This window comes from Marmota monax, unplaced genomic scaffold (genome assembly GCF_021218885.2).
Source record: "Marmota monax isolate L192 unplaced genomic scaffold, Marmota_monax_Labrador192_F-V1.1 WCK01_AAM20220418_F8-fsc00161, whole genome shotgun sequence".
NCBI classification, from domain to species: Eukaryota; Metazoa; Chordata; class Mammalia; order Rodentia; family Sciuridae; genus Marmota; species Marmota monax.
The window spans coordinates 3263720-3552077 of NW_026693511.1; positions in this window are offsets into that span (position 1 = coordinate 3263720).

Below are 288358 nucleotides of genomic sequence, written 5' to 3' on the forward strand. Positions count from 1 at the left end.
CAGACATTCCAGACTCCTTGGATCAATGGTTCTCTCAAAAGTTTACGGATAGTGTTAGGGTTAGGTTTAGGGTTAGGGCCAGGGTTACAGCTAGTGTTAGGGTTAGAGTTAGGTTTGGGTCATTTTCTTGGATAATGGGCAGGATTCAACTTTTACCTATTCTAACCATGCCCACCAACTTTGGGCCTTCTAGTTGCCAGTGTTCACTGTTAGGAACAGTTTGTATTTTTAGGTATCACTACACTTTTACAATTATGGGTGAATGGAAATCCAGCTGGAAATCAGTGTTTATGCTACTTGCATAAAAATTCACATAGTCAATCAGTTCTCCATGAGCATTAACTCTTTTGTTTCTTGTAAAAGAGGCCCAAAGCTGAAGCACAAAAAAAAAACAATTTATCCAAGAGCACTCTATAAGATAACAGGGAAATACTCAGTTACTAAAGTTTCTCCTCCAATTGTTTGGTCAGATTTCTTTGATAAGGCACAGGAATTCATCTGTTTGCTAGCCCACAAAGCTTCCCATATTTGGGGCTCAACATATCAATGGGTCCCTATAAAATTTAGGGTTAGAATCAGGGTTTGTGTTAGTTTTAGAGCTAAGGTTACAAACTCGTGTTATGGTTAAAGTTAGTTATTGCATAGTTTCTTTGATACTAGGCAGAATTCATCTTTTACATATACTAAGTATGCTTGCTAATTTTGGCTATCTACGTGCTAGTATTTGCTGTCAGTAACAGTTTTTATTTTCAGGTGTCCCTACATTTTGACATGTATGGGTGAATAGAAATCGACCTGAAAATCATAAAGGGTTTGTGCTTGCTGCTTGAAACTTCACACACACACAATTATTTCTCTGTGAGAATTGTCTGGTTGTTTCTTGTAGAAGAGGCTAAAAGGTGAAACACACATAAACAAATTTATACAAGAGCACACTTAAGAAAACAGAAAAATACCCAGTTAGGGAAATTCCTCCCCCAATTGTTTGATCAGATTTCTTAGACAAAGTGCAGGAATTCATCTGTTTAATAGCCCACTAGTCTCTCAAAGTTTTGGATCCAAGGATCCATGGTTCCCTAAACAGGTTAGGGAGAGGGTCAGGGTTTGTGTTAGATTTAGAAATATGGTTACAAACTTGTGTTATGGTTAGAGATAGTTTTTGTCTGGTTTCTTTGATATTGGGTAGGATTCATCTTTTTCCTATCCTAAGTATGCTTGCCAAGTTTGGACCATCTAGGTGCAAGCGTTTGCTGTGAGGAAACCTGAATTTTCAGGTATCACTGCATTTTGACTTATATGGGTGAATGGAAATGCAGTTGGAAATCAAACAGGATTTGTGCTAGTGACCTGAATCTTCACACACTCAATTATTTCTCCATTGGTTTGGTATTAAAAGGCACTCAAAGCTGAATTACACAAAAACAAGTTTATCCCAGAGCACTCTATAAGAAAACAGGGAATTAACAAGTTACTGAATTCCTCCCCCAATTTTTTGGTCAGATTTCCTTGATGAATCTATTTGCTTGCCCACTAAGCTCCCCATACTTGGGATCCAATTATCAATGGGTCTCTCTAAAAGTTATGGTTAGTGTCAGGGTTTGTGTTAGTTTTAGGGCTAAGGTTACAAACTTGTGTGATGGTTAGAGTTAGTTATTTTCTAGTTTCTTTGATACTGTGCAGAATTAATCTTTTTTATTTGTTGTTCAAAATATTAGAAATCTCTTGACATATCATGTTTCATACATTTGATTCAAGTGGGTTATGAACTCCCATTTTTACCCCATATACATATTGCAGACTCACATCGGTTACACATCCACGTTTTTACATATTGCCATACTAGTGTCTGTATTCTGCTACCTTTCCTATCCTCTTCTATCCCGCCTCCCCTCCCTTCCCGTCTTCTCTCTCTACCCCATCTACTGTAATTCATTTCATCCCTTGTTTTTTTTCCCTTTCCCCTCACATCCTCTTATATGTAATTTTGTATAACAATGAGGGTCTCCTTCCATTTCCATGCAATTTACCTTCTCTCTCCCTTTCCCTCCCACCTCTCATCCCTGTTTAATGTTAATCTTCTTCTCATGCTCTTCCTCCCTGCTCTGTTCTTAGTTGTTCTCATTATATCAAAGAGGACATTTGGCATTTGTTTTTAGGGATTGGCTAGCTTCACTCAGCATAATCTGCTCCAATGCCATCCATTTCCCTGCAAATTCCATGATTTTGTCATTTTTTAGTGCAGAGTAATACTCCATTGTGTATAAATGCCACATTTTTTTATCCATTCATTTATTGAAGGGCATCTAGGTTGGGTCCACAATCTAGCTATTGTGAATTGTGCTTATATGAACATCGATGTAGCATTATCCCTATAGTACACTCTTTTAAGGTCTTCAGGGAATAGTCTGAGAAGGGCAATAGCTGGGTCAAATGGTGGTTCCATTCCCCGCTTTCCCAGGAATCTCCATACTGCTTTCCAAATTGGCCACACCAATTTGCAGTCCCATCAGCAATGTACAAGTGTACCCTTTCCCCCATATCCTCGCCAGCAGTTGTTGTTTGACTTCATAATGATTGCCAATCTTACTGGAGTGAGATGGTATCTTAGGGTGGTTTTGATTTGCATTTCTCTGACAGCTAGAGATGGTGAGCATTTTTTCATGTACTTGTTGATTGACTGTATGTCCTCCTATGAGAAGTGTCTGCTCAGGTCCTTGGCCCATTTGTTGAATGGGTTATTTGTTTTCTTATTGTTTAATTTTTTGAGTTCTTTGTATACTCTGGATATTAGGGCTCTATCTGAAGTGTGAGGAGTAAAAATTTGTTCTCAGAATGTAGGCTCCCTATTTACCTCTCTTATTGTTTCTCTTGCAGAGAAAAAAAAACTTTTTAGTTTGATTAAGTCCCATTTGTTGATTCTTGTTTTTAACTCTTGTGCTATAGGTGTCCTATTAAAGAATTTGGAGTCTGACCCCACAATATGTAGATCGGAGCCAACTTTTTCTTCTATCAGATGGCGTGTCTCTGATTTGATATCAAGCTCCTTGATCCATTTTGAGTTAACTTTTGTGCATGGTGAGAGAAAGGTGTTCAGTTTCATTTTGTTGCATATGGATTTCCAGTTTTCCCAGCACCATCTGTTGAAGATGCTATCCTTCCTCCATTGCATACTTTTAGCCCCTTTATTGAATATAAGATAGTTGTAATTTTGTGGATTGGTCTCTGTGTCCTCTATTCTGTACCATTGGTTCACCCACCTGATTTGGTACCAGTACCATGCTGTTTTTGTTACTATTGTTCTGTAGTACAGTTTGAAATCTGGTATCGCTATACCTCCTGATTCACACTTCCTGCTTAGAATTGCTTTGCTATTCTGGGTCTTTTATTTTTCCATATGAATGTCATGATTGCTTTATATATTTCTACAAGAAATGCCATTGGGATTTTGATTGGCATAGCATTAAACCTATAGAGAACTTTTGGTAATATCGCTATTTTGATGATGTTAGTTCTGCCTATCCATGAACAGGGTGTATTTTTCCATCTTCTAAGATCTTCTTCTATTTCTCTCTTTAGGGTTCTGTTGTTTTCATTGAATAAAATTTTCACCTCTTTTGTTAGGTTGATTCCCAAGTATTTTATTTTTTTGAGGATATTGTGAATGGGGTGGTTGTCCTCATTTCCATTTCAGAAGATTTGTTGCTGATATATAAGAATGCCTTTGATTTATGCATGTTGTTTTATATCCTGCCACTTTGCTAAATTCATTTATTAGCTCTAGTAGTTTCTTTGTAGACCCTTTTGGGTCTGCTAGGTATAGGATCATGTCATCCACAAATAGTGACAATTTAAGTTCTACTTTTCCTATTTTTATGCCTTTAATTTCTTTCATCTGTCTAATTGCTCTGGCCAGTATTTCGAGAACTATATTGAATAGAAGTGGTGAGAGAGGGCATCCCTGTCTTGTTCCAGATTTTAGAGGGAATGCCTTCAGTTTTTCTCCATTTAGAATGATGCTAGCCTGAGGCTTAGCATAGATAGCTTTTACAATGTTGAGGTAAGTTCCTGTTATTCCTAGTTTTTCTAATATTTTGAACATAATGGGATGCTGTACTTTGTTGAATGCTTTTTCTGCATCTATCGAGATGATCATGTGGTTCTTTAAGTCTATTGATGTGGTGAATAACATTTATTGATTTCCGTATATTGAACCATCCTTGCATCCCAGGGATGAATCCCACTTGATCATGGTGTACAATTTTTTTGATATGCTTTTGTATCCAATTCACCAGAATTTTATTGAGGATTTTTGCATCTAGGTTCATTAGAGATATTGATCTTTAGTTTTCTTTCTTTGAAGTGTCTTTGTCTGGTTTCAGGATCAGGGTGATGTTGGCCTCATAGAATGAATTTGGAAGAGCTCCTTCTTTTTCAATTTCCTGAAATAACTTAAAAAGTATTGGTATTAACTCTTCTTTAAAGTTTTTGTAAAACTCCACTGTATACCCATCTGGCTTTTCTTGGTTGGAAGTCTTTTGGTGGCTTCTTCTATTTCCTCCTTTGTTATTGGTCTGTCTAAATTGTGTGTATCTTCTTGATTCAATCTGGGCAAATCATATGACTTAAGAAATTTATCGATATCTTCACTATCTTCTATTTTATTGGAATATAGGGTTTCAAAATAATTTCTAATTATCTTCTGTATTTCTGTAGTGTCTGTTGTGATATTGCCTTTTTCATCCCGTATGTTAGTAATTTGAGTTCTCTCTCTTCATCTCTTCACTAGCATGGCTAAGGGTCTGTCAATGTTATTTATTTTTTCAAAGAACCAACTTTTAGTTTTGTCAATTTTTTCCATGGTTTCTTTAGTTTCAATTTCATTGATTTCCACTCTGATTTTAATTATTTCCTGCCTTCTGTTACCTTTGCTGTTGTTTTGTTCTTCCTTTTCTAGGGTTTTGAGATGAAATGTGAGCTCATTTGGTTTTTTTTTTCTTTTTTTGAGGAATGAACTCCAGGCAATGAATTTCCCTCTTAAAACTGCTTTCATTGTGTCCCATAGATTTCGATATGTTGTGTCTGTATTTTCATTTATCTCTAAGAATTTTTTGGTTTCCTCCTTTATGTCTTCTGTAACCCATTGATCATTCAGTAACATATTGTTCATTTTCCAGGTGATACAGGATTTTTCCTTCCTTCTTTTATCTTTGATTTCCAGTTTCATTCCATTATGATCAGATAAGATGTATGGTATTATCTCCACACCTTTATATTTACTAAGAGTTGCCCTATGGCATAATATATGGTCTATCTTTGAGAAGGATCCATGTGCTGCTGAGAAGAACTTACACACACTTGATGATGGTTGATATATTCTATATATGTCAGTTAAGTCTAGGTTATTGATTGTGTTATTGAGTTCTATAGTTTCTTTATTCAGCTTTTGTTTGGAGGATCTGTCCAATGGTGAGAGCGGTGTGTTGAAGTCACCCATAATTATTGTGTTTTGGTCTATTTGATTCTTGAACTTGAGGAGAGTTTGTTCTATGAATGTTGCAGCACCATTATTTGGTGCATACATATTGATAATTGTTATGTCTTGTTGGTAAGTGGTTCCTTTTAACAGTATCTAGTGTCCTTCTTTATCCCTTTTGATTAACTTAGGTTTGAAGTTGATTTTATTTGACATGAGTATGGCCACTCCTGCTTGCTTCCGAGGACCATATGAGTGGTATGATTTTTCCCAACCTTTCACCTTCAGCCTGTGTATGTCTTTTCCTGTCAGATAAGTCTCCTGAAGGCAGCATATTGTTGGGTCTGTTTTTTTAATCCAAGTTACTAGCCTATGTTGTTTGATTGGTGAGTTTAAGCCATTAACATTTAGGGTTACTATTGATATATTGTTTGTACTTCCAGTCATGTTTATTTATTTACTTATTTTAATTTGGCTTGCTTTTCCTCTTTGGTTATTTCCCCCACCCCCTTTACTGAGTTATCTCCCACTGTTAGTTTTGGGTGCTGTTTTTCATTTCTTCTTCTTGTAATGTTTTGGTCAAAATGCTTTGCAGTGCTGGCTTTCTGGCTGCAAATTCTTTTAGCTTTTGTTTATCGTGAAATATTTTAATTTCATTGTCAAACCTGAAGCTTAATCTTGCTGGATACAATATTCTTGGTTGGAATCCATTATTTTTCCGCATTTGAAATACGTTGTTCCAGGATATTCTAGCTTTCAACGTCTGTGATGAAAAATCTGCTGTTAATCCAACTGGATTACCCCTGAATGTAATCTGCCTCCTTTCTCTTGTAGCTTTTAGTATTCTCTCCTTGTTCTGTATGTTGGATAGCTTCATAATAATGTGTTTTTGAGTTGGTCTATTACGGTTTTGTATGTTTGGGGTCCTGCAGGCTTCCAGAATTTGGCAGTCCATTCCATCTTTCATTTCTGGAATGTTTTCTAAGATTATTTCATTCAATAGGTTGCTCATTCCTTTGGTTTGGACCTCTATACATTCTTCTATCCCAATGACTCTTAAGTTTGTTTTTTTCATGACATCCCATATGTTTTGTATGTTTTGCTTGTGGTTTCTTACCAGCCTTTCTGCGTTGACTATAGTCTATTCGAGTTGATAAACTTTGTCTTCATTATCTGATGTTCTGACTTCTATTTGATCTAGTCTATTTGTAATATTCTCATTTGAGTTTTTGATTTGGTTTATGGTTTCCTGCATTTCTAGGATTACTGTTTGATTTTTTTTAAATCTCTATCTCCTGGTAGAGTTCATTTTTTGCTATTTGAATCTGCTTATTTAATTCATTTTCAAAGTATTCTTTCATCATTTGGACTTGCTGTCTAACGACTTTAAGATTCCATTCCATCTGAGTCAGGTATGCCTTGAGTTCTTTCTCTGTCCATTTTTCTGATGCCTCTGGGTTCTCCTATAAATTTAAGTTATCCTGCATTGTTTGTAATCCCTTTTCCCTTGTTTTTTCGTGGTGCTCAGGTTACTTTCCAACTCTGTTTGACTGCTGTGTTTCTGTTTTCTCCTTTATATTTGTTTTTGTTTTGTATAGCTCCAAGATCTCTCCTTTGTGTTGGCATACAATGTTTAGAGATGTTGGATTTAATTGTGATTTAAGGTAAATTTATTAGTTTCATTAAAGGCCTACAGATTTTGATGGAATATAGAGAATTGAGGTTTGAACTTAGGATTTTATGTTAAGGTCAGGTGATTTGATGGTAAGGAGGTTAGTATATGTTAGCTTATTTGGGGGGTTGCTCAAATGCAGGCAGATATTAACAAGAGAATAGACAGGAGTACTTGGGGGTAGTTAAGGGCTTAGGCGGACTATAGACCATCTTGTAATATTCATGTATTTGAATTTAGTAAATTACTCATAATCAGAGTGGTCATGCTTGGGAGGAAAGATAGGGCAAAGGTAAGGAAGTAAACCAAGAAAGAGAAAGGGAGAGAAGAAAAAATGAGAAAAAAATAGAAAAGAAAAAGAAGAAATGATAAAAACAATAAAATAAAGTAAATAAAAATTACAATAAAAAAAAAAGCACTGTTAGGCTTCTATTTTCTTCGCTTCCAGTAGGTGGAGCTGTGCCTTCCAGACCAAGATTTTGCCCTCAGGCTGTAGGAAACAATCCTAATGAGGCTGCTCATTCCTCCCACACCGGGTGTCTCTCCAATCCTGTTCACTTAGGTTTATTCCTGTCCTCTAGTCTCCTCGCTTCTTCCACCAGACTGGCCTTCCCCGGTGTGATACCTCTCCACAGTTCAAGCTACACTCTGGACCTGCAGTTTCCTGGATGTGAAGCACGGCTATTGGGGACAAGCCCCCTACTCTTTTGATTCCCCCCAATAGCCACTCCTCTGGGAGCGGGCGAGACAGGTTTTGTTTTCACCGCTGGTGGGAGTGGGGAGTTGGAGGTCAGGTGCCTTTACCTTTCCCCATGCCTCTATTCACGCTCACTGATAATCACACCCCCGGAAAGCCGGGGAGAGATTTTATGTGATTTCCCCATTGTATGGGAGAAGGGCTAAATGTCACACACCTGTTCTATCACTGAACTTGCTGCAGTGGGGTCGGATCTGTTGGAAACTGGTGATGTTGACGTCAGCTCTCCAAGATGGTGGTCGCTGGCTTCCTCGGTGTGGTGTTTGGTGTAGAGGGCAGATCTGGACTGTTTCTCTCCCCCATCTCAAACCCAGAACTCAGCCCGGAGCACTGTGAGGGCACAGTTGGCAGGACCCCTCAGAATCTGTAGCACCGTTTCTCTGCATTGCTGGCACGTCAGGGCACAGGCTCTGGCTGCGGGGCGGGCCGCTGATCAATCAGCCTGAATCTCCAGGTGCATGGTTCACTCACGATTGAGCCACAGTAACTGATCATTGGGTGTTAAAATCCTTCCTCTAGCTTTCAGTACACCCCAATTTTGCTGGAAATTCCTAACAAGATAGCTTCTGGCTGTTCTAAACTCACTAATCACCTGCACAGTGACACAGTACATGGGGGTGACACACTCTATTCGCTGCCATCTTCCTCCTGTCTCCAGAATTAATCTTTTACAGATCCTAAGTTGGCGTGCCAAGTTTGGGCCATCTAGTTGCAAGTGTTCGCTGTCAGGAACAGTGTGGATTTTCAGGTTTCACTGCATTTGACCTATATGGATGAAAGGAATTTGAGCTAGAAAAAGAACTGGGTTTGTGCTTGATGCTTGAAACTTCACACTCACAATCAAGTCTCAGAATACATTTTCGTCTTTATTTCTTGTTGAAGTAGCCCTAACCTGATGCATGCAAAAACAACTTAATCTGAGATCACTCTATGAAAAAACAGGAAAATACCTATTTACTGATATACCTAACCAAATTATTTAGTCAGATGTCTTCAATACAACACAGGATTCATCTGTTTGCTGGCCCCACTATTCTCCACACTTTTGGGACTCCAAGGATTAACGATTCCCTAACCAGTTTAGGGATAGTTTTAGGGTTAGGGTTAGGTTTAGGGTTAGGGTTAGAGCTAGTGTTAGAGTTAGTTTTGGGCCAATTTCTTTGATACTGAGCAGGATTTAAATATTTCCTAGCCTAACCATGCTCGCCAAGTTTGGGTTTTTTAGGTGCAACTGTTCAATGTAAGGAACAGTTTGTATTTTCAGGTATCACTGCATTTTGACCTATATGGATGAATGGAAATCCAGCTAGAAATCAAACCGGGTTTGGGATACCTGCTTGAAACTTCACACACTAAATCAGTTCTCCATTATTATTGTCTGTTATGTTTCTTCTAGAACAGGCCCAAAGCTGAAGCACAAAAAAACAAGTTTATCCAAGAGCACTCTATAAGAAAACAGGGAAATAACCAGGTACTGAAATTCCTCCCCCAATTTTTTGTCATATTTCTTTGATATGGTGCAGGAATTCATCTGTTTGCTAGCCCACTTGGCTTCCCAAATTTGGGACTACAAGTATCAATGGTTCTCTAAACAGGTAAGGGTAAGTGTCAGGGTTTGTGTTATTTTTAGGGTTAGGGTGAATATCTTGTGTTATATTTTTTGTTAATTTTGGTCTAGTTTCTTTGATACTGGGCAGAATTCATCTTTTAACTCTCTTAACTCTGGTCACCATGATTGGGAAATCTAATTGCAAGTGTTTGCTGTCAGGCAAGTTTGCATTTTCAGGTTTCACTACATTATGACCTATACAGGTTATTGGAAATCCAGCTGGAAATCAAACAGGGTTTGTGCTTGTTGTGTGAAACTACACACACTCAATCAGGTCTCAGAATGCATTGTCTTGATTCTTTTTTTTTTGAAGTAGCAAAGAGCTGAAGCATTTAAAAATAACTTAACATGAGAACACTCTATGAAAAAAGAAGAAAATACCAATTTATGGAAATACCTAACCAAATTATTTAGACATAGGTCTTTGATACTGCACAGGATTCATCTCTTTGCTGGCCCCACTCTGTTCCTCACTTTTTGGACTCCTATGATAAATGGTTCTCTAAACAGTTTAGGGAGAGGGTTAGTGTTAGGGTTAGGGTAAGGGCTAGGGTTAGAGCTAGTGTTGGGGTTGAGTTAGTTTTGGGCTAATTTCTTTGATACTGGGCAGGTTTCATCTCTTTCCTAGCCTAACTATGCTCGCCAAGTTTGGGCCTTCTATTTGCAATTGTTGGCTGTCAGTAACAGTTTCTATTTTCAGGTATCACTGCATTTTGACCTATATGGTGAGTGGAAATTTAGCAGGAATGCAAACAGTGTTTGTGCTAGGTGCTTGAAAATTTACACAATCAATCAGTTCTCCATTAGCATTGTCTGGTTTCTTTCTTGTAGAAGAAACCTAAAGATGAAGAACACAAAACAAAGTTTATCCAAGAGCACACAATAGAAAAACAGGGAAATACTAAGTTACTTAAATTCCTCCCCCAACTTTTTAGTCAGATTTCATCGATAAGTGCAGGAATTCATGTGTTTGCTAGCCCTCTATGTTCCTCAAGTTTGGGACTCCAAGGATCAATGGTTGTCTAAATAAGTTATGGTAAGTGTCAGGGTGTGTTAGTTTTAGAGCTAGGGTTATATGCTTGTGTTATGGTTAGAGTTAGTATTTTTCTAGTTTCTTTGATACTGTCCAGGATTCATCTTTTACCTACTCTAACTATGCTCACCATGTTTGGATCTTCTAGGTGCAACTGTTTGCTGTCAGGAACAGTTTATATTTTCAGGTATCACTGCATTTTGACCTATATGGGTGAATGGAAATCCAGCTGGAAAACAAACAGGGTTTGTGGTAGCTGCTTTAAAATTCACAAACTCAATCTGTTCTCCATAGGCATTGTCTGGTTTGTTTCTTGTAGAAAAGACTCAAAGCAGCAGCACACAGAAACTAGTTTATCCAAGAGCACTCTATAAGGAAACAGAGAAATACCCAGTTACTGATATTCCTCTCCCAATTATTTGGTCAGATTTTTTTTTGATAGGTGCAGGAATTCATCTATTTGCTATCCCACTATTCTCCCCAATTTGGGATTCCAAGCATCAATGGTTCTCTAAACAGGTTAGGGTTATTGTCAGTGTTTTTGTTAGTTTTAGGGCTAGGGTGACAACTTCTGTATGGTTAGAGTTAGTTTTATTCTAGTTTCTTTAATATTGTACAGGATTCATCTTTTACCTATCCTAAGTATGCTTGCCAAGTTTGGGCCTTCTCAGTGTAACTGTTCCATGTCAGGAAGAGTTTGTATTTTCAGGTTTTACTGCATTATGACCTATTAGATAAATGGAAATCAAGCTGGAAATCGAACAGGGTTTGTCCTTTCTGGTTGATACTTCACACACTCAATCAGGTTTCAGAATGTATTGTCTTCTTTCTTTCTCTTTGAACTAGCTGTAAAATGAAGTATGCAAAAAAATTAATATGAGAAAACTCTATGAATAAACAGGAAAATACATATTTACTGAAATACCTAACCAAATTGTTTAGTCAGATGTCTTTGATATTGTACAGGATTCATCTATTTGCTGGCCCCACTCTGCTTCACACTTTCGTAACTTGTATGATCAATGGTTCTCTAAACAGTTTAGGAAGAGGGTTAGGGTTAGGCTTAGGGTTTGGGATAAGGTGAGAGCTAGTGTTAGGGTTTGGGACTAATTTCTTTGATACTGGTCAGGTTTCATCTATTCCATAGCCTAACTATACTCACCACGTTTGATCCTTCTAGGTGCAACTGTTTGCTGTCAGGGACAATTTGTATTCTCAGGTATCACTGTATTTGACCTATATGGGTGAATGGAAATCCACCTGGAAATCAAACAGGATTTGTGCTAGCTGCTTGAAACTTCCAAACTCAATCAGTTCTCCATGAGAATTTTCTGGTTTCTTTCTTATAGAAGGGGACCAAACCTGAAGCACACAAAAACAAGTATATCCAAGAACACTCTATAGGGAAACAGGGAAATACAGAGTTACTGAAAATCATCCCTTAATTTTTTGTCATATTTCTTTGATAAGGTGCAGGAATTCCTCTGTTTTCTAGCCCACTATGCTCCCCAAGTTTGGGACTCCAAGTATCAATTGTTCTCTTAAAAAGTTAGTGTTAGTGTCAGGATTTGTGTTAGTTTTAGGCCTAGAGTTACCAGATTGAGTTATGGTTGGAATTAGTTTTTGTCTAGTTTCTTTGATCCTGTGCAAAATTTATGTTTAACTATTATAACTATGATCGCCAATTTGGGCTATGTAGGTGCAAGTGTTCACTGTCAGGAATAGTTTGTATCTTCAGGTTTCACTGCATTTTGATATATGGGTGAACAGAAATTGAGCTGGAAATCAAACAGGGTTTGTGCTTCCTGCTTGGAAATTCACACACTCAATCAGGTCTCATAATGCATTGTTTTTTTCTTTCTTGTTGAAGTAGGCCTATGCTAAAGCATGCAAAAACATTTTCTCATGGACACTATAAAAACACAGAAAAATACCCATTTACTGAAATACCTAAGCAAATTATTTAGTCAGATATCTTTGGATTTATCTGTTTGTTAGCCACACTATGCCTCACACTTTTGGGACTCTTGGATCAATGCTTCTCTAAACAGTTTAGAGATAGGGTTAGGGTTAGGGTTAGGGCTAGTGTTAGATTTAGTGTTAGGGTAAAAGTTTGTTTTGAGCCAATTTTTTTGATACTGGGCAGGTTTTATCTTTTCCCTAGCCCAATTATGCTCACCAAATTTGGGCCTTCTAGGTGCAATTGTTTGCTGTCAGGAACAGTTTGTATTTTCAGTTATCACTGCTTATTGACCTATATGTGTGAATGGAAATTCAGCTGGATATCAAACAGGCTTTGTGCATGCTGTTCACTCAATCTGTTCTCCATAAGCATTGTCTGTTTTTTTTCTTATACAAGATGCTCAAAGTTGAAGCACACAAAAAGAAGTTTATTCAAGAGCACTCTATAAGAAAACAGAGAAATTTCCAGTTACTGAAATTCCTCCCCCAAGTTTTTGGTCAGATTTCTTTGATAAGGCACAGAAATTCATCTGTTTTCTAGCTTATTAGATCCCCCAACTTTGGGTTCCAAGTATCAATTGTTCTTTAAACAGATTAGGGTTACTGTAATGGTTAGTGTGAGTTTTAGGGCTTAGGATAAAATCTTTTTTTTTTTTTTTAATTTTTTATTGTTGGCTGTTCAAAACATTACATAGTTCTTGATATATCATATTTCACAATTTGATTCAAGTGGGTTATGAGCTCCCATTTTTACCCCATATACAGATTGCAGAATCACATCAGTAGGATAAAATCTTATATTATGGTTAGAAATATTTTTGTCTAATTTCTTTAATAATGGGCAGGATTATACTTTTACCTTGCCTAACTCTGCATGTCAACTGTTTGAGCTTTATACATCCAACTGTTTGCTTTCAGAAACAGTTTGTATTTTAAAGTTTCACTGCATTATGACCGATATGGTTGAATGGAAATCGAGCTATAAATCAAAAAGGGTTTGTGCTTGCTGCTTGAAACTTCACATACTCAATCAGGTATCAGAATGCATTGTCTTGCTTCTTTCTTGTTGAAGTACCCCTAAGCTGAAGCATGCAAAAACAACTTAATCTGAGAACACTCTATGAAAAACCAGAAAATACACACTTATTGAAATACCTAACAAAATTATTTAGACAGATGTTTTGATACCACACAGGATTCATCTGTGTGCTGGCCAAACTCTGCTTCACACTTTTGGGCTTCCTAGGATCAATGGTTCTCTAAAGAGTTTAGGAATAGTGTATAGGGTTAGGGTTATGGTTAGGTCTAGGGTGAGAGCTAGTGTTAGGTTTAGAGTTAGTTTTGGGCTAATTACTTTGATACTGGGCAAGATTCAAATTATACCTAGCCTAACTATTCTCAACAATTTTGAGCCATCTAGATTCAACTGTTTGATGTAAGGAACAGTTTGTATTTTTAGATATCACTGCATTTTGACCTATAAGGTTTAATGGAAATCCAGCTGGAAATCAAACAGTGTTTGTGCTAGCTGCTTGAAACTTCACACACTCAATCAGTTCCATACAACTCTTTGATGTCTGGAACGGTTTGTATTTTCAGATATCACTGCATTTTGACCTATATGTTTGAATGGAAATCCATCTGGAAATCAAACACGGTTTTTGCTAGATGCTTGAAACTTCACACACTCAATCAGTTCTCTGTAAGCATTGTCTGGTTTGTTTCTTGTAGAAGAGGCTCAAAGCTCAAGCGCAAAATAAAGTTAATCTTCGAGCACTCTATGAGAAAATAGGTAAATACGTATTTACTGAAATTCCTCCCCCAATTGCCTGGTCAGATTTTTTTGATAAAGTGCAGGAATTTATCCGTTTACTAGCCCACTAGTCTCCCCAATTTTGTGACTCCAAATATCAATGGTTCTCTAAACAGGTAATATTAGTGTCAGGGTTTTGGTTAGTTTTAGGACTAGGGTGACAACTTATGTTATGGTTAGAATTAGTTTATGTCTAGTTTCTTTGATACTGGCAGGATTCATCTTTTACATATTCTAAACATGCTTGCCTAGTTGGGCCTTCTAGGTGCAATTTTTCCCTTTCAGGGACAGTTTGTATTTTCAGATTTCACTGCCTTATGACCTATATGGGTGATGGAAATCAAGCTGGAAATCTATCAGTTTTTATGCTTTATGCTTCAAACTTCACATGCTCAATCAGGTCTCAGAATGCATTGTCTTGATTCTTTCTTGTTGAAATAGCAAAGAGCTGAATCATGCTAAAATAACTTATTCTGAGACACTCTATCAAAAAAGAGGAAAATACACATTAACTAAAATACCTAACCAAATTATTTAGTCAGACATCTTTGATACTGCACAGGATTCATTGTTCGCTGGCCCCACTCTGCTCATCACTTTTGGGACTTTTAGGATCAATGTTACCCTGAACAGTTTAGGAATAAGCTTATGGTTAAGGTTAGGTTTAGTGCTAGGGGTAGAGCTAGCACCAATTTCTTTAATACTGGGTAGGATTCAACTTGTCCCTAGCCTAACTAAGCTCGCCAAGTTTAGGCCTTCTAGGTGCACCTGTTCTCTGTTAGGAACAGTTAGTATTTTCAGGTATCACTGCATTTTGACCTATATGGCTGAATGGAAATCCATCTGGAAATCAAACTTGTTTGTGCTACGTGCTTAAAATTTCACACACTCATTCAGTCCTCTGTGAGCATTGTCTGGTTTAATTCTTCTAGAAGAGGCCCAAAGCTGAAGCACACAAAAACAAGTATATCCAAGATCACTCTATAAGATAACAGGGAAATACCTAGTTACTGAAATTCATCTCCCAATTGTTTGGTCACATTTCTTTTAAAAGGTACTGAAATTAATCTGATGGTATCCTATCAGTTCCCCAAGTTTGGGACTCCAAGTATCAATGATTCTTTAAACAGTTAGGGTTAGTGTCAGGGTTTGTGTTAGATTTAGGGCTAAGATGAGAAGCTTCTGTTATGGTTAAAGTTAGTTTTTGTCTAGATTCTTTGATCCCTAGCAGGATTCATCTTTTTCTTATCCTAACTATGCTCACCAAGTTCAGGCTCTCTAAATGAAAGTGCTCTTTGTTAGGAATAGTTTGTATTTTCAGGTTTCACTGCATTTTGACCTATACAGGTGACGGAAATTGAGCTAGAAATCAAACAGGTGTTTTTGGTGGCTGCTTGTAACTTCACACACTCAATCAGGTCTCAGAATGCATTGCCTTATTTCTTACTTGTTGCAGTAGCACTAAGCTGATGCATGCAAAAATAACTTAGTCTGAGAACACTCTATGAAAACACAGGAAAATACCCATTTACTGAAATATCTAACCAAATTATTTAGTCAGATGTCTTTGATACTGCTTAGAATACATCTGTTTGCTTGCCCCACTCTGCTCTACACTTTTGTGAGTCCTAGGATCAATGATTCTCTAAATACTTTAGGGAAAGTGTTAGGGTTAGGGTTAGGATTAGGGCTAGGGTTATAGCTAGTGTTAAGGTTAGAGTTAGTTTTGGGCCAATTGCTTTGATACTAGGCAGGATTCAACTTGTATCTAGCCTAACTATGTTTGCCAAGTTTGGCCTCCTAGGTGCAACTGTTCGCTGTCAGGAATAGTTTGTATTTTCAGGTATCACTGCTTTTTGACCTATATGGGTGAATGGAAATCCAGCTGAAAATCAAACAGGGTTTGTGCTAGCTGCTTGAAACATCACACAAGCAATCAGTTCTCCTTGACCATTGTCTGATTTGTTTCTTGTAGAAGAGGAACAAATCTGAAGCACACAAAAACAAGTTTATCCAAGAGCACTCTATTTGAAAACAGGAAAATACCCAGTTTCTGAAATTTCTCACCCAATTGTTTGGACAGAATTTTTTGATAAGGCACAAGAATTCATCTGTTTGCTAATCCACTAGTCTCCCCAAGTTTGGGATCCCAAGAATCAATGGTTTTCTAAACAGGTTAGGGTTAGTGTCAGGGTGTGTGTTTTTCTGAGGGCTAGCTTGTGATATGGTTAGAGTCAGTTTGTGTCTAGTTTCTTTAATACTGGGCAGGATCCAACTTTTACATATCTTAAGTATGTTGCCAAGTTTGAGTTATCTAGGTGCAAGTGTTTCCTGTTAGGAACAGTGTGTATTTTCAGGTATCACTGCATTTTGACCTATATGGGTGAATGGAAATCCATCTGGAAATCCAACAGTGTTTGTGCTAGCTGCATGAAACTTCACACAATGAATCAGTTCTCTGTGAGCATTGTCTGGTTTGTTTCATGTAGAAGAAGCCCAAAGATGAAGCACACAAAAACAAGTTTATCAAAGAGCACTCTATAAGAATACAGAGAAATACCCAGTTACTGAAATTACTCCCCCATCTGTTTGGTCAGATTCCTTTGATAAGGCTCAGGAATTCATCTCTTTGCTAGCCCATTAGTTTCCAAATTTTGGGACTCCAAGAATCAATGGTTCTCTAAACAGGTTAGGATTACTGTCAGGGTTTGTGTTAGTTTTAGGGCTAAGATTAAACTTGTGTTATGGTTAGGGTAATTTTGGGACAGTTTATGTGATACTGGGCAGGATTAAATTTTTATCTATCATAACTATGCTCACCAAGTTTGGGCCTTCTAGGTGCAATGGTTCCATGTCAGGACAAGTTTGTATTTTCAGGTCACTGCATTTTGACCTATACGGGTGAATGGAAATCGAGCTGGAAATCGAAAAGTGTTTGGGCTTGCTGCTTGAAATTTTACACACTCAATCAGGTCTCAGAATGCATTGTCTTCTTTCATGTTTAAGTAGCTCTAAGCTGAAGTATACAAAAACAACTTAATCCAAGGACACTGTATAAAAAAGAGGAAAATACCCATTTGCTGAAATACCTAATGAAATTATTTAGTCAGATATCTTTGATATTTTACAGGATTCATCTTTTGCTGGCTCTACTCTCCTGCACATTTTTGGAACTTTTTGTATTAACAGTTATCTAAATAGTTTAGGGATAGTGTTAGGGTTAGGGCTAGGGTTAGATTTAGTGTTAGGGTTACATTTAGTTTTGGGCTAATTTCTTTGTTACTGAGCATGTTTCATCTCTACCCTAGTGTATAGATGCTAGCCATGTTTGGGCCTTCAGGTGCAACTGATCACTGTCAGGAACAGTGTGTATTTTCTGGTATCACTGCATTTTAATGCACATAGGGATTGGAAATCCAGCTGTAAATCAATCATGGTTTTTGGTAGCTGCTTTAAATTTCACACACTCAATCAGTTCTCTGTGAGCAATGTCTCTAAAATTTTGTAGAAGAGGCCCAAAGCTGAAACACACACAAAAACCAAGTTTATCCATGAGCACTCTATAAGAAAACAGGGAGATACCAAGTTACTGAAATTCCTCCACCTATTGTTTGGTCACATTTCTCTGATAAGTTGCAGGAATTCATCTTTTTGCTTGCTCACTAGTCTCTGCAAATTAGGGACTCCAAGGACCAATGGTTCTCTAAGCAGGTTAGGTTAGTTTCAGGGTTTGCATCATTTTAGGGCTAAGATTAAAAGCGTGTGTTATGGTTAGAGTTAGTTTTGCACCAATTTCTTTGATCTTGGCAGGATTCAACTTATACTTAGCCTAACTATGCTTGCCATGTTTGGGCCTTCTAGGTGCAACTGTTCGCTGTCAGGAACAGTTTGTATTTTCAGGTATCACTGCATTTTGTCCTACATAGATGAATGGAAATCCAGCTGGAAATCAAACAGGGTTTGTGCTAGCTGCTTGAAACTTAACACACTCAATCAGTTCTCCATGAGCATTGTCTGGTTTGTTTCTTGTAGAAGTGGCCCAAAGATGAAGCACAAAAAAAAGAAGTTTAATGAAGAACACTCTGTAAGAAAACAGGGAAATTCCCAGTTTCTGAAATTCCTCCCCCAATTGTTTGGTCACCTTTCTTTGATTAGGCACAGGAATTCATCTGTTTGCTAGCCCATAGGTTCTCCAAGTTTGGGACTTCAAGTATCAATGGTTCTCTAAAGAGGTTAAGGTTAGTGTCAGTGTTTGTATTATTTTTAGTCCTAAGGTTACAAGATTGTGTTATGAGAGTTAGTTTATGTCTAGTTTCTTTGATTCTGGGCAGGATTCATCTTTTACCTATCCTTACTATGCTTGACAAGTTTGGGCAAACTAGTTACAAATGTTCACTCTCAGGAAGAGTTTGTATTTTCAGGTTTCACTGCATTTTTACCTATATGTGTGATGGAAATTGAGCTAGAAATCGAAGAGAGTTTGTGCTTGCTGTTTGAAAATTCACACACTCAATAATGTCGCAGAATTCATTGTTTTGATTCTTTCTTGTTGAAGTAACAATGACCTGAAGCATGAAAAAAAAAAACAAAGAAGAAAATACACATTGACTGAAATACCTATCCAAATTATTTAGTCAGATGTTTTTGATATTGCCCAGGTTTCACCTGTTTGCTAGCCCCACTCTGCTCCAAACTTTTGGGATTCCTATTATCAATGGTTCTCTAAAGAGTTTAGGTATACAGTTAGGGTTAGGGTTAGTATTAGGGCAATGGTTAGAGCTAGTGTTAGTGTTAGAGTTAGTTTTGGGCCAATTTCTTTATTACAGGGCAGGATTCAACTTTTACCTAGCCTAACTGTGCTTGCCAAGTTTGGGCCTTCTAGATGCAACTGTTTGCTATCTGGCACAGTTTGTATATTCAGGTATCACTGCATTTTTAACTATATGGTTGACTGGACATACAGCTAGAACCAAATCATTACTCTGTAAGCATTGTATTAATTGTTTCTTGTAGAAGAGGCCCAAAGCTGAAGCACAAAAAACAATTTATCCAATGGCACTCAATAAGAAAGCAGGGAAATACAAATTTACTGAAATTCCTCCCTGAATTATTTGGTCAGATTTCTTTGATTATTTGTGGGAATTCATGTGTTTGCTAGTCCACTCATCTCCCCAAGTTTGAGACTTCAAGGATCAATGGTTCTTTAAACAGGTGAGGGATAATCTCAGGGTTTGTGTTAGTTTTAGGACTAGGTGACAAGCTTGTGTTATAGTTACAATTAGTTTTTGTCCAGTTTCCTTGATATTGGGCAGGATTCATCTTTTACCTATCCTAACTATTCTTGCCATCTAGGTGCAAGTGTTCGCTGTCAGGAACAAATTGTATTTTCACTGAATATATAGGTTTCATGGAATTTTGACCTATATGGGTGAATAAAAGTAGAGCTGAAAATTGAACAGGGTGTGTGCTTGATGCTTGAAAATTCACACAATCAGGTCTCAGAATGCATTTTCTTGTTTCTTTCTTGTTGAAGTAGTTCTAAGCTGAAGCACTCAAAAACAACTTAATCCAAGAACACTGTATGAAATATCATGATAATATCCATTTACTGAAATACCTAACCAAATTATTTAGTCAGATTCCTTTGGTATTGCACAGGGTTCATTTGTGTGCAGGCCCCAGTAAACTCCATACTTTTGGGATTCCTTGGATCAATGGTTCTCTAAAATGTTTAGGGTTGATTTAGGATTAGGGTTAGGCTTAGTGTTAGGGGTAGATCTAGTGTTAGGATTTGAGTCTGTTTTGGGTCAATTTCTTTGATAATGGGCAGGATTCAACTTGTACCTATCCTAACTATGCTCACCAAGTTTGGGCCTTCCAGGTGCAAATGTTCCCTCTTAGGATCAGTTTGTATTTTCCAGTATCACTGCATTTTGTCCTATATGGGTGAATGGAAATCCAGCTGGAAATCACACTGGGTTTGTGCTAGCTGCTTGAAACTTCACACACTCAATCAGTTCTCCATGAACATCATCTGGTTTCTTTCTTATAGAAGAGGCCCAAAGCTGAATCACACAAAAACAAGTTTGTCCAAGAGCACTCTATAGGAAAACAAGGAAATACCCTGCTACTGAAATTCCTCCCACAATTATTTACTCAGGTTTTTTTGATAAGGTGATAAGGTGCAGGAATTCATCTGTTTGCTAGCCCACTATTTTCCCCAAGTTTGGGACTCCAAGGATCAATGGTTTTCTAAGCAGTTTAGGGTGAGTGTCAGAGTTTGTGTTAGTTTTAGGGCTAGAGTGACATTCTTGTTTTATAGTGAGAGTTAGTTTTTGTCTAGTTTCTAGGATAATGGGCCGGATTCATCTTTTACCTATTCTAACGATGCTTGCCAAGTTTGGGCCATCAAGGTGCAAGTGTTCACTTTCAGGAACAGTTTGTATTTTCAGGTTTCACTTCCTTTTGACCAATATGGGTGATGGAAATTGAAAAGTGTTTGTGCTTGCTGCTTGAAGCTTCACACACTCAATCAGGTATCAGAATGTATTGTCTTCTTTCTGTCTTGTTGAAATGTCCCTAAGCTAAAGCATGCAAAAACAACTTAATCTGAGTACACTCTATGAAAAATCAGGAAAATGTCCATTTACTGATATACATAGCCAAATTGTTTAGACAGATATCTTTGGTATTGCACAGGGTTCATTTGTTAGCTGGCCCCACTATGCTCCTTACTTTTGGGACTCCTTAGATGAATGGTTGTCTAAACAGTTTTGGGATAGTGTTAGGGATAGGTTAGGTTTAGTGCTAGGGTTAGAACTAGTGTTTGTGTTAGAATTCGTTTTTGGTTAATTTCTTTGATACTGAATAGGTTTCACCTTTTCCCTAGCCTAACTTTGCTCACCACGTTTGGGCATTCTAGGTGCAAATGTTTGCTGTGAGGAACAGTTTGTATTTTCAGTTATCACTGCATTTTGACCTATATGTGCTCATGGAAATCCAGCTGGAAATCCAACAGACTTTGTGGCAAGTGCATGAAATTCACACAATCAGTTTTCCATGAGCATTGTCTGGTTTATTTCTTCTAGATGAGGCTCAAAGCTGAAGCACACAAAAACAAATTTATACAAGAGGCCTCTATAAGAAAACAGGAAAATAAAAAATTCACTGAAATTTCTCCCCCAATTCTGTGGACAGATTTCTTTAATAAGGCACAAGAAGTCATCTGCTTGCTAGCTCACTAGTCTCCCCAGATTTGGGACTCCATGGATCAATGGTTCTGTAAACAGGTTCAGGTTAGTGTCAGGTTTAGTGTTAGTTTTAGGGCTAGATTAAAACCTGTGTTATGTTTAGAGTTAGTTTTTGTCTAGTTTCTTTGATATTGGGAAGGATTCAACTTTTCCCTATCCTAAATATGCTTGCCATGTTTGGGCCAGCTAGGTGCAAGTGTTCGCTATCAGGAACAGTTTGAACTTTCAGGTTTCACTGCCTTTTGACCTATATGGTTAAATGGAAATTGAGCTGGAAATAAAACAGTGTTTGTGCTTGCTTCTTGAAACTTCACACACTCAATCAAGTCTCAGAATGCATTGTCTTATTTCTTTGTTGTTGTACTAGCTTTAAGATGAAGCATGCAAAATAACTTAATCTGAGAACACTCTATGAAAAAACAGAAAAATACCCATTTACTGAAATACCTAACCAAATTATTTAGTCAGATCTCTTAGATACTGCCCAGGATTCATCTATTTGCTGGTCCCACTATGCTCCACGCTTCTGGGACTCCTAGAATTAATGGTTCTCTAAACAGTTTAGACATAAGTTTAGGGTTAGGATTAGGGTTAGGTTTAAGGCTAGCATTAGATTTAGAGTTAGTGTTAGAGTTAGTTTTGGGCTAAATTCTTTGATACTGGGAAGAATTCATTTATTTCCTAGAATAACTATGCATGCCACATTTTGGTCTTCTGTGGGCAACTGATCCCTGTCAGGAACAGTTTGTATTTTCAGGTTTCACTGCATTTTTATCTATTTGGGTGATGGAAATCGATCTGGAAATTGAACAGGATTTGTGCTTGCTGCTTGAAACTTTGCACAGTCAATCAGGTCTCAGAATGCATTGTCTTGTTTCTTTCTTTTTGAAGTAGCTTTAAGCTGATGCATGCAAAAACAACTTAATCCAAGAACAACATGAAAAAAACAGAAAAATACACATTTACTAAAATACCTAACCAAATTATTTAGTCAGATGTCTTTGATACTGCACAGGATTCATCTGTTTGCTGGTATCACTCAGCTTCAAACTTTTGAAACTCCTAGGATCAATGGTTTTCTAAACAATTTAGGGATAGTGTTAGGGTTAGGGTTAGGATTAGATTTAGGGCTAGGGTTAGAGCTAGTGTTAGGGTTAGAGTTAGTTTTGGGCCAATTTCTTTGATACTGTGCAGGATTCAAATTTCATGTAGCCTAACTATGCTCTCTAAGCTTGGGATTCTTGGTGCAACTGTTTTCTCTCAGGAACAGTTTGTATTTTCAGCTATCACTGCATTTTGACCTATATGGCTGAATGGAAATCCAGGTGGAAATCAAACACGGTTTATATTAGCTGCTTGAAACTTCACACATTCAATCAGTGCTCTGTGAGCATTGTCTGGTATGTTTCTTGTAGAAGAGACCCAAAGCTGAAGCACACACATAAGTGAATCCAAGAGCATTCTATAAGAAAACAAAGAAATAACCAGTTACTAAAATTGCTCACCAAAATGTTTGGTTAGATTTTTTTTTGATAAGGTGCAGGAATTCATTCATTTGATGGACCACTAGTGTCCCCACGTTTGGGACTCTAAGGATCAATGGTTCTCTAAACAGGTTATGGTAGTGTCAGTGTTTGTGTGAGGTTTAGGGCTAGGGTGACAAGCTTGTGTTATGGTTAGAGTTAGTTTGTGACTAGTTTCTTTGATACTGGGATGGATTCATTTTTTACCTATGCTAACTATGCTCCCTAAGTTTAGGACATTTATGGGCAAGTGTTCACTCTCAGAATCAGTTTGTAATTTCTGGTTTCACTGCACTATGTCATAAATTGCTGAATGGAAATCAAGCTGCAAATCGAACAGTTTTGTGCTTGGTGCTTGAAATTGCACACATTCAATTAGGTCTCAGAATGCATTGTCTTATTCCTTCCTTGCTGAAGTAGCCCTAAGCTGAAGTATGCAAAAACAACTTAGTCCAAGAACACTCTATGAAAAATCAGGAAAATAAATTTTACTGAGATACCTAACCAAAATATTTAGCCAGATTTCTATGGTGTTGCACAGGATTTATCTGTTTGCTGACCTCACAATGGTCCACACATTTGAATTCCTTGGATCAATGGTTCTCTAAACAGTTTAGAGATAGGCTTAGTGTTAGTGTTAGGGTTAGTGGTAGGGTTAGAGCTAGTGTTAGGGTTACAGTTACTTTTGGGCCAATTTTTTTTTTATTCTGGGCAGAATTCAGCTTGTACCTAGCCTAACTATGTTTGCCATGTTTGGGCCTTCTAGGTGCAACTCTTCCTTGTTAGGGTCAGTTTGTTACTTTCAGGTATCACTGCATTTTGACCTAAAGGGGTGAATGGAAATCCAGCTGGAAATAAAACACGGTTTGTGCTAGCTGTTTATAATTTCACACACTCAAACAGTTCTCCATAAGCATTGTCTGGCTTTTTTAAGAAGAAGCCCAAAGCTGAAGCACACAAAAACAAGTTTATTCAAGAGCACTGTATATGAAAACAGGGAAATGCCAGTTAATGAAATTCCTGCCACAATTGATTGGTCATATATCTTTGATAAATTGCAGGAATTCTTCTGTTTGCTAGCCCACTAGGCTTTCCAGTATTGGAACTCCAATTATCAATAGTTTTCTAAAGAGTTTAGAGTTAGTGTCAGGGTTTTTGTTAGTTTTACGGCTATAATTACAAGGTTGCGTTATGGTTAGAGTTTGTTTTTGTCTAATTTCTTTGATGCTGGGAAGGATTCATTTTTTACCTATTATAACTGTGATTGCCAAGTTTGGACCATCTAGGTGCAAGTGTTCGCTGTCATGAACAGTTTGGATTTTTAGGTTTCACTGCATTTTAACTTACATGTGTGAATGGAAATCCAGCTGGAAATCAAACAGAGTTTGGACTAAGTGCTTGAAACTTGACACACTCAATCAATTTTCCATGAGCATTATCTGGTTTGTTTCTTGTAGAGGAGGCTCTAAGTTGAAGCTCACAAAAACAAGTTTATTCAAAGGACTCTATAAGAAAACAGGAAAATACCCAGTTACTGAAAATTCTCCCCCAATTATTTGGTCAGATTTGTTTAATAAGGCATAGGAAGTCATCTGTTTTCTAGCTCACTAGGCTCCCCAGATTTGGGACTCCATGTATCAATGGTTCTCTAAAGAGGTTTGGGTTATTGTCAGGGTTTGTGTTAGTTTTAGGGCTAGCATTTCAAACTTGTGTTATGGTTAGAGTTAGTTTTTGTCTAGTTTGTTTGATACTTTAAAGGATTAATCTTATCCCTATTCTAACTATGCTTGCCAAGTGTGGGCCACCTAGGTGCAAATGTTCCCTGTCAGGAACAGATTGTACTTTCAGGTTTCACTGCCTTTTGACCTACAGGTTAATTGAAATTGAGCTGGAATTCGAAAATGGTTTGTGCTTGCTGCTGGAAACTTTACACATTCAGTCAGGACTCAGAGTTCATTGTCTTGTTTCTTTGTTGTTGAAATACCTTTAAAATGAAGCATGCAAATGCAACTTAATCTGAGAACACTCCATTAAAAACCAGAAAAATATACCCATTTAGTGAAATACCTAACTAAATTATTTAGTCAGATGTCTTTGATACTGCATAGGATTCATCTATTTGCTGGCCCCACTATGCTTCACACTTTTGGGACTCCTAGGATCTACGGTTCTCTAAATAGTTTAAAGGTATTGTTAGGGTTAGGGTTAGGGTTAGGTTTAAGTCTAGGGTTAGATTTAGTGTTAGTGTTAGAGTTACTTTTGGGCTAATTTCTTTGATATTGAGAAGAATTTATCTTTTCCCTATACTAACTATGCTTGCCACATTTTGGCCTTCTACATGCAACTGTTCCTTGTCAGGAACAGTTTGTATTTTCAGGTTTCACTGCATTTTGACCTATATGGGTGATATAAATAGAGCTGGAAATCAAACAGGGTTTGTGGTTGCTGCTTGAAAGTTCACACACTCAATCAGGTCTCAGAATGAATTGTCTTGTTTCTTTCTTGTTGAAGTAGCTTTAAGCTGAAACATACAAAAACAACTTAATCTGAGAACACTCTGGAAAAAAAACCAGGAGAATACCCATTTACTGAAATAACTAACCTAATTATTTAGACAGATATCTTTGATATTGCACAAAATTCATGTTTGCTGGCCCCACTCTTCTCCAAATTTTGAGACTCCTAGGATCAACGGTTTTCTAAACAATTTAGGGATAGTTTTAGGGTTAGGATTAGGATTAGTTTTAGAGCTAGTGTCAGAGTTTGAGTTAGATTTGGGCCAATTTCTTTGATACTGGGCAGGATTCAAATTTAACCTAATCTATCTATGCTCCCCAAGCTTGGGCCTTCTATGTGCAATTGTTTGCTCTCAGGAACAGTTTGTATTTTCAGGTATCAGGGCATTTTGACCTATATGGGTGAGTGGAAATCCACTTGGAAATCAAACACAGTTTGTGCTAGCTGCTTGAATCTTCACACACTCAATAACTGCTTTGTGATCATTGTCTGATTTGTTTCTTGTAGAATAGGCCCAAAGCTGAAGAACAATAAATAAATTCAAGAGCATTCTATAAGAAAACAAGGAAATAATCAGTTACTAAAATTCCTCACTGAATTTTTTGTTCAGATTTCTTTCATAAATTGAAGAAATTCATCTGTTGGCTTGCCCTCTAGGCTTCCAAGTTTGGGACTCCAAGAATCAGTGATTCTCTAAACAAGTTATGGTTATTGTCAGTGTTTGTGTTAGTTTTAGGGCTAGGATAACAAGCTTGTCTAGTGATTAGAGTTAGTTGTGTCTAGTTTCTTTGATACTGGACAGGATTCATCTTTAACCTAACCTAACTATGCTTCCTAAGTTGGGGACATTTAGGTGTAAGTGTTTGCACTCAGGATTCATTTGCATTTGGCCTATGGGTGAATGGAAATCAAGCTGGAAATCGAACAGGATTTGTGCTGGCTGCTTGAAACTCACACACTCAATGAGGTCTCAGAATGCATTGTCTTATTCCATTCGTGTTTAAGTAGCCCTTGGCTGAAGTATGCAAAAACAACTTAGTCTGGGAATACTCTATGAAAAATCAGGAAAATACAATTTTACTGAAATATCTAACCAAAATGTTTAGCCAGTATTGCACAGGATTCATTGGTTTGCTGGACAAACTATGGTCCACACTTTTGGGAATCCTTAGGTCAATGGTTCTCTGCACAGTCTACAGATAGGGTTAGGCTTAGGGTTAGGGTTAGGGCTAGGACAAAAGCTAGTGTTAGGGTTAGAGTTAGTTTTCAGCCATTTTTTTGATACTGAGTAGGATTCAACTTGTAAGTAGCCTAACTATGTTTGCCATGTTTGGGCCTTCTAGGTGCAACCCTTCCCTGTTAGGGTCAGTTTGTATTTTTAGGTATCACTGTATTTTGACCTATAGGGATGAATGGAAATACAGCTGGAAATCAAACACGGTTTGTGCTAGTTGCTTAAAATTTCACACACTCAATCAGTTCTCCAAAAGTATTGTCTGGTTTATTTCTTTTTGAAGAAGCCTAAAGATGAAGCACACAAAAAACAAGTTTATTCAAGAGCACTGTATAAGAATACAGGGAAATACCCAGTTAATGAAATTTCTCCCACAATTGTTTGGTGATATTTCTTTGATAAATTGCAGGAATTCATCTGTTTGCTAGCCCACTAGGCTTCCCAATATCGGCACTCCAACTATCCATATTTCTCTAAAGAGTTTAGAGTTAGTGTCATGGTTTTTGTTAGTTTAAGTGCTAGAGTTACAAGCTTGTGTTATGGTTAGAGTTTGTTTTTGTCTAATTTCTTTGATACTTGAAAGGATTCAAATTTTATCTATTGTAACTATTATCACCAAGTTTGGACCGTCTAGGTGCAAGAGTTCACTGTCAGGAACAGTTTGTATTTTGAGATTTCACTGCATTTTGACGTCTATGTGCTAATGGAAATCCAGTTGGAAATCCAACAGACTTTGTGGTAAGTGCATGAAATTCACACACTCCATCAATTTTCCATGAGCATTGTCTGGTTTGTTTCTTGTAGACAAGGCCCAAAGCTGTAGCACACAAAAACAAGTTTATCCAAGGGGACTCTATAAGAAAACAGGGAAATACCCAGTTACTGAAATTTATCTCTCAATTATTTGGGCAGATTTCTTTAATAAGGCACAGGAAGTCATCTGTTTGCTTGTTCACTAGGCTCTCCAGGGTTGGGACTTCATGTATAAATGGTTCTCTAAACAGATTAGGGTTATTGTCATTGTTTGTTGTTAGTTTTAGGGCTAGCGTTACAACCTTGTGTTATGGTTAGAGTTGGGTTTTGTCTAGTTTCTTTGATACTGGGCAGGATTCTTCTTTTCCCTTTCCTAACTATGCTTGCCACGTTTGGGGTATCTAGGTGCAAGTGTTTGCTCTCAGGAACAGTTTGTATTTTATGGTTTCACTGCACTATAACCTATATGGATGAATGGAAATCGAGTTGGAAATCAAACAGGTTTGAGCTTGCTGCTTAAAACTTCACACACTCAATCAGATCTCAGAATGTATTGTCTTGTTCTTTTCTTGTTGAATTAGCTTTAAGATGAAGCAGGCAAAAACATCTTAATCCAAGAACACTCTATGAAAAATCAGAAAAATAACCATTTACTGAAATACCTAATCAAATTATTTAGTCAGGTGTCTTTGATACTGCACAGGATTCATCTATTTTTTGGCCCCACTATGCTCCACACTTCTGGGATTCCTGGGTGTGGTGAGCCGCTTCTGCCGTTTCTGCAGACTATGGTCACCATTACAAGATGGCGCTGGCTCCGCTGTGGTCTGTGACAAACAACTCCTTATTTGGGAGAGTTGGCGCGTGGTTTTTCACCACCCTATGAGAAAGCTCCACGTGGCAGCTTCGCATTGGGGCTTGAGATGCTTTATTAAGGCTGGGAGGGGCATCCGAGAGAGAGAAGAAGAAATATCAAGGGCCTGAATAAACTGCTGAAAGAAGATTCCTGAGTTGCGTCTTCCTTGTGGGCAAGGGGTCACGACAAGTGGTGCCGAAACCCGGGAACCAGAACTTTCAGCAGTCAGGGGTGGTGCACCGGTTAGTCCCAGGTAAGTGGGATCCGTGACCAAAGCGGGGTTAGTCCCAATAAGTGGGATCCACGATCAAAGCGGGGTTAGTCCCAGGTAAGTGGGATCCGTGACCAAAGCGGGGCAGCTCCTCTGTAAAGAAAGAGAGAGCATTACATTTTATTGCAGCTGCACTGTGTACTTTCGCTTCTACTTTCGCTTTTGTTTTCTGTGTTTCTTTTGTTGTGTCATTTCACTTTTGTTTTTTTGTGCTTCTCTTGTTGTTGTGACGACAGGGACGCTCCCCTGTAAAAGGAAGAGAGCGGGGAATTCATAGAACGGAACGCTCCCCTGTAAAAGGAAGAGAGCGGGGACTTTTGTACTTTCACTTTCTTTATAGCTCTAAAAACATTATGGGCGTTGCTTCTTCAAGCCCAATTTTGTTGGCCCCAGATGGGTTGTTACATTCAAAAGGACTTAAGATAAAGCAGAGTACTTTGCAGATGTTTTTAAGAGAAGCTGATATAGCGGCTCCTTGGTTTGCTTTTTCAGGGAGTCTTACGGTTCCCAGCTGGGACAAATTAGGGAAAGATCTAGATTTCGCTCATGAGCAAGGTACCTTGCAGGGTGGCATTATACCACTTTGGAAGTTAGTTAGAGGATGTATAACAGATGGTAAATGCCAGGAAGCTGTGAGTGAGGGTCAAGCTATTCTCGAGCAACTGCATGAGGAAAAATCTGAAGGATCATGTAGTGAAGTGGCAGAGAGTATTAAAAGTAACAGTAGTGAGAAGGCAAAAGAGCCTGAAGATAAAAATAGGAGAAGGCTCTACCCAGACTTGACCGAATTAAAAATGCCTGAGAACACAAGCGACTCAGAGAGTTCTGAGGACCTTGATATATTGTTACAACAACTACATAAGATAAAAATGAAAAAGAAGAAAAAGGAGACACAGGGCACGCAGGCCTACTGTAAGAAGTGGAAGGGAGTTAACATCGGTCAACAAAACTCTGAGGAGGAGGAGGTAGAATATCTAGAAGAAGATATGGTGCCGATTGCCCCACCTCCATATGTGGGGGGGAGCCAAGGTTCCGGGAGATCTTTTCATGCACAAGTTTGGAGGACAGTTAATACAGATATGGGACTTGCATACCCTGTATTTCAGGACAATAACAGGGGAAGATATCATGAGCCTTTAGACTTTAAGATAATTAAAACCTTGGCAGAATCTGTCTGCACTTATGGCATAGATGCCGCTTTCACTCTCACTCAGGTGGAGGGACTTACTAGATTTTGCATGACTCCCTCAGATTGGGCTAGTCTAGTCTGCGCTTGTGTTTCCCCAGGGAAATATTAGGAGTCCAAAGTTGGCTGTTTAATGTTTCTGGCAGTACCCAAGACTCGGAGCGAGGTAGGAGGCTTAAAATTTCTGCAAATAATTCACAATTATCTAATGCTACATTACCCTCCGCAGCAGTCTGTCTCCAATCTCCATTCCTGTTTCTTTTGGCTAATGATACATCACAGGGGATGCTTAACTGTTCTAATATTACCTGTTATTTGTCTGAGTGTTGGAATGGCTCCTGGACTACTGCAGTGATTATGAAAATTCCAACCTTTGTCCCGATCCCGGTTACTGCGGATCCAGAGTCATTTCCTATTGTTGAACTGATTAGAGCCCATAGAGATTTTAGAATTATGGCAGCTATAGTGACAGCTGTGGCAGTGTCTGCTGCTGTAGCAGTTACAGCTGGAGTAGCCATGGCCAGCCAGGTACAAACTGCTGCCACTATTAATCAGGTTATTCAACAAACATCCACCATACTTGAATCTCAAAGTCGAATTAATCAACACATTTTATCTGGGATTCTGGCTGCTAATCAAAGGATAGATCTGCTTCAAGCTCAAGTTGAGGAATTGTCTGTTCTAGTACATTTGGGTTGTGTTGACCAACGTGCACATTTATGCATAACCTCTGTCAGATTTAATGATTCCAGGAATGCCTCCCGCATCATTGGCGAATATTTGGCCAGAAATTGGTCCATGGCAGTGGAAGACATGATCCAGTCTCAACTAACCCAGATAGCTGTCTTGAACAGTACTCGTGTCGATCCTGTGACTTTGGGTCAATTCACCGATTGGATATCTTCTGCTTTTTCCTTCTTCAAAGAGTGGGTGGGGGTAAGCATTTTTGGTGCAATGTGTTGCTTCGGTATGTTCCTCTGTTTGTGGTTTCTCTGTCGCCTTAAGGCCCGCAGTGCTCACGATAAGGCTATGATCAAACAAGCTCTTGCAGCTTTAGAAAATGGCAACTCACCTCAAGTCTGGCTTGCGCATCTTAAACAGTAAACCTTTGACATGGTCGTTACACCCCAAGTTATTATAACATTGCACTGGGATCGACATGACTTTTCTTGTTATTCTCTTAGTGTTGGAAAGCCCTTGCACTCTGCCGGTCTTACTGCCATTGCACGCAGACGGGTTTCCACACTAGTGCTTTTCTATCGCCTTAAAGTCCGTGCCTTTCTTTCAGGGTGCTGTCAACTTGTTTGTCATTATAAACAGCCACAGTTCAGCCTCAGCTATCCCCCTTCGTCCACCATCGTCACGATACAGGATGCGAGGCAAGGCACTGCACTTGAGTGATCCTTGACGTGGACCTCAAGGAGAGCATGTCCTATTGCATGCGGGTTAGACATGTCCACGCCCCGCCCCACGAAAAAAGGCATCGGCTGATATGGGACCAGGTCTAGGGAAGGGCCCTCCTTAGGACTGAGCTATACTATGCAGCCACTTCTGCACAGTGGGATAGGACCTCTACTCTCGCCTGTATTGTTTTAAGAAAACAGAAAGGGGGAACTGTGGTGAGCCGCTTCTGCTGTTTCTGCAGACTATGGTCGCCATTACAAGATGACGCTGGCTCCGCTGTGGTCTGTGACAAACAACTCCTTATTTGGGAGAGTTGGCGCGTGGTTTTTCACCACCCTATGAGAAAGCTCCACGTGGCAGTTTCGCATTGGGGCTTGAGATGCTTTATTAAGGCTGGGAGGGGCATCTGAGAGAGAGAAAAAGAAATATCAAGGGCCTGAATAAACTGCTGAAAGAAGATTCCTGAGTTGCGTCTTCCTTGCGGGCAAGGGGTCGCGACACTGGGATTAATGGTTCTCTAAACAGTTTAGCGATAGTGTTAGCATGAGTGCTATGGTTAGATCTATGGTTTGGGTTAGATTTAGTTATGGGCTTATTTATTTGATACTGGGCATGATTTACCTTTTATTTATCATAAATATGATTGCAATGTTTGGTCCCTTTAGGTGCAAGTTATCACTGTGAGGAACAGTTTGTGTTTTTGTTTTCACTGCATTTTGACCTATATGGGTGAATGGAATATTGAGCTGGAAATCAAACAGGCTTTGTGCTTGCAGCTTGAATCTTCACACACTCAATCAGGTCTTAATGTGCATTGTCTTGATTATTTCTTGTTGAAGTATCCCTAAGCTGAAGCATGCGAAATCAACTTTTCTGAGAACACTCTATAAAAAAACTGAAAAATACACATTTAATGAAATACTTAACCAAAATTTTTAGTCAGAGGTCTTTGATACAGCAAAGGATTCATCTGTTTGCTGCCCTCACTATGCTCCACACGTTTGGGACTACTATGAACAATGGTTCTCTAAACACTTTAGTGATAGGATTAGGGTTAGGGTTAGGTTTAGGGCAAGGGTTAGATCTAGTGTTCTGGTTAGAGTTAGTTTTGGCTGCTTTCTTTGATACTGGGCAGGATTCATCTTTTACCTCTCCTAACTATGCTCACTGAGTTTGGTATTTCTAGGTGCAACTGTTCGCTCTCATGAACAGTTTGTATTTTCAGGTATCACTGCATTTTGACCTATATTTGTAAATGGAAATCCAGCTGAAAATCAAACAGTGTTTGTGCTCGCTGCTTAAACATTCACACACTCAATCAGTTCTTCATGTGCATTGTGTGGTTTGTTTCCTGTAGAAGGTGCCCAAAGATGAAGCACCCAAGAACAAGTTAATCCAAGAGCACTCTATACGAAAACATAAAAATACACATTTACTGTAATTCTGCCCCTAATTCTTTGGTAAGATTTCTTTGATAATGCACAGGAATTTCGTTGTGTAACCCAATAGGCTCCACAAGTATGGAACTCCAAGTATCAATGGTTCTCTAAACAGGTTAGTGTTAGTGTCAGGGTGTGGGTTACGTTTAGTGGTAGGATGACAGCTTGTGTTATGGTTACAGTTAGTTGCTCTCTAGTTTCTTTGATACTGGGCAGCATTCATCTTTTTCCTATTCTAACTGTGCTTGCCTGTTTGGTCCTTCTAAGTCCAAGTGTTTGCTGTCAGAAATAGTTTGTATTTCCATGATTCACTACATTTTGACCTCTATGAGGGAATGGGAATTGAGCTGGAAATCACACAGAGTTTGTGCTTGCTGCTTGAAACTTCTCACACTCAATCAGGTCTCAGTATGCATTGTCTTGTTTCTTTCTTGTTGAAGAAGCCCTAAGCTGAAGCATGCAAAAACGACTTGATTTGGAGTACTCTATGAAAAAAAATGAGAAAATACGTATTCACTGAAGTGTATATTCAAATTATTTAGTCAGATGTCTTTGATACTGCACAGGATACATTTGTTTGCTGGCCCCAATATACTCCACACTTTTGGGACTCCTAGGATCAAAGGTTCTCTAAACAGTTTAGGGATACAGTTAGGATTATGGTTATGGTTAGGGGTGATGGTTAAAGCTAGTGTTAGGTTTAGAGTTAGATTTGGGCTAATTTCTTTGATACTGAGCAGGATTCATCTTTTACATACCCTACTATGCTCATCAAGTTTGGGCTTCTAGGTGCCATTGTTCACTGTCAGGAACAGTTTGTATTTTCAGGTATCAATGCATTTTGACCTATATGAGTGAATGGAAATCCAGCTGGATATCAAGCAGAGTTTTTGTTAGCTGCTTGAAAATTCACACACTAAATCAGTTCTCCATGAGCATTTTCTGGTTTGTTTGTTGTAGAAGAAGCCCAGTGCTGAAGCACACAAAAACAAGTTTATCTAAGAGCACTGTATATGAATACATGGAAATACCCAGTTACTGTAATTCCTCCCTAATTCTTTGGTCATATTTCTTTGATAATGCACAGGAATACTTCTGTTTGCTAGCCCACTAGGTTCCTCATATTTGTGACTACCAGGATCAATGGATCTGTAAAGAAGTTAGGGTTATTGTCAGGCTGTGTGTTAGTTTTAGGGCTAAGATGACAGCTTGTGTTATGGTTAGAGTTAGTTTTTGTCTAGTTTCCTTGATACTGGGCAGAATTCATCTTTTTACTGTCCTAAATTTGCTCACCAAGTTTGGGCCTTCTAGGTGCAAGCATTCGCTGTCAGGAACATTTTGTATTTTCAGTTTTCACTGCATTTTGACCTATACAGGTGAAGGGAAATTGAGCTGGAAATCAAACAGAGTTTGTGGGTGGTGCTTGAAACTTCACACAATCAGTCAGGTCTCAGTATACATTGTCTTTTTTCTTTCTTATTGAAATAACCCTAAGATGAAGCCTGCAAAAAGAAGTTTGTCTGAGAGCACGGTATGAAACAACAGGAAAATTTCCATTTACTGGAATACCTACCAAACATATTTAGTCAGATGTCTTTGATACTGCACAGGATTCATCTTGTTGTTGGCTCCCCTATGCTCCACACCTTTTGGACTCCTAGGATCAATGGATCTCTAATCAGTTTACAGATAGGATTAGGATTAGTGTTAGGGTTAGGGCTAGGGTTTGAGATAGTGTTAATGTTATAGTAAGTTTTGGGCTAATTTCTTTGTTACTGGGCAGGAATCATCTTTTTTTCTAGCCTAACTATGCTCACCAAGTTTGGTACTTCTAGGTGCAACTGTTCACTGTCAGGAACAGTTTGTATTTTCAGGTATCACAGAATTTTGACCTATATGGGTGAATGGAAATTGAGATGGAAATCAAACAGTGTTAGTGCTTGCATCTCACACACTGAATCAAGTCTCTGTATGCATCGTCTTTTTTCTTTATTGGTGAAGTTGCCCTAAGCTTAAGCATAGAAAAACAACTTAATCTGAGAACACTCTATGAAAAAACAGAAAAAAATACCAATTTACTGAATACCTAACCAAATTATTTAGTCAGATATCTGTGATACATCACTGGATTCATCTGTTTGCTTGCTCCACTATACTCCACACTTTTGGGACTCCTTGGATCATCGGTTCTCTTAACAGTTTAGGGATAGTAATAGGGTTAGGTATATGGTTAGGGCTAGGGTTAGAGCTAGGGTTAGGGTTAGAGTTAGTTTTAGCCTTTTTTTGATACTGGGCAGGATTCAAAATTTCCCTAGCTTAACTACGATCACTAAGTTTGAACTTTCCAGGTGCTACTGTTTGCTGTCAGGAACAGTTTATATTTTCAGGTTTCACTGCATTTTGACCTATATGGGTGAATGGAAATCCAGCTGGAAATCAAGCACTGTTTCTGCTAGCTGCTTGAAATTTCACACACTCAATCAATACTCCATGAGCACTGTCTGGTTTGTTTCTTTTAGAAGAATACCAAAGATGAAACCTACAAAAACAAGTTTATCCAAGAGCACAGTATAAGAAAACTGGGAAATTCACAGTTACTGTAATTTCTCCCCTAATTCTTTGGTCAGATTTCTCTGATTATGCACAGTAATTCACCCATTTGCTAGCCCACTAGTGTCCCCATGTTTGGGACTTCAAGGATCAATGGTCCTCTAAAGAGGTAAGGGTTATTGTCAGGGTGTGTGTTAGTTTTAGGGCTAAAGTGACCACTTGTGTTGTACTTAGAGTTAGTTTTTATCTAGTTTCCTTGATACAGGCAGGATTCATGTTTTACCTCACCTATCTATGCTCTCCAAGAGGGGGCCTACTAGGTGCAAGTGTTTGCTGTCAGGAACAGTTTATATTTTCAGGTTTCACACGTTTTGAGAAATACAGGTGAAGGGAAATCGAGCTGGAAATAGAACAGTGTTTGTGCTTGCTGCTTGAAACTTCACAAACTCAGTCTCAGTATATATTGTCTTGTTTTTTTCTTGTTGAAATAGCCCCAAACTAAAGCATTCAAAAACAACTTTTTCCAAGAATACTCTATTTAAAAAACAGAAAATATCTATTTACTAAAATACCTCACCAAATTTTTTAGTCAGATGTCTTTGATACTACACAAAATTCATCTGTTTGCTGGTCCCACTAGGCTCCAGACGTTTGGGACTCCTAGGATTAATGGTTCTCTAAACAGTTTAGGGATAGTGTTAGAGTTAGTGCTAGGGTTAGGCTTATGGCTAGGGTAAGATATAGTGTTAGGGTTACAGTTAGTTTTGGGCTAATTTCTTTGATACTTGGCAGGATTCATCTTTTATCTAGCCTAACTATGCTCTCCAAGTTTGGTGCTTCTATGTGCAACTGTTCGCTGTCAAGAACAGTTTGTATTTTCAGGTATGCCCCCCAAGTTGGGACTCCAAGCGTCAACCATTCTGTAAGCAGGTTAGTGATAGTGTCAGGGTGTGTGTTATTTTTAGGGTTAGGGTGACAGTCTGTGTATGGTTAGAGTTAGTTTCTCTCTAGTTTCTTTTATATTGGGCATCATTCATCTTTTACCTATTCTAACTGTGCTTACCATGTTTGGTCCTTCTAAGTGCAAGTGTTTGCTGTCAGGAATAGTTTTTATTTTCAGTTTTCACTGCATGTTGACCACAATGTGTGAAAGGAAATCGAGCTGGAAATCAAACAGAGTTTTTGTTTGCTGCTTGAAACTTCTCACACTCTATCAGGTCTCAGTATGCATTGTCTTGTTTCTTCTTGTTGAAATAGCCCTAAGCTGAAGCATGCAAAAACAACTTAATCAGAGAGTACTCTATGAAAAAACAAGAAAATACACATTCACTAAAACACCTTAACAAATTATTTAGTCAAATGTTGTTGATACTGCACAGGATTTCTCTGTTTGCTGGCCCCACTATGTTCCATACTTTTGGGATTCCTAGGATCAAAGGTTCTCTAAACAGTTTAGCGATACTGTTAGAGTTAGTATTAGGGTTATGATGACTGTTAGAGCTAGTGTTAGGTTTAGAGTGAGTTTGGGGCTAATTTCTTTGATTCTGGGCAGGATTTATCTTTTACCTATGCTCGTCAAGTTTGGGCCTTCTATGTACAATTGTTCACTGTCAGGAACAGTTTGTATTTTCAGGTATCAATGCATTTTGACCTATATGAGTGAATGTAAATCCAGCTGGAAATCAAACAGAGTTTGTGTCAGCTGATATAAAGTTCACACCCTGAATCAGTTCTCCATGAGCATTTTCTTGTTTTTTTTTTTTTTGTTGTAGAAGAAGCCCAAAACTGAAGCGCACACAAAAAAGTTTATCCAAGAGCACTCTATCAGAAAACATGGAAATGCCCAGTTACTGTAGTTCCTCCCCTAATCCTTTGGTCAGATTTCTTTGATAATGCAAAGGAATTCATCAGTTTTCTAGCCCACTAGGCTCTCCAAGTTTGGGAATCCAAGGATCAAAGGTTTTCTAAACAGGTTAGTGTTAGTGTCTTGGTGTGTGTTAGTTTTATGGCTAGTATGACACCTTGTGTTATGGTTAAAGTTAGTTTTTGTCTACTTTTTTGATACTTGGCAGGATTCATATTTTACCTATTTTAATTATGATCCCCACATTTGGGCCTTCTAGGTGCAAGTGTTCGATGTCAGGAACAGTTTGTATTTATAATTTTCACCACATTTTGACCTATAAAGGTGAAAAGAAATTAAGCTGGAAATCAAACAGAAATTGTGTTTGCTGTTTGAAACTTCACACATTCAATCATGTCTCAGCATACATTGTCTTGTGACTTTCTTGTTGAAATAACCCTAAGCTGAAGCATGCAAAAACATCTTTGTCTGAGAGCACTGTTTAAAAAATACAAGGAAATATCCATTTACTGGAATACCTAACCAAATTATTTAGTCAGATATCTTTGATACTGCATAGGTTTCACCTCTTTGCTTGCCCCACTAAGCTCCACACTTTTGGGACTCCAATGATCAATAGTTTCCTGTCGCGACCCCTTGCCTGCAAGGAAGACGCAACTCGGGAATCTTCTTTCAACAGTTTATTCAGGCCCTGGATATTTCTTCTTCTCCCTCTCGGATGCCCCTCCCAGCCTTAATAAAGCATCCCGAGCCCCAATGCAAAGCTGCCGCGTGGAGCTTTCTCACAGGGTGGTGAAAAATCATGTGTCAACTTTCCCAGATAAGGAGTTGTTTGTCACAGACCACAGCGGAGCCAGCGTCATCTTGTAATGGCGACCATAGTCTGCAGAAACAGCAGAAGCGGCTCACCACAGTTCCCCCTTTTCTGTTTTCTTAAAATAATACAGGTGAGAGTAGAGGTCCTATCCCACTGTGCAGAAGTGGCTGCATAGTATGACTCAGTCCTAAGGAGGCGCCTTCCCCAGATCTGAGGCCATATCAGCCGACGCCTTTTTTCGTGGGGCGGGGCGTGGACGCGTCTAACCCGCATGCAATAGGACATGCTCTCCTTGAGGTCCACGTCAAGGATCACTCAAGTGCAGTGCCTTGCCTTGCATCCTGCGTCGTGATGATGGTGGACGAAGGGGGATAGCTGAGGCTGAACTGTGGCTGTTTATAATGACAAACAATTTGACAGCACCCTGAAAGACAGGCACGAACTTCAAGACGATAGAAAAGCACTAGTGTGGAAACCCATCTGTGTGCAATGGCAGTAAGACCGGCAGAGTGCAAGGGCTTTCCAACACTAAGAGAATAACAAGGAAAGTCATGTCGATCCCAGTGCAATGTTATAATAACTTGGGGTGTAACGACCATGACAAAGGTTTACTGCTTAAGATGCGCAAGCCAGACTTGAGGCGAGTTGCCATTTTCTAAAGCTGCAAGAGCTTGTATGATCATAGCCTTTTCTTGTGCATGGCGAGTTTTAAGGTGACAGAGAAGCCACAAACAGAGTACAACACTGAAGCAACACATTGCACCAAAAATGCCTACTCCCACCCATTCTTTGAAGAAGGAAAAAGCAGAAGATAGCCAACTGGTGAATTGACCCAAAGTCACTGGTTCGACACGGGTGCTATTCAGAACAGCAATCTGAGTTAGTTGAGACTGGATCAAGTTTTCTGCTGCCATGGACCAGGTTCCGGATGGATACTCCCCGATGATGTGGGAGGCATTTCTGGAATCATAAAATCTGACAGAGGTTATACATAAATGTGCACTTTGATCAATACAACCCAAATGTTCTAGGTCAGACAATTCCTCAACTTGAGCTTGAAGCAGATCTATCCTTTGATTAGCAGCCAAAATCCCAGATAGAATGTGTTGATTAATTCTACTTTGAGATTTAAGTATGGTGGATGTTTGTTGAATAACCTGATTAATAGTGGCAGCAGTTTGTACCTGGCTGGCCATGGCTACTCCAGCTATAACTGCTGCAGCAGCAGATATCGCCACAGCTGTCACCATAGCTGCCATAATTCCAAAATCTCTACGGGCTCCAATCAGTTCAACAATAGGAAATGACTCTGGATCTGCAGTAACCGGGATCGGGACAAAAGTTGGAATTTTCATAACCATTGCCATAGGCCAGGATCCATTCCAACACTCAGACAAATAACAGGTAATATTAGAGCAATTAAGCATCCCCTGTGATGTATCATTAGCCAAAAGAAACAGGAACGGAGATTGGAGACAGACTGCTGCGGAGGGTAATGTAGCATTAAACAATTGTGAATTGTGTGAAGTAATTTTAAGCCTCCTACCTCTCTCCGAGTCTTGGGTACTGCCAGAAACATTAAACAGCCAACTTTGGACTCCTAATATTTCCCTGGGGAAACACAAGCGCGGACTAGACTAGCCCAATCCGAGGGAGTCATGCAAAATCTGGTAAGTCCCTCCACCTGAGTGAGAGTGAAAGCGGCATTTATGCCATAAGTGCGGACAGATTCTGCCAAGGTTTTAATTATCTTAAAGTCTAAAGGCTCATGATATCTTCCCCTGTTATTGTCCTGAAATACAGGGTATGCAAGTCCCATATCTGTATTAACTGTCCTCCAAACTTGTGCATGAAAAGATCTCCCGGAACCTTGGCTCCCCCCACATACGGAGGTGGGGCAATCGGCACCATATCTTCTTCTAGATATTCTACCTCCTCCTCCTCAGAGTTTTGTTGACCAATGTTAACTCCCTTCCCCTTCTTACAGTAGGCCTGCGTGCCCTGTGTCTCCTTTTTCTTCTTTTTCATTTTTATCTTATGTAGTTGTTGTAACAATATATCAAGGTCCTCAGAACTCTCTGAGTCGCTTGTGTTCTCAGGCATTTTTAATTCGGTCAAGTCTGGGTAGAGCCTTCTCCTATTTTTATCTTCAGGCTCTTTTGCCTTCTCACTACTGTTACTTTTAATACTCTCTGCCACTTCACTACATGATCCTTCAGATTTTTCCTCATGCAGTTGCTCGAGAATAGCTTGACCCTCACTCACAGCTTCCTGGCATTTACCATCTGTTATACATCCTCTAACTAACTTCCAAAGTGGTATAACGCCACCCTCTAAGGTGCCTTGCTCACGAGCGAAATCTAGATCTTTCCCTAATTTGTCCCAGCTGGGAACCGTAAGACTCCCTGAAAAAGCAAACCAAGGAGCCGCTATATCAGCTTCTCTTAAAAACATCTGCAAAGTACTCTGCTTTATCTTAAGTCCTTTTGAATGTAACAACCCATCTAGGGCCAACAAAATTGGGCTTGAAGAAGCAACGCCCATAATGTTTTTAGACCTATAAAGAAAGTGAAAGTACAAAAGTCCCCGCTCTCTTCCTTTTACAGGGGAGCGTTCCGTTCTATTAATTCCCCGCTCTCTTCCTTTTACAGGGGAGCGTCCCTGTCATCACAACAACAAAAGAAGCACAAAAAACAAAAACAAAATGACACAACAAAAGAAACACAGAAAACAAAAGCGAAAGTACACAGTGCAGCTGCAATAAAATGTAATGCTCTCTCTTTCTTTACAGAGGAGCTGCCCCGCTTTGGTCGCGGATCCCACTTACCTGGGACTAACCCCGCTTTGATCGCGGATCCCACTTACCTGGGCCTAACCGGTGCACCACCCCTGACTGCTGAAAGTTCTGGTTCCCGGGTCTCGGCACCACTTGTCGCGACCCCTTGCCCGCAAGGAAGACGCAACTCGGGAATCTTCTTTCAACAGTTTATTCAGGCCCTGGATATTTCTTCTTCTCCCTCTCGGATGCCCCTCCCAGCCTTAATAAAGCATCCCAAGCCCCAATGCAAAGCTGCCGCGTGGAGCTTTCTCACAGGGTGGTGAAAAATCATGTGCCAACTTTCCCAGATAAGGAGTTGTTTGTCACAGACCACAGCGGAGCCAGCGTCATCTTGTAATGGCGACCATAGTCTGCAGAAACGGCAGAAGCGGCTCACCACAGTTTCCTATTCAGTATAGGCATATGATTAGGGTTAGGATTAGGGTTGGGGCTAGGGTTAGAGATAGTGTTAGGGTTAGAATTACTTTTGTGCCAATTTCTTTGATACTGGGAAGGATTCATCTTTTACCTCACCTAACTATGCTTGCCAAGTTTGGTCCTTCTAGGTGCAACAGTTCACTGTCAGGAACAGTTTTTTTTTTTTTTATTTTCAGGTATAACTACATTTTGACCTATAAGGGTGAATGGAAAGCCAGATGGAATCAAACAGGGTTTGTTCTAGCCACTTGAAACTTCACACACTCAATCAGTTCTCAGTGAGCATCATCTGAGTTGTTTCTTGTAGAAGAAGCCCAAAGCTGAAGCACACAAAAACAAGTTTATCCAAGAGCACTCTGCAAGAAAACAGGGACACACCCAGTTACTATAAATCCTCCACTAATTCTTTGGTCAGATTTCTTTGAAAATAAAAAGGAATTCATCTTTTTGGTAGCCTGCTAGGCTCACAATGTTTGAGATTCAAAAAATAATATTTCGCTAAAGAGGTTAGTGTTAGTGTTAGGGTTTGTGTTAGTTTTAGGGATAGGGTGACATCTTGTGTTATGGTTAGAGTTAGTTTTTGTCTAGTTTCTTTGATCCTGGGAAGAATCTATCATATTTCTAGCATAATTATGCTCACCAAGTTTGGGCCTTCTATGTTCAAGTGTTCTTTCTCATGAACAGTTTGTATTTTATGGTTGCACTGCATTTTGACATATATGGGTGAATGAAAATAAAGCCAAAATTGAAAAAAGTTTGGGCTTTCTGCTTGAAACTTCACACACTCAATCATGTTGCAGTATGCATTTTCTTTTTTCTTTCTTTGTGAAGTAGTCCTAATCTGAAGCATGCAAAAACAACTTAATTTGAGAGGAATTTAAGAAAAAAAAAACACAAAAAACAGGAAAATACCAATTTACCGGAATACATATCCAAATTTTTTTAGTCAGATATCTTTGACACAGTACTGGATTAATCTATTTGCTGGCCCCACTATGCTCTACACTTGTGGAACTCCTAGGATCAATGGTTCTCTAAACAGCTTAGGGATATGGTTAGAGTTAGGTTTAGGGTTAGAGCTAAGGTTAGATCAAATATAAGGGTTAGAGTTATTTTGGGGCTAATTTCTTTGATACTGGGCAGGATTCATCTTTTCGTTAGCCTAATTCTGCCCATCAAATTGGGCCGTCTAGGTGCAACTGTTTGCTGGCAGTAACAGTTTGTATTTTCAGGTTCAACTGCAATTGACATATATGGGTGAATAGAAATCCAGATGGATATCAAACAGTGTTTCTTCTAGCTTCTTGAAACTTCACACTCTCTATCAGTTATGCATGACCATTGTCTAGTTCATTTCTTGTAGAAAGGCCCAAAGGTGAAGCACACAAAAACAAGTTTATCCAAGAGCACTCTAGAAGTAAACAGGGAAATACCCAGTTACTGAAATTCCCCTCCCCAATTTTTGGTCATATATCTTTGATAAGATGCAGGAATTAATCTGTTTACTAGCCCACTAGGCTCCCCAAATTTGGGATTCCAAGGGTCAATCGTCGCTAAACAGTTTTGGTTGAGTGTCAGGGTTTGTGTTAGTTTTAGGGCTAGGATGACAGTTGTGTTATGGTTAGAGTTACTTTTTGTCTAGTTTCTTTGATACAAGGCTTGATTCATCTTTTACCTATTCTAAATATACTCGCCAAGTATGGGCCTTCTAGGTGCAAGTGTTCACTGTCAGGAACAGTTTGTATTTTCAGGATTCACTGCATTTTGACCTATATGGGTGAATGGAAATCGAGCTGGAATTCATACAGGGCTGGTGCTTGCTGATTGAAACTTCATAAACTCAATCAGGTCTCATAATGCATTGTCTTGTTTCTTTCTTGTTGAAGTAGCCCTAAGATGAAACATGTAAAAACAACTTAATCAGAGAGCACTCTATGAAAAAAAAAGGAAAATACACATTTACTGAAATACCTAACCAAATTATTTAGTTAAATGTCTTTGATACTACACAAGATTTTTCTGTTTTCTGGCCCCACTCTTCTCCACACTTTTGGGACTCCTATGATCAACAGTTCTCTCAACAGTTTAGTGATAGTGTTTAGGTTAGTGTTAGGGTTGGGCTAGGGTTAGAGAGAGTGTTAGGTTTATTGTTAGTTGCTGCCAATTTCTTTGAAACTGGGCAGGATTCAACTTTTACCTAGCCTAACTATGCTCACCAAATTGGGGCCTTCTAGGTGCAACAGTTCACTGTCAGGAACAGTTTGTATTTTTAGGTTTTACTGCATTTTGACCTATAGGGGTGAATGGAAATCCAGCTGGAAATCAAATATGGCTTGTGCTAGCTACTTGAAACTTCACACACTCATTCAGTTCTAAGTCCACATTGTCTGCTTTGTTTCTTGTTGAAGAGGCCCAAAGCTGGAGCACACAAAAACAAGTTTATCCAAGAGCATTCTATAGGAAAACAGGGAAATAACCCATTACTGAAATTTCTCCCCCAATTGTTTCATCAGACTTCTTTGATAAAATCAGGAATTCATCTCTTTGGGAGCCCACTAGTCTCCACAATTTGGGACTCTAAGGATCAATGGTTTTTTAAACAGGTTAGATTTAGTGTCAGGATTTTTGTTAGTTTTTTAGGGCTAGGGTGAAAAGCTTGTGTTATGGTTAAAGTTAGTTTTTGTCTAGTTTCCTTGATACTGGGCAGTAATCATTTTTCCTTATGCCAACTATGTTTGCCAAATTTGGGCCACCTAGGTGCAAGTATTCACTGTCAGGAACTGTTTGTATTTTCAGGTTTCAGTGTATTTTGACCTATATGGGTGAGTGGAAATCCAGCTGGAAATTGAACAGAGTTTGTGCTTGCTGCTTGAAAGCTCACACACTCAATCAGGTGCATTGTTTTGTTTCTTTCTTTTTGAAGTAACCCTAAGCTGAGTATACAAATCAGCTTAATCTGAGAGCATTCTATGAAATAACTGGAAAATTCCCATTTAGTGAAATAGTTAAACAAATTATTTAGTCACATGTCTTTGATACTGCACAGGATTCAACTGTTTGATGGCCCCAATCTGTTCCACACTTTTTGGATTCCTGGAATCAATGGTTCTCTAAACAGTTTATCTATAGGTTTAGGGATGTGTTAATGTTAAGCCGAGGGTTAGAGGTAGTGTTACAGTTAGAGTTAGTTTGGGCCAATTTCTTGTGTGCTTGGCAGGATTCAACTTTTCCCTTGCCTAAATATGCTCACAAAGTTTGGGCCTTCTAGGTACAAGTGCTTGCTGTCAGGAACAGTGTGTATTTTCAGGTATCACTGCATTTTGACCTATATGGAGATCCAGCTGGACATCAAACAGGGTTTGTGCTACCTGTTTAAAACTTCACACACTCAATTAGTTCTCCAAGAGCATTTTATGGTTTGTTTCTTGTAAAAGAGGCTCAAAGCTGAAGCACACAAAAACAAGTTTATCTAAGAGCACTGTATAAGAAAACAGGGAAACAACAAGTTACTGAAATTCCTTCACCAATTGTTTGGTCAGATTTCTTTGAGAATGCACAGGAATTCATTGGTTTGCTAGCCCACTAAATTCTCCATGTTTGGGACACCAAGGATCAATGGTCTTTAGACAGGTGAGGGTTATAGTCACCTGTGTTAGTTTTAGGGCTAGGGTTAAAAACTTGGGTTATGGTTAGTTTTTTCTAGTTTCTTTGATATTGGGCAGGATTACATTTTTACTTATGCTAACTATGCTTGCCAAGTATGGGCCATCTAGGTGCAAGTGTTCACTGTCAGGAACAGTTTGTATTTTTAGGTTTCACTGCATTTTGACCTATATTAGTGGAAGGAAATCGAGCTATAAATCGAACAGGTTTGTGCTTGCTCCTTAAAACTTCATACACTCAATCAGGTCTCAGAATGCATTTTCTTTTTTCTTTCTTCTTGAGATGTCCTAAGCTGAAGCATGCAAAAACAACTTAGTCCAAGACCACTGAATGAAAAACAGGAAAATACCAATTTACTGAAATATTTAACCAAATTATTTAGTCAGATGTCTTTGATACTGCACAGGATTCATCCATCTGCTGGCCCCAGTCTGCTTGACACTTTGCGGACTCCTAGGATCAACGTTTCTCTAGAGAGTTTAGGGACAGCGGTAGGGTTAGTGTTGGTGTTAGGGTTAGGGTTAGAGCTAGTATTAGGGTTAGAGTTAGTTTTGGGACAATTTCTTTGATAGTGGGCAGGATTCAACTTTTACCTTGCCTAACTATGCTCACCATGTTTGGGCCATTTAGGTGCAAGTGGTCGCTGTCAGGAACTGTTAGTATTTTCAGGTTTCACTGCATTTTGATCTATACGGGTGAATGGAAATTGAGCTGGAATTCGAACAGGGTTTGTGCTTGCTGCTTGAAACTTTACACATACAATCATGTCTCAGGATGCATTTTCTTGTTTCTTTCTTGTTGAAATAACCTTAAGTTGAAGTAAGAAAAAAAGAACTTAATCTGAGAGCAGTCTATGATAAAACCAGAAAAAAACCCATTTACTGAAATACCTAACCAAATTAATTAGTCCAATGTCTTTTCTATTCCATAGCATTCATCTGCTGGATAGCTCCACTCTATTCCACACTTTTCTGACTCCTAGGATAAATGGTTCTCTAAACAGTTTAGGGATAGGGTTAGGGTTTGTATTAGGGTTACATCTAGTGTTATGGTTAGAGTTAGTTTTGGGCCAATTTCTTTGATACTGCGCAGGATTCAACCTTTACCTAGCCTAAGAATGCTCACCAAGTTTGGGCCTTCTAGGTGCAACTGTTCAATTTCAGGAACAGATTGTATTTTCAGGTATCAATGCATATTGACCTATATGAGTTAATGGAAATCCAGCTGGAAACCAAAGAGGGTTTGTGCTATCTGCTTGAAACTTCAATTATTTCTCCATGAGCATTGTCTGCTTTGTTTCTTTTCAAAGAGGCCCAAAGCTGAAGCAAGCATAAACAAGATTATCCAAGAGCACTCTATAAGAAAACAAGGAAATACCCAGTTAATGAAATTCCTCCCCCAATTGTTTGGTCAGATCTGTTTGATAAGGTGCAATAATTCATCTGTTTGCTAGCCCACTATGATCCCCATATTTGGGGGTTTCAGTATCAAAGGGTCTCTAAACAAGTTAGGGTTAGTGTCAGGGTTTGTGTTACTTTTAGGGTTAAGGTTAAAAACTTGAATTATAGTTAGATTTAGTTTTTGTCTAGTTTCTTTGATACTAGGCAGAATTCATCTTTTACCTAATCTAAGTATGCTTGCCAAGTTTGGGCCACCTATATGCAAGTATTTGCTCTCAGGAACAGTTTGTATTTTCAGGTTTCCTTGCATTTTGACCTATACAGGTGAATGGAAATTGAGCTGGATTTCGAACAGGGTTTGTGCTTGCTACTTAAACTTCAAACACTCAATCAGATCTCAGAATGTGTTTTTTTTTGTTATTGTTGTTTCTTTAATGTTGAAGTAGCCCTAAGCTGAAGCATGCAAAAACCACTTAATCTGAGAGTACTCTATGAAAAAACAGGAAAATACCCATCTAAATTCAAGTGGTCTCTGTCAGTAACAGTTTGTATTTTCAGGTTTCACTGCATTTTGACCTATATGGGTGAATGGAAATTGAGCTGGAAATCGAACATGGTTTGTGCTTGCTGCTTGAAACTTCACACACTCAATCAGGTCTCAGAATGCATTTTCATTTTTCTTTCTTCTTGAAGAGGTCCTATGCTGAAGCATGCAAAAACAAGTTATTCCGAGGGTACTTTATGAAAAACAGGAAAATACAAATTTACTGAAATATTTAACCAAATTATTTAGTCAGATGTCTTTGATACTGCACAGACAGGATACATCCATTTGCTGACCCCACTCTGCTCCACATTTTTCAAATTCCTAGGTTCAACATTTATTTACACTGTTTAGGGATAGAGGTAGGGTTATTGTTGGTGTTATGGTTATGGTTAGGGTTAGAGATAGTGTTAGGGTTAGAGTTAGTTTGGGGGCAATGTTTTTGATACTGGGCAGGATTCAACTTTTACCTTGCCTAACTATGCTCGCCAAGTTTGGGCCATTTAGGTGCAAGTGTTCGCTGTCAGGAACTATTTGTAGTTTCAGGATTCACTGCATTTTGACCTATACGGGTGAATGGAAATTGAGCTGGAATTCAAACAGGGTTTGTGCTTGCTACTTAAATTTCAAACACTCAATCAGATCTCAGAATGCATTTTTTTCTTTATTGTTGAAGTAGCCCTAAGCTGAAGCATGCAAAAACAAGTTAATCTGAGAGCATTCTATGAAAAAACATGGAAATACCCATTTACTGATATATCTAACCAAATTATTTAGTCAGATGTCTTTGATACTGCACAGGATATATCTGGCTTCTGGCCCCAGTCTGCTCCCCACTTTTTGGACTCCTATGATCAATGGTTCTCTCAACAGTTTAGAGATAGTGTTAGGGTTAGGGTTAGGGCTAGGGTTAGAACTAGTGTTAGGTTTATCATTAGTTTTGGGCCAATTTCTTTGAAACTTGGCAGGATTCAACTTTTACCTAGCCTATGCTTGTCAATTTGAGGGCTAATAGGTGCAAGTGTTTACTAACAGAAACAGTTTGTATTTTCATTTATGTCTGCATTTTTACCTATGTGGGTGAATGGAAATCTAGTAGAAATAAAATAGTGAGTGTGCTAGCTGCTTGAAACTTCACACACTCAATTAGTTCTTTGTGCACATTGTCTGGTTTGTTTCTTGTAAAACAGGCCTAATGTTGAAGCACACAAAAACAAGTTTATCCAAGAGCATTCTATAAGAAAATACGGAAATACCCAGTTACTGAAATTCCTCCCCCAATTGTTTGGTCAGATTTTTTTGATAATATGCAGGAATTAATCTTTTTAATAATCCACTCATCTCCCCAATTTGGGACTCCAAAGATCAATGGTTCTCTAAACAGGCTAAGGTTAGTGTCATGATTTTTTTTAGGTTTTAGGGCTACGGTGACAGGCTTGTGTTTTGGTTATGGTTAGTTTTTGTCTAGTTTCTTTGATACTGGGCAGAATTTATATTCTACCTATCCTAACTATGTTTGGAAGGTTTGGACTACATTGTTGCAAGTGTTCCATGTTATGAACAGTTTGTATTTTCAGGTTTAACTGCATTTTGACCTATATAGGTGAGAGGAAATTGAGCTGGAATTCAAACAGGGTTTGACCTTGCTGCTTGAAACTTCACACACTCAATCAGGTCTCAGAATGCATTTTCTTGTTTCTTTCTTGTTGAAGTAGCACTAAGCTGAAGCATGCAAAAACAACTCAATCTGAGAGTACTGTATGAAAAAAGAGGAAAATACCCTTTTATTGAAATACCTAACCAATTTATTTAGTCAGAGGTCTTCCATGTAGAACAGGACTCATCTGTTTGCTGGCCCCACTCTGCTCCAATCTTTTGGGGCTCCTTAATATCAACAGTTCTCTGAACACTTTAGGGATAGTGTTTGAGTTAGGATTAGGGTTATGGCTAGGGTTAGAGCTAGTGTTAGGGTTAGAGTTAGTTTTGGGACATTTTCTTTGATAATGGGCAGGAATAAAGTTTTTCCACGTGTATTTATACTCTCCAAGTTTGGGCCTTCTAGGTACAACTGTTCAATGTCAGGAACAGTTTGTATTTTCAGGTATCACTGCATTTTGACCTATATGGGTGAATGGAAATCCAGCTGGAAATCAAACAGGGTTTGTGCTAGCTGCTTAACACTTCACAAACTCAATCAGTTCTCCCTGATAATTGTCTTGTTTCTTTTTTGTAAAAGAGGCCCAAAGCTGAAGCACACAAATACAAGTTTATCCAAGAGCACTCTATAAGAAAACATGGAAATACACAGTTATGAAATTCATCCCCCAATTGTTTGGTCAGATTTCTTTGATAAAGTGCAGGAATTCATTCGTTTGATGGACCACTAGTCTTCCCAAGTTTGAGACTCCAAGGATCAATGGTTCTCTAAACAGGATAGGTGAGTGTCAGAGTTCGTGTTAGATTTAGAGCTAGGGTTATAAGCTTGTGTTATGATTAGAGTTAGTTTTTGTCTAGTTTCTTTGATACTGGTAGGATTCACCTTTTTCCTATCCTAAGGATGCTCACCATGTTTGTGCCATCTATGTGCATATGTCAGGAACAGTTTGTGTTTTCAGGTTTCACTGCCTTTTGACTTATATGGGTGAACAGAAGTCGAGCTGGAATTCAACCAAGGATTGAGCTTGCTGCTTGAAACTTCACACACTCAATCAGGTCACAGAGTGCAATGTCTTGTTTCTTTCTTATTGAAGTAGCCTTAATCTGAATAAAGCAAGAACCACCTAAGCTGAAAGTACTCTATGAAAAAAACTGGAAAATACTAATTTACTGAAATAGCTAAACTAGTTATTTAATCTGATGTCTTTGACACTGCATAGGATTAATTTGTTTGCTGGCACCACTCTGCACCACACTTTTCAGATTCCTTGGATAAATAGTTCTCTCAACAGTTTCAGGATAGTGTTTAGGTAGTGTTATGGTTAGAGTTATTTTTGGGCCAATTTCTTTGATTCTGGGAAGGATTCAATTTTTCACTAGCCTAACAATGCTTGCCAAGTTTGCGCCTTCTAGTTGCAAGTGTTCACTGTTAGGAACAGTTTGAATTTTCAGGAATTACTGCATTTTGACCTATATAGGTGAATGAAAATCCAGCTGGAAATTAAACAGGGTTTGCACTAGCTGCTTGAAATGTCACACACTAAATCAATTCTTCTTGAGCATTGTCTAGTATGTTTATTGTAGACGAGTCCCAAAGCTGAAGCACACAAAAACAAGTTTATTCAAGAGCACTGCATAAGAAAACAGGAAAATTCCCAGTTACTGATATTCCTCCCCCAATTGTAGCCCTAAGATGAAGCATGCAAAAACAACTTAATCTGAGAGCACTCTATGAAAAATAAACATTTTCTAAAATACCTAACCATTATTTAGTCAGATGTCTTTGATACTGCACAGGATTTATATGTTTGCTAGCCCGACTATGCCCCACACTTTCAGACTCCTAATTTTAATGGTTCTCTAAACAGTTTATGGATAGTTTTAGTGTTAGTGTTAGGGTTAGGGCTTGGGTTCAAGCTAGTGATAGGATTAGAGTAAGTTTGGGCCAATTTCTTTGATACTGGGCAGGATTCAACTTTTACCTTTCCTAACAATGCTACCCAAATTTAGTCCTTCAATTTGCAACTGTTCAATATCAGCAACAGTTTGTGTTTTCAGGTATCACTGCATGTTTACTTATATGAGTAAATGAAAATCCAGCTGGAAATCAAACAGGGTTTGTGCTAGCTGCTTGAAACTTCACATACTCAATAAGTTCCCTGTGTACATTGTCTGTTTTTTTTTCTTGTAGAAGAGGCCCAAAGTTGAAGCACACAAAAACAAGTTTATCCAAGAGCACTCTATAAGAAAACAGGGAAATACCCAGTTACTGAAATTCCTCCCCCAATTGTTTTGTCAGATTTCTTTGAAAAGATGCATGAATTCATCTGTTTGGTAACCCACTATTCTCCCCAATTTGGGACTCTGAGGAGCAATGGTTCTTTATACAGGCTAGGGTTAGTGTCAGAGTTTTTTTAGTTTTAGGGCAAGGGTTAAATGCTTTTGTTATGGTTAGAGTTAGTTTTTGTCTAGTTTCTTTGATACTGGGTAGGATTCATCTTTTACCTATCCTAACTATGCTCACAAAATTTGGGCCATCTAGTTTCAATTGTTTGCTGTCAGGAACAGTTTGTATTTTCAGGTTTCACTGCATTTTGACCTATATGGGTGAATGGAAATCAAGCTGGAAAACGAACAGTGTTTGTAATTTCTGCTTGAAACTTTACACACTCAGTTGGGTTTCAGAATACATTTTCTTGTTTCTTTCTTGTAAAGTAGCCATAAGCTTAATCATGCAAAAACAAATTAATCTGAGAGGACTGTATGAAGAAATAAAACAGGAAAATTCCCATGTACTGAAATACCTATCCAAATTATTTAGTCAGGTGTCTCCGATACAACACAGGATTCATCTGTTTGGTGGCCCCACTCTGCTCCACACTTTTCAGACTCTTAGGATCAATGGTTCTCTAAACATTTTAGGGATAGGTTCAGGGATAGCGTTAAGGTTAGGGCTTGGCTTAGAGTTAGTGTTAGGTTTAGAGTTAATTTTGGGCCAATATCTTTGACTGGGCAGGATTCAACTTTTACCTAGCCTAACTATGATCACCAAGTTTTGGCCTTCTAGGTGCAGCTGTTTAATGTCATGTATAGTTTGTATTTTCAGTTATCACTGCATTTTGACCTATATTGGTGAATGAAAATCCAGCAGGAAATCAAACAATGTTTGTGCTAACTGCTTGAAATTTGACACAATCAATCAGTTCTCCATAAGCATTGTCTGGTTTGTTTCTTTTTGAAGAAGCCCAAAGTTGAAGTTCACAAAAACAAGTTTTTTGAGGAGCACTCTATAAGAAAACAGGGAAATACCAAGTTACTGAAATTTCTGCCCCAATTCTTTGGTCATATTTCTTTGAGAAGGGGCAGGAATTTATCTGTTTGCTTGCCCATAGGTTTTCCAAATTTAGGACTCCAAATATCAATGTTTCTCTAAACAGGTTAGGTTTAGTGTCAGGGTTTGTGTTAGTTTTAGGGCTATGGTGAAAGCTTGTGTTATGTTTGAGTTAGTTTTTGTCTAGTTTGGGCCTTCTAGGTGCAACTGTTCCCCATCAGGAACAGTTTGTATTTTCAGGTATCACTGCATTTTGACCTATATGGGTGACTGGAAATTCATCTGGAAATCAAACACAGTTATTGCTAGATGCCTGAAACTTCACACACTCAATCAGTTCTACATAAGCATTGTCTGGTTTGTTTTTTTATAGAAAAGGCCCACACAAAAAGTTTATCCAAGAGTACTCTATAATAAAACAGGTAAATACCCAATTACTGAAATTCCTCCCCCAATTTTTTGGTCATATTTATTTAATAAGTTGCAGGAATTCATCTGTTTGCTAGCCCACTAGGTTCCCCAAGTTTGGGACTCCAAGTATCAATGGTTCTCTAAATGGGTTAGGGTTAGTGTCGTAGTCTGTGTTAGTTTTAGGGCTAAGGTTACAAGCTGGTGCTATGGTTAGACTTAGTTGCTGTCTAGTTTCTTTGTTACTGAGCAGGATTCATCTTTTACCTATCATAACTATGCTCACCAAGTTTGGGACATATATGTACAATTGTTCGCTGTCAGGAACAGTTTGTAATTTCAGGTTTCAGTGCATTTTGACCTATAAGAGTGATGGAAATTGAGCTGGAAATATAATAGGGCTTGTGCTTGCTGCTTGAAACTTCACACACTCAATTAGGTTTCAGAATGCATTTTGTTGATTTTTTTCTTGTTGAAGTAGGAAATAACTGAAGCTTACAAAAATAACAGTCCAGGAACACTCTATGAAAAAAGAGGAAAATATCCATTTACTGAAATACCTAACTAAATTATTTAGTCATAAATCTTTGATACTGCACAGGATTCATCTGTTTGCTTGCCCCACTCATATCCACACTTTTTGGATTCCTAGGATCAATTGTTCTCTAAACAGTTTAGGGATAGTTTTAGGGTTAGTTCTTGGGTTTGAGTTAGTGTAGGGATTAGAGTTAGTTTTGAGACAATTTCCTTGATACTGGACAGGATTCAATTTTTTCCTAGCCTAACTATGCTCACCAAGTTTGGCCATTCTTGGTGTAACTGTTTCCTGTCAGGAACAGTTTGTATTTTCTGGTATCACTGAATTTTGACCTATATGGGTGAAAATGGAAATCTAGCTGGAAATCAAGCAGGTTTTGTCCCAGCTGATTGAAATTTCACACACTCAATCAGTTCTCTATAAGCATTGTCTGGTTTGTTTCTTGTAGAAGATGTTGGAAGCTAAAGCACACAAAAACAAGTTTATCCAAGAGATCTCTGTAAGAAAACAGAGAAATACCCAGTTACTGAAATTCTTCCCCTAATTTTTTGTTCAGATTTCTTTGATAGTTGCAGGAATCTGTTTGATAGTGCAATAGTCTTATGAAATTGGAACTCCAAGGATCAATGGTTCTCTTAGCAGTTTAGGGTTAGTGTCAGTGTTTGTGTTAATTTCAGGTCTAAGGTGATGCACTTGTGTTATGGTTTGAGTTAGTTTTTTGTCTAGTTTCTTTGATCCTGGGTAGGATTCATCGTTTACCTATCCTAACTCTGCTTGCCAAGTTTTGGCCATCTAGGTGCAAGTGTTTGCTATCAGGAACAGTTTGTATTTTTAGGTTTCACTGCATTATGACCTATATGGGTGAATGGAAATTGAGCTGAATAACAAACAAGGTTGGTGCTTGCTTTTTAAAACTTCACACAATCAATCAGTTCTTCATAAGGATTATGTGGTTTGTTTCCTGTGGAAGAGGCCCAAAGCTAAAACACACAAAAACTACTTTATACAAGAGCACTCTTTGAGAAGATAGATAAATACCCAGTTACTGAAATTCCTTCCCCAGTTGTTTGGTCAGATTTCTTTGAAAGGCATAGGAATTCATCTGTTTGCTAGCCCACTACATTTTCCAAGTTTGCATCTCCAAGGATCAATGGTTCTCTAAACAGGTTAGGGCTAGATTCAGTGTTGGTGTTAGTTCTAGGACTAGGGTGAAAATCTAGTGTTATGGTTAAAGTTTGTGTTTGTCTAATTTCTTTGATACTGGGCAGCATTCATCTTTTACTTATTCTAACTGCTCGCCAAATTTGGGCCATGTAGATGCAATTGTTCACTGTCAGAAACAGTTTTTATTTTAAGGTTTCACTGCATTTTGACCTAGTTGGGTGAATGGAATTTGAGCTGGAAATCGAAAAGTGTTTGTTCTTGCTGCTTGAAAATACAAACATTCTATCAGGTCTCAGAATGCATTGACTTGTTCCTTTCTTGTTGAAATAACCCTAAGCTGAAGCATCCAAAAAGAAGTTTTTTTCTGAGAGCACTCTATGAAAAAACAGGAAATTACCCATTTACTGAAATACCTAACCAAATTATTTAGTCAGATGTCTTTGTTACAGCACAGGATTCATCTGTTTGCTGCCCCTACTCTGATCCACACTTTGGGGACTCCTACATCAACAGTTCTCTATACAGTTTAGGGATAGTTTAGAATTATGGTTAGGATTAAAGCTAGGATTAGAGCTACTGTTAGGGTTAGGGTTAGGTTTCAGCTAATTTCTTTGATACTGGCAGGTTTCATCTTTTTCCAATTCTAAGTATGCTTGCCAAGTTTGGGCCATCTAAGTGCAACTGTTTGTTTTCAGGAACAGTTTGCATTTTCAGTTATCACTGCATTTTCACATGTATGGCTGAATGGATATCCAGCTGAAAATCAAGCAGTGTTTGTGCTAGTGGCTTGAAACTTCACCAACTCAATCAGTTCTCCATCAGCATTGTCTGGTTTGATTCTCATAGAGGAAGCCCAAAGTTGAAGCACACAAAAACAAGTTTATCCAAGAGCACCCTATAAGAAATCAGGGAAATGCCCATTCACTAAAATTCTTCCCCCAATTGTTTGGTCAGATTTTTTTGAAAGGTGCAGGAATTCATCTGATTGCTAGCCCTCTAGGTTCCCCAAGTTTGGGACTCCAAGGATCAATGTTTACCTAAACAGGTTTGGGTTAGTGTCAGGGTTTGTGTTAGTTCTAGCACTAGAGTGAGAATCTTGTGTTATGGTTAGAGCTAGTTTTTGTCTAGTTTCTTTAATACTGGGCAGAATTCATCTTTTACCTATCCTAAGTATGCTCGCTAATTTGGGCCATCTAGGTGCAATTGTTTGCTGTCAGGAACAGTTTGTATTTTCAGGTATAACTGTATTTTGACCTCTATGGGTGAATGGAAATCCAGCTTGAAATCAAACAGTGTTTGTGCTAGCTGCAAGAAACTTCATACAGTCCATCTGTGTGCAGTGAGCATTGTCTTGTTTGTTTCTTGTAGAATAGGCCCAAAGCTGAAGCACAAAATAACAAATTTAACCAAGAGCACTCTGTAAGAATACAGGGAAATACCCTGTTACTGAAATTTCTCCCCCAATTTTTAGGTCATATTTCTTTGATAATTTGCAGGAATTCATTTTTTGCTAGCCCACTAGTCTACCCATGTTTGGGACTCCAAGGATCAATAGTTTTCTAAACAGGTTAGGGTTAGTGTCAGGGTTTGTGTTTGTTTTCGGGCTAGGGTGACAATCATGTGTTATGGTTAGAGTTAATTTTTTGTCTAGTTTCTTTGATACTGGGCAGGATTCATATTTTACCTATCATAACTATTCTCACCAAGTTTGGGCCATCTAGGTGCAAGTGTTTGCTGTCAGGAACAGTTTGTATTTTCAGGTACCTCTGTATTTTGACCTATAAGAATGCATGAAAATCCAGCTAGAAAATAAATAAGGTTTGTGCTAGATTCTTGAGATATTACACACTCAATCATTTCTCCTTTAGAATTGTCTGGTTTTTTTCTTGCAGAAGAATCCCTAAGCTGACGCACAAAAACATGCTTATTCAAGAGCATTGTATAAGGAAATAGAGGAATAACCAGTTACTGAAATTTCTCCCCGAAATATTTGTTCTGATTTCTTTGATAAGTTGACTGAATTCATCTGTTTTCTAGCCCAATGTTTACTCAAGTGTGGGACTCCAATTATCAATTGTTCTCTAAACAGGTTAGGGTTAGTGTCAAGGTTTGTGTTAGTTTTAGGGCTAGGGTTACAATATTCTATTATGGTTAGAGTTAGTTTTTGTCTAGTTTCTTTGATACCTGGCAGGATTCATCTTTTTCCTACCCTAACTATGCTCACCAAATTTGGGAAATCTAGGTGCAAGTATTCCCTGTCAGGAAAAGTTTTTATTTTCACATTTCACTGCCTTTTGACATATAGTGGTGATGAAAATCGAGCTGGAAATCAAACATGTTTGTGCTTACTGCTTGAAACTTCACACAATCAATGAGGTTTCAGAATGCATCATCTTGTTTCTTCCTTGTTGAAGTAGCCCTAAGCTGAAGAATACAAAACAACTTAATCAGGTCTCAGAATTCATTGTCTTGATTCTTTCATGTTGAAGTAGCCCTAAGCTGAAGTAAGCAAAAACATTTTAATCTGAGAACACTCTATGAAAAAAACAAAACAAAAACAAAACAAACAAAAAAAAAACAGGAAAATACACATTTACTGAAATACCTAACCAAATATTTTAGTCAGATCCCTTTGATACTGCACAGAATTCATCTGCTTGCTGGCCCCACTCTGCTCCACACTTTTGAAAGTCCAAGAATCAATGGTTCTCTAAACAGTTGAGGGATAGGTTTAGGGTTAGGTTTATGGTTAGGCCTAGTATTAGAGCTCGTGTTATGATTAGAGTCAGTTTAGGGCCAATTTCATTGATACTTGGCAGCATTCAAATTTACCTAGCCTAAATATGTTCGACAAGTTTGGGCCTTCTAGGAGCAACTGTTCGCTGTAAGGAACAGTTTGTGATTTCAGGTATCAATGCATTTTTTTCCAATATGGGTGGATGGAAATCCTGCTGGAAATCAAAGAGGGTTTGTGTTAGTTGTTTGAAACTTCACACAGTCAATCAGTTCTCTGTGATCATTGTCTGGTTTGTTCCTTGTAGAAGAGCCCAAAGCTGAAGCATAGAAAAAAAAGTTTATCCAAGAGCACTCTATAAGAAAACAGGGAAATATACAATTACTGAAATTCCTCCACCAATTGTTTGGTAAGATTTCTTTGATAAGGCACAGGAATTAATCATTTTGCTAGCAGACAGATTCCCCAAGTTTAAGACTCCAAGTATCAATGGTTCTCTAAACAGGTTCGGGTTAGTGTCAGGGTTTGTTTTAGGTTTAAGGCTTAGATTACAAGCTTGTGTTATGGTTAGAGTCAGTTTTTCTCTAGTTTTTTCATACCTGGAAGGATTCATCTTTTACCTCTCCTTAATATGCTCACCAATTTTCGGCCATCTAGGTGCAAGTGTTTACTGTCAGGAACAGTTTGTATTTTCAGGTTTCACTGCATTTTGACCTATACAGGTGATGGAAATCAGCGGGAAATCAAACAGGATTGTGCTAGCTCTTTGAAAACTCACACACTTCTTTGTGAGCATTGTCTGGTTTGTTTCTTGTAAAGAGGCCCAGAGCTGAAGCACACAAAAACAAGTTTATCCAAGAGCACTCTGTAAGTAAACAGGGAAATACCATGTTACTGAAATTCCTCTCTCAATTGTATGGTCAGATTCCTTTGATAAAGTGCAAGTATTCATCTGTTTGCTAGCTCAATAGGCTTCTCAATTTTGGGACTCCAAGTATCAATGGTTGTCTAAACAGGTTATCGTTGATTTCTGGGTTTGTGTTAGATTTAGGGCTAAGGTTACATGCTCATGTTATGGTTAGAGATTGTTTTTTTGTCTAATTTCTTTGATACTGGGCAGAATTCATCTTTTCCCTGTCCTAACAATGCTTTCCAGTTTGGGTCATCTAGGTACAAGTGTTTTCTATCAGAAACAGTATGTATTTTAATTTTTCACAGCATATTGAACTATATGGGTGATGGAAATCGAGCTGGAAATCAAAAAGGGATTGTGTGTGCTTCTTGAAACTTCTCACACTCAAACACGTCTCAGAATACATTTCCGTGATTTTTTTCTTGTTGAAATAGCCATGAGCTGGAGCATGCAAAAACATCTTAATCTGAGAACACCTTATGAAAAAAAATACCCATTTACTGAAATTCCTTATCAAATTATTTAGTCAGATGTGTTTGATACTGCACAGGCTTAATCTGTTTGCTGGCCTCACACTGCTCCACACTTTTGGGAGTCCTAGGATCAACAGTTCTCTAAACAGTTTAGGGATAGGGTTAGGGTCAGGGTTAGGGTTAGGGTGAGGGCTAGGGTTAGAGCTCGTGTTAGGTTTAGAGTTAGTTTTGGGCCAATTTCTTTGATACTGGGCAGGATTCAAATTTTTCCTAGCCTAACTATGTTCACCAAGTTTGGGCCTTCTAGGTACAAATGTTCACTGTCAGGAACAGTTTGTATTTTCAGGTATCACTGCATTTTGACCTATATGGGTGAATGAATATCCAGCTGGAAATAAAACAGGATTTGTGCTATCTGCTTGAAATATCACACACTCAATCAGTGCTACATACACATTTCCTGTTTTGTTTCTTGTAGAAGAGGCCCAAAGCTGAAGCACACAGTAAGAAGTGTATCCAAGAGCACTCTATAAGTAAACAGAAAATACCCAGTTTCTTAAATTCCCCCCACACCCAATTATTTCTTCAAATTTCTATGATATTTCCAAAATGGGACTCCAACGATCAATGGTTCTTTGAACAGGTTATGGTTAGTGTCAGGATGTGTGTAGTTTTAGTGATAAGGGGAAAAACTTATGTTATGTATAGAGTTAGTTTCTGTCTAGTTTCCTTGATACTGGGCAGCATTCATCTTTTACCTATCTAACTATGCTCCCAAGTTTGGGCCATCTATGTGCAAGTGTTCGCTGTCAGGAACAGATTGTATTTTAAGGTTTCACTGCATTATTACCTATAAGGATGAATGGAAATCTAGCTGGAACACAAAAATTATTTGTGCTTGCTGCTTGAAAATTCACACACTCAATCAGGTCTCAGAATGCATTGTCTTATTTGTTTCTTGTAGAAGATGCCCAAAGCTGAAGTGCAGTAAAACAAGTTTATCCAAGAGCACTCTATAAGAAAATAGAGAAATACCAAGTTACTTAAATTCCTTCCCCAATTGTTTGGTGAAATTTCTTTGATAGGCACAGGAATTCATTTGTTTGCTAGCCTACTAGTATCACAAATTTGGGACTCCCAGGATCAATGGTTCTCTGAACATGCTAGGGTTAGTTTCAGGGTTTGTGTTAGTTTTAGGGCTAGAGTGACAAGCTTGTGTTATGGTTAATTAGTTTTTGTTTACTTTCCTTGATACTGTGCAGCATGCATCTCTTACCTATCCTAGATATGCTCACCACGTTTGAGCCATCTAGAGTAAGTATTCACTGTCAGGAATAGTTTATATTTTCAGGCTTCACTGCATTATAACCTATACAGGTGAATGGAAATTAAGCTCGAAATTGAAGAGGGTTTGTGCTTGGTGCTTTAAACTTCACACACTCAATCAGGATGCAGAATGCATTGTCTTATTTCTTTCTTGTTGAAATAGCCTTAACCTAAAGCATGCAAAAACAACTTAATCCAACAACAATCTATGAAAAAATAGGAAAATACCTATTTAATGTAATACATAACCAAATTATCTTGTCAGATGTCTTTGATACTGCACAGAATTCATCTGTTTGCTGGCCCCACTATTCTCCACACCATTGGGACTCGAAGATAAATGGTTCTTTAAGCAGTTTAGGGATAGGTTGTTGGTTAGAGTTAAGATTAGGGCTGGGGTTAGAACTAGTGTTAGGGTTAGAGTTAGTTTTGGGCCAATTTCTTTGATACTGGGCAGTATTCAACTTGTATGTAGCCTAACTGTGCTCACCATGTTTGGGCCTTTTAGGTGCAACTCCTCAGTGTCAGAGACAGTTTGTGTTTTCAGGTATCACTATATTTTGACTTATATGGGTGGATGGAAATCTTGCTGGAAATCAAAGAGGGTTTGTGCTAGCTTTTGGAAACTTCACACAGTCAATCAGTTCTCTGTCACCATTATTTGTTTTGTGTCTTGTAGAAGAGCCCCAAAGCAAAAGCACACAAAAACAATTTATCCAAGAGAACTCTATAAGAAAACATAGAAATACCCAGTTACTGAAAATCCTTCCTCAATATTCTGGTCGGATTTCTTTCATAAGGTGCAGGAATTCATCTGATTTCTAGCTAACTAGGCTCCCCAATTCTGGACTCCAAGTATCAATTATTCTCTAAACAGTTGAGGGTTATTGTCAGGATTTCTATTAGTTTTATGGCTAAGGTTAAAATCTTGTGTTATGGTTAGAGTTAGTTTTTGTCTAGTTTCTTTTATTATGGGCAGGATTTATAATTTACCTATCCTACTTATGTTTGCCATGATTGGGCCATTTAGGAGCAAGTGTTCGCTGCCAGAAACAGTTTAAATTTTCAGGTTTCACTGCATTTAGACCTATAAGGGTGATGGAATTCGAGATGGAAATCAAACAGACTTTGTGCTTGCTGCTTGAAACTTCATACACTCAATCAGGTCTCAGAATGCATTGTCGTGATCCTGTCTTGTTGAAGTAGCAAAGAGATGAAGCATGCCAAAACAACTTTATCTGAGAACATTCTATGTAAAAAACAGGAAAATACCCATTTACTGAAATACGTAACCAAATTATTTAGTCACATATCTTTCATACTTCAGAGAATTTATCTGTTTGCTGGCCACACTATGCTCCACACTTTTGGGACTCCTCAAATCAATGATTCTCTAAAGAGTTTAGGGATATAGTTAGTGTTAGGGTTAGGATTAGGGCTAGGGCTAGATTTAGTGTTAGGGATAGAGTTAGCTTTGGGCTAATTTCTTTCATACTGGGCAGGTTTCATTTTTTAACTATCCCAACTGTGCTTGCCAAGTTTGGGCCTTCTAGGTGCAACAGTTTGCTGTCAGGAACAGTTTGTGTCTCAGGTATCACTGCATTTTGACCTATATGGGTGAAAGAAAATCCAGCTGGAAATCAAACAGGGTTTGAGCTAGCTGCTTAAAAGTTCACATGTCAATCTGTTCTCCATTAGCATTCTCTGGCTTGTTTCTTATAGAAGAGGCCAAAAGCTGAAGCACACAAAAACAATTTATCCAAGAGAACTCTACAAGAAAACAGGGAAATATGCAGTTACTGAAATTCCTCCCCCAATTGTTCTGTCAGGTTTCTTTGATAAGCCACAGGAATTTTTCTCTTTTGTGGCCCACTAGGTTCCCCATGTGTGGAACTCCAAACATAAACGGCTCTCTAAACAGGTTACGGTTAGTGCTAGGGTTTGTGTTAAATTTTAGGGCTAAGATTACAATCTTCTGTTATGATTAGAGTTAATTGTTGTTTAGTTTCTTTGATACTGGGAGGCATTCATCTTTTACCTATCCTAACTATGCTCGGCAAGTTTGGGCCATCTAAGGGCAAGTGCTTGATGTCAGGAACAGTTTTTATATTCAGGTTTCACTGCATTTTGATCTATACGGGTGATGGAAATCAAGCTGGAAATTGAACAGGGTTTGTGCTTGATGCCTGAAACTTCACACACTCAATCAGTTTTCAGAATGCAGTATATTGATTCTTTCTTGTTTAAATAGCAAAGACCTGAATCATGCAAAAATAACTTAATCTGAACACTCTATGAGAAACCAGGAAAATACCAATTTTCTGAAATACCTAATTAAATTATTCCATCAGATATCTTTGATACTGCACAGGATTCATCTGTTTGCTGGCCCCATTAAGCATCCTACTTTTGGGACTCCTAGGATCAACTGTTCTCTAAACAGTTTAGGGATAGTATTAGGGTTAGGGTTAGGGTTAGTGCTAGGGTTAGATTTAATGTTAGAGTTTAAGTTAGTTATGGTACAATTTCTTTGATACTTGATAGGATTCATCTTGTTCCTAGCCTATGTATTCACCAAGTTTGGACTTCTAGGTGCAAGTATTCCCTGTCAGAAACAGTTTGTATTTTCAGGTTTCACTGCATTTTGACCTATATGGGTGAAAGAAATCCAGCTGGAAATCCAAAAGGGTTTGTGCTAGCTGTTCAAAATATCATACACTTACTCAATTCTCCATATGCATTGTCTGTTTTTTTGTTTTTTCTTGTAGAAGAGGCTCAAAGCTGAAGCACAAAAAATAAGTTTATCCAAGACCACTCTAAAAAAATAGGGACATACCCAGTGACTGAAATTCCACCCCTAATTGTTTGCTCAGATTTCTTTGATAAGGCACAGGAAATCATTTGTTTGATATCCCACTAATCTCCACAAGATTGGGACTCCAAGGATCAATGGTTCTCTAAACTGGTTAGAGTTAGTGTCAGGGTGTGTGCAGTTTTAGTATTAGGGTGTCAAACTTGTGTTATGTTTAGAGTTAGTTTCTGTCTAGTTTCCTTGATACTGGAGATCATTCATCTTTTACCTATTCTAACTATGCTCACCAAGTTTGGGACATCTATGTGCAATTGTTCACTGTCAGGAACAGTTTGTATTTTCAGCTTTCAATGCATTATGTCCTATAAGGATGAAAGGAAATCGAGCTTGAACACGAACACAATTTGTGCTTGCTGCTTGAAACGTCACACACTCAATCAGGTCTCAGAATGCATTGTTTTGTTTGTTTCTCGCAGAAGAGGCCCAAAGTTGAAGTACAGAAAAACAAGTTTATGCAAGAGCACTGTATAAGAAAACAGAGAAATACTCAGTTACTTGAAATTCTGCCCCCAATTAATTGGTGAGATTTCTTCCATAGGCACAGGAATTCATTTGATTGCTAGATACTAGTCTCCCTAATTTAGGTCTCCCATGTTCAATTGTTCTCTGAAGATGTTATGATCAGTTTCAGGGTTTGTGTTAGATTTAGGGCTAGAGTGACAAGCTTGTGTTATGGTTAGTTAGTTTTTGTTTACTTTCTTTGATACTGTGCAGCATGCATCTCTTACTTATCTTAAATATGCTTGCCAAGTTTGAGCCATCTAGGGCAAGTATTCACTGTCAGGAATAGTTTATATTTTCAGGTTTCACTGCATTATGACCTATACAGGTGAATGGAAATCAAGCTCGAAATGGAAGAGGGTTTGTGCTTGGTGCCTTAAACTTCACACACTCAATCAGTATTCAGAATGCATTGTCTTGTTTCTTTCTTGTTGAAATAGCCCTAACCTGAAGCATGCAAAAACAATGTAATCCAAGAACACTCTATGAAAAAGCAGGAAAATACCCATTTACTGTAATACCTAACCAAATTATCTAGTCAGGTGTCTTTGATACTGCACAGGATTCATCTGTTTGCTGGCTACAGTATGCTCCACACTTTTAGGACTTTTAGGATCAACACTTCTCTAAAGAGTTTAGGGATAGTGTTTGTGTTAGAGTTATGTTTTGGGCTAGGGATAGAGCTAGTGTTAGGGTTAGAGCTAGCTTGGGGCAATTTCTTTGATATTGGGCAGTATTCAACTTTTACCTAGCATAACTGGGCTCTCCATGTTTGTGCCTTCTAGGTGCAACTGTTCACTGACAGGAACAGTTTGTATATTTCAGGTATCACTGCCTTTTGACCTAAATGGGTGAAAGGAAATCCTGTTTGCTTTCAATCAGTATTAAGAATGCATTGGAAAGCAAACAGGGTTTGTGCTAGCTGCTTAAAAATGCACATCTCAGGGGCTCTGGATGTGGCTCAATTTGCCAAGGAAATCAATAAGGAAACAGGGAGATACCCAGTTACTGAAATTCCTCCCCCAATTGTTTGGTCAGATTTCTTTGATAAGGTGCAAAATTTTTCTCTTTCATAGCCCACTAGATTCCTCATGTTTGGGACTCCAAATATAAATAGTTCTCTAAACATATTAGGGTTCGTGTCAGGGTTTGTGTTAGATTTAGGGCTAAGGTTAAAAGCTTGTGTTATGATTAGAGTTAGTTTGTGTCTAGTTTCTTTGGTAATGTGAAAGATTGGTATTTTACCTATCCTAACTTTGCTTGCCAAGTTTGGGCCATCTCAGTGCAAGTGATCGCTGTCAGGAACAGTTTGTATTTTCAGGATTCACTATATTATGACCTATATGGTGAATGGAAATGGAGATGGAAATCGAACAGGGTTTGTGCTTGCTGCATGAAACTGCACATACTCAATCAGGTCTCAGAAGGCATTGCCTGTTTCTTTCTTGTTGAAGAAGCAAATAGCTGAAGCATGCAGTAACAAGTTAATCTGAGGTCACTCTATGAAAAAAGAGAAAAATAACTATGTATAGAAATATGTAACCAAATTATTTAGTCAGATGTCTTTGGTACTGCACAGGATTCATCTGTTTGCTGGCCCCACTATGCTCCTCACTTTTGAAACTCCTGGGATCAATGCTTCTCTAAAGAGTTTTTGGATAGATTTAGGGTTACGGTTAGGGTTAGGGCTATTGTTAGAACAAGTGTTAGGATAAGAGTTAGTTTTCGGCCAATATCTTTGATACTTGTCAGAATTCAATTTTTTCCTAGCCTAACTACACTTCCCAAGTTTGGACCTTCTAGGTGTAACTGTTCCCTGCATTTTGACCTATATGAGTGAATGGAAATCCACCTGGAAATCAAACACGGTTTGTGCTAGCTGCTTAAAATTCACATCTCAGTCTATAAACAATTAGCGTAGTCTGGTTTGTTTCTTGTAGAAGAGGCCCAAAGCTGAAGCATACAAAAAAAGTTTATACAAAAGAAGTCTATAAGGAAACAGGAAAATACCAAGTTACTGAAATTCCTCCCCCAATTATTTGATAAGATTTCTTTGAAAAGGCACAGGAATTATTCAGTTTTGTAACCCACTAGGTTCCTTAAGTTTGGGATTCCAAGTATCAATGATTCTCTAAACAGGTTAGTGTTTATTTCAGGGTTTGTGTAAGTTTTAAGATTACAAGATTGTGTTATGATTAGAGATGGGTTTGTCTCCTTTCTTTGATACTTGACAAGATTCAACTTTTCCCTGTTCTAACTATGCTCACCAATTTTGGCCATGTATGTTCAATTTTTCACTGTCAGGAACAGTTTGAATTTTCAGTTTCACTCACTGCATTTGGACCTATACCGGTGATGGAATTTGAGCTGGAAATCGAACTGGGTTTGTGCTTGCTGATTGAAACTTCAAACACTCAATCAGAATGCATTGTCTTGATTCTTTCTATTGAAGACACAAAGAGCTGAAGGATGCAAAAATAACTTAATCCGAACACTCTATTAAAATATGGAAAATACATATTCTTTGAATTCCCTAACCAAATTATTTAGTCAGATTTCTTTGATATATCCCAGGAATCATATGTTTTCTGGCCAGACTATGCTACACACTTTTGAGACTCCTGGGATCAAAGGTTTTCTAAACAATTAGGGATAGTTTTAAGGTTAGGGTTAGAGGTAGAGCTAGAGTTAGGGTAAGAGTTAGTTTTGGGCCAATTTATTTGATATTTGGCAGAATTTAATTTGTTCCCTAGCCTAACTATACTTCCCAAGTTTGGGCCTTCTAGGTGCAACTGTTCCCTGTCAGGAACAGTTTCTATTTTCAGGTATCACTGCATTTTGACCTATATGAGTGAATGGAAATCCAGATGTAAATCTAAGAGTGTTTGTGCTAGCTACTTCAAACTTCGAATCTCAATCTATTATCCTTTATCATTGTCTGGTTTGTTTCTTGTAGAAGACGCCCAAATCTGAAGCACACAAAAATAAGTTTATCCAAGAGAAGTCTATAAGGAAACAGGAAAATACCCAGTTACTGAAATTCCTCCCCCAATTGTTTGGTCAGATTTCTTTGATAAGGCACAGGAATTATTCAGATTTTTATCCCACTAGGTTCCTATGTTTGGGACTCCAAGAATCAATGGTTTTCTAAACAAGTTAGGGTTCTTGTCAAGGTTTGTGTAAGTTTTAGGGCTAAGGATACAAGCTTGTGTTATGGTTAGAGATAGGTTGTGTCTTGTTTCTTTGATACTTGGCAGGATTCATTTCTTACCTATTCTAACTATGGTCACCAATTGGGGCCATCTGTGTGCAATTGTTCACTGTCAGGAACAGTTTGCTTTTTCTGGTTTCACTGCATTTTGACATATAATGGTTATGGAATTCGAGCTGAAAATCAAACAAGGTTTGTGCTTGCTGACTAAAACTTCACACACTCAATCAGGTCTCAGAATGCATTGTCTTGATTCTTTCTATTGAAGACACAAAGAGCTGAAGCACACAAAATAAATTAATCTGAACACTCTATAAAAAAATGGAAAATACACATTTACAGAATTTACTAACAAAATTATTTACTCAGATGTCTTTGATACTGCTCAGGGTTAATATATTTGCTGGACTCACTATGCTCCACACTTTTGGGACTCCTGGGATTAATGGTTTTATAAACAGTTTAGGGATAGTTTTAGGGTTAGGGGTAGGGATAGGGGTAGAGGTAGAGGTAGTGTTAGGGTTAGAGTTAGTTTTTGGCCAATTTGTTTGATACTTGGCAGAATTCAATTTGTTCCTAGCCTAACTATACTTTCCAAGTTTGGGCCTACTAGGTACCACTGATCCCTATCAGGAACATTTTGTATTTTCAGGTATCACTGAATTTTTGACCTATATGGTTGAATGGACATCCAGCTGGAAATCAAACACAGTTGTGTTAGCTGCTTAAAATTTCACATCTCAATCTATTATCCATTAGCATTCTGGTTTGTTTCTTGTAGAAGAGGCCTAAAGCTGAAGCATACAAAAACAAGTTTATCCAAGAAAAGTCTATCAGGAAACAGGAAAATACCAAGTTACTAAAATTCCTTCCCTCATTGTTTGGTCATATTTCATTGATAAGCCACAGGAATTATTCAGTTTTGTAGCCCACTAGGTTCCTTAAGTTTGGGGCTCCAAGTATCAGTGGTTCTCTAAAGAGGTTAGGGTTAGTGTCAGGGTTTGTGTAAGTTTTAGGGCTAAGGTTACAAGCTTGTGTTATGTTAGAGATAAGTTTTGTGTAGTTTCTTTGATACTTGGCAGGATTCATCTTTTACCTATTCTGACAATGCTTGCCAATTTGGGCCATCTATGTGCAATTGTTCGCTGTCAGGAACAGTTTGAATTTTCAGGTTTCACTGCATTTGGACCTATACCGGTGATGGAATTTTAGCTGGAAATCAAACTGGGTTTGTACTTGCTGATTGAAACTTCAAACACTCAATCAGAACTAATTGTTTTGATTCTTTCTATTGAAGACACAAAGAGAAGAATCATGCAAAAATAACTTAATCCAAATACTTTATGAAAAATGCAAAATACATATTTATTTAATTCCCTAACCAAATAATTTAATCAAATGTCTTTGATACTTCTCAGGATTCATATGTTTGCTGGCCAGACTATGCTCCCCACTTTTGGGACTCCTGGGATCAATGGTTCTCTAAACAATTTAAGGATAGTTTTAGGGTCAGGGTTTGGTTTAGAGCTAGGGGTAGAGCTAATGTTAGGGTTAGAGATAGTTTTGGGCCAATTTCTTTGATATTTGGCAGAATTCAATTTGTTCATAGCCTAACTATACTTCCCAAGTTTGGGCCTTCTAGGTCAAAGTGATCCCTGTAAGGAACAGTTGTTTTTTTCAGGTATCACTGCATTTTGACCTATATGAGTGAATGAAAATCCAGATGGAAATCAAACACGGTTTGTGCTAGCTGCTTCAAACTTCACATCTCAATCTATTATCCATTAGCATTGTCTGGTTTGTTTCTTGTAGAAGACGCCCAAATCTGGAGCAAACAAAAACAAGTTTATCCAAGAGAAGTCTATAAGGAAACAGGAAAATACTCAGTTACTGAAATTCTTCCCCCAATTGTTTGGTCATATTTCTTTGATAAGGTACAGGAATTATTCAGTTTTGTATCCCACTAGGTTCCTAAAATTTGGGATTCCAAGAATCAATGGTTCTCTATACAAGTTAGGGTTAGTGTCAGGGTTTGTGTAAGTGTTTGGGCTAAGGTTACATGCTTGTTTTATGGTTATTGATAGGTTTTGTGTGTTTTTTTTTGATACTTGGCAGGATTCATCTTTTACCTCTTCTAACTATGCTCACCAATTTTGGCCATCTATGTGCAATTGTTCTTTGTCAGGAACTGTTTGATTTTCAGGATTCACTGTATTATGACCTATATAGATGAATGGGAATTGAGTTGGAAATCAAACAGGGTTTGTGCTTGCTGCTTGAAACTGCACACACAAAATAAGGTCTCAGAAGGCATTGTCCTGTTTCTTTCTTGTTGGAGAAGCAAAGAGCTGAAGCATGCAAAATCAACTTAATCTGAGAAAACTCTATGAAAAAAGAGAGAAAAACCCATTTACAGAAATACCTAACCAAATTATTTAGTCAGATGTCTTTGATACTGCACAGGATTCATGTGTTTGCTGGCCCCCCAAAATGATCCTCACTTTTGGAATTTCTGGGATCAATGGTTTTCTAAACAGGTTAGGGATAGGTTCTGGGTTAGGGTTAGGGTTAGTGCTAGGGTTAGAGATAGGGTTATGGTTAGAGTTAGTTTGGGGCCAGAATTCAATTTGTTTCTAGCCAAAGTATACTTCCCAAGTTTGGGTCTTCTAGATGCAACTGTTCTGTGTCAGGAAGAGTTTGTATTTTCAGGTATCACTGCATTTTGACCTATAAGAGTGAATGTAAATCCCAAAGGAAATCAAACAGGATTTGTGCTAGCTGCTTCAAACTTCACATCTCAATCTATTATCCATTAGCATTTTCTGGTTTGTTTCTTGTAGAAGAGGCCCAAAGCTGAAGCATAAAAAAAAGTTTATCCAAGAGCACTCTATAAGAGAACAGGGAAATACCCAGGTACTGAAATTACTCCCCCAGTTTTTTGGTCAGATTTCTTTAGTAAGGTGCAAGAATTCGTCTGTTACCTCCCTAGGCTCCCCATGCTTGAGACTCCAAGTATCAATGGTTCTCTAAACAGGTTACAGTTAGTGTCAGGGTTTGTGTTAGATTTAGGGCTAAGGTTACAAGCGTGTAACCTTAGAGTTAATTGTCATCAAGTTTCTTTGATACTGAGCAGGATTCATGTTTTACCTCTCCTAACCATGCTCGCCAAGTTTGGGCCATCTGGGTGCAAGTGTTCGCTCTCAGGAATAGCTTGTGTATTCAGATTTCACTGCATTTTAATCTATAAGTGTGATGGAAATGAAGCTGGAATTTGAACAGAGTGTGTTATTGCTGCTTGAAACTTCACACACTCAATCAGGTTTCAGAATGCATTGTCTTGATTCTTTCTTGTTGAAGTAGCAAAGACCTGAAGCAGGCAAAAATAACTTAATCCTAACACTTTATGAAAAAAGAGGAAAACACCCATTTACTGAAATACCTAACCTAATTATTCAGTCAGATTTTTTGATACTTCACAAGATTCATCTCTTTGCTGTCCCACTCTAATCCACAAATTTGGGACTCCTAGGATCAATTGCTCTCTAAACAGTTTAAGGATAACTTTAGGTTTAGCAATTGTATTAGAACTAGGGTTAGATCTAGTGTTAAATTTAGAGTTAGTTTGGGGGCAATTTCTTTGATAAGGGGCAGGATTTAACTTTTACCTAGCCTAACAATGCTTCACAAGTTTGTGATTTCTAGGTGCAAATGTTCACTGTAAGGAACAGTTTGTATTTTCAGGTGTCACTGTATTTTGACCTGTGTGAATGAATGTTCATCAGCTGGAAATCAAACAGGGTTTATGCTAGGTGCTTCTAATTTCACACTCAGTCTGTTCTAGTGAGCATTGTCTGATTTGTTTCTTGTAGAAGGGGCCCAAAGCTGAAGCACACAAAACAAGTTTATCTAAGAGGACTCTATAAGAAAAAAGGGTAATACACAGTTACTAAAATTCCTCCCCCAATATCTTTGCCAGATTTCTTTGATAAGGTACAGGAATTCATCTTTTTGCTAGCTCACTTGGCTCACAAGTTTGGTACTCCAAGTATCAATTGTTCTCTAAACAGGTTAGGGTTAGTCTCAGGGTTTATGTTAGATTTCAGGCTAAGGTAACCACTTTTGTTATGGTTAGAGTTAGTTTTTGTCTAGTTTCTTTGATACTGGGCAGGATTCAATTTTACCTACCCTTACCATGCTCACCAAATTTGGGCCATCTAGGTCCAAGTGTTCACTGTCAGGAACAGTTTGTTTTTTCAGGTTTCATTACATTTAGTCCTAGGTGGGTTATGGATATTGAGCTGGAAATTTAACAAGGTTTGTGCTTGCTACTTGAAACTTCACACACTCAATCAAGTCTCAGAATGCATTGTCTTGATTCTTTTTTGTTGAAGTAGCAAAGATGTCAAGCATGAAAACAAAACTTAATCCAAGTACACTCTATGAAAAAAAGAGGAAAATACCCATTTACTGAAATACCTCACCAAATTATTTAGTCAGAAGCTTTTGATACTGGACAGGATTCATCTGTTTGCTGGTTCCATTCTGCTCCGCACTTTTGGGACTCCTATGATGAATGGTTTTTAAAACATTTTAGGGATAGCATTAGGGTGAGGGTTTGGGTTAAGGCTAGGGTTAGATCTAGTGTTAGGTTAAGAGTTTGTTTGGGGCCAATTTCTTTGATAATGGGCAGGATTTAACTACTACCTAGCCTAATAATGCTCCACAAGTTTGGGATTTTTAAGGGCAACTGTTCGCTGTTGGGCACAGTTTGTATTTTCAGGTATCAATGCCTTTTGACCTATATGGGTGAGTGGAAATGCAGCTGGAAATCAAATACGGTTTGTGCTAGCTGCTTCAAACTTCACATCTCAATCTATTATCCATTAGCATTGTCTTGTTTGTTTCTTGTAGAAGAGGTCCAAAGCTGAAGCACACACTAAAAAAGGTTATCCAAGAGAAGTCTATAAGTAAACAGTAAAATAACTAGTTACTGAAATTCCTCCCCCCATTGGTTGGTCATATTTCTTTGATAAGGCACAGGGATTATTCAGTTTTCTAGCCCACTAGGTTCCTTAAGTTTGGGACTCCAAGTATCAGTGGTTCTGTAAACAGGTTAGGGTTAGTGTCAGGGTTTGTGTCAGTTTTAGGCTAAGGTTCCATCTTGTGTTATGGTTAGAGATAGGTTTTGTCTATTTTCTTTGATACTTGGCAGGATTCAACTTTTTACCTCTTCTAACTATGCTCACCAATTTTGGCCATCTATGTGCAATTGTTTGCTGTCAGGAACAGTTTGAATTTTCAGGTTTCACTGCATTTGGACCCATACAAGTGATGGATTTCGAGCTGGAAATTGAACTCGGTTTGTGCTTGCTGATTGAAACTTCACAAACTGAATCAGGTCTCAGAATGCATTGTCTTGATTCTTTTTATTGAAGACAGAAAGAGCTGAAGCATGCAAAAATAACTTAATCTGACCACTCTACGAAAAAATGGAAAATATACATTTACTGATTTTCCAAACCAAATTATTGAGTCAGATGTCTTTGATACTGCACAGGATTCATATGTTTGCTGGCCAGACTATGTTCCACACTTATGGGAACAATGGTTTTTCTAAACAGCTTAAGGATATTTTTAGGGTTAGTGTTAGTGTTAGGGCTAGGGTTAGAGCTCGTGTTATGGTTAGAGTTACTTTTGGGCCAATTAGTTTGATTCTTGGCAGAATTTAATTTGTTCCTAGCCTAACTATACTCCCCAAGTTTGTGCCTGCTATGTGTAACTGTTCCCTGTCAGGAACAGTTTGTATTTTCAGGTATCACTGCATTTGGACATATATGAGTGCATGGAAATGAAGCTGGAAATTAAACAGGGTTTGTGCTAGCTGCTTAAAACTTCACATATCAATCTATTATCTAGTATCATTGTCTGGTTTGTTTCTGGTAGAAGAGGATCAAAGCTGAAGCACACAAAAACAAGTTTATCCAAGATCACTCTATAAGAAAAAAGGGAAATACCCTGTTATCAAAATTACTCCCACTATTTCTTTGGTCATATTTCTTTGATAAGGTGTAGGAATTCATCTGTTTGCTAACTCACTAGGCTCCCCATGCTTGAGGCTCCAAGTATCAATAATTCTCTAAACAGGTTACAGTTAGTGTCAGGGTTTGTGTTAGTTGTAGGGCTAAGGTTACAAAGTTCTGTTTTGATTAGAGATAGACTTTGTGTAGTGTCATTGATACTGGGCAGAATTCATCTATTACCTGTTCTATTTATGCTCACCAAGTTTGGGCCATCTAGGTGCAATTTTTCGCTGTCAGGAATACTTTGTATATTCAGGTTTTACTGCATTTTGATCTATTAACGTGATGTAAATCGAGCTGGAATTTGAACAGAGTTTGTGCTTGCTGCTTGAAACCTCACAACTCAATCAAGTTTCAGAATGCATTGTTTTGATTCTTTCTTGTTGAAGTAGCAAAGATCTGAAGCACGCAAAAATAACTTAATCTGAACACTCTATGAAAAAAGAGGAAAATACCCATTTATTTCAGTAATACCTACCCAAATTATTTAGTCAGATTTTTTGATACTGCACAGGATTCATGTGATTGCTCACCTCACTCTGCTCCACTCTTTTGGGACTCCTAGGAACAATGGTTCTCTAAACAGCTTAGGGATAGTGTTAGGTTTAGTGATTGTGGTAGGGCTAGAGTTAGATCTACTGTTAGGTTTAGAGTTAGTTTTGGGCCAGTTTCTTTGATAATGTGCTGGATTCAACTTTTACCTAGCCTAACAATGCTCTACAAGTTTGTGATTTTTAATTGCAACTGTTCGCTGTCAGGAACAGTTTGTATTTTCAGATATCACTGCATTTTGACATATATGGTTGAATGGACATCTAGCTGAAAATAAATCACTGTTTGTGCTAGATGCTTGAAATTTCACACACTCAATCAGTGCTCCATGAGAATTCTCTGGTTTCTTTCTTATAGAAGAGGCCCAATGCTGAAGCACACAAAAACAAGTTTATCCAAGAGAACTCTATAAGAAAATAAGTTGTATTTCTTTATAAGAAATACACAGTTACTAAAATTCTTCCCCCAATTTTTTGGTCAGATTTCTTTGATAGGGCATCAGAATTCATCTGTTTGCTAGCTCACTTGGATCCCCATGTTTGGGACTCAAAGTATCAATGGTTCTCTAAACAGGCTAGTGTTAGTGTCAGGATTTGTGTTTGTTTTAGAGTGAATGTAAACTCTTTTGTTACAGTTTGAGTTATTTTTTTATCTAGTTTCTTTGATACTGGACAGGATTCATCTTTTACCTAGCCTTACCATGATCACCACACTTGGGCCTTGTAGATGCAAGTGTTCACTGTCCGTTGTATTTTCAGGTTTTATTGCATTTTGTCCTCTAGGGGAGATGGATATTGAGCTGTAAATTAAACAGAGTTTGTACTTGTTACTTAAAACTTCTTCACAAACTCAACCAGGTCGCAGAATGCATTATCTTGATTATTTCTTGTTGATGTAGTAAAGAGCTCAAGTATACACAAATAACTTAATCCGAGAACCCTCTATGAAAAAAGAGGAAAATAGCAATTTACTGAAATACCTAACCAAATTATTTAGTCAGAAGTCTTTGAAACTGGACAGGATTCATCTGTTTGCTGGTTCCATTCTGCTCCACACTTTTGGGACTCCTATGATCAATGGTTTTTTAAACATTTTAGGGATAGCATTAGGGTTAGGGTTTGGGTTAAGGCTAGGATTAGATCTCATGTAAGGTTTAGAGTTAGTTTGGGGCCAATTTCTTTCATAAGGGGCAGAATTTAACTTTTACCTAAACTAACAATGCTCCACAAGCTTGGGATTTCTAGGTACAACTGTCCCTCTGTCAGTAACAGTTTGTATTTTCAGGTATTACTGCATTTTGACCTATATGGGTGAATGGAAATGCAGCTGGAAATCAAACACTATTTGTGCTAGCTGCTTGAATCTTCACACACTCAATCAATGCTCCATGAGCACTGTCTACACTACTCTTGTAGAAGAGGCCCAAAGCTTAAACACACATAAACAAGTGTATCCAAGAGCAATGTATAATAAAACTGGAAAATACCCAGTTACTGAAATTCCTCCCCCAATTGTTTGGTCAGATATCTTTGATAAGGCACAGGAATTCATCTGTTTGCAAGGCACTAGTCTCCACAAATTTGGGACTCCAAGGATAAATGTTTCTCTAAACAGTTTAGGGTTAGTGTCAGGGTTTGTGTTAGTTTTAGGGCTAGGGTGACACACTTGTGTTATGGTAAGAGTTAGTTTTGTCTAGTTTCTTTGATACTGGGCAGGACTCATCATTTAGCTATCCTAACTATGCTTGCCAAATTTTTCCATCAGTGTTCAAGTTTTCGCTGTCAAGAACAGTTTGTATTTTCAGGATTCACTGTATTATGACCTACAAGGGTGAATGGAGATCAAGACGAAAATCTAACAGGTTTTGGGCTTGCTGCTTGAAACTGACTGAATACTCAGTCAGGTCTCAGAAGGCATTGTCTTGTTTCTTTCTTGTTGGAGAAGCAAAGAGCTGAAGCATTAAAAAAAACTTAATTTGAGAACACTCTAAAAAAACAGGAAAATACCCACTTACAGAAATATCTAACCAAATTATTTAGTCAGATGTCTTTGGTACTGCACAGGATTCATCTGTTTGCTGGCCCCACTATGCTCCTTACTTTTGGAACTCCTGGGATCAATGGTTCTCAAAAGAGTTTAGGGATATTTTTAGGGTTAGGTTTAGGGTTAGTGCTAGTGTTAGAGCTAGTGTTAGGGTAAGACTTACTTTTGGGCCAATTTCTTGATATTTCACAGAATTCAATTTGTTCCTAGACTAACTATACTTCCCAAGTTTGGGCCTTCTAGGTCAAACTGTTCCCTGTCAGGAATAGTTTGTATTTTCAGGCAACAGTGCATTTCGACCTATATGAGTGAATGAAAATCCAGATGGAAATCAAACACGGTTTGTGCTAGCTGCTTAAAACTTCACATCTCAATCTATTATCCATTAGCATTGCCTGGTTTGTTTCTTGTAGAAGAGGCCCAAAGCTGAAGCACACAAAAACAAGTTTATCCAAGAGAAGTATTAAGAAAACAGAGAAATACCCAATATTTCCTCCCCCAATTGTTTGGTCAGATTTCTTGGATAAGGTACAGGAATTATTCAGAATTGTAGCCCACGAGGTTCCTTACATTTGGGACTCCAAGTATCAATGGTTCTCTAAAGAGGTTAGGGTTAGTGTTATGGTTTCTGTAAGTTTTAGGGCTAAGGTTACAAGCTTGTGTTATGTTACAGATAAGTTTTGTCTAGTTTCTTTGATACTTGGCAGAATTCATCTTTTACCTATTCTGACTATGCTCGCTAATTTAGTCCATCTATGTGCAATTGTTCGCTGTCAGGAACAGTTTGAATTTTCAGGTTTCACTGCATTTTGACCTATACTGGTGATAGAAATCGAGCTGGAAGTCAAACAGGTTTTGTGATTGCTGCTTGAAACTTCACACACTCAATCACGTCTCATTATGCATTGTCTTCATTCTTTCTATTGAAGACACAAAGAGCTGAAGCATGCAAAAATAACTTAATCTGAACACTCTATGAAAAAAATGGAAAATACGTATTTACTGAACTCCCTAACCAAATTTCTTTACTCAGATGTCTTTGATACTGCACAGAATTCATATGTTTGCTGGCCCCACTATGCTCCACACTTTTGGGACTCCTGGGATCAATGGTTTTCTAAACAGTTTAGGGATAGTTTTAGGATTAAGGTTAGTGTTTATCCAAAAAAGTCTATAAGGAAACAGGAAAATACCCAGATACTGAAATTCTTTCCCCAATTGTTTTGTCAGATTTCTTTGATAAGGCAATGGAATTATTCAGTTTTGTAACCCACTAGGTTCCTTAAGTTTTGGGACTGCATGTATCAATGTTTCTCTAAATTTTTCAGGGATAGGTTTGGGGTTAGTGTTAGGGTTATTGCTAGGGGTAGAGCTAGTGTTAGGGTTAGAGTTACTTTTGGGCCAATTTCTTTGATACTTGGCAGAATTCAATTTTTTCCTAGCCTAACTATACTTCCCAAGCTTCGGCCTGCTAGGTGCAATTGTTCCCCTCTCAGGGACAGTTTGTATTTTCAGGTATCACTGCATTTTCACCTATATATTATCCATTAGCATCATCTAGTTTGTTTCTTGTAGAAGAGGCCTAAAGCTGAAGCACACAAAAACAAGTTTATCCAAGATCACTATATAAGAAAACAAGGAAATTCCCAGTTACTGAACTTTCTCCTCCAACTTTTTGTCAGATATCTTTGATAAATCACAGGAATTCATCTGTTTACCAGCTCACTAGTCTTCCCATATTTGAGACTACAAGTATGAATGGTTCTCTAAACAAGTTACCGTTAGTGTCAGGGTTTGTGTTAGTTTTAGGGCTAAGGTTACAAGCTTGTGTTATGGTTAGTCATAGGTTTTGTATAGTTTCTTTGATACTTGGCAGAATTCATCTTTTACCTATCCTCACCATGCTCACCAAGTTTTGGGATCTAGGTTCAAGTGTTTGCTGTCAGGAATAGTTTGTATATTCAGGTTTCCCTTATTTTGATCTATAAGTGTGATCGAAATCAAGCTGGAATTCAAAGAGAGTTTGTGCTTGTTGCTTGAAACTTAACACACTTAATCAGGTTCAGAATCCATTGTCTTGATTCTTTCTTTTTGAAGTAGCAAAGACTTGAAGCATGCAAAAATAACTTAATCCAACCACTCTATGAAAAAAGAGGAAAATATCCATATACTGAAATACCTAACCAGATTATTAAGTCAGATTTTGGTGAAACTGCGCAGGATTCATCTCTTTACTGGCCTCATTCTGACCCACACTTTTGGGACTCCTAGGATCAGTGGTTCTCTAAACAGTTTAGGGATAGCATTAGGTTTAGCGATTGTGTTAGTGCTAGGGTTAGATCTAGTGTTAGGGTTAGAGTTAGTTTTGGGCCAATTTCTAAAATAATGGGCCAGATTCAACTGTTACCTACCCTAACAATGTTCCACAAGTTTGTGATTTCTAGGTGCAACTTTTCTCTCTCAGAGACAGTTTTTTTTCCCAAGTATCATGGCATTTTGACCAGTGTGAGTGAATGTAAATCCATCTGGAAATCTAACAGGTTTGTGCTAGCTGCTTGAAATTTCACACACTCCATCAGTATACCATGAGCCTTCTCTGGTTGGTTTCTTGTAGAAGAGGCCCAAAGTTGAAGCACACAAAAACAAGTGTATCCAAGAGCACTGTATAAGAAAACCAGAAAATACCCAGTTACTGAAATTCCTCCTCCAATTGTTTGGTCAGAATTCTTTGATAAGGTGCAGGAATTCATCTGCTTGCTAGCTCACTAGGCTCCTCATGTTTGAGACTCCAAGTATCAAAGGTTCTCTAAAAAGGTTACAGTTAGTGTCAGGGTTTGTGTAAGTTTTAGGGCTAAGATTACAAACTTGTGTTATGGTTAGAGATAGGTTTTGTCTAGTTTCTTTGGTACTGGACAGAATTCATCTTTTACCTATCCTAACCATGCTCAAAAGTTTGGGCCATCTAGGTGCAAGTTTTCTCTCTCAGGAATAGATTGTATATTCATGATTCACTGCATTTTTATATATAAGTGTGATGGAAATCAAGCTGGAATTTGAATAGTGTTTGTTCTTCCTGCTTGAAACTTTATACACTCAATAGGGTTTCAGAATGCACTGTCTTCATTCTTTTTTGTTGAAGCAGCAAGTACTTGAAGCATGCAAAAATAATTTAATCCAAACACTCTATGAAAAAAGAGGAAAATACCCATTTGCTGAAATACATAACAAAATTATTTACTAAGAAATTTTTGACACTGAACAGGATTCATCTCTTTATTAGTTACATTCTTCTCCACACTTTTGGGACTCCTAGGATCAATGGTTTTCTAAATATTTTAGAGATATCATAAGGTTAGGGTTTGGCTTAAGTCTAGAGTTAAATCTAGGGTAAGAGTTACTGTTAGTTTGGAGCCAATCTCTTTGGTAATGGCAGAATTTAAATTTTGCATTGCCTAACAATGGTACACAAGTTTGGGATTTCTAGGTGCAACTGTTTGCTGTCAGGCACAGTTTGTATTTTCAGGTATCACTATATTTTGACATATATGGGTGGATGAGAATGCACCTGGAAATCAAACAGGGTTTATGCTAGCTGCTTGAATCTTCACACACTCAATCAGTACTCCATGAGCATTGTCTTGTTTATTTCTTGTAGAAGAGGCCCAAAGCTGTAGCACACAAAAACAAGTGTACCAAAGTGCAGTGTATAAGACAACTGGAAAATACACAGTTACTGAAATTTCTCCTCCAATTGTTTTGTCAGATTTCTTTGAGAAGGCACAGGAATTCATGTGTTTGCTAGGCCTAGTCTCCCCACATTTGTGACTCCAAGAATAAATGGTTTTCTAAACAGGTTAGGGTTAGAGTCAGGGTTTGTGTTAGTTTTAGTTCTAGGGTGACAAGCTTGTGTTATGGTTGGAGTTGTTTGTGTCTAATTTTTTGATACTGGGCAGGATTGCTCTTTTACATATCCTAACTATGCTTGCAAAGTTTGGGCCATCTACGCATAAGTGTTTGCTGCCAGGAACAGTTTGTATTTTCAGGTATCATAGTATTTTGACCTATATAGGTGAATGGAAATCCAGCTGGAAATCAAACATGGTTTGTGATAGATGCTTGAAACGTCACACACTCAATCAGTTCTCCATGCACATTGTCTGGTTTGTTTCTTGTTGAAGATGTCCAAAGCTGAAGCACACAAAAACAAGTTTATACATGAGCAGTTTATAAGAAACAGGTAAATAACCAGTTACTGAAATTTATCCCTCAATTATTTGGTCAGATTTCTTTGATAATTCACAGGAATTTTTCTGTATTGTAGTCCACTAGCTTCCCCAAGTTTGGGACTCCAAGAATCAATGGTTCTCTAAACAGGTTAGGGTTACTGTCAGGGTTTGTGTTAGTTTTAGGGCTAAGGTTACAATCTTGTGTTATGGTTAGAGTTACTTGTTTTCTAGATTTTTTGATACTTGGCAGAATTCATATTTTCCATATCTTAACTATGCTCTCCATGTTTGGGCAATCTAGGTTCATGTGTTCCATGTCAGGAACATTTGGAATTTTCAGGTTTCACTGCATTTTGACCTATATGGGTTATGGAAATCGAGCTGGAAATCAAACATGTTTGTGCTTGCTACTTGAAAATTCACACACCTAATCAGATCTCAGAATGCATTATCTTGTTTCTTTCTTGTTGAAGTAGCCCTAATCTGAAGCATGCAAGAACAACTTAATCTGAGAACTCTCTATGAAAACAGAGGAAAATATCCAATTACTGAAATACCTAACCAAATTATTTAGTCAGTTGTCTTTGATAGTTAGGGCTAGGGTTAGATTTAGTGTTAGGGTTAGAGTTAGCTTTGGACTAATTTCTTAGACCTGGGCAGATTTCATCTTTTCCCTAGCTCAACTATGATTGCCAAGATTGGGCCTTCTAGATTCAACAGTTCTGCATTTTTACCTATATGGGTGAATGGAAATCCAGCTGGAAATCAAACAGGGTTTGGGATAGCTCCTTTAAACTTCACATCTCAATCTATTATCCATTAGCATTGTCTGTTTTGTTTCTTGTAGAAGAGGCCCAAACTGAAACACACAAAAACAAGTGTATCCAAAATCACTTTAAAAGAAAACCATAAAATACCAGATATTGAAATTCCTCCCCGAATATATTGGTCAGAATTTTTTAATAAGGTGCAGGAATTCATCTGTTTGGTAGCTCACTAGGCTCCCCATGTTTGAGACTCTAAGTATCAATGATTCTCTAAACAGGTTACAGTTAGTGTCAGGGTGTTTGTGTTAGTTTTAGCGCTAAGGTTACAAACTTGTGTTATGATTAGAGATAGTTTTTGTCTAGTTTCTTTGATACTAGGCAGAATTCATGTTTTACCTATCCTAACCATGCTTGCCAAATTTGGGCCATCTAGGTGCAAGTGTTCACTGTCAGGAATAGTTTGTATTTACAGATTTTACTTCATTTTGATCTATAAAGGTGATGGATATTGAGCTGAAATTTGAACAGAGTTTGTGCTTGCTGCTCAAAACTTCACACACGTCTCAGAATGCATTGTCTTGTTTCTTTCTTGTTGAAATAGCCCTAGGCTCAAGCATGAAAAAAACAACTTAACCCGGAACACTCTATGAAAATACCTGGAAAATAAATATTTACTAAAATACCTAACCAAATTATTTAGTCAGATGTTTTTATACTGCACAGTATTTATCTGTGTGCTGGCCCCACTCTGCTAAACACTTTTGGGAGTCCAAGTATCAATGGTTCCCTAAACAGTTTAGGGATAGTTTTAGGGTTAGAGTTAGGATTAGATCTAGGGTTGGATTTAGTATTAGGGTTAGAAGCAGTTTGGGGCTAATATTATTGATTCTGGGCACGTTTCATCTTTTCCCTACAGTAACTATGATTGCCAAGTTTGGGCCTTGTAGGTGCAACTTTTTGCTGTCAGAAACAGTTTGTATTTTCAGGTATCATTGCATTTTGACCAATATGTCAGAAAGGAAATCCAGCTTGAAATCAAACAGGGTTTGTGCTATCTGCTTGACATTTCACACACTCAATTTGTTCTCCATAAGCATTGTCTGGTATATTTCTAATAGAAGAGGCCCAAAGTTAAAGCACACGAAAACAAGTTTATCCAAGAGCACTCTATAAAAAAACAAAAAACAAAAAAACACAGGGAAATGCCATGTTATTAAATTCCTCCCCCAATTTTTTGGTCAGATATTTTTGATAAGGTGCAAGAATTCATCTGATTGATCACCCACTAGATTCCCCAAGTTTGGAACTCCAAGTATCAATGATTCTCTAAACAGGTTAAGGTTAGTGTCAGGGTTTGTGTTAGTTTTAGGGCTAAGGTTAAAAGTTTGTGTTATTGTTAGAGTTAGTTTTTGTATTGTTTCTTTGATAATGGGCAGGATTCATCTATTACCTTTTCTAACTATGCTCACCAAGTTTGAGCCATCTATATGCAAATGTTTGCTTTCAGGAACAGTTTGTATTTTCAGGTTTCACTGCATTTTGACCTATACAACTGATGGAAATCGAGCTGGGAATCGAACAGGGTTTGTTTTTGCTGCTTGAAACTTCATACACTCAATCACTTCTCAGAATGCATTGTCTTGATTCTTTCTCCTTAAAGTGGGAAAGAGCTGAAGCATGGAAAAATAACTTAATACCAGAATACTCAATAAAAAATACCAATTTACTGAAATACCTAACCAAATTATTTAGTCAGATGTCTATGATAATTCATTGGATTTATGTGTTTGCTGTCCCCAATCTGCTCTAAAATTTTGGGACTCCTAGGATCAATGGTTCTCTAAACATTTTAGGAATATGGTTAGGTATGGTTAGGGTTAGTGCTAGGGTTATAGTTAGTTTTGGGCCAATTTCTTTGAAAATTGGCAGGTTTCTTCTTTTACTTAGGCTTACTATGCTCGCCACATTTGTTCCTTCTATGTGCAACTGTTCACTGTGAGGAACATTTTGTATTTTCAGGTATTACTGCATTTTGACCTATATGGGTGAATAGAAATCCAGCTGGAAATCAAACCTGGTTTGTGCTAGGTCCTTGAAACTTCACACACTCAATCGGTTCTCCATCAGCATTGTCTGGTTTGTCTCTTGTATGAGAGGCCCAAAGCTGAAGCACACAAAAACAACTTTATCCAAGAGCTCTCTATAAGAAAACAGGGAAATACCCAGTTACTGAAATTTCTCCCCATTTTTTTGGTCAGATTTCTTTGATAAGGTGAAGGAATTCATCCTTTTGCTAGTGCAGTAGGTTCTCAAATTTTGGGACTCCAAATATCAATGGTTCTATAAACAGGTTAGCATAGTGTCAGGGATTGTGTTAGTTTTAGGGCTAAAGTTACAATTTTGTGTTATGGTTAGAGTTAGTTTCTGTCTACTTTTTTTGTACTTGGCAAGATTTATCTTTTGCCTATCCTAAATATGTTTGTCATGTTTGGGCCATCTACGTGCAATTGTTCTCTGTCAGGAACAGTTTGTATTTCCAGGTTTCACTGCATTTTGATATATATGGGTGATGGAAATTGAGCTGGACATCGAACAGTGTTTGTTCTTGCTGCTGGAAACTTCACACACTGAATCAGGTTTCAGAATGCATTCTCTTGTTTCTTTCTTGTTGAAGTAGCAAAGAGCTGAAGCATGCAAAAATATCTTAATATGAGAGCAATCTATGCAAAAAAAAAATACCCATTTACTGAAATACCTAACCAAAATATTTAATCAGATGTCTATGATACTGCACAGGATTTTTCTGTTTGATGGCTCCACACTGCTCCAAACTTTTGGTACTCCTAGGATGAATGGTTCTCTAAAACGTTTGGGATAGTGTTAGGTTTAGGACTAGGGTTAGAGCTAGGGGTTCATCTAGTGTTAGTGTTAGAGTTAATTTTGAGCTAATTTCTTTGATACTGTGCAGGATTCATCTTTTACTTAGATTTACTATCCTCGCCATGATTGGGCCTTTAGGTGCAACTGTTCACTGTCAGGAACAGTTTGTATTTTTAGGTTTCACTGCATTTTTACCTATAGGGGTGATGGAAATTTAGATGGAAATCAAACAGGGTTTGTGCTTGCTACTTGAATCTTCACACACTTAATCAGGTCTCATAATGCATTGTCTTGTTTCTTTCTTGTTGAAGTAGCAAAGAGCTGAAGCATGCAAAAATAATTAAATCCAAGGACAGTATAGGAAAAAAATAGAAAAATACCCATTTACTGAAATATGTAACGAAATTATTTAGTCAGATTTCTTTGATACTTCACAGGATTCATCTGTTTGTTGGTGCAACTATGCTACACACTTTTGGGACTCCTTGGATCAAGGGTTCTCTAAAGAGTTAAGGGATAGTGTTAGGGTCAGTGTTAGGGTTAGGGCTTGGGTTAGATTTAATGTTAGCATTAGGGTTAGTTTTGGGGTAATTTATTAAATTTTGGGCAGATTTCCTCTTTTCCCTATCCTAAATATGCTTGCCATGTTTTTGCCTTCTAGGTGCAACTGTTCGCTGTCAGGAACATGTTTTATTTTCAGGCATCACTGCATTTTAACCTATATGGGTGAATGGAAATCCAGCTGGAAATCAAACCCGGTTTGTGCTAGCTTCTTTAAACTTCAAACACTCAATCAGTCCTTCTTGAGCATTGTCTGGGTTGTTTCTTGTACAAGAGGCCCAAAGATGAAGCACACAAAAACAAGTTTATGCAAGAGCAATCTATAAGTAAACAGGTAAATACCCAGATACTGAATTTCCTCCCCCAATTGTTTGGTCAGATTTCTTTGATAAGATGCAGGAATTCATCTGTTTGTAGACCACTATGTTCTCCAAGTTTGGAACTCCAAGTATCAATTGTTCTCTAAACAGTTTACAGTTAGTATCAGGGTTTGTGTTAGTTTTTGGGCTAGGTTAATAGCTCATCTTATCGTTACAGTTAGTTTTGTCTAGTTTCTTTGATACGGGGCAGGATTTATCTTTTACCTATGTTAACCATGCTCAGCTAATTTGGACCATTTAGGTGTAAGTGTTCGCTTTCTGTTTCTTACTGTTAGAAACAGTATGTATTTGCAGGTTTCACTGCATTTTTGCAGATACAGTTGATTGAAATTGAGGTGGAAATTGAATAGGGTTTGGGCTTTCTGCTAGAAAATTCACACACTAAATTAGGTCCCAGAATGCATGGTCTAGATTCTTTCTTGTTAAAGTTTCAAAGACCTGAAGCATGCAAAAATAACTTAATCTGAGAACACTGTATGAAAAAGCAGGAAAATACCCATTTACTGAAATACCTAATGATATTATTTATTCTGATGTCTTTGATACTGCACAGGATTCATCTGTTGGCTTGCCCCACTTTGTTCCACACTTTGGGGACTCCTAGGAACAATGGTTCTCTAAACAGTTTAGGGATAGGGTTACATTAGAGTTAGGGTTAGGTCTAGGGTTAGCTAGTGTTAGAGTTAGATTTCATTAGGGGCCAATTTCTTTGATCCTGGGCAGGATTCAACTTTTACCTAGCCTAAGTATGCTCACCACATTTGGTACTTCTAGGTGCAACTGTTCACTGTCAGGAACAGTTTGTATTTCCAGGTGTCACTGTATTTTGACTTATATGGGTGAATGGAAATGCACCTGGTAATCCTACAGGGTTTGTGCTAGCGGGTTGAAACTTGAGACACTCAGTCAATACTCTGTGAGCATTGTCTGGTTTGTTTCTTGTAGAAGAGGACCAAAGCTGAAGCACACATAAACAAGTTTATCCAAGAGCACTCTATACCCAGTTACTGAAATTCCTCCCTTAATTATTTGGTCAGATTTCTTTGATAAGATGCAGGAATTCATCTGTTTGCTAGCCTACTAGGCTTCTTAATTTTGAGAATACATGGATCAATGGTTCTTTAAACACGTTATGCTTAGTGTCAGGGTTTGTGTTATTTTAGGGCTAGGGTGACCTCTTGTGTTAAGGTTAGAGTTAGTTTTTATTTAGTTTCCTTGATACAGGGCAGGATTCATCTTTATCCTAGCCTCTCTGTGCTTTCCAAATGGGCCTTCTAGGTACAATTGTTCACTGTCAGCAACAGTTTGTATTTTCAGGTGTCAGTGCATTTTGATCTATACCATTAAATGGAAATCAAGGTGGAAATTGAACAAGGTTTGTGCTTGCTGTTTGAAACTTCACACACTCAATCTTGTCTCAGAATGCATTATCTTGTTTCTTTCTTGTTGAAGTAGCCCTGCACTGAAGCATGCAAAAACAACTTAATTCGCGAGCACTCTATGAATAACAGAAAAATACTCGTTTACTGAAATTCCTAACCAAATTATTTTGTAATATGTCTTTGATACTGCACGGGATTCATCTGTTTGCTGGCTACACTGTACCCACACTTTTGGGACTCCTAGTATCAACGGTTCAGTAAACAGTTTAGGGATAGTGTTAGGGTTAGAGTTACGGTTATGGCTAGGGTTAGATCTAGTGTTAGGGTATGAGTTAGTTTTGGGCTAATATTTTTGACACTGGGAAGAATTCATCTTCTACCTAGCCTAAGTTTTCTCTCCAAGTTTGGGCCTTCTATGTGCAACTGTTTGCTGTCAGGAACAGTTTTTATTTTTAGGTATTACTGCATTGTGTCCTACATGGGTGAATGCAAATCGACCTGGTAGTCAAACAGTGTTTGAGCCAGCTGCTTGAAACTTCACTCACTCAATCAGCCCTCCATGAGCATTGTCTAGTTTGTTTCTTCTAGAAGAGGCCCAAAGCTGAATCACACAAAGAAATTTATCCAAGAGCACTCTATAAGAAAACAGGAAGATACTAATTTACTGAAATTCCTCCCCAAATTGTTTGGTCAGATTTCTTTGGCAAGGTGCAGGAATTTATCTGTTTTTTATCCTACTAGGCTCCCCAATTTTGGGACTACATGGATCAATGGTTCTCTAAACAGATTATGGTTAGTGTCAGGGTTTGTGTTACTTTTAGGGCTAGGGTTTCAGCTTGTGTTAAGGTTAGATATAGTTTTTGTCTAGTTTATTTGATACAGACAGGATTCACCTTTTACCTATCCTACCTATGCTCACCAAGTGGGCCTTCTAGGTGCAAGTGTTCACTATCAGCAACATTTTGTATTTTCAGGTTTCACTGCATTTTGACCTATACTGTTAAATGGAAATTGAGCTGAAAATCAAACAGGGTTTGTGCTTGCTGCTTGAAACTTCAAACACTCAATCAGATCTCAGAATGCATTATCTTGATTCTTTCTTGTTGAAGTAGCTGTACACTGAAACTTGCAAAAACAACTTAATCCAAGAGCACTCTATGAAAAACAAAAAAATACCCATTTACTGAAATACATAACAAAATCATTTAGTCAGATGTCTTTGCTACTGCACAGGATTCATCTGTTTGCTGTTCCCACTCTGTTCCACACTTTTTAGACTCCTAGGATCAATGATTCTCTAAATAGTTTAGGGATAGTATTAGGCTTAGTGTTAGGGTTAGTGCTAGGTTTAGAGCTAGTGTTAGGTTTAGAAGTAGTTTTGGTCCAATTTCTTTGATACTGGGCATGTTTCATCTTTCCCCTAGCCTAACTAAGCTTGTGAAGTTTGGGCCTCTGTGTTCAACTGTTCTCTTTCAGGAACAGTTTGTATTTTCAGGTATCACTGCATTTTGACCTATATGTGTGAATGTAAATCCAGCTGGAAATCAAAGAGGGTTTGTGCTAGCTGCTTGAAATTTCACACAATCTATCAGTACCCTGTATGCATTGTCTGCTTGGTATCTTATAGAAGAAGCCCCAAGCTGAAGCACAGAAAAACAAGTTTATCTAAGAGAACTCTATAAGAAAACATGGAAATACCCAGTTACTGAAATTCCTCCCTCAATTGTTTGGTCATAATTCTTTTATAAGTTGCAGAAATTCATATGTTTGCTAGTCCACTAGCCTCCTTAAATTTGGGACTCCAATTATCAATGGTTCTCTAAACAGGATAGGGTTAGTGTCATAGTTTTTCTTTTTTTAGTTTTAGGACTAGGGATACTACTTGTTTTATGGTTAGAGTTAGTTTTTCTTTAGTTTATTTCATACTGGGCAGTATTCAACTTTTTCCTAGTTTGGGCCTTGTAGGTGAAACTGTTCGCTCTCAGGAACAGTTTGTATTTTGAGGTATTACTGCATTTTGACTTATATAGGTTATTGGAAATCCAGCTGGAAATCAAACAGGGTTTCTGCTAGCTGCTTGAAATTCACACACTCATTCATTTCTCCATGAGCATTGTATAGTTTGTTTCTTGTAGAATAGGCCCAAAGCTTAAGCATACAAATACAAGTTTATCCAATTGCACTCTATAAGATAACAGGAAAATACCCAGTTACTGAAATTCCTCCCACAACTGTTTAGTCAGATTTCTTTGATAAAGTGCAGGAATTCCTTTTTTGCTTGCTCACTAGGCTCCCCAATTTTGAGACTCCAGGTATCAATGTTTCTCTAAACAGGTTAGGGTTATTGTCAGTGTTTGTGTTAGATTTAGGGCTAAGGTTAAAATGTTGTGTTATGGATAGATTTAGTTTTGTCTAGTTTCTTTGATACTGGGCAGGATTCATCTTTTTACTAGCATAATTATGCTCACCATGTTTGGGCCATCTAGGTGAAAGTGTTCGCTGTCAGTAACAGTTTGTATTTTCAGATTTCACTGCGTTATTACTTATATGAGTGACTGGAAATTCAGCTAGAAATCAAACATGGTTTGTGTTTGCTGCTTGAAACTTCACACAATCAATCAGGTCACAGAATGCATTGTCTTGTTTCTTTTTGTTGAAGTAGCCCTACGCTGAAGCATGCAAAACAACTTAACCCAAGAACACTCTATGGAAAACAGGAAAATACTCATTTACTGAAATACCTAACCAGATTATTTAGTCAGATGTCATTAATACTGAACAGTGTTCATCTGTTTGCTTGCCCCCCATGCTCTCCACTTTTGGGACTCCTTGGATCAATGGTTCTCTGAACAGGTTAAGAATAGGGTTTGCATTTGGTCTAGGGTTAGAACTAGTGTTTTGATTAGAGTTAGTTTTGGGCTAATTTCTTTGATACTGGGAAGGATTCATCTTCTACATCGTGTAACTATGGTCACCATGTTTTTCCCTCTAGGTGCAACTGTTAACTGCCAGGAACAGTTTGTATTTTCAGGTATCACTGCATTTTGACCTATATGCGTGAATGGAAATCCATCTTGAAATCAAACACGGTTTGTGCTAGCTGCTTGACATTTCCCACACTCAATCAGTTCATTTTACGAATTGTCTGGTTTATTTCTTGTAGGAGAATCCCAAAGCTAAAGCATACTAAAACAAGTTTATCCAAGAGCAATCTATAAGAAAACAGGGAAATACCAATTAACTGAAATTCATTACCTAAATCTTTGGTCAGATTTTTTGATAAAGTGCAAGAATTCATCTGTTTGCTAGCCTACAAGGCTCCCCAATTTTGGGACTATATGAATCAATGGTTCTCTAAGCAGGTTACAGTTAGTGTAAGGGTTTTTGTTACTTTTAGGACTAGGGTGAAAGCTTGTGTTAAGGTTAGTGTTAGTTTTTATCTAGTTTCTTTGATACAGAGCAGGATTCATCTTTTACCTATCCTACCTATGCTTACCAAGTGGCCCTTCTAGGTGCAAGTGTTCACTATCAGCAACATTTTGTATTTTCAGGTTTCACTGAATTTTGACCTATATTGTTAAATGGAAATCAAGCTGAAAATCAAACAGGGTTTGTGCTTGTTGCTTGAAACTTCACACAGTCATTCAGGTCTCAGAATGCATTATATTGTTTCTTTCTTGTTAAAGTAGCCCTATGCTAAAGCATGCAAAAACAACTTAATCCAAGAACACTCTATGAAAATCAAAAAATACCCATTTACTGAAATACCTAGCTAAATTATTTAGTAAGATGTCTTTGATACTGCACGGTATTAATCTGTTTGCTGGACCCCTATGCTCCACACTTTTCAGACTCCTAGGATCAACAGTTCAGTAAACAGTTTAGGGATAGTGTTAGGGTTAGATTTAGGGCTAGAGCTAGGGTTAGAACTAGTGTTAGGGTAAGAGTAAGTTTTGGGTTAATTTTTTTGACACTAGGCAGGATTCATCTTCTATCTAGCCTAAGTACATTAGCCATGTTTGGGCCATGTAGGTGCAACTGTTCACTGTCAGGAATATTTTTTATTTTCATGGATCACTGCATTTTGATCTATATGGGTAAATGGAAATCCACCTGGTAATCAAATTGTGCTTTCTGCTTGAAACTTCACATACTCAATCAGTTCTTCATGAGAATTATCTGGTTTGTTTCTTGTAGAAGTGGCCCAAATCTGAAACACACACAAAATTTAATCCAAGAACACTCTATAAGAAAACAGGGAAATACCCAATTACTGAAATTCCTGCCCCAATTGTTTGCTAAGATTTTTTGAGAAGTTGCAGCAATTCTTATGTTTGCTAGTGCACTAGGCTCCTCAAGTTTGACTGTAAGTATCATTGATTCTCTAAACATGTTAAGTTTTGTGTCAAGGTTTATGTTAGTTTTAGGGCTAAGGTTAAAATCTTGTGTTATGGTTAGAGTTAGTTTGTGTCTAGTTTCTATATAACTGGGCAGGATTCATCTTTTACCTATCCTAACTATGCTTTCCAAGAATGGGCCATGTAGGTGAAAGTGTTCACTGTTAACAACAGTTTGTATTTTCAGGTTTCACTGCATTTTGATCTTTAAGGTTGATGGAAATCAAGCTGGAAATCAAACAAGGTTTGTGCTTGCTGCTTGAAACTTCACACACTCAATCAGGTCTCAGAATTCATCATCTTGTTTTTTCTTGTTGAAGCAGCTGTACACTGAAGCTTGCAAAAACAACTTAATCTGAGAGTACTCTATGAAAACAAAACAAAAAAATACCCACTTATTGAAATACATAACAAAATTATTTAGTAAGATGTCTTTGATACTGCACAGGATTCTTCTGTTTATTGGACCCACTATGCTCCACACTTTTTGGACTCCTAGGATCAAGGTTTCAGTAAACAGTTTAGGGATAGTGTTAGGGTTAGAGTTAGGGTTAGGGCTACCATTAGACCTAGTGTTAGGGTTAGAGTTAGTTTTGGGCTAAATTCATTAACATTGGGGTGGATACATCATTTAACTAGTCTAAGTACGCTCACCACGTTTGGGCCTTCTATGTGCAACTGTTTGCTGTCAGGAACAGTTTCTATTTTCAAGTATCACTGCATTTTGACCTATATGGGTGATTGGAAATCCACCTGGTGTTCAAACAGTGATTGTGATATCTGCTTGAAACTTCATACACTCAATCAATTCTCCATAAACATTGTCTTGTTTGTTTCTAGTAGACGAGGTCCAAAGCTGAAGCACACAAAAACAAGTTTATACAAGAGCACTCTATAAGAAAACAGGGTAATACCCAGTTACTGAAATTCCTCCCCCAATTCTTTGGTCAGATTTCTTTGATAAGGTGCAGAAATTCATCTGTTTGCTAGTGTACTGGGCTCCTCAAGTTTGGGACTCTAAGTATCAATGGTTCTCTAAAAGGGTAGGTTTAGTGTCGAGGTTTGTGTTAGTTTTAGGGCTAAGGTTAAATTCTTGTGTTATGGTTAGAGTTATTTTATGTCTAGTTTCTTTGGTACTGGGCAGGATTCAACTTTCACCTGTCCTAACTATGCTTTCCAAATTTGGGCCATCTAGATGCAAGCGTTTGCTGTCACGACCAGTTTGTATTTTCAGGTTTCACTGCACTTTGACCTTTAAGGTTGATGGAAACCATGCTGGAAATTGAACAGGGTTTGTGCTTGCTGCTTGAAACTTCACCCACTCAATCAGGTAGGTCATGGAATGTATTATCTTGTTTATTTCTGTTGAAGTAGCCCTAAGCTGAAGCATGCAAAAACAACTTAATCCAAGAGCTCTCTATTAAAAACAGGGAAATACCAATTTACTGAAATACCTTACCAAATTATATAGTAAGATGTCTTTGATACTGAACTGGATTAATCTGTTTCCTAGCCCCACTATGCCCAACACTTTCTGGGATCCTAGGATCAATGGTTCACTAAAAAGTTTTCGGATAGTATTAGGGTTAGTGTTAGGGTTAGGGCAAGGGTTAGAGCAGGTATTAGGGTTAGAATTATTTTTGGCCAATTTATTAGATACTGGGTAGGATTCAACTTTTACCTAGCCTAACTATGCTCACCAAGTTTGGGCCTTCTTGGTGAAATGTTCACTGTCAGGAACAGTTTGCATTTTAGGATTCACTGCATTTTGACTTTTAAGGTTAATGGAAGTCAAGCTTGAAATCAAACTGGGTTTGTGCTTGCTTCTTAAAACTTCACACCCTCAATCAGGTCTCAGAATTCATTATCTTGTTTCTTTCTTTTTGAGTAGCCCTATGTCGAAGCATGAAAAAACAATTTAATCCAAGAGCACTCTATGAAAAACAAAAAATACACATTTACTGAAATACATAGCTAAATTATTTAGTAAAATGTGTTTGATACTGCACAGGATTCATCTGTTTACTGGACCCACTATGCTCCACACTTTTTGGACTCTTAGGTTCAATGGTTCAGTAAACAGTTTAGGGAGAGTGTTAGGGTTAGATTTAGGGTTAGGGTTATGGTTAGATCTAGAATTAGGGTTTGAGTTAATTTTGGGCTAAATTCATTGACACTGGGCAGGTAGGCTCATCATGTTTGATCCTTCTAGGTGCAACCATTCACTGTAAGGAACAGTATGTATTTTCAAGTATCACTGCATTTTGACCTATATGGGTGATTGGAAATCCACTTGGTGTTCAAGCAGTAATTGTGCTAGCTGCTTGAAACTTCACACACTCAATCAGTGCTCCATAAGCATTGTCTGGTTTGTTTCTAGTAGAAGAGGCCCAAAGCTGAAGCACACAAAAACAAGTTTATACAATAGCATTCTATAAGAAAACAGGGAAATACACTTTTACTGAAATTCCTCCCCCAATTCTTTGGTCAGATTTTTTTGATAAGGTGCAGCAATGAATCTGTTTGCTAGTGTACTAGGCTTCCCACTTTTGGGACTGTAAGTATCATTGGTTTTCTAAACAGGTTAGGTTTAGTGTAAAGGATTGTGTTAGTTTTAGGGTTAAGGTTACAATCTTGGGTTATGGTTAGAGTTAGTTTGTGTCTAGTTTCTTTGATACTGGGAAGGATTCATCTTTTACCTACCCTAACTAGGCTGTCCAAGTTTGGGCCATCTAGGTGCAAGTGTTCGCTGTCAAAACAGTTTGAATTTTGAGGTTGCACTGCACTTTGACCTTTAATGTTGATGGAAATCAAGCTGGAAATTAAACAGGGTTTGTGCTTCTTGCTTGAAACTTTAGACACTAAATCAGGTCTCAGAATTCATTATCTTGTTTCTTTCTTGTTGATGTAGCCCTACACTGAAGCATGCAAAAACAACTTAATCCCAGAGCACTCTATTAAAAAACAATACAAAACAAAATTTCCACTTACTGAAATACCTAACCAAATTATTTAGTAAGATGTCTTTGATACTGCACAGGATTCATATGTTTGCTGGCCCCACTATGCTCCACACTTTTTGGATTCCTAGGATCAACAGTTTATTAAACACTTTAGGGATAGTTTTAGGGTTAGAATTAGGGTTAGGGCTAGGATTAGATCTACTGTTAGGGTCAGAGTTGGTTTTGGGATAAATTCTTGGATACTGGGAAGGATTCAACTTGTAACTAGCCTAAGTATGCTTGCCAAGCTTGGGCCTTCTAGGTGAAACTGTTTGCTGTAAGGAAGTTTATATTTTCAGGTATCACTGCATTTTGACATATATGGGTGAATGGAAATCCAGCTGGAAATCAAACAGGGTTTGTGCTATCTGCTTGAAACTTCACACACTCAATCAATTCTCCCTCAGCATTGTCTGTTTTTTTTTCTTGTAGATTAGACTGAAAACTGAAGCACACACACACACACACACACACACACACACACACACAAAACAAGTTTATCCAAGAGCACTCTATAAGAAAACAGGGAAATAACCAGTTACTGAAATTCCACCCCTGATTAATTGGTCATATTTCTTTGATAAGGCAAAGGAATTCCTCTGTTTGCTATCCTACTAGGCTCCTCACGTTTTGGACATCAAAGATAATGATTCTCTAAATAGGTTAGGGTGAGTGTCAGGTTTGTGTTAGTTTTAGGGATAGGGTGAGAGTCTTGTGTGATGGTTAGAGTTAGTTTTTGTCTAGTTTCTTTGATACTGGGCAGGATTCATCTTTTACCTATCCTAACTATTCTTGCCAAGTTTGGGCCTTTTAGGTGCAAGTGTACGCTGTCAGGAACAGTTTGTATTTACAGGTTTCACTGCAATTTGACATATACGGGTTGATGGAAATCGAGCTGGAAATCGAACAGTGTTTGTGCTTGCTGCTTGAGACTTTCAATCAGGTCTCAGTATGAATTGTCTTGTTTCTTTCTTGTTGAAGTAGCCCTAAGCTGAAGCATACAAAAACAACTTAATCTGAGAGCACTCTATAAAAAAAGAGGAAAATACCCATTTACTGATATAACTAACCAAATTATTTAGTCAGATGTTTTGATACTGCACATGATTAATCTGTTTGGTGGCCACACTCTGCTCCACACTTTTGGGAGTGTGTTAGAGTTAGACTTAGGGTGCTACGGTTAGATCTAGAATTAGGGTTTGAGTTATTTTGGGCTAAATTCATTGACACTGGGCAGGATACATCATTTATCTAGCCTAAGTACGCTCACCATGTTTCTCTAAACAGTTTAGGGATAGAGTTATGGTTAGTGTTAGCATTAGGGCTAGGGTTAGATCTAGTGTTATGGTTAGAGTTCATTTTGGGCCAATTTCTTTGATACTGAGCAAGATTCAACTTTTACCTAGCTTAACTATGCTCGCCAAGTTTGGGCCTTCTAGGTGCAACTGTTCACTGTCAGGAATAGTTTGTATTTTCAGATATCACTGCATTTTCACCTATATGAATGAATGAAAATTCAGCTGAAAGACAAACAGGGTTTGTGCTAGCTGCTTGAACCTTCACACACTCAATCATTTCTTTATGAGAATTGTCTGGTTTCTTTTCTTGAAGAAGAAGCCCAAAGCTAAAGCACAAAAAACAGGTTTAACCAAGAGCATTCTATAATTAAACAAGGAAATATAGTCACTGAAATTCCTCCCCCAATTGTTTGCTCTGATTTCTTTGATAAGGTGCAGGAATTCATTTGTGTCCTAGCCTACTAGTCTCCCAAATTTTGGGATTTCAAGGATCAATGGTTCTCTAAGAGGTTAGGGTTAGCATCAGGGTTTGTGTTAATTTTAGGGCTAGGGTGACAAGCTTGTGTTTTAGTTAGAGTTAGTTTTTGTCTAGTTTCTTTGATACTGGGCAGAATTTAACTTTTACCTATCCTAACAATGCTTGCCATGTTTGGGCCATCTCGGTGCAAGTGTTCACTGTCAGAATCAGTTTTTATTTTCAAGTTTCACTGCCTTTTGACCAATATGTGTGATGGAACTCGAGCTGGAAATTGAACAGGTTTTGTGATTGCTGCTTGAAACTTTACACACTCAATCATGTCTCAGAATTCATTGTCTTGATTCTTTCTTGTTGAAGTAGCAAAGAGCTGAAGCATGCAAAAATAACTTAATCTGAGTACACTCTATGAAAAAAAAGAAAAAAAATACCCATTTACTTTTATACCTAACCTAATTATTTAGTCAGATATCTTTGACACTGCACAGGATTCATCTGTTTGCTTGCCTCACACTGCTCCACACTTTTGGGACTCCTAGTGTCAACAGTTCTCTAAACAGTTTAGGGATAGAGTTACATTAGAGTTAGGGTTAGGTCTAGGGTTTAGCTAGTGTTAGGGTTACAGTTCATTTGGGACCAATTTCTTTGATACTGGGCCTGATTCAACATTTACCTAGATTACCTATGCTTGCCAAGTTTGGGCCTTCTATGTGAAACTGTTCACTGCAGGAACAGCTTGTATTTCCAAGTATCACTGCATTATGACCTATATGTGTGAATGGAAATCCAGCTGAAAATCAAACAGGGTTTGTGTTAGATGCTTGAAACTTCACACTCAATCAGTTCTCCATAAGTATTATCTGTTTTTTCTCTTGTGGAAGAGGCCCAAAGCTGAAGCACACAGAAACAAGTTTATCCAAGAACAATCTATAAGATAATAGAGAAATACTCAGTTACTGAAATACCTCCCCCAATTGTTTGGTCAAATTTCTTTGATGAGGCACAGGAATTCATCTGTTTGATGGCCTGCTAGGTTCCCCAATTTTGGACTTCAATGATCAATGGTTCTTTAAACAAGTTAGGATTAGTGTCATGGTTCTTGTTAGTTTTAGGGCTAAGGTTACAAGCTTGTGTTATGGTTAGAGTTAGTTTTTGTCTAGTTTCTTTGATACTGGGCAGGATTCATCTTTTACCTATACTAACTATGCTTGCTAAGTTCGGCCATCTAGGTACAAGTATTCACTTTCAGGAAGACTTTGTATTTTCAGGTTCACTGCATTTTGACCTATACGTGTGATGGAAATATAACAGGGTTTGTGCTTGATTCTTGAAACTTCACACACTCAATCAGGTCTCAGAATGCATTGTCTTGATTCTTTCCTCTTGAAATAGCAAGAGCTGAGGCATGCAAAAACAACTTAATCCAAGAACACTCTATGAAAACAACAGGAAAATACACATTTACTGAAATACCTAACCAAATTATTTAGTCAGATATTTTGAGACTGCATAGTATTTATCTGTTTGGTGGCCAAACTCTGCTCCAAACTTTTGGGAGTCTTACAATCAATGGTTCTCTAAAAACTTTAGGGATTGTCTTAGGGTTAGGGCTAGGGTTTTGGCTAGGGTTAGAGCTAGTGTTAGGGTTAGATTTAGTTATGGGTCAATTTCTTTGATACTGGGCAGGATTCAACTTTAACCTATCCTAAATATGCTCGCCAATTTTGGGCCTTCTATTTGCAACTGTTTGCTATCAGGAATAGTTTGTAATTTCAGGTATCTCTGCATTTTGACCTATATGGCAAATGGAAAATCCAGCTGGAAATCAAACAGGGTTTGTGCTAGCTTCTTGAAAGTTCATACACTCAATCAGTTCTCCATACACATTATCTGGTTTGTTTTTTGTGCAAGAGGCCCAAAGCTGAAGCACAAAAAAAAAAAAACCAACAACAACAACAACAAAAAAAACTAGTTTATACAAGAGCACTATGTAAGAAAACAGAGAAATACACAGTTACTGAAATTCCTCCCCCAATTGTTTGTTCTGATTTCTTTGATAAGGTGCAGGAATATGTTTGTTTTCTAGCCAACTAGTCTCCCTAAGTTTGTGATTCCAAGGATCAATGTTTCTTTAAACAGGTTAGGGTTAGTGTCAGTATTTGTGTTCCTTTTAGGGCTAGGATGAAAAGCTTGTGTTCACCAAGTTTGGGCCATATATGTTTAAGTGTTCACTTTCAGGAAGAGTTTGTATTTTCAGGTTTCACTGCATTTTGACCTATACAGGTGATGGAAATCGAGTTGAAATTGGAACATGGTTTGTGCTTTCTGCTTGAAATTTCACACACTCAATCAGGTCTCAGAATGCATTGTCTTGATTCTTTCCTGTTGAAGTAGCAAAGAGCTGAAGCATGCAAAAATAACTTAATCTGAGTACACTCTATGAAACAAGAGGAAAATACCCACTTACTGAAATACCTAACCAAAATATTTAGTCAGATATCTATGATACTGCACAGGATTCTTCTGATTGCTGGCCCCACTATGCTCCACACTTTTGGGAGTCCTAGGATCAACAGTTCTCTAAACAGTATAGGGTTAGTGTTAGGTATAAGTTTAGGGTTAGTGTAAGTGGTAGAGATAGTGTTAGGGTTAAAGTTAGTTTGGGGTCAATTTCTTTGATAGTGGGCAGGTTTAATCTTTTACTTAGACTTACTATCCTGGCCTAGTTTGTGCCTTCTAGGTGCAAGTGTTCGCTGTTAGGAACAGTTTATATTTTCAGGTTTCACTGCATTTCAACCTATAGGGGTGATGGAAATCAAGATGGAAATCGAACAGTGTTCGGGCTTGCTGCTTGAAACTTCACACACTAAATCATGTCTCACAATGCATTGTCTGTATTCTTTCTTGTTGAAGTAGCAAAGGGGTGAAGCATGTAAAAATAACTTAATCCAAGGACACTCTATGAAAAAAAGAACAGGAAAATACCATTTACTGAAATACATATCCAAATTATTTAGTCAGATGTCTTTGATACTGCACAGAATTCATATTTTTGCTGGCCCCACTATGCTCCACACTTTTGGGACTCCTCAGATCAATGGTTCTCTAAACATTTTAGGGTTAGGGTTAGGATGAGTCTTAAGTTTAGGGCTAGGGTTCAATATAGTGTTAGGGTTAGAGTTAATTTTGGGCTAATTTCTTTGATTTTGGGCCAGTTTCATCTTTTCCATAGCCTAACTATGCTTTCCAAGTTTGAGCCTTGTAGGTTCAACTGTTTGCTGTCAGGAACATTTGTGTTTTCAGGTATCAATGCATTTTGACATATATGGGTAAATGGAAATCCAGCTGGAAATCAAACAGGGTTTGTGCTAGCTGCTTGAAACTTCACACACTCAAACAGTTCTCTGAGAGCATTGTCTGGTTTGTTTCTTGTAGAAGAGGCCAAAAGCTGAAGCACACAAAAGCAACTTTATCTAAGAGCACTCTATAAGAAAACAGGTAAATACCCAGTTATAGAAATTCCTTCCTCAATGGTTTGGTCAGATTTCTTTGATAAGGATAAGGAATTCATCTGTTTGTAGCCCTCTAGTATCCAAAATTTGGTACTCCGAGTATCAGTGGTTCTCTAAACATGTTACAGTTAGTGTCAGGGTTTGTGTTAGTTTTAGGACTAAGGTTACAAGCTTCGTGTGTTATTGTTAGAATTAGTTTTTTTCTTGTTTCCTTGATACTCAGCATGATTTACCTTTTATCTCCCCTAACAATTCTCACCAAATTTGGGCCACCTAAGTTCAACTGTTTGCTTTACGGAACAGTTTGTATTTTCAGGTTTCACTGCATTTTGACCTATGTGGGTGATGGAAATTGAGCTGGAAATGGAAAACGGTCTGTCCTTGCTGGTTGTAGCTTCACACACTCAATCAGGTTTCAGAATGCATTTTCTTGATTCTTTCTTGTTGAAGTAGCAAAGAGCTGAAGCATGCAAAAATAACTTAATCCTGAGTACACTCTATGAAAAAAAAAAAAGGAAAATACCCATTTACTTTAATACCTAACCTAATTTTTTAGTCAGATGTCTTTGATATGGCACAGGATTCATCTTTTTCCTTGCCCCACACTGCTGTATACTTTTGGGACTCCTAGTATACAGTTCTCTATACAGTTTAGGGATAGGGTTACGTTAGATTTAGGGTTAAGTCTAGGGTTAAAGCTAGTATTTGGATGAGAGTTCATTTGGGCCAATGTGTTTGATACTGGGCAGGATTCAACTTGTACCTAGATTAACTATGCTTGCCATGTTTGGGCCTTCTGTGTGAAACTGTTCGCTGTCAGGAAGAGTTTGTATTTTCAGGTATCACTTCATTTTGACCTATATGGCTGGATGGAAATCCAGATGGAAATCAAACAGGGTTTGCGTTTGATGCTTGAAACTTCACACAGTCAATTAGTTCTCCATAAATATTGTCTGTTTTTTTTTTTTCTTTTCGAAGAGGCCCAAAGCTGAAGCACAGAAAAACAAGTTTATCCAAGAGCAATCTTTAAGAAAACATGGAAAAACCAAGTTACTGAAATTTGTCCCCCAATTGTTTGGTCATATTTCTTTGATAAGGCACAGAAATTTATCTGTGTGATAGCCCACTAGGTTCCCCAATTTTGGTCTTCAAGGATCAATGGTTTTTAAAACAGGTTAGGATTAGTGTCATGGTTCATGTTAGTTTTAGGGCTAAGGTTACAAGCTTGTGTTATGATTAGAGTTAGTTTTTGTCTAGTTTTTTTTATACTTGGCAGGATTCATTTTTTACTTATACTAACTATTCTCATCAAATTTGAGAAATCTAGGTGCAAGTGTTCACTTTCAGGGACAGTTTGTATTTTCAGGTTTCACTGCATTTTGACCTATACAGGCGATGGAAATCAAGCTGGAAATTGAACAGGGTTTGTGCTTGATTCTTGAAACTTCATACACTCAATCAGGTTTGAGAATGCATTGTCTTGATTTTTTCCTGTTGAAGTAGCAAAGAGTTGACACATGCAAAAATAACTTAATCTTAGTACACTCTATAAAATAAGAGGAAAATACACATTTACTGAAATACCTAACCAAATTATTTAGTCAGATGTCTATAATGCTACACAGGATTCTTCTGATTGCTGGCCCCACTATGCTCCACACTTTTGGGAGTCCTAGAATCAATGGTTCTCTAAACAGTTTAGGGTTAGTGTTAGGTATAGGTTTAGGGTTAGTGTAAGTGGTAGAGATAGTGTTAGGGTTAGAGTTAGTTTTAGACTAATTTCTTTGATACTGGGCAGGATTCATCATTTACATAGCCTAAGTATGATCTCTAAGTTTGAGCCTTCTAGGTGCAAGTGTTTGATGACAGGAACAGTTTGTATTTTCAGGTTTCACTGCATTTTGACCTATAGGGTTGATGAAAATCAAGATGGAAATCGAACATGTTTTGTGCTTGCTGCTTGAATCTTCACACACTAAATCAAGTCTCCATGAGCATTGTCTCATTTGTTTCTGTTAGAAGAAACCCAAAGCTGAAGAACCCCAAAACAAGTTTATCCAGGAGCACTCTATAAGAAAACAGGGAAATACACAGTTACTGTAATTCCTTCCCTAAATCTTTGGTCAGATTTCTTTGATAATGCACAGGAATTCATCTGTTTGTTGGTGCACTAGGCTCCCCATATTTGGGTCTCAAAAGTTCAATGGTTCTCTAGACATATTAGGCTTAGTGTCAGAGTGTCTGTTAGTTTTCAGGATAGGGTGACATATGTGTTATGGTTAAAGTTAGTGTTTGTCTAGTTTCTTTGATAATGGGCACAATTCATGTTTTACCTAGCCTATGTATGCTTACCAATATGTTTTCTAGGTGCAAGTGTTCACTGTCTGGAACAGTTTGTTTTTTCAGGTTTAAATGCATTTGTCCTATATGGATAAAGGTAAATCAAGCTGGAAATTGAACTGAATTTGTTATTGAGAAATGTACAAACCTTAATTTCTCCAAGTAATGTTGGAGAAATTAAGGTTTGTACATCTGTGGCTAAACAGCAACTGTTATTTAAAGTATTGTCCTACATTACAAAGTCCAGATTTTCCTTTAAAAGCTAACCTTGGTTAATATAAAAACATCAACAAAAGTGTGGTACATTACTCTTCTTTACAGATTAAATGTGTTCATATATTTCAGATATACATGTCTTTAAGGTAAAAGGTTTAAAGGAACATTTTATCAAGCTGGTATTCTCCAAACTAAAATTATCTATAATGGTAATTTAACCTTATAAAGATAATAGATTTTATTGGAAATTTATTTATATTATTTGATGTTTTGTAACCAAATCTTATGTTACCTTTTACACTAAAATATAAAAGTTTAAAGATATTTTAAAAAGCAACGAGAGCTTGATCTATTTAAAGATTAAATATTATAAAACATTTTGCCACTTTTCCACATTAAAAAAATGTTAAGTGCTCTTAGCCTTTCCTTATTTAATGTTTCAGATGTATGTCATATTGTACTACTAACATGCATACAGAGTCAGAAAACAATATATACAAACTTTATAAAATGATATCTAAAAAGAGAGACAAATATCAACTTTAGAACTAAAACACTTTACCTAAGATTGTGAAGAGTTCTGCCTTACCTGAGATAAGGCTTTGCCTCCCACCTTACAGAATGTCAAAATAATTTCAAATATGCCAGATTTCAGGTAATTTAAAGTTATATTCAAAAATTATCTTTATTGGAAAGATTACTGTGATCTCAAATAGAAAATATAATGTATAACACAGCCAAGGTTCAAAATTATATACAAGATAAACATGTTTTTACTATTGTTAAATTCACTTTGTATTTTCATTATAACTAAAAAATGTGACCACTACACTTAGAGCAACAAAAAGACCTTTACTGTGACAGTGTCTGATTAACAAGAGAGAGAGAGAGAGAGAGAGAGAGAGAGAGAGAGAGAAGGAAAAAGAAAAAAGTGAGAGGGAGAATGAGAGACAGGGAAAGTGAGAGAAAAAGGAAAGAGCAAGAGGAGGACCTGGCAATAGTGGGTTTTTATAGCCAAAATCTAATGGGGTCTCTCGGTCTGCAAGCTGCCTTGTTGGCGTACAGTGATTGAATCATACAGTAGGTGCTAAGGTGTCATCTTCTGCCTTCAGGCAGATCTTCAGCATTACATAAATTAATAAATAAAATAAGAATATTGTGTTATGTAAAAATTAATGTAAAGTTATAAACATTAAAGTTAAATCCCAGCATTCTTACTTTAAAACTGGTAAAACTGACTTGCTGGATGTTTAAGGCTAAATTTAAATATTAAGGTTAAAATAAAGGGGCCAAAGAAACCAATATTTGGCTCTTGCCCTCTAAGTCAGCCTGAACCCAGGACAGGGTAAAAAGCTTTGCAGCTCCGGGCCACATAACCTCCTGATAAGGGAGATTAATGAGACCACTGGAGATCAGAAAGCCAATGAGTGTACTTGCTGCAAAAGAGGATGGTCATTGAAAAAGGGAGACATGCTTGATTCTTCCAAGGGAAGCCTTATGATCAGCAAGACCTTGACCCATCCTAATGCAGATGACACTAACAGAGCTAAAATGCTGATCACTAGTTCCCCAAAAATGTTCTCCAAGGAAACTCAGCTGACTCTTACCAATACATAGGAACAATATCAGTTTGACCAGCTTGGTATTAAACATCTAACAAAACAGTTAAAAACCAAATCACAGTCATTCCTGGGCATTTAAAAAGAAACAACAGTTATTTTAATTTAACTTAAAATGTACACTAGTGTTAGCACCCCACAAAATAAGTAAGACTGGAGGCAACAAAAGAAAAAAAAATTTAGACAAAAATGCCTGATGACTATCAATAGAGAACTGCCAGAAGTTTTTAGTCAGTTTAAGGCCTACAGATCTTCCTAACCTCCTACACAGGTAGATTTAATCAGTGTTTATTAATATAATTATTTAGCTCTAAGTAACAAAAGGATCTTTACTAAACACAGAGGTCATGCCAAAAAGGTATTTTTTAAAAAATCAGGGATTGCTGTCGACACATTGAGGGCAAAACTCAGCCCGGAGGGCACAGCTTTACCTACGGGAAGAGAAGAAAATGGATCTCTAAGACCTAATTTTATTTTTTATTTTATTTTTTCTCTCCCTTTTTCCCTCTTTCTTTCCCCTTCCAAGTTTTATTGTTCTTTCCATTCTCCTCTATGCTATCTATCTCCCTCTCCTTCTTTCTTTTCAAGAACACCTTCCTTCCCCTACCCCCCAACTTTCATCCCAAGCATTACGTCCTCCATTTCGTGTAACTGTCTAAATGCAAATAGGTGAATGTTTTGAGGCCATCTATAGTGCTCCTAAATACCTAGCTACTACCAACACCCTGATCCAATCGACAGTTAGTATCCCCCTTCAGTAGAGCAATCTTCTAAAGTAGCCAAGACATACTAACCATTATACTTTCATAGCACCTAACCTAAAGTCCTAAGAACAAACAACAAATCACTATATGCATACAAAATCCGGAAGCCTTTATAAATTGAATAAACCAGCTCTAAAGTACAATAAAGCCCAACATCTCTAGCCATAAACTCCAACCACAAAGGAGGGACAACAGAGATAAACAAAGCCAAAACAAATGTATAGGAGAAAGCAGTTATAAAGCAGTCAAACAGAGCTGGAAAGTAACGTGAACAACATGAAAAAACAAGGGAAAAAAGGAGTACAGATAATGCAGGACAACTTAAATCTACAGGAGGACCTAGAAGCATCAGAAACATGGACAGGGAAAGAAATCAAGGCATACCTAACTCAGATGGAATGGAATATTAGAGAAGACATGAGACAGCAAGTCCAAGCACTGAAAGTATATTTTGAAAACGAACTAAACAAACAAATTCAAACTGTAAAGAACGAGCTTTACCAGGAGATAGAGATCTTAAAAAAAAACAAACAGTAATTTTAGAAATGCAAGAAACCATAAACCAGATTAAAAATGCTAACGAGAATATTACAAATAGACTAGATCAAGTAGAAGTCAGAACATCAGATAATGAAGACAAAGTTTATCAACTTGAAAAGAATATAGTCAACACAGAAAAGATGCTTAAATCTCATGAGCAATCTATCCAAGAGATATGGGACCTCATCAAAAAACCAAATTTGAGAGTCATTGGGATAGAAGAAGGCACAGAGGTTCAAACCAAAGGAATGGACAACTTATTAAATGAAATAATCCTAGAAAACTTCCCAGAGATGAAAGATGGAATGGATTGCCAAATCCTGGAAGCCTACAGGACCCCAAACATCGAAAACCATAATAGACCAACTCCAAGACATATAATTATGAAGATAGCCAACATACAGAACAAGGAGAGAATATTAAAAGCTACGAGAGAAAGGAGGCAGATTACATTCAGGGGTAAACCAATTAGGTTAATGGCTGATTTTTCATCACAGACTTTGAAAGCAAGAAGATCCTGGCACAATGTATTTCAAACACTGAAAAATAATGGATTCCAACCAAGAATACTGTATCCAGCAAAATTAAGCTTCAGATTTGACAATGAAATTAAAATCTTTCACTATAAACAAAAGCTAAAAGAATTCGAAGCCAGAAAGCCAGCACTGCAAACATTTTGGGCAAAATTCTACAAGAAGGGGAATGGAAAAATAGTGCCCCAAACTAACAGCGGGAGGTATCTCAGTAAAGGGGGAGGAAAATAACCAAAAAGTAAAAACTAGCCAAACTAAAATAAATAAATAAATAAACATGACTGGAAGTACAAATCATATTACATTTGTAACCTTAAATGTTAATGGACTAAACTCACCAATCAAGAGACACAAGCTAGTAACCTGGATCAAAAAAACAAATCCAACAATATGCTGCCTTCAGGAGACACATATAATAGGAAAAGACACACACAGGCTGAAGGTGAAAGGTTGGGAAAAATCATACCACTCACATGGCCCTCAGAAGCAAGCAGGTGTGGCCATACTCATATCGAACAAAACCAACTTGAAACCTAAGTTAATCAAAAGGGATAAAGAAGGACAATGTATCCTGTTAAAAGGAACCATCTACCAACAAGACATAACAATTATCAATATGTATGCACCAAACAATGGTGCAGCAACGTTCATAAAAAAAAAACTCTCCTCAAGTTCAAGAGTCAAATAGACCACAACACAATAATTATGGGTGACTTCAACACACCACTCTCGCCATTAGACAGATCCTCCAGACAAAAGCAGTATAAAGAAACTATAGAACTCAATGACACAATCAATAACCTAAACTTAACCGACATATATAGAATATATCAACCATCATCAAGTGGATACACGTTCTTCTCAGCAGCACATGGATCTTACTCAAAGATAGATCATATATTATGCCATAGGGCAACTCTTAGTAAATATAAAGGTGTGGAGATAATACCATACATCTTATCTGATCATAATGGAATGAAACTGGAAATCAATGATAAAAGAAGGAAGGAAAAATCCTGCATCACATGGAAAATAAACAATATGTTTCTGAATGATCAATGGGTTACAGAAGACATAAAGGAGGAATTCAAAAAATTCTTAGAGATAAATGACAATTCAGACACAATATACCGGAATCTATGGGACACAATGAAAGCAGTTTTAAGAGGGAAATTCATTTCCTGGAGTTCATTCCTCAAAAAAAGAAAAAAAAAAACCAACAAATAAATGAACTCACACTACATCTCAAAACCCTAGAAAAGGAAGAGCAAAACAACAGCAAATATAGCAGAAGACAAGAAATAATTAAAATCAGAGCAGAAATCAATGAAATTGAAACAAAAAAAAACATCAAAAAAATTGATAAAACTAAAAGTTGGTTCTTTGAAAAAATAAATAAGATCGACAGACCCTTAGCCATGCTAACAAAGAGAAGAAGAGAGAAAACTCAAATTACTAACATACGGGATGAAAAAGGCAATATCTCCAACAGACACTACGGAGATACAGAAGATAATTAGAAAGTATTTTGAAACCCTATATTCTAATAAAATAGAAGACAGTGAAGATATTGATAAATTTCTTAAGTCATATGATCTGCCCAGATTGAGTCAGGAAGACACACACAATTTAAACAGACCAATAACAAAGGAAGAAATAGAAGAAGCCATCAAAATACTACCAACCAAGAAAAGCCCTGGACCGGATGGGTATACAGCGGAGTTTTACAAAACCTTCAAAGAAGAATTAATACCAATACTTTTCAAGCTATTTCAAGAAATGGAAAAAGAAGGAGCTCTTCCAAATTCATTCTATGAGGCCAACATCACCCTGATCCTGAAACCAGACAAAGACACTTCAAAGAAAGAAAACTACAGACCAATATCTCTAAGGAACATAGATGCAAAAATTCTCAATAAAATCCTGCCAAATCGAATACAAAAGCATATCAAAAAAATTGTGCACCATGATCAAGTAGGATTCATCCCTGGGATGCAAGGTTGGTTCAATATTCGGAAATCAATAAATGTTATTCACCACATCAATAGACTTAAAGATAAGAACCATATGATCATCTCGATAGATGCAGAAAAAGCATTCCACAAAGTACAGCATCCCTTTATGTTCAAAACACTAGAAAAACTAGGGATAACAGGAACTTACCTCAACATTGTAAAAGCTATATACGCTAAGCCTCAGGCTAACATCATTCTAAATGGAGAAAAACTGAAGGCATTCCCGCTAAAATCTGGAATGAGACAGGGATGCCCTCTCTCACCACTTCTATTTAATTTAGTCCTTGAAATACTAGCCAGAGCAATTAGACAGACAAAAGAAATTAAAGGCATAAAAATAGGAAAAGAAGAACTTAAAATATCACTATTTGCGGAAGACATGATCCTATACCTAGAAGAACCAAAAGGGTCCACAAAGAAACTACTAGAACTAATAAATGAATTCAGCAAAGTGGCAGGATATAAAATCAACCACATAAATCAAAGGCATTCCTGTATATCAGCAACAAAACTTCTGAAATGGAAATGAGGAAAACCACCCCATTCACAATATCCTCAAAAAAAAAAAATACTTGGGAATCAACCTAACAAAAGAGGTGAAAGATTTATACAATGAAAACTACAGAACCCTAAAGAGAGAGATAGAAGAAGATCTTAGAAGATGGAAAATTGTACCCTGTTCATGGATAGGCAGAACCAACATCATCAAAATGGCGATATTACCCAAAGTTCTCTACAGCTTCAACGCAATGCCAATCAAAATCCCAATGACATTTCTTGTAGAAATAGATAAAGCTTTCATGAAATTCATATGGAAAAACAAAAGACCCAGAATAGAAAAAGCAATTCTAAGCAGGAAGTGTGAATCGGGAGGTATAGCGATACCAGATTTCAAACTGTACTACAGGGCAATAGTAGCAAAAACAGCATGGTACTGGTACCAAAACAAGCGGGTGGACCAATGGTACAGAATAGAGGACACAGAGACCAATCCACAAAATTACAACTTTCTTATATTTGATAAAGGAGCTAAAAGCATGCAATGGAGAAAGGATAGCATCTTCAACAAATGGTGCTGGGAAAACTGGAAATCCATATGCAACAAAATGAAGCTGAACCCCTTTCTCTTGCCATGCACAAAAGTTAATTCAAAATGGATCAAAGAGCTTGATATCAAATCAGAGACTCTGTGCCTGATAGAAGAAAAAGTTGGCTCCGATCTACATATTGTGGGGTTGGGCTCCAAATTCCTTAATAGGACGCCCATAGCCCAAGAGTTAAATACAAGAATAAACAAATGGGACTTACTTAAACTAAAAAGTTTTTTCTCAGCAAGGAAACAATAAGAGAGGTAAATAGGGAACCTACATCCCGGGAACAAACTTTTACTCCTCACACCTCAGATAGAGCCCTAATATCCAGAATATACAAAGAACTCAAAAAATTAAACAATAAGATAACAAATAACCCTATCAACAAATGGGCCAAGGACCTGGACAGACACTTCTCAGAGGAGGACATACAATCAATCAATAAGTACATGAAAAAATGCTCACCATCTCTAGCAGTCAGAGAAATGCAAATCAAAACCACCCTAAGATACCATCTCACTCCAGTAAGATTGGCAGCCATTATGAAGTCAAACAACAACAAGTGCTGGTGAGGATGTGGGGAAAAGGGTACTCTTGTACATTGCTGATGGGACTGCAAATTGGTGCGGCCAATTTGGAAAGCAGTATGGAGATTCCTGGGAAAGCTGGGAATGGAACCACCATTTGACCCAGCTATCACCCTTCTCGGTCTATTCCCTGAGGATCTTAAAAGAGCATACTATAGGGATACTGCCACATCAATGATCATAGCAGCACAATTCACAATAGCTAGACTCTGGAATCAACCTAGATGCCCTTCAATAGATGAATGGATAAAAAAAATGTGGCATTTATACATAATGGAGTATTATGCAGCACTAAAAAAACGACAAAATCATGGATTTTGCAGGGAAATGGATGGCACTAGAGCAGATTATGCTAAGTGAAGCTAGCCAATCCTTAAAAAACAAATGCTAAATGTCTTCTTTGATATAAAGAGAGCAACTAAGAACAGAACAGGGAAGAAGAGCATGAGGAAAAGATTAACATTAAACAGAGACGAGTGGGGGGAGAGAAAGGGGGAGAGAAAGGGAGAGAGAAGGGAATCTCTATGGAAATGGAAGGAGACCCTCATTGTTACACAAAATTACATATAAGAGTTTGTGAGGGGAAAGGGGGAAAGAAATCAAGGGAGAGAATTAAACAACAGCAGATGGGGTACAGAGGGAAGATGAGAGGGAAGGGGAGGGGGGATAGTAGGGGATAGGAAAGGTAGCAGAATACAACAGTCACTAATATGGTATTATGTAAAAATGTGGATGTGTAACCGAATGTGATTCTGCAACTTGCATTTGGGGCAAAAATGGGAGTTCATAACCCACTTGAATCAAATGCATGAAAGACGATATGTCATGAGCTTTGTAATGTTTTGAACAACCAATAAAAAAAAATAAAGAAAAATAAAAAATCAGGTGACATTAACTAATTTAACTAAATGTTGTGTCTACATTCCTGATAATTCTGAAAATGTTAAAGATTTATGTTCCCTAAAAAATGTGCCTTATTAGGCTTTGTTAGACCTTGTTATGGGGACAATTTTTCATGTGTTCCACCTCCTGGTAAACAATTATTAATTTCTGTCATTTTCATGATATTCATGGACAGGTTCCAGATGCTACAACTGATATTTTGTATTAATCTTTCTTCAATACTCATGTCTTTTTGTTTCTCTCATAGAAGTGCCCACCCCAGGTGAATTTACATCATGTTCTTCCTGAACCAGATTTTTACCTTGGACTCCTTGACCCACTCAGTTTCTAAAAAGGGACTCCAAACTGCTTGCCCACTGCACATCACCCCCTTTCAGCTGAAAGTAGCAAGAATGGTCATCGTCTTTTTCCCTTTCAGCAGTAGGAGGTCCCTAACTTTAGAGGAAAAATTACAGTCAATATAGGTGTTTGCCAATATGTCTAGCTCAGAAAGATGAACCTGGAAAACTACACCCAAGATCATACTGATTGCTCTCCTAGAAAGAGACACTTGCTTCCACAACCCAACTTATAAGAAGAACAACTCCCCATTCACCAAAAATTGTGCTTCCTGGGTCCCACTTCAAACTCCTTGCCTAAATCTCCAAACTGTCAATAACTCTGAACTATGTAACCTACTCTTTTGATGGAATAAAAGGAAAAGAACACCTGGACTTTTTAAAAAGTCAGGGCCCACAGATTTATCAACATAGACTGGCTGCCCCCATTTTAGTTCCCCTCCTGGCTGGTTTGGAAAGTCCCTCAGCCATCAAATAGATATAGATTTAGGAAAACTACAAAGCTCAATCTCCAAACTAAAGGTTTCACTAGACTCTCTGATAGAAATAGTCTTACCAAACAGATGAGGTCTAGATGGTCTAATTCTGAAACAAGGAGGACTTTGTATGGCTCCAGGAGAAACTTGTTTCTATGCAAACAATTCTGGGATAATAAAGGACAGTTTGGTGCTTGTGAGAAATAGGTTAAAGGAAAGAGATGAAGCAATACAAACTTCAGGCAATTGGTTCCATAACTTATTGTCATGGTCCCCTTGGTTGATTACCATCATTTCAGCCTTAGTTGGGCCCCTAGTCCTTCTCCTGATTGGTATTACTGTAGGACCCTGCCTCTCAAAAACCCTCCTAAACCATATACAAGAATTTAGGTGAGGTCAGACTTATAGTCTTGCAAGCCCAGTATAGTCCCTTAGACAGAGAAGGATGGAAAAAAAAATCTGAGGCCTAATGATGTACAAGATTGACATCAAACCTACTAAAACCAGTGGGGAATGTGAGAGTAGAAGCAAATGTGTCTCCATTTTGTTTTATTACTTCATCCTGTAAAACATTCATGCCAAGTAGAAGAGTCATGACTGGGGCAAGATGTTCTTTTCCTTTTGCTATAGAAACCTTTAAGAACAAGGAACTACCTAATGGGGAATTGTTTCTGTAACTAGGGTAACTGGGCTCTGTTTCTGTAACTGGGGTGACTGGGCTAACTGTGATTGGTTAGGCTTCCCACCACTTGACTGCACTGTCCCGCTTCTGAAACCTGGCTTGCTTGCATTGACTAGGCCCCCGAAATATCCCTTTTGCGGTTTTCAGGCTTATTATGAGTGCTCTTGCAATTGTTCAGTGAGGGTCAGGGGAACATCTTTATGTTCTGGTCAGCCACCATTGGTGTGCTTCAATAAAGGCTTGATCCTATTATATGTGAGTGGTCTGGAAGTCAGTTTATGAAAACCTGGGATGAAGCTTTAACTATAATACTGCACAAGATTTATCGGTTTGGTGAACCCACTATGCTCCACCCTTTTGGAACAGCTAGGACCAACTGTTCTCTAAACAGTTTAGGGATAGTGTTAGGGTTAGGGTTAGCCCTAAGGTTAGAGCTAGTATTAGGGTTAGAGTTAGTTTTGGGCTAATTTCTTTGATACATGACTGAATTCATTATTAACCTAGCCTAAATATGCAAGCCAAGTTTGGGCCTTCTAGGTGCATGTGTTCACTGCCAGGAATAGTTTGTATTTTCAGGTATCACTGCATTTTCAACTATATGAGTGAATGGTAATCCAACTGGGTTTGGGCTACATGCTTGAAACCTCACACACTCAATCAGATCTCCATTAGCATTGTCTGGTATATTTCTTGTAGAACAGGCCCAAAGTTGAAGTGCACAAAAACAAGTTTATCCCAGAGCAATCTATAAGAAAACAGGGAAATACCCCGTTATTGAAATTTCTCCCCCAATTTTTTGGTCATATTTCTTTGATAAGGTGCAGGAATTCATCTGTTTGCTATCCCACAGGCTTCCCACATTTGGGACTCCAAGGATCAAACATTGCTGAACAGATTAGGGTTAAGGTCAGGGTTTGTGTTAGTGTTATGGCTAGCGGGTCATCTTTTGTTATGGTTAGAGATAGTTTTGGTCTACTTTCTTAGATACAGGGCAGGGTTCATCTTTTAACTAGCCTAACTATGCTTGCCAATTATGGGCCATCTAGGTAAAAGTGTTTGCTGTCAGTAAGAGCTTGCATTTTCAGGTATCACTGCATTTTGAGCTATATGGGTGAATGGAAATCGAACAGTATTTGTGCCTGCTAATTGAAACTTCACAGTCAATCAGGTCTTAGTATGCATTGTCTTGTTTCTTTCTTGTTGAATTAGCCCTAAGCTAAAGCATGCAAAAACAACTTAATATGAAAGCACTCTATAAAAAATCAGGAAAATACCCATTTACTGAAATACCTAACCAAATTATTTAGTCAGATGTCTTTGGTACAGCACAGGACTCATCTGTTTGCTGGCCCCACTATGCTCCACACTTTTGTGACTCCTAGGATCAATACTTCTCTAAACCTTTTAGGAATAGTGTTAGAGTTAGGGTTAGAGTAAGGGCTAGCGTTAGAGCTAGTGTTAGAGATAGAGTTAGTTTGGGGCTAATTTTTTAATGCTGTGCAGGATTCATCTTTTCCTAGCCTAACTATGCTTGCCAAGTTAGGGCTTTCTAGTTGCAAATGCTTTCTAGGTGCAAATCCAGACGGAAATCAAACAGAATTTGTGCTAGCTGCTTTAAACTTCACACACTCAATTAGTTCTCCATGAGCATTTTTTTGTTTGTTATTCATAGAAGAATCACAATGCAGAAGCATACAAAAATAAGTTTATCCAAAAGCAATCTATAAGAAAACAGGGAAATACCCAGATACTTAAATTCTTCCCCAATTTGGTCAGATTTCATTGATAAGGCACAGAAATTTATCTGTTTGATAGCCCACTAGGCTCCTCAAATTTGGGACTCCAAGGGTCAATCATTGCTAAACAGGTTAGAGTTAGTGTCAGGGTTTGGGTAAGTTTTAGGCTAGGGTGACAGTTATTTTATGTTTAGAGTTAATTTTTGTCTAGTTTCTTTGACACTGAGCAGAATTCAACTTTTACCTATCCTAAATATGCTCGCCAAAAATGGGCCTTCTGGTTACAAGTTTTCACTGTCAGGAACAATTTGTATTTTCAGGTTTCACTGCATTTTCATCAATATGGGTGAAGGAAAATCAAGCTGGATATTGAACAGGGTTTCTGCTTGCCGCTTGAGACTTCACACAGTCAATGAGGTCTCGGTGTACATTGTCTTGTTTCTTTCTTGTTGAAGTAGCCATTAGCTGAAGCATGCAAAAAAAAAATAACTTTTTCGAAGAGCACTCAATGAAAAAAACAGAAAAATACCTACTTATTTGTATACCTAACAAAACTATTCAGTCAGATGTCTTTGATACTGCACATGATTCATCTGTTTGCTGGCCCCTCTATGCTCCACACTTTGGGGACTCCTAGGATCAAATGTTCTCTAAACAGTTTAGGGATAGTGTTAGTTTTACAGTTAGAGTTAGCACTAGCGTTATTGCTAGAGTTGGGGTTAGAGTTAGCTTTGGGGTAATTTCTTTGATAGTGGGCAAGATTCATCTTTTACCTAGCCTAATTATGCTTGTCAAGATTAGGCCTTCTAGGTGCAATTGTTCTCTGTCATGAACAATTTTTATTTTCAGGTATCACTGCATATTGACATATATGCGTGAATGGAAATCCAGCTGGAAATCAAACAGGGTTTGTGCTAGCTGCTTGAAACTTCACACACTCAATCAGTTCTCCATGAGCATTGTCTGGTTTGTTTCTTGTATGAGAGTCCAAAAGGCGAAGCACACAAAAACAACTGTATCCAAGATCACTCTTTAAGAAATCAGGAAAATATCAAGTTACTGAAATTCCTCCCCCAAATGTTTGGTCAGATTTCTTTTATAAGATGCAGGAATTCATCTGTTTGGTAGGCCACTACTCTCCCAATTTGAGACTTAACCAAAATATTTACTCAGATGTCTAAGATACTACACAAGGTTTATCTGTTTGCTGGCCCCACTCTTCTCCACACTTTTGGGACTCCTAGGATCAACAGTTATCTAAAGAGTTTAGGGAAAGTTTTAGGGTTAGGGTTAGGATTAGTTCTGGGTTAGAACTAGTGTTAGGTTTAGAGTTAGTTTTGGCCCAATTTCTTTGATACTGGGCAGGATTCAACATATCCCTAGCGTAACTATGATTGCCAAGTTTGGGCCTTCTAGGTGCAACTGTTCCCTGTCAGGAACAGTTAGTATTTTCAGGTATCACTGCATTTTGACCTATATGGGTGATAGAAATTGAACTTGAAATTGAACAGGATTTGTGCTTGCTGCTTGAAACTTCAAAAAATCATTCAGGTCTCAGAATAGATTGTCTTCATTTTTTCTTGTTGAAGTAGCAAAGAGCTCAAGCATGCAAAAATAACAATCTGAGAACACTCTATGAAAAAAAGAGGAAAATATCTCATTTACTGAAATACCTAACCAAAATATTTTGTCAGATGTCTATTATATGGCACAGGATTCATCTGTTTTCTGGCCCCACTCTGCTCCACACTTTTGGGACTCCTAGGATCAAATGTTCTCTGAAAAGTTTAGGGATAGTGTTATTCTTTGGGTTAAGGTGAGGGATAGGGTTAGATCTAGTGTTAGGGTTATAGTTAATTTTGGACCAATTTCTTTGATACTGTGCAGGATTTAATTTTACCTACCTAAATATGCTCGCCAAGTTTGGGCCTTCAAGGTGCACATGTTCACCGTCAGGAATAGTTTGTATTATCAGATATCAATGCATTTTGACCTATATGGGTGAATGGAAATCCAGGTGGAAATTAAACAGTGTTTGTAGCCACTTGAAACTTCACACACTCAATCATTTCTCCATGAACATTGTCTGGTTTGTTTCTTTTGGAAGAAGCCCAAAGCAGAAGCACACAAAAGAAGTTTATCCAAGAGCACTATATAATAAAACAGGGAAATACACAGTTACAATAATTCTTCCCTTAATTCATTGGTCAGATTTCTTTTATACTGTGCAGGAATTCATATATTTGCTACCCCACTAGGCTCCGTATGTTTGGGACTCCCAGGATCAATGGTTCTCTAAAAAGATTAGGTGTAGTGTCAGGGTGTGTGCTAGTTTTAGGGCTAGGGTGATAGATTGTGTTATGGTTAGAGTTAGTTTGTGTCTAGTTTCTTTGATACTTGGCAGGATTCATGTTTTACCTATCCTAACTATGCTTGCCAAGTTTGAGACTTCAAGGTTCAAGTGTTCGCTGTCAGGACACTATGTGTTTTCTGTTTGCACTGCATTTTCACGTGTATGGGTGAAGGAAAATCGAGCTGGAAATCAAACAGAGTCTGTGCTTGCTGCTTGAAACTTCACACACTCAATCAGGTCTCAGGATACATTGTCTTGTTTCTTTCTTATTAAAATACCCCTAAGATGAAGCATGCAAAAACAAATTTGTCCGAGAGCAGTGTATGAAAATACAGAAAAAAATTCATTTACTGGAATACCTAACCAAAGTATTTAGGTAGATATCTTTGGTACTGCACAGGATTTATCTTTTTGCAGGCCCCATAAGCTCCACACATTTGGAACCCCTAAAATAAATGATTCTCTAATCAGTTTAGGGATATGATTAGGGTTAGTGTTAGGGTTAGGGCTAGGCTTAGAGAAAGTGTTAGGATTAGAGTTAATTTGGGGCTAAGGTTTTTTATATGGGCAGCATTCATTTTTCACCTAACCTAATTATGGTCACCACATTTTCACATTCTAGGTGCAATGGTTCGCTGTCAGAAACAGTTTGGATTTTCCGGTATCAATGCATTTAACCTATATGGGTGAATGGAAATCCCACTGAAAATCAAACAGGGTTTGTGTTAGCCTCTTGAACTTCACACACTCAATCAGTTCTTAGTACATTGTCTTGTTTCTTTCTTGTTGAAGTAGCCCTAAGCTGAAACATGCAAAACAACTTAATTCGAGAGTACCCTATGAAAAAAGGGGAAAATATCCATTCACTGAAACACCTAACCAAATTATCTAGTCAAATGTTTTTGTTTCTACACATGATTCACATGTTTTCTGGACCCAATGTGCTCCAGACTTTTGTTACTCCCAAGATTAATGGTTCTCTAAACAGTTTAGGGATATATTTAGTGTTAGTGTTAGGGTTAGGCTTTGGGCTAGGATTAGATCTAGTGTTAGGGTTAGAGTTAGCTTTGGGGTAATTTCTTTGATACTGGGCAGGATTCATCTTTTTCCTAGCCTAATTATGCTCATCAAGATTTGGCCTTCTAGGTGCAATTGTTCACTCTCAGGAACAGTTTGTATTTTCAGGTATCATTGCATTTGACTTATATTGGTGAATGGAAATCCAGCTGGAAATCAAACAGTGATTGTGATAGCTGCTTGAAACTTCACACACTCAGTCATTTCTCTGTGAACATTGTCTGGTTTTTTCTTGGAGAAGAAGCCCAAAGCTGAACCACTCAAAAACAAGTTTATCCAAGAGCACACTATAAGAAAACAGGGAAATACCGAGTTACTGTAATTCCTCCACTAATTCCTTGGTCAGATTTCTTTTATACTGCACAGTAATTTCTCTTTGCTATACTTTAGGCTCCCCATGTATGGGACTCCAAAGATCAATGGTTCTCTAAACAGGATAGGGTTAGTGTCAGGGTGTGTGTTACTTTTAGGGCTAGGGTGACAGCTTGTATTATAGTTAGAGATAGTTTCTCTCTAGTTTCTTTGATACAAGGCAATATTCACCTTTTACATATAGTAAATGTGCTCGCCAAGTTTGGGCCTTCTAAGTGCACATATTTGCTGTCAGGATCTGTTTGTAATTTCAGGTTTCACGTAATTTTTACCTCTATGGAGGAATGGAAATGGAGCTGTTAATCAAACAGGCTTTTTGCTTGCTGTTTGTAAGGTCACAAAATCAAGTCTCAGAATGTATTGTCTTGTTTCTCTCTTGTTTAAGTAGCCCTAAGCTGAATCTTGCAAAAACAACTTAATTCCAGAGTACTCTATGAAAAAGAGGAAAATACCCATTCACTGAAATACCTAACCAAATTATTTAGTCAGATGTCTTTGGTACTGCACAGAATACATCTGTTTCCTGTCCCCACTAAGCTCCACATATTTGGGACTTCTAGGATCAAACATACTCTAATCAGTTTAGGGATATGATTAGGGTTAGTTTTAGGGTTAGGGCTAGAGTTAGAGATAGTTTTAGAGTTAGAGTTAGTTTTGGGCTAATTTCTTTGATACTGGGGAGGATTCATCTGTCACCTAGCATAACTATGGTCACCACATTTTCACCTTCTAGATGCAATGGTTCACTCTCAGAAACAGTTTGTATTTTCAAGTATCAATGCATTTTGACCTATATGGATGAATAGAAATCCAGCTGGAAATCAAGCAGAGTTTGTGTTAGCCATTTGAAACTTCACACACTCAATCAGTTCTCAGTATGCATGGTCTTGTTTCTTTCTTGTTGAAGTAGCCCTAAGCTGAAACATGCCAAAACAACTTAAGCCAAGAGTACTCTATGAAAAAAGAGAAAAATACCCATTAACTGAAATACCTAACCAAATTATTTAGTCAGATGTGTTTGATACTACACATGATTCATATGTTTGCTGGACCAAATTTGCTCCACACTTTTGGGAGTCCTAAGATCAATGGTTCTCTAAACAGTTTAGGTATATGGTTAGGGTTAGAGTTAGGCTTAGGGCTAGTGTTAGGGTTAGAGTTAGCTTTGGGGTAATTTCTTTGATACTGGGCAGGATTCATCTTTTACATAGCCTAATTATGCTCATCAAGAATAGGCCTTCTAGGTGCAATTGTTCGCTGTCAGGAACAGTTTTTTATTTTCAGGTATCATTGCATTTTGACTTATATGGGTGAATAAAAATCCAGCTGGAAATCAAACAGTGATTGTGCTAGCTGCTTGAAACTTCACACACTAGATCAGTTATCCATGAGCATTGCCTGGTTTGTTTCATGGAGAAGAAGCCCAAAGCTGAACCACTCCCAAACAAGTTTATCTAAGAGCAATCTATACAAAAACAAGGAAATACCGAGTTACTGTAATTCTTCCCCTGATTCTTTGGTCAGATTTCTTTGATAATGTGCAGGAATTTCTCTTTGCTCCCCAATAGGCTCTCCAAGTATGGTATTCCAAGGATCAATTGTTCTCTAAGTAGGATAGGGTTAGTGTCAGGGTGTGTGTTACTTTTAAAGCTAGGGTGACAGCTTTTGTTATGGTTAGAGTTGGTTTCTCTCTAGTTTATTTGATACCTATCCTAACTGTGCTCACCAAGTTTGAGCCTTCTAAGTGCACATGTTTGCTGTCAGGAACAGTTTGTAATTTCAGGTTTCACTGCATTTTGACCTCTATGGGGGAATGGAAATCTAGGTGGAAATCTAACAACTTTTGTGCTTGCTGCTTGTAATGTCACACACTCAATCAAGTCTCAGTATGCATTGTCAGGTTTCTCTTTTGTTGAAGTAGCCCTAAGCTGAATCATGCAAAACAACTTAATCCTAGAGTACTATATGAAAAAAACAGGAAAATACCCATTCATTGAAATACCTAACCAAATTATTTAGTCAAATATCTTTGATACTTCAGAGGTTTCATATCTTTGCGGGCCTCACTATGCTCCACACTTTTGGGACTCCTCAGATCAATCATTCTCTAAACAGTTTAAGGATATAATTAGAGTTAGGGTTAGGGCTAGGGTAAGAGATAGTGTTAGGGTTAGAGTTGGTTTTGGGCTAATTTCTTTGATACTTGGCAGGATTCATTTTTTACCTACCCTAACTATGCTCTCCACATATGGGCCATCTATGTGCACATGTGCACTGTCAGGAACAGTTTGTGTTTTCAGGAATCAATGCATTTTGACTTATGTGGTGAATGGAAATAAAGCTGGGTCAGGGTTTGTGCTAACACTTGAAACTTCTGTAATTCCTCCCCTAATTTGTTGGTCAGAATTCTTTGATAATGCACAGGAATTAATCTTTTTGCTAGCCCACTATCCTGCTCAAGTTAGGACTCCAAGAAACAATGGTTCTCTAAAGAGATTAGGGTTAGTGTCAGGGATTTTGTTAGTTTTAGTGCTAGGGTGCCAGCTAGTGTTATGGTTAGAGTTAGTTTTTGTCTAGTTTCTTTGATCCTGGGCAGCATTCATCTTTTTCCTAGCCTAAATATGCTTGCCACGTATGGGAGAACTAGGTGCAAGTGTTCACTGTCAGGAACAGTTTGTATTTTCAGGTTTCCCTGCATTTGGACCTATATCGTTGAATAAAAATCAAGCTGGAAATCAAACAGAGTTTTGCTTGTTGCGTGAAACTTCACACACTCAATCAGGTCTCAGTATACCTTGTCTTGTTTCTTTCTTATTGAAGTAGCCCTAAGCTGAAGAATACAAAAACAAGTTAATCTGAGAGCACTCTATGAAAATTAAAAAAAAAAGGAAAATACCATTTTACTGATATGCTCAACCAAATTATTTAGTAAGATGTCTTTGATACTGCACAGGATTCACCTGTTTGTTGGCACCACTATGCTCCACAGTTTTGGGACTCCTAGCATCAACCGTTCTCTAAAGTGTTTATGTATAGTAATAGGGTTAGGTATATGGTTAGGTCTAGGGTTAGATCTAGGTTAGGGTTAGACTTAGATTTAGGCTAATTTCTCTGGGTAGTTTTCATTATTTTCCTAGCCTAACTATTATCTCTAAGCTTGAGCCATCTAGGTGCTTCTGTTTGATGTCTGGAACAGTTTGTATTTTCAGATATCCCTGCATTTTGACCTATATGAGTGAATGAAAATCCAGCTGGATATCAAACAAGGTTTGTCCTAGCTGCTTGAAACCTCACACACTCAATCAGTTATCTGTAATTGTTGCTGGTTGGTTTCTTGTAGAAGAATCCCAGAGCTGAAGCACACAAAAACAAGTTTATCCAAGAGCACTCTATTAGAAAACAGGGAAATACCAAGTTAATGTAATTCCTCCCCTAATTCTTTGCTCAGATTTCTTTGATAATGCGCTGGAGTTTCTCTTCTCTACCCAATAGGCTCCCCATGTATGGGACTCCAAGGATCAGTGGTTCTCTAAACAGGATAGGGTTACTATCAGTGTGTGTGTGTGTGTTACTTTTAGGGCTTTGGTGACCACTTGTGTTATGGTTAGAGTTAGTTTCTCTCTAGTTTCTTTAACTGGACAGGATTCATCTTTTACCTATCCAAACTGTGCTCACCAAGTTTGGGCCATCTAAGTGCACGTGTTTGCTGTCAGGAACTGTTTGTAATTTCAGATTCCACTGCATTTTGACCTCTATGAGGGAATGGAAATTGATCTGGAAATCAAACACGGTTTGTGCTTGCTGCTTCAAACTTCACACACTCAATCAAGTCTGAGTATGCATTATCTTGTTTCTCTCTTGTTGAAGTAGCCCTAAGTTGAAGCATGCAAAAACAACTTAATTCAAGAGTACTCTATGAAAAGAAAAACCAGAAAAATACCCATTCAGTGAAATACCTAACCAAATTATTTAGTCGGATATCTTTGATACTGCACAGGATTCATATGTTTGTTGGCCCCACTATGCTCCACCCTTTTGGGACTCCTCAGATCAATGGTTCTCTAAACAATTTAGGTATATGGGTAGGGTTAGGGTTAGATTTAGGGCTATAATTAGATCTAGTGTTAGGTTTAGAGTTAGATTTGGGCAAATTTCTTTGATACTTAGCAGGATTCATATTTTACATAGCCTAATTATGCTCTTCAAGATTGTGCCTTCTATGTGCAATTGTTTGCTGTCAGGAACCGTTTGTATTTTCATGTATCACTGCATTTTGACCTATATGAATGAATGGAAATCCAGCTGGAAATGAAACAGATTTTGTGTTAGCTGCTTGATCCTTCACACACTAAATCAGTTCTCCGTGAGCATTGTCTAGTTTGTTTCTCATAGAGGAAGCCCAAATCAGAAGCATACAAAAAAAAGTTTATCCTTGAGCACTCTATAATAAAACAGTGAAATACCCAGTTACTGTAATTCCTCCCCTAATTCTTTGATAAGATTTATTTGATAATACACAAGAATTCCTGTTTGCTAGGCCACTATGCTCCCCAAATTTGGGACTCCCAGGATCAATGGTACTCTAAACAGGTTAGGGTTAGTTTCAGGGTGTGTTTTAGATTTAGGGCTATGGTGACAGCTTGTGTTATGGTTAGAGTTCGTTTTTGACTAGTTTCTTTGATAGTGGGAAGGATTCATGTTTTATCTATTCTAACTATGCTTGCCATGTTTGGCCAATCTAGGTGCAACTTTTTCCAAGAGCATTCTATGAAAAAATGGGAAAATACCCATTTATTGCAATACTAACTGAATTATTTAGCCAGAGTTCTTTGATACTGCACAGGATTCATCTGTTTGCTGGCCCCACTATTTTCCACACTTTTGGGACTACTAGGATCAATGGTTCCCAAAACAGTTTTGGGATAGGGTTAGGTTTAAGATTAGGCTTAGAGATAGGGTTAGATATAGTGTTAGGGTTAGAGTTAGTTTTGGCCTAATTTCATTGATACTGGGCAGGATTCATCTTTTCATAGCCTAACTATTCTCGCCAAGTTTGGGCCTACTAGGAGCAACTGTTCACTGTCAGGAACAGTTTGTATTTTCAGGTTTCACTGCATTATGACCTATATGCGTGAATGGAAATCCTGCTGGAAATCAAACAGTGTTTGTTCTAGCTGCTTGAACTTTATACACTCAATCAGTTCTCTGTGAGCATTGTCCTGTTTGTTTCTTCTAGAAGAATCCCAAGCTGAAAGCACCCAAAAAGAAGTTTATACAAGAGCACTGTATACAAAAACACTGAAATACTGAGTTACTGTAATTCATCCCGTAATTCTTTGGTCAGGTTTCTTTTATAATGATAAGGAATTTCTCTTTGTTCCCCAGTTGTCTCCCCAAGTATGGAACTCCAATGATCAATGGTTCTCTAAACAGGATAGGGTTATTGTCAGGGTTTGTGTTAGATTTAGGGCTAGGGTAAGAACTTGTGTTATGGTTAGAGATAGTTTTTGTCTAGTTTTTTGGTACAGAGCAGCATTCATCTTTTACCTAAACAAACTATGCTCACCAAGTTTGGGCCTTCTAGGTGCAACTGTTCACTGTCAGGAACAGTTTGTATTTTCTGGTATCACTACATTTTGACCTATATGGGTGAATGGAAGCCCTGCTGGAAATCAAACAGTGTTTGGGCTAGCTTCTTGAATCTTGACACTCTCAATCACTTCTTCATGAGCATTGTCTGGTATGTTTCTTATAGAAGAGGCCCAAAGCTGAAGCACAAAAAACAAATTTATAGAAGGGCACTGTATAAGGACATAGGGAAATATGAATTTACTGAAATTCTTCCCCTAATTCTTTGGTCAGATTTCTTTGACAATGCACAGGAAATCATCTGTTTGTTAGCCCACTAGGCTCCCCAAGTTTGGGACTCCAAGGATCAATTGTTCTCTAAACAGCTTCAGATTAGCATTAGGTTTTGTGTTAGTTTTAGGGCTATTGTGACAGCTTGTGTTATCGTTAGAGTTAGTTTTTGTCTACTTTCCTTGATACTGGGCAGGGTTCTTGTGTTATGGTTAGAGTTAGTTTTTGTCTAGTTTCTTTGATACTGGGCAGGATTCATGTTTTACCAAGCCTAACTATGCTTGCCAAGTTTGGGCCTTCTAGCACAATTCATGTTTTACCAAGCCTAACTATGCTTGCCAAGTTTGGGCCTTCTAGCGCAATATTTCCATTGTCAGGAAAAATTTGCATTTCAAGTTTCACTGCATTTGGAACTATACAGATGAATGGGAATTGAGCCTGAAATCAAACAGGGTTTGTGCAAGCTGCTTGCAGCTTCACACATTGAATTAGCATTGTCTGCTTTGTTTTTTGAAGAAGAAGCCCAAAGCTGAAGCACACAAAAACAAGTTTATCCAAGAGGACTCTATAAGTAAAGAGGGAAATACACAGTTACTGATATTTCTTCCCCAATTCCTTGGTCAGTTTCCTTGATAATGTGCAGGAATTAATCTATTTCCTAGCCTACTAGGCTGCCAAATTTTGGACTCAAAGATCAATGGTTCTCTAAAAGTTAGGGTTAGAGTCAGGGTTTGTGTTAGTTTTAGGGCTAGAGTGACATCTTGTGTTATCATTAGAGTTAGTTTTTGTCTAGTTTCTTTGATTCTGGGCAGGATTCATATTTTCCCTAGCCTAACTATGCTCACCATGTTCGGCCAATCTAGATTCAAGTGTTTTCTATCGCAGTGTGTATTTTCAGGTTTCATGCATTTTGATCTATACTGGTGAATGGAAATCGAGCTGGAAATCGGACAGCGTTTGCACTTGCTGCTTGAAACTTCACACACTCAATCAGGTCTCAGTATGCATTGTCTTGTTTTGTTGTTGTTGTTGTTTTTGAAATAGCCCTAAGCTGAAGCATGCAAAATCAACTTAATCCGAGTGCACTGTATGAAAAAACAGAAAAATACCAATTTACTGAAAACCTAACCAAATTATTAGTCAGATATCTTTGATACAGCCCAGGATTCATCTGTTTGCTGGCCCCACTATGCTCCACAATTTTGGGACTCCTATGATCAATGGATCTTTAAACAGTTCAGTATTAGAGTTAGGGTTAGGGTTAGGGTTAGGTCTAGGGTTAGATCTAGTGTTAGAGTTAGAGTTAGATTTTGGATAATTTATTTGATACTGGGAAGGATTCACCTTTTACTTATCCTAACTATGCTCACAAAAATTGGGCCTTCTAGGTGCAACTGATCACTCGCTGTATCAGTTTTTATTTTCAGGAATCACTGCATTTGACTGAATGGATATCTAGCTGGAGATCAACAGGATTTGTGCCTTCTGCTTGAAGCTTCAAATACTCATTCAGATCTCCATAAGCATTGTCTGCTCTGTTACTTGTAGAAGAAGCCCAAAGCTGAAGCACACAAAACAAGTTTATACAAGAGCACTCTATTATAAAACTTGGATATACCAGTTTATTTATATTCCTTCCCAATTATTTGGAGAAATTTCTTTGATAAGGTGCTAGCCCACTAGGCTTCCAAATTTTGGGACTCCAAGAATGAATGGTTCTCTAAAGAAGTTAGTGTTAGTGTCAGGGTTTGTGTTAGTTTTAGGGCTAGGGTGTCAGCTTGTGTCATGGTTAGAGTTAGTTTTTGTCTAATTTTTCTTTGATACAGGGCAGGATTCATCTTTTACCTAGACTAACTATGCTCGCCAAATTTGAGCCATCTATGTGCAAGAGTTTACTGTCAGGAACAGTTTGTATTTTCAGGTACCACTGCATTTTGACCCACATGGTTGAGTGGAATTCCACCTGGAAATCAAACAGGGTTTGTGCTATATGCTTGGAATTTCACACACTCAATCAGTTCTCTGTGACCATTGTGTGGTTTATTTTTTGTAGAAGTGGCACAAAGCTGAAACACACAAAAAGAAGTTCCAATAGCACTCTATAATTAAACAGGAAAATAACAAGTTACTGAAGTTCCTCCCCAATTATTTGGTCAGATTTCTTTAATAAGGTGCAGGAATTCATCTGTTTACCAGCACACTAGGCTAACAAAGTTTGGGACTCCATGGATCAATGGTTCTCTAAACAAGTTAGGGTTAGTGTCAGGGTTTGTGTTAGTTTTAGGAGTAGGGTGACAGCTTGTGTTATGGTTATATTTATTTTTTTGTCTAATTTCTTTGATCCTGGGCAGGATTCAACTTTTACCTAGCCTAATCATGCTTGCCAAGTGTGTGGCTTCTAGGTGCAAGTGTTCGCTGTCAAGAACAGTTTGTATTTTCAGGTTTCACTGCATTTTTACATATACCGGTGAATGAAAATCCAGATGGAAATCAAATAGGGTTAGTGCTTAGTGGTTGAAACTTTACACACTCAATCAGGTCTCAGTATGCATGTCTTGATTCTTTCTTGTTGAAGTAGCCCTGAGCTGAAGGATGAAAAAAAAAAAAAACAACTTAATCTGAAAGCACTCTATGAAAAAACACGAAAATACCCACTTACTGAAATACCTAACCAAATAATTTAGTCAGATGTCTTTTATACTGCACATGATTCATCTGTTTGTTGGCCCTACTTGATTCACACTTCTGGGACTCTGAGGATCAAAGGTTCTCTCAACAGTTTAGAGATAGTGTTAGGGTTAGGGTTAGGGATAAAGTTAGGGCAAGGGTTAGACCTAGTGTTAGGTTTAGAGTTAGTTTTGGGATAATTGCTTTGATACTGGTAAAGTTTCTTCTTTTCCCCAGCCTAATTATTCTCACCAAGTTTGGGCCTTCTAGGTGCAACTGTTTGCTATCAGGAATAGTTTGTATTTTCAGATATCACTGAATTTTGATCTATATGGATGAATGGAAATCCAGGTGGAAATCAAACAGGGTTTGTGCAAGCTGCTCAAAACTACACACACTCAATCAGTTCTCCATGAGCATCGTCTGGTTTATTTCTTGTAGAAGAAGCCCAAAGCTGAAGCACAAAAATACAATTTTATCCAAGAGCACTAGATAAAAAAATAGGGAAATACCCAGTTACTGAAACACCTCCCCAAATTGTTGGTCAGATTTCTTTGATAAGGTGCAGGAAATCATCTGTTTGATGCCCCACTAATCTCCCAATTTGGAACTCCATGGATCAATGGTTCTCTAAACATGTTAGGGTTACTGTCAGGATTTATGGTAGTTTTAGGGCTAGGGTTACAAGTTTGTGTTATAGTTACAGTTAGTTTTGGTCTAGTTTTTTTTTTTTTTTTTTTGATACAGGGCAGGATTCATCTTTTACGTAGCCTAACTATACTCAATGAGTTTGAGCCTTCTAGGTGCAAGGTTTGCTGTCAGGAACAGTTTGTATTTTCAGGTTTCACTGAATTTTGACCTATACGGGTGAAAGGAAATTGATCTAGAAATTTATCAGGGTTTGTGCTTGCTGCTTGGTAGTTCACCCTCTTATTCAGGTCTCAATATGCATTGTCTCGTTTCTTTCTTGTTGAAGTAGGCCTAAGCTGAAGTATGCAAAAACAACTTAATCCAAGAGCACTCTAAGATAAAACAGGAAATACCCTTTTACTGGTGTACCTAACCAAATTATGTAGTAAGATGTCTTTGATACAGTACAGGATTCATCTGTTTACTGGCACCACTCTGTTCCACAATTTTGGAACTCCTAAAATCAATGATTCTCTAAACAGTTTAGCTGTAGTGTTAGTGTTAGGGTTAGGATTAGGGCTTTGGTTAGAGCTAGTGCTAGAATTAGAGTTAGTTTTGGGATAATTTCTTTGATACTGGGCAGGTTTCATCTTTTCTCTAACCTAAATATGCTCGCAAACTTTGGGCCTTCTAGGTGCAACTGTTCATTGCCAGGAATAGTTGAATTTTCAGGTATCACTACAATTGGACTTATATTGGTGAATAGAAATCCAGCTGGAAATCAAACAGAATTTATGCTAGCTGCTTGAAACTTCACACACTCAATCTGTTCTCCATGTACATGGTCTGTTTTTTTTTCTTGTTGAAGAAGCCCAAAGCTGAATCACACAAAAACAAGTTTATCCAAGAGCACTCAATTAGAAAACAGGGAAGTACCCAGTTACTAAAATTCCTCACCCAATTGTTTGGTCATATTTCTTTGAAAAAGTGCAGGAATTCATCTCTTTGATAGCCCACTATCTCCCCAAGTTTAGGACTCCAAGGATCAATGGTTCTCTAAACAGGTTAGGGTGTCAGTGTTTGTGTTAGTTTTAGGGCAAGGGTTAAAAAATTGTGTTATGATTAGAGTTAGACTTTATCTAATTTCTTTGATACTGGGAAGGATTCATCTTTTACCTATCCTAAGTATGATGGCTGAGATTGGGCCATCTAGGAGCAAGTGTTCACTGTGAGGAACAGTTTGTATTTTCAGGTTTCACTGCATTTTGACCTATATGGGTGAATGGAAATCGAGCTGGAACTTGAACAGGGCTTATGCTTTCTGCTTGAAACTTCACACACTCAATCAGGTCTCAGAATGCATTGTCTTGTTTCTTTCTTGTTGAAGTAGCCCTAAGCTGAAGCATGCAAAAACAACTTAATCCAAGATCACTCTATGAAAAAACTAAAAAAATTACTGAATATCTAAACAAATTATTTAGTCAGATGTCTTTGATACTACACAGGATTTATCTTTTTGATGCCCCCCCCCTGCTCCACACTTTTTGGACTCCTAGGATCAAAAGTTCTCTAAACAGTTTAGGGATAGGGTAAGGATTAAAGTGTTATGGCTAGATTTAGATCTAGTGTTAGAGTTAGTTTTGGGCCAATTTCTTTTTTACTGGGCAGGATTCAAATTGTACCTACCCTTACTATGCTCGCCAAGATTGGGCCTTCTAGGTGCAACTGTTCAGTGTCAGGAACAGTTTGTATTTTCAGGTATCACTGCATTTTGACCTATATGGGTGAATGAGAATCCATCTGTACATTAAACAGGGTTTGTAAAACCTGCTTGAAACTTCACACACTCAGTTAGTTCTCCATGTGTATTGTCTGGTTTGTTTCTTGTAGAAGAGGCCCAAAGCTGAAGCACACAAAAACAAGGTTATCCAAGAGCACTTTATAAGAAAACAGGGAAATAACCAGTTATTGAAATTCCTCCCCCAATGTTTTGGTCAGATTTGTAAAATATGGTGTAGGAATTCATCTGTTTGATAGCCCACTATGCTCCTCATGTTTGGGACTGCAATTATCAATGTTTTTCTAAACAGGTTAGGGTTAGTGTCAGGGTTTGTGTTAGTTTTATTGCTAGAGTTACAATCTTGTATTATGTTTAGAGTTAGTTTTTGTCTAGTTTTTTTTTTTTAATACTGGGCAGGATTCATCTTTTCCCTATCCTAACAATGCTTGCCAAAGTAGGGCCATCAAGGTGCAAGTGTTCCCTGTTGGAACAGTTTGTATTTTCAGGTTTCACTGCATTTTGACCTATACTGGTGAATGGAAATTGAGCTGGAAAATGAACAGGGTTTTTGATTGATGTTTGAAACTTCACAGAATTAATCAGGTCTCAGAATGCATTTTCTTGTTTCTTTCTTCTTGATGTTGCACTAAGTAAAGCATGCAAATACAACTTAATCCAAGAGCATTTTATGAATAAACAAGAAAATACCCATTTACTGAAATACCTAACTAAATTATTTGTTCAGATGCCTTTGATACTGCACAGCATTCATCTGTTTGATAGCTCCACTCTGCTCCACACTGTTCAGACTCATACAATCAATGGTTCTCTAAACAGTTTAGGGATAGGGTTAGGGTTAGTGTTGGGGTTAGGGTTGGGGTTAGGGTTAGGATTAGAGGTTGTGTTAGCATTAAAGTTTGTTTTGGGCCAATTTCTTTGATATTGGGCAGGATTCAAATTTTACCTATCCTAATTGCTCACCAAGTTTCTGCCATCTGGATACAAGTGTTCCCTGTCAGGAACAGTTTGTATTTTCAGGTTTTACTGCATTTTGAACTATACAGGTGACTGGAAATCAAGCTGGAAATTGAACAGTGTTTGTGATTGCTGCTTGAAACTTCACACACTCAATCGAATCTCAGAATGCATTGTATTGTTTCTTTCTTGTTGAAGTAGACCTATGCTGAAGCATGCAAGAACATTTTTTTTCTGAGAGCACTCTAATAAAAATCAGATAAATGCCCATTTACTGAAATACCTAACCAAATTATTTAGTCAGATATCTGATACTGCACAGAATTCATCTGTTTGCTGGACACACTATGCTGCACACTTTTGGGACTCCTAGGATCAGTGGTTCTCTAAACTGTTTAGGGAAAGAGTTGGGTTTAGGGTTAGGGTTAGGGTTAGGGTGAGAACTAGTGTTAGGGTTAGAGTTAGTTTGTGGCCAATTTCTTTGATACTGGGCAGGATTCATCTTTTACCTAGCCTAACTATGCTTGACAAGTTTGGGCCTTCTAGGTTCAAGCATTCACTGTCAGAAACAGTTTGTATTTTCAGGTATCAATGCATTTTGACCTAAATGGGTGAATGTCAATCTAGGTGAAAATCAAATAGGGGATTTGCTAGCTGCTTAAAACTTGCCACACTCAATCAGTTGTCCATTGTCTCATTTATTTCTTGTAGAAGAAGCTCAAAGCTGAAGCACAAATAAACGTTTATTCAAGGAATTCATATGTTGCTAGCTGACTAGGATCCCCACGTTTGGGACTCTAAGAATCAATGGTTCTTTAAAGAGGTTAGGGTTAGTGCAAGAGTTTGTGTTAGTTTTAGGACTAGGGTGACAGCTTGTGTTATGACTAGAGTTAGTTTTTTTCTAGTTTTTTGATACTGGTCTGATTCATCTATTACATAGCCTAACTATGCTCACCAAGTTTGGGTATTCTAGGTGTAAGGGTTCAGTGTCAGGAACAGTTTGTATTTACAGGTTTCAATGTTTTTGGAACTGTATGCATGAATGGGAATGCAGCCTGAAATCAAAAAGGGTTTTTACTAGCTGCTTGAATCTTCACACACTCAATCAGTTCTCTGTGAACCCTGTCTGGTTTGTTTCTTGTAGAAAAAGCCCAAAGCTGAAGCACACAACAAGTTTATCCAAGAGCACTCAATAAGAAAACAGGGAAATACCCAGTTACTAAAATTTTGCCCCTAATCATTTGGTCAGATTTGTTTGATAAAGCACAGGAATTCATCTGTTTTCTAGCCCACTATTCTTCCCAATTTGGGACTCCAAGGATCATGGTTCTCTAAAAAGGTTATGGTTAGTGTTAGGGTTTGTGTTAGTTTTAGGCCTAGGGTGACAGCTTGTGTTATGGTTAGAGTTAGTTTTTGTCTATTTTTTTGACACTGTGCAGGATTCATTTTTTTACCTAGCCTGACTAAGCTTTCCAAGTTTGGTCCTTCTAGATGCAAGTGTTTGCTATCAGGAACAGTTTGTATTTTCAGGTTTCACTGCATTTTGACCTATATGGGTAAATGAAAATCCAGCTGTAAATTGAACAGGGTTTGTGCTTGCAGCTTGAAACTTCACACACTCAATCAGGTCTCAGAATGCATTGTCTTGTTTTTTTCTTGTTGAGATAGCCCTAAGCTGAAGCATGCATAAACAACTTATTACGAGAACACTCTATTAAAAAAAGAGAAAAATACCCACTTACTGAAATACCTAACCAAATTATTTAGTAAAATGTCTTTAATATTGCACAGGTTTCATCTGCTTGCTGGACCTACACTGACGCACACTTATCACCCTCTAGGCTCAACGGTACTCTAAAATATTTGGTGATAGTGTTAGGATTAGGATTAGGGTTACAACTAGGGTTAGACCTAGTTTTAGGTTAGAGTTACTTTTGGGCCAATTTCTTTGATACTGGACAGGAATCAACTTTTCCCTAGTGAAACTATACTCACAAGTTTGGGCCTTCTAGGTGCAACTGTTCCCTGTCAGGACAGTTTGTATTTTCAGGTATCACTACATTTTGACATATATGGGTGAAAGAAAATCCAGCTGGAAATCAAACAGGGTTTGTGCTAGCTGCTTGATACTTCACACACTTAATCAGTTCTCCATAAGCATTTCCTGGTTTGTTTCTTGTAGAAGAGACCCAAAGCAGAAGCACACAAAAACAAGTTTATCCAAGAGCACTGCATAAGAAAACAGGGAAATACACAGTTACTGAAATTACTCCCCCAATTGTTTTGTCAGATTTCTTTGATAAGACACAGAAATTCATCTGTTTGATATCCAACTAGTCTCCCTAAGTTTTGAACCCCAAGGATCAATGGCTCTCTAAACAGGTTAGGGTGAGTATCACAGGTTGTGTTAGTTTTAGAGCTAAGGTACAAGCTTGGGTTATGGTTAGAGTTAATTTTTGTCTAGTTTCTTTGATACTGGGCAGGATTCATCTTTTTCCTATCCTAACTGCACTCGCCAAGTTTGGGCCAACTAATTGCAAATATTCGCTGTAAGGAACAGTTTGCATTTTCAGGTTTCACTTCATTTTGACCTATATGGGTGAATAAAAATCGAACTGCCTATCAAACAGGGTTTGTGCTTCCTGATTGAAACTTCACACACTCAATCAGGTCTCAGAATGCATTTTCTTGCTTTTTTCTTGTCAAAGTAGACCTAAGCTGAAGCACGCAGAAACAACTTAATCTTAGAGTAGTGTATGAAAAAAACAGGAAAATATCCATTTACTGAAATACCTAACCAAATTATTTAGTCAAATTTCTTCAAAACTGCACAGGATTCATTTTTGTGCTGGCCCCACACTGCTTTAGAATTTTCGGACTCCTAGGATCAACATTTTTATATATAGTTTAGAGATAGTGGTAGGGTTAGGAGTTGGGCTAGGTTTAGAGATAGTTTAGGGTTAGAGTTAGTTTTGGGCCAATTTGTTTGATACTGAGCAGAATTCAAATTTTACCTAGCCTTACTATGCTCGACAAGTTTGGGCCTTCTAGATGCAAATGTTTGCTGTTAGGAACAGTTTGTATTTTCAGGTATCACTGCATTTTGACCCATATAGGTGAATGAAAATCAAATATGGTTTGTGATAGCTGCTTGAAACTTCAAAAACTCAATCAGTTCTCCATGCACATTGTCTGGTTTGTTTCTTGTAGAAGAGGCCCAAAGCTGAAGCACACAAAAATGAGTTTATCCATGAGCACTCTATAAGGAACAGGTAAATAACTAGTTACTGAAATTCCTCCCCCAATTATTTGGTCAGATTTCATTGATAAGGCACAGGAATTCATCTTTTTGATAGCCCACTAACTCCAAAAATTTAGGACTCCAATGATCAATGGTTCTCTAAACAGGTTAGGGTGAATGTCAGGGTTTGTGATAGTTTTATGGCTAGGGTTAAAACCTTGTATTATGGTTAGAGTTACTTTTTATCTAGTTTCTTTGATACTGGGAAGGATTCACCTATTATCTGTCCTAAGCATACTCACCAAGTTTGGGCCATCTAGGTGCAAGTGTTCGCTGTCAGAAACAGTGTGTATTTTCAGATTTCATTGCATTTTGACCTATATGGGTGAATGGAAATTGAGCTGGAAATCAACTGGGTTTGTGCTTGCTACTTGAAACTTTACACACTCAATCAGGTCTCAGAGTACATTGTCTTGTTCCTATCTTGTTGAAGTACCCCTAAGATGAAGCATGTAAAAACAACTTAAGCTGAGAACACTCTATGAAAAAACTGGAAATACCCATTTAATAAAATAGCTAAGCAAATTATTTAGTCAGATGTCTTTGATACTGCACAGGATTCATCTGTTTGATGGCCCCACTCTGCTCCACACTTTTTTGATTCCTAAGACCAATGGTTCTCTAAACTGTTTAGGGATAGTTTTAGGGTTAGTGTAGGTTTAGGGCAAGGCTTAGAGCTAGTCTTAGGGTTAGAGTTAGTTTGGGGCCAATTTCTTGGATACTGGGCATGATTCACCTTGTACCTAGCCTAACTATGCTCATCAAGTTTTGGCCTTCTTGGTGTCAGGAACAGTGTGGTATTTTCAGGTTTCACTGCATTTTGATCTACATGGGTGAATGGAAAACCCGATGGACATCAAACAGGGTTTGTGCTACCTGCTTGAACCTTCACACTCTAAATTAGTTCTTCATGAGCATTATATGGTTTGTTTCTTGTAGAAGAAGCCCAAAGCTGAAGCACACAAAAACTAGTTTTTCCAAGAGTATACTATAAGAAAAAAGAGAAATAACCAGTTACTAAAATTCCTCCACCAACTGTTTGATCAGATTTGTTTGATAAGGCACAGGAATTCATCTGTTTGCTCACCTACTATGCTCCCCATGTTTGGGACTCCAATTATCAATGGTTTTTCTAAACAGGTTAGGGTTAAGGTCAGGGTTTGTGTTAGTTTTAGGGCTAGGGTTACAAAGTTGTTTCAGAGTTAGAGTTAGTTTTTGTCTAGTTTCTTTGATACTGGGCAGGATTCTTTTATTACCTATCCTAACTATGCTTGCCAAGTTAGCGCCATCTAGGTGCAAGTGTTCCCTGTTGGAACAGTTTGTATTTTCAGGTTTCACTGCATTTTGACTTATATGCGTGATTGGAAATCGAGCTGAAATCAAACAGGGTTTGTGCTTGCTGCTGGAAACTTCACACACTCAATGAGGTCTCTAAATGCATTGTCTTGTTTCTTTCTTGTTGAAGTAGCCCTAAGATGAAGCATGCAAAAACAACTTACTCCTAGAGCACTCTATGGAAAAACTGGAAAATACCCATTTACTGATATACCTAAATCAATTAGTCAGATGTCTTTGATACTGTACAGGATTCATCTGTTTTTTGGTCTCACTCTGCTCCACACTTTTTGGATTTCTTGGATCAATGGTTTTCTAAACAGTTTAGGTATAGGGTTAGGGATAGGGTTAGGGTTATGGTTAGGGATAGAGTTAGAGCTAGTGTCAAGGTTATAGTTAATTTGGGGCCAATTTATTTTATACTGGGCAGGATTCAACTTTTGCCTAGCCTAAATATGCTTGCCAAGTTTGGGCAATCTAGATGCAACTGTTCAATGTCTGGATCAGTTTGTATTTTCAGGTATCACTGCATTTTTACCTATATGGTTGAATGGAAATCCAACTGAAAATCAAACAGGGTTTCTGCTACCTGCTTGAAAATTCACACACTCAATCATTTCTCTGTGCACATTGTCTGCTTGGTTTCTTGTAGAAGAGGCCCAAAGTGGAAGCACACAATAACAAGTTTATCCAAGTGCACTCTATTAGAAAACAGGGAAATGCCCAGTTACTGAAATTCCTTCACCAACTGTTTAGTCAGATGTCTTGATAAGGCACAAGAATTCATTGGTTTGCTAGCCCACTAGGTCCCGCAATTTTGGAACTCCAATGATCAATGGTTCTCTAAACAGGTTATGGTTAGGGTCAGTATTTGTGTTAGTATTTGGGCTAGGGTTACAAGCTTGTGTCATGGTTAGAGTTAGTCTGTGTCTAGTTTCTTTCATAATGGGCAGGATTCATCTTTTTCCTATTGTAAGTATGCTCGCCAAGTTTGGCCCTCTAGGTGCAAGTTTTCACTCTCCTGAACACTTTGTATTTTCAGGTTTCTGTGCATTTTGACATATATGGGTGAATGGAAATGGAACTGGAGATCAAAAAGGGGTTGTGCTTGTTGCTTCAAAATATACACACTCAATCAGGTCTCAGAATGCATTGACTTGTTTCTTTCTAGTTGAAATAGCCCTAAGCCTAAGAATGCGAAAACAACTTTTTCCAAGAGCACTCTATGAAAAAACAGGAAAATACCCATTTACTGAAATACCTAACAAAATTATTTATTCAGATGTCTTTGATTCAGCACGGGATTTATTTGTTTGCTGGCCCCACTATGCTCCACACTTTTGGGACTGTTATATCAACAGTTTATGGATAGATTTAGGGTTATGGTTAGGGTTAAGGCTAGGGTTAGAACTAGTGTTAGGGTTAGAGTTAGTTTTGGGCTAATTTCTTTGACTTTGGGGAGGTTTCATCTTTTTCCTAGCCTAACTATATTTGCCAAGTTTGGGCCTTCTATGTGCAACTATTCACTGTCACAAATAGTTATCACTGCATTTTCACCTATATGGGTGAATGAAATTCCAGCTGGAAATCAAACAGGGTTTGTGATAGATGCTTGAAACTTCACACACTCAATCAGTTCTCCATAAGCATTTCCTGGTTTGTTTCTTGTAGAAGAAGCCAAAGTTGCAGCACACAAAAAGAAGTTTATCTAAGAGCACTCTATAAGAAAACAGGGAAATACCCAGTTACTGAAATTCCTTCCCCTATTGTTTGGTAAGATTTCTTTGATAGGTGCAGGCATTCATTTGTTTGCTAGCCCTCTTGTCTCCCCCAATTTGGGACTCCTGGAATCATTGTTTTTTTTTTTTAAATAGGTTAGAGTTAGTGTCAGGGTTTGTGTTAGTTTTAGGGCTAAGTTTACAATCTTGTGTTATGGTTACAGTTATATATTGTCTAGTTTTTTTTTATACTGGGAAGTATTCATATTTTCCCTATCCTAACAATTCTTGCCAAGCTTGGGTCATCTGGATGCAAGTGTTCACTGTCAGGGACAGTTTTTATTTTCAAGTTTCACTGCATTTTAACCTATATGAGTGAATGGAAATCCAGCAGGAAATGGAAAAGGTTTTTTGCTTGCTGTTGAAAATATACACACACAATCAAGTCTCAGAATGCATTGACTTGTTTCTTGTTGAAATAGCCCTAAGCTGAAGCAGGCAATACAACTTTTTCTGAGATCACTCTATGAAAAAAACATGAAAATACCTATTTACTGAAATATCTAACCAAATTATTTAGTCAGATATTTTTGATACAGCATGGGATTCATATGTTTGCTTGCCCCACTATGTTCTAAAATTTTGGGACTCCTACATCAATGATTCTCTAAACAGTTTATGGATTGGGTTAGGATAATGTTTAGGGTTAGGGATAGGGTAAGAGCTAGTGTTAGGGTTACAGTTAGTTTGGGGATAATTTCTTTGATACTGGGCAGGTTTTATCTTTTTCCTATCCTAATAATGTTAACCAAGTTTGTGCCTTCTAAGTACAACTGTTTGCTGCCAGGAACAGTTTGTATTTTGAGTTATCACTGCATTTTCACCTGTATGGGTGAATGGATATCCATCTGTAAATCAAACAGGGTTTGGGATAGTGGCTTGAAACTTCACACAATCAATCAGTTCACCATTAGCATTGTCTGTTTTTTTTTTCTTGTAAAAGAAGCACCCAAAAATAAGTTTATCCAAGAGCACTCTATAAGAAAACAGAGAAAAACACAATTACTGAAATCCCCCCCAATTGTTTGGCCAGATTTCTTTGATAGGCACAGGAATTCATCTGTTTGCTAGCCCACTAGTGTCCCCAATTTGGGTCTCTCAGGATCAATGGTTGTCTAAACAGGTTAGGTTTAGTGTCAGGGTTTATATTAATTTTAGGGCTAAAGTTAAAATATTGTGTTATGATTAGAGTTAATTTTTGTCTAGTTTCTTTGATAGTGTGCAGGATTCATCTCTTCCCTATCCTAACTATGCTCACCAAATTTGGGACATCTAGGTGCAAGTGTTTGCTGTCAGGAGCAGTTTGTATTTTCAGGTTTCACTGCACATTGACTTATACAGATGGTGGAAATGAAGCTGGAAATCGAACAGGGTTTGTGTTTGGAGCTTAAAATTTTATACACTCAATTAGGTCTCATAATGCATTGTTCTGATTCTTTCTTTTTGAAGTAGCAAAGAGGTGAAGCATGCAAAAAAAACTTTATCCAAGAACAGTTTATAAAAACATAAAAATATCCATTTACTGAAATACCTAACCAAATTATTTAGTCAGATTTCTTTGATACTGCATAGAATTCATCTGTTTGCTAGCTCCACTCTGCTCCAACTTTTGGAAGTCCTAGGGTCAATGGCTCTCTAAATAGTTTAGGGATATGTTTAGGGTTAGGGTTTGATTTCAGCTAGGGTTAGAGACAGTGTTAGGGTTATAGTTAGTTTTGGGCCATTTCTTTGATACTGAGCAGGATTCAACTTTTACCTAGCCCTACTATGCTCACCAATTTTGATCCTTCTAGGTGCAACTGTTTGCTGTCAGGAACAGTTTGTATTTTCAGGTATCACTGCACTTTGACTTATATGGGTGAATGGAAATACAGCTGGAAATAAAACAGGGTTTTTCCTAGATGCTTGAAAATTCACATACTCAGTCAGATATCCATGAGCATTGTCTGGTTGTTTCTTGTAGAAGAGGCCCAAAGCTGAAGCACACAAAAACAAGTTTATCCAAGAGCACTCTATAAGAAAACAGGGAAACACCCAGTTACTGAAATTCCTCCCCAAATTTTTTGGTCAGATTTATTTGATAAGGTGTAGAAATTCATCTATTTGCTAGCCCACTAGTCTCCCCAATTTTGGGACTCCAAGAATCAATGGTTCTCTAAATATGTTAGAGTTAATGTCAGGGTTTGTGATATATTTAGGGCTATAGTGAAAATCTTGAGTTATGTTTAGAGTTAGTTTTTGTCTAGTTTCTTTGATACTGGACAGGATTCATCTATTACCTATCTTAACTCTGGTTGCCAAGTTTGGGCAATCTAGTTGCAAGTGTTTGCTGTCAGGAACAGCTTGTGTTTTCAGGTTTCACTGCATTGTGATCAATATGGGTGAATAGAAATTGAGCTGGAAAATGAACAGGGTTTGTTCTTGCTTCTTGAAACTTCACTCACTCAATCAGGTCTCAGAATGCATTGTCTTGTTTGTTTTTTTTGTAGAAGAGGTCTAAATCTGAAGCACACAAAAACAAGTTTATCCAAGAGAACGCTATAAGAAAACAGAGAAATGCAGTTACTGAAATTCCTCCCCCAATATTTTGGCCAGTTTTTTTTTTTTGATAGGAGCAGGAATTCATCTGTTTGCTAGCACACGAGTCTCCCTAATTTGGCAATCCCAGGATTAATGGTCGTCTATACAGGTTAGGGTTGGTGTCAGGGTTTGTGTTAGTTTTAGGTCTAAAGTTTGAAGGCTAAGGTTTTGTTATGGTTAGAGTTAGTTTTTGTCTAGTTTGTTTGATTCTGGCAGGGTTCAAATTTCCCTATCCTAACTATGCTCACCAAGTTTGGGCCATCTAGGGGCAAGTGTTCACTGTCAGAAAGAGTTTGTATTTTCAGTTTTCACTGCAAATTGACCTATATGAGTATTGGAAATCAATTTGGAAATAGAACAGGGTTGGTGCTTGCTGCTTGAAACTTCATATACTCAATCAGGTCTCAGAATGTATTGTCTTGATTCTTTATTTTTGAAGTAGCCCTAAGCTGAAGCATGCAAAAACAACCTAATCCAAGAACACTTTATGAAAAAACAGGAAAATACAAATTTACTGAAATAACTAACCAAATTATTTAATCAGATGTCTTTAATATTGCATAGGATTCATCTGTTTGCTGGCCCCACTCTGCTCCAAACTTTTGGGAGTCCTAGGATCAGTGGTTCTCTAAAAGTATAGGGATAGTATTAGGGTTAGTATTAGGGTTAGGGCTAGGGTTAGAGCTAGTATTAGTGTTAGAGTTAGTTTTGGGCCAATTTCTTTGATACTAGGCAGGATTTAACTTTGACCTAGCCTAACAATTCTGAACAAGTTTGGGCCTTCTCAGTGCTAGTGTTCCCTGTCAGGAACAGTTTGTATTTTCAGGTATCACTGCATTTTGACCTATATGGGTGAATGGAAATCCAGCTGGAAATCAAATAGGGTTTGTGGTAGTTGCTTGAAACTTCACACACTCAATCAGTTCCCCATGAGCATTGTCTGGTTTGTTTCTTATAGAAGAGGCCCAAAGCTGAAGCACACAAAAACAAGTTTATGCAAGAGCACTCTATAAGAAAACAGAGAAATACCCAGTTACTGAAATTCCTCCCCCAATTGTTTGGTCAGATTTCTTTAATAGTGCAGGAATTCATCTTTTTGATGGCCCACTAGTCCCCCCAATTTGCAACTCTAAGGATCAATGGTTCTCTAAACAGGTTAGGGTAAGTGTCAGTGTTTGTGTTTTTTTCAGGCTAAGGTGATATGCTTGTGTTATGGTTAGAGTTAATTTTTGTCGAGTTTCTTGATACTGGACAGGATTCATATTTTCCCTATCCTAACTATGCTTGCCAAGTTTGGGCCATCTATGTGCAAATGTTTGTTATCAGGAACAGTTTGTATTTTCAAGTTTCACTGCATTTTGATTCATATTGGTGATGGAAATCGACCTGAATGATGAATATTTAGCTAAACCTGACCCTAACCCAAACCCAAATCCTAAAACTAGCCCTACTGGTAATCCTGTACCTAAAATGAAACCTAACACTAGCCTTAGACCTAAACCTAATCCTAAATCTAGCCATAACTCTAGCCCTAAACCTAAACAACAACTGGGCTCTAGACCTAACAATAATCCTTAAGCTAACCCAAACACTAACCCTACCCCTAGACCTAACTCTAGCCCTAATTCTGGCACTAATCCCAACACTAACTCTAATCTGAACATTGACCCTGACCCTAACATGAACCTTGTTCCAAAGCTGACCCTAACCCAAAACCTAATCCCAACACTAGACCTAGCCATAACCCGAACCCTAAAACTAGCCCTAATCATAACCCTATTTCTTACATTACCCATGATGCTAACCCTAGGCCTAAACTAACACAAAACCTAGCTCTAAACCTAGGTCTAAATCTAGCCCTATGTGTAACCCTAAATCTAACCTATCCCTAACCCTAACACTAACCCTCGCCTTAGACCTAACCCTTGCTCAAAGCCTAACCTTTACCCTAAAAATAACCCTAGCCATATCCCAAACCCTTTTTTACCCTAGCCCTAATTCTAACCTTAACCATAGCCCTAACCATAGCTCTAACCCTATCCACTACCCTAACCCTAGCCCTAACACTAGCTCTAAACCTATCCAACACCCTAACAATTACCCTAACCCTAAAGATAACCCTAGGCCTAACCCTAACACTAGTGTAATCCCTAAACCTATCCATTACCCTAAACCTAATCTGAACCCTAATCCTAACCCTATCCATTACCCTAACCCTAACTCAAACCCTAACCCTAATTTGAGACCTAAACCTAAACCTTATCCTAAACCAAACCCTAAGCCATACCTTGACCCTAATAATACAACTAGTTCTAAACTTCACACTTACCCTAAAACTAACACTTACCCTAGACCTAACCATAAACATAACCCTAAATATATCCCTAACCATAACCCTAGACCTGAAATTAGCCCTTTCCCTAATCCTAGACCTAACCCTAACATGAGCCCTAGCTCTCATCCTATCCCTAAACCTAGCCTTAATCATAATCCTAATCCTAATTCTAACTTTTTCCCTAGCCCTAAACCTAGCTATAACCACATCACTTACCCTAAGTCTAACCCAAACCCTAACCCTAACACTAACCATATCCCTAATCTTAACCATAGGCCTAACCCTAACACTAACCCTAGCACTAATCCTAAATCTAATCCTAACCCTAGCCTTAAGACTAACTATAACTCTCACCCTAGCCCTAGCCCTTATTCTAACCCTATCACTTACCGGAACCCTAATCCTAGCCCTAAGCCTAGAATAACCCTAGCCCTAAACTTCACCTTGCCCTAACCCTAGATCTAAACCTAACTTTAAATATAAACCTAACTCTTAGCCTAAACCTAACCCTAAAACTAGCCCTAACTCTAATGCTAATCCTAAAACTAGCCCTAAACCTAGGTTTAGCCCTAAAACAAAACTGAACCAAACCCTTAATCTAAACCCTTAACCTAAACCAAACACTAACCCTTCATCTAGCCCTAATCCTAGCCCTAATTTGAGTCCTAACCCTAACCCTAAAATTACCCCTGACCCTGAATCTGACCCTAACACTAACCCTAGCTCTACACATCACTCTAACCATAAACATAATCCTAACACTAGACCTACTCCTAACCTTAAGTCTAAAACTAGCCCTAATCATAACCCTAGTTTGTACATTAGCCATAAACCTAAACCTAATGCTAACCAAAACTTAGCCCTAATCTGAGACCTAACCCTAGCTTTAACCTTAACCCTAACCCTAACCCTAGCCCTAACACTAACCCTAACCATAGCCGTAAACTTAACTCTAACCCCATCCCTTACCTTAAGCCAAATGCTAACCCTATTGCTAATCCTAGACCTAGCCCTAATTATTTGCCTAACCCAAACCCTAACCCTATTACTAGTCCTAACCCTAGCCCTCATTCTAGTTATAACCATAACCTAAACCCTAAACTTAACCCTGACAATTATTGTGACCTAACCCTAAACCAAACCCTAACCTAGCCCTACCTGAAACCCTATACATAAGCCTAACCCTAACACTAGCCATAGACATAAACCTAATCCTAAATCTGGCCATATCTGTCACCCAAGACATAATGATAGCCCTAGCCCTAATGATAACCCTTAACCTAACCAAAAAACTAACCCTACCTCTAGACCTAACCTAGTCCTAATTCTGGCTTTAACCTAAACCTAACCCTAACTCAAAAACTGACCCTGACACTAACACTAACCCTAGCTTTAAAACTGACCCTAACCTGAAACTTAAACCTAACACTAGACCTAGCCATAACCCTAACCATAACCTTAACCCTTACATTATCATAGCACTAACCCTAGCCCTAAACCTAACACAAAACCTAGCCCTAATCCTAGCCCTAAGCATAACCCTAACACTAACCCTAGCCCTAACGCTAACATAACCCCTGTCTTCGACCAAACCGTAGCTAAAACACTAACCCTAACCCTAATCATAACCCTAGCCCTAGCCCTAACCCTAACCATAACCCTAGCCCAAATCATAATGTTAACACTAGCCCTAATACTATCTCTAAAACTGCCCATTACCCTAAACCTAAACCTAACCCTAATGATAACACTAGCTCTAACTCTAACAGTAAATCTAATCCTAGACCTAACCCTAAACATAATCCTTTGCATAGTCCTAACCATAGATCAAACCCTAACCCTTACTCTAACTCTAACCCTAGTTCAAACCCTAACCCTAACCCTAGCCCTAACCCTGACCCTAACCCTAAATCTAGTCCTAATCCTAACTATAACCCTAGCCCTAACCCTAAAAATTACCCTAAGGATAACCATAAACTTAATGCAAACCCTAGGCCTGAACTAAACCTTTTGCAAAACTTAACCATATCCATTACCCTAAAGCTAACCTGAACCCTAAACCTAAACCTAACCTAACTCTAACCTTAATGCTAATTCGAGCCCAAAGCCTAAACCTTAACCTAACCCAACCCGAAACCTGACTCAGATTCTAACAATATCCCTAGTTCTAAACTTGATCCTTTCCATAAACCTAACCGTTAAACTAGACCTAGCCATAAACCTAACCCTAAAACTATCCCTAACTGTAACCCTAGACCTGACATTAGCCCTAGCCCTAATTCTTGCCCTAAACCTAACACAAAAATAGCCCTAAACCTAGCTTTAAAACTAGGCTTAAACCTAACCCAAACCATAAACCTAGCCCTAACCCTTACACTAATCAAACAACTAGCCCTAACCCTAATCCTATCAGTAAAACAAAACTCAGCAATAGGCCTATCCCTAAACCTTAACTTAAACCAAACCCTAACACTACACCTAGACTTAACCCTAGCCCTAATTCGAGTACTAATCCTCACCTTAAAAATAACCCTGACCCTGACTGATATCCCAAGACTCACCCTAGCTCTAAACACCGCCTTAAACTTAAACTGAACCCTAACAGTAACCCTAGCCATAATTTGAGTCCTAACTTTAACCCTAAAACTAACCCTGACCCTGACTAATAACCTAACACTAGCCCTAGCTATAAATATTACCCTAACCTTAAACCTAAACCTAACAATAGACCTACCCCTACCCCTACCATTAAAACTAACCATAATTGTAACCCTAGTTCTTACATTTGCCACTGCCCTAACCCTAGCCTTAACTCTTACACAAAACTAGCCCTAATCCGAGACCTAAACCTAGCTAAACCCTAACCCTAACCCTAACCGTAACCATAATTCTAGCTCAAAGCCTAACCCTTATCCTACACATAGACCTAGACCTATCCCTAACTCTAACACTAACCCTAGCCCTAAACCTAAGCTTAACCCTATCCCTAAACCTAGCTCTAAACCTACCCTTTATCCTAACCATAACCCTAATCCTATTGATAATCCTAGCCCGAACCCTAATGCTAACCCTAACCCAAACCAGAAAACTACCCCAGACATAACCTTAAATCTAACACTCTCCATAGCCCTAAACCTAGCTCAAACCATAACCCTTACCATAAACCTAAACATAGCCATAGCCCTAACCCTAACCCTAAACAGAAATCTAACTCTAACCCTAACCCTATTTCTAACCATATTCATTACCCTAACCCTAACCCTAACCTTAATGATAACCTTAGTCCTAACCATAACCTGAACCCTAAATTTACCATAATCCTATCCCTAGACATAACCCTAAACCTAATCCTTGCCCTAGCCCTAACCCTATCTCTAAACCTAACCCTTACACTAAACCTAACCCTAAACCTAACCCTACTTCTAATCCGAACCCTAACCCTAACTCAAGACCTATTCCTAACCATAACTCTAGCTATAAACCTAGCTCTAACCCTATCCACTACCCTAAACATAACCCTTACCCTAATGCTAACCCTAGGCCTAACCCTAACCCTAGGAATTACCCTAAACATAACCTAAACCCTAAACCAAACCCTATCATTTCCCTAACCCTTGCCCTAATTCTAATTCAAGCCCTAAACCTAAATCCTAACCCAAACCAAACCCTAAAATTGACCCTAATCCTAATAATTCCCCTAGCTCTAAAACTGACCCTTACCCTAAACCCAACGTACTGGACACAGCCATAAACCTAACCCTGAAACTATCTTTAACCATCACCCTAGACCTGATATTAGCCCTAGCCCTAACCCTAGTCCTAACCTTAAAACAAACACTAGCCCTCATCCTAGCCATAAACCTAGCATTAATCATAACCCTAAACCTAACCCTACCCCAACCCTAACTCTAACCTCACCCTACCTCTAAACCTAGCTTTAATGCCATCCTTATCCTTAACTTAACCCTAACCATAATGCTAGGTCTAAGCTGAACACTAATCACAGGCCTAATCCTCGCCCTATTTAAACCATATCCCTAACGTTAACCCTAACCCTAGCCATAAGAATAACACTGTCACACTAGCCATATTCATAGTTCTAACCCTATCCCTTACTGTAACCCTAACCCTAGCCCTAAACCTAGCCCTAACCCTTGCCCTATTCTTAGTCCTAGCCCTAAACCTAGATTTAACCATAACTCTAAATGTAACCCTAACACTAAGCTTAAACTTAACACTAACACTAGCCCTAATCCTAATGCTAATCATAAAACTAGCCCTAACCCTAACCCAGGACTAAAACAAAACTGAGCAGTAGCCCTAACCCTAAACATTAACTTAAACCAAATGCTAACACTACACCTAGACCTAACCCTAGCCCTAATTCGAGTCCAAACCATAACGTTAAAATTAACCCTGATTATAACTCATATCCTAACACTCACCCTAGCTCTAAACTCCACTCTAATCTTAAACTGAACCCTAACAGTAACCCAGCCCTTATTTGAGTCCTAAGCCAAACCTAAAACTAACCCTGATCCTGACTCCTATACTAATAGTAACTCTAGCACTAAATATTACCCTCACCTTAAACCTAACCCTAACTAGAGATCCAACCACTAACCCTAACCCTAAAACTAACCCTGATTGTAACCCTGGTTCTTAAATTAGCTGTTGCCCTAACCCTAGCCCTAAACCTAAAACAAAAACTAGCCCTAACCAAGACCTAAACCTAGCTTTAACCCTAACCTTAACCCTAACCCTACCCCTAACACTAGCTCTAACTCTATTCCTAATCCTAAGCAAAATCCTAATTCCAATGGTAACCCTAGACCTATCCTTAATCCTAAACCCTAACCCTATTAATAGTCCTAAACTTACGCCTCATTCTAGTTCTAACCCTATCCCAAACCTTAACCCTAAACCTGACCCTTATTCTGACCGTAGCACTAACCCTAGGTCTAAACCTGACCCTAACCCTGGTCCAAACCCTAACACTAGCCCTACTGTACTTATACCTAAACCTAAACCTATCATAAGCCCTAGACCTAAACATAATCCTAAATCTAGCCTTAACTCTAGCCCTAGACCTAAACAAAATTCTATTCCTAGCCCTAACAATAACACTTAAACTAATGCAAAGACTAAACCTACCCCTAGACATAAACCTAATCCTAATTCTGGCTTTAACATTAACTCTAACTCTAACCTGAACACTGACCCTGCCTTTAACACTAAACTTATCTCTAAATCTGACCCTAACCGAAAACCTAAACCTAACAATAGACCTAGCCATAACTCTAACCCTACAACTAGCCCTAATTATAATGCTAACTCTTACATTACCCATAGCCATATCCTTATGCCTTAACCAAACACAAAACCTAGAGCAAATCCTAGGCTTAAACCTAGCCCTAAGCATAACCCTAACCCTAACCCTAGCTCTAACCTTAACCTTAACCCTAGCATTAGTCCTAAACCTAGCTCAAAGCCTAACCTTTACCCTAAATATAAACTTAGACATATTTCTAACTCTGAACCTAACCCTAGCTCTAATCCTAACCTTAATCCTAGCCCTAAACCTAGCTGTAAACGTACCCATTACCCTAACCCTAACACTATTGATAACCCTAGCTGTAACCCTAAACCTAAACCTAACCCTAACCAAAAACTAACCTGAGAACTAATCCAAAACCTAACACTCGCCATAGCCCTAAACCTGGTTCAAACCCTAACCCGTATCATAAACCTAAAAATAACCATAGTCTTAAATGTTACTCTAAAACTAAATCTAAACCTAACCCTACACCTAAACCTATATCTAACCATATCCATTACCCTAACCCTACTCCTAACCCTAATGATAACCCTACCCCTACCCCTAACCCTGAGAATAAACCTAACATAATCCTATCCCTAAACCTAACACTGAACCTAACCCTTGACATAGCCCTAGCCTTTACTCTAGCTCAAACACTAACCCTTATCCTAAACATAACCCTAGCCCAACCCTAACCCTAATCCTAACCATAACCAAAGCCCAAACCCTAGCTCTATCTCTATCCATTACCCCAACCATAACCCTAAACCTAATGCTAATCCTAGCCCTAAACATAAACACTAGCTCTATCCCTAACCTTGATTCAAACCCGAACCCTCACTCTAGCCCTAACCCTTTCTCTATCCCTGACCCTTACATTTAACCTACTGTAAGACTAACCCTAAGCCTAACCCTACCCTAGTCCTAATCCTGAACTTAACCCTAGCCTTACCCATAGCTCTAAACCCACTATTACCATAACCCTAACCATAAACCTCATGATAACCCTAGTCCTAACCCTAAACCTACTCTAACCCTAACCATAAACCTAACCATAGACCTAACCATAAACCTAACCCATGTCGTAGTCCTAACCCTAGCTCAAACCCTAAGCATTATGCTAAACCTAACCCTAACCCTAGTCCTAAACCTAAGATTAACCCTAACCCTAACCTGACATCTAACCCTGTCCATTACCCTAACCGTAATGATTACCCTAGCCCTAACCCTAATACTAACCCTAACCCTAAGCCTAGAACTAACCCTAAACCTAACCCTAGCCTTAACACTAACCCTAGCTCAAACCCTAACCCTAAACCTAAACCTAGCCTTAACCTAACCCTAACTCTAACCCTAGCCCTAATCCTAAACATAACTCTAGCCCCAGCCCTAGCTCTACCCCTATCCATTACCCTAAAAATAACCATAACCCTAATGCTAACCCTAGGCCTAACCCTAACCCTATCCATTACCCTAAACCTAACCTGAACCTTAAACCTACGCCTATCCATTACCCTAACCCTACCTCTAAACTTAATGCTAATTTGAGCCCTAACCCTAAAACTTAACCTAACCAAAACCCCAAACCCGATTTTGAACATTATAATACCCCTAGCTCTAAACCTGAACCTTACCCTAAAACTAACTCTGACACTAGACCTAGCCATAAACCTTACCCCAAAACTATCCCTAACCATAACCCTAGACCTGATATTAGCCCTAGCCCTAATTCTTGCCATAACCCTAATACAAATGCTAGCCCTCATCCTAGTCCTAAACCTAGTCTTGATCCTAACCTGAAACCTAACTCTAGCACTATCCCTAATTTTTATCCCTTGCCCTAGTTCTGAACCTAGCTATAACCCTATCCCATTCGAAACCCTAACCCTAAACCTAACCCTAACATTAACTCTAGAACTGATCCTAGCTCTAATTTAGCCCTAACCCTAACTCTAACACTAGCACTAAGACTAACTCTAACTCTCTCCCTAAACCTATTCCTAGTTCTAATCCTATTTCTTACCATAACCCTAGCACATGCCCTAACCTTAGACCTAACCCTAGCCCTAGCCCTAACCCTAGATCTAACCATAACCTAACCCTAACCCTAAGCCTAAAACTCACACTAACACTAGCCCTAACACTAATGCTAATCCTAAAACTAGCCATAACCTAGTCCTAGCCCTAAAACAAAACCGAGCTATAGCCCTAACCCTAACCCTTAACCTAAACCAAAACCTAACCCTACACCTAGCCCTAACCTTAGCCCTAATTCCAGTCCTAACCTAACCCTAATAATAACGTTGATCCTGATTCTGACCCTAGCACTAACCCCAGCTCTAACATCACCTTAAAAATAAACCTAACCCTAAAACTACACCTAGCCTTAAACCTAATCCTAAAACTAGCCCTAACCATAACCCTAGTTCTTACATTAGCCATAGCCCTAATCATAGCCCTAACCTAACCCAAATCCTAGCCCTAATCTGAGCCCTACATCTCATTTTAACACTAACCCTAACCCTAACCCTGGCCCTAACCACTACACTAAATCTAACCCTAACCCTAAAACTTGTCCTAACCCTAAACATAACCCTAACCCTAGCCTTAATCCTAAACATAATAATAGCCCTAAACCTAGCTCTAACCCTATCCAATATCCTAACCATAAACCTAACCCTAGGATAACCCTAACCCTATCTCTAAACCTAAATATATTCATTACCCTAAACCTAACCTGAACCCTAAACCTAACCATATCCATTACCCTAAATCTAATGCTAATTAGAGTTACTAACCCAAACCTTAACCATGACCATGACCCTAATAATAACTCTATCTCTAAACCTGACCCTAACCCTAAACCTAACCCTTATACTAGAACTAGCCATAAACCTAACCCTAAAGATAACCCTAACCATAAACATAGAACTGAAATTAGCCCTAGCCCTAATCCTAGCACTAACCCAAACACAAAACCTAGCTCTAATCCTAGCCCTAAACCTAGCCTTAATACTAACCATAACCCTAATCCCAGCCCTAACGGTATTTTGACCCTCTCTCTAAACCTAGGTAAAACATCATACCCTACCCTAATCCTATTCCTAACCCTAGCCCTAAACTTAGGCATAGCCACAACATTAACCCTAGCCCTAATCCTAGCACGAATTTAGCCTAACCCTAACCATAACCCTAAAAATAACCCTAAGACTAACTCTAACTTTCACCCTAGCCCTAACCCTACTTTTAAATCTATCCCTTAAAATAACCCAAACCCTAACCCTAAACCTAGCCCCAACCCTAGCCCTATATTTATCCCTAGCCCTAAACCTAGATCTAACCCTAAATCTAAATCTAACCCTAACCCTAAGCCAAAACCTCACTCTAACACTAGCCCTAACCCTAATGTTAATTGGAAAACTATCCCTAACCCTAGCCCTAGCACTGAAACAAATCTGAGTCATAGGCTTAACCCTAATCCTTAACCTAAACCTAACAATAACCCTACACTTACCCCTAACCCTAGCCCTAATTCAAGTCCTAACCTTAACACTAGAACTTACTTTGACCCTGAATCAGACCTTGAAACTAACCCTAGCTCTAAACATCACCCTAACCCTAAACCTAACCCTAAAACCAGCCCTAATTGCAACCCTAGTTATTACATTAGCCATATTCCTGTGCTAACAGAACACCTAGCCCTAATATGAGACCTAAACCTAGCTTTAAATCTAACACTAACCTTAAGCCTAGCTGTGGTGAGCCGCTTCTGCCGTTTCTGCAGACTATGGTCGCCATTACAAGATGACGCTGGCTCCGCTGTGGTCTGTGACAAACAACTTCTTATCTGGGAAAGTTGGCACATGATTTTTCACCACCCTGTGAGAAAGCTCCACGCGGCAGCTTTGCATTGGGGCTTGGGATGCTTTATTAAGGCTGGGAGGGGCATCTGGGAGAGAGAAGAAGAAATATCAAGGGCCTGAATAAACTGTTGAAAGAAGATTCCCGAGTTGCGTCTTCCTTGCGGGCAAGGGGTCGCGACACCTAGCCCTATCTCTAACCCTAACACTAGCCGTAACCTTAGCTCTAAACCTATCCTTTACCCTAAGCCAAACCCTCACCCTAATATTACCCTAGTCCTAACCCTAATCCTTAGCCTACCCCAAACCATAACTATTCCTAACACTAGCCCTCATTCAAGCTCTAGCTCTAACCCAAACCCTAACCCTAACCATTATTGTGACCCTACACTATCCGTAGGTTTAAATGTGACCCTAACCCAAAACTGAACCCTTACACAAGCACTACGGGTAACCCTATACCTAAACCTAACCCTAACACTCGACCTAGATAAAAATCTAATCCTAAATCTAGTCATAACTCTAGCACTAGCCCTAAACAAAAACCTAGCCCTAGCCCTAACAATAACCATTAACCTAACCCAAACATAACCCTACACCTAGACCTAGCCCTAGTCCTAATTCTGACCCTAAAGCTAAACCTAACCCTAACCCAAACACTGACCCTTACCCTAACAAAAACACTAGCTCTAAACTTTATGCTAACCCCAAATCTAGCCATAACCCTAACACTAGACCTAGCCATAACCCTAACCCTAGCTCTTACATTACCCAAAGCCCTAATACTAGCCATGAACCTCACACAAAACCTAGCCCTAAGCATAGCCCTAACCCTAAACCTAGCCCTAAACCTAACTCTAATCATCGGTCTTGCCCTAACCCTCGGCCTCACCCTAACCCTAGCTCAAATCCTAACCCTTACCCTAAACATAACCCTAGCCCTAACCCTAATCCTAACCTTAACCCTAGCCCTAATCCTATCATAGCCAAGGTGAAGCCCTGGCTCTAACTCTATCCATTACCTTAAACATAACCCTAACCCTAATGTTAACACTAGCCCTAAACTTAACCCTAACCCTAAACCTAGACCTGAAACTAACCTAACCCTAACCTAACCCTAACCCTAACACTAACCCTAGGCTTAACCATAACCCTAGCCACAATCCTAACCATAACCCTAGCCCTAAAACTATCCATTACCATAAACTTAAACCTAACCCAAATGCTAACCCTAGGCCTAACCCTAACCTATCGATAACACTAACCCTAACCATTACCTAAACCTAACCTGAACACTAAACCTAACCCTATCAATTACTATAACCCTAACCCTAATCCTAATGCTAATTTGAGCCCTAAACCTATACAATAACCTAAACCAAACCCTAAACAAGACACTGACCCTAAAATACACTTAATTCTAAATTTGACCCTTACACTAAACCTAACCTGTACACTAGACCTAGCCATAAAACTAACCCTAAGATTATCCCTCACCATAACACTAGACCTGATATTAACCCCAGCCCTAATACTTCCCCTAAATCTAACACAAACACTAGCCCTCGTGCTAGCCCTAAACATAGCCTTAATCCTAAACTGAACCCTAATCCTAGCCCAATCCCTAATTTCAACCCTCGCCCTAGTTCTGAACCTAGGTATAACATCACACTTCCCATAACCCTAATCCTATCCTAACTAATCCTAACCCTAACCTTAACTCTAACCCTAACCCTAACCTTAACCCTAACTGAGGTATAACCCCATTCCTTCCTCTAAATCTAACATTAACCCTAACCCTAACACTAACCCTAACCCTAACCCTAGCCCTAATCCTAGACCTAACCCTAACACTAACCCTAGCTCTAATTCCAGCCCTAATTCAGTGTTAACCATAACCCTAACTCTAAAGCTAGCCCTAAGACTACCTCTAACTCTCGCCCTAGATCTATTTCTGGTACTAACCCTATCTGTAAATGTAACCCTAACACTAGACTTACCTTAGTCCTAAAACTAGCCTTAGCCCTAACCCTAGATCTGACCATAACTGTAAATATAACCCTAACCCTAGGCCTAAATCTCACCCTAACACTAGCACTAACACTATAGCTAATCCTAAATCTAGCCTTAATCCAAGCCCTAGACCTAAAACAAAACCGAGCCATAGCCCTAACCCTAACACTAACCTAACTGTAACCCTAGAACTGACATTAGCCATAGCCCCAATTCTTGCCCTAACCCTAAAACAAAACTGAACCCTACACCTAGCCTTAACCCTAGCCCTAACTTGAGTGTTACTCCTAGCCTTAAACTAACACTGACCCTGACTCTGACCCTAACACTAAACCTATCTCAAATTATCACCTGAAACCTAACCTAACGCTAACACTAGACCTAGCCCTTACCCTAAACTAGTCCTAATTGTAACAATAGTTCTTACATTAGCCATAGCCCTAACACTAGCCCTAACCAAACCTAAAACCTAGCACTAATCTGAGCCCTAACCCTAGCTTTAACCATAATCCTAACCCTAACCCTAATCCTAATCCTGGCCCTAATCCTAACCATAACCCTATCCCTAAACTTAGCTCTAATCCTACCCATTACTGAAACCATAACCATAACCCTAATGTTAATCCTTTGATAACCCTAACCCTATCCATAACCCTAACCCTATCCATTACCCTAAACCTAACCTGAACCCTAAACCTTACCATATTCATTACCCTAACCCTAACCCTAAACCTAATGCTAATTTGAGCCCTAATCCTAAACCTAAACAAACCCTAACCCTAACCCTGACCCTAATAATACCCCTAGCTCTAAAACTGGCCCTAATCCTTAACCTAACCCTTAGACTATACCTAGCCATAAACTTAACCCTAAAGCTATCCCTAAACATAACTCTAGACCTGACATTAGCCCTAGCACTAATGATAGCCCTAACCCTAACTAAAACCATAGCTCTAATCCTGGCCCTAAACTTAATTTTAACACTAGCTCTAACCCTATATTTAACTCTCGCTCTTGCCCTAAACCTAGCTGTAACATCATACATTACCCTAACCCTAACACTAACCCTACTCCTAAACCAAGACCTAGCCGTAATACTAACCCTAGCTCTAATCCTAGCCCTAATTTAGGCCTAACCCTGGACCTTACCATATCCCTAGCCCTAAGACTAACTCTAAATGTCATCATAGCCCTATCCCTAGTTCTAAACCTATCCCTTACCATAACCCAAAGCCTAACCCTAACCCTAGCCCAAGACTAGCCCTAAACTTAGCCTTAGGCCTAAACCTAGATCTAACCCTATCTCTAAATCTAAACCTAATTCTAAACCTAAACATCACCCTAGCACCAGCCATAACCCTAATGCTAATTTGAAAACGAGCCCTAACCCTAGCCATATCCCTCAAAAAATACTGAGCTATAGACCTAATACTAAACCTTAACCTAAACCAAATCCTAATGCTACACCTAGCCCTAAACCTAGCCCAAATTTGAGGCCTGACCTTAACCCTACAACTAATACTGACCCTGACTCTGATCCTGACTCTGACCCTAAAACTAACCCTAGCTCTAAATATCACCTTAACCCTACCAAAACCCGAACACTAGACCTAGCCCTAACCCTAACCATAAAACAAGCCCTAATTGTAATGCCAGTTTTTACATTAGCCATAGCCCTAACCCTAACACACTACATAGCCCTAATCTGAGCCCTAAACCTAGCTGTAACCTTAACCAACACTATCCCTAACCCTAGCTCTAAAACTATCCCTTACCCTAAGCCAAACCCTAACCCTAATGCTACCCTAGTTCCATCCCTAATCCTAAGCCTACCCCAAACCACAACTCTATTACTAGTCCTAACTCAAGCCCTCATTCAATCTCTAATGATAACCCAAACCCGAACCCTAACCCTGACCCTATTTTGACCCTAACACTAACCCTGGGTCTAAACCTGACCTTAACCCTAAACTGAACCCTAACATTAGCCCTACCGGTAAACCTATACCTAAACCTAAGAGTAACACTAACACTAGGCCTCAACCTAATCCTAAATATAGCCATAACTCTAGCCCTAGCCCTAAATGAAAACCTAGCTCTAGGCCTAACAATAACTGTGAACCTAACCCTATCTCTACCACTAGACCTAAACCTAGTACTAACTCTGGACCGCACCCTAAACCCAACACTAACCCAAACACTGAACATTACTATAACACAAACCCTAGTTCTAAACCTTATCTTACCCCAAACCTAACCCAACACTAGACCTATCCATAATCCTAACCCTAACACTAGCCATAATAAAACCCTAACCCTAATGCTAGCCATAAACCTCTCAAAAAACCTAGCCCTAAACCTAGCCCTTAACCTAGCCCTAAGAGTAACCCTAAATGTACCCCTAGCCCTAACGGTAACCCTAATGCTTGCCCTAGCTCTAACACTAGCTCAAACTCTAAACTTACCCTAAACATAACCCTAGACCTAAACCTAACCATAACCCTAGCCCTAATCCTAACCTTAACCCAAGCCCTAACACTAGCACTAACCCTATACATTACCCTGAACATAAGCCTAATCCAAATGCTAACCCTAGGCCTAACCCTAACTCTATCACTAAAACTAACCATATACATTACTCTAAACATAACCTGAACTCTAGACATAACCTTATCTATTACTCCAACCCTAAACTAACCCTAATGCTAATTCGAGCCCTAACCCTAAACCTTAACCTAAACTAAACCCTAACCCAGACTCTGACCCTAATAATACACATAACTCTAAACCTGAACCTTACCCTAAACCTAATCTGTACACTAAATCTAGCTGTAACCTAACCCTAAAACTATCCCTAACCATAACACTAGACCTGACATTAGTCCTAGCCCTAATCCTAACCCTAACCCTAACACAAACCCAAGCCCTCATCCTAGCCCTAAACCTAGCCTTAATCCTAACCCAAACCCTCACCTAGCCCTAGCTCTAATTTTAACCCTCGCTCTAGCCCTGAACCTAGCTATAACCCCATCCCTTCCCCTATCACTAATCCAAACCTTAATCCTAACACTAACATTAACCCTAGCCCTAACCATAAGCCTAACCCTAACACTAACCCTAGAGCTAATCCTAGCCATAATTAAGCCCTACCCCTAACTCTACCCCTAACACTAGCCCTAAGACTAACTCTCTCACACTAGCCCTATTTCTACTTATAACCCTATCCATTACCATAACACTAACACTAGCCCTAACCATAGCCCTAACTTTAGCCATAGCCTTAACCCTAGATCTAACCATAACTCTAAATCTAACCCTAACCTTAAGCCTAAATCTCATCCTACCACTAGCCCTAACACTATCGTTAATCCTAAAACTAGCCCTAAACCTAGCCCTGGACCTAAAACAAAACCGAGCCATTGCCCTAACCATAAACCTTAACATAAACCAAACACTAACCCTACAACTACCCATAACCCTAGCTCTAATTCGAGTTCTAGGCCTAATACTAACCTGACCCTGACTCATATCCAAACACTAACCCTAGCTCTAAAATATCACCCTAATCCTAAAGTTAATTCTAACACTAGACCTAGTCCAAACCCTAACCCTAAAAATAGCCTTAATCGTAACCCTAGTTCTTACATTAACCAGAGCCCTAATCCTAACACAAAAATAGCCTGAATTCGAGCCCTAACACTAGATTTAACACTAACCCTAACCCTAGCCATAACAAAACCCTAAACCTAATTCTAGCCATAAACTTCTCAAAAAACCTAGCCCTTAACCTAGTCCTAAGAGTAACTCTAACCCTAGCCCTAACCATAACCCTAATGCTTGCCCTAGATCTAACACTAGCTCAAACTCTAAACTTACCCTAAACATAACCCTAGCCCTAAACTTAATCCTAACCCTACCTCTAACCCTATCCCTTACCCTAAGCCAAACCCTATCCATAATGCTAACCCTAGTCCTAATCTTATTCCTTAGCCTAACCCAAACCCTAATCCTATTACTAGTCCTAACTCTAGCCTTCATTCTAGCTCTAACCCTAACCCAAACCATAACCCTAACCTTCACCCTTATTCTGACCCTAACACTAATTATAGGTCTAAATCTGAGCCTAACCCTAAACCGAACCCTGAAACTAGCCATACCAGTAAACTTATACCTAAACCTAACCCTACACTAGCCCTAGACCTAAACCTAATTCTAAATCTAATGAAAACTCTAGCCCTAGTCCTAAACAAAAACTTAGTACTAGGCCTAACAATAACCCTTTACCTAAACCAAACACTAACCCTATCCCTAGACCTAACTCTAGTCCTAATTCTGGCTTTCACCCTAACCCTAACTCTAACCTGAACACTGACCTTGACAATAACACTAAACCTAGCTCTAAACCTGACCCTAAACCAAAATCTAAACCTAACATTAGACCAACCCATAACCCTATCCCTAAAATAGCCCAAATTAGAACCCTAGATCTTACATTACCCACAGCACTAACTCTAGGCCTAAACCTAACACAAAACCTAGCCCTAATCTGAGGCCTAAACCTATCCTAAGCATAATCCTAACCTTAGCTCTAGCCCTAACCTTAACCCAAACCCTCAAGTTAATGCTACCCCTAGCTCTAAGCATAACCCTTAGTCTAAACTTAAACCTAGCACTATCCCTAACCAAAACCCTAACCCTAGCCCTAACCCTACCTCTAACCATAGCTATTATCCTAACTCTAACCCTAACCCTAATGATAACCCTAGCCCTAAACATAACCTTAATCCTAACCAAAAACATAAACCTAAATCTATACCTAACCCTTGCTGTAGACCTAACCTTAACTCAAACACTAACCCTTACCCTAAACCCAACAGTAAACTTAGTCCTAAACCTAAACTTATCCCTAAACTTAAACTTAACCCTAAAGCTAACCTTACATCTAACCCAATTATCCTAAACCTTACCCTAAACCTAATGAATACTCTAGCCCTAGCCCTAAACCTAACCGTGACCATAACCATACCCCTAATCCTAGAACTAACACTAAATGTATCCCTCACCCTAGACCTAACCCTAACTCAAAACATAACCTTTACCCTAAACCTAACCCTAACCTTACCCTAAACTAGGGTTACTAGCCCTAACCTGTATACATACCCTAACCCTAACTCTAGTCCTAATCCTAACAATAATCCTAGCCCCAACCCTAGCTCTAAACCTATACATTACTCTTATGATAACCCTAATCCTAATGCTAACCCTAGGCCTAACCCTAACCCGATTGCTAAACTGAAACCTCTCCATTAGCGAATACCTACCCTGAAACCTAAACCTAACCCTATCCATTACCCTAACCCTAAACCTAATGTTTTTTGAGCCCTAACCCTAAATCTTAACCTAAAACAAACCCTAAACAAGACACTGACCCTAAAAATACACCTAGCTCTAAATCTGACCCTCACCATAAACCTAACCCTTAAACTAGACCTAGCCATAAACCTAACCCTAAATCTACCCCTAACTGTAACACTAGACCAGAAATTAGCCCTAGCCCTAATTCTAGATCTAATGCTACAATAAACCTCAGCCCTTATCCTAGCCCTAAACCTAGCCTTAATTATAACCCTAACCCTAATCCTAGTCCTTACTCTAACAGTACCCTAACCCTAATATTAGCCCTAATTTAGCCTTATCCCTAACGCTAGCCCTAAACCTATGCCTAAAACTAAATCTAACTCTCACCATATCCCTATACCTAGTTCTAAACCTATCCCCTACCAGAATCCTAATCCTAGTCTTAACCCTAGTCCTAACCCTAGCCCTTTCCTTAGCCCTAGCTCTAACCCTAGATCTTACTCTAACACTAAGCCTAAACTTAATCCTAACACTATCCCTAACCCTAACCTAATTCTAAAACTAGCCCTAACCCTACCGCAAGCCCCCCAAAATAAAAAAAAATAAAACAAGCCATAGCCCTAACCCTAACCCTTAACAAAAACCAAACCCTAAACTTACACCTAGACTAACCATAGGTGTAATTCGAGTTTTAAGCGAAACCCTAAAACTAACCCTGAACCTGACTCTGACCCTAACACGAACCCTAGCTCTAAACATTACCCTAATCCTAAACCTAACCCTAACACTTAACCTAGACCTAACCCCAACCCTAATAATTCCCCTAGCTCTAAACCTGACCCTTACCCTAAACCTAACCCTTACACTAGACGTAGCCATAAACCTAATCCTAAAACTAACCCCACCATAACCCTAGTCCTGACATTAGCCCTAGCCCTAATCCTAGCCCTAACCCTAACACAAACCACAGCCCATATCCTAGCCCAAAACATAGCCTTAATTCTAACCCTAACCCTAACCCTAGGACTAACCCTAACACTAACCCTAGCCATAATCTTAGTCCTAATTTAGCCCTGTTCCTAACCCTAGCCCCAAGACTAACTCTAACTCTCACCCTAGCCTTATACCTAGTTCTAACCCTATCCCTAACCAGAACACTAATCCTAGGTGTAGCCCTAACCTTATTATTAGCCCTAGCCCTAACGTAGATCTAACTTTAACTCTAATTCTAACCCTAACCCTAAGCCTAAACCTAAACTTAACATTAGCCCTAACCCTAACACTAATTTTAAAGCTATCCCTATCCCTATCCCTAGCCCTCAAACAAAACTGAGCCATAGCGCTAACCTTAGCCCTTAACCTAAACCAAACCCTAACACTAACCCGTATCCTAGCCCTAATTTGAATTTTAAGCTGAACCCTAAAACTAACCCTGACCCTGACTCTGACAATAACACTAAACCTAGCTCTCAACATCATCCTACCCTAAACCTAAACCTAATACTCGACCTAGCCCTAACTCTAAGCCTAAAATTAGCTCTAATTGTAACCCTGGTACTTACATTAGTTGTAACCCTAACCGTAGTCCTAACTTAACCCCAAAACTTGCCCTAATCTGAGCCCTAACCCTAGAATTAACCCTAACCTTAACCCTAACACTAATACTAGCCCTAGTAACCATAAACCTAGCCCTAAACCTAGCTCTAACCCTATTTTTTACCATAACCATAACCCTAACTCTAATGCTAACCCTAGGCCTAAATCTAACCCTATCCATTACATTACCCTAAATCACACATAAACCCTAAACCTCACACTATAATTACCATAACCCTAACCCTAACGCTAATTTGAGTCATTATTTTAAACCTTAACCTATCCCAAACGGTAACCCAGACTCTGACCCTAATAATACCCCTAGCTCTAAACCTAACCCTAACTTGAAACCTAACCCTGACACTACACATAGCCATAAACCTAACCCTAAAATTATCTTTAAACATAACCCTAGACCTGATATTAGCCCTGGCCTTAATCCTAGCTCTAACCCTAAAAGAAACCCTAGACCTCATCCTAGCCCTAAACCCAGCCTTAATCATAACCCTAAACCTAACTCTACCCCTAATCCTAAGACTAACTCTAACTCTTGCCCTATCCCTGTCCCTAGTTCTAATGTATTCCTTACCGTAACCATTACCTTGGCCCTAACCTTTGCCCTATCCTTAGTTGTAGCCCTAACCCTAGATCTAACCCTAACTCTAAATCTAACCCTAACCCTAGGCCTAAGCCTAACACTATCACTATCCATAACCCTAAGGCTAATCATAAAACTAGCTCCAACCCTAACCCTAGCATTAAAATAAAACCGAGCAATAGCCCTAACCCTAAACCTTAACTTAAACCAAACTCTAACACAACACCTAGACTGAACCCTCGCCATAAATCGAGTACTAACCCTCACCTTAAAATTAACCCTGACCCTGACTCATATCCTAACACTCACCCTAGCTCTAAACACCACCCTAACATTACACTGAACCCTAATAGCAACCCTAGCCCTAATTCGAGTCCTAACCCTAACCCTAAAACTAACCCTGACCTGACTCCTATCGACACTAACTCTAGCTATAAATATCACCCTAACCTTAAACCTAACCATAAGACTAGACTTATCCCTAACCCTAACCCTAAACTAATCCTAATTGTAACCCTAGATCTTACATTAGCCATAGCCCTAACCCTAGACCTAACCCTAACACAAAACCTAGCTCTAATCTGAGCCCTAAACCTAGCTTTAATCCTAACCCTAACCCTAAACATAGCCCTAACCCTAGCTCTAATGCTATCCCTTAACCTAAGTGAAACCCTAACCCTAATGGTAATCCTAGAACTATCACTAATCCTTAGGCTAACCAAAACCCTAACTCTATTAACCCTCCTAACCCTAGCCCTCATTCTAGCTCTAACCCTATAACAAATGCTAACTGTAACCTAGACCCTTATTCTGACCCTAACACAAACCCAAGGTCTAAACCTGACACTAATCCTAGACCAAACCCTAACACTAGCCCTACCAGTAACCTTAACACTAAACCTAACCATACCTCTAGCCCTAGACCTAAACCTATTCCTAAACCTATTCTTGAATCTAGCCCTAAACGTAAACAAAAACCTAGTCCTAGTCCTACCAATAACGCTTACACTAATACAAACATTAACCCTACCCCTAGACCTAAACCTAGTCCTAATTCTGGCTTTATTCTTAACTATAACTCTAACCTGAACACTGACCCTGCCTTTAACACTAAACCAATCTCTAAACCAGACCCTATCTGAAAACTAAACCTAATTCTAGACCTAGCCATAACCCTAACCCTAAAACTAGCCCTAATCATTACCCTAGGTCTTACATTACCCATAGTCCTAACACTAGGCCTAAACCTAACACAAAACCTAGAGCTAATCCTAGGCCTAAACCTAGCCCTAAGTGTAACCCCAACACTAACCCTAGCCCTAAACCTAACCCTAACCCTTGCCATAGCCCTAACCATAGCTCAAAGCCTAACCTTACCCTAAACATAAAACTATATCTATCCCTAACACTAAACCAAACCCTAACCCTAATCCTAACCTTAACCCTAGCCCTATCATTAGCTCTAAACCTACCCATTACCCTATTTCTAACCCTAACCCTATTGATAACCTAGCCTTAACCATAACCATGACCATAACCCTATCCAGAAAACTAACCCTAGACATAACCCTAAACCTAAAACTTACTATAGCCCTAACCATAGCTCAAACCCTAACTCTTGACATAAATCTAAACATAACCATAGCTCTAAACCTAACTATATCCCTAAACCTAAATCTAACCCTAAGCCTAACGCTAAATCTACATCTAAGCATATATATTACCATAACCCTAACCTTAGTCCTAATGATAACCCTAGCCCTAATCCTAAACCTAGCCCTCAACCTACCATAATCCTATCCCTAGACCTAATGCTGAACCTAACCCTGAACCTAACACTTGCCCTAGCCCTAACCATAGCTAAAAGAACCTAACACTTACACTAAACATAACCCTAAGCCTTACCCTAATTCTAACCCTCATGGTAACCCTAACTCAAGACCTAATCATAACCATAACTCTAGCCCTAACACAAACCCTAACCCTTATTTTAGCCCTAACATAGCCTTAATCATAACCCTAACCCTAACCCTAAGCCTAATCCTAACACTAACCCTAGTCCCAATCTTAGCCCTAATTTAGCCCTATCCCTAACCCTAACCATAACCCTAGCCCTAAGACTAAGTCTAACTCTCACCCTAGCCTTAAACCTAGTTCTAAACCTATCCCTAAACCAGAACCCTAATCGTAGCCCTAAACCTAGGCCTAACCCTGCCCCTTTCCTTAGCCCTAGATCTAACCCTAACTCTAAATCTAACCCTAAACCTAACCCTAAAACTAAACCTAAAACTAGTCCTAAACCCTAACCCTAATGCTACTCCTTAATCTAGCCCCAACTCTGGCCCTAGCCCTAATACAAAACTGAGCCTTAGCCCTAACCCTAATCCTTAAGCTAAACCAAAACCTAACCCTACACCTAGTCCTAACCCTAGCCCTAATTTGAGTTTTAAGCTGAACCCTAAAACAAACCCTGAACTTGACTCTGATCATAATACTAACCCTAGCTTTAAACATCACCCTAACCCTAAACCTAAAACTAACACTAGAACTAGACCTAACCCTAACCCTAAAAATAGCCCTAATTGTAACCCTAGTTCTTACATTAGTGGTAACCCAAACTCTAGCCCTAACTTAACCCCAAACCTAGCCCTAATCCAAGCCCTAACCCGAGTTTTAACCCTAAACCTAACCTTAACCCTAACACTAGCACTAATAATAACCATAACCCTATCCCTAACTCTAGCTCTAAACCTATCCATTACCCTAACCATATCCCTAACCCTAATGCTAATTAGGGTTAAACCTAACCCTATCCCTATCCCTAATCCTAACCTTGTCCAATACCCTAAACCTAACCTGAAACCTAAACCTAACCCTATCATGACTCCTAATACTAACCCTAAAGCTAATTCAAGCCCTAAATTTGAACCTTAATGTCCCAAACACTAATTGTGACCCTTACCCTAATAATACCCTTAGCTCTAAACCTGACCCTAATGCTAAACCTAACCCTTACACTAGATGTAGCCATAAAACTAATCCCAAAATATTTTAACCATAATGCTAGACTTGATATTAGCCCTAGCCCTAATCCTAGCCCTAAACCTAGCCTTAAGCCAAACCCAAATCATAACCTGAGCCCTAAGCCTAATTCTAACCCTCTCTGTAGTCTAAACCTACCTATAACCCTATTCCTTACCCTAAACCTAATGATAACCCTAAACCTAACCCTAACCCTAGGCCTAATTAAGCCTAGCGCTAATCCTAGCCCTAATTTAGTCCTATCCGAACACTAACCCAGTGTTAAGACTAACTCTAACTCTTTCCCTAGCCCTATCCCTAGATTTATCCTTAGCCCTAGGCTTAAACCTAACTCTAAATCTAAACCTAACTCTAAATTTAACTGTAACCATAATCTTAAACCAAAACTAACTCTAGCCCTAACCATAAGGCTAATCCTAAAACTTGCCAAACCACTAGCCCTAGCCATAAAACAAAACCAAGCTATAGCCCTAACCCTAACCCTTAACATAAACCAAACCCTAACCCTACACCTAGCCTTAACCCTGACTCTAAAACTAACAGTGACCCTGATGCTGACTCTAACACTAACCCTAGCTCTAAACATCACCTTAAATTAACCCTAACACCAGACTTATCCTTAACCATAACCCAATAGTAGCCCTAATTGTAACCCTAGTTTGTACATTAGTCAGCCTTAACCTTATCACAAATCCTACCCCTAATATGAGCCCTAACTCTAGCTTTAACCCTAAAATTAATGCTAACAATAGCCCTAATCTTAACCCTAACCCTAGCCCATAAAACTAGCTCTAACACTTTCCCTTACCCTAAACCAAACCCTAAACCAAATGCTAATCCTAGTCCTAACCCTAATCCTTAGCCTAACCTAAACTCTAACATATTACTATACCTAACCCTAGCCCTCATTCTAGCTCTACCCCTAACCCTGCCCCTTATTCTGATCCTAACACTATCCCTAGGTCTTAATCTGACTCTAATCCTAAACCAAAACCTAACAATAACCCTACTGGTGATCCTAATATATATATATATATATATATATATATATATATATATATATATATATATATATATATAACCATAACACTAGCCCTAGACCAAAAGCTAATCCTAAATATAGCTATAACTCTAGCCCTAGACCTAAACAAAAGCCTAGCTGTAGCCCTAACAATAAACCTTAACCTAAACCAAACAATAACGCTAACTCTAGACCTAATGCTAATCCTATATCTGACTCTAACCCTAACACTAACCTGAACACAGACCCTGACCTTAACACTAAACCTAGCTCTAAAGCTAAGCCTAACCCAAAAACTAGACCAAACACTAGACCTAGCCATAGCCCTAACCCTTTAACTGGCTCTAAACATAACCCTAGATTTTACAGTACCCATTGTCCTAACACTAGACCTAAACGTAACACAAAACCTAACCCTAATCCTAGGACTAAACTTAGCCCTAAGCATAACCCTAACTCTAACCCTAGTCCTACCCCTAACCCTAACCCTCAACCTCCACTTAGACCTACCCTACCTCAAAGCCTAACGCTTACCCTAAATATAACCCTAATCCTATCCTAAAACCTAACCCTAACTCTAGCTGTAATCCTGACCTTAATCCTAACCCAAATGTTAGCTCTAACCCTATCCATTACCCTAAACCTCACCCTAACCCTAATTATAACCATATCCCTAACACTAAAACTAATCCTAAACATAAACATAATCCTAGACCTAACCCTAAACCTAACACTTGCCATAGTCCTAACCCTAGCTAAAACATTAAGCCTTACACTAAACCTAATCCTAACACTAGACCTAACACATATCTTAACCCTAACCCTAACTCTAAATCTAACATTATCCATTACCCTAATCCTACCCCTAACCCTAATGAAAATGCTAGCCATAATCCAAACCATAAGACAAACCCTAGCCGTAAACATAACCCGAGACCTAAACTTAAACCTAACCCTTACCCTAGCTTAAACCCTAGCTCAAACACTAACCCTTACCCTAACCTAACCATAACCCTAGCCCTAACCCTAACACTTACCCTAACCCTAACACTTAACCTAAACCAAATCCTAGCCCTATCCCTAAACCTAACCCTAATCCTAGACTTGATCCAAACCATAACCTAGCCCTAACCCTAGCTCTAAGCCTATCCATTACACTGAACATAACCCTAACTCTAATGCTAACCCTAATCCTATCGCTAAACCTAACCCATCCATTACCCTAAAACTTAACTGAAACCTAAACCTTACCCTATCAATCACCCTAACCCTAAACCTAACCCTAACGCTAATTCAAGCCTTAACCCCAAACTACAACCTAAAGAAATCATTAAACTTTACACTAACCCTAATAATACCCCTAACTCTAAACCTGACCCTTACCCTAAATGTAACCCTTATACTAGACCTAGCCATAACCTAACCCTAAAACTATCCCTAAACATAACCCTAGACCTGACATTAGCCCTAGCCCTAATCCTAGCCTTAACCCTAACAGAAACCCTAGTCCTCATCCTAGCCCTAGACCCAGCCTTAATCCTAACCTGAACCCTAACCTTAGCCCTAATCCTAATTCTAACCCTCGCCCTAGCCCTAAAGCTAGCTATAACCCCACCTATTCCCCTAAACTTAACCCTAACTCCAATGCTAACCCTAAACTTAGCCCTTCCCCTAGGCCTAACCCTAACACTAACCCTAGCCCTAATCCTAGCCCTAATTTATTCCTAACCCTAACTATAATCCTATGCCTAGTCCTAAGACAAACCCTAACTCTCATCCTGGCCATATCCCTAGTTCTAACCCTATCCCTTATCATAAATCTAACCCTAGTCCTAACCTTAGCCCTAGCCCTAACCCTTGATCTAACACTAACTCTAAACCTAACCCTAACCCTAAGCTGCAACCTCACCCTAACACTACCCCTAACCCTAATGTTAATCCAAAATCTAGCCCTAACCCTAGCCCTAGCCCTAAAACAAAACTGAGCCATAGCCCTAAACCTAACCCTTAACTTAAACCAAACCCTAAACCTACACCTAGCCCTAAATTTAGCTCTAATTCGAGTCCTAAACCTAACCCTAAAACTAACCTTGACCCTGACTCTGACCCTAACACTAACCCTAGGTATAAACATCACCCTAACACTAAACTATGCTTTGCATGCTTCAGCATAGGGATACATTCACAAGGAACAAACCAGAGAGTGCCCAAGGAGAACTGATTGAGTGTTTGAAGTTTTAAGCAGCTAACACCAACCATGTTTGTTATCCAGCTCCATTTCCAATTATCCATATAGGGCAAAATGAAGTGAAACCTTAAACATACCATAGCCCTAACCCTAGTGCTAAGACTAACTCTAACTCTTGCCCTATCCTGTTGAGAGCCACAGCCGAAGGGGCCCCAGCAAACTTCCAGCTGCCAGCAAAATTCCAGCTGCCAGCTGATGATTGGCTCACAGCGGCCTTATCTAGGTATACCAACAGGAGAGTTGGGACCTTTATTTGATAACCTAAAAGGTCCATCAGATCCAAATTCACCCCGAATGTTAATGCCTGAAGCAAGAAAGGCATTAAAAATCATTGAAACATATATGGAAAATATGCATTTGGATAGAATTGATATAAGTTTGCCTTTATTATTTATTGTACTACAAACAAAAAAATATTCTTACAGGAGAATTTTGGCAAGAAGGTCCATTATTATGGATACATTTATCTTATTCTCCTAACACTATTCTTACTAGGTATCCTGAGGCTGTAGGACAATTAATATTCAAAGGAATAAAAGCAGCAAAGGGACTGTTTAGAATTTCTCCCAATAAAATTATTACTCCTTATACTATGAATCAAATTGATGAGTTAGCTAATGAGTTAAATACTTGGGCAATAATCATGTGCAAATCTAATGTTTCATTTGATAACCACTTACCATCTAATCCTTTATTGTCTTTTTGGTCATCGCATCCTATAATTTTTCCAAAAATGACAAGAAAAACACCTATCATGAATGCTCCAAATATATTCACTGATGGACCAAATAATGGTACAGCAGCAATAGTTACACCTGATCAAACTTTTACATTTTTAGTACCCAAACAATCAGCTCAAAAGGTAGAGCTTAATGCAGTATTACAAGCTTTTGTGATGCTTAAAGATTCTGTATTTAATTTATTTTCCGATAGTCAGTATATAGTTAATGCTATAGTATCCCTTGAAGATGCTGGTAGGATTTCCCCTTCCTCTACTGTTTTCTCTTTGCTTTCCACTATACAAAGTCTAATCTGGGACAGAAAAGATCCATTCTTTTTAGGACATATCAGGGCACATGCAGGATTGCCTGGAGCCCTTAGTTTGGGCAATGATTTAGCAGATAAAACTACACATGACATACATATTTCTCTACACTAGAAGAAGCTATAAATTTTCATAAAAAGTTCCATGTCAATGCTAATACTTTACAAAAGCATTTTAAAATAACTAAGGAACAAGTTAGACAAATAATAAAACAATGTCAAAATTGTGTGACCTTTTTACCACAAGTTAATCTTGGAATCAATCCTAGAGGACTGATACCTAACCATATTTGGCAGATGGACGTCACACACTTGCCAGAATTTGGAAAATTAAAATATTTGCATGTTACAGTTGTTGCTTCTTCTGGATTTTTGATGGGCTCCCTTCATGCCGGAGAGAAAACTAAAGATATTATAGCTCATTGCTTACAAAATGTTGCCACTGTGGGCGTTCCAAAACAGATAAAAACAGATAATTCCCCTGCTTATACTTCTACGTCTTTTAAACAATTTTGCTCATCATTTGGCATTACTCATATAACAGAATCCCATACAATCCACAGGGACAAGGCATAGTTGAAAGAGCTCATCAAACTATTAAAATGTACTTATTAAAGCAAAAAGATGGAATTGGGAAGGGGTATATATTCCCCAAAGATAAACATAAAATAACCCTTTTTACTCTAAACTTTTTAAATTTGGATTCATCAGGACTTAGTGCTGCAGAAAGGCATATGTGTCCAAAAGATGTGCATAAGCCCAAGGTACTTTGGAAGGATATTCTAACAGGACAATGGAAAGGTCCTGACCCAGTAATTGTCTGGAGTCGGGGGTCTGTTTGTGTGTTTCCACAGGGAGAACAGCAGCCAATTTGGATTCCAGAGAGATTAACTAAAGCGATTTCTACAGACCAAAAAGAAGATGATTTGACTCAAGTCCATAACAGCTGATATACAAAACTCCAGTTTGGCTATCCTTATATCTGCGATAGAACCAGGATGCTTTTTTCAATATCTATTTTATTATTGCCCTTTCCCACATTCTATTTTGTTTTTTGAGCTCATACAGACCTGGGTTAATGTTTTGCTGATCAGTTCTATTTTTTAATGATAGAGTTTTTAAACATTGCAATGGAGATTTCACCTTTAAAAGGTTATAAGTCTTTTACTATTATGTTATGTGTTGTATGTATTATATTATGTGTGCACACTTGTGTTTTGTGTTATATGTTTGAATGTACCTATGTCCATATATCATATATGAGTGCTCATTAAAAAATGGATCCAAATATATATATATATATATATATATATATATATATATATATGTATTTATTCACGTGATTTAAATGGTTTAATTTAAATTTTGTAAACAACTGTTGAGGATTGTTTTAATATGTACACAAAAAAGGAGGTTAACAGATCTGTTTGTTTACTTTCACCTTTCCTTTTCATTATATTTAATAATTCTCTTAAAGACAATGTAAATTATTAAGATAATTGTTTTCTTTTATTGCCGTCTGGAATTTTACATAATTTTTTCTATAGCCATTATTGGCAGAATTCCTATCTTCATCACAGTGCCAGTGAAGACAATGTAAATTATTAAGAAAATTGTTTTCTTTTAGTGCCTTCTGGAATGTTACATAATTTTTTCTATAGCCATTATTGCCAGAATTCCTATCTTCATCCCAGTGCTGGTGAAGACAATGTAATTTATTAAGAAAATTGTTTTCTTTTAGTGCCTTCTGGAATGTTACATAATTTTTTCTATAGCTATTATTGCCAGAATTCCTATCTTCATCCCAGTGCTGGTGAAGACAAAGATAAAACCAATCTACAGCTTCTGCAATAGCCATCACTGAACTGCTTGCAGAACTTGCCTGGACACATTGTGAACTCACCTGTATGCATTGTGAACTATCTGTTGGTGCAGCGACTTGTGTTAGTGTTGGGGTATTTTTGCTGATGATGTCATCGGTGGTACAATTTTTCCAAAAGGAGCCGTCAATTGGCTTGGTGTATCTTCCTCCCTTCTGCTTGTCATGATCGTTCAGCTAAAATTTTGGGGCCAACAGAGCTGAGGCAAAGAACCTCACCCCCCCGCTGGTACAAAGACCTCTCCACAGGTGTGGCTGTACACTGGACCGGTAGTCAGTGACGGGTAAGATCCAATTGCAATGGTACCAACCTAACGGGTAAGGACCATATGTACTATTGGACAACCTAAGGCAGGCACGGTCCCTAAGCCACATGCTTGTTGTTTAAACAGAGAGGGGGAGATGTTGAGAGCCACATCCGAAGGGGCCCCAGCAAACTTCCAGCTGCCAGCAAACTTCCATCTGCTGGCTGATGATTGGCTCACAGCGGCCCCAGCAACATCTAGCTGATTGGCTCCTCTGCAGTGGTGCTCATTGGAGATGCTCATTGAGCTGTTTCCCCGCCCTTTCAGACTGTCAGCTGATGATTGGCTCACAGCAGCCCCAGCAACATTTAGCTGATTGGCTCCTCTGCGGTGATGCTCATTGGGCTGTTTCCCTGCCCTTTCAGACCACGGAGCTGCTCATTGCGGGACTTTTTTGGCTCTGCCCACACAACCCAGCCAATCGGCCTCAAGAGCAGGAGGATGGGGGGAGGTGGAGAGGCTGGTGGTTGAGAGGGAGGTTTGTGGGAAGCCGGTGGTGGCAGTTGGGGCTCTGAGGGTTTTTACTGAGGAGCTGTTTTGTTTGGCATGTGTGGTTCTAAAAATAAAGTTAGTTTCTTTTGACAAGTGGCTCCTGATTGTGCCCAGCCAGACTGCAGCACTATCCCTATCCCTAATTTTAACCTTAGTCCTGGCCCTAACCCTAAACCTAAAACTAACTAAATCTAAACTTAACTCTAAATTTAAAAATAACCATAATCCAAAACCAAACACTAACACTATCCCTAACCATAAAGCTAATCCTAAAACTTGCCATACCCCTAACTTGCCATTAGCCCTAACCCTAACCCTAACACACTGTTCCTGACAGCAAACCAAGAAGAACAAAACCTGGGGAACACAGTAAGGTTAGGTAAAAGATAAATCCTGCCTGGTATCAAAGAAATTTGAACAAAAGTAGCTTAGGGCTACTTCCATAAGAAACAAACCAGAGAATCCTCACTGAGAACTGATTGTGTGAAGTTTCAAGGAGCTAGCACAAACCCTGTTTGATTTCCCGTTTCATTTCCATTCACCCCTATAGGGCAAAAAGAAGAGAAACGTGAAAATTGAAACTGTTCCTGAGAGTGAACCCTTTTACATAGGAGGCCTAAAAATTTGGATTATAGTAAAAATAGGAAAAAGGAGAATTCTGCCCAGTATCATAGAATTTTTTTAAAAACTAACTCTAACCCTAACACTCGGTCTAACCCTAGCCCTAACACTAACTCTAACCCTAACCCTAATCTGTTTAGAGAAACTTTGATCATAGAAGTTTCAAAACTGGGGAGCCTAGTGGGCCAAGCTTACAGATGAATCATGGGCAGTGTCAAAGAAATCTGACAAAATAATTGGGGGAGGTATTTCAGTACATGCATATTTCCCTGTTTTTTCCTAAAGTGCTCTCAGATAAATTTGAATTGCATGCTTCAGCTTAGGACTAATTTCACAAGAAAGAAACCCAAGAGTGCCCACAGAGAACTGAATGAGTGAGTGAAGTTTCAAGCAGTTAGCACCAACCTTGATTGATTTCCAGCTCCATGTCCATTTACCCATGTAGGTTAAAATGAAGTGAATTCATAAAATACAAATTGTTCCTGACAGCAAAGCATTGAATCGAAAAGGCTGAAACCTGGGGAACATAGTAAGGCTAGGTAAAACTGTATCCTGCCCAGTATTTTGGAAATTTGAACAAGACAAACCCTAACCCTAACACTAGGTCTAACCCTAGCCCTAAATCTAACCATACACCTAACCCTAACCTGTTTAGAGAACCTTTGATCATAGAAGTCTCAAAGTTGTAGATCCTAGTGGGGTAAGTTAACAGATTAATCCTGCACAGTATCAAAGACATCTGACCAAATGATTGGGGGAAGTAGTTCAGTACCTGTAGATTTTCCTGTTGTCTTCTAGAATGCTCACACATAGAGTTGTTTTTGCATGCTTCATCTTTGGGATACTTTCACAAGATAAAAACCAAGAGTGCCCACAAAGAACTGATTGAAGTTTCAAGCATCGAGTACCAACCCTGTTTGATTTCCAGCTCCATTTACATTTACCCGTATAGATCAAAGTGAAGGAAACCTTAAAATACAAACATTTCCTGATAGTGAACCATTGAAGCGAGAAGGCCCAAACCTGGGGAAAATAAAAATAGTAAGGCTAGGTAAAAGATGAATTCTGCCAAGTATCAAGTGAATTTGAACAAAACTCACTCTAACTGTAACACTAGATCTAACCCAACTCTAACTTAATTCTAAGCTCTTTAGAGTACCTATAATCATAGAAGTCCTAAACTTGGGGAGCATAGCAGTGCAAGTTAACAGATGAATCTTGCCCAGTATCAAATAATTCTGATGAAATAATTTGGGGAGGTATTTCAGTACATTCATATTTCCCTGTTTTCTCTTAAAGTGCTCTTGGGTAAATTGTTTTTTCATGCTACAGCTTAAGATATTTTCACAAAAAAAGAGTGCCCACAGAGAACTGATTGAGTGTGTGAAGTTTCATGCAGCTAGCACCAACCCTGTTTGATTTCCAGCTCCATTTCCATTCACACCTATAGGCCATAATGAAGTGAAACCTAAAAATTCAAACTGTTCCTTACAGTGAACCATTGAACCTTGAAGGTCCAAACTTGGTGAGCCTACTAAGGCTAGGTCAAGGATGAATCCTGTACAGTATCAACTAATCCAACCAAAATAATTCGAAGCTCTTTCAGTATATGGGTATTCTGCTTGCTCCTAAAGCACTCAGAGATAAAGCTGTTACTTTCTAATTCATCTTAGGGATACTTCCACAAGAAACACCAGATTATGCTCACTGAAAACTGATGGAGTGTGTGAAGTTTCAAGTAGCTAGCACAAACCCTGTTTGATTTCCAGCTTCATTTCCATTCACCCCTATAGGGCAAAAAGAAGAGAAAAATGAAAATTGAAATTGTTCCTGAAAGTAAACCCTTTATGTAGGAGGCCCAAACATTTGGAATACAGTCAAAATAGGAAAAAGAAATAATCCTGCACAGTATCATATAAATTGAAAAAAAAAAAAACTCTAATCCTAACACTAGGTCTAATCCTAGTCCTAACAATAACCCTAACACTAACCTTAACCTCTTTAGAGTCCCTTTGATCCTAGAAGTCCCACACTTGGGGAGCCTAGTGGGGCAGGCTAACAGATGAATCTTGCACAGTATCAAATAAATCTGACCAAATAATTGGGGGAGGTATTTCAGTACATGCATATTTCCCTTTTTTATCCTAAAGTGCTCTCACATAAAGATGCTTTGCATGCTTCAGCTTAGGGCTACTTTCACAAAGAATAAACCAGAGAATGCCCATGGAGAACTGATTGAGTATGTGAGGTTTGAAGTAGCTAGCACCAACGTGTTTGATTTCCAGCTCCATTTTCATTTACCCGCATAGGTCAAAATGAAGTGAAAACTTAAAATACAAACTGTTCCAGACAGCGAACTCTTGACCCAAGAGGCCCAAACCTAGGGAATATAGTAAGGCTAAGTAAAAGTAGAATCCTGCCTAGTGTCAAAGAAATTTAAACAAAACTAAATCTAACAAAACACTAGCTGTAACCCTAGCCCGAACCCAATACTAAACCTAACCTAACCTGTTTAGAGATCCATTGCTCGTAATAGTTCCCAAATAAAGGAGCCCAGTGGGGCAAGCTAACAGATAAATCCTGTGCAGTATCAAATTAATCTGAACAAATAATTGGTGGAGGTATTTCAGAACATGCATATTTCCCTGTTTTCTCCCAATATGCTCTTGGATAAATTATTTTTTCATGCTTCAGTTTAAAGCACTTTCACTAGGAACAAACCAGATTGTGCCCACAGAGAGCTGATTGAGTGAAGTTTCAAGCAGTTTGTATTAACTCTGTTTGATTTTTCCAGCTCCATTTTCATTCACATCTATAGGCCATAATAAAGTGAAACCTAAAAATTCAAACTGTTCCTGATGGGGAACCAGCAAACCTTGAAGGCCCCAAACTTGGGGATCCTATTAAGTCTAGGAAAAAGATGAATCCTGTACTGTACCAAAGTAATCCAGGAAAAAAAATTGAATTTTGCTCCTACAATGATCACAGATAAAGCTGTTTCTTTCTACTTCAGCTTTGGGCTACTTCCACAAAAAACAAACGAGAGAATTCACACTGAGAACTGATTGAGTATGTGAAGTTTCAAGCAGCTAGTACAAACCCTGTTTGAGTTCTAGCTCCATTTTTATTCACCCTTATAGGGCAAAATGAAGTGAAACATGAAAATTAAAACTGCTCCTGAGAGCAAACCCTTTTACCTAGGAGACCCAAATATGGGGATTATACTAAGAATAGAAAAAATATGAATACTGCACAGTATCACAGAAATCTGACCAAATAATTGGGGAAGGTACTTCAGTACATGCATATTGCCCTGTTTTCTCCTAAAGTGCTCTTGGATAAGGTTGTTTTGCATGCTTTATCTTATATGTACTTTCACAAGGAAGAAACCAGAGAGTGCCCACAGACAACTGATTGAGTATGTGAACTTTCAACCAGCTATCACAAACCCTCCTATTTCCAGCTGTATTTGCATTTACCCATATAGGTAAAAATGAAGTGAGACATTAAAAACATACTATTCCTGTCAGCAAACCATTGAACCAAGAAGCCCCCAAACTGGGGCACATACTAAGGCTAGGTAAAAGATGAAGCATTCCCAGTATCAAAGAAATTTGAACAAAAGAAAATCTAACCCTAACACTAGCTCTAAAGCTAGCCCAAATCCTAATTCTAAAACTAACCCTAATCTGTTTAGAAAGCCATTGATTCTAGAAGTCCCAAACGTGGTAAGCCTACAGGGGCAAGCTAATAGATGAATCCTGTGCAGCATCTAAGAAATTTGAACAATTAATTGGGAGACATAGTTCAGTATATGCCTATTTCCCTGTTTTCCCCTAAAGTACTCTCAGATAAAGTTGCTTCACATGCTTCAGCCTAGGGCTACATTCACAAGGAACAAAACAGAGAGTGCACACAGAAAACTGACTGAGTGTGTGATGTTTCAAGCAGCTACCACCAACCCTCTTTGATTTTGAGCTCCATTTCCCTTTACCCATATAAGTCAAAATGAAGTGAAACCTCAAAATTCAAACTATTCCTGACAGTGAATCATTGATCCGAGAAGACCCAAACCTGGGTAACATAGTAAGCCTAGGAAAAGTTGAATCCTGCCCAGTATCAAACACAAATACATTTGGACAAAATTAACTCTAACTCTAACACCTAGCCCTAACCATAGTCCAAACCTGTTTAGAGAACCTATGATCATAGAAGTCCAAATTTGGGGCACATCGTGGGGAGGCTAATTGATGAATCCTGTGCAGTATCAAGGAAATCTGAGCAAATAATTGGAGGAGGTAGTTCACTACATGCATATTTCCCTGTTTCTCATAAAGTGCCTTGGATAAAGTTGTTTTTTAATGCATCAGCTTAGGTCTACTTTCACAAGGAAAAAAACCAGAGAGTGCACACAGAGTACTGATTGAGTGTGTGAACTTTCAAACAGCTAGCACAAACCCTGTTGGATTTCTAGCTCCATTTTCCTTCATCCCTACAGGGCAAAATGAAGTGAAACATGAAAATTGAAAATGATACTGAGAGTGAACCCTTTTATCTAGGAGGCCAAAACATGGGGAGTATAGTAAGTATAGGAAACACATGAACCCTGAGAAATTTGAACAAAACAAGCTCTAACACTAACACTGGCTGGGGACAAATCAAGAGCCACTTGTCAAAGGAAGCAAACTTTATTTTTAGAACACACACACCGCACCACACAGCTCTTCAGGAAAATCCTCAGAGCTCAACTGCCACCACCGGCTTCCCACAAGCCTCTCCACCTCCCCCACTCCTCCTGCTCTTTAGGTCGATTGGCTGGGTCACATGGGCAGAGCCAAAATAAGTCCCCCAATGAGCAGCTCTGTGTTCTGGAATGGTGGGGAAACAGCTCAATGAGCATCACCGCAGAGGAGCCAATCAGTTGGCACCTAGAAGTTTGCTGGGGCCAATCATCAGCTGGCAGCTGGAAGTTTGCTGGCAGCTGGAAGTTTGCTGGGGCCCCTTCAGCTGTGGCTCTCAACATCTCCCCCCTCTGTTTAAACAACAAGAATGTGGCTTAGGGACTGTGCCTGCCTTAGGTTGTCCAATACTACATATGGTCCTTACCCGTCATCAGATGAGCTGACCTCAAGGCGTCAGCCTCCTGTCTTAGGTTGGTACCATTGTAATTGGATATTACCCATCATTGACTACTGGTCCAGCATACAGCCACACCTGTGGATAGGCCTTTGTACCAGCGGGGGAGGGGGTGAGGTTCTTTGCCTCACCTCTGTTGGCCCCCAAATTTTAGCTGAATGACCATCACAATCAGAAGGGAGGAAGATACACCAAACCAATTGTCATCTCCTTTTGGAAAAATTGTACCACTCTTGACACCATCAGCAAAAATACCCCAACACTATCACAAGTCGCTGCACCAACAGATAGTTCACAATGCATAAAACACATAATATAATAGTAAAGGCCTTATAACTTTTTAAAGGTGAAATCTCCATTGCAATGTTTAAACACTCTACAGTCAAAAAATAGAACTGATCAGCAAAACATTAACCTAGGTCTGTATGAGCTCAAAAAAAAAAATAGAACTTCATGATGTGGGAAAGGGTAATAATAAAATCGATATTGAAAAAAGCATCCTGGTTCTGTCACAGATGTAAGGGTAGCCAAACTGGAGTTCTGGATATCAGATGTTATGGATTTGAGCCAAATCATCTTCTTTTTGGTCTGTAGAAATGACTTTAGTTAATCTCTCTGGAAACCAAATTGGCTGCTGTTCTCCCTGTGGGAACACACAGACTCCCGACTCCAGACAATTACTGGGTCAGGACCTTTCCATTGTCCTGTTAGGATATCCTTCCAAAGTACCTTGGGCTTATGTACATTTTTTGGATACATATGCCTTTCTGCAGCACTAAGTCCTGATGAATCCAAATTTAAAAAGTTTAGAGTAAAAAGGGTTATTTTAAGTTTATCTTTTGGGAATATATATCCCTTCCCAATTCCATCTTTTTGCTTTAATAAGTACATTTTAATAGTTTGATGAGCTCTTTCAACTATGCCTTGTCCCTGTGGATTGTATGGGATTCCTGTTATATGAGTAATGCCAAATGATGAGCAAAATTGTTTAAAAGACGTAGAAGTATAAGCAGGGGAATTATCTGTTTTTATCTGTTTTGGAACGCCCACAGTGGCAACATTTTGTAAGCAATGAGCTATAATATCTTTAGTTTTCTCTCTGGCATGAAGGGAGCCCATCAAAAATCCGGAAGAAGTATCAACCGTAACATGCAAATATTTTAATTTTCCAAATTCTGGCAAGTGTGTGACGTCCATCTGCCAAATATGGTTAGGTATCAGTCCTCTAGGATTGATTCCAAGATTAACTTGTGGTAAAAAGGTCACACAATTTTGACATTGTTTTATTATTTGTCTAGCTTGTTCCTTAGTTATTTTAAAATGCTTTTGTGAAGTATTAGCATTGACATGAAATCTTTTATGAAAATTTGTAGCTTCTTCTAGTGTAGAAAAAATATGTATGTCATGTGTAGTTTTATCTGCTAAATCATTGTCCAAACTAAGGGATCCAGGCAATCCTGTATGTCCTATAAAGAATGGATCTTTTCTGTCCCAGATTAGACTTTGTATAGTGGAAAGTAAAGAGAAAACAGTAGAGGAAGGGGAAATCCTACCAGCATCTATAAGGGATACTATAGCATTAACTATATACTGACTATCAGAAAATAAATTAATACAGAATCTTTAAACATCACAAAAGCTTTTAATACTGCATTAAGCTCTACCTTTTGTGCTGATTGTTTGGGTACTAAAAATGTAAAAGTTTGATCAGGTATAACTATTGCTGTTGTACCATTATTTGACCCATCATTGAATATATTTGGAGCATTCATGATAGGTGTTATTCTTGTCATTTTTTGGAAAAACTACAGGATGCAATGACTAAAAAGAGAATAAAGGATTAGATGGTAAGTGGTTATCAAATGAAATATTAGATTTGCACATGATTATTGCCCAAGTATTTAACTCATTAGCTAACTCATTAATTTGATGCATAGTATATGGAGTAATAATTTTATTGGGAGAAATTCCAAACAGTCCCTTTGCTGCTTTTATTCCTTTGAGTATTAATTGTCCTACAGCCTCAGGATACCTAGTAAGAATAGTGTTAGGAGAATAAGATAAATGTATCCATAATAATGGACCTTCTTGCCAAAATACTCCTGTAGGAGTATTTTTGTTGGTACTACAATAAATAATAAAGGCAAACTTATATCAATTCTATCCAAATGCATATTTTCCATATATGTTTCAATGATTTTTAATGCCTTTCTTGCTTCAGGCATTAACATTCGGGGTGAATTTGGATCTGATGGACCTTTTAGGTTATCAAATAAAGGTCCCAACTCTCCTGTTGGTATACCTAGATAAGGACTTATCCAATTTATGTCTCCTAATAACTTTGAAAGTCGTTAAGTGATTTGAGTTGATCTACTCGTATTTGAATTTTTGGTGTACGGACCATGGTTGAGGATAATAGAACTCCTAAATAATTATGGAAAATTTAATTGTACTTTATCTATTGCTATCTCCAAATTATAATTTTTTAATAAGTTTGTAAGTGTGGCATAACATTCTAGCAATGTGTTTGTATCTTTGTGTTCTAATTATACATAATCTATATAGTGAAATATCTGTAGTTCAGGATTTTGATTTCTAAGTGGCTGGATTACTTTGTTAACATAAATTTGACACATAGTTGCACTGTTAGCCATCCCTTGAGGGAGTACTTTCCATTCTTATCTCTGATCAGGACCTTTATGATTCAGTGCAGGGATAGTAAATGCAAAATGTGGAGTACTGTGGTGAGCCGCTTCTGCCTTTTGTGCAGATTATGGTCGCCATTACAAGATGACGCTGGCTCCGCTGTGGTCTGTGACAAACAACTCCTTATCTGGGAGAGTTGGCACATGATTTTTCACCACCCTGTACATCACCCTGTGAGAAAGCTCCATGCGGCAGCTTTGCATTGGGGCTTGGGATGCTTTATTAAGGCTGGGAGGGGCATCCGGGAGAGAGAAGAAGAACTATCAAGGGCCTGAATAAACTGTTGAAAGAAGATTCCCGAGTTGCGTCTTCCTTGCGGGCAAGGGGTCGCGACAAGTGGTGCCGAGACCCGGGAATCAGAACTTTCAGCAGTCAGGGGTGGTGCACCGGTTAGTCCCAGGTAAGTGGGATCCGCGATCAAAGCGGGGTTAGTCCCAGTAAGTGGGATCCGCTATCAAAGCGGGGTTAGTCCCAGGTAAGTGGGATCCGCGACCAAAGCGGGGCAGCTCCTATGTAAAGAAAGAGAGAGCATTACATTTTATTGCAGCTGCACTGTGTACTTTCGCTTCTACTTTCGCTTTTGTTTTTTGTGCTTCTTTTGTTGTTGTTACGACAGGGACGCTCCCCTGTAAAAGGAAGAGAGCGGGGAATTCATAGAACGGAACGCTCCCCTGTAAAAGGAAGAGAGCGGGGACTTTTGTACTTTCACTTTCTTTATAGCTCTAAAAACATTATGGGTGTTGCTTCTTCAAGCCCAATTTTGTTGGCCCTAGATGGGTTGTTACATTCAAAAGGACTTAAGATAAAGCAGAGTACTTTGCAGATGTTTTTAAGAGAAGCTGATATAGCGGCTCCTTGGTTTGCTTTTTCAGGGAGTCTTACGATTCCTAGCTGGGACAAATTAGGGAAAGATCTAGATTTCACTCGTGAGCAAGGCACCTTAGAGGGTGGCGTTATACCACTTTGGAAGTTAGTTAGAGGATGTATAACAGATGGTACATGCCAGGAAGCTGTAAGTGAGGGTCAAGCTATTCTTGAGCAACTGCATGCGGAAAAATCTGAAGGATCATGTAGTGAAGTGGCAGAGAGTATTAAAAGTAACAGTAGTGAGAAGGCAAAAGAGCCTGAAGATAAACATAGGAGAAGGCTCTACCCAGACTTGACCGAATTAAAAACGCCTGAGAACACAAGCGACTCAGAGAGTTCTGAGGACCTTGATATATTGTTACAACAACTACATAAGATAAAAATGAAAAAGAAGAAAAAGGAGACACAGGGCACGCAGGCCTACTGTAAGAAGGGGAAGGGAGTTAACATCGGTCAACAAAACTCTGAGGAGGAGGAGGTAGAATATCTAGAAGAAGATATGGTGCGGATTGCCCCACCTCCATATGTGGGGGGGAGCCAAGGTTCCAGGAGATCTTTTCATGCACAAGTTTGGAGGACAGTTAATACAGATATGGGACTTGCATACCCTGTATTTCAGGACAATAACAGGGGAAGATATCATGAGCCTTTAGACTTTAAGATAATTAAAACCTTGGCAGAATCTGTCCGCACTTATGGCATAGATGCCGCTTTCACTCTCACTCAGGTGGAGGGACTTACTAGATTTTGCATGACTCCCTCAGATTGGGCTAGTCTAGTCCGCGCTTGTGTTTCCCCAGGGAAATATTAGGAGTCCAAAGTTGGCTGTTTAATGTTTCTGGTAGTACCCAAGACTCGGAGCGAGATAGGAGGCTTAAAATTTTTGCAAATAATTCACAATTATCTAATGCTACATTACCCTCCGCAGCAGTCTGTCTCCAATCTCCGTTTCTGTTTCTTTTGGCTAATGATACATCACAGGGGATGCTTAATTGTTCTAATATTACCTGTTATTTGTCTGAGTGTTGGAATGGCTCCTGGACTACGGCAATGGTTATGAAATTTCCAACCTTTGTCCCGATCCCAGTTACTGCAGATCCAGAGTCTTTTCCTATTGTTGAACTGATTAGAGCCCGTAGAGATTTTGGAATTATGGCAGCCATAGTGACAGCTGTGGCGGTATCTGCTGCTGCAGCAGTTATAGCTGGAGTAGCCATGGCCAGCCAGGTACAAACTGCTGCCACTATTAATCAGGTTATTCAGCAAACATCCACCATACTTGAATCTCAAAGTAAAATTAATCAACACATTTTATCTGGGATTCTGGCTGCTAATCAAAGGATAGATCTGCTTCAAGCTCAAGTTGAGGAATTGTCTGACCTAGTACATTTGGGTTGTATTGATCAACGTGCACATTTATGTATAACCTCTGTCAGATTTTATGATTCCAGAAATGCCTCCAGCATCATCGGAGAGTATCTATCCAGAACCTGGTCCATGGAAGCAGAAAACTTGATCCAGTCTCAACTAACTCGGATTGCTGTTTTGAATAGCACCCGTGTCGAACCAGTGACTTTGGGTCAATTCACCAGTTGGCTGTCCTCTGCCTTTTCCTTTTTTAAGGAATGGGTGGGAGTGGGCATTTTTGGTGCTATGTGTTGCTTCGGTGTTGTGCTTTGTTTGTGGCTTCTCTGTCACCTTAAAACTCGCCATGCACAAGAAAAGGCTATGATCATACAATCTCTTGCAGCTTTAGAAAATGGCAACTCGCCTCAAGTATGGCTTGCGCATCTTAAGCAGTAAACCTTTGTCATGGTCGTTACACCCCAAGTTATTATAACATTGCACTGGGATCGACATGACTTTCCTTGTTATTCTCTTAGTGTTGGAAAGCCCTTGCACTCTGCCGGTCTTACTGCCATTGCACGCAGACGGGTTTCCACACTAGTGCTTTTCTATTGCCTTAAAGTCCGTGCCTTTCTTTCAGGGTGCTGTCAACTTGTTTGTCCTTATAAACAGCCACAGTTCAGCCTCAGCAATCCCCCTTCGTCCACCATCGTCACGATACAGGATGCGAGGCAAGGCACTGCACTTGAGTGATCCTTGACGTGGACCTCAAGGAGAGCATGTCCTATTGCATGCGGGTTAGACGCGTTCACGCCCCGCCCCACGAAAAAAGGCGTCGGCTGATATGGCTTCAGATCTGGGGAAGGCGCCTCCTTAGGACTGAGTCATACTATGCAGCCACTTCTGCACAGTGGGATAGGACCTCTACTCTCGCCTGTATTGTTTTAAGAAAACAGAAAAGGGGGAACTGTGGTGAGCCGCTTCTGCCGTTTGTGCAGATTATGGTCGCCATTACAAGATGACGCTGGCTCCGCTGTGGTCTGTGACAAACAACTCCTTATCTGGGAGAGTTGGCACATGATTTTTCACCACCCTGTACATCACCCTGTGAGAAAGCTCCACGCGGCAGCTTTGCATTGGGGCTTGGGATGCTTTATTAAGGCTGGGAGGGGCATCCGGGAGAGAGAAGAAGAACTATCAAGGGCCTGAATAAACTGTTGAAAGAAGATTCCCGAGTTGCGCCTTCCTTGAGGGCAAGGTGTCGTGACAGAGTATCCTCAGGATGAATTGGAATTGAAAAAAAACAATCTTTAATATCTATAACTAAAACATACCAGGTTTTTGGCAAAGTAGACAATTGAGGAATCCCCGATTGAGGTCCCATAATAACCATCTCATTATTAATGGGTCTTAAATCATGCAATAATCTTCATTTACCAGATTTCTTTTTAATGACAAAAATGAGAGTATTATGGGGAGATACAGAAGGTTGTATATGTCCTTCCGCTAATTGTTGTTTGACCAGGTCATGGGCTGCTTGTATCTTTTCTTTAGTCAGGGGCCACTGAGAAACCCATACTGGTCTTTCTGATTTCCAAGTAATTTTTATTGTCTCAGTGACCCCTACTGAAAATCCAACCCATGTCTCTCTGCTCCTTGATCTATTTGTATTGGTGCTGTTATACCTTGTTCTTCTTCTTCTAATCTTTTTTCTTTCCTAAAACCTTGTCTAGCTCTAATAGTGGTTGCATTTTTATTGATGTTATTTGTTAATGTCAAACCTAATTGATCTAGGACATCTCGTCCCCATAAATTTACAGGAAGATGATCCAATACATATGGCTGTATAGTTCCTTCACATCCTTCAGGATCCTTCCAATCTAATACCATTGCACTTCTATGGGGATTAGTTGCCACTCCTAGGCCTCGAAGCATTTGAGTAGCTTGTTGTAATGGCCAATGTTTTGGCCATTCTTGACAAGAGATGATGCTAAGGTCTGCACCTGTATCCAGTAGCCCATTAAATTCATATCCTTGAATATTTAGTTTTAGCATGGGGCGAGAATCTAAATTTAAAGAAAGGCTCCAGGCACCTGTGAAGCCTAATCCCCTGGAACCTTTTTCTACAGTACGACTGGAAAATTTATCATGTAGGCTGGGTATTATTAGTAACTCTGCTATTCTATCTCCTGGTGAAATTACTGATATACCCTTTGGAGAACTGGCTATAATTTTTATTTCACCTTTATAATCAGGATCAATTACCCCAGGACTTATCATAAGTCCTTTTAGAGTAGAAGAGCTGTGTCCCAATAATAAGCCTACTGTTCCTTTGGAAAGAGGTCCTTTTACCCCTGTGGAAATTATTTGAACTCCCATCTCTGGAGTTAGTACTGTTCTGGTGGAGGCGCAGATGTCCAACCCTGCACTCCCTCTGGTTTGTCTGATGAGGGATCTGATGGACAATGTGTCCTGGGCACTACACTGATTGGGTTGCTGGGTTCCTCCAGTGCTCCATATATTTGTCATCTTGGGCCCCAGAGCATTGGGCCCCCCTGTCCATTTTTTGGCAATGGAGCCTGATGCCTTTCTCCATGATATCATGGATAGATACCTGGTCCTTGTTCATTTTTTGATAATGGAGTACCCTCTATGGTGGTTTGAGAATGGCATTTATTAGCCCAATGTCTCCCTCTATGGCATCATGGGCAAATACCGAGTATTCTACTCCTTTGGTACCTAGTTTTGTTAAACCCTCCTCCTATGGGGCAATCCCTTTTAAAATGTCCCGTTTGTTCACAATTGTAGCATGTTCTTGGCCTGGCATCTAAAGCCTGTTTTACTGCAGCTGCCACAATTTGCCCTTGTTCATTAATGTCTCTGGCATCTAAAGCCTGTTTTACTGCAGCTGCCACGACTTGCTCTTGTTCATTAATGTCTCTACATAATTTAATATATATGTTTAAATCTTCATGTTTCCATGGTCTAATGACTTCTCTGCACCTACGATTCACTTTCCCATAAGCCAGTTTTTTTTATTAATGGCATTGCTTGTTCTGTATTCCCCAAAACTTTGGTAGCTGTTTGAATAAGCCTATTTACAAATTCAGCATAAGGTTCATTAGGTCTTTGTATTGCCTTAGATAATTGACCTTGTAAACCTCCATGTCCTTGTAAAGACTTCCATGCCGTAACCGCATCTGCAGCAATTTGTGCGTATATGCCAGGATCATATGCAATTTGTTGCTGCTGATCCTTATAAGATCCCTTTCCTAACAATATATCTGGATTTCTCTGAGGATAACCAGCTGCTGCATTTTGCCTAGCCATCTCCTTGCAAAATTCCTCATTGGCAACCTTCCATAACAGGTATTGTCCTCCATTTAGCACAGGTTTACACATATTATCCCAATCTGCTGGTGTCATGTTCAAGCTGATAATGGATTCGACTATGCTTACAGTGAAGGGTGCTTGAGGACCATAGGTTGTTACAGCCTCCTTTAGGTGCTTCACTGTTTTGAAACTTAAAGCATGGTGAATTTGCTGCTCTCCTGCCTGCTCAAATACAGGGCTTGTTAATATTTGAGATCCTGTCTCAGGATCCCATGTATCAACTGCAGGGTTTGGGGGCCTCCCAGCATATGGGGGTGGTGTTGTTTGTTGGACACTTATGTCCTCTGGTGATAGAATGGTGCTAGTAGCAGTCTCCTGTTGTAACTTTCCCCCTGATGGCTTTTTCTGATCTAAACTTTCTTCCTCTGTCTGACTAACTCAAAAGACCTTCTTTTTTACTTGAATTTTTTCCTCTGTCTTACTAGTTCGAGAGACCTTCTCTTTTACTTGAATTTTTTCCTCTGTCTGACTAGCTCGAGAGACCTTTTTTTTTTAACTTCTGGATGTAACCCTAACTCTAACTCGAACCTGAACACTGACCCTGCCTTTAACAGTAAACCTACCCCTAAACCTGACCCTAAACAAAAATCTAAACCTAACACTAGACTTATCCATAACCCTAACCCTACAACTAGACATAATCATAACCCTAACTCTTACATTACCCATAGCCTTATCCTTATGCCTTAACCTAACGCAAAACTAGACCAAATCCTAGGCCTAAGCTGAGCCCTAAGCATTACCTTAATGCTAACCCTAGCTCTAACCCTAATACTAACCCTAGCATTTGTAATGAACCTAGGTCAAAGCCTAACCCTTACCCTAAATATAAACTTATACCTATTTCTAACTCTGAACTTAACCATAGCCCTAATACTAACTTTAACCCTAGCCCTAAACCTAGCTGTAAACCTACACATTACCCTAACCCTAACCCTAACCCTATTGATAACCCTATCTTAACCCTAACCCTAACCAGAAAACTAACCTGAGACCTAACCCTAAACCTAACACCCACCATAGCCCTAACCCTAGTTAAAACCCTAACCCATACCATAAACCTAAACATAACCATAGCCTTAACTCCAACTCTAAAACTAAATCTAACCCTAGCCCTACACCTAAACCTATATCTGACTGTATCTATTACCCTAACCCTAATCCTAACCCTATGATAACCGTAGCCCTAACCCTAATCACAACAATAAACCTAATGTAATCCTATCCCTAAACCTAATGCTGAACCTAACCCTCAACCTAGCCCTAGCCTTAACTGTATCTCAAAACCTAACCTTTACCCTAAAAATAACCTAGCCAAATCCAAACCCCAATCCTAGCCCTAATCCGAACTGTAACCATAGCTCAAACCCTAGCTCTAAATCTATCCATTACCTTAACCATAACCCTAAAGATAATGCTAACCCTAACCCTAAACGTAAACCTAACTCTATACCTAGCCCTGATTCAAACCCGAATCCTCACCCTAGCCATAACCCTTACTCAATCCATGACCCTTACCCTTAACCTAACTGTAAGACCAACCCTAAGCCTAACCCTAACCCTAAACCTAGCCTGAATCCTAAACTTAACCATAGCCTTAACCATAGCTCTAACTCCACCCATTACCATGACCCCAACCATAAACCTCATAATAACCCTAGCTCTAACCCTAAACCTACTCTAACCATAACCATAAACCTAACAATAGACCTAACCATAAATCTAACACTTACTGTGTTCCTAAGCTTAGCTCAAACCTAACTGTTATGCTAAACCTAACCCTAACACTAGTCCTACACCTAAGACTAAACCTAATGCTAATCCAACATCTAACCCTGTCCATTAGCATAACCCTAATGATAACCCTAGCCCTAACCCTAATACTAACCTGAACCCTAACCCTAGACCTAGCCCTAAATCTATCCCAAGCCTTAGCACTAACCCTAGCTCAAATCCTCACCTGTACCCTAAACCTAACTCTAACCCTAAACCTAGCCTTAACCCTAACCCTAACCCTAACTCTAGCCCTAATCCTAACCAGAACCCTAGCCCCAGCCCTATCTCTAACTCTATCCATTACCATAATGATAACCATTACCCTAATGCTAACCATAGGCCTAACCCTAACCCTATCAATTACCCTAACCTACCCTGAACCCTAAACCTACCCCTATCCATTACCCTAACCCTAACTCCAACCCTAATGCTAATTTGATCCCTAACCCTAAAATTTAATTGAACCCAACTCAAAAGCTGACCCTGAACATTATAATACCCCTAGTTCTAAACCTGAACCTTACCCTAAAACTAACTCTGACACTAGACCTAGCCATAAATCTTACCCCAAACTATCCCTAAACATAACCCTAGACCTGATATTAGCCCTAGCCCTAATTCTTGCCATAACCCTAACACAAACATTAGCCCTCATCCTAGCCCTAAACCTAGCCTTGATCCTAACCCAAAACCTAACTCTAGCTCTATCCCTATTTTTTCCCTCTCCCTAGTTCTGAACCTAGCTAACACCCTATCCCTTCCCCTAAACCTAACCCTAAACCTAAACTTAACATTAACCCTAGACCTGATCCTAGCCCTAAATTAGCCTTAACCCTAACTCTAACACTAGCACTAAGACTAACTCTAACTCTCACCCTAGCCCTATTCCTTGCTCTAATACTATCCCTTACTGTAATCCTAACACATGCCATAAACTTAGACCTAACCCTAGCCCAAGCCCTAACCCTAGATCTTACCAGAACTCTAAATCTAACCCTAACCCTAAGCCTAAAACTCACACTAACACCAGCCCTAACACTACTTCTAATTCTAAAACTAGCCCTAACCTACTACTAGCCCTAAAACCACCGAGCCATAGCCCTAACCCTAACCCTTAACCTAAACGAAAACCCAACTCTACACTTAGCCCTAACCTTAGCCCTAATTCCAGTCCTACCCTAACATTAAAACTAACCTTGACGCTGATTCTGACCCTAACACTAACCCTAGCTCTAAACATCACCCTAACCATAAACCTAACCGTAACACTAGACTTAGCCCTAAACCTAGCCTGAAAACTAGCCCTTATTGGAACTCTAGTTATTACATTAGCCATATTCCTGTGCTAACAGAAAACCTAGCCCTAATCTGAGACCTAAATCTAGCTTTAAACCTAAACCTAACCTTAAACCTAACCCTATTCCTTACCCTAACACAAGCTCTAAACCTATACTTTATCCTAAACCAAACCCTCACCATAATGCTACCCTAGTCCTAACCCTAATCCTTAGCCTACCCCAAACCATAAGTCTAATACTATTCCTAACCCTAGCCCTCATTCTAGCTTAACACTAACCCAAAACTTAACTGTAAACCTGACCCTTATTCTGACCCTAACTCTAACCATAGGTTTAAACCTGACCCTAACCCTAAACTGGACCCTTACACAATCACTATGGGTAACCTTATACCTAAACCTAACCCTAACACTCAACCTAGACAAAAAGCTAATCCTAAATCTAGTCATAATTCTAGCACTAGCCCTAAACAAAAACCTAGCCCTAGCCCTAACAATAACCCTTAATCTAACCCAAACACTAACCCTACACCTAGACCTAGCCCTATTCCTAGTTCTGGCCCTAAGCTTAAACCTAACCCTAACCCCAAAACTGACCCTTACCCTAACACAAACCCTAGCTCTAAACTTTATGCTAACCCAAAATCTAGCCATAAACCTAACACTAGACCCAGCCATAACCCTAACCCTAGCTCTTACATTACCCAAAGCCCTAGCACTAGCCCAGAACCTCACACAAAACCTAGCCCTAATCATAGCCCTAACCCTAAACATAGCCCTAACCATGACCCTAGCCCTCGCCCTTTCCTTACCCTAGCTGAAATCCTAACCCTTACTCTAAACATAACCCTAGCCCTAACCCTTAACCTAACCCTAACCCTAGCCCTAATCCTACCATAACCAATGCCAAACCCTAGCTCTAATTCTAACAATTACTCTAAACATAACCCTAATGCTAATGCTAACCCTAGCCCTAAACTTGACTCTAACCCTAAACAGACCTGACACTAATCCTAACCCTTGCCCTAGCCTAACCATAGCTAAAACCCAAAAACTTTCCCTAAACCTAACCCTAACACTAACCCTATGCCTAAATCAAATCCTAGCCCCAATCCTAACCATAACCCTGGCCCTAAAACTATCCTTTACCATAAACATAAGCCTAACCCAAATGCTAACCTTAGGCCTAACCCTAAACCTATTGATAACACTAACCCTATCAATTACCTAAACCTAACCTGAACACTAAACCTAACCCTATCAATTACTATAACCCTAACCCTAATCCTAATGCTAATTTGAACCCTAAACATATACCATAACCTAAACCAAACCCTAAACAAGACAGTGACCCTGAAAATACACCTAGCTCTAAATCTGACCCTCACCCTAAACCTAACCCTTAAACTAGACCTAGCCATTAACCTCACACTAAATCTACTCCAACTGTAACACTAGACCAAACATTAGCCCTAGCCTAATTCTAGACCTAATGCTACAACAAACTTTTGCCCTTAGACTAGCCCTAAACCTAGCCTTAATCATAACCCTAACCCTAATCCTAGTCCTTACTCTAACACTACACTATAACTAATATTTAGCCCTATCCCTAAACATAGCCCTAACTTTATCCCTAAGACTAAATCTAACTCTCACCATATCCCTACACCTAGTTCTAATCCTATCCCCTACCAGAATCCTAATCCTAGCCCTAACCCTAGCCCTTTCCTTAGCAATAGCTCTAACCCTAGATCTAATATTAACCCTAAGCCTAAACTTAAACCTAACACTATCCCTAACCCTAACCTAATCCTAAAACTAGCTCTAACCCTACCCCAAGCCGCCCCTGCAAAAACAAGCCATATCCCTAACCCTAAACATTAATGAAAACCAAACCCTAAACTTACACCTAGACCTAACCATAGGTGTAAATCGAGTTTTAAGCCAAACCCTAAAACTAACCCTGAACCTGACTATGACCCTAACACTAACCCTAGCTCTAAACATCACCGTAACCATAAACCTAACCCTAACACTTAACCTAAACCTAACCCCAACCCTAAAGTTAGACCTAATTATAACTCTAGTACTTACATTAGCCATAACCCTAACCCTACCCAAACTTAACACAAAATCTAGCCCTAATCTGAGCCCTAACCCTAACCCTAACCATAGCCCTAATCAAAACCATAAACCTAGCCCTAACCCTAGCTCTAACCCTATTCATTAACATAACCCTAACCCTAACCCTAATGCTAACCTAGGCCTAAACTTAACCCTATCCTTAATTCAAGCCCTATCCATTACCCTAAACCAAACTTAAACCCTAAATCTCACCCTATCATTACCCTAACCCTAATGCTAATTTGAGCCCTAACTTTAAAACTTAACCTATCCCAACTCTAAACCAGACTCTGACCCTAATAATACTCCTAGCTCTAAACCTGACCCTAACCATAAACCTAACCCTTACAATACATGTAGCCATAAACCTAAACCTAAAACTATCTTTAAACATAACCTTAGACCTGATATTTGCCCTAGCCCTAATCCTAGCCCTAACCCTTAAACAAACCCTAGCCCTCATCTAGCCCTAATACTAACCCTCACCCTACCTCTATACCTAGTTATAACACCATCCCTTACCCTAAACTTAACCCAAACCCTAACACTAATGCTAGGCCTAAGATGAACACTAACCCTAGCCCTAAATCTAGCCCTAATTTAACCCTCTCCCTAACCCTAACCCTAACTCTAATCCTAAACTAATCTTAGCCCAAACGTTAGCTCTAACCCTATCCATTACCTTAAATCTTAACCTAACCCTAATTATAACAATATCCCTAACACTAAACCCTAACACTAACTATAAACATAATCCTAGACCTAACCCTAAACCTAATCCTTGCCATAGCCCTAAACCTAGCTAAAACTTTAAGCCTTACACTAAACTTAATCCTAACACCAGCCCTAATACATACCTTAACTCTAACCCTAACCCTAAATCTAACATTATGCATTTCCCTAACCCTAACCCTAATGAAAATGCTAGCCATAACCCTAACCCTAGACCAAACCCTAACCATAAACATAAACCTAGACCTAAACTTAAACCTAAACCTTGACCTAGCTGAAACCCTAGCTCAAACACTAACTCTTACCCTAACCTAACCATAACTTTAGCCCTAACCCTAACACTTACCCTAAACCGAAACATAGCCCTATCCCTAAAGCTAACACTAATCCTAGACTTAATCCAAAAAATAACATAGCACTAACTCTAGCTCTAAACCTATCCATTACACTAAACATAACCCTAACTCTAATGCTAACCCTAACCCTATCGCTAAACCTAACCCACCCATTACCCTAAATCATAACTGAAACCTAAACCTAATCCTATCCATTACCCTAACCCTAAACCTAATCCTAATCCTAATGCTAATTCAAGCCCTAAACCTAAACTATAACCTAAAGGAATCGCTAACCATGACCCTAATCCTAATAATACCTCTAGCTCTAAACTTGACCCTTACCCTAAACCTAACGCTTACACTAGAAATAGCCATAACCTAACCCTAAACTATCCCTAACCATAACCCTAGACCTGGCATTATCGCTAGCCTAATTCTTGCCCTAACCCTAACAGAAACCCTAGCCCTCGTCCTAGCCCTAAATGTAGCCTTAATCCTAACATGAACCCTAACTGTATCCCTAATCCTAATTCTAACTATCGCCCTAGCCATAAAGCTAACTATAACCCCACCCATTCCCCTAAACTTAACCCTAACCCCAATGCTAACCCTAACACTAACCCTAGCCCTAATCCTAGCCCTAATTTATCTCTAACCCTAACTCTAATACTCAGCCTAGTCCTAACACAAAATCTAACTCTCATCCTAGCCAAATCCCTAGTTCTAACCCTATCCCTTAAAATAACCCTAACCCTAGCCCTAAACCTAGTCCAATACAAAACCCTTGATCTAACCCTAACTCTAAATCTAATCCTAAACCTGAGCCTCAACCTCACCCTAACACTACCCCTAATCCTAACACTAATCCAAAATCTAGCCCTAAGCCTAGCCCTTGCCCTAAAAAAAAAGTCATAGCCCTAACGCTAACCCTTAATTTAAACCAAACCCTAACCCTACACCTAGCCCTAACTTTAGCTCTGATTCAAGTCCTAACCTTAAACCTAAAACTAACCCTGACACTGATTCTGATGCTAACACTAAACCTAGCTCTAAATATCACCCTAACTGTAAACCTATGCTTTGCATGCTGCTGCATAGGGCTACATTCATAAGAAACAAACCAGAGAGTGCCCAAGGAGAACTGATTGAATGTGTGAAGTTTCAAGCAGCTAACACCAACAATTTTTGTTATCCAGCTCCATTTCCAATTACCCATAAAGGTCAAAATGAAGTGAAACCTCAAAATTGAAAATGTTCCTGACAGTGAACCATTGAACCGAGAAGCCCCAAACCCGGGGAACATAGTAAGCCTAAGAAAAGTTGAATCCTGCCCAGTATCAAATACATTTGAACAAAATTAACTCTAACTCTAACACTAGATCTAACCCTATCCCTAACCATAGTCCAAACCTGTTTAGAGAACCTATGATCATAGAAGTTCCAATTTGGTGCACCTGTTGGGACAGGCTAATGGATGAATCCTGTGCAGTATCAAAGAAATCTGAGCAAATAATTGGGGGGGGGTTTAGTTCACTACACCCATATTTCCCTGTTTCTCATAAAGTGCTCTTGGATAAAGTTGTTTTTTTTTATGCTTCAGCTTAGGTCTACTTTCACAAGGAAAAAACCAGAGAGTGCACACAGAGTACTGATTGAGTTTGTGAAATTTCAAGCAGTAGCACAAACCCTGTTTGATTTGCAGCTCCATTTTTATTCACCCCTACAGGACAAAATGAAGTGAAACATGAAAACTGAAAATGTTCCTGAGAGTAAACCCTTAAATCTAGGATGCTGAAACATGGGGAGTATAGTAAGGATAGGAAAAACACGAATCCTGCCCAGTATCAAAGAAATTTGAACAAACAAACTCTAACCCTAACACTAGCTCTAGACCTAGCCCTAACCCTAACCCTAAATCAAACATTAACCTCTTTAGAGAACTTTGATCACAGAAGTCTCAAAATGGGGAGCCTAGTGGGGCAAGCTAACAGATGAATCTTGTGCAGTATCAAAGAAATCTGACCAAATATTTGGGGGATGGATTTCACTGCATGCATATTTCACTGTTTTCTCCTAAAGTGCTCTTGGGTTAATTTGTTTTGCATGCCTCAGCTTAAAACTACTTTCACAAGAAAGAAGCCCAAGAGTGCCCACAGAGAACTGATTGAGTGTGTGAAGTTTCAAGCAGTTAGCACCAACCTTGATTGATTTCTAGCTCCATGTTCATTTACCCATGTAGGTCAAAATGAAGTGAATTCATAAAATACAAATTGTTCCTGAGAGCAAAGCATTGAACTGAGAAGGCCAAAACCTGGGGAATATAGTAAGGCTAAGCAAAAATGTATCCCACTCAGTATCAAAGAAATTTGAACAAGACAAACCCTAACCCTAACACTAGGTCTAACCCTAGCCCTAACTGTAACCATGAGCCTATCTCTAACCTGTTTAGAGAACCTTTGTACATAGAAGTCTCAAAGTTGTGGGGCCTAGAGGGGCAAGCTAACAAATGAATCCTGCACAGTATCAAAAAAATCTGACCAAATGATTGGGGGAAGTAGTTCAGTACATGCATATTTTCTTGTTGTCTCCTAAAATGCTCATGCATAGAGTTGTTTTTGCATGCTTCATCTTTGGGCTACTTTTACAAGGAATAAAACAGAGAGTACCCACAGAGAACTGATTGAGTGTGTGAAGTTTCAAGCAGCTAGTACAAACCCTCTTTGATTTCCAGCCGCATTTCCACTTACACATATAGGTCAAAATGAAGTGAAACATTAAAATACAAACTGTTGTTTACAGTGAACCATTGAATCAAGGCCCAAATCTGGGGAAAATAGTAAGCCTAAATAAAAGATTAAAATTGCCCATATCAAAGATATTGGAACAAAACTAACCCTAACCCTAACACCAGCTCTAAACCTAGCCCTAAACCTAACCATAAATCTAACGTAACCTGTTTAGACAACCTTTGTCATAGAAGTCTGAAATGTGGGGAAACTAGTAGGGCAAGCTAACAGATGAATCCTGCCCAGTATCCAAAATATCTGACTAAGTAATTGGGGGAGGAATTTCCATACATGCATATTTCCCTGTTTCTCCTAAAGTGCTGTCTGATAAAGTTTTTTTTTTTTTTTTGCATGCTTCAGCTTTGGTAAACCTTCACAAGGAAGAAACCAGACAGTGCCCACAGAGAACTGATTGAGTGTATGAAATTTTAAGCAGCTAGCTTCAACCCTGTTTGATTTCCAGCTCCATTTCAATTTAGCCATATAGGTCAACATAAAGTGAAATCTTAAAATACCAAGTGTTTCTGACAGTGATCTGTTGAACCAAGAAGGCCCAAACCTGGTGAACAAAGTAAGGCTAGGTCAAAGATGAATCCTGTCCAGTATCAAAGATATTTGAACAAAACTAACTCTAACCTTAACATTATCTTTAACCTTGTCCTAAACCTAACCCTATCATGTTTAGAGAGCCTTCGGTAATATAAGGCCCAAACTTGGGGAGCCTAGTGGGGAAAAATAACAGATGATTCAAATGCAGAATCAAAGAAGTTTGATAAAATAATTGGTTGAGGTAGTTCAGTGCATGAATATTTCCCTGTTTTATCCTAAAGTGCTTTTGGATAAAGTTGTTTTTTTATGCTTCAACTTAGGCTACTAGACAAGAAATAAATCAGAGAGAGCACACAGAGAATTGATTGAGTGTGTGAAATTTGAAGCAGCTAGCACCAACTCAAATTGTTTTTGAGCTCCATTTCCCTTTACCATATTGGTCAAAATGAAGTGAAACCTTAAAATACAAACTGTTACTGTCAGTGAACCATTGGACTGAGAAGGTCCAAATCTGGGGAACATAGTAAGGCTAGGTAAAAGATGAATCCTGCTCAGTATCAAAGAAATTTGGACAAAACTAACTCTAAATGTAACACTAGGTCTAAAGCTATTCCTAACCCTAACTGTAACATTATCCCTAACCTGTTTAGATAACCTTAGATCATAGAAGTCTCAAAGTTGTGAAGCCTAGTAGGGCAAGCTAAGAGATGAATCTTGCACAATATCAAAGAAATCTGACCAAATAATGGTGGGAGGTAGTTCATTACATGCTTATTTCCCTGTTGTCTCCTAAAGTACTCTCAGATAAAGTTGTTTTTGCATGCTTCTCCTTTGGCCTATATTCAATAGAAAGAAAGCAGAGAGTGCCCAGAGAGAACTAATTGAGTGTGTGACATATCAAGCATCTAGTACCAACCCTGTTTGATTTCCAGCTTCATTGTCATTCACACCTATGTCATAGTGAAGTGACACCTAAAAATTCAAACTGTTCCTGACAGTGAACCATAGAATTTAAAGGCCCCAAATTGGGGATCCTACTAAGGCTAGGTAAAGGATGAAAACTGTACAGTATCAAAGTAATTCAACCAGAAAATATTGAAGCTTGCTCCTAAAGCACTCACAGATAAAGCTGTTTCTTTCTATTTCAGCTTAGTGCTACTTCCATAAGAAACAAACCAGAGAATGTACACTGAGAACTGATTGAGTGTGTGAAGTTTCAAGCAAACTTTCAAATCAATCTATTTGATTTCAAGCTCTATTTCCATTTACCCATGTAGGTAAATGAAGTGAAACCTTAAAATACAAACTGTTCCTGACAGTAAACCACTGAACCTGGAAGGCCCAAACCTGGGGAGCATAGTAAGGCTAGGGAAAAAAATGAATTCAGCCCAGTATCAAAGAAATTTGAATAAAAATAACTCTAACACTAGCTCTAAACCTAACCTTAACCCTTACCTGTTTATAGAACCATTGATCTTAGAAGTTCCAAGAGAGAGCCTAGTGGGGCAAGCTAAAAGATGAATACTGTGCAGTAGTAAAGAAACCTGATCAAATCATTGGGAGACTTATTTCTGTACATACATATTTCTCTGTTTTCTCCTTAAGGGCTCTTGGATACAGTTGCTTTTGCATGTTTTAGCTTTGGCCTACGTTTAAAAGGAAACAACCAGAGAGTGCCCACCAAGAACTGATTGTGTGAAGTTTCAAGCACCTCCTACAAACCCTGTTTGATTTCCAGCTCAATTTTCGTTCACATCAATAAGCCATAATGAAGGGAAACTTAAAAATACAAACTTACTGACAGCAAATCGTTGAACCAAGAAGGCCCAAACCTGGCTAAGTAAAAGATGAATCCTGCCCAGTATTAAAGAAATTTGAAGAACACTAGGGCTGCGTGGGTGCTCTTGGCACAGAAGGAAGGCTCAGCCACGTGGTTGCTCTCAGTGCAGATGGAAGTCTTGGCCACAAGTGAGATCTTCATGCAGACAGAAGTCTCAGCCATGTGTGCACTCTCAGCTCAGAAGGAAGTCTTGGCCATGCGGGTGCTCTTGGTGAAGACAGAAGGCAGCCCAGAACACAGAGGCTTTGCTTGTGGGTCACTAGACCATTCTCTGGAAAGGACACAAGATAACCCCAGAACCACCCACCTCACCAAAAACCCTACACGGGTAACAGATGGAATCCATTTTGGAAAACCTTACTTGCGATCTATCGTTGGGCGTAGCTACCAGATCAGTTCTGTGGCTGCTCAGGTACCTGGTTTCCAACTCACCTACCTCCAGCTGAGATAACTCCAGATTTTTCTAACAAGCTTTTGGGGGGCATAGCTATCAATGCAGAACAGCAACTGTACAGACACTTTGTTCCCAACTCAGAGACTAAGAGTAGAGAGGCTCCAGGTAGAAGCTCAAGCCCGCTCACACTGGCTACCTCCACCACCCTGAGCACAGAGATTCAAGCTAGGAATAGACAACTCTATCTACTGCAAGAAAAGCAAACAAAGTTAGGGCTAGGTCTAATGTTAGGGTTAAGTTTATGGTTACAATGATGTTTAGAGCTAGGGTTAGTGTTAGGGTCAGAGTCAGGGTCCAGATCAGTTTTCAGGTTAGAGTTAGGACTAGAATTAGAGATAGGATTAGGACTAGGTGTAGGGTTAGGATTTGATTTAAGTTAAGGTTTAGGTTAGAGCTATGGCTTGGTTTCATTTTAGGGCAAGAGGTAGGGTTAGGGCTAGTTTTAGGATTAGTGTTAGGGTTAGGGCTAGTGTTAGTGTGAGGTTTAGGCATAGGTTTAGGGTTAGATTTAGAGTTAGGTTTAGATCTAGGGTTTGAGCTAGGGCTAAGGATAGGGCTAGTGTTAGGGCTAAAAATAGGACTAGGTTTAAGGTAATGATTAGGGATAGGGTTAGAACTCTGTGAAGGGATAGGGCAAGAGTTAAATTCAGTCTTAGGCAAGGGTTTGGTTTAGGGATAGGGCTAAATTAGGGCTGGGATTAGGGCTAGGGTTAGTGTTAGGGATAGGCCTATGGTTAGGGTTAGGGTTAGGGTTAGTGTTAGAGTTAGGATTAGGTTTAGGGTAAAGGATAGGATTATAGCTAGATGTAGGGCTAGGGTGAGGGTTAGAAATAGGGTTAGGGTTAGGGTTAGGTTTATGATTAAGGTGAGGTTTATGGATAGGATGTGGACAAAGGTTTGTATTAGGGTTAGGACTAGGATTAGACCTAGGGCTAATGTCGTGTCTAGGGTTACAGTTAGAGATAGTTTTATTGTTAGTTTCATAGCTAGGTCTATTTTAAGGGTTAGGTTTATGGTTAAGGTCAGGTTTAGATCTAGGGGTATTATGGTTAGGGTCCAGGTTATTGTTTTTTTTTTTTTTTTTTTTGGTTAAAGTTTAGGGTTAGGGCTCGAATTAGCATTATTGTTAAGGATAGGGTAATGTTATTTTTAGGTTTATGGTTCAGGTTAAGTGTAGGGTAATAGATAGGGTTAGGGTTAGGGTTAGGGATAGTATTAGGGTTTGGCCTAGGGTTAGCATAGGGTCAGGGTTATCATTAGGGTAATGGATAGGTTAGAGCTAGGGTTAGGGCTAGGGTTATGCTTAGGATTAGTTCTAGGGTTAGGCTTAGGGTTAGGGTTAGGGCTATGGCTAGGGTTAGGACTAGCTTTAGTTTTAAATGTAGGGTAGGGCTTGGATTAGGACTAGGTTTTGCCAGAGGTTAGATCTACGGCTAATGTAAGAACTTGATATGATTAGGGCTAGTTCTAGGGTTAATGTTAGGGCTAGGTATAGTTTTAGGGTTAGTTTTAGGGTTAGGGTGATGTTTAGAGTTAGGATTAGAGTTAGTGTCAGGGTCAGTGTTCAGGGTTATGGTTATGGTTACGGTTAACACCAGAATTAGGACTAGGGTTATGTCTATTTAGTGTTTGAGGAAGACTTAGTGTTTGGCTTAGGCTAAGTGTTATTATTAGGGCTAGGTCTAGGTTTTTTCGAGTTATGGCTAGATTTAGGATTAGGTATAGGTCTAGGGCTAGTGTTAGGTTTAGTTTTAGGTATAAGGTTATTGGTAGAGCTAGTATTAGGGTTCAGTTTAGGGTTAGGTTCAGGTTTAGACCTAAGATTAGTGTTAGGGTCAGAAAAATGATCAGAGTTAGGGTTAAAGTTTGGGTTATGTTTAGAGCTAGAATGAGGGCTAGGGTTAGGACTAGTAATAGGGTTACTATTTGGGTTAGTTTAAGGATCATGGTTAGCATTAGGGTTAGGTTTTGGCTTAGGGTAAGGGATAGGGTTAGAGGTAGGGTTAGGGTTTGGGTTAGGGCAAGGGTTATGTTAAAGCTAGGTTTAGGGCTCAGGTTAGGTCTAGTTTCTGTGTTTGTGTTATGGCTAGGGTTAAAGCAATGGCTAATGTAAGAACTAGGATTAAAATGAGGGTTAATTTTAGGGTTATTGTTAGGGGTTAAATCTCTAAGATTAGGATTAAGTTTATGGTTAGGGTGATCTTTAGTGTTAGTGTTAGATTAATAGTGAGGGTCAGGGTTAATTTTAGGGTTAGGGTTAGTACTCGAATTAGGGCTGGGGTTACTGTAAGGGTTTGGTTTAAGGTTAAGGTGGTGTTTAGAGCTAGAGTGAGTGTTAGGATATGAGTCAGAGTCAGGGTTAGTATTAAGGTTAAGGTTAGAATCCAAATTAGGGCTAGGGTTTGGTCTAGGTGTAGTGCTAGGGTTTTTGTTTAAGTTAAGGTTTATTTTAGTGTTATTGCTCAGTTTTGTTTTACTGCTAGGGTTAGGATTAGGGAAGATTTATGATTAGCATTAGGGTTAGGACTAGTGTTAATGTTAGGCTTAGGCTTAGGGTTAGGATCAGATTTAGAGTTAGGGTTAGATCTGGAGTTAGGACTAGGAATACAGATTAGGCTAGGGTTAGGGCTAGGAATAGGGCTAGTGTGAGTGTTATAGTTAGTTTTAAGGCAAGGGTTAGGGTTAGGGTTAGGGATAGTGTTAATTTAGGGCTAGGATTAGGGCTAGGGTTAGTGTTCAGTTTACACCTAGCATTAGGGTTAGGGTTAGGGTTAAGTTTAGGGTAAGGGATCACATTATAGCTAGGTTTAGAGATAGGGTAATGGTTAGAATTAGGGTTAGGATTAGGGTTAGGTTTAGGACTAGGATGAGGGCTAGGGTTAGTTTTAGGGTTAGGGATAGATTAGGCCTAGGGCTAATATCAGGTCTAGGGTTATGGTTAAAGATAGTTTTATGGTATGTTTATGGCTATATGTAGTGTAAGGGTTAGTTTAGGGTTAGGGTCAGGTTTAGAGCTAGGGGTATTTTAGTGTCAGGGTCTGGGTTAGGGATTTGGATAGATTAAGGTTTAAAGTTAGGGCTCAAATGAGCATTATGGTTAGTGTTAGGATAATGTTATGTTGAGGTTTAAGGTTTAGGCTTGCTTTAGGGTAATGGATAGGGTTAGGATTGGGGATAGGGTTAGGTTTAGGCTTAGGGTTAACATTAGGGTTAGGGTTATAGTTATGGCAATGGATAGGTTTAGAGCTAGGGTTAGGGCTAGGGTTAGGGTTATGATTAGGGCTAGTGTTAGGATTAGGGTTTGGGTTAAAACTTGGGTTATGGCTTGGATTAGGGCTAGGTTTGGGGTTAAGTTAGTGCTAGGGTTAGGGTTATGTCTAATATAAATATCAGGGTTATGTTTAGAGCTAAATTTAGGGTTAGGTTAGGTCTAGGGCTAGTGTTAGGTTTAGGTTTAGTGTTAGGGTGATGTTTAGAGCTAGGCTTAGTGTTATGGTCAGAATCAGGGTCAGGGTTCATTTTAGGCTTCATATTAAAACTCGAATTAGGGCTGAGGTTAGGGTTAGGTTTAGGGTTTGGTTTTGGTTAAGGTTAAGGTTATGGCTCAGTTTTTTTTTTGTTTTTTTTTAGGACTAGGGCTAGGGTTAGGGCTCCTTTTAGGATTAGCTTTAGGGTTAGGGCTAGTGTTAGGTTTAGGTTGAGGATTAGGGTTAAAGTTAGATTTGGAGTCAGGGTTAGGGTTAGGGTTAGGCTTAGGGTTAGGGTTAGGGTTAGATTTAAAGTTAAAGTTAGATCTAGTTTAGGGCTAGGGCTAAGAATAGGGCTAGGGTTAGGTCTAGGGTTAGGGCTAGGATTAGTGTTCTGGTAAGGGATTGGATCAGAACTAGGGATGGGGCTAGGGTGAGAGTTAGAGTTAGTCTGAGGTCTAGGGTTAGGGCTATGGTTAGGGCTAAGGTTAGGAAAAGGGCTACATTAGGTCTAAGATTAGGGCTAGGATTAGTGTTAAGTTTAGGGCTAGGGTTAGGGTTAGGGTTAGGATTAAGGCTAGGTTTAGGGCTAGGATAAGGGCTTGGATTTGTGTTAGTTTTAAGTCTAGGATTAGGGCTAGGGCTAATGTCAGGTCTACGCTTATGGTTAGGATAGTTTTAGGATTAGGGTTACGGCTTGGTCTATTGTAAGAATTTGTTTTAGGGTAATGCTCAGCTTTAGAGCTAGGGAATTTATTATGTTCAGGGTCATTTTTAGAGTTTCATTGAGGTTAGGATTTAGGGTTAGGGCTACAATTAGCATTAGAGGGTGGGTTAGGGTAATTATAGGGTTTTGTTTAGGTTTTAGGTTATGTTTAGGGTAATTGATAGAGTTAGGGTTAGCAATATGGTTAGGGTTAGGCCTAGGGTTCGCATTAGCATAAGGGTTATGGTTAGTATAATGGATAGGGTTAGATCTAAGTTTAGGGCTAGGTTTATGGTTAGGAATAGGTCTTGAGTTAGGGTTAGGTTTAGGGTTAGAACTAGGATTAGGGTTAGGGTTATGTTTAGCATAAGGGTTAGCTTTTGAGCTAGGTTTATGGCTAGAGTGAGGGTTAGGTTTAGAGTTAGGTCTAGGGATAATATTACAGTATGGATAGGGTTAGGGTTAGGATTAGGGCAAGATCATCATTAGGGGTAGGGTTAGGGTTATGGTAATGGATGGGGTTAGATGTAGGTTTCAGTTTATGGTTAGGGTTAGATTGAGGTTTAGGCTTAGGGTTAGGGCTATGCTTATGTTTAGGTTTATGGTAAGGTTTAGGGTTTGAGGTAGGTTAAGTCTATCGTGAGTGTGAGGTTTAGGGTTAGGTCTAGGGTTAGATTTCTGGTTAGGTTTAGGGTTAGGGTTAGGCCTAGGGTTATCAATAGGGTTAGTGTTAGGTTTAGGGTAATAGGTAGGTTTAGAGCTAGGTTTAGGGCTAGGGTTAAGATTAGGATTAGGGCTAGCGTTAGGGTTATATTTAGGGATAGGTGTAGGATTATGTTTAGGGTATGGGTTAGGCTTTGAGCTAGTGTAAGGACTAAGGCAAAAGTTAGGTTAAGGTTAGGGCTAGGGTTAGGGTTAGTGTTATGCTTAAGTCTAGGTTTAGGCCTAGGATTAGCTCTAGGTTTTGTGTTAGGTTTAGGATTACGGCTATGGTTAATGTAAGAGCTAGGGCTATGATAAGGGCTAGTTTTAGGGTTAGCGTTATGACTAGGTCTAGTGTTGGGTTTAGATTTTCAGATAGGTTCAGGTTTAGAGATAGGTTAACTCTAAAGGCAGTCTCAGTGTTCAGCTTAGAGTTTGAGTTAGGGTTATAGCCAGAATTAGGACTAGGTTTAGGTCTAGGGGTAGGGTTAGTGTTTGATTTCATTTAAGGGTTATTGCTAGGGCAAAGGCTAGGTATTTTTTAGGTCTCGGTCTAGAGTTAAGTCTAGATTTAGGATTAGGTTTAGGTCTAAGGCTAGTGTTAGGTTTTGGTTTAGGGTTAGGGTCAGCTTTATACCTAGGGTTAGTGTTAGGGTCAGAATAAGGGTCATGGTAAGCATTAGTGTTTCATATAAGGTTAGAGCTAGAGTGAGGGCTAGGGTTAAGACTATTAATAGAGTTAGGGTTTTGGTTAGCCTATGGATTAGGGATATGTCTAGGGTTATCATTAGCTTTAGGGTTTTGCTTAAGGTAAAGGATAGCCTTAGAGCTAGGATTAGGGCTAGAGTTAGGGTTAGGTTTAGCGTTAAATATAGGTTTAGGACTTGGATTAGGGCTACTTTTCATGTTAGGGTTAGGGCTAAGGTTAGGGCAATGGCTAATGTAAGAACTAGGGTTACAATTAGGGTTAATTTTAGGGTTAAGGTTAGGGGCAGGTCTAATGTTAGGGTTAGGTTTAAGGTTAGGGTAATATTTAGAGCTAGGGTGATTGTTAGGATAAGAGTCATGTCAGGGTTAGTTTTAGGGTTAGAGTTATGACTCAAATAAGGGCTAGGGATACTTTTAGTGTTTGGTTTAAGGTGAGGGTGGTGTTTAGATCTAGGGTGACTGTTAGGATATGAATCAGGGTCAGAGTAAGTTTTACGGTTAGAGTTAGGACTCAAATTATGGCTAGGGTTAGGTCTAGGTGTAGTGTTAGGGTTTGGTTTAAGTTAAGGTTTAGGGTTAGGGGTATTGATCAGTTTTGTTTTAGTCCTAGGTTTAGGGTTAAGGCTAGTTATATGATTAGCATTAGGTTTAGGGCTAATGTTACTGTTAGGCTTAGGCTTAGGTTTAGGGTTAGATTTGGAGTTAGCATTAAATGATCAAGGGTTAGGGCTAGGTCTAAGGATAGGGCAGGGTTATGGTTCCATTAATGGATAGGGTTATGACTAGGGATTGGAATAGGGCGAGAGTTAGAGTTGGTCTTAGTGTTACAGTTATGCTTAGTTTTAGGGATATGGCTAAATTAGGGATAGGATTAGGGCTAGGGTTAGTGTTCAGATTAGGCCTAGCATTAGGGCTAGGCTTATGGTTATGTTTAGGGTAAGGGATGGTGTTATAGCTAGGTTTAGAGGTAGGGTGAGGGTAAGAATATAGGTTAGGGCTAGGGTTATGGTTAGCGTTTGATTAAGGCTAGATTAATGCTAAGATGAGGGCTATTTTTTGTTGTAGGTTTAGGTCTAGAATTAGGGCTAGGGCTAATTTCAGGTCTAGGGTTACAGTTAGGGGTATATTTAGAGTTAGGTTTATGTCTAGGTCTAGTGTAAGTGTTAGGCTTAGGGTAGGGGTCAGGTTTAGAGCTAGATGTATTATTAGGGTCAGGATAAGGGTTAGGGTTTGTTTTATGTTAAGGTTTAGGGGTAGGGCTCAAATAAGCATTAGAGTTAAGGTAGGGTTAGGGTAATGGATTGGTAGGTTTAGGGTTCAGGGCAGGTTTAGGGTAATGGAGAGGTTTAGGGTTAACGGTAGGATTTTGGTTAGGTGTAAGGTTAGTTTTAGAATTAGGTTTATCATAAGGATAATATAAGGGTTAGAGCTAGGTTTAAGGCTAGGGTTATTGTTATGTTTATGGCTAGAATTAGAGTTAGGGTTTGGATTATGCCTAGTAACCCTAGTTTAGGGTAGTGTTAGGGTTAGGTTTAGGGTAAAGGTTAGGTTTTGAGTTAGGGTTAGGTCTAGGATATTATTTAGGTTTAGTGTTAGGTCTAGCCTAGGATTATGATTATGGACAGGGTTAGGTTTAAGGTTAGGGCTAGAGATTTCATTAGGTTTCGGTTTAGGTTTAGGGTAATAGATTGGGTTAGATGTAAGGTTATCTTTAGGGTTAAGGTTAGGTTTTGGGTTATGTTTAGTGTTAAGGCTAGGTTTACTGTTGGGTTTCGGGTAAGGGTTAGGGTTTGATTTATGGTTAAGGCTATGGTAAGGGTTAGGTTTAGGGTTAGGTCTAGGGTTAGGTTCATGATTTGGGTTAAAATTTCAGTTAGGGTTAGGGCTGGGGTTATCATTGGGGTTAGAGTTAGAGTTAGGGTATTGGCTAGGGTTAGAGCTAGGGTTAGGGCTATGGTTAAGGTTAGTATTAGTGGTATGGTTAGGGTTATGGATATGAATAGGGCTAGTTTTAAGTTTAGGCTAAGGTTTAGGCTTTGAGCTAGGGTTAGGACTAAGGTGAGGGTTAGAGTTCGTTCAGGGCTAGGGTTATGGTTAGGGTTATGATTCAGGCTAGATTTAGGGCTAGGATGAGGAATAGGGTTTATTTTAGAGTTAGGGCTAGGATTAGGGCTAGGGCTATATTAGGTCTAGGGTTATGGTTAAAGATAGTTTTAGTGTTAGCTTTATGGCTACATGTAGTGTAAGGGTTAGGTTTAGGGTTAGGGTCAGATTTAGAGCTAGGGCTATTATTAGGGTCAGAGTGTGGGTTATGGTTTGGGATAGGTTAAGGTTTAAAGTTAGGGCTCAAATTAGCATTAGAGTTAATGTAGGAGGTAATAATAGGGTGAGGTTTAGGGTTTACATTTGGTTTAGGGTAATGGATAAGGTTAGGATTAGGCATAGTGTTAAATTTAGGCCCAGGGTTAGTATTAGGGTTAGGGTTTTAGTATTAGGCAATGGGTAGGTTTAGAGCTAGGGTTAGGGCTAGTGTTATGGTTATGATTAGGGCTATGGTTCTGGTTAGGTTTAGGGTTCAAACTCGGGTTAGGGCTCAGATTAGGGTTAAGTTTTGGGTTAAGTTAGTGCTAGGGTTAGGGTTATGGCTAATGTAAGTACCAGGTTTATGATTAGGGCTAAATTTAGGGTTAGGGTTAAGGCTAGGTCTAGTGTTAGGTTTAGGTTTAGGGTTAGGGTGATGTCTAGAGCTAGGGTTAGTGTTAGAGTTAAGGTCAGGGTTATTTTAGGGTTCGGAATAAAACTCAAATTAGGGCTAAGGTTAGGGTTAGGGTTAGGGTTTGGTTTAGGTTAAGCATTAGGATTAGGGCTATGGCTCGATTTTGTCTTAGGGAAAGGGATAGGATTAGGGCTACTTTATGATTAGTGTTAAGGTTAGGGCTAGTGTTAGCTTTAGGTTTAGGCTTAGGTTTAAAATTACATTTAGAGTTAGGGTTAGTGTTAGATTTAGGCTTAGGGTTAGTGTTAGATTTAATGTTAAAGTTAGGTCTAGGTTAGGGCTTGGGCTAAGGATAGGGCTAGGATTAGGTCTAGGGTTAGGGCTAAGACTAGGGTTCTGGTAGGGGATTGGGTTAGAACTAAGGATGGGGCTATGGTGAGAGTTAGAGGTAGTCTAAGGGTTAGGGTTATGGCTAGGGTTAGGGATAGGGCTAAATTAGGGCTAAGATTAGGGCTAGAGCTAGGGTTAGGGTTAGGGTTAGAATTAAGGCTAGGTTTAGGGCTAGGATAAGGGCTGGGATTTGTATTAGGTTTAGGGCTAGGATTAGGGCTAGGGCTAATGTCAGGTCTAGGCTTATGTTTGGGATACTTTTAGCATTAGGGTTATCTCTTGGTCTAGTGTAAGGGTTAGGTTTATTGTAAGGGTCAGATTTAGACCTTGTGGATTTATTAAGGTCAGGGTCAGTTTTAGAGTTTGATTGAGGTTAGGGTTTATGGTTAGGGCTCAAATTAGCATTAGGGTATGGGTTAGGGTAATGATAGGGTTTTGTTTAGGGTTCAGGTTAGGTTTAGGGTAATTAATAGGGTTAGGGATAGGATTAATGTTAGGCCTAGGGTTTGAATTAGTGAAAGGGTTAAGGTTAGTATAATGGATAGGGTTTGATCTAAGTTTAGGGCTAGGTTGATGGTTAGCAATAGGTCTTGAGTTAGGGTTAGGGTTAGGGTTAAAACTAGGGTAAGTGTTAGGGTTATGTTTAGCATAAAGGTTAGGTTTTGAGCTAGGGTTATGACTAGGGTGAGGGTTAGGTTTAGGGTTAGGTCTAGGGATAAGATTACAGTATTGTTAGGGTTACGTTTAGGATTAGGGCTAGGTCATCATTAGGGGTAGGTTTGGAGTTAGTGTGATGGATAGGGTTAGATGTATGTTTAGGATTATGTTTAGTGTTAGATTGAGGTTTAGGCTTAGGGTTATGTTTAGGTTTATGGTAATCATTAGGTTTTAGTTAGGGTTAAGTCTATGGCACGTGTGAGGTTTAGGGTTATGTCTAGGGTTAGAATTCCAGTTAGGTTTAAGGTTATCAATAGGGTTAGTGTTAGGTTTAGGGTAATGAGTAGGTTTAGAGCTAGATTTATGGCTAGGGTTAAGGCTAGGATTAGGGCTAGGGTTAGGGTTATATTTAGGAATAGGTGTAGGTTTATGTTTAGGGTGTTAGGCTTTGAGCTAGGGTTAGGACTAAGGCGAGGATTAGGTTAGGGTTAGGGCTAGGGTTAGGGTTAGGGTTATTCTTAAGGCTAGGTTTAGGCCTAGGATTAGCTCTAGGTTTTGTGTTAAGTTTAGGCCTAGGGTTATAGCTATGTGTAATGTAAGAGCTAGGGGTTATGTTTAGGGCTAGTTGTAGGGTTAGGGTTATGGCTAGGTCTAGTGTTAGGTTTAGATTTTTGGGTAGGGTAAGGTTTAGAGATAGGTTTACTGTAAAGGCAGGGTCAGTGTTTGGGTTAGAGTTAGAGTTAGGGTTACAGCCAGAATTAGAACTAGGTTTAGGTCTAGGGGTAGGGTTAGTGTTTGGGTTAGGTTAAGGGTTATTTTTAGGGCTAGGGCTAGGATTAGGTTTAGTTCTAAGGCTAGTGTTAGGGTTTGGTCTAGGGTTAGGGTCAGGTTTAGACCTAGGCTTAGTGTTAGGGTCAGAATAAGGGTCAGGGTTAGCATTAGGGTTTGGGATCAGGTTAGAGCTAGAATGAGGCCTAAGTTTAGGACTATTAATAGGGTTAGGGTTTTGGTTAGCCTAAGGATTAGGGATAGGTCTAGGGTTACCATTAGGGTTAGGGTTTCACTTAGAGTAAGAGATAGCCTTAGAGCTAGGGTTAGGGCTAGAGATAGGGTTAGGGTTAAATCTATGTTTAGGGCTCGGATCAGAACTAGTTTTGTATTAGGGTTAGGGCATTGGCTAATGTAAGTCTAGGGTTTCAATTAGGGTTAGTTTTAGGGTTAGGGGTAGGTGTAGTGTTAGGGTTAGGTTTAAGGTTAGGGTACTAGTAGAGCTAGGGTTATTGTTAGGATGAGCCAGGGTCAGGGTTAGTTTTAGGGTTAGGGTTAGGACTCAAATAAGTTCTAGGGTTACTGTTAGGGTTAAGTTTAATGTTAGTGTAATATTTAGAGCTAGGGTGAGTATTACGATATGAGTCAGGGTCAGGGTTAGTTTTAAGGTTAGAGTTATGACTCAGATTAAGGGTAGGGTTACTGTTAGGGTTTCATTTAAGTTTAGGGTAGTTTTTAGAGCTGGGGTTAGTGTTAAAATATGAGTCAGGGTCAGGGTTACTTTTAAGGTTAGGGTTAGGATGTCAATTAGGCCTAGGGTTAGGTCTAGGTGTAGTGTTAGGGTTTTATTTAAGTTAAGGTTTAGGGCTAGGGGTATTGCTCAGTTTTGTTTTAGTCCTAAGTTTAGGGTTAGCACTAGTTATATGATTAGCATTAGGGTTAGGGCTAGTGTTAGTGTTAGGCTTAGGCTTAGGTTTAGGGTTAGATTTTGAGTTAGAATTAGATCTAGGGTTAGGGCTAGGTCTAAGGATAGGGCAAAGTTTAAAAATAGGGTTTGGGTTATGGTAACAAATAGATTTAGATATTGGGATAGGGCTAGGGCTAGGGTGAGAGTTAGTTTTAGTCTTAGGGCTAGGGTTATAGTTACTTTTAGGGACAGGAATAAATTAGGGATAGAATTGGGCTAGAGTTAGTTTTCAGCTTAGGCCTAGCATTAGGACTAGGGTTATGGTTATGTTTAGGGTAAGGTATGGTGTTATAGCTAGGTTTAGAGGTAGGATGAGGGTTAGAATGAGGATTAGAGCTAGGGTTAAGGATAGGGCTGGGTTATGATTAAGGCTAGGTTTAGAGCTAGGATAAGGGATACAGTTTGTTGTAGAGTTAGGTCTAAAATTAGGGCTAAGGCTAATATCATGTCCAGTGTTATATTTAGAGGTAGATTTAGGGTTGGATTTATGTCTAGGTCTAGTGTAAGTGTTAGGCTTAGGGTAAGGGTCAGGTTTAGAGCTAGGTGTATTTTTAGGATCAGGATCAGGGTTAGGGTTTGTTTCAGGGTAAGGTTTAGGAATAGAGCTCAAATGAGCATGTGGGTTCGGGTTAGAGTTAGGGTAATGGATCAGGTTAGGTTTAGGGTTCAGGGTAGGTTTACGGTAATGGAGAGGTTTTGTGTTAGCAATAGGATTAGAGTTAGGCCTAGGGTTAGCATTAGAATTTGGGTTATCATAAGGATAATGTAGAGGGTTGAGCTAGGGTTATGGCTAAGGTTATGGTTAAGATTAGGGCTGGAGTTACGGTTAGGGTTTGGGTTAGGGCTAGTTACCCTAGCTTAGAATAGGATTAGGTTTAGGTTTAGGATAAAGGTTAGGTTTTGAGCTAGGATTAGTCCTAGGACGAGGGTTAGTTTTAGTGTTAAGTCTAGCCTTAGGGTTATGGTTATGGTCAGGGCTAGGTTAAGGATTAGGGCTATGGTTTTCATTAGGGTTAGCGTAGGTTTAGGGTGTTTGGGTTAAATGTATGGTTAGCTTTAGGGTTAAGGTTAGGTTTAGGATTAAGTTTAGTTTTAGGGCTAGGTTTACTGTTGGATTTAGAGTAATGGGTTAGGGTTTGATTTAGGTTACGGCTACAGCAAGGGTTAAGATTAGGGTTAGGTCTAGGGTTAGGTTTATGGTTTGTGTTAGGGTTTTGTTTAGGGCTAGGCCTAGGGTTATCATTAGGGTTACGGTTAGAATTAGGGTAATGGCTAGAGTTAGAGCTAGGGTTAGTGCTAGGGTTAAGGTTAGTATTATGGCTAGGGTTAGGGTTATGTTTAGATAGGGCTAGGATTATGTTTAGGCTAAAGGTTAGGCTTTAGCTAGTGTTAGGACTAAGGTGAGGATTAGGGTTAGGGTTAGAGCTAGGGTTAGATGAGAGTTATGCTTAGGGTAGATTTAGGCCTCAGATTAGGGCTAGTTTGTGTTAGGTTTAGGCCTAGGTTAGTGCTATGGGTAATGCAAGATCTAGGGTTCTAATTAGGGCTAATTTTAGGGTTAGGGTTATGGTTAGGTCAAGTGTTAAGTTTAGATTTTGGTTTAGGTCAGGTTTAGAGGTGGGTTTATTGTTAGTGTCAGGGTCAGTGTTCAGGTTAGAGTTAGGGTTAGGTTGAAAGCCAGAATTAGGGCTTGGGTTAGGTATAGGGATAGGGTTAGTGTTTGGTTTAGGAAAAGGGTTATAGTTAGGGCTAGGACTAAGTTTTTGTTTATGTCTAGGCCTAGAGTTATTACTAGATTTAGAAGTAGGTTTAGGTCTAGGGCTAGTGTTAGGGTTAGGGTTAGGTATAAGTTTACTGGTAGGACAAGTTTCAGGGTTTAGTTTAGGATTAGAGTCATGTTTAGACCTACAATTAGTGTTAGGGTCAGAATAAGGGTGATGTTTAGGGTTAGGTTTAGGGTAAGGATTTGGGTTAGGCTAAGAATTAGAATTAGGACTAGTGTTAGCTTTATGGATAGGGTTTTGCTTAGGGTATGGGATAGGGTTAGGCTAGGTTTAGGGTTAGGTTTAGGGCTAGGGTTAGGTTTAGGAGTAGGGTTAAATCTAGTGTTAGGTTTCAGATTAGGGCTATTTTTGTGTTAGGGTTAGGGCTAGTGTTAGGGCTACGGCCAATGTAAGAACTAAGGTTATAATTGGGGTGAATTTTAGGGTTAGGGTTTGGGCTAGGTCTTGTGTTAGCATTAGCTTTAGGGTTAGGGTGATATTTAGAGCTAGAGTTAGTGTTTGTATAAGAGTCAGGGTCAGGGTTAGTTTTAGGCCAAGGGCTGGAATTAGAGCAAGGGTTATGACTAGTTATAGTCATAGGGTTTGGTCTAGGGTAAGGTTTAGGGTTAGAGCAATGGCTCTGGTTTGTTTTAGTGCTGGGGCTAGGTTTAGGGATAGTTTTAGGATTGGCAATAGTGTTAGGGCTAGTGGTAGGGTGAGGTTTAGGCTTAAGTTTATTGTTAGATTTAGAGTTATGTTTAGATCTAGGGATAGGGCTATGGCTAGGGTTAGGGCTAGTGTGAGTGTTACAGTAATGGATAGGGTTAAAAGTAGAAATAGGGCAAGATTGAGAGTTAGCATTAGTCTTAAGGCTAGGGTTAGGGCTAGGGTTAGGTTTAGGGCTAAATTAGGGCTAGGATTAGCATTAGGGTTAGTGTTATGTTTAGGCCTATGGTTAGGGCAAGGTTTAGTGTTAGTTTTAGGGGAAGGGATGGGGTTATATAGCAGGTTCATGGCTAGGGCGGGGGTTAAAATTAGGGATAGGGCTATGGTACGGGTTTGGGTTAGGATTAAGGCTAGGTTTAGGGCTGGGATTAGGGCTACGGCTATGTCTGGCTTCGGTTTATGGTTAGGGACAGTTTTAGGTTTAGGTTTATGGCTAGGTTTAATGTAAGATTAGGTTTAAGGCAGGGGTCAGGTTTAGAGCTAGATGTATTATTAGGGTCAGAGTCCGGGTTAGGGTTTGGTTTGGGTTAACGATTAGTGTTAGGGCTCAAATTAGCATTAGGATTAGGGTTCCGGTTAGAGTAATGGATAGGGTTAGGTTTAGGGTTTAGGTTAGGTTTAGAGTAATGTATATGGTTAATGATAGGGATAGGGATAGGGTTAAGGACTAGTGTTAACATTTGGTTTAGGCTTATGTTTAGGGTAATGGATAGGGTTAGTGCTAGTTTTAGGGCTTGGGTTAAAGTTAGCATTAGGGTAAGGGTTAGGGTTAGGCTTAGAGTTAGTGTTAGGGTTAAGCTTAGGGTAAGTGTTAGGGCTTGAGCTAGGTTTAGGGCTAGCATGAGGTTTAGGGTTAGAGTCAGGGCTATGGTTAGGATTAGTGTTAGTGTTAGGGTTAGGGCTAGGGTTAGCATTAGGGTCAGGGTTATGTTTAAGGTAATGGATAAAGTTAGATCTAGGATTTGAGCTATGGTTACAGTAAGGATTCAGGTTAGATTTAGGCTTAGGGCTAGTGTTATGTTTAGGTTAAAGGTTAGAGTTTGATCTAGGTTAAGGGCTAGGCAAGCTTTAGGGTTAGGGTTTGGGTTAGGATTAAGGTTAGGGTTATGCTTAGGGCTAGATTTAGGGCTAGGTTTTGTGTGAGGTTTATGGCTAGTGTTAGGGCTATTGGTAATGTAAGAGCTAGTGTTATGGTTATGACTAGTTTTAGGATTAGGGTTATGGATAAGTCGTGTGTTAGGGTTACGTTTTGGGTTAGGATAAGTTTTAGAAGTAGGGTTTCTGTTAGGGTAAGGGTCAGTGTACAGGTTTGCATTGGGTTAGTGTGAGGGCCAGAATTAGAACTAGGGTTAAGTCTATGGTAGGGTGAGTCTTTGCATTAGGTTAATGGTTATTGTTAAGGCTAGGGCTAGGTTTTTGTTTAGGGATAGGGCTTGAGTTATGGCTATATTTAGGATTAAATTTAGATCTAGAGCTAGTATTAAGGTTAGGTTTAGTTATAGGTTTACCAGTAGGGCTAGTGTTAGGGTTTGGTTTAGGGTTAGGGTCAGGCTTAGAACTAGGGTTAGTGTTAAGGTCAGAATAAGGGTCAGGGTTAGGGGTTAGGCTTTGGGTTAGGGTTAGAAATAGAATGAGGTCTATGGTTAAGACTAGTAATAGAATTAGGGTTTGGAGTAGGCTAAGGATTAGGGTTGGGACTAGGGTAGAATTAGGGTGAGAGTTTGGCTTAGGTAAGAGATAAAGTTAGAGCTAGGGTTAGGGATAGGTTTAGGTTTAGGGTTAGGGTTAAAGCTAGGGTCAGGGCTCAGAATAGGGCTAAGTTTTCTGTTAGGGTTAGGTCTATATCTACTATAAGAACTGGCTTTACGATTAGGGCTAGTTTTATGATTAGGTTTAGGACTAGTTCTAGGGTTCAGGTTAGGTTTAGGGTTAGGGTGATATTTAGAGCTAGGGTTAGTTTTAGGGTCAGAGTTAGGGTCAGTATTAGTTGTAGGGTTAGGGTTAGGCCTAGGTGTAGTGTTAGGATTTGATTTAGGTTAGGGTTAGGATTAGGACTATAGCTCAGTTTTGTTTGAGGGCTATGGCTAGGGTTAGGGCTAGTTTTCAAATTAGCATTAGGGTTAGGGCTAGTGTTTGGGAGAGGTTTAGGTTTAAGGTTAGGATTATATTTAGAGTTAGGGTTAGATCTGGTTTAGGGCCAGGACTAAGTTTAGGGTTAGGTTTCAGCTAGGGTTAGGGCTAGGCTTTGGGTTATGGTAAAGGAGAAGGTTAGAACAAATGATAGAACTAGGGCGAGATTAGAGTTATTCTAAGGGCTAGGAATATGGTTAGGTTTAGGGTTAGGGCTAAATTAGGGCTAGTAATAGAGGTAGGGTTAGTATTAGGGCAAGGCCTTTGTTTAGGGCTAGGGTTAAGATTAGGGTTAGGATATGGTATGATGTTATAGCTAGGATTAGGCCTAGGGCAAGGGTTAAATTTAGGGTTAGGGCTAGTGATAGAATTAGGGTTAAGATTAAGGCTAAATTTAGGGCCAGGATTAGGTCTATGGTTTTTGTTATGTTTATGTCTAGCATTGGGGCTAGGGCTAATGTCAGGTCTAGGGCTATGGTTAGGAATAGTTTTAGAGTTAGGTTTATGTTTAGGTATAGTGTAATGGTTAAGTTAAGGGTTACGGTCAGTTTTAGAGCTAGGGGTATTATTAGGATAGGGGTTAGGGTTAGGGTTTGTTTAGGTTCATATTTAGAATTAGGGCTCAAATTAGCATTAGGGTTAGGTTTAGGGTTAAGGTAATGGATATGGTTAGGTTTAGGGTTCAGATTAGGTTTAGGTAATGCATAGGGTTAGGGTTATGGATAGGGTTAGGGTTATCCTAGGGTTAGCATTGTGGTTAGGGTTAGGGTTAAGGTAATGGATAGGATTAGAGTTAGGGTTAGGACTAGGATTATGGTTAGGATTAGGGCTAGGATTAAGATTAGGTTTAGGGTTAGGGTTAGGATTAGGGTTAAAGCTAGGGTTAGGGCTCAGATTAGGGCTAGGTTTTAGATTAGGTTAGGGCTAGGGTGGGGCTATGTCTAATGTAAGAACTAGGTTTACAATTAGGGCTAGATTTAGGGTTAGAGTTAGGCCTAGGTCTAGTGTTAGGGTTAAGTTTATGTTTAGGGTGATGATTTGAGATAGGGTTAGTGTTAGGGTCAGAGTCAGGATCATTGTTATTTTAAGGGTTAGGAATAACATTCGAATAGAGCTAGGGTTAAGGCTAGGTGTAGGGTTAGGATTGTGTTAGAGTTAGGGCAAAAATTAGGGCCAGGGCTAATGTCAGGCATAGGGTTACGGTTAGGTTAGGATTAAAGTTAGGGCTATACTCTATCTTGATTTAGGACTAGGGCTTGGGTAGGGCTAGTTTTAGGATTAGCGATAGAGTTAGAACTAATGGTATGGTGAGGTTTAGGCTTAGGGTTAGGGTTAGATTTAGAGTTATGGTTAGATCTAGGGTTAGGGCTAAGGTTAGGGCTAGTGTTAGGGTTATGGTAACACATGAGGTTAGTACCAGATATAGGTCTAGGGTTAGCATTAAGATTAAGGCTAGGGTTAGAGATCAGGTTACAGTTAGTGATAAATTAGGGATAGGATTAGAGCTAGAGTTAGTGTTATGGTTAGGTCTAGGGTTAGGGCTAAGGTTAGGGTTAGTGATAGTGTTAGGGTTAGGATTAGGGTTAAGGGAAAAGATGTGATTATACCTAGGTTCAGAACTAGGGTGAGGGTTGAAATTCGGGATTGGGGTAGGGTTAGTTTTCAGGTTAGAATTAAGGATTAGTTTAGGGCTAGGATGAGGGATAGGATTTGTGTTAGGTTTAGGGCAAGAATTAGGTAGAGTGCTAATGTCATGTCTATGGTTTTGGTTAGGATAGTGTTTTTGTCAGTTTTATGGCTAGGTCTAGTGTAAGGGTTAGTTTTAGGGTAAGGGTCAGCTTTAGAGCTAGGTGTATTATTAGAGTCAGTGTCTTCTTCAGAGTTTGGATTAGGTTATGGTTTAGGTTTAGGGCTTGAATTAGCATTAGGGTTAGGGTTATGGTTAGAGTAATTGATAGGGTTAGGTTTAGTGTTCAGGTTAGGTTTAGGTAATGGATAGGGTTAGTGTTAGTGGTAGGTTTAGGATTAGGCCTAGGGTTAGCATTTGGGTTAGGTTTATGTTTATTGTAATGGATAGGTTTAGGGCTAGGCTTTTGATTAGGATTAGGTCTAGGGTTAGGGTTAGGGTTAGGGTTAGGCCTATGGTTAGTGTTAGGGTTAGGTTTAGGTTAAGTGATAGGTTTGAGCTATGGTTAGGGCTAGGGTGAGGGTTAGGGTTAGTGTCAGGTCTAGGTTTAGGATAAGGGTTAAGTTTAGGGCTTGGGTTAGCATTAGGATTAGGGTTAGGGTTATGTTTAAGGTAATGGATAGAGTTAGAGCCAGGGTTTGGCCTTTTTTATGGTTAGGATTAGGGCTAGGATTAGGGCTAGGTTTAGAGTTAGGGCTAGGGTTATGTTTATGGTAATGTTTAGTGTTTGATATAGAGTTAGGTGTACGGTGAGGGTTAGGGTTAGGGTTAGGTCTAGAGTTAGGGCTAGAGTTAGGCTTAGGGCTAGGTTTAGGGCTAGGGTTTGTGTGAAGTTTAGGGCTAGTGTTAGGGTTATATGTAATGTAAGAGTGAGGATTAGGTGTATGGCTAGGTCTAGTGATAAGGTTATGACTAGATTTTGAGTTAGCATAAAGTTTAGAGCTAGGTTTGTGTTTAGGTAAGGGTCATTGTCCAGGTTAGGATTAGGTTTAAGATTAGGTCCAGAAATAGGGCTAGGTTTAGGTCTAGATGTAGGGTTAGTGTTTGGGTTAGGTTAAGGGTTATTGTTAGGGCTAGGGCTAGGTTTTTGTTTAGGGCTAGTGCTAGAGTTATGGCTAGGTTTATGATTAGGTTTTTGTCTAGGTCGAGTGTTAGTGTTAGGTTTAGGTATATGGTTACCCATAGGGCTAGTGTTAGGGTTCAGTCTAGCGTTAGGTTCAGGTTTATACCTAGGGTTAGAGTTAGGGTCAGAATAAGGGTCAGGGTTAGGGTTAGAGTTTGGATTAGGTTTAGAGCTAGAATCAGGGCTATGGTTAGGATTAGTATTAGGGTTATGTTTGGGGTAGGCTAAGGATTATATTTAGGACTATGGTAGCATTAGGGTGAGGGTTTGGCTTAGGGTGAGGTATAGGGTTAGAGCTAGGGTTAGGGCTAGTGTTAGGGTTAGAAATAGGGCTAGGATTAAGGTTAGGGTTATGTTTCAAGCTAGGTTTAGGTCTCATATAAGGGCTAGGTTTTCTGTAATGGTAGGGCTATGTCTAATGTAAGAAATAGGGTTCAATTATGGCTATTTTTAGGGTTAGGTTTAGGGCTGGGTCTAGTGTTAGGGTTAGATTTAGGGTTAGGGTGATGTCTAGAGTTAGGGTTAGTATCAGGGTAAGTTCTAGAGTTAGGATTTGGACTCGAATTAGGGCTAGGATTAGGACTAGATCTACGGTTAGTGTTTGATTTAGTTTAAGGATTAGGGTTAAGCCTATGACTCGGGTTTGTTTGAGTGCTAGGGCTAGGGTCAGGGCTAGTTTGCCAATTAGCATTAGGCTTAGGGCTAGTGTTAGGGTGAGATTTAAGCTTAGTGTTAGGGTTAGATTTAGAGTTAGGATTAGATATAGGTTTATGGGTAGGGTGCAAGTTAGGGCTAGGTTTGGGGCTAGGTTTAGAGCTAGGGTTTGGGTTATTTATGGGATAGATTGAAAACTAGGTATAGGACTACGGTTTGAGTTAGCGTTAGTCTTAGAGCAAGGATTAGGGTTAGAGTTAGGGTTAGGGCAAAATTAGTGCTAGGATTAGCGCTAGAGTTAGTGTTAGGGCTAGGCCTATGTTTAGGGCTGGTTAGGGTTAGGATTAAAATTAAGGCTAGGTTTAGCGCTAGGATTAGAGCTAGTTTTTTTGTTAGGGTTTGGGCTAGTATTATGGCTAGGGCTTATGTCAGATCTAGGTTTATGGTTAGGGTTAATTTTAGGGTGAGGTTTATGACTATTTCTAGTGTAAATATTAGGTTGAATTTTAGGGTCAGTTTTAGAGATAGGGTTATTATTAGGGTCAAGGTCACAGTTAAGGTTTGGGTTAAGTTAAGGTTAAGGGTTAGGGCTCTAATTAGTGTTAGGGTTAGGGTTAAGACTACGGAAAATATTTTGTTTACGGTTAGGTATAGGGTTTGGATATGGTTAGGTCAGGGTAATGGATATGGTTAGGTTTAGGGTTCAAGTAAGGTTTAGGGTAATGGATAATTTTAGGGTTAGATATAGGGTTAGGGTTATCCTAGAGTTAGCATTAGGTTTTGGGTTGTGGTTAGGGTAATGGATAGGGTTAGAGCTAGGGTTAGGTCTAGGATTATGGTTAGGATTAAGGCTAGGGTAAGGTTTAGGTTTAGGGCAAGTTTTAGGGTTAGGATTAAGTTTAGGGTAATGTTTAGGGCTAGGGCTAGGGCTAGGGTTAGGGTTAAAATGAGGTATAGGGCTAGAATTAGGGCTAGGTTTTGGGTTAGGTTAGTGCTAGGTGTAGGGATACAGCTAATGTAAGAACTAGGGTTATGATTAGGGCTAGTTTTAGTGTTAGGGTTAGGGCTAGGTCTAGTTTTAGGGTTAGATTTATTTTTAGGTTGATGTTAAGCTAGGGTTAGTGTTAGGATCAGAGTCAGGATCAAGGTTAGTTTTATGTTTAGGGTAGGACTGGAATTAGGGCTAGGGTTAGGGCTAGGTGTAAGGTTAAGTTTTGATTTAGGTTCAAGTTTAGGGTTAGGGCTATAGTTCGGTTTTGTTTTAGGGATAGGACTAGTTTAGGGCTAGTTTTAGGATTAGCAATAGTGTTATGGCTAGTGTTAGTGTGAGCTTTAGGCTTAGGGTTAGGTTTAGATTTAGAGTTATGGTCAGATCTAGGGTGAGGGCTAGGGCTAGAGTTAGGGCTAAGGTTAGGACAAGTTTTAGGGTTATGGTAAGGGATAGGCTCAGAACTAGGAATAGGACTAGGATGAGAGTTGGATTTACTCTTAGTGCTGTGTTAGGATAGAGTTAGGGCTAAATTAGGGCTAGGATCAGGTCTAGGATTAGTTATAGGATTAGGTCTAGGGTTAGGGTTAGGGTTACATTTATGGGAGGGGATTGAGTTATAGCTAGGTTCAGAACTAGGGTGAGGGATAAAATTGGGGATAGGGCTAAAGTTAGGATTCATGTTAGAATCAAGGCTAGGTTTAGGGCTAGGATGAGGGCTAGTGTTTGTATGAGGTTTATGGCAAGAATTAGGGCTAGGGCTAATATCAGGTCTAGGGTTATGTTTAGGGATAGTTTTAGGGTAAGGTTTATGGCTAGGTCTAGTGTCAGAATTAGGTTTAGGGTAAGGTTCAGGTTTAGAGGTAGGGGTATTAAAATGGTCAGGGTCAGGTTTTGGGTTTGGGCAGGTTAAGGTTTACAGTTAGGGCTCAAATTAGCTTTATGTTTAGCGTTAGGGTTAGGTTAATGGATAGTGTTAGGTTTAGGCTTCAGGTTAGGTTTAGGGTTCTGGTTAGGTTTAGGGTAATGGATAGGTGTAGGGTTAGGCCTAGGGTTATCATTAGGGTTATGGTTATTGTTAGGAAGTGGATAGGGTTAGAGCTAGTGTTAGAGCTAAGGTTATGCTTAGGATTATGGCTAGAGTTAGGGTTAGGGTTAGGGTTAAGGCTAAGGTTAGGGTTAGGGTTAGATTTAGGGTATGCTGGAGTGTTTGAGCTAGGGTTAGTGCTAAGGATAGGGTTAGTTTTAGGGTTAGGTCTAGGATGAGGGTTACGTTTATGGTTAGGTTTAGTATTATGGTTAGGTGTAGGGTTAGCATTAGGTTTAGGGTAATGACAGGGTTAGATATCGGGTTAGGGTTAGGGTTAGGATTAGGTTTAGGACTAGGGTTAAGGTTAGATTTAGGGTATGGTTAGGGTTTGAGTTAGGGTTAAGACTATGTAAAAGGTTTTGTTTATGGTTAGGTATAGGGTTAGGTTTATGATTAGGTTTAGAGTAGGTTTAGGGAAAGGGCTAAGGTTATCATGAGGTTTATGGTTAGGAATAGGGTAATGAGTGGGGTTAGAGCTAGGGTTAAGGCTAGGGTTAAGTTTAGGTTTAGGGCTAGGGTTAGGGTTAGGGTTAGACTTAGGGCTAGTCTTATGGTTAGGTTAAGAGTAAGAGTCCGGGATTGAGTAAGGGTTAGGGCTAGGTTGAGGGTTCGTGTTAGAATCAGGGCTAGGGATAGAGTTAGAATTACAGTTAGGGCTAGGATAAGCATTAGGTTTAGGCTCATGGTTAGGGTAATGGATAGAGTTAGAGCTAGGGTTTGGGCTATGGTTATGGTTAGGATTGGGGCTAGGTTTAAGGTTAGGGTTCAGGCTAATGTTATGTTTAGGGTAAGGGTGAGGGATTGAGCTAGAGTTAAGGCTAGGGCTAGGTCGATTGTTAGATACAGCTTTAGGTCTAGGGATAAGATTATCATAGGTTTATTGTTAGGGTTGGTGTTAGGGTTAGGGTTATCATTAGGGCTAAGTTTCATTATCATTATGGTAATGAATACCCTTAGATATATGTTTAGGTGTAGAGTTAAGATTAGATTTATTTTAGGGTTAGCATTAAAGCTATGATTATGTTTAGATTTATGGTACAGGTTAGGGTTTGAGCTAGGATTAGGTCTATGGTGAGAGTTAGGTTTATGGTTAGGTCTAGGTTTAGTTTTCCGGTTAGGGTAAGGGTTGGGGTTATGGCTAGGGTTATCAATAGGGTTAGGTTTAGCATTAGTGTAATGGGTGATTTAAAGCTAGGTTTAGGGTTAGGATTAAGGTTAGGATTAGGGCTAGGGTTAGATTTAGATTTAGGGATAGGTCTAAGTTTATATTTAGTGTTAGGGTTAGGCTTTGAGCTAGGTTTAGTACTAAGGCTAGGGTTAGGATTAGGGTTAGGGCTAGGGTTAAGGTTAGAGTTATGCTTAGGGCTATGTTTAGGCCTAGGATTTGCTCCAGGTTTTGTGTTAGATTAAGGCGTAAGGATTGGGCTATGGTTAATGTAAGAGCTAGGGTTATGCTTAGGGCTAGTTGTAGGGTTAGGCTTATCACTAGATCTAGATCCATTTCAGAGGATTTGTCGCTGATATACAGGAATGCCTTTGATTTATGTGTGTTGATTTTATATCCTGCCACTTTGCTGAATTCATTTATTAGCTCTAATAGTTTCTTTGTAGACCCTTTTGTGTCTGCTAGGTATAGAATCATGTCACCTGCAAATAGTGATAATTTAAGTTCTTCTTTTCCTATTTTTCTGCCTTTAATTTCTTTCATCTAATTGCTCTGGCCAGTGTTTCGAGAACTATGTTGAACAGAAGTGGTGAGAGAGGGCATGCCTGTCTTGTTCCAGATTTTAGAGGGAATGCCTTCAGTTTTTCTCCATTCAGAATGATGCTAGCCTGAGGCTTAGCATAGATTGCTTTTACAGTATTGAGCTATGTTACTATTATCCCTAGTTTTTCTAGAGTTTTGAACATAAAGGGATGCTGTCCTTTGTCGAATGCTTTTTCCGCATCTATCGAGATGATCATATGGTTCTTATTTTTAAGTCTATTGATGTGGTGAATAACATTTATTGATTTCCGTATATTGAAACATCCTTGCATCCCAGGGATGAATCCTACTTGATCATGGTGCACAATTTTTTTGATATGTTTTTGTATCCAATTCGCCAGAAATTTATTGAGGATTTTTGCATCTAGGTTCATTAGAGATATTGGTCTGTAGTTTTCTTTCTTTGAAGTGTCTTTGTCTGGTTAAGGTATCAGGGTGATGTTGGCCTCGTAGAATGAATTTGGAAGTTCTCCCTCTTTTTCTATTTCCTGAAGTAGCTTGAAAAGTATTGGTATTAGTTCCTCTTTAAAGGTTTTGTAAAACTCTGCTGTATACCCATCCGGTCCTGGGCTTTTCTTAGTTGGTAGTCTTTTGATGGTTTCTTCTATTTCCTCAATTGATATTGGTCTGTTTAGGTTGTCTATATCCTCCTGGCTCAATCTGGGCAGATCATATGACTTAAGAAATTTATCGATGCCTTCACTATCTTCTAATTTATTGGAGTATAAGGATTCAAAATAATTTTTGATTATCTTCTGTATTTCTGAAGTGTCTGTTGTGATATTGCCTTTTTCATCCCCTATGCTAGTAATTTGAGTTCTCTCTCTTCTTCTCTTCATTAGCATGGCTAAGGGTCTGTCAATTTTATTTATTTTTTCAAAGAACCAACTTTTAGTTTTGTCAATTTTTTCAATTGTTTCTTTTGTTTCGATTTCATTAATTTCAGCTCTGATTTTAATTATTTCTTGCCTTCTACTTCTTTTGCTGTTGTTTTGCTCTTCTTTTTCTAGGATTTTGAGATGAAGTATGAGATCATTTATTTGTTGGTTTTTCCTTTTTTTAAGGAATGAACTCTTTGATTATTTTCCCCCCTTTAGTGTCCTACCTCCCACTGTTGGTTTTCATTGTTATTTTCCATTTCCGCTTCCTGTAATGTTTTGCCAAGGATGTTTTGAAGAGACGGTTTTCTAGCTGCAAATTCTTTTAACTTTCGTTTATCGTGGAAGGTTTTAATTTCATCTTCCATCCTGAAGCTTAATTTCGCTGGATACACAATTCTTGGTTGGAACCCATTTTCTTTCAGTGTTTGAAATATGTTTATCCAGGATCTTCTAGCTTTCAGAGTCTGTGTTGAAAGATCAGCTGTTATCCTGATTGGCTTACCCCTAAATGTAATCTGCTTCCTTTCTCTTGTAGCTTTTAAAATTCTCTCCTTATTCTGAATGTTGGGCATCTTAATTATAATGTGTCTAGGTGTGGATCTCTTATGATTTTGCACATTCGGCGTCCTGTAGGCTTCTAGGACTTGGGATTCTGTCTCATTCTTCAAGTCTGGGAAGTTTTCTCATATTATTTCATTGAATATATTCCTCATTCCTTTGGTTTGAACCTCTATCCCTTCCTGTATCCCAATGACTCTTAAGTTTGGTCTCTTTGTATTATCCCATATTTCTTGGATGTCCTGCTCATGGTTTCTTAATAGTCTTGCTGAGCTGTCTATGTTCTTTTCAAGTTGAAATACTTTGTCTTCATTGTCTGATGTTCTATCTTCTAAGTGTTCTACTCTGCTGGTAGTATTCTCAATTGAGTTTTTAAGTTGGTTTATTGCTTCCTGCATTTCTAGGATTTCTGTTTGTTTGTTTTTTATAACCTCTGTCTTCTTGTATAGTTGATCTTTTGCTTCTTGGATTTGTTTATGTAATTCATTGTTGAAGTGATCTTTCATTGTCTGATTTTGCTGTCTGATGTCTTCCTTGAGACTCCAGATCATCTGAAGCATGTATATCCTGAATTCTTTATCTGACATTCCATCTGCTGCAGATATTACCTCTTCTAACGTTGAGTTGACCTGCATTGCTTGTGGTCCTTTCTTTCCTTGTCTCTTCATACTGTTCGCGTTTCTTTCTGCTTGGTGAAACTGTTGTGCTATTGAATTTTACCCCTATATATTTATATTGCTCTTGTATAGTTTCAAAGTCTCCCTCACAGGTGTGGGTGGCGGCTCTGCCCCTCCTCCAATTGGGGCAATATGCCTACCATGCCGGCAGGCCGCTGGGCCTGTTCTGCCAGTCGGTTGCAGGTCTGCCTACCTTGCAGGCGCAGGCGGCGGCTCTGCCCCTCTGTGGGCCTCTGGGCTTGTTCTGTCGGTGGTCGCAGTTCTGCCTACTTTTCAGGTGCGGGCAGTGGCACTGCCCCTCTGCAGGCCGCTGGGCCTGTTCTGCCGGTGGGTGGCAGGTCCGCCTACCTTGCAGGCGCGGGGGGGCTCTACCCTTCTGCAGGCCGCTGGGCCTGTTCTGTCTGTCGGTTGCAGGTCTGGCCTGTTCTGTTGGTGGTCGCAGGTCCGCCTACCTTGCAGGCCCGAGGGGCAGCTCTGCCCCTCCGCAGGCCACTGGGCCTTTTCTGTCCATGGTCACAGTTCCACCTACCTTGCAGGCCCGGGGGGAGGGGGAGGCTCTGCCCCTCAGCAGGCCGCTGGGCCTGTCCTGTCGGTGGTCGCAGGTCCACCTACCTTGCAGGCGCGGTGGGAGGGGCGGCTCTGCCCCTCAGCTGGCCGCTGGGCCTGTTCTGCCGGTGGGTCGCAGGCCCACCTACCTTGCAGGCGTGGTTGGCAGCTCTGCCCCTCTGCGGGTCAGTGGGCCTGTTCCGTTGGTGGTCACAGTTCTGCCTACCTTGCAGGCGCGGGGGGAGGGGGCAGCTCTGCCCCTCAGCAGGCCGCTGCACCTGTTCTAGGATTAGGCTTTGAGTTAGGGTTAGGACTAAGGCTAGGCTTAGGATTATGGTTAGGGCTAGGGTTAGGGTTAGGGTTATGCTTAGGGCTAGGTTTAGGCCTAGGATTCGCTCTAGGTTTTGTGTTAGGTTAATGCATAAATTTAGGGCTATGGGTAATGTAAGAGCTAGGCTTAGAATTAGGGCTAGTTGTAGGGTTTGGTTATGACTAGGTCTAGTGTTAGGTTTAAGTTTTTGGTTAGGGTCAGGTTTAGGGATAGGTTTAGTCTTAAAGGCAGGGTCAGTGTTCAGGTTAGAGTTATAGTTCAGGTTAAAGCCAGAATTAGGATTAGGCTTATGTCTAGGGGTAGGGTTAGTTTTTGAGTTAGGTTAAGGGATATTGTTAGGGCTAGGACTAGGTTGTTGTTTAGGTCTAGGGCTACAGTTAAGGCTAGGTTTAGGATTATGTTTAGGTCTAGGGCTTGTGATATGTTTAGGTTTAGGTATAAGTACCGGTAGGGCTAGTGTTAGGGTTTTTTCTAGGGTTAGGGTCAGGTTTAGATCTAGGGTTCTTGTTATGGTCAGAATAAGGGTCAGGTTTATGGTTAGGGTTTGCCATAGGGTTAGAGCTAGAATGAGGGCTAGATTTAGGACTATTCTTAGCGTTAGGGTTTTGGTAAGCCTTAGGATTAGGGATAGGTCTAGGGTTACCATTAGGTTTAGCGTCTTGCTTACAGTTAGTTATAGGGTTAAAGCTAGTGTTAGGGGTAGGGGTAGGGTTAGGTTTAAAGCTAGGTTTAGGGCTCTTTTAGGGGTAAATTTTCTGTTAGGTTTAGGGCTAAGGTTAGGGCAAGAGCTAATGTAAAAACCAGGGTTAATATTAGGGTTCATTTTAGGGTTAGTGTAGGAGTTAGCCTCTATTGTTAGGGTTTGGTTTATGATTTTGGTGATATTTAGAGCTAGGGTTAGTGTAAGGAGAGGAGTCATGGTCAGGGTTATTTTTATGATTATGGTTAGGACTCGAATTAGGGTTAGGGTTAGGTCTAGTTGTAGTGTTAGGGTTTGGTTTAAGTTAAGCTTTAGGGTTAGGGCCACTGTTTGGTTTTGTTTTAGTTGTAGAGTTAGGGTTAGGACTAGTTTTATGATTAGTGTTAGGGTTAGGGCTAGTGTTAGTTTTAGGCTTAGGCTTAGTGTTAGGGTTACATTTAAAATTAGGTTTAGATCTAGGGTTAGGGCTAGGACTAAGGATAGGGCACAGTTTAGCTCTAGGGTTTGGGTTATGGTAAGGAATTGGGTTAGATCTAGGAATAGGGCTAGTGTGAGAGTTAGAGTTAGTCTTAGGGCTAGTGTTAGGGTTAGGGATAGAGTTAAATTAGGGGTAGGATTAGGGCTAGGTTTAGTGTTCAGCTTAGGCCTAGCATTAGGGTTAGGGTTAGGGTTAAGTTTAGGATAGGGATGGCATTGTAGCTAGGTTAAGAGGTAGGGTGAGGGTTAGAGTTAGGGTTGGGATTAGTGTTAGGGTTATGATTAAGGCTAGGTTTAGGTCTAGAATGAAGGCTAGAGTTTGTTTTAGGGTTAGGGCTATGATTAGGGCTAGGGCTAATATCAGGTCTAGGGTTATGGTTAAACATAGATTTAGGGTTAGGTTCATTGCTACGTCTAGTGTAAGCATTAAGTTTAGGGTAAGGTTCAAGTTTACAGCTAGGGTAATTATTAGGGTTAAGTTCAGGGTTAGGGTTTGTTTTATGTTAGGATATAGGTTTATGGCTGAAATTAGCATTAGGGTTAGGGTTAGGGTAATGGTAGGGTCTGGTTTAGGGTTCAGGTTAGGTTTATGGTAATTCATAGTGTTAGGGTTAGCTATAGGGTTAGGGTTAGGCCTAGGGTTAGCATTTGGGTAAGGGTTATGTTTAGGTTAATGGATAGGGTTAGAGCTAAGGTTAGAACTAGGGTTTGCATTAGGAATAGGTCTTGAGTTAGGGTTAGGGTTAGGGATAGAGTTAAATTATGTTTAGCATAAGGGTTAGGTATTTAGCTAGGGTTAGGGCTAGGGTAAGGGTTAGGTTAAAGTCAGGGCTAGGTTAGGGTTAGGGTTAGGTTTAGGGCTAGGGTTATCATTAGGTTTATGGTTTTGGTTAGGGTAATGGATAGAGGTAGAGTTAGGGTGAGGTTTAGAGTTTGGGCTAGGGTTATGTTTAGGGTAAGGTTTAGGGTTTGAACTTGGGTTAGGGCTATGGCGAGGATTATGGTTAGGGTTAGGGCTAGTTTCAGGGTTAGGGTTATGCTTAGGGTTAGGTTTAGAGCTATGATTAGGGCTAGGTTTTGTGTGAACTTTAGGGCTAGTGTTAGGTGTATGGGTAATGTAAGAGCTAGGGTTATGGTTATGGCTAGTTTTAGGGTTAGTCTAGTCTAAGGGTTAAGTTTGGGGTTAGATAAGATTTAGAGCTGGGTTTGTGTTATGGTAAGGGTCAGTGTTCGGGTTAGGGTTAGTTTTAGGGTTAGGGCTAGAAATAGTACAAGGGTTACTTCTAGGTGTATAGTTAGTGTTTGGGTTAAGTTAAGGGTTATTGTTAGGGCGAGGGCTAGAATTATGGCTATATGTAGGATTAGATTTAGGTCATGGGCTAGTGTTAGTTTTAGATTTAGGTATAGGTTTGCTGGTAGGTCTAGTGTTAGGTTTTGGTTTAGGGGTAGGGTCAGGTTTAAACCTAGGGTTAGTGTTAGGGTCAGAATAAGGGTCATGGCTAAGGTTAGGGTTTGGGTTAAGTTTAGAGCTAGCATAAGAGCTAGGGTTAGGACTAGTAATAGAGTTAGGTTTTGGGTAGGCTAAGAATTAGGGTTAGGACTAGGATAGCAATAGGGTGAGGGTTTGACTTTGTGTAAGGGATAGGATTAGAGCTAGGGCCAGGACTAGCATAGGGTTAGGGTTAGGTTTAGGGTTAGGATTAAGGCTAAGTTTAGGGCTAGGATTAGGGCTAGGGTTGTGTTGGAGTTAGGGCTAGCATTAGGCCTAGGGCTAATGTCAGGACTAGGGTTATGTTTAGGAATAGTATTAGGGTTAGGATTGTGGCTAGGTACAGTGTAAGTGTTAGGTTAAGGTTTAGGGTAAGGTTTAGAGCTAGGGTTATTATTAGGGTCAGGTTCATTGTTACAGTTTGAGTTAGGTTAATGTTTATGGTAGGGCTCAAATTAGCCTTAAGGTTAGGGTAGGGTTAGGGTTATGGATATCGTTGGGTTTATGGTTCAGAATAGGTTTAGGGTAATGGATAGAGTTAGGGTTAGGAATAGGTTTAGGATTACCCTAGAGCTAGCATTAGGGTATGGTTAGGGTTAGGTTAATGGCTAGGGTTACGGCTATGTTTAGGGCTAGGATTATGGTTAGGATTAGGGCTAAGGTTAGATTTAGTGTTGGGGCAAATATTAGAATTAGGTTTAGGTTTAGGGTAAGGGTTAGGGCTAGGATTAGGGTTATTGTTAGGGTTAAAGCTAGTGTTAGGGCTCTATTAGGTCTAGGTTTTGGGTTAGGTTAGGGCTAGGGTTAGGGCTACGGCTAATGTAAGAACTATGGTTACGATTAGGGCTAGTTTTAGTGTTAGGGTTAGGGCTAGGTCTAGTGTTAGGGTTATGTTTAGGTTTTAGGTGATTTTACAGCTAGGGTTAGTGTTAGGGTCAGAATCAGGGTCAAGGTTAGTTTTCGGGTTAGGGATAGAACTTGTATTATAGCTAAGTTTAAGACTAGGTGTAGATTTAGGGTTTGTTTTAGGTTAAGGGTTAGGGTTAGGGCTGTGGTTCAGTTTTGTTGTAGGGATACTGCTAAGTTAGGGCTAGTTTTAGGATTAGTGTTAGTGTTAGGGATTGTGTTAGTGAGAGGATTAGGCTTAGGTTTAGGGTTAGATTTAAAGTTAGGGTAAGATGTAGAATTAGGGCTAGGGCTAGGGTTAGGGCTAAGGTTATGGCAAGTCTTAGGGTTATGGTAAGGGATAGTGTTAGAACTACCAATGGGGCTAGGGTGAGAGTTAGCCTTAGGGATAGTGTTAGTTTAGGTTTGGGGCTAAATTAAAGCTAGGATTAGGTGTAGGGTTTGTGTTAGATTTAGGCCTAGTGTCATGTTTAGGTTTAGGTTTAGGGATAGGGTTAGGTTTAGGGGAAGGATGGGCTTATAGCTAGGTTTAGGGTTTAGGTAGAAGGTCAGAATTATGGTTAGGGCTAGGAGCCCTAACTGTAAATCTTAACCAATCCCAAACACTAATCGCAACCTTTATCCTCATAATACACTTAGCTCTAAACCTGACTCTAACCATAAACCTACCACTTAAACTAGACATAGCCATAAACCTAACACTAAAACTATCTTTAAACATAACCCTAGACCTGAAATTAGCCCTAGTCCTAATCCTAGCCCTAAACCTACCCTTAATCCTAACCAAATCATAATCCGAGCCCTAACCCTAAATATAACCCTCGTCATAGCCCTAAAACTAGCTATAACCCTATCTCTTACCCTAAACCTAATTATACCCCTGAATCTAACCATAACCCTAATCTTAACCCTAACCCTCACCCTAACCCTAGGCCTATCATTAACACTAAGCCTAGTGCTAATCCTAGCTCTAGTAAATCCTACCCTAACCCTAACCCTAGCCCTAAGACTAACTCTAACTCTTGCCCTAGTCCTAGCCCTAGTTCTATTCTTAGCTTTAACCCTAAACCTAGATCTAAACCTAACTCTAAATCTAAACTGAACTCTAAATTTAACTGTAACCATAAGTCTAAACTAAACCCTAACACTAGCCCTAACCATAATGCTAATCCTAATGCTTGTGCTACCCCTAGCCCTAGTCATAAAAAAACAAAAAGCTATATCCCTAACCCTAATCCTTAGTCTAAACCAAACCATAACCCTACACCTAGCCCTAAACCTAAGTAAAAACCTAACCCTGACCCTAACGCTGACTCTAACACTAACCCTAGCTCTAAACATCACCCTAACCTTAAATTAACCCTAACACTAATCTTAGCCTTAACCGTAACCCTAAATCTAGCCCTAATCATAACCTTAGTTTGTACATTAGTCGTTGTGTTAACCCTAGCCTTAACCCTATCTCAAATCCTATCCATAACCTGAGCACTAACCTTAGCTGTAACCCTAATATTAATGTTAACACTAACCCTAAACTTAACCCTAACCCTAGCCCTAACATTTTCCCTTACCCTAAACCAAACCCTAAACCAAATGCTAATCCTAGTCCTAACCCTAATCCTTAGCCTAACTTAAATTCTAACTTATTACTAGACCTAACCCTATCCCTCATTCTAGCTCTTCCTCTAACCCTGACACTTATTCTGACCCTAACACTTACCCTAGGTCTAAAGCTGACCCTAACCCTAAACCAAATCCTAACACTAATCCTACCAGTAATCCTATACTATACCTAACCCTAACACTAGCCCTAGATCAAAAGCTAATCCTAAATATAGCCAAAACTCTAGCCCTAGACCTAAACAAAAACCTAGCCATAGCCCTAAGAATAAACCTTAACTAGCCCAAACACCAACCCTACCGCTAGACCTAATCCTTGTTCTATATCTGGCTCTAACCCTAACCCTAATCCTAACCCAAACACAGACCCTGACCTTAACAATAAACCTAGCTCTAAAACTGACCCTAACCCCAAACCTAGACCTAACACCAGACCTAGCAATAACCATAACCCTAATACTAGCTCTAAACATAACCATAGCTTTTAAATTACCCATTGTCCTAACCCTAGCCCTAAACATAACACAAAATCTAACCCAAATCCTAGGCCTAAACTTAGCCCTAAGCACAACCTAACCCTAACCCTAGCTCTAGCCATAACCTTAACCCTAACTCTGGTCCTTACACCTAACCCTCCCTCAAAGCCTAATGCATACCCTAAACTTAACCCAATTCCTAACATAAACCCTAACCCTAACCCTGGCTCTAATCCTAAACTAATCCTAGCCCAAACATTAGCTCTAACCCTATCCATTACTCTAACTCTTACCCTAACCCTAATATAAACATATCTCTAAAACTAAACCTAACTCTAACCATAAACATGATCCTAGACCTAACCCTAAACCTAACTCTTGCCATAGACCCAACAATAGCTAAAACATTAAGCCTTACATAAACCTAATCCTAACACTAGCCCTAACACATACTTTAACCCTAACCCTAACTCTAAATCTAACATTATCTATTACCCTAACCCTAATCCTAACCCTAATAAAAATCCTATTCATAACCCTAACCTTAAACCAAACCCTAACTGTAAACATAACCCTAGACCTAAAATAAAACCTAAACCTTGCCCTAGCTCAAACCCTAGCTCAAACATTAACCCTAACACTAACTTAACCATAACCCTAGCCCTAACCCTAACACTTACCTAACCCTAACACTAATCCTAAACCAAACCCTAGCCCTATACCTAAACCTAACCCTAATCCTAGACTTAATTCAAAAAATAACCTAGCCCTAACCTATCTCTAAACCTATCCATTACACTAAACATATCCCTAACTCTAATGCTAACCCTAACCCTATCACTAAAACTAACCCACCCATTACCCTAAACCTTAACAGAAACCTAAACCTAACCCTATCCATTACCCTAACACTAAACCTAATCCTAATGCTCATTCAAGCCATAACCCTAAACTATAACCTAAAGGAATCACTAACCATGACCCTAACCCTAACCCTAATAATACCCTTAGCTCTAAACCTTACCCTCACCCTAAACATAACCCTTACACTAGAACTAGCCATAACCTAACCCTAAAACTATCCCTAAACATAACCCTAGATCTGACATTAGCCCTAGCCCTAATTCTAGCCCTAAACCTAACAGAAACACTAGCCCTAATCCTAGCCCTAAACCTAGCCTTAATCCCAACCTGAACCCTAACCCTAGCCCTAATCCTAATTCTAACACTCACCCTAGCCGTAAAGCTAGATATAATCCCACCCATTTTCCTAAACTTAACCCTAACCCCAATCCTAACCCTAGCCGTAATCCTAGCCCTAATTTATCCCTAACACTAACTCTAATCCTCAGCCTATCCTAAGATCTAACTCTCATCCTTGATGTATCCCTACTTCTAATGCTACCACTTAAAATAACCCTAACCCTAGCCCTAACCCTAGCCCAATCCCTAACCCTTGATCTAACCCTAACCCTAAGCCTAAACCCTCACCCTAACACTAATCCTAACCACAATGCTAATCCAAAATCTAGCTCTAACCCTAGCCTTCGCCCTAAAACAAACAAACAAACAAACAACAACAACAACAAAAAAAAACTGAGCCATAGTCCTACCCCTAACCCTTAACTTAAATCAAAGCCTTACCCTACACCTAGCCCTAACTTTTTCTCTGATTCGGGTCCTAACCTTAACCCTAAAACAAACCCTGATGCTGATTCTGACCCTAACACTAACCCTAGCTCTAAACATCACCCTAACAGTAAAACTATGCTTTGCATGCTGCAGCATAGCACTGCAATCACAAGAAACAAACCAGAGAGTGCCAAAAAAGAACTGATTAAGTGTGTGAAGTTTCAAGCAGCTAACACCAACCCCGTTTGTTATCCAGCTCCATTTCCAATTACCCATGTATGTCAAAATGAAGTGAAACCTCAAAATTCAAACTGTTCCTGACAGGGAACCATTGAACCAAGAAGCCCCAAACCTGGGGAACATAGTAAGCCTAGGAAAAGGTGAATCCTGCCCAGTATCAAATACATTTGAACAAAATTAAATCTAACTCTAACACTAACCATAGTCCAAACCTGTTTAGAGAACCTATGATCATAGAAGTCCCAATTTGGGGCACCTATTGGGGTAGGCTAATGGATGAATCCTGTGCACTATCAAAGAAATCTGAGCAAATAATTGGGGGAGGTAGTTCACTACATGCATATTTCCCTGTTTCTCAGAAACAGCTCTTGGATAAAGTTGTTTTTTTTTTTTTTATGCTTCACCTTAGGTCTACTTTCACAAGGAAAAAAACCAGAGAGTGCACACAGAGTACTGTGAAGTTTCAAGCAGCTAGCACAAACCCTGTTTGATTTCCAGCTCCATTTCCATTCACCCCTACAAGACAAAATGAAGTGAAACATGAAAATTGAAAATGTTCCTGAGAGTGAACCCTTTTATCTAGGAGGCCCAAGCATGGGGAGTATAGTAAGGATAGGAAAAACATGAATCCTGCCCAGTATCAAATAAATTTGAACAAACAAACTCTAACCCTAACACTAGCTCTACACCTAGCCTTAACCCTAAACCTAAATCAAACACTAACCTGTATAGAGAACCTTTGATCAAAGAAGTCTCAAAATGGGGATCCTAGTGGGGAAAGCTAACAGATGAATCCTGTGCAGTATCAAAGAAATCTGAGCAAATAATTGGGGGAGGTAGTTCACTACATGCATATTTCCTTGTTTCTCATAAACTGCTCTTGGATAAAGTTGGTTTTTTTATGCTTCAGCTTAGGTCTACTTTCACAAGGAAAAAACAAGAGAGTGCACACAGAATTGATTGAGTGTGTGAAGTTTCAAGCAGTTAGCAGCAACCTTGATTGATTTCCAGCTCCATGTCCATTTACCTATGTTGGTCAAAATGAAGTGAATCCATAAAATACAAATTGTTCCTGACAGCAAAGCATTGAACTGAGAAGGCTGAAACCTGAGGAACATAGTAAGGCTAGGTAAAAATGTATCCTGCCCAGTATCAAAGAAATTTGAACAAAACAAACTCTAACCCTAATACTAGGTCTAACCTAAGCCCTAACTCTAACTTAAGCCAACACTAACCGTTTTAGAGAACCATTGATCTTAGAAGTCTCAAAGTTGTGGAGCCTAGTGGGGCAAGCTAACAGATGAATTCTTTGCAGTATCAAAGAAATCTGACCAAATGATCGGGGGAAGTAATTCGGTACATGCATATTTTCCTGTTGTCTCCTAAAGTGCTCTTGCATATAGTTGTTTTTGCATGCTTCATTTTTGGGATACTATCACAAGGAAAAAAAAACAGAGTGTCCACAGAGAACTGATTGAGTGTGTGAAGTTTAAGCATCTAGCACAAACCCTGTTTGATTTCCCGCTCCATTTACATTTACCCATATAGGTCAAAATGAAGTGAAACCTTAAAATACAAACTGTTCTTTACAGTGAACCATCAAATCAAGGCCCAAATCTGGGGAAAATAGTAAGACTACATAAAAGATTAAAATTGCCTAGTATCATAGATATTTGAACAAAACTAACTCTAACCCTAACACTAGCTCTAAACTAGCCCTAATCCTAACCTAAATCTAAACTAACCTGTTTAGACAATCTTTGTCATAGAAGTCCTAAATATGGGGCAACTAGTAGGGCAAGCTAACAGATGAATTCTTCCCATTATAAAAAATATCTGACTAAGTAATTTGGGGAAGAATTTCCATACATGCATATTGCCCTGTTTTCCCCTAAAGTGCTGTCTGATAAAATTTTTTTGCACGCTTCAGCTTTGGGAAATTTTCACAAGGAAGAAATAAGACAGTGCCCACAGAGAACTGATTGAGTGTATGAAGTTTTAAGAAGCTAGCATCAACCATGTTTGATTTCCAGCTCCATTTCCATTTAGCCCTATAGGTCAACATAGAGTGAAACCTTAAAATACAAACTATTCCTGACAGCGATTTGCTGAACCAAGAAGGCCCAAACTGGGGAACAAAGTAAGGCTAGGTCAAAGATGAATCCTGCCCAGTATCAAATATATTTGAACAAAACTAACTCTAACCTTAACAGTATCTCCAAACCTAGTCCTAACACCAACCCTATCCTGTTTAGAGAGTCTTTGGTAATATAAATTCCAAACTTGGGGAGCCTAGTGGGGAAAAGTAACAGATGATTCCAGTGCAGGATCAAAGATGTTTGATCAAATAATTGGTTGAGGTAGTTCAGTACATGTATATTTCCCTATTTTATCCTAAAATGCTTTGGATAAAGTTGTTTATGTATGCTTCAGCTCAGGCTACTATCAAAAGGAAGAAATCAGAGAGAGCACACAGAGAACTGATTGAGTGTGTGAAGTTTGAAGCAGCTAGCACCAACCCTATTTGATTTTGAGCTCCATTTCCCTTTACCATATAGGTCAAAATAAAATGAAACCTTAAAATACAAACTGTTACTGTCAGCAAACCATTGAACTAAGAAGTCCCAAACCTGGGGAACATAGTAAGGCTAGGTAAGATAAATCCTGCCCAGTATCAAAGAAATTTGAACAAAACTAACCTACTACTAGGTCTAAACCTAGCCCTAACCCTAAACGTAACACTAACCCTAACCTGTTTAGATAACATTAGATCATAGAAATCTCAAAGTTGTGAAGCCTAATGGAGCAAGCTAAGAGATGAAGCATGCACAGTATCAAAGAAATCTGACCAAATAATGGTGGGAGATAGTTCATTACATGCTTATTTCCCTGTTGTCTCCTAAAGTGCTCTCAGATAAAGTTGTTTTTGCATGCTTCTCCTTTGGTCTTTATTCAATAGAAAGAAAGCAGAGAGTGCCCACAGAAAACTAATTGAGTGTGTGATGAATCAAGCATCTAGTACCAACTCTGTTTAATTTCCAGCTTCATTGTCATTCACACCTATATGCCATAATGAAGAGACACGTAAAAATTCCATTGAATTTAATGGCCCAAAATTGGGGATCCTACTGAGGCTAGGTAAAGAATGAATCCTGTACAGTATCAAAGTAATTCCACCAAAAATATTGAAACTTGTTCCTAAAGCAGTCACATATAAAGCTATTTCTTTCTATTTTACCATAGGGCTACTTCCACAAGAAACAAACCAGAGAATGTGCACTGAGAACTGACTGAGTGTGTAAAGTTTCAAGCAAACTTTCAAATCAACTCTCTTTGATGTGAAGCTCTATTTCCATTTACCCATATAGGTCAAAATGAAGTGAAACCTTAAAATACAAACTGTTTTTGACAGTGAACCACTGAATCCAGAAGGCCCAAACCTGGGGAGCATAGTAAAGATAGGAAAAAGATAAATCCAGCCCAGTTTCAAAAAAATTTGAACAAAAATCACCCTAACTCTAACACTAGCTCTAAACCTGTGTATATAACCATTGGTCATACAAGTCCCAAACTTGGAGAGACTAGTAGGGCAAGCTAAAAGGTGAATACTGCCCTGTTGCAAAGAAATCTGATCAAATCATTGGGAGACTTATTTCAGTACATGCATATTTCTCTGTTTTCTCCTTAAGGGCTCTCAGATATAGTTGCTTTGGCATCCTTCAGCTTAGGCCTACCTTCAAAAGAAATAAACTAGCGAGTGCCCATGGAGAACTGATTGTGTGAAGTTTCAGCACCTCCTACCAACCTTGTTTGATTTCCAGCTCAATTTTTATTCACGTCAATAAGCCATAATGAAGGGAAACCTTAAAATACAAACTGTTCCTGACAGCAAACCATTGAACCGAGAAGGCCCAAACCTGGCTAAGTAAAAAATGAATCCTGCCCAGAATCATAAGAATTTGAAGAAAACTAGGTCTGCAGGGGTGCTCTTGGCACAGAAGGAAGGCTAGGCCACATGGTTGCTCTTGGGGCAGATGGAAGTCTCAGCAGTGTGTGATCTGTCAGCGCAGATTTAAGTCCCAGCAGCGCAGGTGCTCTTTGTGCAGACAGAAGGCAGCACAGAACACAGAGGCTTTTATTGCGGGTCACCAGAGGAAGATCCAGGCAGGGCACAAAGGCACCCCAGAACCACCCACTCACCAAACACCCTACACAGGTAACAGATGGAATCCATCTTGGAAAACCTTACTCGCCATCTATCGGTGGGCGTGGATACCAGCTCAATTCTGCGGCTGCTCAGGTACCCAGTTAACTACTCTCTTACCTACAGCTGTGATAACTCAAGATTCTTCTTACAAGCTTTTGGGGATCTCAGCTATCAATGTGGAACAGCAATGCACATGCACCTTGTTTTCAACTCAGAGACTAAGAGTAGGGAGGCTCCATGTAGAAGCACAAGCCCTCTCACACTGCCTACATCCACCACTATGAGCAGAGAGACTCAAGCTAGGAATAGACAACTAAAACTACTGCAAGAAAAAAAAAACAGAGTTCTGAGAGACTTTTTTTTTTTTTTACTTTTCTTTTCTCACTCTTCTCATCCATTCTCCTCTACCCTTCCCCCTCTGGTCCTCACAACCTCAACATATGTGAAACCAAGAACTTTGCATGAAATTGGACTTTAAGAACTGAATCACCAGAATAGAATAATATAGAGGAATTGCATAGGCCCCACCTCACCGCCCTTTATTTTCTTTCCCTCTCTCTTTCTTTCTTTTCTTGTTATTTTTTCTTCTTCTTTTTCCTCCCTCTATCTCACTTTCAACCTCCTAACTTTTATTATTTATACATAGGGTAATTTTATGAATACAGATAAGGAATTTGAATTTATACATTCTTCTATAAATAACCCCTGTCTACTCATTAGAGTTCTCCTCCAAATTGCTAAAGTAGATTAATCCCATACCCTCACACCTTTCCCCCTTAACATGGCACCCTACCTCTGACTCTCAGTTCTCTATATACCACCAGAAATGGTATGCCTTTTATGAAACTAATGACTATATTCTAAATAATAATTGAAGCCAACATCCTAGTCATAGAGTCTAATTATAAATGTATTAATAATGGTTAAGCTTAGGCTTCGGGTTAGGCTTAGATTTAGAGTTAAGTTTTGATCTATGGTTAGGGCTAGGGCTAAGGATAGGGCAAGGGTTAGGACTAGAGTTAGGGCTAGTGTCCAGGGTTATGGTGAGGGAGAGGGTTAGAACTAGTGATAGGGCTAGCATGAGAGTTAGAGTTAGTCTTAGGGCTAGGTTTAGGGTTAGGGTTAGGGTTACGGCTAAATTATGGCTATACATAGTGTTTGGTTTAGGCCTAGGGTTAGGGTCAGGGTTAGAGTTATGTGTAGGGTAAGGGATTGGATTATAACTAGGTTGAGGTCTAGGGTGAGAGGTAGTATCAGGGTTAGGGCTAGGTTTAGGGTTAGGGTTATGATTAAGGCTAGTCTTAGGGCTAGGATGAGGGGTAGTGTTTGTGTTAGGGTTAGAGGTAATATTAGGGCTAGGGCTAATGTCAGGTCTAGGGTTACAGTTAGGGATAGATTTAGTGTTATGTATATTTCTTGGTACAGTGAAAGGGTTAGGTTTAGGGTAAGGGTTAGTTATAGAGCTAGGGTTATTATTAGGGTCAGGTTGAAGTTTAAGGTTTGGGATAGGTTAGGGTTTAAGTTTAGGGCTTGAAATAGCATTAGCTTTAGTGTGAGGGTAATGACAGGTTTAGGTTTAGGGTTTAGTGTAATTTATAGGGTTAGGGTTAGGTGTATGTTTAGCATAAGTGTTAGGGTTATCATTAGGGTAATGGATAGGTTTTAGACCTAAGTTTATGGCTAGGGTTATGTGTAGGATTAGGGCTTTTGTTTGGGTTAGGGTTAGGTTTAAGTTTAGGGTTAAAGGTAGGTTTAGGATTCGGATTAAGACTAGGTTTTGGGTTAGGTTAGGGCTGGGGTTAAGGCTATGGCAAAAATATGAAGTTGGGTTATGATTAGCGCTAGTTATAGGGTTAGAGTTAGGGCTTTTTAGGTTTATAGCTAGTTCTATTGTAAGGGTTAGGTTTATGGTTAGGGTCAGGTTTAGATCTAGGGATATTATTAGGGTTTGGGTTAGGGTCAGGGTTAGGATTTTTGTTAGGTTAAGGTTTAAGGTTAGGGTTCGAATTTGCATTATTGTTAAGGATAGGGTTATGATAGTTTTATGTTTAGGGTTTAGTTAAGTGTAGGGTAATGGATAGGGTTAGGGTTAGGGATAAGATTAGGGTTCGGCCTCAGGTTAGCATAAGAGACAGGGTTATCATTAGGGTAATGGATAGGTTAGAGCTAGGGTTAGGACTAGGGTTATGCTTAGCATTAGGTCTAGCATTAGGCTTAGGGTTAGGTTTAGGGCTATGGTTAGAGTTATGGTTGGCTTTAGGGTTACAGCTAGTTTAGGGCTTGGATTAGGGCTAGGTTTTGTGATAGGTTAGGGCTACGGCTAATGTAAGAACTTGTTATGATTAGGGCTAGTTTTAGGGTTAATGTTAGGGATAGATATATTTTTAGTGTTAGGTTTAGGGTTAGGGTGATGTTTAGAGCTAGGGGTAGTGTTAGTGTCAGGGTCAGTGTTCAGGTTAGAATTACGGTTAGGCTTAAAGCCAGAATTATGACTAGGGTTAGGTCTAGGGGAAGGATTAGTGTTTGTCCTAGGCTAAAGGTTATTGTTAGGGCCAGGGCTAGGTATTTCTTTAGGTCTAGGGTTCGAGTTTGGCTAGATTTAGGATTAGGTTTAGGTCTAGGGCTAGTGTTAGGGTTAGGTTTAGGTATAAGGTTACCAGTAGGGCTAGTGCTAGGGTTCTATTTAGTGTTAGGTTAAGGATTAGACATACGATTAGCGTTAGGGTCAGAATAAGGGTCATGGTTCGGGTTAGGGTTTGGGTTATGGTTAGAGCTAGAATGAGGGCTAGGGATAAGACTAGTAATAGGGTTAGGGTTTGGTTTAGGTTGAAGATTAGTGTTAGCATTAGGGTTAGGATTTGTCTTAGGGTAAGGGATAGGGTTAGAGTTAGCGTAAGTCCTAGGGTTAGGGCAAGGGTTAGGGTTAAATCTAGGTTTAGAGCTCGGATTAGGGCTAGTTTTGTGTTTGGGTTAGGGCTGGTGTTAGAACAATGGTTAATGTAAGAATTAGGGTTACAATTAGGGTTAATTTTAGGGTTATGGTTAGGGCTTAAACCTATAGTGTTAGGATTAGGTTTAAGGTTAGGGTGATATTTAGAACTAGTGTTAGTGTTAGCTTAATAGGGTAAGAGTTAGTTTTAGGGTTAGGGTTAGGATTCGAAATAGGGCTAAGGTTACTGTAAGGGTTTGGTTTAATGTTAGAGTGGTGTTTAGAGCTAGGGTTAGTGTTATGGTCAGAGTCAGGATCAGGGTTAGTTTTAGGGTTTGAATTAAAACTCAAATTAGGGCTAAGGATAGGGTTAGGTTTAGGTTTAGTTTAGGTTAATGGTTAGGGTTAGGGCTATGGCTCGGTTTTGTTTTAGAGCTAGGGCTAGGGTTAGGGCTACTTTTAGGATTAGCATTAGGGTTAGGGCTAGAGATAGGTTTAGGTTTAGGCTTAGGGTTAAATTTAGATTTAGGGTTAAGGTTTGGGTTAGGCTTAGGGTTTAGTTTAGATTTAAAGTTAAAGTTAAATCTAGGTTTAGGTTAGGGCTAGGGCTAAGGATAGGGCTAGGGTTAGGGCTACACGATTAGGGTTTTGGTAAGGGTTTGGGTTAGAACTAGGGATGGGTCTAGGGTGACAGTTAGAGTTAGTCTTAGGGCTAGGGTTTGAAATAGGGCTAAATTAGATCTAAGATTAGAGCTAGGGTTAGTGTTAGTGTTAGGGCTAGGGTTAGGGTTACGGTTAGGGTTAGGATTAAGGCTAGGTTTAGGGTTAGGATAAGGGCTGGCATTGTGTTCGTTTTAGGGCTAGCATTAGGGCTAGGGCTAATGTCAGGTCTAGGCTTACAGTTGGGGATAGTTTTAGGATTAGGGTTATGGCTAGGTCTAGTGTAAGGGTTAGGTTTAGGGTAAGGGTCAGCTTTAGAGCTAGGGGATTTATTAGGGTCAGAGTCAGTTTTAGAGTTTGGTTGAGGTTAGAGTTTAGGGTTAGGGCTCAAATTAGCATTAGGGTGTGGGTTAGGGTAATGATAGGGTTTTGATTAGGGTTCAGGTTAGGTTTAGGGTAATTGATAGGGTTAGGTTTAGAGATAGGGTTAGAACTAGGACCAGGGTTCACATTAGTGTAAGGGTTAGGGTTAGTATAATGGATAGGGTTGGATCTAAGTTTAGGGCCAGGTATATTGTTAGGAATAGGTCTTGAGCTAAGTTTAGGCTTAGGGTTAGAACTTAGGTTTTGGTTAGGGTTATGTTTAGCATAAGGGTTAGGTTTTGAGCTAGGGTTATGGCTAGGGTTACAATTATGTTTATTTTAGTGTTAGGGTTATGGGCAGGTGTAGTGTTAGGGTTAAGTTTAAGGTTAGGGTAAAATTTAGAACTAGGGTTAGGGTTAGGGTATGAGTCAGAGTCAGGGTTAGTTTTAGGGTTATGACTTCTATTAGGGCTAGGGTTACTCTTAGGATTTCATTTAAGTTTAGGGTGGTGTTTAGAGCTAGAGTGAGTGTTAGGATATGAGTCAGGGTCAGGGTATGTTTTAAGATTAGAGTGAGGACTCGAATTAGGGGTAGGGTTAGGTCTAGGTGTAGTATTAGGGTATGGTTTAAGTTAAGGATTAGGGTTAGGGGTATTGCTCAGTTTTGTTTTTGTCCTACGTTTATGGTTAGGGCTAGTTATATGATTAGCATTAGGGTTGGGCTAGTGTTAATGTTGGGCTTTGGCTTAGGCTTTGGGTTAGATTTGGATTTATCATTAAATCTAGGGTTAGGGCTAGGTCTAAGGATATGGCAAGGGTTATGGTTACCTTAATGGATAGGGTTTTAACTAAGGATATGGATAGGGTGAGAGTTAGAGTTGGTCTTAGTGTTAGGGTTATGGTTAGTTTTAGGGATAGAGCTAAATTAGGGCTAGGATTAGGGATAGGGTTAGTGTTTTGCTTAGGTCTGGTGTTAGGACTAGGGTTATGGTTTTGTTTAGGGTAAGGGATGGTGTTATAGCTAGGTTTAGAGGAAGGGTGAGTGTTAGAATTAGGGTTAGAGCTAAGGTTAGAGTTAGGGTTATGATTAATTCTAGGTATAGTGCTAGGATGAGGGCTTGGGTTTGTTGTAGGGTTAGGTCTAGAATTCGGGCTAGGACTAATGTCAGGTCTAGTGTTAAAGTTAGGGATAGATTTAGTGTTAGGTTTATGTCTAGGTCTAGTGTAAGTGTTAGGCTTAGGGTAAGGGTCAAGTTTAGAGCTAGGTGTATTTTTAGGGTCAGGATCAGGGTTAGGGTTTGTTTTAGGTTAAAGTTTAGGGATAAGGCTCAAATGAGCATTAAGGTTAGGGTTAGGGTTAGGGTAATGGATCAGGTTAGGTTTAGGTTTCAGGGTTGGTTTAGGGTAATGGAGAGGTTTAGGGTTAGTAATAGGGTTTGAATTAGGCCTAGTGTTAGCATTAGGATTAGGGTTATCATAAGGATAATTATAGGGTTAGAGCTGGGGTTGGGGCTAGGGTTAGGGTTAGGGTTTGGATTAGGGCTTTTAACCATAGCTTAGGGTAGGGATAGGGTTAGGTTTAGGGTAAAGATTAGGCTTTGAGTTAGGGTTAGGTCTATGGCAAGGGTTAGGTTTCATGTTAAGTCTAGGGTTAGGGTTATGGTTATGGTCAGGTTTAGGTTTAGGGTTAGGGCTAGGGTTTTCATTAAGTTTAAAGTTAGGTTTAGCATAATAGGTTGGGTTAGATGTAAGGTTAGCTTTAGGGTTAAGTTTAGGTTTAGGGCTAGGTTTACTGTGGCTTAAGGGTAATGGTTAGGGTTTAAGTTAGGGTTAGAGCTACAGCAAGTCTTAGGTTTAGGGTTAGGTCTAGGGTAAGGTTCATGGTTTCAGTTAGAGTTATGGCTAGGGTTTTCATTAGGGTTAGATTTAGAGTTAGGGTATTGGCTAAGTTTAGAGCTAGGGTTAGGGCTATGGTTAAGGTTAGATTTAGGGCTAGAGTTAGGGTTATGTTTAGGTATAGGGATAGCATTATGTTTAGGCTAAGGGTTAGGCTTTGAGCTAGGGTTAGGTCTAAGATGAGGGTTAGGGTTCGGTTTAGTGCTAGGGTTAGGGTTATGATTAAGGCAAGTTTTGGGGCTAGGATGAGGACTAGGTTTTGTTTTAGGGTTAGAGCTAGGATTAGGGCTAGGGCTAATATCAGGTCTAGGGTTATGGTTAAAGATAGTTTTATGTTAGGTTTATGGCTACATATAGTGTAAGGGTTAGGTTTAGGGTTAGGGTCAGGTTTAGAGCTAGGGCTACTATTAGGGTCAGGGTCTGGGTTAGGGTTTGGGATAGGTTAAGGTTTAGAGTTAGGGCTCAAATTAACATTAGGGTTAGTCTTAGGGTAATGATAGGGTGAGGTTTAGAGTTTAGGTTTGGTTTAGGGTAATGGAATAAGGTTAGGATTAGGGATAGGGTTAAATTTAGCCCTTGGATTAGCATCAGGGTTATGGTTATGGTTATGGCAATGGATAGGTTTAGAACTAGGGTTAGGGCTAGTGTTGTGGTTAGATTAGGGATATGGTTCCATTTATGGTTAGAGTTAAAACTCAGGTTAGGGCTCAGATTAGGGCTAGGTTTTGGGTTAAGTTAGTGCTAGGGTTAGGGTTATGGCTAATGTAAGTACAAGGTTTATGATTAGGGTTAAATTTAGGGTTAGAGTTAGGGCTCAGGTTAGTGTTAGGTTTAGGTTTAGGTTTAGGGTGATGTTTAGAGCTAGGGTTAGTGTTATGGTCAGAGTCAGGTTCAGGGTTAGTTTTAGGGTTTGGATTAAAACTCGAATTAGGGTTAAGGATAGGGTTAGGGTTAGAGTTTGGATTAGGTTAAAAGTTAGGGTTAGGGCTATGGCTCGGTTTTGTTTTAGGGCTAGGCCTAGGATTAGGGCTACTTTTAGGATTAGTGTTAGGGTTAGGGCTAGTGTTAGGTTTAGGTTTAGGCTTAGGTTTATAGTTAGATTTAGAGTTAGTGTTAGGGTTAGGGTTAGGTTTAGATTTAATGTTAAAGTTAGATCTAGGTTAGGGGTAGAGCTAAGGATAGGGCTAGGGTTAGGGCTAGAGTTAGGGCTAGGATTAGTGCTCTGGTAAGGGATTGGGTTAGAACTAGGGATGTGGCTAGGGTGAGAGTTAGAGTTAGTCTTAGGGCTAGGGTTAAAGCTAGGGTTAGGTGTAGGGCTAAATTAGGGCTAAGATTAGGGCTAGGTTTAGGGCTAGGGTTAGGGTTAAGGTTAGGATTAAGGCTAGGTTTAGGGTTAGGATAAGGGCTGGGATTAGTGGTAGTTTTAGGGCTAGGATTAGGGCTAAGGCTAATGTCAGGTCTAGGCTTACTGTTGGGGATAGTTTTAGGATTAGGGTTATGGCTAGGTCTAATGTAAAGGTTAAGTTTAGGGTAAGGGTCAGCTTTAGAGCTAGGGGATTTATTAGGGTCAGATTCAGTTTTAGAGTTTGGTTGAGGTTAGGGTTTAGGGTTAGGGCTCGGATTAGCATTAGGGTGTGGGTTAGGGTAATGATAGGGTTTTGATTAGGCTTAAGGTTAGGTTTAGGGTAATTGATAGGGTTAGGGTTAGAGATAGGCCTAGGGTTTGCATTAGTGTAAGGGTTATTGTTAATATAATGGATAAGGTAAGAGCTAAGTTTACTACTAGATTTATGTTTAGGAATAGGTCTTGAGTTAGGGTTAGGATTAGGGTTATAACTTGGGTTAGTGTTAGGGTTATGTTTAGCATAAGGGTTAGGTTATGAGCTAGGGTTAGGGCTAGGGTGAGGGTTAGGTTTAAGGTTAGGTCTAGGGATAGAATTACAGTATGGTTAGGGTTAGGTTTAGGATTAGGGCTAGGTCATCATTAGGGCTAGGGGTAGAGTTAGTTTAATGGATAGGGTTAGATGTGACTGTTAGGATATGAATCAGGGTCAGGGTTAGTGTTAAGCTTAGGATTATGACTTGTATTAGGGCTAGGGTTACTGCTAGGGTCTTGTTTAAGTTTAGGGTGGTGGTTAGACCTGGGATGAGTGTTAGGATATGAGTCAGCATCAGGGTAAATTTTAAGGTTAGGGTTAGATCTCAAATTAGGGCTAGTGTTAGGTCTAGGTGTAGTGTTATGGTTTGGTTTAAATTAAGGTTAGGGCTGGGGGTATTGCTCAGTTGTGTTTTAGTCCTAGGTTTAGGATTAGCGCTAGTTATGTGATTAGAATTAGGGTTAGGGATGGTGTTAGTGTTAAGCTTAGGCTTAGGTTTAGGGTTAGATTTGGAGTTAGCATTAGATCTAGGGTTAGGGCTAGGTCTAAGCATAGGGCAAGCGTTAGGGCTAGGGTTAGGGTTATGGTAATGAATAGATTTAGAAATAGGGATAGGGCTAGGGCAAGAGTTAGAGTTAGTCTTACAGCTAGGGTTATGGTTAGTTTTAGGGAAAGGGCTAAATTAGGGCTAGAATTAGGGCTAGGGTTAGTGTTCAGCTTAGGCCTAGCATTAGGACTAGGGTTATGGTTATGTTTAGGGTAAGGGAGGGTGTTATAGGTAGGTTTAGAATAGGGTGAGGGTTAGAATTAGGGTTAGATCTAGGGTTAGGGTTATGGTTAGAGTTATGATTAAGGCTTAGTTTAGGACTAGGTTGAGGGCTAGCTTTTGTTGTAGGGTTAGGTCTATAATTAGGGCTAGGGCTAATGTCCAGTGTTACAGTTAGGGGTAGATTTAGGGTTAGGTTTCTGTCTAGGTCTAGTGTAAGTGTTAAGCTTAGGGTAAGGGTCAGGTTTATAGCTAGATATATTTTTAGAGTCAGGATCAGGGTTAGGGTTTGTTTTAGGTTAAGGTTTAGGAATAGGACTCAAATGAGCATATGGGTTAGGGTTAGGGTAATGGATTGGGCTAGGTTTAGAGTTCAGCTTAGGTTTAGGGTAATGGAGAGGTTTCGGGTTAGCAATAGGATTAGGGTTAGGCCTAGGGTTAGCATTAGGATTATGGTTATCATAAGGATAATATAGGGTTAGAGCTAGGGTTATGGCTAAGGTTATGGTTAAGATTAGGGCTAGATTTACAGTTAGGGTTTGGGGTAGGGCTAATAACCCTAGCTTAGAATAGGGTTAGGGTTAGATTTTAGGGTAAAAGTTAAGTTTTAACTAGGGTTAGTCCTCAGGCAAGGGTTAGGTTTAGTGTTAGGTCTGGGGTTAGGGTTATAGTTATGGTCAGGGTTAGGTTTAGGGTTAGGGCTAGGGTTTTCCTTAGGTTTAGGGTTAGGTTTAGAGTAATAGATTGGGTTAAATGTAAGGTTAGCTTTAGGGTTAATGTTAGGTTTAGGGTTAAGTTTAGTGTTAGGGCTACATTTACTGTTGGATTTAGGGTAAGTGTTAGATTTTGAGTTAGGGTTAGGGCTACAGCAAGGGTTAGGTTTAGGTTTAGGTCTAGGGTTAGGTGTATGGTTTGTGTTAGGGTTTCGGTTAGGGTTAGGACTAGGGTTATCATTAGGTTCAGGCTTAGAGTTAGGTTAATGGCTATGGTTTGAGTGGTGTTAGGGCTAGGGTTAATGTTAGTATTAGGGCTAGGTATAGGGTTATGGTTAGGGATAGGGCTAGGGTTATTTTTAGACTAAGGGTTAGGCTTTGAGCTAGGGTCTGGACTAAGGTGAGGGTTAGGGTTAGGGTTAGGGCTAGGGATAGAGTGAGGGTTATGCTTAGGGTAGGTTTAGGCCTTGGATTAGCGCTAGGTTTTGTGTTAGGTTTAGGCCTAGGGTTAGTGCTATGGGTAATGTAAGATCTAAGGTTGTCATTAGTGCTAGTTTTAGGGTTAGGGTTATGGCTAGTTCTAGTGTTAAGTTTAAATTTTGGTTTAGGTCAGGTTTAGAGCTAGGTTTAGTGTTAGTGTCAGGGTCAGTGTTCAGGTTAGAGTTAGGGTTAGGGGGAAAGCCAGAATTATGACTAGAGTAAGGTCTAGGCGTAGGGTTAGTGTTTGGTTTAGGAAAAGGTTATTGTTAGGGCTAGGACTAAGTTTTTGTTTAAGTCTAGGGCTAGAGTCATTGCTAGATTTAGGATTGGGTTTAGATCTAGGGCTAGTGTTAGGGTTAGGTTTAGGTATAAGTTTACTGGTAGGGCTATTTTAAGGGTTTGTTTAGGGTTAGGATTAGGTTTAGACCTATACTTATTGTTACGATCAGAATAAGGGTGAAGTTTAGGGTTAGGTTTTGAATTAGGGTTAGAGCTATAATGAGGGCAAGGGTTAGGACTAGTAATAGGGTTAGGTTTTGGGTTAGGCTAAGGAGTAGGATTAGGACTAGAGTTAGCATTATGGATAGGGTTTTGCTTAGAGTATGGGATAGGGTTAGGGCTAGGTTTAGCGTTAGGTTCAGGGCTAGGTTTAGGGTTAGGAGTAGGGTTAAATCTAGTGTTAGGGCTCAGATTAGGCTATTTTTTGTTAGGGCTATGGCTAGTGATAGTGCTACGGCCAGTGTAACCCTAAACCTTAACCCAAAACCTACGATTAGGTTAGTTTTATGGTTAGGGTTTGGTCTAGGTCTTGTGTTAGCATTAGCTTTAGGGTTAGGGTAATATTTAGAGCTAGGGTTAGTGTTTGGATAAGTGTCAGGTTCAGGGTGAGCTTTAGGCCTAGGACTCAAATTAGAGCTAGAGTTATGGTTAGTTATAAGGTTAGGGTTTGTTTTATGGTAAGGTTTAGGGTTAGAGCAATGGCTTGGTTTTGTTTTAGTGCTAGGGCTAGGTTTAGGGCTAGTTTTTGGATTGTCAATAGTGTTAGGGCTATAGTAGGGTGAGGTTTAGGCTTAAGTTTAGGGTTAGATTTAGAGTTATGGTTAGATATAGGGTTAGGTTTATGGCTAGGGTTAGGGCTAAGGTTAGGGCTTGTGTGAGGGATAAGTAACAGATAGGGTTAGAAATAGAAATAGGGCTAGGGTGAGAGTTAGCATTAGTCTTAGGGCTAGGGTTAGGGATAGGGTTAGGGTTAGGGCTAAATTAGGGCTAGGATTAGCATTATGGTTAGTGTTATGTTTAGCCTATTGTTAGGGCAAGGGTTAGTTTTGTTTTAGGGGAAGGGATGGCATTATATAGTTAGGTTCAGGGTTAGGGAAAGGGTTAAAATTAGGGCTAGGGCTAGGGTGAGGTTTCAGGTTAGGATTAAGGCTAGGTTTAGGGCTAGGATGAGGGCTAGCGTTTGTGTTAGTGTTAGGGCTAGGATTAGGGCTAGGGCTAATGTCAGGTCTCTGGTTACAGTTAGGGACAGCTTTAGGGTTATGTTTATGGCTAGTTTAAGGGTTAGGTTTAAGGTAGGGGTCAGGTTTAGAGCTAGGTGTAGTATTAGGGTCAGAGTATGGGTTAGGATTTGGTTTGGATTAAGGTTTAGGGTTAGGGCTCGAATTAGTGATAGGGTTATTGTTTGGGTTAGAGTAATGGATAGGGTTAGGTTTAGGGTTCAGGTTATGTTTAGAGTAACGTATAGGGTTAATGTTAGGGATAGGGTTAGTGTTAGGTCTAGTGTTAACATTTGGTTTTGGCTTATGTTTAGGGTAATTGGTAGGGTTATTGCTAGTGTTAGGGCTTGGATTAAGGTTAGCATTAGGGCTAGGCTTAGGGTTAGTGTTAGGGTTAGGTTTAGGGTAAGTGTTAGGGTTTGAGCTCGGATTAGGGCTACCGTGATGGTTAAGGTTAGAGTCAGGGCTATGTTTAGGGTTAGGGTTAGGGCTAGAGCTAGGTGTATTATTAGGGTCAGAGTCCCTAACATTATGGTTAGGGTTATGTTTAAGGTAATGGATAAAGTTAGATCTAGAATTTGGGCTATGGTTACAGTTAGGATTCTGGTTAGTATTAGGGTTAAGGCTAGAGTTATGTTTAGGGTAAGGGTTAGAGTTTGAGCTAGGGTAAGGGCTAGGGCAAGTGTTAGGATTAGGGTTTGGGCTAGGGTTAATGTTAGGGTTATGCTTAGGGTAGACTTTGTGTGAGGTTTATAGCTAGCATTAGGGCTATTTAATGTAAGAGCTAGGGTTACGGTTATGGCTAGTTTTAGGATTTGGGTTATGGATAAGTCCTGTGTTAGGGTTATGTTTTGGAGTAGTATAAAATTTAGAGCTAGGGTTTGTGTTAGGGTAAGGATCAGTGTTCAGGTGAGCGTTGGGTTGGTGTTAGGGCCATATTTAGAACTAGGGTTAGATCTATGGTAGGGTTAGTCTTTGCATTAGTTTAATGGTTATTGTTAGGGCTAGGCCTAGGTTTTATTTTAGGGATAGGGCTAGAGTTATAGCTATATTTAGGATTAAGTTTAGGTCTAGTGCTAGTGTTACGGTTAGGTTTAGGTATATGTTTACCGATAGGGCTAATGTTAGGGTTCGGTTTAGGGTTAGGGTCAGGCTTAGACCTAGGGTTAGTGTTAGGATCAGAATAAGGGTCAGGCTTAGGCTTAAGGTTTGGGTTAGGCTTAGAGACAGAATGAGGTCTAGGGTTAGGACTAGAAATAGAGTTAGGGTTTGGGGTAGGCTATGGATTAGGGTTAGGACTAGGGTAGCATTTGGGTGAGGGTTTGGTTTAGGTAAGGGTTAGGGTTAGGGTTAGGGTTACGGCTAAGTCTAGTGTTAGGGTTAAGTTTAGGGTTAAAGTGATGATTTGAGATAAGGTTAGTGTTAGGGTTAGAGTCAGGGTCAGTATTAGTTTTAGGGTTAGGAATATCATTTGAATTAGAGCTAGGGTTAAGGCCAGGTGTAGGGTTAAGTTTTGTGTTAGGGTCAGGGCAAAAATTAGGGCTAAGACTAATGTCAGGTATAGGGTTATGCTTAGGTTAGGATTAATGTTAGGGCTATGGCTCAGTTTTGTTTTATTACTAGGGCTTGGATTAAGGCTAGTTTTAGGATTAGTAATAGTGTTAGGGTTAATGGTATGGTGAGGTTTAGGCATAAGATTAGGGTTAGATTTAGAGTTATGGTTAGATCTAGGGTTAGGGCTAGGGTTAGGGCTAAGGTGAGGTCTAGTGTTAGGGTTATAGTAAAAGATAAGGTTATACTAGAAATAGGTCTAGGGCGAGAGTTAGACATAGTCTTATGGCTAGGGTTAGAGTTAGGGTTATAATTAACAATAAATTAGGGCTAGGATTAGAGCTAGTATTAGTGTTAGGGTTAGGCCTAGGGTTAGGGCTAGAGTTAGGGTTAGGGTTAAGGGAAGGGATGTGGTTATACCTAGTTTCAGAACTAGTGCGATGGTTGAAATTAGGGTTTGGGCTAGGGTTAGGGTTTGGGTTAGAATTAATGCTTGGTTTAAGGCTAGGATGAGGGCTAGTGTTTGTGTTAGGTTTAGGAAAAGAATTAGGTAGAGTGCTAATGTCAGGTCTATGTTTACAGTTAGGGATAGTGTTAGGGTTAGTTTTATGCTAGGTCTATTGTAAGTTTTAAATTTAGTGTAACGGTTAGGTTTAGAGCTAGGTGTTATTAGAGTCAGTGTCTTGTTCAGAGTTTTGTTTAGGTTATGACATTGGTTTAGGGCCCAAATTAGCGTTAGGGTTAGGAATAGGGTTAGAGTAATTGATAGGGTTAGGTTTAGTGTTCAGGTTAAGTTTAGGTAATGGAAAGGGTTATTGTTAGTGATATGTTTAGGATTAGGCCTAGGTTTAGCATTTGGGTTAGGCTTATGTTTAGGATAATGGATAGGTTTAGGGCTCTGGTTATGGTTAGGATTAGGTTTAGGAGTATGTTTAATGTTAGGACTAGGGTTAGTGTTAGGGTTAGGGTTAGGGTAAGTGTTAGGGTTTGAGCTATGGTAGAGTGAGGGTGAGGATTAGGGTTATTGTCAGGTCTATGTTTAGGATTAGGGTTAAGTTTAGGGCTAGGGTTTGCATTAGGGTTAGGGTTATGTTTTGGGTAATGGATAGAGTTAGATCCAGAGTTTGGCCTTGGTTATGGTTAGGATTAGGGCTAGGAATAGGGTTAGGTTTAGGGCTAGGTTTATGTTATGGTAAGGGTTAGTGTTTGAACTAGAATTAGGGCTAGGGTGAGGGTTAGGGTTAGGGTTAGATCTAGGGTTAGGATTAGGGTTAGGCATAGGGCTAGGATTAGGGCTAGGTTTCATGTGAAGTTTAGGGCTAGAGTTAGGGCTATGGGTAATGTGAGAGTTTGGGTTAAGGTTATGCTAGGTCTAGTGTTAGGGTTATGGCTAGATTTTGAGTTAGCATAAAGTTTAGAGCTAGGTTTGTGTTAGGGTAAGGGTCATAGTTCGGGTTAAGATTAGGTTTAAGATTAGGGCCAGAATTAGGGCTAGGTTGAGGTCTAGGGGTAGGGTTAATGTTTGGGTTAGGTTAAGGCTTATTATTAGGGCTAGGGCTAGGGTTTCGTTTAGGGCTGGTGCTAGAGTTATGGCTAGATAGAATTAGGTTTTTGTCTAGGTCAAGTGTTAGGGTTAGGTTTAGGTATAGGGTTACCTGTAGGGCTAGTGTTAGGGTTCAGTTTAGGATTAAGGTTAGGTTTAAACCTAGAGTTAGAGTTAGGGTGAGGATAAGGGTCAGGGTTAGAGTTAGAGTTTGGTTTAAGTTTAGAGCTACAATGAGGGCTAAGGTCAGGAATAGTATTAGAATTATGGTTTGGGGTAGCCTAAGGATTATGGTTAGACTAGGGTAGCATTAGGGTGAGGGTTTGGCTTAAGGTAATGAATAGGGTTAGAGCTAGGGTTAGGGCTAGTGTTAGGGTTAGGAATAGGGCTAGGGTTAAGGTTGGGGTTTGGTTTAAATGTAGGTTTATGTCTCAGATTAGGGCTAGGATTTATATCAGTTCAGGGATATGCTAATGTAAGAACAAGTGTTCCAATTAGGGCTATTTTCAGGGTTAGGTTCATGTCTAGGTCTAGTGTTAGGATTAGGTTTATGGTTAGGATGATGTTTAGAGCTAGGATTAGTGTTAGGGTCTGAGTCAGGTTCAGGTTAAGTTCTAGAATTAGCATTAGGACTCAAATTAGAGCAATGGTTAGGGTTTGATTTAAGTTAAGGATTAGGGTTAAGCCTATGAATCGGTTTTGTTGGAGTGCTAGGGCAAGTGTTAGAGCTAGTTTTCCAATTAGCATTAGGCTTTGGGCTAGTGTTAGGGTGAGGTTTAGGCTCCTGTTTAGGGTTAGATTTAGAGTTAGAATTAGATCTAAGTTTAGGGTTAGGGTGAAAGTTAGGGCTAGGGTTGGGGCTAGGTTTAGGGCTAGGGTTTGGATTATTTTAAGGGATAGGTTTAAAAGTAGAGATAGGAATACAGTGAGAGTTAGCATTAGTCTTAGTCTAGAATTAGGGTTAGGGTTAGGGTTAGGGTAGGGTTAGGGCAAAATTAGTGCTAGGATTAGCACTAGGGTTCGTGTTAGGGCTAGGCCTAGGTTTAGGGCTGGTTAGGGTTAGGATTAAGGCTAGGTTTAGCACTAGGATTAGGGCTAGGTATTGTGTTAGGTTTAGGGCTAGGATTAGAGCTAGGACTAATGTCAGGTGTAGGTTTATGTTTATGGTTAGTTTTAGGGTTTGGTTTATTGCTAGTTCTAGTGTAAGTGTTAGGTTGAGTGTTAGGGTCAGGTTTAGAGATAGGGTTATTATTAGGATCACGGTCATGGTTAAGGTTTGGGTTAGGGTTAGGATTAGGTCTAGGCCTAGGTTCAGGCCTTGTTAGGTTTAGGGTTAGTATTAAGGCTAGATTTAGTCCTAGGATTAGGGCTAGGGTGAATGTCAGGTATATGTTTATGGTTAGGGTAAGATTTGGATGAGGTTTATGGCAAGTTCTAGTATAAGTGTTAGGTTCAGGTTTAGAAATAGCATTATTAATAGGTGCACAGTCACGGGTAAGGTTTGGGTTAGGTTAAGGTTAAGGGTTAGGGCTCTAATTAGCATTAGGGTTAGGGTTAAGGTTAGGGTAATGGATATGGTTAGGTTTAGGGTTCAGGTTAGGTTTAGGGTAATGGATAAATTTAGTGTTAGAGATAGGGTTAGGGTTATCCTAGAGTTAAGATTAGGGTTAGGGTTTTGGTTAGAGTAATGGAATGGGTTAGAGCTAGGGTTAGGGCTAGGATTATAGTTAGAATTAAGGCTAGGATTAGGTTTAGGTTTAGGGCAAGTTTTAGGGTTAGGGTTAGGTTTAGGGTAATGGCTGGGGCTAGGGCTAGGGTTAGGGTTAGTGTTAAATAAGGTGTAGGGATCGGATTAGGGCTAGGTTTTGGGTTAGGTTAGGCTAGGGTTAGGGCTATAGCTAATGTAAGAACTAGGGTTATGATTAGGGCTAACTTTAGTGTTAGGCTAGGTGTAGTTTTAGGTTTAGGTTTATTTTTAGGGTGCTGTTAGAGCTAGGGTTAGTTTTAGGTTAGAGTCAGGATCAAGGTTAGTTTTATGTTTAGGGTAAGACTGGAATTAGGGCTAGGGTTAGTGCTAGGTCTAGGGTTAAGTTTTGTTTTAGGTTGAAGTTTAATGTTAGGGATATGGTTCAGTTTTGTTTTAGGGCTAGGACTAGGTTAGGGCTAGTTTTAGGATTAGCATTAGTGTTAGGGCTAGTGTTAATGTCAGCTTTAGGTTTAGGGTTAGGGTTAGATTTTTGAGTTATGTTTAGATCTAGGGTTAGGTCTAGGGCTAGGGTTAGGACTATGGGATAGGGTTAGAACTAGGAATAGGGCTAGGTGAGAGTTGGAGTCAGTCTTAGTGCTAGTGTTAGGGTTAGCATTAGGGCTAAATTAGGGCTAGGATCAGGTCTAGGGTAAGTTGTAGGGTTATGTCTAGGGTTATGGTTAGGGTTACATTTAGGGGAAGGGATGGGGTTATAGCTAGGTTCAGAACTAGGATGAGGGATAAAATTAGTCATAGGGTTAGATTTAGGTTTCAGGTTAGGATCAAGGCTAGGTTTATGGCTAGATTTAGGGCTAGTATTTGTGTTAAAGTTATGGCAAAAATTAGGGCTAGGGCTAATATCAGGTCTAGGGTTATGGTTAGGGATAGTTTTAGGGTAAGGTTTTGGCTAGGTCTAGTGTCAGATTTAGTTTTAGTGTAAGGTTCAGGTTTAGAGGTAGGGGTATTAAAATGGTCAGGGTCAGGTTTTGGGTTTGGGCAGGTTAAGGTTTAGGGTTAGGGCACAAATTAGCATTATGGTTAGAGTTAGGATTAGGGTAATGGATGAGGTTAGGTTTAGGCTGCAGGTTATGTTTAGGGTTCAGGTTAGGTTTAGGTTAATGGATAGGGTTAGGGTTAGGCCTAGGGTTAGTATTAGGATTATGGTTGTCGTTAGGGTAATGGATAAAGTTAGAGCTAGTTTCAGGGCTAGGGTTATGGTTAGGATTATGGCTACAGTTAGGTTTAGGGTTAGGGTTAAGTCTAGGTTAGGGTATGCTTTAGGGTTTGAGCTAGGGTTAGTGCTAAGGCTAGGGTTAGGATTAAAGTTAGGTCTAGGTTTAAGGTTACAGTCAGTGTTAGGATTAGTATTATGGTTAGGTGTAAGGTTATCATTAGGTTTAGGGTAATGGACAGGGTTAGTTGTCAGGGTTAGGTTTAGAACTATGGTTAGGGTTAAATTTAGGTTATGATTAGGGTTTGAGCTAGGGTTAGGACTATGGCAAGGGGTATGTTTATGGTTAGGTCTAGGGTTAGGTTTATGATTATGGTTAGAGTAGGTTTAAAATTAGGGCTAAGGTTATCATGAGGTTTATGGTTAAGAATAGAGTAATGAGTGGGGTTAGAGCTAGGGTTAAACTAGGGTTAATTTTAGGATTAGGGCTAATGTTAGTGTTAGTGTTAGGCTTAAGGTTAGTCTTACAGTTAGGTTAAGGGTAAGGGTCAGGGATTGAGTAAGGGTTAGGGCTAGAGTGAGGGTTCATGTTAGAATCAGGACTAAGGAGAGAGTTATGGTTAGGCTTAGGGCTAGAATTAGCATTAGGTTTAGGGTTATGGTGAGGGTAATGAATAGATTAAGAGCTAAGGTTTGGGCTATAGTCATGATTAGGATTAGGGCTAGGATTAAGGTTAGGGTTTGGGATAGGGTTATGTTTAGGGTAAGGTTGAAGGTTTTAGCTAGAGGTAAGGCTAGAGCTATGTCGAACATTAGGTTTAGTGTTAGGTCTAAGGATAAGATTATGGTAGGTTTAGGGTTAGGATTTGGATTTTGGAAAGATTTATCATTAGGGTTAGGATTAGGATTAGGGTAATGGATATTGTTGGATAAAGGTTTAGGTGTAGGGTTAGGGTTAGATTTAGTTTTAGGGTTAGGGATAAGGCTATGATTATGTTTAGTTTATGGTATGGGTTAGGGTTTGAGCTAGGGTTAGGGATATGGTGAATGATAGGTTTAGGGTTAAGTCTAGAGTTAGTTTTCTATGGTGAAGATTTAAAAAGAATAGAAAAGAACAGCCCAGGGACTCTGCCAGTTGGCACATTGCCATTGTGTATGTTCGTATCTGGTTTGCTTAGTCCAAAGCCTTCAGTTCAGACAAAGATAGAGGAAGAAAGCTTAGAGCAGAAAAAGCCATCAGGGGGAAAGTTACAAAAGGAGACTGCTACTAACAACTTTCTATCACCAGAGGATGTAAATGAGCAACTAACAAGGCCAACTCCATATGCTGGGAGGCCCCCAACCACCACAGTTGATAGTTTGGATCCTGAGACAGGATCTCAAGTATTAACATGCCCTGTATTTGAGGTAGGAGGGCAGCAAATTCACCATGCTTTAAATTTCAAAATAGTGAAGCAGCTAAAAGAGGCTGTAACAACCTATGGTCCTCAAGCACCCTTCACTGTAAGCTTGGTCGAATCCATTAACAATTTGAACATGATGCCAGCAGATTGGGCTAATATGTGTAAAGCTGTGCTAAATGGAGGTCAATACCTGTTATGGAAGGTTGCCAATGAGGAATTTTGCAAGGAGATGGCTAGGCAAAATGCAGCAGCTGGTTATCCTCAGAGAAATCTAGATATGATGTTAGGAAAGGGACCTTATGAGGATCAGCAGCAACAAATTGCATATGATCCTGGCGTATACACACAAATTGCTGCAGATGCGGTTACGGCATGGAAGTCTTTACAAGGACATGGAGGTTTACAAGGTCAATTATCTAAGGCAATACAAAGACCTAATGAACCTTATGCTGAATTTGTAAATAGGCTTATTCAAACAGCTACCAAAGTTTTGGGGAATACAGAACAAACAATGCCATTAATAAAAAAAACTGGCTTATGGGAAAGTGAATCGTAGGTGCAGAGAAGTCATTAGACCATGGAAACATGAAGATTTAAACATATATATTAAATTATGTAGAGACATTAATGAACAAGAGCAAGTCGTGGCAGCTGCAGTAAAACAGGCTTTAGATGCCAGAGACATTAATGAACAAGGGCAAATTGTGGCAGCTGCAGTAAAACAGGCTTTAGATGCCAGGCCAAGAACATGCTACAATTGTGAACAAACAGGACATTTTAAAAGGGATTGCCCCATAGGAGGAGGGTTTAACAAAACTAGGTATCAAAGGAGTAGAATACTGGGTATTTTCCCACGATGCTGTAGAGGGAGACATTGGGATAATGAATGCCATTCTCAAACCACCATAGAGGGTACTCCATTATCAAAAAATGAACAAGGACCAGGTGTTTATCCACGATATCATGGAGAAAGGCATCGGGCTCCATTGCCAAAAAATGGACAGGGGGGCCCAATGCTCCAGGGCCCAAAACCACAAATATACGGAGCAATGGAGGAACCCAGCAGCCCCATCAGGGTAGTGCCCAGGACACATTGTCCATCAGATTCCTCATCAGACAAACCAGAGGGAGCACAGGGTTGGACATCTGCACCTCCGCCAGATCAGTACTAACTCCAGAGATGGGAGTTCAAATAATTCCCACAGGGGTAAAAGGACCTCTTCCCAAAGGAACAGTAGGCTTATTATTGGGATGCAGCTCTTCTACTCTAAAAGGACTTATTATAAGTCCTGGGGGGGGTAATTGATCCCGATTATGAAGGTGAAATAAAAATTATAGCCAGTTCTCCAAAGGGTATATCAGTAATTTCACCAGGAGATAGAATAGCACAGTTATTAATAATACCCAGCCTACATGATAAATTTTCCAGTCGTGCTGTAGAAAGAGGATCCAAGGGATTAGGCTCCACAGGTGTAGATTGGGCTATGCTTTCTTTAAATTTAGATTCTCGCCCCATGCTAAAACTAAATATTCAAGGACATGAATTTAATGGACTACTGGATACAGGTGCAGAACTTAGCATCATCTCTCATCAAGAATGGCCAAAACATTGGCCATTACAACAAGCCACTCAAACGCTTTGAGGCCTAGGAGTGGCGACTAATCCCCATAGAAGTGCAATGGTATTAGATTGGAAGGATCCTGAAGGATGTGAAGGAACTATACAGCCATATGTATTGGATCATCTTCCCGTAAATTTATGGGGACAAGATGTCCTAGATCAATTAGGTTTGACATTAACAAATAACATCAATAAAAATGCACCCACTATTATGACTAGACAAGGTTTTAGGAAACAAAAAAGATTAGAAAAACAAGAACAAGGTATAGCAGCACCAATACAAATAGATCAAGGAACAGACAGACATGGGTTCGATTTTAGAAAGGGCCACTGAGACAATAAAAATTACTTGGAAATCAGAAAGACCAGTATGGGTTCCTCAGTGGCCTCTGACTAAAGAAAAGATACAAGCAGCCCATGACCTGGTCAAACAACAATTAGCGGAAGGACATATACAACCTTCTGTATCTCCCCATAATACTCCCATTTTTTGTCATCAAAAAGAAATCTGGTAAATGGAGATTATTGCAAGATTTAAGAGCCATTAATAATGAGATGGTTATTATGGGACCTGCTCAATCGGGAATTCCTCAATTGTCTGCTTTGCCAAAAACCTGGTATGTTTTAGTTATAGATATTAAAGATTTTTTTTTTCAATTCCAATTCATCCTGAGGATAGTCCATGTTTTTCATTTACTATCCCTGCACTGAATCATGAAGGTCCTGATCAGAGATATGAATTGAAAGTACTCTCTCAAGGGATCGCTAACAGTGCAACTGTGTGTCAAATTTATGTTAACAAAGTAATCCAGCCACTTAGAAATCCAAATTCTGAACTACAAATATTTCATTATATGGATGATGTATTATTAGCACACAAAGCTAAAAACACATTGCTAGAATATTATGCCACACTTACAAACTTATTAAAAAATATAATCTAGAGATAGCAATAGATAAAGTACAATTAAATTTTCCAATTAATTAGTTGGGAGTTCTATTATCCTCAACCATGGTCCGTCCACCAAAAATTCCAATATGAGTAGATCAACTCAAATCACTTAATGACTTTCAAAAGTTATTAGGAGACATAAATTGGATAAGGCCTTATCTAGGTATACCAACAGGAGAGTTGGAACCTTTATTTGATATCCTAAAAGGTCCATCAGATCCAAATTCACCCCAAATGTTAACGCCTGAAGCAAGAAAGACATTAAAAATCATTGAAACATATATGGAAAATATGCGTTTGGATAGAATTGATATAAGTTTGCCTTTATTATTTATTGTACTACCAACAAAATATATTCCTACAGGAGTATTTTGGCAAGAAAGTCCATTATTATGGATACATTTATTTTATTCTCCTAACACTCTTCTTACTAGGTATCCTGAGGCTGTAGGACAATTAATTCTCAAAGTAATAAAAGCAGCAAAGGGAGTGTTTGGAATTTCTCCCAATAAAATTATTACTCCATATACTATGAATCAAATTGATGAATTAGCTAATGAGTTAAATACTTGGGCAATAATCATGTGCAAATCTAATGTTTCATTTGATAACCACTTACCATCTAATCCTTTATTGTCTTTTTGGTCATCCATCCTGTAATTTTTCCAAAAATGACAAGAAAAACACCTGTCATGAATACTCCAAATATATTCACTGATGGGTCAAGTAATTGTACAGGAGCAATAGTTACACCTGATCAAACTTTTACATTTTTAGTACCCAATCAGCTCAAAAGGTAGAGCTTAATGCGGTATTACAAGCTTTTGTGATGTTTAAAGATTCTGTATTTAATTTATTTTCCTATAGTCAGTATATAGTTAATGCTATAGTATCCCTTGAAGATGATTGTAGGATTGCCCCTTCCTCTACTGTTTTCTCTTTGCTTTCCACTATACAAAGTCTAATCTGGGACAGAAAATATCCGTTCTTTATAGAACATATCAGGGCACATACAGGATTGCCTGGAGCCCTTAGTTTGGGCAATGATTTAGCAGATAAAACTACACATGACATACATATTTTCTCTACACTAGAAGAAGCTACAAATTTTCATAAAAAGTTCCATGTCAACGTTAATACTCTACAAAAGCATTTTAAAATAACTAAGGAACAAGCTAGACAAATAATAAAACAATGTCAAAATTGTGTGACCTTTTTACCACAATTTAATCTTGGAGTCAATCCTAGAGGACTGATACCTAACCATATTTGGCAGATGGACTTCACACACTTGCCAGAATTTGGAAAATTAAAATGTTTGCATGTTACAGTTGATGCTTCTTCCGGATTTTTGATGGGCTCCCTTCATGCCAGAGAAAAAACTAAAGATGTTGTAGCTCATTGCTTACAAAATTTTGCCACTGTGGGCCTTCCAAAACAGTTAAAAACAGATAATGCCCCTGGTTATACTTCTACCTCTTTTAAACAATTTTGCTCATCATTTGGCATTACTCATATAACAGGAATCCCATACAATCCATAGCGACAAGGCATAGTTGAAAGAGCTCATCAAACTATTAAAATGTACTTATTAAAGCAAAAAGAGGGAATAGGGAAGGGGTATATATTCCCCAAAGATAAACTTAAAATAACCCTTTTTACTCTAAACTTTTAAAATTTGGATTCTTCAGGACTTAGTGCTGCGGAAAGGCATATGTGTCCAAAAAATGTGCATAAGCCCAAGGTACTTTGGAAGGATATTCTAACAGAACAATGGAAAGGTCCTGACCCAGTAATTGTCTGGAGTCGGGGGTCTGTTTGTGTATTTTCACAGGGAGAACAGCAGCTGATTTGGATTCCAGAGAGATTAACTAAAGTGATTTCTACAGACCAAAAAGAAGATGATTTGGCTCAAATCCATAACAGCTGATATCCAAAACTCCAGTTTGGCTATCCTTACATCTGTGACAGAACCAGGATGCTTTTTTTCAATATCTATTTTATTATTGCCCTTTCCCACATCATGAAGTTCTATTTTGTTTTTTGAGCTCATACAGACCTAAGTTAATATTTTGCTGATCAGTTCTATTTTTTGACTATAGAGTTTTTAAACATTGCAATGGAGATTTCACATGTAAAATGTTATAAGGCCATTACTATTATGTTATGTGTTGTATGTATTATGTTATGTGTGCACACTTGTGTTTTGTGTTATATGTTTGAATGTACGTATACATATACATATACATATACATATACATATACATATACGATGAGCGCTCATGAAAAAATGGATCCAAATATTTTTTTTATTCACGTGATTTAAATGGTTTAATTTAAATTGGGTAAACAACTGTTGAGGATTGTTTTAATATGTGAACTCAAAAGGAGGTTAACAGATATGTTTGTTTACCTTTCCTTTTCATTATATTTAATAATTCTCTTCAAGATAATGTAAATTGTTAAGAAAATTGTTTTCTTTTAGTGCCTTCTGGAATGTTACATAATTTTTTTCTTTAGCCATTATTGCCACAATTCCTATCTTCATCCCAGTGCCGGTGAAGACAAAGATAAAACCAATCTACAGCTTCTGCAATAGCCATCACTGAACTGCTTGCAGAACTTGCCTGGACTATGTATCACCTGTATGCATTGTGAACTATCTGTTGGTGCAGCGACTTGTGGTATTGTTGGGGTATTTTTGCTGATGATGTCATTGGCGGTACAATTTTTCCGAAAGGAGTCGTCAATTGGCTTGGTGTATCTTCCACCCTTCTGCTTGTCATGATCATTCAGCTAAAATTTGGGGGCCAACAGAGGTGAGGCAAAGAACCTCCCCCCCCCCCGCTGGTACAAAGACCTCTCCACAGGTGTGGCTGTATACTGGACCGGTAGTCAGTGATGAGTAAGATCCAATTGCAATGGTACCAACCTAAGATAGGAGGCTGACGCCTAGAGGTCAGCTCATCCGATAACGGGTAAGGACCATATGTACTATTGGACAACCTAAGGCAGGCACAGTCCCTAAGCCACATGTTTCTTGTTTAAACAGAGAGGGGGAGATGTTGAGAGCCACAGCCGAAGGGGCCCCAGCAAACTTCCAGTTGCCAGCTGATGATTGGCTCAGAGCGGCCCCAGCAACATCTAGCTGATTGGCTCCTCTGCGGTGATGCTCATTGGGCTGTTTCCCTGCCCTTTCAGACCACGGAGCTGCTCATTGGGGGACTTTTTGGCTCTGCCCATGTGACCCAGCAAATCGGCCTCAAGAGCAGGAGGATTGTGGGAGGTGGAGAGGCTTGTGGTTGTGAGAGAGGCTTGTGGGAGGCCGGTGGTGGCAGTTGGGCTCTGAGGGTTTTTCCTGAGTAGCTGTTTTCTTTGGCGTGTGTGGTTCTAAAAATAAAGTTCGTTTCTTTTGACAAGTTTCTCCTGAATCGTGCCCAGCCAGACTGCGGCAGGATTAGGATTAGGATAATGGATATGGTTGGATAAAGGTTTAGGTGTAGGGTTAGGGTTAGATTTAGTTTTAGGGTTTGGGATAAGGCTATGATTATGTTTAGTTTATGATATGGGTTAGGGTTTGAGCTAGGGTTAGGGCTATGGTGAATGATAGGTTTAGGGTTAAGTCTAGAGTTAGTTTTCTGGTAAGGGTTAGGGTTAGGGTTGTGCTAGGTTTAAGGCTAGTTAGAAGGTTAAGAGTCATCAATAGGGTTAGGGTTACTGTTAGTGTATTGGGTGGTTTAGAGCTAGGTTTAGGGCTAAAATTAAGGTTAGGATTAGGGCTAGTGTTAGGTTTAGAGTTAGAGATAGGTCTAAGTTTATATTTAAGGTAAGGGTTAGGCTTGAGCTAGGTTTAGGACTAAGGTTAGGGTAAGGATTAGGGTTAGGGCTAGGAGTAGGGCTAGGGTTATGATTAGGGCTAGGTTTAGGCCTAGGATTCACTCTAGGTTTTGTGTTAGGTTAGGCATAAGTATAGGGCTATGGATAATGTAAGAGCTAGGGTTGATTAGGGCTAGTTTTAGGGTTAGGGCTATGGCTAGGTCTAGTGTTACATTTAGATTTTGTGTTAGGGTCCAGTTTAGAGGTAGGTTTACTGTTAAACCAGGGTCAGTGTTTGGGTTAGAGTTATAATTAGGGTTAGATACAGTATTAGGACTAGGTATAGGGCTAGGGGTAGGGTTAGTGTTTGGATTAGGTTAAGGGTTATTGTTAGGGCTTGGTTTTCGTTTAGATCTAGGGCTAGAGTTAAGGCTAGATTTAGGATTAGGTTTAGGTCTAAGGGTAGTGTTAGGGTTTGGTCTAGGGTTAGGGTCAGGTTTAGACCTAGGGTTAGTGTTAGGGTCAGAATAAGGGTCAGGGCTAGCATTAGGGTTTGAAATAGCGTTAGACCTAGAGTGAAGACTAGAGTTAGAACTATTAATGTGGTTAAGGTTAAGGTTAGGATAATGGGTAAGTTTAGAGTTAGATTATGGCTCGGGTTAAGGTTAGGCTTAGGGCTAGGATTAGATTCAGAGTTAGTGATAGGTCTAAGTTTATATTTAAGGTAAGAATTAGGCTTTGAGCTAGGGTTAGGACTAAGTCTAGGGTTAGGATTATGGTTAGGGCTAGGGTCAGGGTTAGGGTTACCCTTAGGGCTAGGTTTAAGCCTAGGATTCGCTCTAGGTTTTGTGTTAGGTTAAGGCATAAGGTTAGAGCTATGGGTAATGTAAGAGCTAAGGTTATAATTAGGGCTAGATGTAGAGTTAGGGTTATGTCTAGGTCTAATGTTAGGTTAAACTTAATGTTCATTTTAGGGTTCATGTTAGTGTTTGACCTCTAGTGTTAGGGTTAGTTTTAAGGTTATGGTGATATTTACAGCCAGGGTTAGTGTACGGATAGGAGTCATGGTCAGGGTTAGTTTTAAGGTTATGGTTAGGACTTGAATTAGGGCTAGTGTTAGGTCTACTTGTAGTGTTAGGGTTTGGTTTAAGTTAAGGTTTAGGTTTAGGGCTACTGTTTGATTTTGTTTTAGTCCTAGAGTCCGGATTATGACTAGTTTTATGATTAGTGTTAAGGTTAGGGCTAGTGTTATTGTTAAGCTTAGGCTTAGTGTTAGGGTTACATTTAGAGTTAGGGTTAGATCTAGGGTTAGGGATAGGACTAAGGATAGGACAAGTGTTAGCACTAGGGTTAGGGCTAGGGTTAGGGTTATGGTAAGGATTTGGTTAGATCTAAGTACAGGGTTAGTGTGAGCGTTAGAGTTAGACTTAGGGCTAGGGTTAGGGATAGGGATAGAATTAAATTAGGGCTAGGATTAGGGCTTAGGTTAGTGTTCACCTTAGGCATAGCATTAGGGTTAGGGTTAGGGTTAAGTTTAGGATAAGGGGTGGCATTGTAGCTATGTTTAGAGGTAGGGAGAGGTTTAGATTAGGGTTAGGGGTAGGGTTAATGTTAGGGTTACAGCTAGGTTTAGGATTAGGGTTAGATTTAGTGTTAGGGTTAGATGTAGGATTAAGGCTAGGGCTAGGGTTAGGGCTAGGGTTAGGGCTAAGTTTAGGGCAAGAGTTAAGGTTATGGTAAGGCATAGTGTTAGAATTAGGAATAGGGCTAGGGAAAGAGTTAGTTTTAGGGCTGGGTTTAGGTTAGGTTTTGGCTAAATAAGGGCTAGGATTAGATCTAGTTTTTGTGTTACAGTTAGGCCTAGTGTTAAGCTTAGATTTAGCTCTAGGGATAGAGTTATGTTTACGGTAAGGGATGGGTTATACCTAGGTTTAAGGCTAGTTAGAAGGTCAAAATTACAGTTAGGGCTAGGAGCCCTAACTTTAAAAGTTAACCTATCCCAAACACTAATCACAACCCTGAACTTCATAATACATTTAGCTCTAAACTTTGCCCTAATACTAAATAACACTTACACTAGATGTAACCATAAACCAAACACGAAAATTATCTTTAACTATAACCCTAGACCTGAAAATAGCCCTAGCCTTAATCCTAGCCCTAAACCTAGCCTTAATCATAATCCAAACTATAACCCAAGCCCTAACCCTAATTCTAACCCTTGCCATAGCCCTAAAACTAGCTATAACCTCATCCCTTACCCTAAACCTAATTATAACCCTGAACCTAACCATAACCTTAAACCTAACCATAACTCTCACCCTAACCCTAGTTCTATCACTAACACTAAGCCTAGCACTAATCCTAGCCCTAATAAATCCTATACTAACCCTAAAACTAGCCCTAAGACTAAATCTAACTCTTGCCCTAACTCTGGCCCTAGTTATATCCTTAGCTTTAGCCCTAACCCTAGATCTAAAGCTAACTATAAATCTAAACCTTACTCTAAATTGAACTGTAACCATAAGCCTAAATCAAACTCTTACACTAGCCCTAAACATAATGCTAATCCTAAAACTTGCCCTACCCCTAGCCCTAGCCATAAAACAAAGCCAAGCCATAGCCCTAACCCTAACCCTTAACCTAAACCAAACCTTAACCCTAAACCTAGCCCTAACCTGAACTCTAAAACTAACTCTGACCCTGATACTCACCCTAACACTAATCCTAGCTCTAAATATCACCCTAACCTTAACACTAAAACTTGCATTAACCCTAACCCTAAAACTAGCCTTAATCGTAACCCTAGTTTGTACCTTAGTCATTGTGCTAACCCTAGCCCTAATGCTAATACAAATCCTACAGATAATCAGAGCCCTAACCATATCTTTAACCCTATTCTTAACTCTAACACTAGCCCTAATCCTAACCCTAACCCTACCTCTAACCCTATCTCTTACCCTAAGCCATACCCTAACCCAAATGCTTACCTTTGTCCTAACCCTAATCCTTAGCCTAACTTAAACTCTAACCAAATTACTAGTTCTAACCCTAGCCCTCATTCTAGTGCTGACCCTAACCCTAACCCTTATTCTGATCCTAAAAGTAACCCTAATTCTAACCCTAACCTTATCCTTAAACAAAACTCTAACACTAGCCCTGCGGTAAACCTATACCTATACCTAAGCCTAACACTAGAACCAATGCTAATCCTAAATATAGCTATAATACTAGCCCTAGATCTAAACAAATACCTAGCCCTAGCCCTAACAATAACCCTTAACTTAAACCAAACATTTACCCTACCTCTAGAACTAACCCTACTGATAATTCTGGCTTTAACACCAACCCTAACACAAATCCTACCCCCGAACACTGACCCTGACCCTAACACTAACCCTAGCTCTAAATATCACACTAACACTAACCCTAACCCTAACACTTGATCTAGCCTTAAAACTAACCCCCAAACTAGCCTAATCATAACCCTATTTCATAATTAGATGTAGCCCTAAACCTAGCCCTAACCTAACTCAACACCTGGCCGTAATCTGAGCACTAACCCTAGCTTTAACCCTAACCCTAACCCTAGCCCTAACACAAACTCTAACCCTAGCTCTTACCCTATCCAATACCTTAAGCCAAACCCAAAACCTAATGCTAACCCTAGTCCTAGCCATAATTCTTAGCCTAACCCAAACCCTAACCCTATTACTAGTCCTAACTCTACCCCTCATTCTAGTTATAACCATAACCGAAACCCTAAATATAACCCTGACCATTATTGTGACCCTAACCCTAAATTAAACCCTATCCTACCCCTACCGGTAACCCTATATGAAAACCTAACCCTAACACTAGCCCTAGACATAAACCTAATCCTATACCTAGGCATATCTGTCACCCAAGACCTAAACAAAAACCTATCCCTACCCCTAATGGTAACCTTTAACCAAATCCAAACACTAACCGTACCTATAGACCTAACCTAGTCCTAATTTTGGCTCTAAGCCTAACCCTAATCCTAACTCAAAAACTGACCCTGACACTAACACTAACCCTAGCTTTAAAACTAACCCAAACCTGAAACCTAAACCTAACACTAGACTTAGCCATAACCCTAATCCTTACATTACCATAGCACTAACCCTAGCCCTAAACCTAACACAAAACCTAGCCCTAATCCTAGGCCTAAACCTAGTCCTAAGCATAAACCTTACCCTAACCCTAGCCCTAACGCTAACCCTAACCCTAACCCTATCCCTAATCATAACGTTAACAGTAGCCCTAATACTATCTCTAAAATTACCCATTACCCTAAACCTTACCGTAACCCTAATGATAACCCTAGTTCTAACCATAACCGTAAATCTAATCCTAGACCTAATCCTAAACGTAACCCTCATCATTGCCCTCATCATAGAGAAAAACCTAACCGTTACTTTAACCCTAACCCTAGTCCAAACCCTAACCCTATACCCTAGCCCTAATTCAAGACCTAACCGTAGATTTAACCATAAACCTAACCCTAATACTAGCCCTAACCCTAACCCTAAACATAGCCCTAACCCTACCTCTAACCTTATACTTTACCCTAAGCCAACCCTAACCTCAGTGCTAACCCTAGTCCTAATCCTAATCTTTAGCCTAACCCAAACCCTAACCATAATACTAGTCCAAAACCTAGCCTTCATTCTAGCTCCAACCATAACCCAAACATAACCCTAACCCTCACACTTATTCTGACCCTAACGTTAACCTTAGCTCTAAACATAGAGCTAACCTAGCGTTAGGTTAACGCTAACCCTAACCTAACACTTGACCTAGTCTTAACACTAACCTAAAAACTAGCCCTAATCATAATGCTAGTTTGTCCGTTAGCTGTAGCCCTAACACTAGCCCTAACCTAACTCAAAACCTGGCCCTAATCTGAGTGCTAACCCTCGCTTTAAACCCTAGCCCTAACACAAATCCTAACCCTATCTCTTAGCCTATCTGTTACCTTAAGCCAAACCGTAAACCTAATGCTACCATAGTCCTAACCCTAATAATCCATAGCCTGACCCAACCTAACCCTATTATTAGTCCTAAGCCTAACCTTCATTCTAGCTCTATCCCTAACCCAAACCATAACCCTGACCCTTATTCTGACACTAACACTAACCCTAGGTTTCAACCTGACCCTAACCCCAACCTGAACCCTAACATTAGTCCTACAGGTAATCCTATACCTAAACCTAACACTAGCCCTAGACCTAAATCTAATCCTAAATCTAGCCATATCTCTAGCCTTAGACCTGAACAACAACCTAGCCCTAACACTAACACTTAACCTAACACAAACACTAACCCTACCCTTAGACCTAACCCTAGTACTAATTCTGGCACTCAACCCAAAGCTAACTCTAATCTGAGCACTGACACTGACCCTAAAATAAAACTAGCTCCAAAGCTGACCCTAACCCCAAACCTAATTCTAACACTAGACCTAGCCATAACCCTAACCATAAAACTAGCTTTAATTATAACCCTAGCTCTTACATTACCCATGGCCTTAACCCTAGGCCTAAACTAACACAAAACCTAGCCCTAATCCTAGGCCTAAAAGTAGCCCTAAGTGTAACCCTAAACTAACCCTATTCCTAACCTTAACCATAACACTTGCCTTAGACCTACCCATAGCACAAAGCCTAACCTTTACCCTAAAAGTAACCCTAGCCCCATCCCAAACCCTAACATAACCCTAGCCCTAACACTAACCTTAACCATAGCCCTAACCATAGCTATAATTCTATCCACTAAATAACCCTAGCCCTAATCCTAACCATAACACTAGCCCTAACCCTAGCTCTAATCCTATCCATTACCCTAACCATAATCCTAACTCTAATGCTAACCTTAGGCTTAACTCTAACTCTATCACAATCCCTAAACCTATCCATTACCCTAAAACTAATGGGAAACCTAATCCTAAGCCTATTCATTACCCTAACCCTAACTCTAACGTAATGCTAATTCAAGCTCTAAACCAAACACTAAGCTGTAACTTGACCCTAATAATACACCTAGCTCTAAACTTGACCCTTACTCTAAATCTAACCCTTACACTACACCTTACCATAAACATAACCCTAAATCTATCCCTAACTGTAATCCTAGGCATGATATTAGCCCTAGCCCTAATTCTAGCCCTAACCCTAACATGAACCCTAGCTCTCATCCTAGCCCTAAACCTAGCCTTAATCATAACCCTAACCCTAATTATAACCCTTTCCCTAGACCTAAACCTAGCTATATCCCCATGGCTTGCCCTAAACACAACCCAAACTCTAACCCTAACACTAACTCTAGCCCTAATCTTAACCCTAGGCCTAACCCTAACACTAACTCTAGCCCTAATCCTAAACCTAACCCTAACCCTAGCTTTAAGACTAACTATAACTCTTGCCCTAGCCCTAGCTCTAATTCTAACCCTATCACTTACCATAACCCTATTCCTAGCCCTAAGTCTAGAATAACCCTAGCCCTAACTTTACACCTTGCCCTAACTCTAGATCTAAACCTAACTCTAAATTTAACCCTAACTCTAAGCCTAAATCTAACCCTAACACTAGCCCTAACCCTAACGCTAATCCTAAATATAGCCCTAACCTAGGCCTAGCCCTAAAACAAAACTGAGCCATAACCCAAACCCTAACCCTTGACCTAAACCAAACCCTAACCCTATCCCTAATTTGAGTCCTAACCCTAACCCTAAAACTATCCCTGAACCTGACTCTGACCCTAACACTAACCATACCTCTAAACATCACCCTAACTCTAAACTTTTCCCTAACACTAGACATAGTCCTAATCCTAATTCTAAAACTAGCCCTGATAATAAACCTATATCATACATTAGCCATAACCTTAAACCTAATGCTAACCAAAACCTAGCCCAAAGCTGCAACCTATACCTAGCTTTCACTCTAACACTAACCGTAACACTAGCCTTAACCCTAACCCGAACCCTAGCTCTAACCCGAGCTCTAACCTTATCCATATCCCTAAGCCAAACCCCACTATAATGCTAACCCTAGTCCTAACCCTAATCCTTAGTCTAACCCAAACCCTAACCCTATTACTAGTCCTAACCCTAGTCCTCTTTCTAGTTATAACCATAATGCAAACCCTAACCCTAACCCTGACCCTTATTCTGAACCTAACTATTAACCAAATCTTAACATTAGCCCTACCCATAACCCTACAGCTAAACCTAAGCCTAACACTAGCCCTAGAATAAACCTAATCCAAAATCTAACTATATCTCTCACCCAAGACCTAAACAAAAACCTAGCCCTAGACCTAATGATAACCTTTAACCTAACCCAAACACTAACACTACCTCTAGACCTAACCAATCCTAATTCTGGCTCTGTCTCTAACCCTAACCCTAACTCTAGCCCTAAACCTAATTAAAACCCTAGCCCTGACCCTAGCTCTAACACTATCCATTACCCTAACCATAACTTAACCCAAATGCTAACCCTAGGCCTAACCCTAACCCTATCACTAATGTTAATCCAACCCATTACCCTAATCTGAACCCAAATCCTAAAACTAACCCTATCCATTACCCTAACCCTAACTCTAACCCTAACGATTATTAGAACTCTAACCCTAAACCTTAACCTAATCTAATTTGACCCTTACCCTAAACCTAACACTTACACTAGACCTAGCCTGTAACCTAACCCTATAACTATCCCTAGCCGTAAACCTAAACCTGACATTATCCCTAGCCATAAAACTTGCCCTAACCCTAACACTAACCCTAGCCCTCATCTTAGCCCTAAACCTAGCCTTAATTCTAACCCAAACCTAACTCTAGCCCTAAACCTACTTCTAATCATCGCCCTAGCCCTATATCTAACTATAACCCCATCCCTTCCCCTAAACCTAACCCTAAACATAGTCCTAACACTAGGCCTAAGCCTAACACTAAGCCTAGACCTATTCCTAGCCCTAATTTAGCCCTAATCCTAACCCTAACCCTAGCCCTAAGACTAACTCTAACTCTTGTTCTTACCCTATTCCTAGTTCTAACACTATCCCTTAACATAACCCAAACTCTAGCCCTAACCCTAGCCCTAACCCTAGCCATATTCCTAACCCTAGTGTTAACCATAACTCTAAATGTATCCCTAAGCCTAAAATCACCCTAACACTAGCAACAACACTAATGCTAAATCACAAAACTACCCTTAACTTGAGCCTTAGCCCTAAAATAAAAACGAGCCATAGACTAAACCTAACGCTTAATCCAAACCAAATTCTAGCCCTACATCTAGCCCTAAGACTACCCCTAATTTGAGTCCTATCCCTAACCCTAAATCTAACCCTGAGCCTGACTCTGACTGTAACACTAATCCTAGCTCAAAATATCACCCTAAACCTAAACCTAACCCTAAAACTAGACTTAGCCTTAACTGTAAAACTAGCCCTAATCATAATCCTAGTTCTTACATTAGCAAAATCTCTAACACTAGCCCTAATTTAATCCCAAACTTAGCCCTAATCTGGGCCACAACCCTAGATTTAATCCTAACTCTAACCCTAAACCTAGCTCTAACCCTTACCCTAAACATAACCCTAACTTTAATCCTTGCACTAACCCTAAACCTAACCCAAACCTATCCCTAACCCTAACCATAACCCTAGCCCTAAACCTAGGTCTAACTCTGTCCATTACCTTAAACCTAACCCTAACCCTCAGCCTAACCCTAACACTATCCCTACCCCTAAACTATCCATTACCCTAAAAATAACCTGAATCCTAAACGTAACCATATCCATTACCCTAAATCTAACCCTAACTTTAATGCTAATTTGATCCCTAACCCTAAATCTAAACCTAAAACAAACCCTAATCCTGACCCTACCTTAGTAATACCCCTACCTCTAAACCTGACCCTAACACACATTCTAACCCTTACACTATACCTAGCCATAACACTATCCCTAAAACTATTCCTAACAATAACCCTAGACCTGACAGTAGCCCTAGCCTTAATCTAGCCCTAAAACTAACACAAACCCTAGCACTAATCCTAGGCCTAATGCTAGCCTTAATCCTAACCCTAAACTTAACCCTAGCCCTAACCATAATTTTAACCCTGGCCCTAGCCCTAAACCTTGCTGTAACATCATACCTTACCCTAACCCTAATCCTAATCCTAATCCTAGACCTAAATCTAGGCATAACCCTAAAACTAACCCTAGCCCTAAACCTAGCCCTAATTTAGCCCTACACTTAACTGTATCCCTAACTCTAGCCATAAGACTAACTTTAACTCTCACACTAGCCCTATTGATAGTTCTAAACCTATCCCTTAACATAATGCAAAACCTAACCCTAAACCTAGCCCAAACCAGATCCGTAACCTTCACCCTAGCCCTAACCCTAGATCTAAACATAAATCTAAACCTAAACCTAACCCTAAGCCTAAACCTCACCCTAACACTAGCCATAACACTAATGCTAATCCTAAATCTAGCCCTAATCCTAGCCCTCACCCTAAAACAAAACCAAGACATAGCCTTAAATGTAACCCTTAACCTAAACCAAACCCTAATCCTACACCTAACCCTAACCCCCCAAATTCAACTCCTAACCCTAACCCTAGAACTAACCCTGAACTGGACACGGATCCTAAGACTAATCCTAGCTCTAAACATAACCCTAAACCTAACCCTAACACTAGACCTAGACGTAACACTAACCCTAAAAGTAGCCCTAATTTTAACTCTAGTTCTTACATTAGCCTCAGCCCTAACGCTAACACAAAACCTAGCCCTAATCTGAGCCCTAATCCAAGCTTTAACCCTAACCCTAACCCTAACCCTAACCCTAGCCCTAAACCTAGCACTAATCTTATCCCTTACCCTAAGCCAAACTCTAACCCTAAATCTACCCTAGTCCTAAACCTAATCCTTAGCCTTTTCCAAACCCTAATTCTCTTACTAGTTTTAACTCTAGCCCTCATTCTAGCTCTAATCCTAACCCAATCCCTAACCCTGACCTTTATTCTGAACCTAACACTAACTGTAGGTATAAACCTGACCCTAACCGTAAACCGAACAATAACATTAGTGCTACTGGTGACCCTATAACTAAACCTAACCTTATGACTAGACCTAGACCTAAACCTCATACTTCATCTAGCTATGACTCTAGCCCTAGCCCTAAAACAACCTAGCTCTAGCCCTAACAATAACCCTTAACCTAACCCAAACACTAACCCTAACACTAAACCTAACATTAGTCCTAATGTTGGCACTAACCATAAACCTAACCCTAATCCAAACAGTGACACTTACCCTAACATGAACCATAGCTGTAAACCTTATCTTAACCAAAAACCTAACCCTAATACTAGACCAAGCTATAACCCTAACCATAAAACAACACATAACCATAGGCCCATCCCTAGCTCTAACTGTATTCATTACCCTAACTCTAACACTAACCCTAATGCTAATCCTAGCCCTAAGCCTAACCCTGATCTAACCCTAACCCTCGCCATAGTCCAAACCCTAGCTCAATCCCTAACCATTAAAATTAACCTAACCCTAAAAACCCTTGGCCAAACCTAACCCTAACAATAATCATAGCCCTAATCCTAACCTTAACCCTAGCTGTAAAACTAGTTCTATCCCTACACATTACCCTAACCCTAATGATAACCCTAGCCCAAATACTAAAACTACCCTAACCCTAAGCCTAGACATAACTATAAACCTAACCCTTGCCAAAGAACTAACCCTAACTCCAACCCTAACCATTACCCTAAACCTAAAACTAACCCTAAATTTAACCCTAAGCCTAACCCTAACCTTAACCCTAACACTAACCCTAACCCAATATCTAACCCTATCCAATACCCTAAACGTAATGCTAACCCTAGCCCTAACTCTAAAACTAATCCTGACCCTAACTGTAAATCTAACCTAGACCTAACCCTAAACCTAACACTCACCCTAGTGCTAACCCTAGCCCAAACCCTAAACTGAACCCTAAACCTAACCCTAACCTTATCCCTAGGCCTAACCATAACCCTAACTCTAGCTTTAATACTAACCATAACCCTAGACCTAACCTTAGCTATAACCTTATCCATTAACCTGAGCACAACCATAACACTATTGCTAACCCTAGGCCTAACCCTAACCCTATTGCTAACTCTAACCCTATCAATTACCCTAAAACTAATCTGATGCCTAAACTTAACCCTATCAAGTACCCTAAACCTAACATGATCCCTAAACCTAACCTGATCCCTAAACCTAACCCTATCATTAACCTAACTCTAACCCTAATGCTAATTGAATCCTAACCCTAAACCTTAACCTTAACCTAAACCAAACCCCAAACTTGACCCTAACCCCAATAATACCCCTAGCTCTAAATCTGACCCTTACCCTAAACCTAACCCTTACAATAGACCTAGCCATAAACCTAACCCTAAATCTATTCCTAACAATAACACTAGACCTGACACTAGCTCTAGCCCCAATTCTTGCCATAAGCCTAAAACTAACCCTAACTCTCATCCTAGCCCTAAACCTAGCCTTATTACTACCTCAAACCATAACCTTAGTCCTAACCAAAATTCTAACATTTGACCTATCCCTAAAACTAGCTATAACCCCATCCATTCCCCTAAACCTAACCCTATCCCTAATATTAAACCTAAGCCTAACACTAGGCCTAATTCTAACACAAACCCTAGACATAATCCTAGCCCTAATTTAGCCCAAAACCTAACCTAACCCTACCCCTAAGACTAACTCTTGCCCTAGGCCTATTCCTAGTTCTAAACCTATCCTTTACGAAACCGTACTGCTTACCCTAACCTTAGCCATAACCCTAGCCATAGCCCTAATCCTACATCTAAACCTAACCCTAAGTCTAACCCTAACCCTAAAACTCTCACTAACACAAGCCATAACACTAAGGATAATCCTAAAACTAGCCCAAACCTAGCCTTAGTCCTACAACAAAACTGTGCCATAACCCTAACCCTAACCCTGAACCTAAACAAAACCCTAAACCTACACCTAGCCCTAAACCTAGCACTAATTCGAGGCTTAACCCTAATCCTAAATCTAACCCTGAACCTGACTCTGAACCTAACACTAACCCTAGCTCTAAACATTTCCTAAAACCTAAACCTAACCCTAACACTAGACTTACTCCTAACCCTAGGCCTAAAACTAGCCCTAAGTATAACCCTAGTTCTTACATTAGCTGTAGCCCTAACCCTAGCCCTAATCTAACCCAAAAGCTAGCCCTAATCAGAGACCTAACACTAGATTGAACCCTAATCATAACCCTAATCCTAGCCCTAACTCTTACCCTAAACTTAACCCTAAACCTAACCCTTGCCATAACCCAAAAACTAACTCTAACCCTAGCCCTAATCCTAACCATAACCCTAGCCCTAACTCTAGCTGTAGCCCTATCCATTACCCTAACCCTAAGCCTAACCCTAATGCTAATCCTAGGATAACCATAACCCTATTCCTAACCCTAAACTTATCCATTACCCTAAACCTAAACTGAACTCTAAACCTAACCATATCCATAATCCTAACCCTAACCCTAAACCTAATGCTAATTTGAGCCCTAACCTTAAACTTTAACCAAACCCAAACCATAAACCTGAACCTGACCCTAGGTCTAAAACTTACCCTAAACCTTAACCCAACCCTTACACTATACCTAGCCATAATCCTAATCCTAAAACTATCCCTAACATAACCCTAGCCCTAATGCTAGCTGTAAACCTAACACAAACACTAGCCCTAATCCTAGCCCTAAACTTATCCTTAATCCTAAACCTAACCCTTACCCTAGCCCTAACCCTCATTTTAACCCTCGCCCTAGCCCTAAACCTAGCTATAACATCTTACCTAAACCTAATCATAACCATAACCCTAGCCCTAAACCTAGGCCTAGCCCTATTACTAAACCTAGCTCTAATTCTAGCCATAATTAAGCCCTAACCCTAACCCTAAACCTAAGACTAAGTCTAATTCTCAACCTATCCCTATCCCTAGTTCTAACCCTATCCATTCAGATAACCCAAATCCTAGCCCTAACCCTAGCCCTAAACTTTGTCCTAGCTCTAAACCTAGATCTAACCCTAACTCTAAATCTAAACTTAAACCTAAGCCTAAATCATACCCTAGCTCTAACATACACTAGCTCTAACCCTAATGCTTATTTGAAAACTAGCCCTAACCCTACCCCTAGCTCTCAAACAAAACCAAGTCATAGCAATGACCCTAACCCTTAACCTAAACCAAACCTAACCCTACACCTAGCCCTAACCCTAGCCCTAATTTGAGTCCTAACCCTAACCCTAGAACTAATACTGACCCAGATTCTCTCACACCAACCCTAGCTGTACACATCACCCTAACCCTAAACCTAATCCTAACACTAGACCTCGCCCGAAAGCTAACCCTAAAACTAGCCTTAAACGTAATGCCCATTCTTAAATTAGCCATAGCCCTTACCCTAACACACAACTTAGCTCTAATCCAAGCCCTAACCCTAGCTTTAACCCTACCTCTAACCCTAACCCTAACCCTATCCTGACTCCTAACCCTATCCTTTACACTAAGTCAAACCCTCACCCTATTGCTACCCTAGTCCTAACCCTACAACTTAGCCTACCCCAAACCCTAATTCTACTACTAGTCCTAATCCTAGCCCTCATCCTAACTTTAAACTTAACCAAAACACTAACCCTAACCCTGACCCTTATTCTGACCTAACACTAACCCTAGTTTAATCCTGACCCTAACCCATTTCCAAAACCTAACACTAGCCCTACAGGTAACCCTATTCATAAACCTAACACTAACACTAGCCCTGGACATAAACTTAATCCTAAATCTAGCCATAACCCTAGCCCTAGCCCTAACAATAATCCTTAACTTACCCAAACACTAAACCTACCCCTAGACTTAACCCTAGTTCTAATTCTGGTCCTAACCCTAAACCTAACCCGAACACTAACCCTTACCTTAACACAAACCCTAACTCTAAGCCTTATTCTAACCTCAAAACTAACCCTAACACTAGACTAATCCTAAAACTAGCCATAACCATAACCCTAGCTCTTGCATTACCCATACACCTAACACTAGCCCTAAAGCTCACAAAAAACCTAGCCCTAAACCCAGCCCTAAACTTAACCTATGCATAACCCTAACCCTAAACCTAACCCTCTCCCTAGCCCTAGCCCTACTACTTAGCCTACGCCAAAATAGCTCAAATCAAACCTTACCCTAAACGTAACCCTAGCCCAAAATCTAAAGTCACCCTAACCCTAGCCCTAATCATAACTGTAACAACAGCACAAACTCTAGCTTTAACTCTAGCCATTACCCTAACCGTAACCCTGAACCTAATGTTAACCCTAGCCCTAGCCTTAACCCTAACCCTACCCTAGAACTGATTCTAACCATAACACTTGCCCTAGCATTATCCATAGCTTAATCCCTAATCCTTACCCTTAACCTAACCATAATACTAACCAAAGGCTTAACCATAACCTGAACCCTAACCCTAGCCCTAATCCTAATCTTAACCCTAGCCCTAACCCTAGCTCGAACCCTACCCATTACCCTGACCCTAAACTTAACCCTAATGTAACCCTAGACCTAAACATAAACCTACCGTAACCCTAAACATAAACCTAACTCCAGAACTAACCATAAACCTAAACCTAACTCTAGCCCTAGCTCAAACCCTAACCTTATCCTAAACCTAACCCTAACCATAAACCTAAACTTAACTCTAAACTGACATATAACCCTATAAATTCCCCTAATCCTAATGACAACCCTAGCCGTAACCCTAACACTAAGCTTAACACTAACCATAACCATAACCCTAGACCAAACCATAACCTAACCCTAGCACTAGCACTAACCCTAGCTCAAATGCAAAACTGTACCATAAACTTAATCCTAACCCTAACCCTAGCCCTAATCTGACCCTAACCCTAAGTCTAGTACTTAACCTAACCATAACCCTAACCCTAAACCTAATTCTAACCTTATAAATTACCCTAACAATAATCATAACCCTAATGCTAACCCTAGGTTTGACCCTAAACCTATCGCAAACCCATATCCATGACCCTAAAGATAAACTGAACGCTAAACCTAACCCTATCCATTAACCTAACCATAGTTCTCACTTTAATGCTAATTTGAGCCCTAACCCTAAAACGTAATCTAACTCCAACCTGAAACCTGAACCTGACCCTAACAATACCCCTAGCTCTAAACTTGAACCTTTCCCTAAACCTAAACCTTAAAGTAGACCTAGAAGTAAACCAAAACCTAAAACTATCCCTAACTGTAACCCTAGATCTGACATTAGCCCTAGCACTAATTCTAGCCCTAAACCTAACACAAAAAATAGCCCTAATCCTAGCCTTAAAACTAGACTTAATCCTAAGTGCCCTCTGACCTGGGGGCCGTGGGAGCTGCCCCCGACACCCAAGTTTGAGGGGCCTGTGCCCATTGCCCTGAGGGCCACGGGAGTTCCCCAAGACACCCAGGTTAGAGGGGTCTGTGCACTCTGCTCTGGGGGGTAAGTGCCCTCTGCCCTGGGGACCTAGGGTTCTCCCCCCCACACACACCCAGGTTAGAGTGGCTTCCCCACTAGAGTGGGAGTGCTCTCTGCCTGGGGGCCGTGGGAGCTCCCCTGGACACCCAGGTTAGAGGGGCCTCCCCCATAGAGGGGCCATGTTTGTATGCGAGCTCCCCGCACACCCAGGTTTGAGGGCCCACCCCCGTAAACGGGGTATTGCCTGCTACCCTGAGGACCGACATGGTATGGACCTCTACCCGACACCCAGGTTCGAGAGTCCTCCCCCTAACCCTCTTCCTTGCGGGCGGTGGGAGCTCCCTCTGCCCTATGGGTGGTGGGAGCTCTCCCTGACACCCAGGTTACAAGGGCATCCCCCCTAGAGAAGGGAGTGCCCTCTGCCCTGGGGGCCGTGTGAGCTCTCCCCCCCCACCCCACACACCCAGGTTAGAGGGGACTGTGTCCTCTGCCCTGAGGGCCGTGGGAGCTCCCTCCAACACCCAGGTTCTAGGGGCTGCTCCCCTAGAGGGGGGATTTCCCTATATCCTGGGTGGTATTCGAGTTCCCCCCGACCCCCAGGGTTGAGGCAACTCCCTGATAGAGGGGGGAGTGCCCTCTAACCTGGGGGCGGTGGTGGTATCCCAGCTCCCAGCCACACCCAGGTTAGAGGGGCCTCTTCCCTAGAGGGGGGAGTGCCCTCTGCACTGGGGGCCGTGGAGCTCCCTCCTACACCCAGTTTCTGGAGTCTCCTTCCTAGAAAAGGGAGTGCACTCTGCCCTAGATGCCAGGGTGGTATCTGAGCTCCCCCCGACACTCAGATTAGAGGGGCCTGTGCCCTCTGCCCTGGGAGCCATGGGATCTCCCCCCGGCACCCAAGTTAGATTGGCATATGCCCTCTGCCCTGGAGGCCCTGGGAGCTCCCCCAACACCCAGGATAGAGGGGACTCTGCCCTCTGCTATGGGGGCCATGGGAGCTCCTCCGGACACTCAGGTTTGATGGGCCTCCTCATTAGAGGGAAGAGTGCCCTCTGCCTTGGGGACCAAGGTGTTACGTGAGCTCCCAGCCCCCCCCAACCATGTTCGCTGGGCCTTCCCCCTAGAGCGGGGATGCCCTCTGCCCTGGGAGCCATAATGGTAAGCAAACTCCCCCCAACACCCTGGTTACAGGGGCCTCCCCCTAGAGGGGAGAATGCCCTCTGCCCTGGGGGCCGTTTTGGTATGCTTCCTCGCCCCCAAACTCAGGTTCGAGTGGCCTCCCCCATACAGGGGGGAGTGCTCTCACCCCAGGGGGCTGTGATGGTATGTGAGGTCCCCCCAACACCTCGGTTTGAGGGGCCTCCCCCCTAGAGGAAGGAGTGCCCTCTGCCCTGGGGGCCGAGGTGCTCTGCCAGCTCCCCTGACACCCAGGTTAGAGGGGCCTCCCCCTAAAGGGGGGAGTTCCTTCTAACCTGGGGGCAGTGGTGGAATCCGAGCTCCCCCCGACACCCAAGTTACAGTGGCCTTCCCCCTAGAGCACGGAGTGCCCTCTGCCCTGGGGGCCGTGGGAGACCCCTGACAACCAGATTAGAGGGGTCTTTGCCCTGTGCCCAGGGGGCCGGGGGAGATCCCCCAGACATCCAGGTTAGAGGGGCCAGTGCCCTATGCCCTGGGGATCATGGGAGCTCCCCCGACACCTAGGTGAGAGGGGCCTGTGCCCTCTGCCCTGGAGGCCTTGGGAGCTCACCCCGACACCCAGTTTAGAGGAGGCTTCCCTCTAGGGCAGGGAGTAACCTCTGCACTGGGCTCGTGAGCTTCCCCGACACCCAAGTTCAAGGGGCCTCCCCCCTAGAGAGGGGAGTGCCCTCTGCCTGGGGCTCGGGGTGGTATCCAAGCTCCCCAAGACACCCAGGTTAGAGGGGCCTGTGCCCTCTGCCCTGGAGGTGGTGGGGGTTCCCCCTGACACCCAGGTTAGAGGGGCCTGTACCCTCTGCCCTGGGGGCCGATGTAGCTCCCCCTGACACCCAGGTTAGAGGGGCCTCCCTGGTAGAAGGGGGAGTGCCCTGTGCCCTGGGGGCCGGGGTGGTATCTGAGCTCCCCCCGACATCCAATTTGAAGGTCTCCACCCTAGGGGGATTGCCATCTACCATGGGAGCTGTAGGAGCTTCCCCCGACACCCAAGTTAGAGGGGGGGGAGTGCCTTCTGCCTTGGGGCCATAGGAGCTCCTTTCGACACCGAGGTTCAGGGGCCTCCCACTTAGAGGGGAAAGAGGCCTCTGCCCTAGGGGCCCTTGGAGCTCCCCCCAAACACCCAGTTTATAGGGTCCTGTGCCCTCAGCCCTGGGGATCGTGGGAGCTCCCCCTGACACCCAGGTTAGAGAGGTCTGTGCCCTCTGCCCTTGGGAACATGGGAGCTCCCCAGGATACCCAGGTTAGAGGGGCCTGTGCCCTCTCCCCTGAGGGCCATGGGAGCTCCCGCCAACACCCAGGTTTAAGGGGCCTGTGCCCTCTGCTTTGGAGGTTTTGGGAGCTCCCACCTACACCTAGGTTAGAGGGGCTGTGCCCTCTGCCCTGGGGTCTGTGGGAGCTCCCCCAGGCACCCAGGTTAGAGGGGTTTATACCCTCTGCCCTGAGGACCGAGGGAGCTCCCCCAGACACCCAGGTTAGAGGGGCCTGCGCCCTCTGCCCTGGGGGCTGTGGGAGCTCCCCCTGACACCCAGGTTAGAGGAGCATGTGCCCTCTGCCCTGGGGGCTGTGAGAGCTTCCCCCACACCGAGGTTAAAGGGGCCTTTGCCCTCTACTCTCAGGCCGGGGGAGCTCCCCAGACACCTAAGTTAGAGGGGCCTGTTCCCTTTGCCCTGAGGGCTGTGGAAGCTCCTCCCGACATGACACCCAAGTTAGAGGGCCCTGTGCCATCTGCCCTGGGGGCCATGGGAGCTCCCTTTGACACCCAGGTTAGAGGGGCTGTGCCCTCGCCCTGGGCACCTTGGGAGCTCAATCAACACCCAGGTTAGAAGGGCTTGTGCCTTCTGCCCTGGGGCCGTGGGAGCTCCCCTGACATGTAGGTTAGAAGGGCCTGTGCCCACTGCCCTTGGGGCCATGGGAGCTCCCCCCAACACCTAGTTTAGAGGGGCCTCCCCCTAGAGCGGGGAGTGCCCTCAGCCCTGGGGGCCAAGGGAGAATTTTTGGACCTCTGGGATCAAGGGGCCTCCCCATAGAAGGGGGAGTGCCCTCTGCCCTGGGGCCTGGGGTGGTATCCCTGCTCCCCACAACACCCAGGTTCGAGGGGCATCTCCCCTAGATAGGGGATTGCCCTCTGCCCTGGGGGCCCTGGGAGGTCTCCCCTGACATCCAGGTTAGAGATGACTTGTGCCCTCTTCCCTGGGGGCTGTGGGAGCTCCTCCCGGAATCCAGGTTAGAGGGGCATGTGCTCTCTGATCTGGGTGCCTTGGGAGCTCCCCCTGACAGCCAAGTTAGAGGAGCCTGTGCTCTCTGCCCTGGGTGCTGTGGGAGCTGCCCCCGACACCCAGGTTTGAGGGGTCTCCCCTCTAGAGTGTGAGTTCCCTCTACCCTGGGCACCGGGTTGGTATCTGAGCTCCCCATGCCACCCAGGATGGAGGGACCTGTGCCATTGGCCCTGGGGGCCATGGGAGCTCCCCCGGAAAACCCAGGTTTGAGGGGCCTGTGCCCTCTGCCCTGGGGGCTGTGGGAGCTCACCAGACACCCAGGTTAGAGGGGCCTGTGCCCTATGCCCTGGGGACCAAGGGAGTTCCCCCGACAGCCAGGTTAGAGGGGCCTATGCCCTGTGCTCAGGGGGCCAGGGGAGCTCCTCCCAACTCCCAGGTTAGAGGGGCATGTGTTCTCTGACCTAGGGGCCATGGGAGTTCCCCACAACATCCAGGTTAGAGGGGCATGTGCCCTCTGCCTGGGTGCTGAGGGAGCTCCCCCTTACAGCCAGGTTAGAGGGGCATGTGCCCTCTGTCCTGGGGGCCATGGGAGCTCCCCCCAACACCCAAGTTAGAGGGTCCTCTGCCATCTGCCCTGGGGGCCGTGGGAGCTCTCCCTGACACACAGGTTAGAGGGGCCTGTGCCCTCTGCTCTGGGGGCAGTGGGAGCTCTCCCCAACATCCATGTTAGAGGGGCCTGTGCCCTCTGCCCTGGGGGATGTGGAGCTCCCCTCGACACCCAGGTTCAAGGGGCCTCCCTCCTAGAAGTGGGGTGGCCCTCTGCCCTGGGAGCCCTTGGAGAAACCCCCGACACCCAGATTAGTGGGGCCTGTGCTCTCTGCCCTGTGGGCCATGGGAGCCTCCCCAAACACCCAGGTTAGAGGGGCTTGTGCCCTCGGCTCTTGGGGCCATGGGAGCTCCCCTGACACCCAGGTTACAGGGGCCTGTGCCTTGTGTCGTGGGGGCCGTGCGAGCTTCCCCTGACACCAAGATTAGAGGGGCCCGTGCCCTATGCCCTCAGGGCCATGGGAGCTCCCCTTGACACCCTGGATAGAGGGGCCTGTGCCCTCTGCCTTGAGGGCCATGGGAGCTCACCCAACACCCAGGTTAGAGGGACCTCCCCCTATAGTGGGATGTCGTGGGGAGCTCCCAGGGCCCCCAGGGCAGAGAACACATGCCACTCTAACCTGGGAGTTAGGAGGAGCTCCCCTGGCCCCCTGAGCACAGGGCATAGGGCCCTCTAACCTGGCTGTCAGGGGAATCTCCCTCCCTCGGCCTCCAGGGCATAGGGCACAGGCCCCTCTAACCTGGGTGTCGGTGGGAACTTGGAGGGCCACCAGGGCAGAGGGCCACCCCCCTTCTAGGGAGGAGGCCACTTGAACCTGGGTGTGGGGGGGAGCTCCCACAGTCCCCAGGGTATAGGGCACAGGACCCTCTGACCTGGTTGGCGTGGGGAGCTCAGATACCAACCCGGGCCCCAGGGCAGAGGGCACTCCCCCCTCTATGGAAGGGTCCCCTTGAACTTGGGGGCTGTGGGAGCTACCCACTCACCCAGGTTTGAGGGCCTCCACCATAGAGGGACGAGTGCCCTCTGCCCCGGGTGCCGTGGTGATATTCGAGCTCCCATGGAAACCCAGGTTCGAGGGGCCTCCCCCCTAGTGGGGGGATTCCCTCTACCCTGGGGCCCCTGGTTGTATCTGAGCTTCCCCTGACTCCCAGTAATAAAGGGCCTCCCCAAAAGAGTGGGGAATGCCCTCTTCCCTGGAGGTTGTGGTGATATGCGTGCTCCCCCCCAAAGCCCAGGTTTGAGGGCAATCTCCCCTAGAGGGGGGGAGGGCCCTTAGCCCTAGAGGCCATGGTGGTATGTGAGCTACCCCACACCCAGGTTCGAGGGGCCTCCCCCCTAGTGGGGGGAAAACCCCTGCCTTGGGGGTCACGGGAGCTCCCCCAATTCCCAGGTTAGAGGGCCCTTGTTCTAGAGGGGGGAGTGCCTTCTGCAAAGGGGGCCTCGGGAGCTCCCCAAGACACACAGGTTCGAGGGGCCTTGCCCCTAGAGGGGAGAATGCCCTCTGTCCTGGAGACCATGGTGGTATGTGTGCTCCTACCGAAACCCAGGTTCGAGGGGCCTCCCCCTAGATGGGGGAGTGCCCTGTAGCCTGAGGGCCCTTGTGGTATCCGAGTTCCCCCTGGATACCCAGTTTCGAGGTGCCTCCCCTCCTAGAGGGAATGCCCTCCACCATGGGGGCCTTGGGATGTCCTCCCCAAACCCAAGTTTGAGGGCCCTCTTCCCTAGAGGGGGGAGTGCCCTCTGCCCTGGGGGCCGTGGGATCTCCCCCATCACCCTGGTTCGAGGGTCCTCCCCCTAGATGAGGGAGTGCCCTCTGCCCTGGGGGCCCTGTGATCTCCCCCTGACACCCAGGTTCCAGGGGCCTGCCCCCTTGAGGGGGGGCGTGCCCTTTGAACTGGCGGCCGGGGTGGTACACAAGCTCCCCCCAACACCCAGGTTAGAGGGGCCTATGCCCTATATCCTGTTGGCCGTGGAAGCTCCCCCCTAAACCCAGGTTAGAGTTACCTGTGCCCTCTGCCCTGGGGGCTGTGGGAGCTCCACTGGACACCCAGGTTAGAGGGGTCTGTGCCCTCAGCCCAAGGGGACTGTGGAAGCTCCCCCTGACACCCAGGTTAGATGGGCATGTGCCCTCTGCCCTCGGGGCCCTTGGAGCTCCCCCGAAATCCAGGTTTGAGAGGCCTCCCCCCTAGAGGTGGGAGTAGCCTCTGCCCTGGGGGCTGCTGGAGCTCCCCCAAACACCCAGGTTAGAGGGGCCTCCCCCCTAGAGCAGGGAGTGCCCTCTGCCCTGGGGGCTGCCAGAGTTCCCCACCACACCTAGTTTTGAGTGGCTTCCACCCTAGACAGGGGAGTGCCCTCTGCCCTGGGGGCCGAGGGAGCTCCCCCCAACACTCAGGTTTGAGGAGCCTCTCCCATAAATGGGGGTGTGCCCTCTTCTCTGGGGACCCTGGTAGCTCTCCCAGAAACCCAGGTTCGAAGGACCTCCCCTCTAGAGGGGGGGAGTGCCCTCTGCCCTGGGATCCATTGGAGCTCCCTCCAACACCCCTGTTAGAAGTTCGTCCCCCCTAGAGGAGGGAATCATCTCCTCCCTGGGAGCCGCGGGAGCTCCCCCAAATCCCTTGTTAGAGGGGACACCCCCCTAGTGCAGGTAGTGCCGTCTGCCCTGAGGGCCGGGGAAGCTACCCCTGACACCCAGGTTAGAGGGGCTTCACCCCTAGAGGAAGGAGCACCCTCTGCTTGGGCGACAGTGGGAGCTCCCCCGGACACCTAGGTTCAAGGGGCCTCCCCCCTAGAGGGGGGAATGCCCTCTGCCCTGAGGGATGTGGTGGTATGCGTGCTCCCCCTGAAACACAGGTTCAAGAGTCCTCCCCCCTAGACAGGGGAGTGCCCTCTACCCTGGTGTCCGTGGTGATATGTGAGCTGTCATGGACACCCAGGTTCGAGGGGACTCCCCCCAAGAGGGGAGAGTGCCCTCTACCATGGGGGCCGTGGTGATATGGAGGCGCACCCCAACCCCCAGGTTCAAAGGTCATCCCCCCTAGAGCGGGGATTGCCCTCTACTTTGGGGGCCATCATGGTATACGAGCTCCCCCGACACACAGGTTCCAGGGGCCTCTCTCCAACAGGCGAGAGTACCCTCTGCCCTGGGGTCCTTGGTGTTATGCGAGCTCCACTGACACCCAGGTTTCAGGGGCCTCGCCCCTAAAGGGGGGAGTGCCCTCTACCCTGGGGGCAGTGGTGGTGTGCGAGCTCCCCCGACACCCAGGTTCGAGGGGCCTCCCCCCTAGAGGGAAAACTGCCATCTACCTAGGGGGCCGTGGGAGCTCCCCCTGCCCATACCCAGGTTTGAGGGGCCTCCCACCTAGAGGGGGGAGTGCCTTCTGCCTTAGGGGCCTTGGTGATGTTTGAGCTTCCCCTGACATACAGGTACGAGGGGCCTACCCCCCTAGAGGTGGGAGTGTCGTCTGCATTGGGGGCCATGGTGGTATGTGTGCTTCGCCGGAAACCCAGGTTAGAGGGGCCTCCCCCCTAGAGTGGGGAGTGCCCTCTTCCCTGGGGGTCTTGGTGGTATACAGAGCTCCCCCCGCGACAACCATGTTTGGGGGGCCTTCACCCTAGAGGAGGGAGAGCCCTCTTTTCTGGGGGCCACCCGAGCCCCCCCCGACACCCAGGTTCGAGAGGCCACTCCCCATAGAAGGGGGTTTCCCTCTGCCCTGGGGGCCCTGGGAGCTCCCCCCAACACTTAGGTTCGAGGAGCCACCCCCCTAGAGGGGGGAGTGACCTCTGCCCTAGGGGCCACAGAAGCTCCCCCGGACACCCAGGTTCAAGGAGCCTCCTCCCTAGATGGGGAGTGTCCTCTGCCCTGAGGGCGGTGGTGGTACCCAAGCTCCCTCTGACACCTAGGTTTGGGGGCCTCCACCCCTAGAGGGGGGAGTGCCCTCTGCCCTGGAGGCCATGGTGGTGTCAGAGCTCCTCATGACACCCAGGTTTGATGGCCTCCCCCCTAGATGGAGGATTGCTGTTCTGGGGAACTGGGAGATCCCCCCGACACCCAGGCTTGAGGGGCCTCCCCCCTAGAGCGGGGAGTTCCCTCTGCCCTGGGGGCTGTGGAGGTATCCGAGCTCCCCCCGACACCCAGGTTCGGGGGGCCTCCCCCCTAGAGCGGGGAGTGCCCTTTGCCCTGGGGCTGTGGGAGCTCCCCCCGACATCCAGGATCCAAGGTCCTCCTCCCTAGATGGTGGACTGCCCTCTGCCCTGGGGGCCCGAGTGGTATCTGAGCTACCCCCCGACACACAGGTTAGAAGGGCCTCCCCCTTAGAGGGGGGAGTGCCCTCTACCCTGGGGGCCGTGTTGGTATCCAAGTTCCCCCCGAAATCCATGCTAGAGGGGCCTCCCTCATAGAGGGGAGAGTGGCCTCTCCACTGGGGGTCATGGTGGTATCAGAACTCCCCACAACACCAAGGTTAGAGGGGCCTTCTCCTGAGAGGGGGGAATTACCTCTGCCCTGGGGGCGGTGGGAGCTTCCCCCGACACCCAGGATCGAGGGGCCTCCCCCTAGAGGGTGGAGTGCCCTCTTCCCTGGGGGCCGTGGGATCTCCCCCTGACACCCAGGTTCCAGGGGCCTCCCCCCCTAGAAGGGGGAGTGCCCTCTGCCCTGGGTGCCGTGGTATCCAAGCAACCCCCAACACCCAGGTTTGAGGGGCCTGTGCCCTCTGCCCTGGGGGCTGTGGGAGCTCCCCCCAACACCCAGGCTATAGGATCCTGTTCCCTCTGTCCTGGGAGCCGCGGGAGCTCCCCCAAACACAGGTTCTATGGGCCTCCCCTGTAGATTGGGGAATGTCCTCTATCCTGGGTGCTGTAAGAGCTCTCCCCAACACCCAGGTTCGAGGGGCCTCACCCCTAGAGGGGGGAGTTCAATTTGCCCTGGGGACCACGTATGCTCCCCCTGACACACAGATTTGAGGGGCCTCCCCCGTAGAGGGAGGAGTACCCTCTGCCATGAGTCCTTGGTGGTATGCGAGCTCCCCCAGACACCCAGGTTCGAGGGGCCTCCCCCCTAGAGGGGGGAGGGCCCTCTGCCCTGGGGGCCATGGTGGTATCCGAGCTCCCCCTGACACCCAGGTTTGAGGGGCCTCCACCTTCGTGGGGGGAGTGCCCTCCACCCTGCCGGCTATGGTGGTATCCAAGCTTCCCCTGACACCCAGATAGGAGGGGCCTCCCTCCTAGAGCAGGGAGTGCCCTCTGCCCTGGGGCCCGTGGTGTTATGCGTGCTCCCATCGAAACCCAGTTCGAAAGGCCTCCCCCCTAGCTAGAGGAGTGCTCTCTGCCCTGGGTCCTTGGTGGTATGCGAGCTCCCCCAGAAACCCAGGTTCGAGGGGCCTCCCCCTAGAGGGGGGAATGCCCTCTACCCTGGGGGCCGTGGTGGTATGGGAGCTCCCCCCTACACCCAGGTTAGAGGGGCCTCCCCTCTAGAGGGGGGATTTCCCGCTACCTTGGGAGCTGGGGTGGTATTCGAACTCCCCCCTACACCCAGGTTTGGAGGGCCTCCTCCCTAGAGGGAGGAGTGCCCTCTGCCCTGGTGTCAGGGCTGGTATCCGAGCTCCCCTGGACACCCAGGTTCGAGGGGCCTCCCCCCCAGAGGGGAGAGTGCCCTGTGCCCTGGGGGCCAGGGTGGTAACAGAGCTCCCTCCAACAATCAGGTTCGAGGGCCCTCCGCCCTAGAGGGGGGAGTGCCCACTGCCCTGGTGCTGGGGTGGTATCCGAACTCCCCAAGACACCCAGATTCGGGGGTCTCCCCCCTAGAAGGGGAGTGCCCTCTTACCTGGGGGCTACAGGAGCTCCCCCCGACACCCAGGTTCAAGGGGCCTTCCCCCTAGAGGGGGGGGAGTGCCCTCTGACCTGGAGGCCGGGGTGGTATCCGAGCTCCCTGGACACTCAAGTTCGAGGGACTCCCCTCCAGAGGGGTAGTGCTCTCTACCCTGGGGGCCACAGGACATCCCTGCGATGTCCAGGTTTGAAGGCCCACCCACCTAGAGGGGGTAGTGCCCTCTACCCTGGGGTCTGTGGGAGCTCCCCACAAAACCCAGGTTCTCGGGGCCTCCCATGTAGTGGGGGGAGTACCCTCTGTTCTGGGGACTGGGGTGGTATCCGAGCTCCCCCAGACACCCAGGTTCCAGGGTCCTACCCCCTAGAGGGGGGAGTGGTCTCTGCCCTGGGGGTCACAGTAGCTCCCCCCGACACCCAGGTTAGAGGGCCCACCCACCTAGAGCGGGGAGTGCTCTCTGCCCTGGGGGTCATGGTGGTATGCTAGCCCCCCCAGACACCTATGTTAGAGGGTCCTCTCACCTAGAGGGTGGAGTGCCCTCTAACTTGGGGGCCGTGGTGGTATCCGAGCTCCCCCTACACCCAGGTTCAAGGGGCCTCCACCCTAGTGTGGGGAGTGCCCTCTTCCCTGGGGGCTGCGGGACCTCCCCCTGACACCCAGGTTAGAGGGCCCACCCATCTAGAGGGGGGAATGCCCACTACCCTGTGGGCGGTGAGAGCTACCCCCAAGAATCCCAGGTTTGAGGGCCCTCTCCCCTAGAGGGGGGATTGCCTCTGCCCAGGGGGCCACAGTATCTCCCCCCGACACCCAGGTTTGAAGAGCCTCCCCTGTATAGGGGGGAGTGCCCACTACTCTGGGGGCCATGGTGGTATGGGAGCTCCACCCCGCACCCCCAGGTTCGAGGGGCCTCTCCCCCTAGAGGGTGGAGTGCCCTCTACCCTGGGTGCCTTGGTGGTATCTGAGCTCCCCAGGACACCCAGGTTAGAGGGGCCTCCCCACTACAAGGGGTAGTGCCCTCTGCTCAGGTTGGTATCCGAGCTCCCCCTGACACACAGGTTCCGGAGGCCTCCCCCATAGAGAGGGAGTGCCCTCTGCCCTGGAGCCCGGACTGGTATCTGAGATCCCCCAGACACCCGGGCTGGGGGCCTTCCCACTAGAGGGGAGAGTACCCTCTGCCCTGGGGGCTGGGTTGGTATCCGAGCTCCCCCACACCCAGGTTCAAGGGGCTTCCCCTCTACAGGGGGTAGTGCCCTCTGCCCTGGGGTCTGTGGGGGCACTCCTGACATTCAGTTACGAGGGGCCACCCCTCTAGATGGGGAAGTGTCCTCTGCCCTGGGGGCCGGGGTGGTATCCGAGCTCTCCCTGACACCCAGGTTGGAGGAGCCTACCCCCTAGAGGAGGGAGTGCCCTCTGCCCAGGGGTCCGTGGGGGCACTCCTGACATCCAGTTACGAGGGGCCACCCCCCTAGAGGGGGGAGTTTCCTCTGCACTGGGGGCCGTGGTTTTATGCGTGCTCCCCCTGAAACCAGGTTAGAGGGGCCTCCCCCCTAGAGGGGGGAGTGTCCTCTGCCCTGGGGGTCTTCGTGGTATCCACGCTCCCCCAACACCAGATTCAGGGGGCCTCCCCACTTGAGAGGGAGTGCCCTCTGCCCTGGGGGCCAGGGCGGTATCTGAGTTCCCCCAGACACCCAGGTTCGGGGGGCCTCCCCCCTAGACGGAGCAGTGCCATCTGCCATGGGGTCCGGCGTGGTATCCAAGCTCCCCGATATCCAGGCTCGAGGGGCCTCCAGGGGGGACTGCCCTCAGCCCTGGTTTCCGGGTTGGTATCCAAGCTCCCCAGGACACCCAGGTTCGAGGGGCCGGAGTGCCCTCTGCCCTGGGAGCCCGGGTGGTACCCGAGCTACCCCAACATCCAGGTTCGAGGGTCCTCCCCCTTAGAGGGGTAGTGCCCTCTGCCCTGGGGGCTGGCAGGGTATCCGAGCTCCCCCAGACACCCAGGGTCGTGGGGCCTCCCCTCTAGAAGGGGGAGAGGCCTCTGCCCTGGCGTCAGGGTGGTATCTGAGCCTCCCACTACAACCAGGTCCCAGGGGCCTCCCACCTAGACAAGGGATTGCCCTCAACCCTGCAAATCGGGGTGGTATGCGTGCTCCCCCCGAAATACAGGTTCGAGGGGCCTCCCGTCTATAAGGGGAGTGCCCTGTGCCCTGGGGCCGGTGGGAACTCACCTTGACTCCCAGGTTCAAGGGGCCTCCCTCTAGAGGGGCCGTGGGAGCTACCCCCAACACCCAGGTTCAAGGGGCCTCCCCCCTAGATGGGCGAGTGCCCTCTACCCTCCGGGCCATTATGGTATGCAAGATCTCCTGACAACTGGGTTTCCCCCAGAGGGGGGGTACCTTATACACTGGGCCCGTGGGAGCTCCCACTGACACCCAGGTTAGAGGGGCCTCCACCTTAGAGGGGGTATGCACTGTGCCCTAGGAGCCGGGGAAGCTCCCACTGACACCCAGGTTAGAGGGGCCTGTGCCCTCTGCCCTGCGGGTCTGGGAGCTCCTCCCGACACCCAGGTTGGAGGGTCCTGTGCCCTCTGCCCTGGGACCATGGGAGCACCCCCCCTAACACACAGGTTAGGGGGGCCGTGGGAGCTCCCCCCTACACCCAAGTTTGAGGGGCCTGTGCCCTCTGCCCTCGGGGCTGAGGGAACTCCCCCGGACACCCAGGATAGTGGGTCCTGTGCCCTCTGCCATGGGGGATGTTGGTGCTCCCCCCACACCCAAGTTAGAGGGGCCTGTGCCCTGGCCGTGGGAGCTCCCCCCGACAACCAGGTTACAGGGCCTCCACCCTAGAAGGGGGAGTGCCCTCTGCCCTAGGGGCCATGGGAGCTCCCCCTTGACACCAGGGTTAGAGGGGCCTCCCCCTAGAAGGGGTAGTGCCTTCTGCCCTGGGGGCTGTGGTGATCTGATCTCCTCCGGACACCCAGGAGAGAGGGGCCTCCCCGCTAGAGTGTGGAGTGCCCTCTCCCCTGGGGGCGGTGGTGGTATCTGAGCTCCCCCCGACACCCAGGATAGAGGGGCCTCTCCCATAGAGGGGGTATTGCCTTCCTGACCTGCGGCCATTGTGGTACCTGAGCTACCCCAGACACCCAGGTTACTGGGGCCTACCCCCTAGAAGGCTAGTGCCCTTTGACCTAGGGGCTGTGGGAGCTCCCCTGGGCAACCAGGTTCAAGAGGCCTTCTGCCCTACAGGGGGGAGTGCCCTCTGACCTTGGGGCAATTGGAGCTGCCCCAAAACCCAGGTTAGAGGAGCCTCCCCCTTAGAGGGGCCGTGCCTCTCACCTGGGAGCCCTGGGAACTCCCCCTGACACCCAGGTTAGAGGGGCCTGTGCCCTCTGCCCTGGGGGCCTTGGGAGCTCCCCCCCCACACCCAGGTTAGAGGGGCCTGTGCCCTCTGCCCTGGGGGCCCTGTGAGCTCTCCCCTAGATCCAGGTTAGAGGGGCCTGTGCCTTCTACACTGGGGTCCGTGGGAGGTAACCCCAACACCCAGTTTAGAGGGGCTTCCCCTTAGAGAGTGGAGTGTTCTCTGCCTTGGGAGCTGTGGGAGCTCCCCCCCCAATTCCCAGGTTTGAGGGGCCTCCCCCTAGAGGGGGGGAGTGCCGTTTGCTCTGGGTGCCATTTGAGCTCCCTTAGACACCCAGGTTAGAGGGGCCTGTGCCTTCTACACTGGGGTCCGTGGGAGGTAACCCCAACACCCAGTTTAGAGGGGCTTCCCCTTAGAGAGTGGAGTGTTCTCTGCCTTGGGAGCTGTGGGAGCTCCCCCCCAATTCCCAGGTTTGAGGGGCCTCCCCCTAGAGGGGGGGAGTGCCGTTTGCTCTGGGTGCCATTTGAGCTCCCTTAGACACCCAGGTTAGAGGGGCCTCCCCTGTAGAAATGGGAGTGCCTTCTGCCCTGGGGCCGTGGGATCTTTCTTGACACCCAGGTTAGAGGGGCCTCTCCCATAGAGGGGGGTGTGCACTCTGTCCTAGTGGCCCTGGTTGTATCCCAGCTTCCCCAGACCCCTAGAGGGGCCTCCCAGCTAGAGGAGGGAGTGCCCTCTGCCCAGTGGGCCGAGGGGGCTCCCTCGACACCCAGGTTAGAGGGGCCTCTCCCATTGAGGAGGGAGTGCTCTCTGCCCTGGGGGCCGTGGGAGCTCCCCCCGACACCCAGCTTAGAGGGGCCTGTGCCCTCTGCTCTGGGGGCCTTGGGAGCTCTCCCTGATACCCGTGTTAGAACGGCAAGTGCCCACTGCCCTGGGGGCCGTGGCAGCTCCCCCAGACACCCAGATTATAGGGGCCTCTCCCCTGGAGGTGGGACTGCCCTCTGTCCTGGGGGCCATGGGAGCTCTCCCCAACACCCAGGTTAGAGAGGCCTCCCCACTAGAGGGGGGATTGCCCTTTGCTCTGGGGGCCGTGGGAGCTCCCCCTGACACCCAGGTTAGAGGGGCAACCCTGCTAGAGTGGGGAGTGTCCACTGCCCTGGGGGCCGTGGGAGCTTCCCCCATCACCCAGTTTATGGGGGCCTCCCCCCTAGAAGGGGGAGTGCCCTCTGCCCTGGAGGCCCTGGGATCTCCCCCCTGACACCCAGGTCAGAGGGACCTACCCCTAGAGGGGAGAGTGCCCTCTGCCCTGGGGGCTGTGGAAGTTCAACCCAACACCCAGGTTATTGGGGCTTCCCCCCAGAGGGGAAAGTGCCTTCCACCCTGGGTGCCGTGGTGGGATTGGGGCTCCCTCTGACATCCAGGTTAGAGGGGCCATGGGAGCTGCGGAAGACACCCAGGTTAGAGGTGCCTCCCCGTTAGAGGAGGGGCGTGCCCTCCACACAGGGTGCCGTGGTCTTATCCCAGCTTCCCAGGACACCCAGGCTAGAGGCTCCTCCTCCCTAGGGGGTGCCTTGGTGGGATCCCAGCTCCCTGGACACCCAGGTTAGATCCGCCTCCCCCGTAGAGGGCAGGCATACCCTCCAACCTGGGTACCAGGGTGGGATTGGAGCTCCACCAGACATCCAGATTAGAGGTGCCTCCCCACTAGAGGGGGGGCGTGATCTCCAAACTGGGTGCCTTGTTGGTATCCGGGCTCCACTGGAAAACCAGGATAGAGGCGCCTCCCCCCTAGAGGGGGGTGCCCTCCACACTGGGTGCTTTGGTGGGATCCGACTTCCCCCTGACACCCAGGTTAGAGGTGTCTCCCCCCTAGAGGGGGTAGTGCCCTCCACCTGGGTGCCATGGTGGGATCTGGGCTTCCCCTGACACCCAGGTTAGAGGGTCCATGGGAGTTCCCCAAGACACCCAGGTTACAGGTGCCTCACCCCCAGAGGAGGGCGTACCCTCCAACCTGGGTGCCATGGTGGGATCCGAGCTCCATCAGAAAACCAGGTTAGAGGTGCCTCCCCCTTGGGGGGGGGTGTACCCTCCACCTGGTTGCTGTGGTGGGATTCCAGATCCCCCAACACCCAGGTTAGAGGCGCCTCACTCCTAGAGGAGGGCGGGCCTGCATTCTGGGTGCCCTGGTGGGATCTGACCTGTCCCTGACACCCAAGTTAGAGGGGCCTCCACCCTAGAGGGTAAAGTGTCCTCCACACTGGGTGCCATGGTGGGATCCGGGCTTCCCCCGACACCCAGGTTAGAGGGGACATGGGAGCTCCCCCCTAGAAAGGGGAGTGCCCTCCACCCTGGACGCCGGGTGGTACCCGATCTCCCGCTGACACCCAGGTTAGAGGAGGCATCCACCTGGGGGGGGGCATGCCCTTCACCCTGGGGGCCATGGTGGGATCCGAGCTCCCCCCACACGCAGGTTAGAGGCGCCTCCCACCACAACGGGGTGGCCTGCCCGCCATCCTGTGTGCTGTGGTGGGATCCCGGCTCCCCCTGACACCCAGGTTAGATGGGGCCCCCCCAAGGAGGGGGAGCATGCCCTACACACTGGGTGCCGTGGTGGAATCCCAGCTCCCCCTGAAACCCAGGTTAGAGGAGCCTTCCCCCTAGAGGGGGCTGTGCCCTCCACCTGGGTGCCGTAGTGGGATCTGGGCTCCCACAGACCCCCGGATTAGAGGGGCATCCCCCCTAGAGGGGAGGCGAGCCTAGAACCCTGGGTGCCTTGGTGGGTTCTGAGCTCCCCCTGACACAGAGTCGCCTCCCCCCTAAGGGGAGGCATGCCCTCCACCCTGGGTGCTGTGCTCAGATCCGAGCTCCCCCAACACCCAGGTTAGAGGCGCCTTATTCCTAGAGAGGGGGCATGCCATCCACCTGGGGGCTGTGGTGGTATCTGAGCTTCCCCGGACCCCTAGGTTATAGGCACTTCCCCCCTAGAGGGGGAGTCCTCTCCATCTGGGTGCCATGGTGGGATCTGGGCTCCCACCAACACCCAGGTTACAGGGCCTCCCCCCCAGAGGGGGGATTGCCCTCCACCCTGAATGCTGTGATGGGATCCAGGCTCCCCCTGACTCCCAGGTTAGAGGCATCTCCACCCTAGAGGAAGGGCATTCCCTCCAGCCTGGGTGCCTTATTGGGATCCGAGCTCCCCCTAAACCCAGGTTAGAGGGGCTGTGGGAGCTCCCCCTAAACCCAGGTTAGAGGGGATGTGGAAGCTCCTCCTGACACCCAGGTTAGAGGGGACTCCCCCCTAGAGGGGAAACTGCCCTCCTCCTGGGTGCTGTGGTGGGATCCGGACTCCCCCCGACACCCAGGTTAGAGGGGCCAAGGGAGCTCCTGCAGACACCCAGGTTAGAAGTGCTTCCACCTTAGAAGGGGTCATGTCCTCCACCCTGGGTGCTATGATGGGATCCGAGCTCCCCTGACACCCAGGTTAGAGTCGACTCCCCCTTAGAGGGGGTGCATGCCCTCCACCCTGGGTGCCGTGGTGGGATCCGAGCTTCCCCCGAAACCCAGGTTAGAGGCGCCTCCCCCTAAGAGGGGAAAGTGCCTTCCACCTGGGTGCCATGGTGGGATTCAGACCTCCCCCTGACACCCAAGTTATAGTGGC